This window comes from Pleurodeles waltl, chromosome 7 (genome assembly GCF_031143425.1).
Source record: "Pleurodeles waltl isolate 20211129_DDA chromosome 7, aPleWal1.hap1.20221129, whole genome shotgun sequence".
Taxonomy (NCBI): Eukaryota; Metazoa; Chordata; class Amphibia; order Caudata; family Salamandridae; genus Pleurodeles; species Pleurodeles waltl.
The window spans coordinates 1,154,786,839-1,155,075,196 of NC_090446.1; positions in this window are offsets into that span (position 1 = coordinate 1,154,786,839).

Sequence of the window (288,358 nt, forward strand, 5' to 3'; positions counted from 1 at the left end):
GGGCAGGCATGCAACCTAGAATTAGCTGGGAGAACCTAACATTGCCTTTTCGCAGAGCTGGCTTTGAGGAGCCAGACTTTGAAACCTGCCACATCTCTGCACAGGCACCCTTTGGCTTCTATTGGTATCGCCCGCTGCTGTACCTTATGGACTTGAAGGTCAGACGGGACAGCATGGCCCTCACTCCGCTGTCCTCCCATAGGCATATGAACCATTTGCTCCACACTGGATGTAGCTACTGTGGAATGCACAATGGGAGAATGAAATAGATTTGGCAAAATATGGGTTCCTGGGTCTCCTTCTCACTCACCAACCATTGCTCCTATTCACAAATGAAGCCTCCACAAAGGTACACTTACACAGAAGAACTCTGAAAGCCCGTGGGGACCTTTATCACCAGGGTCTGTTCCTCATGGTGGAAGAGTTTGTCAGAGAGGCTCCATTTACCCATCTTGAGACCTTCTTGTATAACAAGCTGTGGTGCAGCAGAAAACATGCACTTCCTGAGTTCCCTGTGGAGCCGACTCCTTTCCGCACATTAGAGACGAATCTTGCAGTCACCACCACTACATATCTCATAACTAAACTATATAGTGCTACACCAGAAGAAGTTCCTTTAAAGATGCAGGTGTCCAGAGGGGATGAGAGGCAGAGCTGAGGCTTCACACTACAATAAATGGAAGTTTGTTGCACACAAACAGGTATGCTGCCTTCGAGTAGTAAATTATCTATTATCTCAGTGGCTTAACAAAACTTAAGGTGGCCCCCCTGCAAAGTACCTTAACGGGAGCCCCTCCCCCCTCGATCCAGTCACAGGCCTGCCACCTGCGCACAATGTACTGTGCTGAGGGGGGCCTCAGAGGCTCAGGCCCCCACCCGCCCACACTGCAGGGGCTGCAGGGACCTTTGTTAAACCACTGTATTATTGTTAGAGGACGGTTCTAATCATCAGGTCTGCCCTGATTTTTTGCTTTTTGGCCACCTGTTTTTTTTACTTTTTACTGTGAGGGAGCCTCCTATGCTGGGACTCACACACAGTAAACACATGGTAAAATGGACTGCACGTGTTTACCGCCGGTGCCGCCGTGCTAAGGAAAGGCTGCTGTGGCGTAGCAAGGGCAGGAGGCCCTGGGCGGGTTACATGTGATCATGTGTGCACAAGGATGTGCACTAATGTGAGGGCTGCGGGAGGAGGATTCCTGGTGTGCGCAGCCCAAGAACTACACTTAGGTAAGCCTGGTGCAGGAGGAACTATGCAGAGTGGGTGGTGACCTAGAGTAGGTCTCATGAGAGGAGTGTACACATGTGAGGGAGAGTCAGTGTGCTTATTCTCTTTTGACTGTAGAGACACTCAGTTCAATGCCAATGTCAATGTGCTTAAGGGATTTGCATTGTGGGGATACTCCATTAAATGTCAATGGGAAAGGAGGGCCCAGGGTGCAACTCCAGTTCTCTGGGGTCCATCGAGACCAGAGTCACACCAAAGTACACTGTAACCTGTAAGAAAAGAATGATGTAGGAGGTTACAAGAGCATAGTTGAACAATTTATGGGTCGTCCATGGATGTAATCTTCCTCTGACTCAGCTCAGGATTAGGGCCAATTACTGCTCTGTCCAGTTGCTTGAGCTGGGCCTTGCATCAATCAACCAGCTGTCATTCCGTGCCAGGAGCAGGCTGAAGAGGCCCTGTGAGGAATGTCAGTGAGGAGGGACTGAGACTTTCAGAGCACATGTGGCAACTAACTCCTGACGGATGCCATTTTGAGCTATCCCAGAAGACTGTGCAAGAAGGAGGGGACGTGGCAAGGAAGTGATGTGGCACATCTGGATAGGCCAGAGGTGCAGACCTGTTGGACATTTCCGCCCCCACTTAAAAAGGTCCTGAACAGGGGCAAGCTCTCTCTCTTGGCTGTGCTTCACTGCTGGACACTGGGACTGCTGACGGGCGTCATGGATAACTGGAAGAAAGTACCTCCTGACTGCCCTTGGGGCAGGGACTCTGCACCTGAAGGATTATAGGCCAGTGATGTGAATGCCAGGGCCAGGCAAGCTGGCCCTCCTACCCCCCCAGAGGACTAGTTGGGGGAAGGACTGGGCTAGCGCATGGAGACCACGCTGCCCAGAAGGAAAAGAGGGAACCCAGGGGAAAGGCTGGCGCAGTGGGACTGGCTCCCTATGATCTGGGACCCTTCAAGGCCAGGAGGCCTGAGGAGAGTGCTCCTGGTGGCACGGGCTTGTCACCAGGAGCGAAACGACACAAGAATGATGAAAATCGGCCCTTGGGGGCCTGAGATATCCCAGGAAAAAGGATGGCGACCTTTGACCTCTGGAGAAGCAGCTACGAAGCACGTGGGGCTCCGCAGCTGCTCGAGACTGTGCCCCCGGATGGGCCAGGGCCTGGGGGCTGCCCCAGGAGGAAGAGGAGTGAGGGGAGTGCCGTCGCACTTCCCCTCTGGACGAGGAAGGGGCCCCGGAACCCATCCCGGGGCCCTGTGAAACCTGGCCTGATTTGAGTCGATGGGTGTGGCACCGTCGCGCACCCCCCCCTGCTGCGGCGGGTAGGGACCCCGGACCACATCCCGGTGCCCTCTGCGGCCAAAGTAAAGTCGGTGACTATTTGAGGCAGGGCCCCAGACCCCGTCCCGGGGGCCCCGTGAAGAATGAGGAGTGGGGGGGTGCCGTCGCGCACCCCCGCCAGATGGCCGATGGCTGTGAAGGAGCCGGCTGCGAAGCAGAAGGTTGGCCGGGGGGTCCCCAGACCCCTTCCTGGGGCCCCCAGCATAAGTCAAATCGGGGGGTGCCGTCGCGCCCCCGTGAATATCCCCAGGAGGGGCCCCGGACCCCATCCTGGGGCCCCAAGAAGATGATGGCATCGGGGAGCACCGTTGTGCTCCCTGTGCAGACAAGGAGGGGCCCCGGACCCCATCCCAGGGCCCGGAGCTGCAGGGAGGAAGGAGGAGTGCCGTCGCACTCCTCCAAGCGGCCCGCCCAGCCACGAGCCCCCCCGCTCCAGACAGCACAGAGAAGGACGGCTCCCGCAGCAGCACACGGAGGTGCTGGCCATGCAAGGAGCCTGTGGGGGCGGCCAGGGGTGGGCTCCCTGCGTCGCCCTCCAACGAGGGAGACTTTACCTTGTGCAGGGGTGCCCGGGTGGGACCGGCACCCCCCAGGAACCAGCATCGGCTTTGGGCAGTAAAGGTGCTCTCTCCGACACAGCGGGAGAGCCGCTCATTCAATATGCGGCCGCCCCAGCATGCTTTTCGGGGCTGGAGCCGGTGGGATGGTCCCCTAAACAAGCTTGTGGTGATCCCAGGAAGATGGGGCCACCACCAAATTCATGCCCAGGGACAGGGGGAGCTGCAGGAGCAGCACAGCCTCCCCCCAACGCCGTTTGTGTCCCCACCCTAGGTAGAAGGATAACCCCCCCCAGGGTCCAACCTGTGGTTGGAGCCTAAGCTTATGTGATCTTTTTTCTGGCTTTTGGTACTGTGCCTACTAGAGGTGTAGGCTGGTATTACCCAATGTATTGAACTGTTATTTGATGGTCAATTAAGAGTAATTTGAAAGTAGTACAAAAGTAATCCTAATAATTAAATTGCTTGAATATGGTCTTATATGTTCCCTGATGATGCTAATTTGAATAATGACACTGACAACCATCTCTTGGCACAATAGATATATTTAATTGCAAATGTAGGTGTGTTCATTTCAGATAACTGTCAAATGTTCAAATGTTGCAAGGGGGACACCAGGGATTGTTTTGCCATGTGGGTTGTTGAATTATATCCTCCCTTGGAGGAGACATGGGAGATTACACAATGTTTTCCCAGAGTGATTCCATCACTTTGTGTATATTTGTAGATTGTTGCATAGTATTGAGTAGTGTGTGTGAGTAATAAATGTACTTTTACTTTATCAAAAGAAAAAGCACAGACTGGACAATCATTTATTGAGAGTCATGCTTGTGTGCTCGTGAATGGGGATTACTAGCCCACACCACCTCCCTTGAGTAAGCCTTGGACTGCTCTGCAACGCTATCCCATGAGAGTCAAGCGCTACAATGGGGTGTTTGGTTCCTAGTGGCGGTCGTGTGTGGGTTCATTACTTGTGCAGGCCACACAACTAATGACCCACCTTCCAACAAAAATCTATTATGTTTCTGCTGTGGGACTACTATACCCATGGTCATAGAAATTTGCTGCAGGAGAGAGACAAATTATGTGACAGAATTCAGTAAATTATGCAGCAATGGAAAGCAAAATTATGTGGCAGAGTTTAGTAAATAGATCCTAAGGATCCATTACGAATACTAGGAAATGACCTACAGTAAAAACACAAGATCGCAGCACCAATTAGAACTTATTTAATTTGTAACTAAATTAAGCACTGAACACACAATGATCTCATAATTACAAGTCTTGCTGCAATCCCAAGGGATTGCAGGTGCAGGTGAAATGCATCATCAACTCAGAGAGGCCCATCCTGCCAACACCTAGCTTCCTTTTGTCTCACTGCCTGTGAGCAATGCACAAAGGCCAACTGCCAGCTACGCCTAGTCATGTGACACAAGATCAGGCTGCAGGCACCATATGGCTATTAAGCTTGGCACAGAGCAGTCAGGCTTAACTTGAAAGCAATGTGTGAAGTTTTTATGCAGCACTTCAAACAGCATAACATTCCATGCATGTACATGCATAATGATGTGCCAGTGAACATGTTGGATTTTTTTGATTACTTTAATTTAACATTACAAGATGGCTATCATCCATTTCTGAATGGTAAAGTAAAAGATGCAAATAGCTTGGTAGCACAATACAGCTAACTAGCCCTTGTAAAAACAATTTTAAAAAAAGTTTATAAAATGGGGATCAGGAGGGAGAGGAAGTTGACGGCAGAGGGAAGAGGTCAGGGAAGTTGATAAAAGGTTCAGAAAACAGGAGGGTGAAAGCAAAAGGTCTGGAGATGAGCTTGCAGAAATGTCCAAGTCCAACAGGGGCCATTTGAAAATATTCATCAGCATCTTGAGGGTATGTAAACATAAGGTGGTGACGGTGTTTGCCATGGCTGTAATGCTGAGTTTGCTGTGGAGGATGATACTGAGGTTCTTGGTGTAGATGGGGGTGAGTGTTGGTCCTGGCTCTGTTAGCCACAAGGTGGAGACCCACGGTGAAGACCTCTTCCCAAAAATCACAATATCCGTCTTGTTGGTGTTCAGCTCAAGACAGTTGGTCTTCATCCAGTCAGTCATGCAGGCATTGATGTGATCCGGGAACAGGGTGTCTTGTCCATCACAGAGAGAATGCATTGTGTGTCTTGGTGTAGAATTAGACATTGATGTAGTGATAGTGGATAATGCTGATTAGAGAGAATGCATGTATGCATTTAAGATGGTTGGTCTCGGGGAGGATCCTTGCTAAGCTCCACAGATGAGGACATGGGTGTCCAAGGTGCATGGCGCTAGCTGACTGAGCCCTTTCATTCAGAAAGGAGCAGATCCATCAGAGTACTTGTCCTATCATTCCAATGTCCTGTAGGCGTTGGAAGAGGATGGGATGGGAGACTCTTTCAAATGCTGCAAGGAGGATTAGGATGAGAGCCGTCATGTCTGCTCCATCCACTATCATGCAGGTGTTGACCATGATGGCAATGAGGGCACTTTCCATGCTGTCGTTGGGTCTGAAACCAGAATGAATAGTGTTTAGGAATTAGTGGGCATTGAGGTATTTGGTAAAGTGTCTGTTGGTGATTTTCACTAAAACTTTGCCTGGGAATGGTAGCAGGGAGTTTGGTCTACAGTTGATAAGCATTGAAGGGTCCATGAAGATGTCTTTTCAGCAATGGGAGAACAGTTGCATTTTTCCAAACATCTTGGAAGGTCACAGAAGAGGTGAAGACATTCAGAATGGGTGTGAGCATGGTGCTGATGGGTTGCAATCCTCTGGAGTAGTCTTAGTTGGGGTAGAGGCCTGATGGGACCCATAAGTGAATGGTCTTCAGGATGGTGGTAGTTTCTTCTGAGGTGATGATGGGGCATGCAGTTAGCATTGGTTCTTTGGATAAGATTGGGAAACTTGACTTTTGACAAGGTCTGTTGAGTCTAGTTGTGGGTTCCAGTTGTTGTAAATGGTGGTGATTTTGTTGCTGTAGCATAGAGAGACACTGCTGCTGAGGTCCTGCGAGGGGGTGATTGAGTTGGAGGTCGCCGTGGGTGAGGTAAAATTTTTCTGTTGGTGCTGATATTGATGTGTTTTTTTCAGAGAGGCATGTTTGGTGAGCCGAGTCATGTGGTGATAGCCTGTCAGGGTGGATTTGAGCATGCTCCTCTCTGCATTGTCCTGAATCATTCTCCATTTGCGCTCCAGTTTTTTGCAGGGGCATTTCATCAGTCTGAGTTTCCCAATGTGTCAACTGGCCTGGAATCTAGATATTGTTGTATTTGTGTGAGTGGGACCAGGGAGTCAGCATGGGATGTGCTCCAATTGTTGAAATTCTTGATGGATTTGGGGAGGCTGTTGCTGTGTTTGAGTTGGTGGGCGTTGAGAGTGGTGTTCCAGTACTTGTCGGTGATGCTATTCAAATTTCAGTGGCTGGTTTGGTGTTGTATTTGCGATGGACCAGAATAGGTATGCTGTCCAGGAGATTGGTGTTGGATCATTCACTCAGCTGTCAAAGGTGGTGAAAATAGGGTCCAGGAGGTATCTGACAACATAATAGGTCAATTTTCTCATTGGGTGAGGCCCAGGCTTTCAACATCTTTGATGAGTAATTTTTGTGATGGGGTTGGCGTGCTCTTCCAGGTGGAAGATCAGGTCTCTGGGTGGGATTTAATTCCATGCGTCAAGGGCAAATTGTCCAACGAAGTCCGTGGTGGTGTCCGTGACTTTGATGCACAGTCTCGTCCTTAGTAGATGAGAGTGCCCCTTATGGTAAAGTTGACTGTGATGTGGAGCTTTAACAACAGATGTTGCATGTTGCAGGATGGTTTATCCATGGAGGTGGTGCAGCTGATAGCATCCCTGTGAATGATGGGGATTCTGCCTCTGAGCTTGTGAAGTCTGTCTTACCTGGTGATCTTTTTTGCCAGATGGGATGGCTGTGGCGATGTCAGGTGAGGGATGTGGGTTTGAGCCATGTTTCTGTAAGGTAAATTAGATCTGGGGAATTGTTGTGCAAGAGGTACCAGACCAATGTGGCTTGTTTGGTGAGTAAGCAGGTGTTGAGGACCATGCATGTAAGTGCAAAGTGTTATGTGGATGGTTGCAGGACTGTGTGAGTGTGAGAGAGAGTGGGGTGTTGGGTGATGTCAGTGAGGGTGGGGTGAGTGTTGGGTGTAGAAAAGTGCACAAAAACTTGCAAGAAGTGCAGGAGAACGCTCGCTAGATGTTGTGAGGCAGAGGCATGGGGAGCAGCAGCCGGAATTGAGAGGGCAGAGAGTCAAGGTGGGAAAGAATAGGGGGAGGACCAGGGTTCCATGCACTGGATGTGATCCAGGCATGGACGAGTGCAGATGGACTTGCCTTTGGCGTACCTTCTGTGTGCCAGTGGCGCACTCACTACGAATGTCTGCTGCTCCTCCATGCTGCAGACGCAATTAAGTAGGTCTTGGGATGGGAATGAGTAATGTCACTTCCTGTACAGATGGATGATGGCAAATTCAGTGATGTTGCTTCCTGTGCAAATGGATAATGGAAATGAATACTCTTTCTTGACTTCTATTTATTTTTAAAGACAGTTTTGACAGGAAACAAGTTATGTCAGTTCCTGTCGAGAAGGATGATGGGAAATCCAGTGATTTCACTTCCTGTGCAGATAGATGATGAGAAATCCAGTGATCCTGATGTCACTTCCGGGGAAGATGGATGATGGGAAATCCAGTGATGTCCCTTCCTGTGCAGATGGATGATGGAAAATCTTGGTGACTTGGTGAAAGAGTAATAAAAACAATAGAAGGAGTTTAAGATTTCTGATTTATTGGAAGTTTCTTAATGTGACCGCTCTCAGGTGCAGGCATAAGGTTAAGACTGTTTTTGTAACCACACCATGATTTTGCTTCTGCAATGCGGAAGTGTAGCAAATCAGCACAGACTCAGAGCATAATACACTGGACTAAAGTTCTGCTACTTGATTAACTATCAAATTCTCTCTTTCTTCTGGGTTGGCCATTAGGTTTTTCCATTTAATTCTTTGTCCGCAGGACCACTGGTATATTAGGGAAATTGCAGGTAAGCGTCTTATGGTATTACTAGAAACAGCTTTCAGAGGACACCATACTGAAAACGTCGCTGCAAAAAAAGTCTAATTTCTTTGGAAATGCTACTGCCCAATGCCACTTTGCCCGGAGATCCAAGATTCCTTACACCAAATCCAACTGTTCATATTATTGTGTTCAATGTATAAACCATTAGGCTCCCAACCAGGTTCCCAATCAAAAAGATGAGCGCCCTGTAGTCATCTCCAAACATGCAGAGATTAAATCAAGGTAGCTTAGTTCATATTGCTGCTGTGTGTTGGCGAGAAGTGGCGCTCGCGCGTGTGTGTGCTCGCATACGTGTGCATGTGTGTACCGTGCCTATTAGAACAACGAACTACACAAATGGGTCTGTCATGAGCCTTCGTCCCCAGCAGGAATCTACCTTGACAATGTTGCAATCTCACTGAGACAGACCCAAACCCCTGTAATGAGAACCCAGCAGCCAGCGGAGATCCTTCTGAATAATCACCTTCCTTGGACTGGAGTCTGCAGAGGATTAATTAGAATTCCAAAAAGTGTAAATCCTGAATTATTTACCAGATCCCTCTTCCGCCACGGGGATACACTCCAATGATTGCCCGGTCTTTTATCTGCAGGGGACATGTAAAGCTGCTTAGTTGGCAATATGTTCGGTCCCTGTATTGACTCAGGGAGCGTTCATTATTTCAGCTTGGTTTCTTCTCTTGATCTGCTGCTGGAACCCGCCGTCTTCCAGCTCGTGCTGTGCAGGAAGATACCTACTGCCCTAGCGCCCTGCTTTAGTGTTCTGAAGCAGGACCCACCCCTGCTTCCAGCTGCGCTCGAGCTCTGCAGTGTGACTACGACAGCAGGTGATGTAAGGAAAGTCCGTGTTGCAGTTTATATTTTTTAATGAAATATCGGTTGAAGCGCTATGTCCTACGTCCTTCACTTCAAGCAGGATAAGCATGATCTGGTTAATAGCTTCGCTTAGGATACATCTTCTGTATGAACAGAGGTGGGAGAAACAACAAATTAACAGGAGAGCCGAGCTATGGATCTGGCTTGCCTCTAAGAGCCTGTGGACAAGCCGAAACATGGACATTTTTGGAAACTAAGGGCCACATGTAGGTAGCTTTTTGCGCGTCGCAAAATGCGAATTTCACTGTTTGCGATGTGCAAAAAGCACTTCGCGATGCACAAACCCAGTTTTGCGATTCGGTAACCTGGTTACCAAATTGCAAAAAGGGTTTGCGACTCGCAATTAGGAAGGGGTGTTCCCTTCCTAATTGCGACTCGCAGTGCACTGTAGGATTGTTTTGTGACCGCGAACGTGGTAGCAAACCAATCGCAGTTTGCACCCATTTCAAATGGGTGCTAACTCATTTGCAAAAGGGAAGGGAACCCTATGGGACCCCATCCCCGTTGTGAACGTCACTGTAAACATTTTTTCAGAGCAGGCAGTGGTCCTACAGACCACTGCCTGCTCTGAAAAAATGAAATGAAAACGTTTCACTTTTTGTTTTTGTAATGCATCTCGTTTTCCTTTAAGGAAAACAGGCTGCATTACAAAAAAACAAACTGCTTTATTGAAAAGCAGTCACAGACATGGTGGTCTGCTGTCCAGTGCAGGCCGGCATCCCTGAGAGTGCCGCCATTCGCAAGGGGGTCGCACGATTATTCATGAGGTGGGCATTTGTGACCCCCTTGTGAATCGCAGATGTCAGGGACACCATCCTACATTCGGATTTGCGACTCGCAAATTGCGAGTCGCTCTGACTTGCAATTTGCGGGTCGCAAATCTGAAATTTTGAACATGTGGCCCCTTATCTTGTAACAAATCGCATGTAAAATATGATTAAACATCTTCAAAGTTCAAAAAAGTTTATTTAACATGCAGAAGGGTTTCACCTGAGTACATCAGATTATATCACCTCCTTGAGGGGCATTTGTTTTTAAAGTGAAAGTTTTTACGTTTGAATTTAGAAATATTTAACTTCTCCACCCTCACAACAATGTTATTAGTGAACTAAGGGGCTGATTTAGAGTTTGGCGGAGAGGAAATCCTCTCCGCAAACTGAAGGCCTGCCCGCCTGTTTAACAAACTAAGGACCCTAAGAATGTCAGTGATTTAGGCTACTTCATCTCCGTTGCTGACATACTTTGGTGATTCAGCTGCCCATCCAATTAGAGTGGGTGGTGGAATAGCCAGTTTTAGCTGCCCTTTAATGCCAGCTGAACCTGGAGTTAAGGGGCAGTGAAAACTGCAAAATGACCCCTACACATTGGGCGACAACTCCCTTGGTGTGGTAATATGCAAATAACTGTTAATTAGCTCAGTGGGTTGTGCATTTAGTGCAGGCATATGTATATAAATTTAAAGTGATCTTTGTGAATAACAGAAGTACTCGCTCAGTCTTTCATGCCCAGAGTTTAATGAAGTGTGCACCAATGAGTTGATCAAGCTCCAAGAGGCAAATAAGTATGTAGTGCACTGTTAGACCTGTCATCCCTGGTGTGGCCTTCCCCCGAACTTTTTGCCTTCTCCTCTCCTGTTTTTTTTTAAATCGGTTTCTTATATGGCTGTATTATATGGTACTACAGGTACCCAGAGCTTGTAAATTAAATGCTACATGTGGGCCTGCAGCACTCATCGTGCCACCTACTAAAGTAGTACTTTGAAGCATGTCTAGTACTAGCAAGTGTTTTTTTAGGTTTTACATGTCCTGGTATTGAAAAACTTCCACATTCCTTTTTCACTACAATGAGGCCTACCTATCCAATGGGATCATATTAGTTTGGACTAGGTGTTGGAAGGATGGGCCACGATGCGAAGATGTGTGGAGCAGAGCTGTTCCCTGCTCTAATTACATTTCAAAAGGGCTGCCTCTAGCACACTCACAAATGACATTGACATCAGTCTATTGTCATCATAGACTATTTGGAGCTTTTACAGGAGAAGAGAAGAACTTCTAGCCAAGATGTCATCCACATTTCAAAGGCTAGCACCAGGTATAAATATTGGACCTCGCGAACCAACTCTTTAGTACAGTCCTCGACCTGTGAAAGATTCAGAATGATTGCCTACAGCCCTTCTGTCAGAAGGATTACCCTGCTGCCCTGCTGTTGGAAGGACTACCTTGCTGTCCCTGTTGACTGACAGTATGACTGGACTTGATCCTTTGAGCCCTGGACCATCAGAGTGACTCGAATAGCTAGTTTTCTGGCCTCCTGTGATAGCTACAGAGACATAACATGGTCTAGAGACTTTCAACCCTGCACCTGGCCCCTGCTGCAGTGAGTTCTGACTCCTTAAGTGGTGTCAATCCATCCCTGAACCATTGGTTGTGGTGTTGAAGGTGTTGCTCCTGACTGACCCTAAAAGTTGGGGCTTGGAAATGTTTTCACCAAAAGTGGCCTGAGAACCAACAGAACCCAGGACCTACCCCTTTGCTGATTCAACCAAGGTGCATCTCTGGTCTGCCTGACTTTGTGGTAGCTCCTGCTACATTCTTCTTCACAGTTACAAATCCTCTGAGCAATGATATCCAGCCTCATGAAGCCCTCAGTGGAAGCAGCCTGCAGCCTCTTCCCACTGGAGATTTTCGACTTCGGTATAAGTGACAAAGTGATAAGTGACAAAGTCCGAATGTAGAAATCTTCAACAGAACTCTGTCTAGCGGCTCCCCTCTTCTGAGTCCAATGGCAATCTGACACCGGATCCAATCCACCTCATGTAGCCAAACCACACTACATCATGGTCAGCATTAACTTTTGACTTTGCCCCGGTCTCAAGTGAATAGATAACCATGGTTGGTGCTTTGATGTTATAGGTGCAATTTTACACTTACAATTTAAAAAAATCATAACTTCTGTTCTACTGATTGGGGTTATTCTTTTTTAGTCTCATTTTATTTATTAAGATTTACTCTATTTTACTAAGCTGGTTTGGGATTTTTCTTGTGTTGTATTTTCACTTTATTGTTGTTTCTGTGCTGCATAAATACTTTACACATTACCTCTAAGTTAAGCCCGACTGCTTTTTTGCCAACCCTCAATTGGGTCAAGTATAGGTTAATTGAATTACTTTTGTGGTTCAGCCTGACAAGGATTGTGGTTGTTGCTTGAGAAGGATCTTTACCCCGTAAACAAAAACCCTATTGCTTACAAGCACTATATCCCAGGTCAATATTATATTTTCAGCATGTAAAAGAGAAATGTGCATAGGTGGTGTGGTTGTAACGCAGAGTCAGAAATACAGTATGTTAGACTTTTCATCCTTGGCGTGGTCTCCCTTAACTTTTTGCCTCTGTTCCCCAGGTTGTTGATGTGTGCTGGACTCTGATTTTACTGTTTTTGTTACTCTGTGCTAAAGTGCAAGAGATCCTTTACAAAATGTGTATGTAATTGGCTTATCCATGATTGGCATATTTGGTTTATTAGAAAGTCCATAGTACAGTTCACTAGAGGTGCCCCGGGCCTGTAAATCAAATCCTACTAGTGGGCCTGCAGCACTGGTTGTGCCACCCACATAAGTAGCTCTGTAATCATGTCTCAGACCTTCCACTGCAGTGTCTGTGTGTGCAGTTTTAACTGTAAATTCGACTTGGCAAGTGTACCCACTTGCCAGGCCTAAACCTTCCCTTTTCTTACATGTCAGACACCCCTAAGGTAGGCCCTAGGTAGCCCCAAGGGCAGGGTGCAGTGTATGGTTAAGGTAGGACATATAGGCCCTCATTATGACCCTGGCGGTGTTACACCGCCAGGGCCAACGGGGGTGGGAGCACCGCCGACAGGCCGGCGGTGCTCCCTTCGGCATTCTGACCGCAGCGCTTTGGCCGCGGTCAGAAATGGAAAACCGGCGGTCTCCCGCCGGTTTTCCGTTGCCCATTTGAATCCCCCATGGCAGCGCAGCTCGCTGCGCCGCCATGGGGGATTCTGACACCCCCTACCGCCATCCTGTTCCTGGCGGTTCGCCCGCCAGGAACAGGATGGCGGTAGGGGGTGTCGCGGGGCCCCTGGGGGCCCCTGCAGTGCCCATGGCATGGGCACTGCAGGGGCCCCCGTAAGAGGGCCCCGCTAGTATTTCACTGTCTGCATAGCAGACAGTGAAATACGCGACGGGTGCAGTAGCACCCGTCGCACCTTCCCACTCCGCCGGCTCGATTACGAGCCGGCTTCATGGTGGGAAGGTCGTTTTCCCCTGGGCTGGCGGGCGGCCTTTCGGCGGCCGCCCGACAGCCCAGGGGAAAAGTCAAAATACCCGTACGGTATTTTGATGGCGGGACTTTGGCGGGCGGCCTCCGCCGCCCGCCAAGGTCCGAATGAGGGCCATAGTAATGTGTTTTATATGTCCTGACAGTGAAATATTGCTAAATTAGTTTTTCACTGTTGCAAGGCCTGTCCCTCTCATAGGTTAACATGGGGGCTACCTTTAACTCTGATTAAAGTGTCGATTCCCTTTGGGAGCGGATGGACATGTGGAGTTTGGGGTCTCTGAGCTCACAATTTAAAAATACATCTTTTAGTAAAGTTGATTTTAAGATTGTGTGTCTGAAAATGCCACTTTTAGAAAGTGAGCATTTTCTTGCTTATACCATTTCTGTGACTCTGCCTGTTTGTGGATTCCCTGTCTGGGTCAGTTTGACAGTTGGGCTGGTTGCACCTCACACTAGACAGTGACACAAAGGGAGCTGGGGTGTAGCCTGCATATCCTGATGAGCCATCTGTGCTAGGAGGGAGGGGAGGAGTGATCACTCACACCTGAAAGGGCTGTGCCAGCCCTCACACAATGCAGTCTCCAACCTCCTGGTGAGTGTCTGGGGCCTGGCCTGGGCAAGGCAGGATTTCTCATTCCAAAGAGACTTTACTTTGAAGTAGGCCTACTTCAAAGGAGAAATTGGGTATAAAAAGAGCACCCAAAACCACAGACTTTAGAAACACTTCTGGAACCAAGAGTAACCTCTGCCTGGAGAAGAGCTGAATAGCTGAGGACGAAGAGCTGCTCTGCCTGTGACTGTGCTTTGTGGAGCTATCCTGCAGTTGCTGTTTCTGCCAGAGTAAGAGGGCAAAGACTGGACTTTGTGTGCCTTCCAACTTGAGAAGAAATCTCCAAGGGCTTGATCTAGAGCTTGCCTCCTGTTGTTTGAAGTCTCAGGGACAGCAAAGACATCTCTCTGCCAGCACCTGGAGTCTCTGGAGAGACTCCTACTCTGCCCTGTGGTGCCCATCCAGTTCCTGGGACCCTGAAAGGAGAAGCTGGCAGCCTAAAGACAAGGAAATCCACGCACAGAGTGCTGTGCGAGGAAAAGATTGACACGACTCCGATCTGCGGCTAAAGAAACGACGCGCCGCTGGCTCCGCAGCTGAGAAAACGACACTCACAGGAAACGCGACCGAAGAATCGATGCACGGAGCAGGAGAAATGATGTGCAGCTTCGCTGACGGAGGATGAGAGATCACAACCTGCGCTGCGGGGATTTCGGATCATCGTGCAGCTGGATTTCTGACTCACGTACCCCCATGCAGACTTATTTTTAAACACACCCGCCCGTGCTGGGTTATTTTTGATGCACACCAGGTACATTTTCACGCTAGCAGCGCTTGTGTGTGTTTAAAACTACTTAAAGACTCTTTTTGATTTTTAATTGATAACTTGACTTGTGTATTGTGCATTGTTGTCATTTTGGTCTTGCTTTGTTTATATAAATATTTCCTATTTTTCTAAACTGGTGTTGTGTCATTTTGTAGTGTTTTCATTAAGTTACTGTGTGTGTTGGTACAAATACTTTACACCTAGCACTCTGAAGTTAAGCCTACTGCTCTGCCAAGCTACCAAGGGGGTAAGCAGGGGTTAGCTGAGGGTGATTCTCTTTTACCCTGACTAGAGTGAGGGTCCTTGCTTGAACAGGGGGTAACCTGACTGTCAACCAAATACCCCATTTCTAACATTGGTGATCAGTGGTTGGGATTTGGACTTGTATTTGTACTTGACATACAGAGATTAAGTGTACACTACTGTTTGAGTTCAGACCACTACGTGACCACATACTACTTGTTTGGTGATCTTTTGATTTTTCTATTTGGGACTGTTTTTGTTCTACTCCATTTTTTGTCGCTGATTCCTTGATTGACTTTCTTTGGAACCTCATTTGGGAACTTGTTTTTCTGCCTTTGGAACTTTGCACTTGTTTTTGAATTTTCATCATGTCCCAAGCTGGAGATGCATCAGTTGGAGCTGACTTTGACCTTGAGAAATTGGAGGGTTATACCAAGGCTCGGTTGAAGCAGTTCTGTAAAAGTTTTCACTGTCCCATTAAGAGCTCATCCAGGAAGGAGGAGCTGCAAAAGGCGCTGAGGGCCTGCGTGACAGCCAAGAGCACTGAAGGGCACACAGAGGATGAGGGAGATGAGGAGGAGGAGGAAGAGTGTTCAGTACACAATGGTATTGTGGGTGGGCCTGTTTTGTCCAGGGAGAAGGTCTCCAGGGCAGGTAGCGGTGTCTCATCCAAGGGTCTGACACCTGAAAAGTTGCAGGACAGACAGGCAGAAAGGGAGTATCAATTGGAGCAGAGAAGGCTAGCTCTTGAGGAGAGGAAGATACAGATGGCTCATGAGCTTAGCTTGAGAGAGATGGATCATAGAAGCCAGTCCAGCAGAGATGGTGGCAGCAACCCTACAGTGCAGGCTGAGAGGAGGGTGCACATTCCTAAAAACCTTGTGAAAGATTACAAGAGGGAGGATGACATATACTTGTGGTTCAAGGGGTATGAGTCTGCTCTCCACATGAATCTGGTCCCTGAAGCTCATTGGGGGGCGGGCCTGTGGAAGCACTTTGAGGTAGAGGGGAGGGATACACTGACAGCCTTAGGGGATGCTCAGAATCTCACCTACTATAACATGAAGGATGCCTTGCTTACAAGGTATGGTCTTACCCCTGAGCAGTACAAGGATAAGTTTAGGTCCTACAAGAAGAAGGAATCCCAAACATGGTTGTAATGTGTTGATTCTTATTGCAGGCCACTGGATGGTTGGGTGAAGGGCAGTAAGGTAACTACGTATGAGGGGCTTTACAATCTGATTGCTTGGGAGCACTTGTACAGTTTATGTTTTCCACAGCTGCACCAGCACCTGATTGACAGCAAGCTGACTGACCCCAGGAAGCTTGCGCAGGAAGCAGACCCCTGGGAGAGCGCCTGGGTCCAAAAGAGGTATGGAAGAGACCACTCCAATGGGTGGGCAGGGTCCCTCTCAGAAGAAAGGGGGGATAAGGGTAAACAGGGGGAGTTCTCTAAAGGGCCCCAAACTGATTCCCAGGGTAAGGATTCCCAACCCCCCAGTGAAAAGAAGCCATGGTTCTCCAAAGGGAAGCCAGTGGCAGGTGGTCCCCCATGTAAGTGCTATGCATGTGACCAGGTGGGTCTCGTGAGGGGGGACCACAAATGCCCCAAAAGTACACTGGCACCCACTGGTGCGCCGTCCCAGGGTTTGGCCAGTGTAGCGCTTGGGGAGGAGTTGGTTTCAGGTGGGTGGGAACCAGCTGAGATGACCCTTGTCTCACTAGGGGACAGTGAGATGGTCTAGAGAACCCTAGTGCCTGAAAACACTAAGAAGTACAGGCAGTGGGTGACCATTAAGGGACAGAGGATGGAGGCTCTGAGAGACACAGGAGCCAGTGTGACTACAGTGAGGAGTCAGCTGGTGTCTGCAGAGCAGATTGATCCCCGGGTACTTCACCAAGTAGTTGCAGTGGACAACTCAGAGCGCCTGTGCAGAGTGGCGCAGGTTCCCTTTGAATGGGGGGGGTCTCAGGTTCCTTTAAGGTAGCTGTGAGTCCAACCATGCCTGTTGATTGTTTGCTAGGCAATGACCTGGAGGATTCCCCTTGGAAGGAGGTGGAACACAGGTCTCACTTGGAGATGTTGGGTCTGCCTGGGTGGGTATGCGTATCCACCCGGTCAATGGCAGCCTGTCAGGGTAATCAAGAGCCCCTGGAGCCTGAAACAGTGGCCCAGGGGACCGCCAAGAAGAGGCAGGGCAGGGGGCGCAGGAAACAAGCCCCAGAAGTTCCCACGGTCCGGGAGGAGGCAGAGCCTGAGGGTGACGCCCCGGAGCCTACAGGGGAACAGGTGGCTGAACTGGGGGAGGTCCCTGAGCTGTCGCAGTGGCAGCAGGAAGGAGGGCCCACCAGGGAAACATTCTGTGCAGCACAGAAGTCATGCCCTACTTTGGAGGGTTTGTGGCAGCAGGCTGCAGACCAGGCGGCTGGCAAGGAGCCAGGATCACACCTGATTTATTGGGAGGATGACCTCCTGTATAGCGAGCCTAAGGTTCAGTGCGGCTGGTGACATTTGAAAGTGGTGGGGCGTAATAGTCTGGGTACGACTTTTATGTAGCGGGCAAGCTCAGTTGACAAACGTGGGGTCCAGGGTGGGTCCTCCACCCAAGAAAAAATATAAAAAAGATTGACAAGTTTTCCATTTGAAAGGAAATAAATTTAGTGAGAAAGCAAGGTTTATAAAGAAGTGGGAATGTATAGTCTTGAAATATTAAACACATATCTTTCTGCATTAATATGTTCACCCTTTACTTTAATGTGCAAATTGTACACTGCAACAACTTCAGGCCCTTTAAAGTGTGTGTTTACCCACTGTCTTGCACTCCAGGCGGCATCAAATTTGGAAGAATATGTTCTAACCAGGCATCAGGAAGCACACACAACTGCTGGCTGCAACCAGTCATACAGAAATATGTGCAGACAGGTCTTAAGTGGGATGAAAAAAGTGGGGGCTCTCTAAAAGGGAAAATGCAAAATGAGATGTTATTGCATCCAGAAATAGAACACAACAATTGACATAACGTAAAGCCTGTCAGTACAGTTGGCTTTGTCAATGGTTGTTAGCTGTGGAAGATAAATGAGTAACAACAATGATTAGTTATAAATAATTAACACTGAAAATGTTTCAATTCTGAAATTGTGAGACTTTGAATTAAATATTGTTGAGGCCTGCGGAAGGAGTAGGGCCTTCAGTTATTTGTTCTTTAATGTTAGATATGTTTGCCCTATTTCTCTTCACATCTCATCCATCTGCACATTTTCAACCTCCTCTCTCCTCTTCAGCACCCTCTTTTCCTTCTCCCCTGAATGACCTCCCTGCATCTCCCTCATTTTACCGCCGCAAACATACATTGCACTCATTCACATATAAGCACTTTATTTCCTTTTGCTTTTGCCTTCTAAATATTATGACCTCTGTGCATCCTCTTCACACACATTTACACTAAGGGCCAGATGTATCATGGTTTTTTGCATTCGCAAACGGTGCGAATGCCCGTTTGCGAATGCAAAAAGCCAGTTCAGAATGTAAGAAAGACATTCTGAACGCAATTTTAAGGAATCGCTAAAATAGCGATTCCTTAAAATTGCAACCCTGTTTAGAGAGTCGCAAATTGCGACTCTCTAAATAAGAAATCGCAAATAAGGATTCCTTATTTGCGATTTCTTAGCACATGTATGAAGCCATTCCTAAATGCGATTTGGGCATTTAGGAATCGCTATTTACCACCAGGGTGAACCTGGTGGTAACCATGTGCAAAATTTTAAAATGCATTTTAAATGCATTTTTAAAATGTACATGTAAAGCACACATGCCCTTTTGGCATGTGTGCACCTTACATGTCCCCAAAAATAATTTTGGGGTGCAGCAGAGGGGGCCTAAGGCCCCCAGCACCCTGGGGTTTTGCATTTCCAAAATTGGGATTTCTGGTTAAGAAATCGCAATTTTGGAAATGCAAAAAATTTGCAGATATGGGCCAACAGGCCCATAGGTGCGTATGGGGCCGATATCGCAATTTGCAATTCGGTAATAGCATTTGCGATTTTTAAGAAATCGCTATTACCGATTCGCAAATGTGATACATGCCATTTTGTGAGTCGGAAATAGCGATTTCTTAAAAATCGCTATTTCCGAATCGCAAAAGGCCATCATGATACATCTGGCCCTAAATGTCAAATGTAACTGGAAATCGTGACCATTGTTCTGTGTGCTTTGTGAAGACGCCAACACACTGACAGGCACTTTGATTTACCTTCAGCACCAGCACTCTCAATGAAAGCCCCTCATAAACACCTGGCACGAATCAAAGTGGGTGTGCACTAGGCAAGACAGAAACAGATCATGATGAAACAGCTAACTCTCTTGGTGAAAGCAACATGAATTAAAACATGTGAAATAAGAGTAACTAAATCACTTGTTAATATTCATTGTTTGCATATCAATTCATGTTTTTGGCATTAATGCTAAGGGCATGATGATAGGGACAGTTTTAAGGCCATACAGCAGATAAATGCCTTTACTGTAAGCACATATTTCTCCCTTTGTGCTTGAATCCAATATTTGGATCAATTTTGCAAGGGAACAAGAACCATGCTTGTCTTTTGGATCAATTTCATGAGGGAACAAATGCAGCACCTCCACTTCTAAAGGAGCCAGCGATTTGCAGCCACGGCCTGGGGAGTCACAGTGGGGGAGTTTAGTGTGGCAAGGAGTCTCAGTACCATAAAAACAACATAAGATTAGCATCATAACACTTACCATTACCCAAGAAAAGACACCAAGTTACTCATGCTTGCATCCACTTCTACTGCGTGAGGAATGGGGGAAAGAGTGGGCTCTATGTCAGTGAATATTAGACGACTGGGATGAAGAAGTTTCAGTGATAAAAGGTACACGTTTATTTGAGCTGCGGATTACATGTTTAATATGACATATCACGTCATTAGTCTGCAGAAAAAATAAAACGAGCATAACTAGCCATGATAAATTACCGGAACCATTACTGCCTTTGAGAGATGAAATCACCTACAGAGGCAGTGAAAGGAGAGGAGAGCTGAGAGAACAGATTTTTTTCTTTTTGTCTGTAAAAAAGATAGAGCTCCAACTTACTTGTGTGCAGGGTTGTCTTTGGCATATTTATGACTTGAGGTCTTCAGGTCACACTCCTGTCTCCCAGAGAGCCCTTGATGGAGTTATTTATTGTATTTATTCCATTTCTCTGCCACAGACTGCTTGTAATGCAGGAAAAGGGGATTTCCTTTGCGCAATGCCATTTTCTTTTAATATAATGTGACCTCTGGTACGTAGACCCTTCTGATCACACCCCACCATTTGAGTAAATAGGAAAGGGTGGATAATAATATCAGAGTGACATGAAGTTTTCAGAAACCCGGGCTGAACAAAAAACGCTCCAGGCTGTTTACTATCAGGGGTTCTGGTGGGGGAGGAGATAAGCCAGGGACGTCACTGCATTCTGAGAAAACGTAAGGGCTTTGCGTGGGCAAGCCCTGTAAGCCCTACTGTGCAGCTTTCAGCCACATACTGATGCAGGCGCAGTGGGGCTTTTCAAAGTGCACAACTTTCACTCGGAAAATGTTGTGCAGAAAATGTTTTACTTTCATCATGTAATTAAATATATGTTTCACTAGAGAGGCCAGAAAAGGCTAGGGACGCAGCCCCTTAGCACTTGAACACCTGCCGCCCCTGCTAAAGTTCCTGAGCCTGGGTCAGCCCGTGTGCTGGTTGTACCCCAGTGCTTCAGGGCCTTCCTACTGGGGTTGGCTCATGATGTGCTTTAGCTGGACATTTGGGGCAGGACAAGACCTTTGAGAGGCTTGCCACCCACTTTACAGGCACTCAGATGCGCATTGCAGGTCTTGTCAAACTTGTCAGGCAAGTGGCAAGAGTGGGAGGAAATGTAAGGCCCCCCTCCAACCATTGCCTGTTGTCAGTACTCCCTTTGAGAAGGTAGGCATTGACATTGTGGGGCCTCTGGATCCCAAGACAGCCATGGGCAACAGATTTATCCTGGTCTTGGTGGACCATGCCACCCGGTACCCAGAAGCCATTCCTTTGAGATCAATCCCTTCCCCTGTGGTGGGTAATGCTTTGATGGGGTTTTTTACCTGCATGGGGTTCCCCAAGGAAGTGGTATCTGATAGGGGTACCAACTTCATGTCCACGTATATGAAGTCCCTGTAGAAGGAGTGTGGGGTAACCTACAAGTTCACCACCCCTTACCGCCCCAAAGTAATGGTCTGGTTGAGAGATTCAACCGCACCTTAAAAGGCATGATCATGGGCCCGTCAGAGCCCTTGAGGCGGAAGTGGGACGTCCTATTGTCATACCTTCTGTTCGCCTACAGGGAGGTGCGTCAAAAGGTACTTGGGTTTAGTCCCTTTGAGCTGATTTATGGCCACCCTGTGAGGGGACCTTTGAGTGTGGTTAAGGAAGCTTTGGAGAAAGCTCCCAGTAACCCCCCCCCCCCAGGTTGTATTCAGTTACATGCTGGCTTTGAGAAACCAGACTGCCCGCTTCAGAAGTCTTGCTCAGGAGAACCTGGAAGCAAGCCAGGAGGACATGAAACGCTGGTATGACCAGAATGCCACTCTGGTCGAATTTCAACCTGGTCAAAAAGTGTGGGTGATGGCACCAGTGGAGCCTAGGGTGCTCCAGGATAAGTGGACTGGGCCATTTGAGGTGGTGGAGCGCAAGAGTGAAGTCACCTACCTGGTGGACTTGCGGTCTCCAAGGAACCCTTTAAGGGTCCTGCATGTCAACCGCCTAAAACCTCACTTTGAGCGGACTGAACTGTCCATGCTCTTTGCGACAGATGATGGGGTAGAGGAGGAGAGTGAGCCTCATCCTGACCTCCTGTCTGCGGGAGAAAAAGATGGGTCAGTGGAGGGAGTGATCCTCTCCCCCTCCCTGACTGAGGAGCAGCAAGGTGACTGTTGCCACGTGTTGGGGCAGTTTTCCTCACTGTTTTCCCTGGTCACACACTTGTGCACACATGATGTGGACACTGGGGACAGTACACCTATTAAACAGAAGGTTTACAGGGTGACTGACAGGGTTAGGGTATGCATTAAGGATGAGGTATCCAAAATGCTTACCCTAGGGGTTATTGAGCACTCCAGCAGTCCTTGGGCCAGCCCAGTGGTATTGGTCCCAAAGGCTGCTGCACCTGGTGCCACCCCAGAACTCAGGTTCTGTGTAGACTACCGGGGACTCAATGCGGTCAGCAAAACTGACGCACACCCCATCACCCAAACTGATGAGCTCATTGACAGGTTGGGAGCTGCCAAGTACCTCATTACGTTTGATTTAACATCTGGGTACTGGCAGATTGCCTTAACTGAGGGGGCCAATGAGAGGTCAGCATTCTCTACACCATATGGACACTTTCAATTTAAAGTGATGCCATTTGAGATGAAGAATGCCCCTACTACCTTTCAGAGGTTGGTCAACCAGGTGTTGGCAGGACTGGATGAGTTCAGTGCTGCCTACCCGGATGCCACTGTTGTGTTTAGTTCCACATGGTAGGAACACCTGCAACACCTCTGGAGAGTGTTAGAGGCCCTGCAGAAGGCAGGCCTCACTATTAAGGCGAGCAAGTGCCAAATAGGGCAGGGTTCAGTGGTGTACTTAGGACACCAGGTGGGGAGTGGCCAAGTGGCACCCCAACAGCCTAAGATTGACACAATTCTGGCTTGGGAGCCTCCCAAGAACCAGACTGAAGTGAGAGCCTTTTTAGGTCTCACTGGATATTACAGGAGGTTTATTAAGGGATATCGTACCATCGTTACCCCCTTAACTGAGTTGACTTCTAAGAAGCAACCCAGGAAAGTGATCTGGACAGAGGCTTGCCAGAACGCTTTTGATGCCCTGAAGGCTGCCATGTGCACAGCACCTGTGCTGAAGGCACCTGACTACTCCAAGGCGTTTGTTGTGCAAACAGATGCCTCAGAACATGGTATTGGAGCAGTACTCTCACAGCTTAATGAAGAGGGCCTAGATCAACCCATAGCCTTCATTAGCAGGAGGTTACTACCCAGGGAACGTAGGAGGAGTGCCATAGAACGTGAAGCGTTTGCTGTGGTCTGGGCACTGAAGAAGCTAAGACCCTACTTGTTTGGGACTCACTTCCGAGTTCAGACCAACCACAGGCCCCTCAGATGGTTAATGCAGATGAAGGGTGAGAATCAAAAACTGTTGAGGTGGTCCATTTCCCTACAGGGGATGGACTTTACAGTGGAACACCGTCCTGGTACAGAGCACACCAATGCTGATGGTCTGTCCAGGTTCTTCCGCCTTAGTGATGAGAACTCCCATGGGGTTGGGTAGTTGCTCCCCACTTTCAGCTGGGGGGGACACATGTTAGACTTTTCATCCTTGGCGTGGTCTCCCTTAACTTTTTGCCTCTTTTCCCCAGGTTTTGATGTATGCTGGACTCTGATTTTACTGTTTTTGTTACTCTGGGCACTTTACCACTGCTAACCAGTGCTAAAGTGCAAGAGCTCCTTCACAAAATGTGTCTGTAATTGGCTTATCAATGATTGGCATATTTGGTTTATTAGTAAGTCCCTAGTACAGTGCACTAGAGGTGCCCAGGGCCTGTAAATCAAATCCTACTAGTGGGCCTGCAGCACTGGTTGTGCCACCCACATAAGTAGCTCTGTAATCATGTTTCAGACCTGCCACTGCAGTGTCTGTGTGTGCAGTTTTAACTGTAAATACGACTTGGCAAGTGTACCCACTTGCCAGGCCTAAATCTTCCCTTTTCTTACATGTTAGACACCCCTAAGGTAGGCCCTAAGTAGCCCCAAGGGCAGGGTGCAGTGTATGGTTAAGGTAGGACATATAGGGGGTCATTCTGACCCTGGCGGTCATGGACCGCCAGGGCGAACGACCGCGGAAGCACCGCCAACAGGCTGGCGGTGCTTCCATGGGCATTCTGACCGCGGCGGTACAGCCGCGGTCAGAAACGGGAAACCGGCGGTGTCCCGCCGGTTTCCCGCTGCCCCTGGGAATCCTCCACGGCGGCGCTGCAAGCAGCGCCGCCATGGGGATTCCGACCCCCTTCCCGCCAGCCTGGTTCTGGCGGTTTCCACCGCCAGAACCTGGCTGGCGGGAACGGGTGTCGTGGGGCCCCCCAACAGGGCCCCAAATAGATTTTCAGTGTCTGCGTGGCAGACACTGAAAATCGCGACTGGTGCAACTGCACCCGTCGCACCCCTTCCACTCCGCCGGCTCCATTCGGAGCCGGCATCCTCGTGGAAGGGGGTTTCCCGCTGGGCGGGCGGGCGGCCTTCTGGCGGTCGCCCGCCAGCCCAGCGGGAAACTCAGAATGACCGCCGCGGTCTTTCGACCACGGTACGGTCGCCTGGCGGTTCCCGCCAGGCTGGCGCCATCAGAATGACCCCCATAGTAATGTGTTTTATATGTCCTGACAGTGAAATATTGCTAAATTCGTTTTTCAATGTTGCAAGGCCTGTCCCTCTCATAGGTTAACATGGGGGCTACCTTTAAATCTGATTAAAGTGTAAATTCCCTTTGGGAGCGGATGGACATGTGGAGTTTGGGGTCTCTGAGCTCACAATTTATAAATACATCTTTTAGTAAAGTTGATTTTAAGATTGTGTGTTTGAAATTGCCACTTTTAGAAAGTGAGCATTTTCTTGCTTATAACATTTCTGTGACTCTGCTTGTTTGTGGATTCCCTGTCTGGGTCAGTTTGACAGTTGGGCTGGTTGCACCTCACACTAGACAGTGACACAAAGGGAGCTGGGGTGTAGCCTGCATATCCTGATGAGCCATCTGTGCTAGGAGGAAGGGGAGGAGTGATCACTCACACCTGAAAGGGCTGTGCCTGCCCTCACAAAATGCAGTCTCCAACCCCCTGGTGAGTGTTTGGGGCCTGGCCTGGGCAAGGCAGGATTTCACATTCCAAAGGGACTTTACTTTGAAGTAGGCCTACTTCAAAGGAAAAAATGGGTAGAAAAAGGGCACCCAAAACCACAGACTTTAGAAACACTTCTGGAACCAAGAGGAACCTCTGCCTGGAGAAGAGCTGAATAGCTGAGGAAGAAGAGCTGCTCTGCCTGTGACTATGCTTTGTGGAGCTATCCTGCAATTGCTGCTTCTGCCAGAGTAAGAGGGCAAAGACTGGACTTTGCGTGCCTTCCATCTTGAGAAGAAATCTGCAAGGTCTTGATCTATAGCTTGCCTCCTGTTGTTTGAAGTATCAGGGACAGCAATGACTTCTCTCTGCCAGCACCTGGAGTCTCTGGAGAGACTCCTACTCTGCCCTGTGGTGCCCATCCAGTTCCTGGGACCCTGAAAGGAGAAGCTGCAAGCCTAAAGACAAGGAAATTCATGCACAGAGCGCTGTGTGGGGAAAAGATAAACGCAACTCCAATCTGTGGCTAAAGAAATGACGCGCCACCGGCTCCGCAGCTGAGAAAACGATGCTCGCAGGAAACGTGACTGAAGAATCGACACACGGAGCAGGAGAAACGACACGCAGCTTCACTGACGGAGGCTGGGAGATCACAACCTGCGTTGCAGGGATTTTGGATCACCGCGCGGCTGGATTTCCGACTCACATACCCCGTGCGGACTTATTTTTGACGCACACCCGCCCGTGGGGTTATTTTTGACGCTCACCAGGTACATTTTCACGCTAGCAGTGCTAGTGTGTGTTTAAAACTATTTAAAGACTCTTTTTAATTTTTAATTGATAACTTGACTTGTGTATTGTGGATTTTTGTTGATTCGGTCTTGTTTTGTTTAGATAAATATTTCCTATTTTTCTAAACTGGTGTTGTGTCATTTTGTAGTGTTTTCATTAAGTTACTGTGTGTGTTGGTACAAATACTTTACACCTAGCACTCTGAAGTTAAGCCTACTTCTCTGCCAAGCTACCAAGGGGGTAAGCAGGGGTTAGCTGAGGGTGATTCTCTTTTACCCTGACTAGAGTGAGGGTCCTTGCTTGAACAGGGGGTAACCTGACTGTCAACCAAAGACCCCATTTCTAACACAGTACAGTACAGAAGCTTTTGAATTAATATACTAAGGTGCTTGACAGAAAGGGGTAAGTGCACGTAAGTTGTAGTCCTGGATTAAAATGTATCTCTGCAAGTGGAACTGGAGAATTTTGGCAATTCTGCATTACTCTGTTAACTGCCAAAATCTGCTGATCACCACATATTGGAATTTCTTTCATGTTCTAGCAATGCAGTGACAGTGGGAGCAATGCAAGGCTTCAGAATATGAGCTGGTGAGCAAGATTTAGCATCCCTAGTGCAATTTCAGGTCGCTAGGAGGACTTCAAGCAAACAGGGGCCATCGCTGTGAAAGGGCTGCTTCCAGAGTAGATTTCCTACTAAAGTGGCAGCAAAATCAACTAAAAGATAGTGTGGTGCTGTTCACCCTGATTTGTCAGTGTGGAACTAGCTACCATCACTAAAATCTGTGCACGAGCAGCGCAACATGCATTTTCCACTACTTGGTGAAGCTCTGCGGAATTTCACAGAGTTTTCATGTAACTTTGCATGATTCATAAGAGTGAAATTCCACAAGTTCTTCCCAGGCCTAATAAGGGGAATGTAAGGGTTTCAGGGCACTATTTCAAGCTTGGCAGATGGGAAAGCCTGTCTGCCAAACTCCCGACAAGGTGGCTGCCGCCTACGTGGCGACCCCCCTGCCGGTGTTAATAAGAGTTTCTCGCTAGGTCAGCAGGAAGACAGGCTACAGCATTGTCTCCAGCTCGTAATCGAGCAGGCATCAATGCTGTAGCCTGCAGGGTGCACCAGCACCCTTGCAATGTTCACTATCTGCAAATCAGGCAGTGAACATTGCTAGGCTCCTGGCCAGGGTGGCCCCTGCACTGCCCATGCAAAGCGCAAGGGCAGTGAATGGGCCCCCTTCACCTGTTCTCCGCCAGCCTTTTCATGGTGGTGCTACTGCCATGAAACCTCTGCCAGAGAAGGGGTCTGTAATCCACAGGGCAGTGCTGCTTGCAACGTTGCCCTGGCAGATTACGACCACCACCAACCCCCAGACTGATAGGATCTGTGATCCTGGCAGAGTTTGCGGGTCCCTGGTGGCCCGATCACCAGGGTTGTAATGTGGCAGCCCAAACACCACTGGTAGTCTGGGGTTCTAGTGACCACCAGACTCGTAATGAGGCCCTTAGTGTTTAACATTAGTAACAGATTTCAAAATTAATTTGGAAATACATGCAGCTCATAGATAGTGCATGAACAAAGACAGAACTAGAGAATAAAAGTAAAACAAAATGTGTTGCCACAGCATGGAATTGCCAGTGGGAAGGGGTGTGGGATCTTCTGTCTTGCATCAGGTTTTGGATATTAGAAGGGGCTCTGTGGTTGCAGTGGTCATTCAATGGCCACTGGGTCTGCAGCTGCCGGTGGGGCTCACCCTAAATTATTAAATCTTAAAATCTCAGTAGAGTATGAACATTTCCGTCATTTAAACCCTTCTTTATGATCCATTAGATCATAAAGAAGGGAAGATGATAACAAAACATCTTCCACACAGCAGAAGAAGTCAGAAATATTTTAAAGTATTTATCTGCAAGAGCTCTTTAAAAAAGCTGCCTCCATTTGCATCTGCCACTTCCTGCTTAGATTCAAAAACTTCTGCCTCACAGTGTTTGCATACATGGAGCAGCGAGGACAGAGGATTTGGCCTTATGGCCAGAGCTGCTGACTTTGTGACTGGTGAACAAAGTTTGAGCCCCAGCTTTGACTAAGCATTCAGTGATTCTGAGCACATCACCTCTTCTCCTCATGTCAAAATAATGAATGTTACCATGGGTAGAATAAATGTTGCTCAATATAATGTGCACCAAAGCACCACTAACTAAATAAAAAACAAGCATGCAAGAGAGAGCAATAAGAGCGCAGGTGGGGGACAAAAGCACAGAAAGTCACTGTGCTCGAGAGCAACATTACAAGTGGAAGGAGGATAAAAGGGAGACAGCTGGAGAAAAAAGAAAAAAAGTTCTAAAAAAAGCAAGTGCTTGTGGAAGGAACAAAGAAGCCAGTCAGAGAGGTGGCAAAGATGCTGAGCTCCACAAGAGAGATAAAGACATGCTGGCCAGGCTATTAGAAAAAGAGCCAGTAAACAGAAAGAAGGCAACTGTGAGTGATGAAACAAAAAACCAATGTTAATCAGTGGGCAGAATGCCTTCCCAGGTAAGCTTTCGGAATGATTCCACTATAGGTTGGCAACCAGACAGCTGTACTGTATGGTAGGCTTCAAACTAAAACTGGGTGTAGATCAGAAAAAAATTGCACAAGGAATAGAAATTAACACCTTAAGTCACTGTTGGTGGCGGCACATACCGGCTGGCTGAGAAAAGGCCCTGGCCAGGCAGAACCTACCACTCCCATCAGGGGTGGGTAATTACACTCACTGTATAACCTGGGTAGCTTGGCACAAAGCAGTCAGGCTTATCACAGCAGCAATGTCTAAAGCACTGGCACAGCACTACCACACCATAAATACACTGAACGTACACAAAAGTGACTTCACAAGAGGTGCATGTAAATAAAGATTGTATTCAACACACACATTAACACATCATGAACATCATGTAGATCTGGGCATAAATCACATTTAGAAATATCAATAGCAGTACTAGGCCCAAATGTGTTAAAACGAATGCACATGTGAGAAAAGTAATACTTTCCCTTCCAGCATCCTCATGCGGTGCCAACAAGCTGTCAGCACAAGACCCACCCTAGCGATTTCCTCCAATTCAAAGTCACATGATTCTATGGTGCACCCTTATTCGCAATGTGTACACACAGAGAACAGCAGTACTTTTAGATAGTTCTGCAGCCTAGGCCGCACAGGTAAAACCCAATATCAACCGTGATAGTCCTCAGACGACGAAACAACGGGTACGCTACACTGCTGTGCGGTGTAGTCAATCTGTCATAAGTACAACCTTCGTCATGAGGTTGTGCTGAAAGCTGTGTAGAATGTTATGGTTTGTAATTATCTAGTCAGTTGGCAATAGATTGGCAAGGGAGGAAATCACTATCTGGCTGGTCGATTAAAGATACAATGGTTTCATTTTCAACATTATTTGGCGATGAGGGGCCAGTCTAATCATCGACCAGCCAGGTGACAGACAGAGGTCAAGGAAACCTACTTTCAGCATGCTTCAGTCAGCCCTTTCAATATCTCTGCAGCTCAATTTTACTGTATGGGGATCCTTCGTAGCGTAGTGTGTACAGTGGTGTACGTGTGACAAGTATATTCAAGAACAAGTAACAAATTAGTTTTGAAATTCATTTTTGGCGTACGCAACTGGTAAACTGATACGTGGAAGCAGGAGAATCAGTGGCTTACCTCAACAATCAGCCTGTCAAACAGCAACATTTATTTTATTGCTTGTATGTTTTAAACAGTCTTACTTGTGCGTTGAAATATACGCGTATCATAGAGCGAGTATTCCTCTCGAGCGCAGTGATGCGTACACCTCTGATTAAAGCCTTTGCTTTAAATTTTTGGGTAGAAGTGCAGGTTTACAAGCCAGTGGGAGCGCAAAGAGCACACCATTCAGCATTTGACAATTAAGTGTTTCTCCGAAGCACAGTGACACGCACACCCCAATTAAATTCTTTGCATTCAATTTCTTTGGGAAGAGTGCGGTGAGAAGCGTGGTAAAGTGCACACCCTTAAGAGAACTAAGGTAAAGAGTGGTTGCTACATTCAAGTTCATACTTGTAATACAGTGCATATTTTTAAAACATGGAACAGATAGCTGTAACACCACTTCCACCTTTTCTAGCACAACAGGGTGTGCCAGCCATTCAGTGGGAAGACTGGATCGATATTTTCGACAACTATTTATTGGCATTAGATAGCAAAGAATTTAGTCCTGCGAGAAAAAAAAACAATTTTATTAAATAGTGTAGGTTCAGAGGCTCAAAGGATGTTTAAGTGTATGCCTCCAGCCATGGTAAATGGAATACTCAAAGCAGATGTATATAAAGAAGATAGAGTGAGATTGTCAAATAGATTTTCTAAAGAAATTAATGTAGTAATGGCCTGGTACAAGTTCTATACACAACCATAACGTGTGGGTGAATCTATTGATGAATTTGTTGCAAGATTGAGGGAAATGTCTGTCAAATGTCACTTTGGTGGGATGTGTGAGGAAATGATAAAAGGTCAAATGAGGTCCAATGCAAAAGTAGGAAGATTCAAGAACAATTGTGGGCACCAAGAAATCCCAGTCTAAATGATGCTATTGACTTGGCTAAAGTTGTGGGAGAATCTGAATTCTGTCTGCCTGAGATGGGAAGGCAGGCTGAAAAGAAGCAAGTAGCTGAAGTAACAGAAAAGAGTGGAGGTGTGCACAACAATATAGGTGTGATAGGCAATAGTAGATAACGGTTTAGTCTCCAGGAGGTGCTGGAAAGGGATGTGTGAGATTAGCAAGGATGGCGACTTTTTTTCAAGATTTTGTGTATTACGTAGAACATATTCCAGGCTGGCGGAATATTCAAGCGGATGCTCTATCTCGTCTTCCTCTAGACTGGGAGATGATTGAAAAGGAGGCAGTTATCAGCAATGAAAAAATAGGGTCTGTAGCATGGTTGGATGATGCAGTACATCATGGAACAGACATTTTTACAAAAGATGAGTGGGTGAAAGAGATGACTGAAGAGACAGTTTTACAGAGTGTGAAAAAAATGATAGTCGAGGTTGGAAGGAGAGAGAGTGCAGTTGCCTTATCGGTAAGGCCATACATTAAGGTGTTGGAGGAGTTGTCGATCACTGGTAGATGCATAATGATGAAGGGGGATAGGTTACACTGCTGGAGAATTTGAGGAGGAAGATTATACAATTAGCACATGAAGAGCATCTAGGGCAAACATTAACTCAAAGAATAGCGAAAGAAAGATTTTGGTGGCCTGATTTAGATATGCAAACATCTAAAAGGGTGGAGAGATGTATGGAATGTAAAGAGTGTGAGAAAAGGTTAAAAGTAGGACCAAGGTCAGAGATGGGAAACATAGAGAATCCAGAAGAGGCATGGCACACCATTTGTTTAGACTTCATTGGGCCTTTGTCTGGCGGTGTACCTTTGGATTATTGGTTCGCCATGTTATTGGTAGATGTCTATTCCGAATGGGTAGGGGTTAAATTTATTAAAGAGGTATCTACAAGAAGTACTATGACAGTTTTGAATGAGTTTTTTAGGAGGGAAGGCTTTCAACACACTATAATTACCGACAATGGTACACAATTGGTTTCCTTTGAGATGAGGGATTTCCTGTTTCAACATGGAATTAAACATCATCGCACAACAATATACAATCCTCAAGGTAATGGTTTTGTTGAATGAATGAACCGCGTGGCTAAAGGGACCATTCAATTAGCGATTAAAAGTGGGATTACCATAAAGGAAGCAGTCCAAGAGGCTGTCTGGGCCCACCACATTACAACTCTTAGAGTAGTGGAGGAGTCACCTTTTGAATTAATGAGGGGGCACAAAGCTAGAACGAAACTAGTCCCTACTTGGTTGACTGATCGGGATGGTATTAACAAAGCCTCACAAAGGTGTAAACGTCCTTGTATTTGTGTTGGAGATTGGGTGAACCTTAAAGTTGGGAGAGTGGGCTATGGATGGTTTAAATCTCGAGGGCCGTGTAAAGTAAAACATGTAAGTGATTTGCATGTGGTGTTAATGGACGGTACCAAATGGAACAGACATAGAGTAGCATTATATCAGTGAGTAGGAAAGTGTCAGGAAGCTAATTCGGGTATGAAGGAGAATGTCGGTTATAATGGATTTTTGCTCAGTGATGAAATAAGTGTGGGTCTGTAGACAAGCTTACATCTGCAGACAGGAGTGTTGAGGCCAATTTTGTAACGCCAGCAGATAAAGGTGTGGAGACCAATTCTGTCAATAGGGTGACGAGAAGTGAAAGTATTGATGTAACATTACAGTCTGTGAATAAGTATGTGCATGAAGAACACAAGGATGGAGAAAAAGGAGAAAGAAGACCACATCCATACTTGAAAGATTATCTAAGATCCTAATGTTGTTGTATTATCTCTAGAAGGTAAGACTGTTATTAATGGTCATCATTAACTGTGTTGCAAACTTATTTTGTAACTTATTTTGTATTAATTGTACTAATTCTATATCTCTCTGTCATTTGTGTAACTTAATATTCAAATGCTTTAATGTTATATGAAGACGAAGGATGTGTCATAAGTAGAACCTTCGTCATGAGGTTCTGCTAAAGGCTGTGTTGAATGTTATGGTTTATAATTCTCTAGTCAGTTGGCAATAGACTGGCAAGGGTGGAAGTCACTAACTGGCTGGGCGATTAAAGATACAACTTCAAGGCAGTTCCAGGTGTTAAATGGATTCATTTACAACATTATTACAGGCAGTTGCTCCTACTAACTTGCTCCACACTGCTACATGGTGCCACAGATATGAGGCAGGCTAGTATAACACACACTTGCAGATTGCCCCCTGGGGTCCAAACCCTCCTCAACCCTCCAGCCAGATTCCTACTACCTCCCTCCCCCTCAAGGTCTGGAGAAGATAGCACTCTTTCCCCAGATACTAGGTCACTTGCAGCCGGAATTACACGTATTCAGGATTCCGGGGCAAATTTGAGGGGTAATGTGAGAAACTGGGGCTGATTGCAGAGGCCCCCTAACTTTTTGCCCCCATTTTCCACTTTATGCTGGTGTTTTCCTGACTCTGATGGTGCCCTGGGTACTGCTAACCAGTCCCAGGGCCTGTGCTCTGTGTAAAATGGATATGCAAATTAGGCTAATTATAATTGGCTAAGTTAACCTACCTATAAGTCCCTAGTATATGGTAGGGCATGTAGGTTTAGGGACCACAGCATAGGTGGTGCACACCTAGGTGCATTGCTGAGGTGCCCAGTGTCATTTTAAAAGCAAGCCTGCCTTGCTGGCTGCTTCTAAATTAAAGTTATATGCAAATTCGACTTTGGAATTAAAGGTACTTCCAAAGTCTTAAACTACCTTATTTTTACATATAAGTCACCCCTAAGGTGTGCCCTATGTGCCCCTAGGGCTGGGTGCCATGTAACTATAAGCAGGGACTTTATAAAAATAGATTTATAAGCCCTGGTGAGGTAAAAACAGCCAAATTCGTTTTTCCCTCATTGAAGTAAATGGCCTTCATAGGCTAGAATGGGCAGACTTTATTTTAAATTTTAAAGTCTCCTTAAATGTTACATACCAAGAATTTGGTATCAAATTGATTGTTATAATAAATCCCACAACTTCCAGTTGTTGGATTTAATATAACTAGTGCAGGTAAAAAGTTTAGACTTTACCTAAAAAGTTGCCAATTTCAGCTCTGCATTGTTTTTGCTGCTGTGCTCTGATTGGCCAGCCTGCAGCAGCTTCTGCCAGGCTACTTTAATGAGGTGTGAAGTGGCCTGACTTCACACAAAGGAATGTGCTTGGGGGAGAGAATCTCCCCTCAGCAGATGGTGAGGCAGGAAGGGGGAGGGCTGCCAAACTGGTCTTCAAAGGCAGAGAAGGACATTTGCAGCACCCAGCAACACCCCCACATCCTGCAACCCCAGACAGCTAGGTGCCCCCTTGATTAGATTAGGAGAGGGCAGGAGAGGGGTGTGTTTATGATTTTTAGACACACCAGTAGGTGGGCTCAGCCAGATCTCTCCTCCAAAAATCAGATTCATCCATTTTGGATTTTTGGAGACTGTTGCCTTCTGGGATGGATTTTTGCCACACTTCCCAGGAAGTGGTCATCACAGGGGGACGACCCTGTCCCTGATTGGAGAACCAGGGCCCCCCTGCTTTTCACCCAGGAGCAAGGATAAAACTGGCAGACCTGCACCCACGCCTCAGATCCCCACCAAATTTCAAGAAGAAAGAACTACAAGAAGAAGAAGGACTGCCCTGCTGGACCCCTGGCCTGCACCTGGACCCTGCACTCAGAAAGACTGCACCAGCTGCACACTTGGGCTTCACCACAAGAAGGACTTTGCCTGGCTTCCACTGGTTCAAGGAGGGACTCCCTGTTTGCTACAGGTGAAAAATTGCTAACCAGAGTCCCCTGCACCAACTCCTGAAAAAGTGACCAGCTGACCACTGTCCAGTGGCCAAAAAGGAGTTTGCGCCAGGTGCATTCTGGGAGTTGAAGTCCGCACTTCCCAAGGACCATCACAGAACTTCTGGACCCTTGGGGTGAGCTGTGGACCCCAAAATAACCTTAAAAGAACATCTGGGTGAAGCCCCAGAAGTTTGGAAAAGATTGGAGAAATTTTGGAAAAAAGCTCCATAAAGTGACCGACCCGACGCGGAAATTCTAGCCGGCTTGCCTCAACCGCGACCCGGCCTGACTTCGTGGTTCGTCCCGGTAAAGAAAAACATCCAAAAAAGAGACTAAGTCCGAACGTAAAAAGTTGACCGGGACCTTCCAGCCATCGTATCCGAGAAGGGCTCCATGGACGTCGGATCAAGATCCAGGTTTACCCCGGTCGAAGGATTTTCATCTCGAAAAAACGACTAAGTCCGAAGGTAAAAATCACCACCGAGGAAACCGACTTCGCGTATCCGGACAAGGGCTCCAGGAGGTCGGATCCAACTGGCAGGTTCGTCCCGGTGAAGAAAAACTTCAAAATAAAGACTAAGTCAGAAGGTAACTTTTTAACCGAGGCTTCCCGCGACCTGTAGCCGAGCAGGGCTCCATCGCGGTCGGCCTGAAAGTTTGACTTTGTCCCGGTCCTGGTGCAACCAGATGACCCGATTGGCGCTTTTTGTTTCTATACGCTAGAAAATAATAATACTTTAAAAATTCATATCTCCGGTTCCCCTGAACCGATTTTAATCGTTTTTGTGTCATTTTAAAGATAAAAATATAAGCTATTTTTATAAATTGGTTTTGCATTTTTAAACTGTTTCCTGTGTTTTATTTAATTACTGTTGTGTGATATTTGAATGCTTTACACTTTGTCTCCTAAGTTAAGCCTTGACGCTCGATGCCAAGCTACCAAGGGTAGAGTTGGGATTAATTTACTGAGACCTAACTGTACTTTTGTGGAGGTTTGTGGCTTGTTGCTAGGTGTAGGTACCTACCTGCCCTACCAGTAACCCATTTTCCAACATAATTGGAAGCAGCGACGGGATCCTGTACTTGTGTTCAATATCACGTTACAGTTTTAGATAAAACAAATTAAAAATCCTTTAAATTGTCCTAGTGTAAAAATTGTTTTTAATTTTTAATTTTAAATTTTTTTTTTAAATTAATTTGGATTAATTTCAATTATTGAATTTTTGTAATTTTTCTAAATTCTTGTTTCCAATTTTTGCAAAAAGTTTTTGTTGACACAAAACTAGGGAACCATGGAGCTTGATCTGGCTAGCCTACCCACACTGACAGTAGTCCAGCTTAGGGGGTTGTGTATTGAGAGGGGGTTGCCTGCAACCCCTGATCTCAGGAAGCAAATCCTGATTAAATCCCTGACAGCATGGGCTGAGGCCCAAGAGGTAGAGACAGAGGAAGCTCCAGAGGGGGAAGAAAAAGAGGAAGATGCTAACTCTAACCACTCAGGGGAGGGAAGGCATCAGACCCCAAGTGAGGAAGAGGAGGAACGGTCCTCACTGGATACAGTCACTAGGGGCAGACCCAAAGCTAGTGGTAGGAAGAGGGTCCTTTCAGGAGGAGAGAACCCATCCATCAGGGAAAGAGAGCTGGAAGCCCAGCTAGCCTACATAGCTTTGGAAGCAGAGAAGCTGGCCCTAGAAAAGAAAAAGTGGGCATACAAAGAGAAAAGAGATGGAAGCAGCGATAAAGAAGCTGAGGTGTCCATGGGTGGGGGAGTTTGCCCCAGATTACCCAAGGGGGTGGTTCCTGCTTATGTAGAGGGGGATGACATAGATAAGTGGCTAGGGGCCTTTGAGAGGGTACTCCAAATGAGAAGGGTTAAGCCTCAATACTGGGGTTCCCTTTTGTGGGAGTTGGTCCCCAACTCAGGGAGGGATAGGCTTCTGACCTTAAGGGGGGAGGAGGCAGATTCATACCCTAGTATGAAGAGGTGCTTAGTCAAGAAGTTTGGTCTGACCCCAGAGCAATATAGAATGAAGTTCAGGGACACCCAGAAGGTCAGTACCCAGTCTTGGGTTGACTTTGTGGACACCTCACTAAAGGCACTAGAGGGCTGGATTATTGGCAACAAAGTAAATACTTATGAGGGGTTATACAATCTGATCATGAGAGAGCACATCTTGACCAATTGTATCCAAGAAAGGTTACGCCAGCATCTAGTGGACTCTAAGCAGACCAACCCTAGAGAGCTAGGGGAGGCAGCTGATGAGTGGTTGAGAACCAGGGTGGTTGTCAAGTCCCAGGGGGGAGACTCCAAGAAGGGGGGGTCAGGTCCCCAAAAACCTAAGGAGGGAGGTGGTAAGCCCACCACAGAGACTCCCTCTGTACCCCAGAACCCTAAAAAGGAGGAGAGTAAATCCCACTCCCACTCTGACCAGCAGAGACAGGGAGACCCAGGGTTAAAAAAACTCTTGGACAGTAGGGCTTGCTTTGACTGTCAGCAGACAGGTCACTTCAGAGGAGATGCAGCCTGTCCAAAGAAGGTGGTTAGCACTGGGCTGTCCAGTGTAGCCATAGAGGAGGATTCCTCAGATGATGAAGTCCTCCTAGCATTGTGCTGGGAGACAGGACCAGATGGTAAGCTGGTGATCCCTGAGGGTGGGAGTAGGCACTTCCACCACATTCAAGTGAATGGGATCCCTACCACTGGCCTGAGAGACACCTGTGCCAGTCACACTGTAGTGAGTGACCGGTTAGTGACCCCAGACATGTATGTCCCAGGAAAGACAAAGAAAGTCAGGATAGCCACAGGGGAGGTCACCTCCAAACCTGTAGCCATAGTGCCCCTAGATAGGGAGGGTATCCTTGACTGGATTAGGGTGGTAGTCAGTGCTGACCTTCCCCTAGATTGTATCCTGGGCAATGACCTCCCAGAGGTGAGTCTGGTCACAGATGGGGTGGTCGCCCAGGGCGCCCCCCCAACCCAAAGTCCTGGGGAGTCAGTCCCTACAGTTAGGAGACAGGGGTCCCCAAGAAAAGGAAAGAAGAAAAGGAAGGGTAGGCCACTCTTAAAGAGAGTTCCAGGGAGCCAAGGGCCCTTTGCCCCAGTAAGGGGGGAGCCCAGAGTTGGCACTGGTGAGGCCTCACCTGACCCCAAGGAAGTCCTGAGTAGTCAGGCAGCTGTCCAGATGCAGGGTGTTGCCCCTGCACTGACAGAAGGGAGAGTGGAAGGAGGGTGTCTGCCACAGGAGGTGGTAGCCCCCCACTCTAGACAGCAAGAGGGGTGCCGGGACCCCAAAGATGCCCCTAAAGCAGCTCAGCCACCTGTCAGTGGAGAGCTTAGGGTGTGGTTCTGGGTACTGACAGCTGTCAGTAGCCTCTGCTGGGTGCTAGCCTTCCTGGCAGCACTGTACTTGGCCTGGGAGGCAGACCCCAAGGCCAATAGCAAAGTAGGCCCCCTGACCCTGTTGGTCATGGTGGGGTTGCTCAAGTGTTGGGTGACCTCTTTGGGTAAGCTAGGTGTTGCCCTAGCAAAGTTAGGAGTAGGGGAGGTGGGCACCTCACTACCCAAGTTGACAGAGAGAGAGGAGGAAGACCCCCCTAGAGGGAAGTTTCAGTTTGAGTTGGGTCCTTTTACTGTTGGGATGGCTTCACTACCCAGAGGGAGTGACCCTGACAGGAGGATATAAGGCAGAGTAGGCCCTGCAAAGGGACAGCCAGTTTTCTTCACTGTCTTCCTCGCCTAACAAGCCAGGAAGACTCTCCCAGGGTTGGGCTGAGTCTCCTGGGCGTGTGGGCTGGGGTGGGGGGTTGTGTGAGAAACTGGGGCTGATTGCAGAGGCCCCCTAACTTTTTGCCCCCATTTTCCACTTTATGCTGGTGTTTTCCTGACTCTGATGGTGCCCTGGGTACTGCTAACCAGTCCCAGGGCCTGTGCTCTGTGTAAAATGGATATGCAAATTAGGCTAATTATAATTGGCTAAGTTAACCTACCTATAAGTCCCTAGTATATGGTAGGGCATGTAGGTTTAGGGACCACAGCATAGGTGGTGCACACCTAGGTGCATTGCTGAGGTGCCCAGTGTCATTTTAAAAGCAAGCCTGCCTTGCTGGCTGCTTTTAAATTAAAGTTATATGCAAATTCGACTTTGGAATTAAAGGTACTTCCAAAGTCTTAAACTACCTTATTTTTACATATAAGTCACCCCTAAGGTGTGCCCTATGTGCCCCTAGGGCTGGGTGCCATGTAACTATAAGCAGGGACTTTATAAAAATAGATTTATAAGCCCTGGTGAGGTAAAAACAGCCAAATTCGTTTTTCCCTCATTGAAGTAAATGGCCTTCATAGGCTAGAATGGGCAGACTTTATTTTAAATTTTAAAGTCTCCTTAAATGTTACATACCAAGAATTTGGTATCAAATTGATTGTTATAATAAATCCCACAACTTCCAGTTGTTGGATTTAATATAACTAGTGCAGGTAAAAAGTTTAGACTTTACCTAAAAAGTTGCCAATTTCAGCTCTGCATTGTTTTTGCTGCTGTGCTCTGATTGGCCAGCCTGCAGCAGCTTCTGCCAGGCTACTTTAATGAGGTGTGAAATGGCCTGACTTCACACAAAGGAATGTGCTTGGGGGAGAGAATCTCCCCTCAGCAGATGGTGAGGCAGGAAGGGGGAGGGCTGCCAAACTGGTCTTCAAAGGCAGAGAAGGACATTTGCAGCACCCAGCAACACCCCCACATCCTGCAACCCCAGACAGCTAGGTGCCCCCTTGATTAGATTAGGAGAGGGCAGGAGAGGGGTGTGTTTATGATTTTTAGCCACACCAGTGGGTGGGCTCAGCCAGATCTCTCCTCCAAAAATCAGATTCATCCATTTTGGATTTTTGGAGACTGTTGCCTTCTGGGATGGATTTTTGCCACACTTCCCAAGAAGTGGTCATCACAGGGGGACGACCCTGTCCCTGATTGGAGAACCAGGGCCCCCCTGCTTTTCACCCAGGAGCAAGGATAAAACTGGCAGACCTGCACCCACGCCTCAGATCCCCACCAAATTTCAAGAAGAAAGAACTACAAGAAGAAGAAGGACTGCCCTGCTGGACCCCTGGCCTGCACCTGGACCCTGCACTCAGAAAGACTGCACCAGCTGCACACTTGGGCTTCACCACAAGAAGGACTTTGCCTGGCTTCCACTGGTTCAAGGAGGGACTCCCTGTTTGCTACAGGTGAAAAATTGCTAACCAGAGTCCCCTGCACCAACTCCTGAAAAAGTGACCAGCTGACCACTGTCCAGTGGCCAAAAAGGAGTTTGCGCCAGGTGCATTCTGGGAGTTGAAGTCCGCACTTCCCAAGGACCATCACAGAACTTCTGGACCCTTGGGGTGAGCTGTGGACCCCAAAAGAACCTTAAAAGAACATCTGGGTGAAGCCCCAGAAGTTTGGAAAAGATTGGAGAAATTTTGGAAAAAAGCTCCATAAAGTGACTGACCCGACGCGGAAATTCTAGCAGGCTTGCCTCAACCGCGACCCGGCCTGACTTCGTGGTTCGTCCCGGTAAAGAAAAACATCCAAAAAAGAGACTAAGTCCGAACGTAAAAAGTTGACCGGGACCTTCCAGCCATCGTATCCGAGAAGGGCTCCACGGACGTCGGATCAAGATCCAGGTTTACCCCGGTCGAAGGATTTTCATCTCGAAAAAACGACTAAGTCCGAAGGTAAAAATCACCACCGAGGAAACCGACTTCGCGTATCCGGACAAGGGCTCCAGGAGGTCGGATCCAACTGGCAGGTTCGTCCCGGTGAAGAAAAACTTCAAAATACAGACTAAGTCAGAAGGTAACTTTTTAACCGAGGCTTCCCGCGACCTGTAGCCGAGCAGGGCTCCATCGCGGTCGGCCTGAAAGTTTGACTTTGTCCCGGTCCTGGTGCAACCAGATGACCCGATTGGCGCTTTTTGTTTCTATGCGCTAGAAAATAATAATACTTTAAAAATTCATATCTCCGGTTCCCCTGAACCGATTTTAATCGTTTTTGTGTCATTTTAAAGATAAAAATATAAGCTATTTTTATAAATTGGTTTTGGATTTTTAAACTGTTTCCTGTGTTTTATTTAATTACTGTTGTGTGATATTTGAATGCTTTACACTTTGTCTCCTAAGTTAAGCCTTGACGCTCGATGCCAAGCTACCAAGGGTAGAGTTGGGATTAATTTACTGAGACCTAACTGTACTTTTGTGGAGGTTTGTGGCTTGTTGCTAGGTGTAGGTACCTACCTGCCCTACCAGTAACCCATTTTCCAACAGGTAAGCAAAGAGAGAACGGCTGATCAGACAATAGTTGACAAATGGAGATCTGGCCACCGCTCTGGGAGTTCACTCTGGGTCACCACACTGTGCCTTCCAGCGCGGATCCAAGTCTGCCAAGCACAGGGGGAGGGTCACTCGGGGACACATGCTGTTCACAGTGGCACCCGACCAGGCGCTCCGATATACAGATAAATACCAAATCTGCACCTCCTTGGTGGGAGGCACAATGTATGAGCGCAATGACTTCAGCCACCCTGGACAGTTCCGGTTGCACTCCCTGGAATGAGGCACAACATCTTTTACGTGATGACGTGAGTCGCACCAGGCAAATCCAGTGACACACGGAAAGTTGCTAATGCCGTACCTCCCTGGAATGAGGCACAACATCTGGTGCACAGTGACTTGAGTCACACCAGACAAATCCGGTCACACATACACAGCCGGAAGTTCAGTGGTGCCGCAGCAGGTAGAACGTGAACAAACACAAACGATGGACGGAATGCAGAACAAATCAAACGTTCACCCCCAGTCACAGATCTGGGATTAATCCATCAATTCTTTTGCTCACCATACCATCCCAGTTTGGACTCAGCCATATGCAAATCAGTCTTGACCCTGTTCCCTATGGGAACAATCCAGCCCGAACTACCTCCCTGGACCGGAAACAAGCATCCTGGGACCAGTTTCGGGGTATCACCCCTCATCTGCCAGTCTAGCTTTAATCCAGTGGCATAATGAGGTAGAATGCAACACTGCTCTGGGTACGCCCTTACTTCCGAGGGTCAAAACCAGTGAATCGAACGCCACACACAATGAGCATGCAGTCTGGTGTTGCACAAGAGAAATGCAGCACGCTTGACAACGCCTGGCCTTGCAGAGTCCCGCAACCAGTGAATCCGCTCACTACCAACCAGTCGCTCATGCGTATCCTGGCCCCACAATGAAGGGCCACACGCCTTGAATGCGGGCAGTACTTTGAAGGCTTCACGATAGGCAAATCCAGTCTCTGTGAACAATACTTGGTTCCACACTCACACTGCTGCTACCAGGTGACATCCAGCAGACGATGTAGGCACCTAAGAGGGCACTACTTCCCAGATGACACAGGTAGAAGGTGTAGGTCCCTCACGGGAGGGCTTTGATGTCCCTGAGACCTCCACAGAGAACAGGGGACAAGTCAACATGCCCTTGGAGAGCACATTTCAGAGTGCCACACAGCAGCAATCAGTTTGCCCAGGCCAACCAAGATGCAGGAAGAGTGTGCGGGCCCTTCCTTGGGCAGTAATTACTCCTTGTGCACAACAGATTATTGTGGGAGTGTGCACCACAATCCTGTAAGTGTATCTCTACTTTGCTGCGGTGGGGCACTAATAGTTATCGAAGAAACAACAAAAGGAGGGGCAAAAAGTGGGATATTCGGAGTGCAAACTCCTGGTCCCGTGCGTAAGGTTCCCAATAGTCAATGAATCAAAAAAGATTACACACGGTTCCAAACAATACAGAGGGTTTCTTTCAAGGGGATGGTTCAATCAGTAGATGAAAACCAAATTTTTTGAAGCAAGAGCCCTCACTCACCTTCCGGTGACATGCTTCATCATAGGGCCCAGCTCCTCGTCAGGCCGGCGCTGCAATGCCTGACGGACCCCACAAGAGGGCTCTTTGCCGGAGATCTTTTAAGAATCGTGTATAGCCGGTCAAAAACAATAAAGTGAAGGATTGGTACATGGGAAAATGTTAAAAATGACTAGAGGTAACTACTAATGATTTTTATTCTCATGCTGATACCTCTGACATGATTAAAATCAGTATGTGGGGAATTAGTGGGATAATGTCCACATACCCCATGAAAAACAGGTAGGTATAGTTGCTGTGTCTCTTAATAGGGAATAGTAAGAAAGAGACAGTGCACACAGGATCCCCTGTGTCACTCTATGTAGTTAGTCAACATGTTTCTTGCTTTTTTCTCATCAAAAAATGATCTTATGCGATTCGTCAGGACCTATTTACATACCTAATCCTTTAAACCATGGATATTCCCAAAAATAAGGAAATCAAAACCCTCCAAAGACTAATGGTAGGGCCTCATCGGGGTAGTACCAGCCTCTAAAAATCCACTCTGATTTTAACAGATGGCGGGCACTGCTGGACCACCTACGCCTGTTCCTATCCCCCAGTAGGGGGGATAACTAATAGTTATACTGTAATGAGCTCTTGAATGTTACGCCACGGGTCTGTAGCTGACCTGCGGCATCCCATTTTCGATCCACGGCTGCGTCCCCAGTTCGCTCTTTGAACTGTTGTGCCCGCCACATCCCTTTTTCCAGCCAGCGATGGAGTCGCGGATATCTTCTATGACACACAGATTTCTAAATGAATGCTCAACGCGGGTTCCTGAGCACCTGAGGTGACTCTCATTTCTGTCACGGTACTTCCTTACTGTTTCGATCCACGGGTCCATGTGTTTTGTGTTCTTCGTGGTCTTGATCTTGGGGCCATGTTCTGTCCTTTCTTCCTCCCAGGGTGCATTGCACATTGTTCCCAGCAAGCCATGGGGTGATTGGTTTTTCCCAATCCACCATGGCGTTTTCTCTGTTTTTTCTTATGGAGCACTTCCCTATCCAAGATGGTGATCTTTTGCTTTCCTGTTTTATCACTTCCTGTTTTTCAGTATTTAAGGGGCTGGTTTCCTTCTTTCCTTGCACTGCAAAACTCCTTGCCTTTTGGGGTGTCCTCACTCCTGCTGACTGTTGTTGCTGTTCAAGTTGGTGTTTCCAGTTGACTTCTGCTTGCTCCTGGTCCTGCGTCTTCTTTCTGGTCTCTGTGTTTTTGGTGTCTCTCTGGATCCTTCCATCTTGGAGTTCCTGTTCTCTCGAGGTTTTTTCCCCTCTGGGTTTTTCCTCTGTGGGACTCCTTCTGGAAGGCACAAGTCTACCTTGGTGTTCTTATTGTCAGTGGCACCGTGGCTACTGGAAAGAGTGGACCATAACTAGGACAGACCAGGATGTACAAGAACGGAAGTTAAGTTCCTATCAAATCCAAAAAGAGTGGTATGAGGGGATCAGAATGTGACATTGAAGTTGGGGGAGGTTCAGAGGGTTTCCTGTTGAACCACAGATGTCTCTCCTAAATTTCAGTCCTGTCAGCCATGGGGCTGTGGAATGCAGATCTTAACCTTTAGTGGGGCCATGATCTGTCTCAGAGAGACCAAGTGTCAGAACCTCTCCCTGCAATCTATCCACCCAGGTCCACAAATGGAAGACATCTTCATTCCAGTTGTGTGCTCAAGTTTTATAGCTTTCTCTGGGGAATGCACAGATGTGCTTTTCCATCTCCCAGTGTGGCCTCAAGTCAAATTAAGAAGCACACAAAGCATTTTAGGGTAGAGAAGTGCCCACTTTCTAAAAGTTTCATTTCTCCTGGTGCACATACAACCCTGCATTGGCAGGCTGGGCACATTTAAAAGCACCAAAGGTGCAAGTGTGCACACAAGCCGGCTAAATCAGGCGAGTTACATGTTCAAAGCACCATAGGTGCTAGTGCGCACACCTAACCTGCTATGACAGGCTCAATACATATTAAAGACCCCCTAGATGTTAGAGTGCACACACAGGCCTGCTACGACAGGCTGGATTTAGGTTTAAAGCACCATGGGTGCTAGTGCACACATCCAGGACTTTTATGACAGGGTGGATACATATTTAAGCATGCCATAGTGGTAAGTGCACACCCAGGCCTGCCATGACAGGCCCAGCACATGTTTGGCATGCCAGTGGGCATGTGCGCACACACCAGTGCCTCTTCTTTGTATATGTAGGAAGGTGCACCCACTTCCACACTGTATTGACGTGGGAAATGGCCCAGGGCTCTAAGGCCACCAGGTAGGGAATCAGCAAAAACCTATGGGAAGAGCTAACCCCACTAGGTAGGGAGAACCCACATGGCGGTTCTTCCCTACTGGGCATGGGACACCCATGTGTACCTGTCCAGCCTCCCGTCTACCACCTGCCCCACCCTTCAGCAGGTGTTCTAGGGGTAGCCAAGGGTCACCGCAGGATTGGATACAACATTAGTAGTGTCAACCTAGCCCAAGCATAACTATGCCTCCACAGGCCTGCATTTGCAGGCCTGCTACATGCTTCACAGGCTATTCTAGTGGGTGGCACACTCAGTGCAACATCCCACTTGTATCAAGGGCTGAAGCTGCCCTAGCTATGTGGTGTACCATTTTGACAAGGTCCTCCAGTGTACTGTGCCTGAACCAATCACATAAGCACTCTCTCCTAGCATGTGTAGGCAGGGTATGCTCACTTTCCCACTGCAGTACAGTGGAAAGTGCCCAGCGTCCTAAGGCTATGCAAAGAAAGACAGCAAAAGACCGGGAGGAAACAGCAAAACAAAATCAGGGAAATCACTAACAAGGGCCATCTTCAACAGTCATCCTGTTGGTTTCAATATCTGCAAATTACACAGAAGAGCACCTCTTCTCTCCACAGGAACTACTAATGCACTCCTCAGACTTCAACATTAATTACTAAAGATGGCAAACCCATGGACGTCATTTAGAGGTTGCAAGGGTTGCACTTTGGGAACCCTGGACCTCCCTTTGTTGCCCTCTGGGTTTGGAAAAGTGGCACATCAGTGCCAGAAACACAGGGGCAGATTGTCCTTATGGGTGTCAGTTAGTGCTCCATTTTACATATAATCTGCCAATAATTTTGATTACACTAATAGTGAATAATGCTAGTTTATTCACTATTAGTGCAATAAAAGTGAAGTACAATTAGCTGAAATTATAACTTCGCTGGCAGTAAATGTAAGTAAAACATGCTTTTAGATTTATGTTGGTTAAGAGTGTTTATGTGAGAAAGAACAGGGTTTTATGTGAATGTGTGCCTAAGTGGGTGAACATGTGTGTGAGAGAAAGAGAACGAGATGCAGTGGCAGTTAGTAAGTGCTAAAGTGTGAGAATGAGTATCTATAGCTGAGTATGAGTGAGTCAGAGTGACTGAGACTGCAAGTGAATGTGACTGAGTAAGAATGTGTGCTGAGTGAGTGATAAGTGAGAGTGACTGAGCATAACAAATAAGTGAACTTGAGTGAACGAGGATACATGTAAGTGTGTGAATGTAAGTAAGCATGAGGGATAATGTGGTATTATGCTTTTGAGTCTGCTGTTTGCCCTGGCCTAGTGAAGGTAATTCTTGTTTTATGGAGGCATCCACGGCAAAGTACTGCTGCTGGCAACCCTTACCATGACAGAAACCTGTGACAAAATACCAACCGACGGGAGGTCACTATTGGCATAATGGCAGAATACTGTAACTGGTATACTAGAGGTAATTAGTAATTACTACTGGAGGTAATTATAGGCATAATGGTAAAACCCTGGTACTTGCATACTAGAGGTTATTTCTGGCATATAGGGCACCCATGGAAAAATGCTGGAACTGGCATACTTGAGGTAATTCCCATATTTGAGGCACTTGTGCCAAAATGCTGGCTACAGCACATTGGAGATAATTATTGCCATAAGGGAGAACCACCATGGTATATGAGGGGGCAACAATCAACACAGGCCCCAACAGACTGAAGAAAGCTTTGACATATTGGTCAATAGATGGGATTAATGGAAAAATTCCAGCTCTGGAATATTGCATGGAAGTTTTGGCCTAAGGGGGCTTACATGACCAAATTCTTGCCAGTGCACAATGGAGGTACGTTTTGACATGTTGGGGCACCAATAGCACATTTTGAAAAACCTGGAGTCCGCTCCTTGGGAATGTCAGTTGTCAATGGCTTGTCACGCCATAAAATGACTTCAGTATTTAAGAACTGTATTTTTAAAGGCTATGGCTTTTTAACTAAATTGTGTGAAAATTGTGCTTTAAAATGCACAATTCGCATACATGTCAACATTTTAAAAGAGGGAAGATGGAGATTTAAAAAAAGTAATTAGGAAAATGTATATCCCCCATTGACTTCTGTTGAATGAATGGCAGTTTCAGAAGGGAACCGCCTGAATTCGGTCCATTGGCATATATGTATTTGACTAAATTTTTTCAATGTTTCTCCGGGGCAGAACACTCAGTTCAGTTCATAATCTTTATTCGGCTATACCAAAAGTAACCGATAAAAGCGCATGATAAAATACAATAAAACAGTAGGACATGAATCAATAAGCTCAGAAAAAGATTTGGAAATAAAAATTTAAAATTTAATATAAGAAATTAGATAAAATACGATTGATACTTTAAACAAATTTTAAGGTGCAGTAAGATTTTTCCTAACAGAATAGGACAAAATGCAAAATGCTTTGTTTGATAACTGCATCACAAGGGCATCTATCTGACTCTAAAGGGCAATGCCCACTTTGAGGAAATGCTACTAGGTGGTGTGCAATGCCCAGTCTTAGTCTAATTAACACAAACCTGTGCTGAATGTTGGTGACTATGGAAAGATAACCAAACCTCCTTGCATCCAATGAGTAAGACAAGTAAAGACCAACAGTGGTTTTGGTAGATTCAGTTAGCTACCTAGCGTCCGCCTTATATATCATAAAAGTGTCCTTGATACATTTTTTTGATGATGACAGCATGTCCTCTGGATTATGTTTTATAGATCTGTTAAAAACAGATTTAAAGGAGGATTCAATAAAAGTTAGCCAGGGTATGCACATGGGGTTGTCTAGTTTCATACAGTCTAATATAAGATCTTTAGTAAAACCAGTGTCTTCCTTAGACCATATGCTATGCCATAAAAGCAGGGGTCTCACCTGTAGCACATCTTCCAAATATTGTATGCCCATTTCTTGATGCGTGATCTAGTTAGTGTCACGACTCACGTGCTGCTTGCGCCTGGAGTTTGCAGATCTTGAGGCGTGGATCTTGAGGGTTTGGCTTTGGCCCAAAAAGGGGCGACTCTTTCTGGTAGCCACGGTGCTGTAGGCAATGGGACGCCAAGAACAGACCGTGACCTTAAGAAAGTAGCGCCAGAGGGAAAAAACCCCTTCAGAAAGAAGAGGAAAAAACCTCCAACAGAAGATTCACAAAGGATTCCTGAAACAAGAACAGAGGAACAGGAATCAAAAAGAACTGACGTAAATAACACAGAAATGGCGAATTCCAGAACCAAAGGCTAGGAAATCAGGAGCGAGGACACCATTTGAACAGAGAGTGTTGCAGCGCAATGAAGAAAAGAAAAGACCACCCTTAAATACCACAAAACAGGAAGTGACCCACAGGAAGAAAAAGGACACCATCTTAGATAGGGAAAAGTAGATAGAATAGAATAGAATAGAAACCATAGAGAATAGGGAAAGAGGAATGCTGGGAAGACAAGGGTAACCTGGGAAGGGGAAAAGACATAAAGGAAAGTGCAAAAAACAGACCCAAAAAAGAAAGAAGACAGAAGAAAGAAGAAAGGAGCCACAACAGGTAAGAGGGGTCAGGAGACCCTAACAAAAACGGAGGGAGAGAACAGAGCGAGGCCCCAAGGAAGCTCTGGGGCCTCGTAGGGTGCAGGAAAGGCTCGGGGCGTGCCGCGTCTTTAGGACGCGAAGCGCGGCTCGAGCCGAACGCGCGGCCTGTGCCGAACGCTCGGCTCTCGCGGTGCGGCGCGTCAGTTAGAGGCTGATGTGGGTAGACATAACATGCGTTTTAGGAAACAATTCTCCTCTAATTGTAGGGGAGCGCTTTTGGTGTAACTCCACACCCTGGCACCATACGCAACCATGAAAACAACTCTGGCCCTGTAAATGTCCAGCATAGTGCCTATGGGGGGGGCTCCTCAATTAACTAGCAAGTTTGAATATAGTACCTGAATTTCTACTAAGTTTTTTCCTACCCGATCAAACCAGTAGGCCCCCCTCCCGAAGGCCCTGGTTCGAAAGGAAATAAACGGTGAAAGCGCTGAATCAGAAGAGGAGCATGAACAGAAGAAGCATCTTCCCAAGAACATTCACTGAGAGGATAACCCTTCCAATGAATCAGATACTGCAGACGTTTGTGAAAAAGTCGAGAGTCACAAATTTCCTGAACCTCATATTCAGGAACATCATCCACTAAGACAGGAGGAGGACAGGAAAACTGACGAGAATAAGGATCAGGCACATAAGGTTTGAGTTGGGAGACATGGAAGACTGGATGAATCTTCCACGTGTGAGGCAAGTGAAGACGGACAGTGACAGGATTAAGCAACTGGAGAATACGGAAAGGCCCGTAGTAGCGAGGTGTGAACTTGTTCTGAGAAAGACGTGAGGGTAAGAATTTAGAAGAAAGACAAACTTTATCTTGTGGATGGTAGTCCGGAGTGGTCCTACGTTTCTTGTCTGCTACTTTCTTCATATATCTTTTGGTGTGTAAAAGATTGGATCGACTCAGACTATGGATTTGTAGAAGGGGTTTGTAAAAATAAGTAATAGCGGGCAAGGGAGTGGGAGACCGAGAAGAAGTAGTAAAAGAGGTAGGATGAAAACCATAAGAACAGAAAAAAGGAGTGGTCTTGGAGGCACTATGGACTGAATTATTGTAAGAGAATTCAGCAATAGGAAGATAAGTGTTCCAGTTGCTTTGAGTAGAGTTGCAAAAACAACTAAGGTATTGTTCTAAGCCTTGTTTCAGACGCTCTGTCTGTCCATTGGTCTGAGGATGGAAGCCCGATGACAGAGCTCTATTGATATTAAGTGTCTTACAAAAATACCTCCAAAACCGGGAAATGTACTGAGGTTCTCTATCAGATATAATGGTATGAGGAAGTCCATGAAGATGGAAGATATGGTCGATGAATATCTGGCTTAGTTCTTGGGATGTAGGTAGCTTTTTCAGAGCAGTGAAATGAGCCATCTTAGTAAAAGAGTCCACAGTGACCATGATTACCCGGTTTCCTGCTGAAGGTGGTAACGAACACATAAAATCAGTAGAGATGGTGTGCCATGGAGTTGGCGGAACCGGCAAAGGCTGGACTAATCCTGCAGGTCTGGTTCGGGGAATCTTGACTTGAGCGCATGTGGGACACGCCTGAACTTATGTTTCAATATCCAGTTTCCAAGTAGGCCACCAGAAAAATCGTGATAGCAGTTCTTGTGTGGCCTTGATGCCTCTATGACCAGCAACCGGTGAATCATGACACATTTGTAATGCTTTTTCTCTAACTCTGTTAGTAGGGATGAATAACAGATCTTGATAATAATAGTATCCTTGTCTCTTATGTAATAGAGGCCTTAAGTTCTCTACTTCGTCATCAGATAGATTGGAGTATTCCAGTTGTACCTCCTCCAGAAAAGACTGAGCTACCCCAATGATCTTATTAGGTTCCAGTAGATGTTGAGCTGGGGCAGGAGTACAATCTGGATAACGACGCGACAGAGCATCAGCCAGAATGTTTTGAGAGCCAGGAATATGTGTAACGTAGAAATCATACTGGCTGAAGAAGAAGGCCCAACGAGCTTGACGACTATTTTGGCATACGAAATTTCGTAAACATTGTAAGTTTCGATGGTCTGTTCTCACTTCAAAAGGCTCCTTGGAACCCATCAAAAACTGTCTCCATTCTATACAAGCTGTTTTCAGAGCCAACAATTCTCTTTCCAGTACTGAGTAATGTTGTTCTGCAATAGAGAGTATATGAGACAGATAGAAAACAGGATGTTCAAGACCATCATCCTCCTGTTGTTGGAGTAGGACGGCTCCAATGGCCTTTTCAGAAGCATCGGTGATGACAATAAATTGTTTGTTGGTATCTGGATGTCTTAAGATGGGAGCTTGCGTGAATGCTTTCTTTAAATCCTGAAAGGCTGTTTCGGCAGCTTTAGTCCAGACAAACCCTTTAGTTAGATTTTCCTTCTTTAAAGTGTGAGTTATATGGCTAGTTTGTTTTGCAAAGTCTGCGATGAATTGCCGATAGAAGTTCGCTAATCCTAGAAAACATTGTGTTTCTTTAATAGAAGATGGAGAAGGCCAATCTAGAATAGCTTGTACCTTTTCTTGATCCATAGCTACACCTGTGGGACTTAACTGATAACCCAGATATTTGACTTCCGTCTTGTCAAACTCACACTTCTCGGGTTTGCAAAATAGTTGATGTGCCCGGAGTCGTTGAAGGACTTGTTTCACATGGAAAGAATGGAGTTCGGGATTTCTAGAATAAATAAGAATATCATCTAGGTAGATTACAACTGTCTGATTCAGGAGATCAGAAAACACTGGCCCTCATTCCGACCGTGGCGGTTTCAAACCGCCAGGGTGGAGGACCGCGGGAGCACCGCCGACAGGCTGGCGGTGCTCCAATGGGCATTCCGACCGCGGCGGTAAAGCTGCGGTCGGACCGGCAACACTGGCGGTCTCCCGCCAGTGTACCGCCGCCCATAGGAATCCTCCAAGGCGGCGCAGCTAGCTGCGCCGCCGAGGGGATTCCGACCCCCCCTACCGCCATCCAGTTCCCGGCGGTTCTCCCGCCGGGAACCGGATGGCGGTAGGGGGGGTCGCGGGGCCCCCGTAAGAGGGCCCCTAAATGTATTTCACTGTCTGCTTCGCAGACAGTGAAATACGCGACGGGTGCAACTGCACCCGTCGCACAGCTTCCACTCCGCCGGCTCGATTCCGAGCCGGCTTCATCGTGGAAGCCTCTTTCCCGCTGGGCTGGCGGGCGGCCTGAAGGCGGCCGCCCGCCAGCCCAGCGGGAAAGTCAGAATCACCGCCGCGGTCTTTTGACCGCGGAACGGTATTCTGGCGGCCCCCGACATGCCGGCGGCGACCGCCGCCGGCCAATGTCGGAATGAGGGCCACTGAGTCCATAAATCTCTGAAAGATTGCGGGGGCATTAGTAAGACCAAAGGGCATTACCCTGTATTCAAAGTGACCAAATGGAGTCCTAAAGGCCGTTTTCCACTCATCTCCTTTTTTAATGCGTAAAAGGTGGTAGGCTCCCCGTAGATCTAGTTTGGTAAACCGTTGGGCCCCTCTGACTGCCTCTAAAATGTCCCTGATGAGAGGCAAAGGATAACGATCTTTAATAGTTATCTTATTCAGGCCTCTAAAATCCAGGCAAGGGCGAAGATCCTTTGTCTTCTTGGGTACGAAAAAGAGAGGAGCCCCGGCCGGAGAAGACGATGGAACAATAAGACCACTTTGAATATTTTCTTCCAAGTACTCCTTTAGTACTTCCTTTTCAGTTTCCGTGAGGGAATACATCCTTCCAAAAGGAACGATAGTGCCAGGTTCCAAGGGAATAGCACAATCGTAATCTCGATGTGGAGGTAACACTAGTCTGGAGGGTTTTTGGAGTACGTCTAGAAACTCCAAATAGTGTTCAGGAACTCCTTGGACTGTATTAATGGTCGAACCGGTAGTACCTTCCGTGATTATTGATCTCTTAGGTGACCAATATTTGTCAGAAGCAAAACAGTGCTCGTGACAGAACTGTGAAGACAAGGAAACCGTCCGGGTAGCCCAGTTCACATATGGATTATGTCTGATGAACCACGGGATTCCAAGAATGATGGTATGATTGGGGGAAGTTATAAGATCAAAGGAGATGTGTTCCTGATGGTTACCGATCTGTAAACTCAGCATCAGGGTAGTTGTATCAACTGGACCCGATGATATCAAGGATCCGTCCACCGTGTGTACTTGTTCGGGAATCTCCTTAGGTTGTGTAGGAACTTGTTGAGTAGTGGCCCACTTCTTATCCATATAAATACCACTAGCTCCACAATCTAGTAGTGCCATAGTCTTCTCTTGACGGCCATCAGGTAATTGTAACATGACAGGTACAATGAACAAGGATGTGGTATTGTCATTAAAGGAACTGATGGAAGGTATAGCTGCTAATCCCGTCCCCTCCCTTCTTACAGAGGACGGGAAGCGGCGTTTCCCGATGGCCTTGATGGACGTACTGGACAGGTACGAAGCATGTGGCCGGCAGAACCGCAGTACAAACACAACCCCTTCTTTCGTCTATCATCTCGCTCGCTAGCGGAGAGAGGGCCTCGAGTGGTATCCACCTGCATGGGTTCTCCTTCGATGTCTCTGACAGGAGGGCGAGGTTCCTCAGAACGATGCGGAAAAACTTGTGAAGTGCTTGGTTGGAAAGACCCTCTACTCTTTCTCTTCTCTGCTCTCCGTTCCTGAAGGCGATACTCGATGGAAAGGGCTTGATCCATCAGGCCACGAAGATCTTCCACTCTGGTGGAATGTACTAGTTCATCCTTTATTTCTTCTTTGAGTCCTCTACGAAACAAAGTTACCAAAGTACGTTCCACCCAGGTGGTCTCTGCCGCTAGCTGACGAAAGCGTGTTATGTATTGAAGGACATCTTGTGAGCCTTGATGAATATCGCATAAGGCTTCTTCCGCTGAAGCCTCCAATCCCGGACGACTAAACATCTGCTTGAAGCGATTCACGAAGGCGGAATAGTCCGACAATACCGGATCGTTAGATGATACCATCGGGGTTGCCCAGGCCAAGGCAGGACCGGATAAGGCACTGATGAGATAACCCACTTTTGTTCTGTCATGGGAGAATTGGGTGGGTCGGAAGGCGAAGTACACTGTTAAGGAATCAAGGAACTCACGCAGTTTGGTTGGCTCACCAGAAAAACGATGGGTAGAGGCGGAGAGCGTCGGAACATCACCACTACGGAAAGCCAAAGCCTGTCGCAATGCAGCATTCTCACTACGTAGTTGTTGTAATTCTTGAGCTTGTTGCTGAATTGTCGTCAGGAGAGATTGATCCGGATCTGCAGCAGCTACCACAGTGTCTTCCATGGTGTTAGAAGACGTCGGGATGGTTGGGCGCTGCAATCTGTCACGACTCACGTGCTGCTTGCGCCTGGAGTTTGCAGATCTTGAGGCGTGGATCTTGAGGGTTCGGCTTTGGCCCAAAAAGGGGCGACTCTTTCTGGTAGCCACGGTGCTGTAGGCAATGGGACGCCAAGAACAGACCGTGACCTTAAGAAAGTAGCGCCAGAGGGAAAAAACCCCTTCAGAAAGAAGGGGAAAAAACCTCCAACAGAAGATTCACAGAGGATTCCTGAAACAAGAACAGAGGAACAGGAATCAAAAAGAACTGACGTAAATAACACAGAAATGGCGAATTCCAGAACCAAAGGCTAGGAAATCAGGAGCGAGGACACCATCTGAACAGAGAGTGTTGCAGCGCAATGAAGAAAAGAAAAGACCACCCTTAAATACCACAAAACAGGAAGTGACCCACAGGAAGAAAAAGGACACCATCTTAGATAGGGAAAAGTAGATAGAATAGAATAGAATAGAAACCATAGAGAATAGGGAAAGAGGAATGCTGGGAAGACAAGGGTAACCTGGGAAGGGGAAAAGACATAAAGGAAAGTGCAAAAAACAGACCCAAAAAAGAAAGAAGACAGAAGAAAGAAGAAAGGAGCCACAACAGGTAAGAGGGGTCAGGAGACCCTAACAAAAACGGAGGGAGAGAACAGAGCGAGGCCCCAAGGAAGCTCTGGGGCCTCGTAGGGTGCAGGAAAGGCTCGGGGCGTGCCGCGTCTTTAGGACGCGAAGCGCGGCTCGAGCCGAACGCGCGGCCTGTGCCGAACGCTCGGCTCGCGCCGCGCGGTGCGGCGCGACAGTTAGAGGCTGATGTGGGTAGACATAACATGCGTTTTAGGAAACAATTCTCCTCTAATTGTAGGGGAGCGCTTTTGGTGTAACTCCACACCCTGGCACCATACGCAACCATGAAAACAACTCCGGCCCTGTAAATGTCCAGCATAGTGCCTATGGGGGGGGCTCCTCAATTAACTAGCAAGTTTGAATATAGTACCTGAATTTCTACTAAGTTTTTTCCTACCCGATCAAACCAGCTGGTCCCACTTTCCATTGCTAGAAAACAATACCCCCAGATAGTTAAAGCAATTGACAGTACTAATCTCCATATTCTGAATGTAAAAACTTCAGCATTTCTTTACCTTCTTGCCACAGGCCATAGTAAATGTTTTGGATTTGTTGATTATCATACCCTTAGATGACATAAACTGTTCAAGTCCACACATTAACTTTTGGAGCCCGATGGGTGTTCTGGAAATCAGAACAACATTGTCTGCATAAAGTAGGGCAGGCACAGGACATCCGGCCACGTTCGGGGAATCGGCCTGTAGATCCTGTAAATGTTTATCTACCCCATTAATGAATAGAGAGAACACTAACAGGGCAAGGACGCAACCTTGGTGGATACCTCTTCCTATCTTGAAAGAGGTGGTGCATTCTCCAAGTTGGCCGAAACTGACTTTTCATATCAGATCTCTATACAGGAGAGCCAAACAATTGATGATATACCTTGGGGCGTCTATCTCAATTACAGTAGGCCATAGGAGTGCATGTTCTACTAGGTCAAAAGTACTACTGAAGTCTGCAAAACATAGATATAAGGCACTTTTTTTTAGCCTTGGTATACTTTCCTATAATTAGGTCTAGGTTAACAAATTGCTCTAAGATTCCTAGACCTTTCCTAAAACCAAACTGTACCGGTGATAAGATGTTATTTTCTACGACCCAGTTGTTTAATCTTTCCAATATGATTCCACTATATGTTTTGAAAGAGGAGTTCAGCAGAGAAATTTGTTGATAGTTTTCAGGGTCCGCCTCATCTCCCTTCTTATGTATTGGTATAATAATGGATGTGTACCATGTCGGCGGTATGTCACCAGATATGGCCACATTGAATATTCTAGTCAAAATTGATACCCAAAAATAGGTGGTATGTTTAAAGACATCCACTGGAACACCATCTGGTCCTGGGGTCTTTCCTTCAGTGCCAGCTAAGATAGCAGAGTAAACCTCATCTGTAGTGATCTGTGAAGAGTTGGGTTGTCCCAGCTCGAACTGCCCGATTATATCTACCGACCAAGTCCCTAACTTAAAAACCTATGAGTAATGAGCCACCCATGTTACAAAGTCTACACTTGATCCCAGATCTGATGGCATCCATTTTGAAAGGAAGGGGGCATTAATGGTTTCCTAAAACAGTTTGATATTATTAGTCTCTGTCGCCAGGGCTAGTTTGGACCATGCCTCTTCCCTTAATTACTTTTTCCTTTGTTCCTGTGTCTTCTTATATTTTATTCAGAGGGACTTAACTACTATCGGGTCTCAAGGAGATGTCTGCAGGGTAGCTTAAGGTTCCTCCTGGCCTTCGTGCAGGCTGGGTTGGTCCACTCCTTTTTATGCAAAGGTCGTCTATGTTGTGAGCTGTAGGTCAGGAGCCCCTGTATATAAGCGGTGATTGTACCAAAACATCTTAATAACATAGGTACCTCAATATCCTCCTGTAGGCAGTAACCAATTTCATACGGGCAGCCACATATAACATCCTGCAGAATATCAGCAGACTCAATGTCTTCCAATTTCCGTCTCACCCCGTGGTTCTATGTACTTCGATCCGATTGGGGATGGTATAAAACACATCCCTTTGCCCCCAAAAGGACGTAGGGAGAATAATCGCACCATGATCAATAAGAAGAGTCAGCTCAGTCGCAGCCATTTAGCACAAAGGATGACAAAATAATGTGGTCTATAACGGAGGATGAGTTGGGGCCCCTATGAGGTGGAATTATTTCATCAGAAACTCCATGCTTATGTTCCAGAAGCATTAAGTCAAAGGTGGACAGCATCAAATTAAGGGCCTTTCCACACTCATTGTTGCAAAAATAGTTAAATCCTGTCCCATCGAGGGTTGTAATTCCACAGGACTGAGGGGAGGTATGGGTGCGAGGCTGGATTTTAAAATCCCCGGCCCAAATATTAATGGGGTTAGAGCTGATGGGGTATAGAAACGTATTTAGGCTTTGATCCAGGGCGTGGGCAACCCTACATCGGGTGGCATCAAAGATGTTGTTATAGCAGTTCATTATGACCATATCTACCTTATTCTTGTACTTAAGCCACAGCAATTGGAAGTGTGTGGTTTCCATAGAGGTCTTTTTAACCACTACAGGTAGTTTATTAGAAATAAGCACCAGGAGCCTCCCTTTTGCCCGCCCATATTGGGATGGTGTAGCTGGCAGTGTGGTGAATCCATGTACTAGGCAGGTGAGGTACACCTGGATTCTTAGATTCAAATCACATCTAGCTTACTGATTAATGAACCCAACTCTCAGTCTCAGTTTTGCCACGTAGGCCCTACACATTCCATTTAACAAAATAGTGGCGCCCAATGGTGTTATGGACAGGCTCCTGGTTCCGTCATTCTTCCCTACCATAGCTGACTGCATTTGGAGCTACTTCAATTGGTCCCCCATCCCCATAATGTGTTGTATACCCAATGCCCATATCACCCTTGCCCTGCTAGACTAATAGTAGCCTGTTAGGGCTCGTATCCATCTTATGTTTGGTTGTTTCCCCTGTCCTGAACCTCATCCTCTCGCAGGCTACAGACCCCTTGCATAACAGTCAGTCATTATCTGACAGTGAACTTAATGTCTGGTATTTATTGGTTAGTAGTAACGGGTTGGTAAAGTGTGCATTATTGATGGGTTCCGGGCCTGGGTATGCCAATATAGACCATGGCGGCATGCAGGGCACGGATCTATGTCCTGACTGGTCCGGTTGCAAATGTCTCTAAAATACACCCAGCGGGAACAATTCTGGGGAACTTCTATCTTGGGGGGCAAAAAAAGGCCCTGCACAGGATATCCCTCACCATCCAGGGGTTTCTGAAATTAATAATTATCCAATCCCCCCATGGTCTTTCCCTAAGTGGCCCACTCACTGACCCTACTCTCCGGGTTAGAATTATATGGTGGGCATCATTCATTGAGAAAAGATTATTCTGCGATAACCAGTGCATAACCTTGTTCTTCAGGTCACCCTGTTGCTCACTCTGACCATACCGTAGAGGGGGGACTTTGGTCATAATAATAACATAGGGGCAAAACTCAGGGGGTAGGTTAACAATAGGCAGTTCTTTTCTTATGTGTAAGTGGGCGTACCCGTTTTCCTGGGGGTTCGAGGAAAATTGTCCTGGTGCTATAGGGTTTGGTGTCGGATATTCATCATCTTGAGCGAAGTCCGGTGGTCTACTCTTAGAGGCTGTGTGCCACCCACTAGGATGATCAATATTTTGGGTCACCCTTAGTTGCCTGGGATGGTCTGTATTTAGTGCCTCCCTTACTTGTCCTTGTGTAGGGGCCCCAAGATCAGTGTTCAATACAGTTCCTGGCAGATCTAAAGTATCTGTGTCCTGAAATACATGTGAATGACCTGTCACATTAGGAGTAATATTCTGTACCACAGGGTTCTGGGGGTTAAGGGATAATGTTGGCAAGGGGAGTTTCTGGCAGATATCCAGAATTTTTCCCACCTCCTCCTCCAATGTATCTAGTTTTGTATAGATAGGTTTAAGCAAGTCATCGAAGAGGATTGTAAGATTTTTCCAGTCAGTGGATACCATATTTCCACCAATGGTAGGGCCCAGGTTACTATCAGGCCCCCTTCTGCAGTGTTTTTTCCTTTTTATAATGGGTGACTTACTTTGAGGTGTAGGGATTTTACTTGGGGGGGGTCATAGACTCTATCTGGGAATCCCCATGCATCAGAGCCACTGTGTCAGATGAGGGGTGCATAACTGGTGTATATTCATGTGGTGCTAAAGTTCCCCCATCCCATCTCCCAATCCAGCTACCTCCAGGGATAAGCGTCTTTCCGCGAGGTCAATTTCCTTTGAGATGACCCCTACTGCTCTAACTAGGAAGGAGTCAATCGTTGTGCGGCCAGGTTCCGTATCTGCCTTCTATCCCCCCACCTTCCTCTTGCCCATAACTAAGGTTTAGATCTACCGTCTCCTTGTGTAGTCGCGTGCTGTCTATAGCTGGTTACCCAAAAGCCTAAATCTGTGGTTTTGAATCTGTCCTGGTTGCCGGTCTATTCTTTTCATACTATTAGCTAGATTACGGGTAAGTTTCAAAAGGTCAATAAGTATGTATAAATATCATACATAAGGAGAAAAGGTTAAAAAAAAAACATGTGCCCGGGGGCGTCCCACGCACGTTCCACGCAGCAGAAGCACGAGTCCCAATTAAGGCGCCTTTGGTGCGTCGAAGTGTTGTCGGTGGCCTCCTCCCTCAGGGAGGTGTTGTTCAGCCCAGCCTTCTGTCCCATGTCCAAGTGATGCGTGCAGCGGAAGCGGGAGTCCCAATTAAGATGCCTTTGGTGCGTCAGAGCGTTGTGGGCAGGAGGTGTGGTTCAGCCCAGCCTTCCACCCCCGTATCCAAGTGCAGAGTGATGCACGCAGTGGAAGCGCAAGTCCCAATTAAGGAGCCTGTGTTGCGTCCGAGCATTGTAGGCGGCCTCCTCCCTCAGGTTCTGCTGGGAGGTGTGGTTCAGCCCAGCCTTCCGCCCCGTGTCCAAGTGCAGAGTGATGCACTCAACGGAAGCACGAGTCCCAATTAAGGCACATTTGGCACATCGGAGCGTTGTGGGCGGCCTCCTCCTTCAGGTTCTGCTGGGAGGTGTGGTTCAGCCCAGCCTTTCGCCCCCATGTCCAAGTGCAGAGTGATGAGTGCAGCGGAAGCGCGAGTCCCAATAAAGGCACCTTTGGCCCGCTGGAGCATTGTGGGCGACCTCCTCCCTCAAGTTCTGCTGGGAGGTGTGGTTCAGCCCAGCCTTTCCGCCCCGTGTCCAAGTGCAGAGTGATGCACGCAGCGGAAGCACGAGTCCCAATTAAGGCACATTTGGCACGTCGGAGCGTTGTGGGTGGCCTCCTCCCTCAGGTTCTGCTGGGAGGTGTGGTTCAGCCCAGCCTTCCGCCCCGTGTCCAAGTGCAGAGTGATGCGCGATTCCCAATAAAGGCGCCTTTGGTGCGCTGGAGCATTGTGGGCGGCCTCCTCCCTCAGGTTCTGCTGGGAGGTGTGGTTCAGCCCAGCCTTCCGCCCCCGTATCCAAGTGCAGAACACGCAAAACCCTCTTCGAAGAAGTGTGGCTCACTTGCTCAAATTGTGGCCTACAATTCAGGGCCAGCAATACACCTTGAACTTTCAAAGATCATCTCAGCACCCTAATATAGGTGGTATCTAAAATAGATAGAAGTGCACATGGTGTGTTATATTATTCATGCAGTTATTATGGAACTGCAGCAATGTCACTTATTGTAAGGTCATTAGGGTTAAAGTCATGTGAGATGACCTCCTGGGAAAATGTAGAGTCAAAGGCCATATGATATTACTACCTGTAACGTCTTCCCCATAAAAAGGAGTGTGATGTCACTTCTACTACCCCTGGTATTTTGGTGAATGGACGTCCAAGGCTTTAAAAATGCGCCAATACTTGACTTCAATTGGTGACTGCTGTTTTCACTAGTTGCTGTTCCTACAGATTATGAAATTCTGTTAAACTTTCAATGTTTCTTTATCAGAAGTTTATCTATTTATCTGTATTTTCTTTCCCTTGCATTCACAGCTGAGTTCAGTAAATCAAAACATTTCCTTCCTTCAGAATAGTGTAATCGCCCAAGTAAAGTCAGACAATTACCTAAACTACATTACTGTTTCAACATTTTAGTTAAACCGTGAGTGCTCTTCTGTTTCTCACAAATTGAGAAACATTAACACTAGCCTATTCTTGCTTCGGAGTTTAGTTCTCTGAAGGGCGGCAATGCAATAATCCATGAGATATTTCGCCCTTGTGAGCGCCGCAGCAGGCGTCTATGGTTGAACACACACTAGCTCATGATCCCTCCGTCTGCCCTGGCCTAGGGTTATTTTGTGCACCACCATTTAAACACGAAGCGTGGCCACCAACAGGAAGCTGAGCAATCTGACAACAGCATTACCTAGAAAGCCATACATGAGAACACTTCTAAATTTTTGACAAAATTTCCCGCGATTATGAGAGGGCAGAGCACTCCTGACAGAAACAAACCTAACATCGGACATTCCAAAGAAAAGCAAACTCCAAACGATTAAGCACTGCTGCATCAGCACAAACCTATGTAAAGTAGCATATGGTGGCATAGTTACAAGAAAGTGGTGCATCAGGTATGGTGCATCACTTTTCTTGCGCCTCCCTGTGCCCCCCTAACATCACCATGCTGTATTTACAATATGGTGCACCAAATCAAATCAAATCATCAACATTTATAAAGCGCGCTACTCACCCGTGCGGGTCTCAAGGCGCTAGGGGGGATAGGGGGGGTTATCGCTGCTCGAACAGCCAAGTCTTTAGGAGTCTCCGGAAAGCGGAGTGGTCCTGGGTGGTCCTGAGGCTGGTGGGGAGGGAGTTCCAGGTCTTGGCCGCCAGGAAGGAGAAAGATCTCCCACCCGCCGTGGAGCGGCGGGTGCGAGGGACGGCAGCAAGTGCGAGGCCAGCGGAGCGGAGGGGGCGGGTGGGGACGTAGAAGCTGAGGCGTCTGTTGAGGTATTCCGGTCCCTTGTTGTGGAGGGCTTTGTGTGCGTGGGTGAGAAGACGGAAGGTGATCCTTTTGCTGACTGGGAGCCAATGCAGGTGTCTCAGGTGTGCGGAGATGTGGCTGTTGCGGGGTACGTCGAGGATGAGGCGGGCCGAGGCGTTTTGGATGCGTTGCAGGCGGTTTTGGAGTTTGGCGGTGGTCCCGGCGTAGAGGGTATTGCCGTAGTCCAGGCGACTCGTGACAAGGGCGTGGGTCACGGTTTTTCTGGTGTCGGCGGGGATCCAGCGGAATGGTGCACGTTAAGCCAATAGTATCAAAAAGTTTTATGCTATTGTGGCGCATTGGTCTACTGGTGCCAAAAATTATGGTGCTAGTCCTGCGATGCGTGGGGAGGCCCCGTGGAAACAATGGGAGGCTCACTTTAGTGCCTGCCTAGAGCAGGTGTTAAAAATTACGGGAAAAATGTCACAGTCAAATCTCGTAAATTTCACTGCGCCATTTTTCTGGGCCTTCTAACAGGGGAATGCCCTCTTGCATACATTTTGCCTGGCGTAGGCATAGTGGGGCACAAGGAGTTACAAAGTGGAGCAGTGATTGCATTGCACCACTTTGTAAATCTGGTGCAGGGAAAAAAACTCCTTGACTCTGCCTTAGCGTAAAAAAAGTGACGCTAGGCCGGTGCAAGGAGGCGCTAGGGGCTTGTAAATATGCCCCATGGTATTTACCTTTCTGAGATAAGGGCACCTTTCCAGAACTCTGGTAAGATGCTATTTTCTTAAGCACAAAAAGCACTTTGCACTGCTTTGAGTCTTTGTTTCAGTTATATGGCTGATCAGCACAAACACTCACAGGTTTTGCTGCAAAGTCCCACCTTCTAAGGTAACCAGACCAGGCTTTCTCTCAAAACGTAATGTCTCTTTGAAGCAAGTGCTGCAAGAACAAGGGCAAATGTTTTATATGCTCAAAAAAACTCATTGAATGTGAACTGGACTGCACATCACACATCCAATATGTGGGCTCCTTTTAAGTTTGTTCAGACAAAGGAATTTGTACTGGAAGGGTGTATGTTTCCAATACAAACCCTATGTCAGACAGCACAAACTGACTTCTGGAAGGCTGTACATCTTGCAAAGAAGACTTTTAGAGTGCCAGCACAGAGGATGACAGCAGCAGCAGCAGGCCAGTCTTAACCCCTTACTGCCAAGCATTTCCTCCCCTGTGCAAAGCATTTTTTGGTTATTTGGGGTAGTTCATGGTAGGCCTCCAAAAGGTTTTGCCCACATAAGCTATACAAGCCAAATTTTTTGTTTTTTTTCGATAACCTTTTGGGGATACTAAAGATACCCAAAGTTTGCGGATTCTCCTGGAGGGGACTGAGAAATTAGGCAAAATCTAGCTATATTCTGTTTTTGGGAGAAACTTTGGAAAAAAGTGCTAATACAGAAAGTGTCTGTTTTTTGTCTCTCTTGCAAACGACATCAATGATAGGTTAGTGATGCTAATATTACCATCTTCCCAACTTTCAAGAACAGGCAAATTTGATTCAGTTTTGGTATTTTACTGGGAGATAGCCCATCTTCCTGTACTTTGTGCTTTCAACCTCCTTCTAGTGTGGTGGAAATGGGTGTGAAATTTATGGTAGATCAAAAATTCTGAATTCAGCAAGGGATCATTTGTGTAAATCCTCCAAGGTTTTCCTAAAGAAACCAAGGGGCATATTTACAAGCCCTTAGCACCACTGGAGCACCACTTTTAGTGACGCTCCAGTGGCGCTGTGCCATTTTCCATATTTACAAGTCGGAGTTAAGCCTTTTGCGTGGCATAATGCCACTTTGTAAATATGGCCCCGATGCAGTTTTCTGCGGCAGAGGCATGTGTAATGAGTGTTGCTGTAGGCGTTCCACCGCAACATCCATTGCATTTTGATGCTGCCTCAGATTTACAAGGATTCCTAAAGCTGAGACAGTGCCAAGAACTCATGCAACCCCAGAAGTGGCATTAGCATGGCACAACTAAAAGAATTACTTTTATTTCTTCTCATTTTTGCATAGAAATAGCATAATGCCATCAATGATTGTTTATGTGCAGGAAGGTGCCCCTTCCTACACATAAACAATCATTAAATAATGAGGATTTGCTACTGCAGCACACATAGAAGTAACAAATCACCATTATTGATTGCTTATGTGCAGAAAGGGACAGCTTCCTGCACATAAACAATCATTCCCCGCAACACTGGCACCCTGGCAGTATTGGCGCAGCATCGCGCCACTTTCTTGTAAATCTGGCCTCAAGTGTTCAAATAAAAAAATATTGAACATTAGTAGGAAAACACAGGCATTTGTGACAAACTTTTCATTTGTAACTTTTAATCACAATGGCTGATTTACAAAACGTATATACCATTACATCTGTTAGACTCTTCTGGTTGTGGGGATATATAGGGTTTGTGGGTTTTTCAAGAACTCGAGGTACCCAGGGCCAATAACTGAGCTGCACCTTGCAATAGTTTTTCATTGTGTAGCAATTAGTTTGTGAAAAACAGAAATAGTGAAAACGAGGTTTCAAAGAAACCTATTGTTAGACTTTTCATCCTTGGCGTGGTCTCCCTCAACTTTTTGCCTCTGTTCCCAAGGTGTGCTGGACTGTGATTTTACTGTTTACAGTTTGACAGTTGGGGTGATTGCACCTCACACTAGACAGTGACACAAAGGGAGCTGGGGTGTAGCCTGCATATCCTGAAGAGCCATCTGTGCTAGGAGGGAGGGGAGTAGTGGTCATTCACACCTGAAAGGGCTGTGCCTGCCCTCATACAATGCAGTCTCCAACCCCTGGTGAGTGTCTGGGGCCAGGCCTGGGCAAGGCAGGATTTCACATTCCAAAGAGACTTTACTTTGAAGTAGGCCTACTTCAAAGGAGAAATTGGGTATAAAAAGGGCACCCAAAGCCACAGACTTCAGAAACACTTCTGGAACCAAGAGGAACCTCTGCCTGGAGAAGAGCTGAATAGCTGAGGAAGAAGAGCTGCCTTGCCTGTGACTGTGCTTTGTGGAGCTATCCTGCAGTTGCTGCTTCTGCCAGAGTAAGAGGGCAAAGACTGGACTTTGTGTGCCTTCCATCTTGAGAAGAAATGTCCAAGAGCTTGATCTAGAGCTTGCCTCCTGTTGTTTGAAGTCTCAGGGACAGCAAAGACTTCTCTCTGCCAGCACCTGGAGTCTCTGGAGAGACTCCTACTCTGCCCTGTGGTGCCCATCCAGTTCCTGGGACCCTGAAAGGAGAAGCTGGCAGCCTAAAGACAAGAAAATCAACGCACAGAGCGCCGTGCGGGGTAAAGATTGACGCAAATCTGATCTGCGGCTGAAAAAACAATGCGCCGCCGGCTCCGCAGCTGAGAAACGACGCTCGCAGGAAACGTGACCAAAGAATCGATGCACGGAGCAGGACAAACGACGCGCAGCATCGCTGACGGAGGCTGGGAGATCACAACCTGCGCTGCGGGATTTTCGGATCATCTTGCGGCTGGATTTTCGACTCATTTAGGGTGCAGAGTTATTTTTGACGCACACCCGCACGTGCGGGGTTATTTTTGACGTGCACCAGGTACATTTTCACTCTAGCAGCACTAGTGTGTGTTTAAAACTACTTAAAGACTCTTTTTGCATTTTGTATTGAGAACTTGACTTGTGTATGGTGGATTTTTGTTGTTTTGGTCTTGTTTTGTTTAGATAAATATTTCCTATTTTTCTAAACTGGTGTTGTGTCATTTTGTAGTGTTTTCATTAACTTACTGTGTGTGTTGGTACAACTACTTTACACCTAGCACTCTGAAGTTAAGCCTACTGCTCTGCCAAGCTACCGAGGGGGTAAGCAGGGGTTAGCTGAGGGTGATTCTCTTTTACCCTGACTAGAGTGAGGGTCCTTGCTTGAACAGGGGGTAACCTGACTGTCAACCAAAGACCCCATTTCTAACACCTATGGATCTCCAAAATGGGCACAAGATATGGAGTTTAGAAGCAGGAATTATTTCCAAATCTCTGATTTTGTGAGTACCCATACTAGCATGTGAATTACAGGGTATTTCTCAACATGACTTTTTTCTTATGCATTGTCTTATATTTGGAATGTGCAAATTGAGAGAAATACAATTGATAATAGCACCTGTTCTACTATTCTGTGTTCCCCTAAGGCTCCATATGAAAATGGTACCTCACTTTTGGGGGTGGGCTTAGTGTCCATGACAGGAAGTGGTCCAAAATGCAACCTGGGCACCACATTTTTCTATGCAAGTGGGTAGCTGGGTTTTTTGGGCACTAGCTCACCCGGCACTTAGGGAAATCTAGCAAACCTTTACATTTTTGAAAAGTATACACCTAGAGTAATGCAGAATAGGCTGACTTGCATGGCTCTCACCAGGTTGTGTTACTCTGAATCCCTTGCAAACCTCAAACTTCAACTAAAAACACACATTTACCGAATATTTCTGTGATGGAAAGTTCTGGAATCTGTGAGGAGCCACAAACTTCCTTCCACCCAGCATTCCCCCAAGTCTTCTGATAAAAATGGTATCTCACTTGGGTCGGTAGGTCTGGTGGCCTTGACAGGAAATGACCCAAAACACAGCATGGATACATCAAATTTTTCCATGCAAAACTGACCCGTTTTTTGCAAAGTGAGTAGCTGTGTTTTTGGGCCCTAGCTCAGCTGGCACCAAGCGGAACGAGAAAACCTGTACATCTTTGAAAACTAGACACCTAGGGGAATACAGCATGGGGGTGACTTGGGTAGCTCTCACCAGAATGTTTTACCCAGAATCCTTTGGAATCCTCAAACGTTGACTAAAAACACCCATTTTCCGCACATTTCTGTAACGAAAGCTAGCAGAATCCCTGGGAATCCACAAAATTCCTACCACCAGTATTGTCCCTCTTCTGCTGATAAAAATGCTGCACCACCTTTGTGGTTGGGCCTAGTGCCAGTGACTGGAACAAACAAACCAAGGACAATGGGAGCCAGTGGAGACTCATTCTTGACCTCGGATCCGTTCGGCCGTCCCCACTCATATAATTAAAAGAAAAAATGTATCACTGCTGCCTAGTGGGCTTTCTGCCCTCGTGGGGAGCAGTCGGGGGTAATTGTCCCCATCTGCCCACGTGGAGGGGCAGAAAGGCTGTTTCTTTTTTGGGGGGAAGGGGTCATGACACTGAAATAGCCCTGGGAGCTGTGGAAGCGTTTACACAGCTCCCAAGGCTATTTTCAGTTGCAGGAAATCACTCTGGTGCTTGCACCAGGGTGGTTTCCTGCCTCATGTTCCAGAACGGCTCCTAGCCGTCCTGTGCAAACGAGCACTGTGTGCGCGGAGGGCTCCAAGCCATCCTGCGCACACCAGGGGTTAATAGATATGGGTCTGCACTGAATTTCCATTCTTACGCCATGCAGCAAATTTGGCTGCTGTGATGCATAGCATGAAAAATTATTAAATCTGTACCCAAGTTAACCATTGTGAGGACCAGTGTCTAAAATGTATAACAACCTTCCTCAGATTGAAAAAGAATGAAATAACAGCTTCTTAGTAAACTTAATAAACACTTTGGAGCATGCCTTTCAAATAACCACCTCAAGAAATAAGACATGAGAAACATAATTCCTAATTCTAGCCACTAACTCTTTACAACAGAATACACCCTCATATGATCCTACCACACTCCTTTAAAGCACAATGCCCTTTAACTGAATCCTATCTAATATACACAGATTGAATGCCAAGTAATGCAGCAAGATTTGCCTAAAGCACAATGATGAAGTGCACAGGGACATAATTGAAAGTTACATATACCAACTGGGAATTGTAGATGCTATGCAAATTTACGAGAGGGGCAAATTACAACTGACCTATTGTATTCGGACCCTGTGCAAATCTGTTTTCAAAAGAGTTGAAATTTCAAGTTATGCAGACTTTATTGCGCCTGATAACTATTTTAATGCATATTTTATTATAATTATTAGGTGCACCAATGTCTGCATGCCCTGATAAAAATTTCACGTGGGAAAAAGGCCCGGTATTTTCTGGGACATAACAGATTTAGACACGGTAAGCACTAAAATCTAAATGTTATTCTCCATTACCGAGTACAAACGCAGACTAAATTCCCAGCCCCGGGATCTCAGATTTTATTTGGTGCAATAAATTCCTTATATCTCTCTGGGGCACTTGTTATAAGGACTAAAGATTCAATGTGGTCACCCCTCATTTTTAGCCTTTGTTGGTCCCTCTTTAATTGCCGTTTTTTTATGATCTGCAAACAGGGCACTGCTGTTCAGTGCCAAGTGTAAGACCATAGCACATGACGCAGAAATACACCCATGGCATAAAAAGTTAAATGTCACATGTCGACTGCAGTGCTTATTGTGTCATCCACTAGTGTTTGAAAGAAAATATGGCTTCAGGGCTAGCACTGTATCCTGAATGCTGCAGTGTAAAACCTGCAGTTTGATCTGTTAAAATAACCCTTTTTACTAGTTAAAAAAATATTTATTTTAAATATTAGTAAGTCAGCCCTATGGTGGCCTTGTAGCCCACAAGGTAGAGTGTGTGGTATTTAAAAGTAGTACATGTAGATCAATAATGTTACCATGTTCTTACAGTGGCAAGGACCAAAAAGATAGTTTTACTGAGGTAGGCCTAGCTGTCCTATGTAAAAAAACAGACTTCAGAGCAAAGTACTACTACAGTATCTCAGGAATGGGACCTGCTAACAAACAATAATTAACTACTGTTTTAATAGTTATTAAACAACCAATTTAAGGGAGAAGTCAAGCCAGAGTTTTAATTAATATTAGGAAAAAGTAACTTTTAAAAAGATCCTTTTTCCATGCCTGAAGTTCCTGGATGCTAATTTGCATTAGTCCTCCAGCTTCTACAATACTAGGCCTGAATAAGGTGTGAATAAGGTGTGAAATGCCCCAAGGAGCAAGTGGTAGGCTGCTTTGAATAGTCAGAGATTACCTCTCTGAACTACACAAAATATTCATAGTGGATGTGGGCATCCTGTGACATCACACTGTCAAATCCTGCTTGATCCTGTTGAGCCACATGCAACACTTGGCCATACTTGAAAGGGAGAGAACAGAATGCAAAGACAATTCTTGTGTAGCTCCTGTCTAATTGCTGATGGGCCATATCTTTGTCCTACCAGACTTCTGTCTCTGGAGATATGGAGAACAGTGGTGATTTTCCTATGACACTTTCACTCACGCACCCAGCTCTCAGAGCCCAAGATTTGTATGACCAAAGACTTTCGCCATTTTGAAAATGCTATAACATGTGTAATTTTGGGCCTGTTTGCAACAAGACAAACAGGAACTACTGGAAAAATGGGCAGGGTTGGGCTTTGAAACCCATTAGCTCTGTACTGCATTGAGTCATCCCCACCCACTTGCTAGTGCCAGGCAAAAATGAGGCACCTCCAGGGACTAATTGCAGAACAATTTATGGACCTACAAAAGATAAGCAGAGGTCCTGAGAGGAACCCTAAAGGACTGGACTTGCCCCCCCTTGTGCCCAGGAAGTAGACTCCAGGGGTCATTTGGCTGAACTCTTGTGTTGTTACAGGGAGAAAATGAGTTGAAAGAGGCCTTTTCCTTGAAGTACCTAGCTAACCTGTGGCAACTAGACCTCACCTGGACCATTCTATTGCCTTTGGCTTACACCCTATAAGTGCCTCTTCTGAGGTCCTGAGGGGCTTTAGAAATGTGCTCCTGTAGTTGCTTGGGACACCCGAAGAGAGTTTAGAAACTTTTGAAAACTTTTCCTACAGACCAGTGGGACTTAGAAGCGTTTTTTAAAGTTGGTGACTGCCAGACTTTCCCCACGGACAATCCACTTGTTATATCCGACCCAGGCTCCACCATGGTTGGCCTGAAATTGCACCATGGTCCTGGTCTAGAATGGCTTTCTAATTTGGGCTGGGATTTAATTTTGCATATTGCCCTAAGGTACGCCCAGGTGATCTGTGACATTGCTACAAGCAGATTGAGCTCATTTATATATAGTGACTTTAAGGGTTCACCCTGACAAGAATTGCAATTACTTCCTGAGATTGGAAGTCACCAACTCCAAATAATAATCCATCTTCATGCAATCTGTTTACTGAATGTAATGTTTCCTTGACTCATGGAACATGTGAAGCACTATGAAGGCTATAGCAACAGTCCGTGCTATACAAAACTGCTACTACTTAATACATAAACAAACAAAAACATAAACAATATGCAAACACAAAGAATAGTCTACATTGCACTCTCCTCTTGATGCACCAGCTGCTGAGGTGCCTGTGAGAAGTGCTTGGAGAGGTATATTTCCGTAAGAGTGAAGTTAAAATGATTCTTGAAATTTCTGAATAAGAAATGCATTGTTTCTAAGTTTAATATGGTGCAAGGAGTGAGCAGTTGAGAAGAAGCCGTTAAGCAACTGGGGTTTTAAGGGATAACATTCTTGGTGTATTTGTTTTATAAAAATTCAATAAATAAAGATAGGTATCAATTACATTATCTAATATGAACTTGTGAAGTGGAGTGCAACCTGTGTTAAACTTTTGTTTTTGGTTTACTTTAAAAAACAGGACAATGCTGAAAGGCATGACACTCCTGCTTGGATTGTTCCAACTAGAAGGCCCCCCTCACTTCCGAACTGCTTTGCAAAAACCTGTTTGACATCTTTAAGGATTCTTACAAAGTCTAGAAAAAGTTATAGATATCTAGGTTTGTTCCTGGTACAGTGTAAATTATGGTTCTATCCCTGATGTCACAACCTGAACCTATATGTACATATAAATATTCACATAATGTGTGTTTTAACGTTATTAATGTAAAGTGTTGCGCTCAAATTCAGTACTGAAGTGCATTCACTGTAGAGCTAGGAAATCATGTACATCATGTGCCTTTATCTTATTAAATGAAATGTAATCATTTGAAGTGAAGTAGAAACCATCCTCAAATTAATGAAATGTATTTTTCCTTAGAAACAAGAAGGATTTATGTAGACGTGTCCACTAATGTTTTACAGTTCAATGATAATATGCAGTGCTTAGTTGCATTTACGTTGATGTATTCAAATGTCTTGCATTTATTCTAAATGCAATATGAAGCTTTATTTTAGATCATGTAACCAACATTTACTTTATTTGAAGTTACACATGAACAAAATTAACCAGAATGAAATGTGCATTTGTAAATAATATTCGAAATTGACATAACTAGGCCAGAGGAACTCACTGATTTTATGTTTTGCGAGGAGCTCTGGGTGGTGACCACTGGATATTTTGACTTCAACTGGTCAACAATACCACATAGGCATATAGAATGGGACGCACTGAAAACTGTGACGCGAGGGAAGTGCTTGTCACGTAAGAGTGGCATCAGACATCACCTGGAGACCCAACTGCTCGAGGAGGAGATACGACAGGCAACCCTCCAGGGGGCTGCTCCTACACAAGGGTGTGGGTGAAAGTCGGTGTTGACAGCCAGTAGGGCAGTGGGGGAGCCTCTGGATAGGCTGGACCAGTTGGTCTGGTGTGAATATTGCCAGTTTCTTCACATTGAGGGTGACATATCGCGACATCTACTAGCATGGTTACTTAAGAGGAAATGCCCGTCCCAGTGATTCTTTCTCTGACGCTACAATGACACTTTTGCTAGGTTCCAGACTGTGATCAATCTCCTTCTGCAGGAGCATCCCGTATCCATTTATAATGTGACAGGGGGTGGTCACTTGGAGGACATGAACGGATTCTTGTTGTCACTCCCTCTCTTTAAACTGAGGAGTCTCGGGCCCATGAGGAGCAGCTTTCACTGGAGGAGTTGAAAGAGGCAGTCCGGGGGAAGGCATGGGGTAAGGCACCAGGACCAGATGCTCTATCCGTGGAGTACTAACAAACGTCTCTGAAAATGTTTCCTTCTCCCCTACCTACTAGAAACATTCCTTGAGGTGTGGGGGCACGAGATTCTACCATAGACCATGCGTAAAGAACAGATAGTTATGCTCCCCAAGCTGGGCAGGGACCCATCAGTTCCCAGCTCTTACAGACCCCTGCCCATGCTGTGGGTGGATGTCACGATTCTGGCGAAGGCGCTTGCCACCAGAGTGGGCTGCGTAATCACCAGCCTGATTCACGATGACCAATGTGGCCAATGAGTCTACAGAGGTTGTTTCATGTGATGCACTCCGTTGGTGATGGTGAGTTGGAGGTGGCCTTAATTGCTTTAGATGTCGAGAAAGCATTCAACACTCTGGATTGGGAGTACCTCTGGGAGGCTCTTCGAATGATGGGGTTTGGACCAGTATTTCTGTTATGGGTGAAATAACTCTATGCCAGCCCAGTTGTCCCGGTTCAGACAGGCTCCGTGGTGTTGGAGTGTTTCCCTATTCAGAGTGACACCAGACAGGGTTGCCCCCATCACTATTCCTTTTCACCTTGGCAATAGAGGCGCTGGCCATACGCCTTCACCATGACATGGCCGGATGGGGGGATGAGGTGGGGGGCGTCACCCATGTTGTCTTGCTTTATGCAGATGACATGTTAGTGTATGTTACCCGCCCTGAGCAGTCTGTGGGGACCCTATTGCAGATCATGTCTGAATTTGGTGTTGTGTCCATTCTCTGTATTAATAAACAGGTGTTCCTGCCGGCAGCTCAGCTGCAGCTAGGACCAACCAAGTTCCCTGAAATTGCACCTCAGTGGGACATGGATCGTTTTCAATATCTGGGGTTTAGATAGCAAGCACCCTGGTAGTTTGATACAGCTTAATCATGGTAGAGTCCTCATTGGCCTGGAGGAGTCCATCCACTTCTGAGTCCATCTGCCGCTATCGGTGAACGGTAGGGTTGCACTGTTCTATTACCCCACTGCCTCTATGCCCTACAAAATGCTATGTATGACATCCTGTTGTCTACCTTCACCAGACTTAATAACCTTCTGGTGTCATTAGTGTGGGCGGGTAAACACTGTAGGGTCAAACAGGATCTCCCGAAGTTAGACACTGACCTAAGTGGGCTGGGTCTGCAGACCAAAGACAGTCCTGTTGCAATATGCTGCTTGGTGGTGTTTTGATGGTCCCAATAGGGATAAAAATGTATTGGGCATGTGGGGTGCTGCGGCGGACCTTCCTCATTGTCTCATGTTGGGGGAGACTCCCTGTTGATCACCCTTTTTTTGTTTGACAGGTGGCTATAGCCTGGGAGCGTGCAGTCACACAGGCGCAGCATCGGGCCCCCATGCTAGACTTTTGCCATTACATTGGTTGAAACCCATATGTGCAATCCAATCAGTGATGGACCTGACACAATGGCTCAAGGGCAGTTGTACTACTGTTGGGGACCTATACTTTAATGGTGTGTTTCTCACAATGGAGCTCCTACAGTATGCCAAAGTATTCTATGCGATCTGTGAGATATGGCTGACTTTTCCCACTGAGCCGGTAAAGTCTCACGCTCTGCAAAGTATACCAGACCCTGGCTTGATCTCGCAATATACAAGGCTCTTAAAGACAATTGCCATACTGAAATGTCAGCGGTTCGGAACAGGTGGACAGAGGCACTGAAAATGCCCCTCACGGATGGGGCCTGGAAAAGAGCATTTGCCCAAGTTAAAGAAGTGGCAAGCAATGCAACGTTTCAACTTGCACAGTTTTACTGCTTACACAAGGCTTAGCTGAGCCTACTGCGGTTACACAGGATGAACAGGGCTCGCTCGGAGGCCTGCCCCCTCTTATGTCGAACCTCGTGTCTTTTCTGCACATGACCAGGGACTGTGACAAACTGCAAGGTTACTGAGGGGAGCTCCTGGGGACATGCGGGACCACACGCATATCGGTGGAACCCTTTATTGAACACTGCTTGTCGGGAGTACTCCAGATGCCTTAGAGTGGGGCCTGCGTACGCCACAGGTCTACACTGTTGGGACTGGTGCTGGCCAAGAGGATGGTAGCCATACACTAGACACAGCCTGCAGCCCCGACAAGTGGTAGATAGCTGGCAGACATGCAGGAATTGGGTGTGGTAGAGGAGAGACATCTGTGAGCCCTGCGCAGAGATGAACATGCTGAGCATGATCTGGAAATTTTGGTGGACAGGTTGACTGGCCTGTAGGAGGTAGATGAGGTGAACCCTGCTGTTTCTGGCTTTTCTGAGGATTGTGGGCTGGGAACACCCTGTGTGGTGGGCTGGCGTGTGATGTCGGAGTTGGAACCCGGATAAGCGGTTACATTCTTAGAGTACAGTAAAATTATTGTGATGGTGCATCAGGGTGGCTGGGGCCTTGTTTGCGTGTCCCCGCTTCCGTTCCAGGGTTGATTTCCTTCTGCCCCCTCATCACCGCCCTGACTCTTGTCCCCATAGTAAATCTTGAAATTTATCTTTATCCACCTATGCATGCGGTTTCTGTGTGGGTGACTAGGGGGAGGACCCTCCATGTTGTGAACCGCTATCTCTTTTTGATATTGCTGATGTTTATTTATTGTTTGATTTACATGTATTGGTTATATTTAAAAAAAAAGAAATTCTTGTATGCATTTGATCACATAATCCTTTCTATGACCATGCTGGATGATGAAGCGAGCATGTTGATGCCCGGGTGATAATGTGTTCCACAAGCTATTCCTGTGAATCTTCCTTTTTGTCAAATTGTAATAATGGCATGTTAAAAAACAAAATTGATATAACTAGGCCTGTATTTCTTTTGACGTGAGAAACTGTTTTCCATTTCTGCTTGCGTGTCTTTTCTTTTCAGGTGCATTCACATTAATTGTTAGTTTGAGAATATATGTACTATTGTGTGGTAATAGAGAGTCTGTGAAAAAGACCTTGATGGAAGAACATGGATAAACCAAGTGTGAGCTGACAGTGATTTATTCAAATTGGTTACAAGCGATGTGTAGAGGACCAAGGACAGCATCCTCCTCAGGACTAGTTTGAAAAAATCCGTGAATGTTGCCAGTTTAAAATGTGGGACTGGGGAAGACAATGGAGCTCCTGATGGCATGATGATGGGTGTTACCTAATAGATTTGTGTGGTAGAAACTAGTGTTCTCACAGATTGATTTCAGACAATATCCCTTCAGATTTTGAGAGATACAGGCTTCTGATTTTCCCTTGTCCCTATGCTTTTTTGAGTGGAGCTTAGGCTAACACTTAGTTGTTCATTATGACATTGGCGGTGACTGTTAAAGTGGCAGTAATAACGCCAGCAGGCTGCGGTAATTACCGCCAAATTAAGACCATGGCGGTGATAACTCCCATAGACAGCGAATGTACTACACCATCCGACAGGGCGTTAACACAACACACCACAGCGGTAGCCATCAACAGCCAGGCGGAAGACAAGGTACCGCCCACTATATCATGCCACTGCAATCCGCCACGATTTCCTAGGCAGTACCAATGCCATCAAAAGCCTGGCAGAAACACATCACAGAAGACCAAAGACTCACCAACAGAGACACAGAGAAGATCAATGCCGCCTTGGAACCGGAACCTCAAGTCTTCCCGATGCTCTTCTACCCCATGCTCCACCTAGAATACCAACGCCAACGATGACGGTGAGTACAGCCACCTCGCACACAAGGGAGGGAGGAAAAGGAGAGTGACACACACACGCATGACACACACCATTCACACACACACCATACACACAACCAGCTGCAGACGTAAATCAATGGTACAGGCACACAGCATAATAATACAAGGAATACATGTCAGCAGTACTGAAATTGTAATTGCAAGGCAAAAGCCAACATATGAACCAATTTTAGAACAGAGATACATAAACAATTGTCCAGAAAGGGCCAATGCCCAGTCCAAAGTCCATACTGTCCACATGGCTATAGGGTACCGGCCAAGCCCCAACTTGATCCTGACTATGCACAAAACTGTGCAGGGGCAACATCACGGAAATGGACAGGCACCTCAAGGGGAAGGGGGTTGTGGGGCACCTCAGCTGAAGTCGGGAACTTGCCCACTGCTCCTGGAGGGGGCTCCATGCCCAATTCCCAATCCTGGGGAATGCAAGTTCACAACCACTGAGGTGGGGAACTTGCCCACTGATCTTGGAGGGGGCTCTATGCCCAATTCTCAATGCTGGGGAGTGTTAGGTCACAGTCTCTGAGGTGGGGAACTTGCCCACTGATCCAGCTGGAGGTGAGGGCTCCGTGACCATTGGAGGTAGTGGTGGTACCTTGCCAGCCTCTGTGGAGGTGAGGGCTGCTGTGTCTCAACTGGAGGTGAGGGCTCCGTAACCACTAGTGGTGGTGGTGGTGGTGGCAGTCTCCGCTGGAGGTGAGGGCTGCATTGTCTCTGCTGGGGGAGGTGTCTCCTGGGCAGCCTCTGCTGGAGGTGAGGGCTGCTGTGTCCCTGCTGGAGGTGAGGGTTTCTTGCCTGTCATTGGTGGTTGAGTGGGAACATCTTCTGTCATTGGTGGGTGAGTGGGAACCTTTTCTTGCATTGGTGGTTGAGTGGGAACCTTACCCCTCCTGGCTGGTGGAGCGGGATCCTTCACTGCCTTGCCTCCACGACTGGGTGGCGCCTCCACTGTCCCCGTGGACTGTTTGGCTGAGGTGCTGGGCTGGGACATTGGGACCCTGCTCGGGGGAAGGGAAGAGGTCAAGTTGGGCAAGGCAAAGCTTCTTAGGGACCATGGGGCAAGATGAGGGAGGAGGGATGGGAGTGGAGGTCGAGGGAGTGGTTGTTGGAGGAGTACGTCTGCTGGACTTGGGTGCAGGTGCATGGGCAATGTGCTGATGCGAGGTGGATGGCTGTTGGGTGTCTGAGTGCCTGAGTTTGTGTCCTTTAGGAGTGGGGGGACAGACAGGGTGGGAGAGGATACAAGGGATGCGTGGATGGATGTTGTGGAGGTGTCTGCGAGTGAGATGTGTGTGCTGCTTGGTGTGGTGATACTGGTGATGGCTGTTGAAGCAGTGCTTGCAGGTGTGAGTGTGGACATGACTGTGAGGGAGGTGGAGGAGGGGAAGACAGTGGAGGCAGTGGATGTGGATGTGTGTTTGACTGTCTGGTGTTTGTGTGAGTGCCTGTGTACTGAAGGGTGGTGCCTGTGTTTGACTGTGCCACTCTTGTGTGATGTCTTGTGTGCATGCTCGTCTGTATGTATGCATGGGATGGGTCGGGGTTGAGGAGACTGGGAAGTGGTAGTTGGAGGGGGGATGGTAGAAACAGGGACAATGGCTGCCATCAGAGAGGAGGCCAGAGCCTGAATCGATCTCTGTTGGGCCGCCAATCCACTGTGAATGCCCTCCAGGAATGCATTGCATTGCTGCATCTGGGATGCCGGCCCCTGGATGGCACTCACAATGGTTGACTGCCCTACAGAGATGGATCTCAATAGCCTCCACACTCAGGGCAGCGGAGCTCCCTGGGGCAGGGCCTAAGGTGCCTGGGGCAAAGGAGATGCCCACCCTCCTGGGTGAGATGGCACAGGCAACTCCGTGAGGGGCTACTGGGAGGGTGGTGCTGGTACGGGGAGTGGTGGCTGTACCTGCAGCTGGGGTGGTCACAGAGGTGTCCTCCACCACCAGGGAGCTTCCATCGGAGGAGAAATCAGAGTCACTGTTGTCACCCTCCTGTCTCCGCCGTGGTGCTCTCCTTGCCCTCCGTCCCACTGGTTCCCTCAGTGTCGGTGGACTGAACAGGATGACAGAAGGAGAAGGGGGGAGGGAGAGAAAGGGAGCACTGGGTCAATTACAGCACCACCACCACAGTTGGCATACATAGTACCGTCACACACAGGGATCAGGAATGAGCACTATGCATGGCACTGGCATTCAATTGGCTAGATGCCACAGCAAGATGAGGGCCAACCACTAACAACTGCACCCCGCCTGGGACCCACAAAGCCCTGGCTGACATGGAATGCAACCAAGCTAGGTTACCTAAATTTTCTATACACCCATTACCCTTGAGCTGGATCACGCTGCAAACTCTGACCTGGCATTAAGGGGCACCCACTAACTCACACCCACCACCCGGATCCCATGCCACCTTCCAATTATTGTAGTAATGCCCACTGTACTCACCCCCTTGTGGCTGCTGTGATGCCCTCAAGCACCCATCCAGCTCTGGGTAGGCCACCGCCAGTATGCGGGCCATCAGGAGGGTCAGGTTCTGATAGGCACCCCTTCCTCATTGGGAAACCATCCCCAGCTGGGCCTCCACGGTCTTCCCTGCCCAGCGTCTCACGTCCTCCCACCATTTCCTGCAGTCGGTGCTCCACCTGCTGTAGACCCCCAGGGTCCGCACGTCCTTGGCGATGGCACGCCAGAATCCTTTCTTTTGATGGGCGTTGACCTGCAGAGGTAATCCAGACAGGAGGACACCATTATCCATTCAATCCAGCCTGTAACACATATGGCCCACAAATCCTGTTTCCAACTCCATTGGCACACACATCACCCAGCGCCCACCATGTACACTACCAACAGACATCCTCCCCATATTAGCCAATAAGGAATTGCACGGTGGTGCAAGACCGGCTTCCACCACGATGCCCAACTTTGGTGGAGTTACCTCACTTCCACCTGTCCCTAGATACAGGAAAGGCGGTCACCATTTCATGGTGGTGGACTACGTACAAATCTTCCATAACTGAGTCATTGCCGAAAATTGCACATACATTGCCATGCCCACTGTCCCATCACATTAATGCTGTATGGCCTACTTACTCTTGTGTCCCTTAGATACCTACCACCGTGGATGAATAGGAGGAGGAGACAAACTCCCGTGTACATACCTCTTGTGGACTTGGCTACACTGGAGGACAGGCACATTATACTTACCTATAGACCAGAAAAGGCCTCAATCACAGAGCTGTGTGCACAATTGGCACCTGACCTGATATCATCTATCCGTCATCCAACTGGGATCCCCCCTCTTGTGCAGGTTCTATCAGTCCTCCATTTCCTGGCAACTGGTTCTTTCCAAGTGACAGTGGGCTTGGCAGCAGGAATGTCATAGCCAACGTTCTCAATTTTGCTGGCAAGGGTATTGTGTGCCTTGGTGAAACACATGTGCAGCTACATTTCTTTCCCCCAGGTGGAAGATTTGGCCACTGTGAAGGCCGGATTCTATGGAATGGGACATACACCCAATATTATTGGGGCCATTTACGGTACACATATTGTGTTTGTCCCTCCACCGCCAGAATGAACAGATGTCCAGGAATTGGAAGAGTTTCCACTCACTGAATGTGCAAATGGTGTGCCTGGTGGACCAGTACATCTCCCACATCAATGCCAAGTATCCTGGGTCGGTGCATGACGCCTTCGTTCTGAGGAATAGCAGCATCCCAAATCTGATGGCCCAACTACAGAGGCACAGGGTGTGGCTAATAGGTGAGCCGGAGTCCCCACCCTCTGTATGTCAGTGTATGCCTTCAAGTGTTATCCCCATAGGATTGTATAAGGGTAAACTTTGTAACTCAATATTTGCAGGTGACTCTGGCTACCCAAACCTATTGTGGTTCCTGACCCCTGTGAGGAATGCCAGGACAGGGGCTGAGAACCGTTATAATGATGCACATGGGTGAACCAGGAGAAAAATCGAGAGGACCTTCGGCCTCCTGAAGGCCAGGTTCAGATGCCTGCATCTGACAGGTAGATCCCTGTGCTACTCACCAGGGAAGGTCTGCCAGATAGTAGTGGCATGCTGCATGTTGCACAACCTGGCCCTCATGTGACATCTTCCTTTTCTGCAGGAGTAGGGGACTGGAGATGACCCTGTGGCAGCAGTAGACCCTGAGGACAGTGAGGATGAGGAGGCAGAGGATGAGGATGTGGACAACAGGACATCAGTTATACGTCAATACTTCCAATGACACACAAGTGAGACAGTGCAACTGACCATTACTCTGACTATAGATGGTTTCTGTGTGGCTGTAGCATGAAGGCATTCATGTCCTTTGCATCTCAACTTACAGTGTCCAGATGTGTTTACTGCAGAAAGCTACATGTCATTATTTGTACGCTATCACAGTGTTCAGATAATTTGCACTAGATGTGACTGTTCCCATAAATGCACATTTTCAACACATAGAACTGTGTCACTCAAATTGTGTTCAAGGGTGTGCATTGTAGTGCAAATAATTGAATGAAAAGTGCAATGGAATGGGGTGATGGTAGAGGAAAGTCCAAGGAATTGTTCCAGTCTGTTTGTGGCACAGGTCCAGTGTCCAAGGGGCCATAGGAAGGGGAGCAAAGGCAGATCAAAGTGGACAAGGTGACAGGGTGGAACACAAGAGGAACAATCAGGAGAGGCTCATGTCCTGGTGGTGGCCTTGGTCTTGGCAAGAGTCTCTGGCTTCTGTCTGGGTTGCAGGGAATGTTTGCGGGGTGGTTAACCTTCTGCAGGGGGAGGGGTGATGGTGGACTGTGGGTCCTATGGTGGGGCCTCCTGCCCACTAGCTGCAGCTGAAGTGGAGGACTGGTCAATGGACTGGCTAGTGGTAGGGGCCCGCTGATGTGCTGTCCATTCCCTCATGATGTTGGCCATGTCTGCCAGCACCCATGCTATGGAGACCATGGTGGTGTTGAGAGTCTTCAAGTCCTCCCTCCCTGGTCTCCTGATGGTGTTCCTCCTGCAGCCGCTTGTTCTCCTGCATGTTGTTAAGGATCTTGCCCATTGTGTCCTGGAATTGTTGGTAGGCCCCCAGGACATTGGTGAGTGCCTCCTGGAGAGTCAGTTCCCTGGGCCTGTCCTCCCCCTGGTGCACAGTGGTCCTCCCAGTGTCCCTGTTGCCCTGTGCCTGTGTCCCCTGAACGGTATGCCCACTGCCACTGACCCCAGGTCCCTGATTGTCTTGGGTGTGAGGTGTGGACTGATGTCCCTGTACAGGTGGGCACACTGCTGATTGACGTGCCCTGGGGACAGAGGTGTGGGGATACTGGGTGGGTGCTATGGTGTTGGATACTGACGGGGAGGCTCTGTGGTTGACTGGGAGTGGGCTGAGGTGACCGACTCACCAGTGGTCCCTGATGGGCCAGGTAATTCATCCAGATCTTGAAGTCCAGAGTTACTGTCCTCACTGGGGGCATCTTCTGTTTGGGGACTGGTTAGTCAAGGCACCTCCTGTCCACTGAGATTGGCTGGGGCACCTGTGGGGATGTAAGTGATGTATTATGCTTCATGTCTGTGACATATTTTACATCCCTAGCTTCCCCTCTATTGTTGCTGTTGTCCTGTCACCTTTGTTTGTGTAAGGTGATGTATTGTGGGATTGTTAGTTCTCCATGCTTTTGTGATGGGTGTCCATGCAGGGTTGGGAGGGCTGGCCATGCATTGGTATTGCATGTAGGGCTTGCAATTGGGGTTAGTCATATGTGTAGGTGCAGTGTGTGGGATGGAGTGGAGTGATGGGTGTGAGGGTGAGGGTGTGAGATGGCATGCAAGTATGGGGGTGATTAGTAAATGTTGACTCATCAGTGTCCAGTCCTACGGCAACTCCAGTGAGTCCCTCAGGATGCAGTAATGCCAAGACTTGCTCCTCCCATGCTGTGAGTTTGGGTGGAGAAGGTGGGGGTCCACCTCCAGTCCTCTGTATGGCGAGCTGGTGGCTTGCTGCCACAGAACGTACCTTCCCCCATAGGTCGTTCCACCTCTTCCTGATGTCGTCCCTTGTTCTTGTATACTGCCCCACGGCGCTCACCCTGTCCATGATTCTCCGCCATAGCCTCATCTTCCTCGCAATGGATATTTGCTGTACCTGTGCTCCAAACAGCTGTGGCTCTACCCTGACTACTTTCTCCACCATGACCAGCAACTCCTCATGGAAATGGGGGTGCCTTTATGGGGACATGCCTGTTGTGTGGTGTGTGTAAGTGTGTGGGTGTTGGGTACTGTGGTTGGGTGTGTGAGGTGGGGTGCGTGAGGGATGTGTGGGTGTATGTGGTGTGTGTATCTAGTTGTCGCTGTGGTTTTGATGTCAGTCTGATGGCATTTATTTGTACTCGTAAAGGGTTGTTGGAAATGTGGGTGGGTGTTTTATAGTGCTGTGGGTGTGTGGGTGTGGTGTGTGTATCAGTGTCAGGTGTGTGTATTTGGTATTGGCCAATGTTGTGTAGTTTAGTACTTGAGTGGCCATTCTAGCGCGCCGGTGTGTACCGCCAATGGTTTACCGCCATTGAATGTCTGCTGTGGTGATTCGTGGGTCCTGATGTGGTGGGCATTGTTCTGTTGGTGTAACGGTATGGGTGTTGGTACCACCACTTTAGCACTGACCTTTGGGCTGGCAGATTTGTGTATGTGGCAGTATTCTGTCGGATTGGTGTGTGTGTGTCATAATATGGAGAACGGATATTTGTCACTGCAGTGGTATTTTGGTCGCCCGTCACTGCGGCGGTAAGCGGGATTTACCGCCAATGTCATGATGAGGGCCTTAATTCTTTCAAGAAGACTCTTGACCGAGCTTTTGAAGTGCTGAAACCTTCTTTTTCCTTATATGCCTATGCACATATTTTTTCCTTTTAGCTTCCTGACTTTTTGAGATTTTCCCCCATCATTTTATAGATTAATTTAGGTAAGATGACGCTAGATTGCACTCCTGTATTAAAGAGAAGACCGAAGGATTTTCTCTGAGCATCAAACATTATTGCAAATATTATGCATTGCTGTAACTGAACCCTTGGTTTGCCTTATGCTAATTCACCTAAACTTCTTTAGGAGGTTTGGTTATCCTGTTGCTATTCTTTATCTATAGAGCATGTTTTGAGATTTGTTTATATCACCCTGACTGTTAACTTGTAATAAAATCCTTAACTTTATTTCTAATTTCAATCATTATTGTGTGACTAAATTGTTTACACTGTAAATTAATGTTGACCTGGTTGATAGCTAACTCCTTACATCTTTCCTTTTGACGGAAAAAGCCCCAACACCTAAGGATTTATGGGAAACGACCCAAATGCTCCATCACTCCTACTATTAAGACCATAATTGAGTGTTACTGCACTACTCTTAGATCAGTATGGTTCAGGCTGGGAAGCTACCAGGACAAAAGTTAAATGTATAAAATCCTCATTCTTTACAAACAATACAACATTAATTAATTAATGTGTCAATAGTCTATCAAATGTGTCACAAATCTGACACAATTTAAAAGGAAAGTCTCTTCATAGGGCTGATTGTTTTCATATTGTTACTGCCAGGACTACACCATGAACTAAAAAGCCACAGGCCCTCTCTCAGTATATTCCATCCTCAACAAATGCCCCGGAGGGCAAGATTCTCACTTTTACCTGCATTTCAGTTAAGTATTAGAAGATGAAATTAAAGACATTCAACCTGATGCTGGGACATTTGAAGAGCTGTTATAATGAACACCAATTCTGACATGAATTTAAGCACTAGTCTCTTACATCTGATAAATAATCACAATTCCCATAATCCACCTTATCTTGACTGCACTGGTGTCACATTCTGAGAAGAGGGGATGTATAGTGCACTAATTAAGAATAACTAGTTACAGGTGAAGTGCTTTAACTTTTCTGCATCCATTACATAGTGGTTAATCCATAGATGTGCATGGTGTGTCATAGGTCAGAACAACTTTTAGACTAGACTTCCAGATGGTTTCAGAACGCCAGGCATCCGTGCGCCAGAGGTAGAAAAGCTAGAAAGAGCCAGATTATAGACAACCAATGATCTCTGATCATTTCGTTTTCTGGGGCTGTAAGAGTTTTCTCTGTGTCCTGACTTGGCTGCACCTATTAGAAAGCAATGGTGGAAGTACTCATGGAACATATACTCCAAATACACCGCTGACTACATAATCTGATTCCTATTCAGAATGGAAGGACTCTGATGTGTTATTTTGTTGATCTTTCGAGGATCCCCCCAAGGACTCTTACTCTAGCTTGTGGTGAACAGCCAGTGTACAGGATGCCGAATCTCAGTTCGGGGGAACCTCAAAATAGTGTATTACAATAGGAGGTGAGGTGAATAGGAAATATTTTCAGGAGTTTTTTATAATGTAAAATTGACATGAATTTTGTGAGATATCACCCATGTAACTAAAATTTGCCCAGGCTTAAGGATATGATCTAGGAGTTTTGGCACCTTCACCCTCTTGTATATGGTCTTGTTTCTTCGAGCATCTTTGGCTGCAGCTTGGTGGTCAGGTTGCATGCCTTTTGAAGTTGCTTCTATGGATCCTCATTGCATGGTATGTATGTCTCTGTTGTGCTACTGTCCTAATGATGCAAAACAGATGTCAATGAGTAGAAGGGCTTCCTTCCTCATAAATGTAACATAGCAGGAAGCACATTCCTTTCATCATTCCTGCTGTTTTTGAAAGTGTGAACGAAAAAATGACATGCTGGATCCACTTGGGCTATAGGTGTGCCTTCAGGGTGCACACCATGTTGTTTAATATCTGGCAGAAGTGTTTCTTAATCGGATCTCTTTGTGAGTTGTAGCAGCTAATCCTGATCTCTCCCAGCCGTATAAGGTACAGAATAGATCTGATGAGTGGGCCTTGAAAATCCCATAGCTGGTTGGACTGGGGTATGCCTGGCTATGTGTAGTGGACAAATAAATTCTCTCAGATGACATCGGTTGGAATCCATACCTTCTAGTTACTGAAGAGGTCTGCAGAATGATTGAGCATACCTATTGAAGTTGTGATCACCAGATTGTACCCTTACTGTCAGCTGCTGGGGATATGAAGCCCAGCTAGATGGGATTTGTAGGTTGACTGTTTTGCATATTTCCCTCTCTCCAGACCTATGAGGTTGAGTTTTTTTTTTACAATGGAGTGAATGATGGTCTTGTCATGCCATCCAACATCATAGGGTTTGATCACCAGTTTACGACTTCCTTTCCTGTCAGGTGCTAGGAATATGAAGCCCAGCCAGATAGGATCCATAGTTTGGCTGTTTTGCAGGTATTCCCTCTCTGAAGACCTATGATGGAGTGAGTGAAGGTCTTGCAATGCCATCCAACATCGTAGGGTGGTTGGGCCATTGAAACAATCTTTTGATAAAGTGAAAGGTTTTGCAAATCCGAGATGTCGATTATCATCATGAGCATCATGAGCAAACTTGAGTGCCACCTTTTGAGGTGCTAAGATCACTCAGCTTGGCAGTATTGATATCGTCTGTACAGACAGGCAGAAATGTTAATTTCAGGTCTGACACATTTTAGTAGGTCTCTAAAAGGCCATTTGAATGGTCTCAGATCATCTTCGTGGTTCTGGGCTGGCACCAGCAAGACAGACTGCAAGACACTGGGAAGCAGAGCACTTTCTCTGAAGCAGTTATTAGCTCTACTGTTAGACCTGTCAAGCTTGGGTGGTCTTCTCCCCACCCTTTTCCCTTCCTCCTCCATTTTGTTGCATCTCGTTTTTGCTGGCATTAGGGCTCTGTGCACTTTACCACTGCTAACCAGTGCTAAAGTACATGAGTTTCTTCCTTAAAACAGGGTAATGTTGGCTTATGCCTAATTGGCATATTTAATTTACTCATAGGTCCCTAGTAAAGTGGTACTACATGTACCCTGGTCCTGAAAATCAAATGCTACTAGTGGGCCTGTAGCACTTATCTTGCCAACCACTTAAGTAGCCCTTTAAACATGTCTCAGGCCTGCCATTGCAAAGCCTGTGTGTGTAGGTTTAAACTTCAATTTTAACCTGGCAATATAAACAATTTTGACAGGCCTAAGTCTTCCTTTTTAATATATATAAGGCACACCTAGTGTAGGCACTGGACAGCTCAAAGGGCAGGGTGCAATGTATTTAAAAAATAGGACATGTACGTTTACGTTTTACATGTCCTGCTAGTGAAAAACCCTTAAATTTGTTTTTCACTACTGCAGTCTCTCCCATAAGATAACATTGAAGTAGCCGTATTACATTTTATAAGTATAATTTCCAAATTGGAAGGGATAAGAAGTTTGTGTTTGGTGTCTCTGGAATCCTAATTTTGAATCCTAACTGATGCAAAGTTACATTTTAAAGTAGAGTTCTGAAAATGCCACTTTTAGAAAGTTGGCATTTTCTTGCCTTAGCCATTTGGTACCTACAGCTTCTCTCTGGTCACATGCCTCAGTATGTTGGCAGTTGGACTTTGTATATTCCTCCAAGATGACCAAACACAATGAGAGCTTGGGTGTGAATGGATGGGCCATCAGCTGGCAGGATGGGAGGGTGGAGCTGGGCCTAGCCTCACTTATACAAGTCTTCACACAAAAGGCCTAACTACCCTGCATTGTCACTTCAGCCAGCATGGAGACAGGACAGGGGAGGCAGGGTATTCCCTGCACATCAAATCCATTGTCCAGAAGCTTCTCCCACCTTCCAGAATAAGGGAACCGGAGTATAAACGTATACAAGTAGAAAAGGGAGACCTCAAATACCAAATTACCAGTACATTTCTGGACTTGTGGATACCCTGCCAAGACGAAGGACTGCTGTACTGTTGTGCTGCTACATGAACTGCCAATCAGCTGAACTGCTACTCTGAAGGAGCTGCTGCTCTGTTGTGCTGACCTGCTGTCTGCTGTCCTCATGCCAGGTGAAGAAGAACTAGACCTGTAACCCATCTTGAACCCAGGACCACAGAGTGACTCAAAGAGCTAGCCTTCCCTTTTATCTCCCTGAAATGAACCTCAGGGAGAAAAGAGGCTCCCCAGCAACCCCTGGACACGTCTTGAGCGAGTTTCTTACTCTGAATTGGTGTTCCTCAGGTCCTGGAACCTTGGTGTGTCTCAGCAGGCTCTTAAATCAAGTGCTCTTTTGGGCTCTTTGTGACTGCGAAAAGCCAGTTCGCAGTGGAACTATGCAGCTAGCACAGAAATTTAGCGGGAGCTGTCGCCAGCCCGTGTCCTCGCACAACAAGCATTGATTGCCACTGAGGAGAACCAACATGAAGCTCTAGCCTGCCCATCCTCAACACCCAGCCTGCTCATTGTGTCATGCCAATCACCACAGCGATACTCTTCTTGGTCCCCTGACCCTCTCCAATGTGAACGGGACTCTTGGCACAAACCCTGAGAAGGTAAAACTTCAGCTGGACTAATCTGAGACTGTATCTATCCTGCGCTCCTTCGTGGTCAGCCTGTTTTCTGACTTTGACTCGGTTAAGCACGGCCAGCTATCCTCGGTTGATGCTTCATGCTTTTAGTTGCTGATTTACAGTTTATTCTTTAAAATTTCATAATTCTGGTTCTACTAATTGGATTTTTGTTGCCTTGGTCTTGTTTAATTTAATTTTCCTCTATTTCACTAACATGTGTGGGATCTTTTTGTGTGGTGTTTTCACTGTTTTACTGTTTGACCGGTTGCTTAGCACACTGCCTCTAAAGCAAGCCTGATTGTTCTGTGTTAAGTTACCACAGGGTTGAGCACAGGTTTATTTGGAGTTATCATGTGTTTTACCCTGACTAGGATTATGTTTGCTGCTTGACCAGGGCTCACATCCCCAGTCAACAAGTAATCCAACCAATAATACATTTTCTAATCTCTACCAAATCCAGCTTGGTATCCTTGGGAAGTGAGCATCTAGACAGGGCACCTGCATCAATACCCCCTCCCTTGGCCAGTGCTGGAGCTGGACATCACATAGATATTGGTGCCATGTGGCGTCCAACTTAGTTGTTGTTGGTTCTCCTGAAGAACATGGCTTTATAGAGGTATTCAGGGTTGTGTGTATGTCACTTGCCCAGCCTTGTGCACGGGTATCTGATAGTAGGCAACATTTAAAGCCATTTAAAACCAGTTTGGGGAAAATCCTCACTTCACTCAGATCTGTCAAATGCTCATCAATCATGAGCATGAGATGCTTTCTCTTTGTATCTCTTTATCCAGAAATGTAAAAGCAGCAGATATTTTCACCAATCATGGTTGTCTCGGGCTCCAGATATTTATCATTGGAGAGATCCAAGGGGTAGGTTCCTCCACTTTTTGGGTATGGAGCTAAAATATCACCATTTAAATATCATCCTACAATATTATGGTAGCATAGATATTGACAGAATTGAATATATAGGTAAGTATAAGTATACAATACTTAACTCCGCATCTGCCTACCTTGACATTATATATAACATGTCCCTTCAATCTGGACATTCATACATGGTTATAGAATGGCAGTACTGAAGACTATGCAGTAGAGATGTTTCACACCTTGTGACACATCATGAAAATCATTTTTCCGACCATGTAAGGGCCTTAAAATGACAACTGCTTGACCTGCTGTACTGGACAATAGGAAATGACCTGCGACCGCCGGCGGAGGTCATCATGGCGGTAGGCAGATACTACCGCAGTTGACATTGCCATTGGAACAAATTGCTGCCTTTGACAGTCTAGGGCCAATGGTGATGTCTGTCGGTGGTGACGGTCTCTTACGTGGCAGACGTGACCGCCATCTCAAAACGTAATCTCTCGCTTGACTCCTGACACTTGCATTTGGTTAGTAGAGGTGCTATGATAGACTCCGCCTGAAAAATCACATCTTCACATGTGCGTGTTGTCTGTTCATATGTAATTACATGAAAACTGGTGCTGGAGATACATAATGTATGCCTGTTTCCACCTCATGTATGCCCTCACCGTATATGCTCATCTATCAGTGGAGAGGATGGTCAAGACAGTCTGTGTTTGGCTTGCTGAACAGACTTGTAATTAACTGCCTGTTTTAGTGTGGTACATGTGAACATGATATTCTTTCTTGTCTATGTCATCCGTGCTGGTCAACACCCATCAGGAAAAGGGGATTTGGCGTGCCATAGCCAAGAAGGTGCGGACCCTGGGGGACCACAGCCGGTAGCCTAACCACTGTCAGAAGAGGCAGGAGGACTTGAGACGCTGGACCCGGAAGACCGCAGAGGCCCAGCTGGGGATTTCCTCCCAACGAGGATAGGGTGCCCATTGTACCATGACCCCCTCAAAGGCCCGCATCTTGGCAGTGACCTGCCCTGAGTTTGTTGGGCGTTTGAAGGCAGCCACAAGGGGGTAAGTACAGACCTAATACATGTTAGCCCCTTTTACCAGGTGAATGGCTGTGGGAGCAGAATGTTAGCTCTGACAGTGTGGTAAGTGCAAAATGTCATAGATCTCCTATGAACACATTGATGTGCATTAGCCATCTACAGCACACAGGTGTGCACATAGAAATGTGTTTTGAGATATGTCACTCAACTATGTTGCCCAATGGCACATAATGGTGCACGTATGACTGTGTCATATGTGTACCAATATACTGCTTTTTCAACCCTGGTGAATGTTAATTCCCACCAACAGTTCAATCCTCCCAATGTCATAGTGGTAAGGTGTGTAGGTCCTTGTTCTCTGCCCTCTGCATTGTCTCAAGATTCATGTCGATATGCAACATAGAGTCAGACATATGCAGGTCAATTCTCGTTTTTAATGGTTTCAGATAATTGACAGCATCATGTGAGCCTCTGATGTCCATCTGACATGTCACATGACAAACATGGTTAACCTCTTCACATCTGTTGCAAGGTAATCCCCCTTGGTAAGTGAGTAGACATTTGGAATGACTCATTAGAGTAGACAATATGCATGTTGGCTACCACTGAGAGATTGCAACATTTCTACAGGAACACATATATTGGTATCAGATGTAGGAATGTAACTATCATGCTGATGTTCTGATAGTAGGAACTGGCTACACAGCTTTGTCCATTGGCATACTTTTGTAGGTGTGTTACATAGGTAATGGTTGCCTAATCACTGCTATGGGCCAGAAAGTTGATTGGCAACATCATGTTTAAACGGAAAGGTTCAGTCATGACTCAACATTGGCATTTGTTATGTGTACCATTGGTGCTATGGAGGGTGTTTGAGGCATGTCCTTCCCCTGGCAGAGCCTCCATTCCACTGGCTGCTACAGATGTAGAAGGGGCTGATGATACATGGCCAATGGAAGGGTTCTGGTTGTGGATATCCCCTGCTCAGGGTGGTGTTAATGTCTCTCAGTGCCCATGTTAGGGAGACCATGTTGACATTGAGGGCCTCCTCCTGTTTCATGGCTTCCCGGTGGTTGTCCCTCTGCAGCTGCTAGATGTCCTCCATCATGGCAAGTACCTGGTCCATCACGCCTGGGACTATTGGTAAGCTCTCAAGACTTGGGGAATGGTGCCCTGGCCAGTTGTATCCCTAGCTGCCTCAAGCCACTGGCCCACACCACACCTCCCACGCACCCTACCCCATGTGCCTGCGCCCTTGGCACTGTTTGCCCACTGCCACTGGTGACAGGTCCTTCATAGTCAGGGTTTTCAAGTTGTGACTCTGGTACCTGTACTGGGAGGCACATGATGGTTCTAACTGTCCTTGGGACACAGGTTTGGGGGTGACAGGGCTGGGAGGAGTCGATGTGGGCAGGGTGAGGCTGACAGTTGTAGACTGACCAGGTAGCCCAGATGGGCCAGAGTTGTCCTCATTGTCCCAACATTCAGGAGCGCTCTCATCACTGAGGACTTCATCTTGGGGGGAAGTGGCTGTTTTAGGTGTCCTCTCCATGGTCCCAATGGCAAGTACACCTGTTGAAGAAGTGGAACAGACAGTTACAGATTGTAATGCAACACATGGTATCTAAATTTGACTGGTAGATATGCTATGAGCCATGTACAAATAGGCTTTGCTAGATCCCCTCATTTGACAGTGATACCTGCTTACACATCTGGAGAACAGCTATATGGGATATAGACAATTCCTATTTCATTCACCTTGCTACAGGATGTCAGAGTATCTTAGCACTTGGATGTCTGTTCATAAACATATCTTGGTGGCTGTGTAGCTTTATATTTTTCATGTCACCTCCCAGTTAGCAGTTGTTCATTATTGAGCCAACAGACAGCTGCACAATGTCATGTGGAAACTGACCTGGCCATCAAATTAGGTGTAACCATTCTACCTGACCATATGTGTCAGATGACATGAGGTACAGCGCACTGCATACATGTGTGTTCCCCCCAAGTGAGTTGTTTTCAGTAGGTGATGGGAGGTAGAAGGGCCAGTTTACCAGAGGACACAGCTGTAGCTGTATGTTGGTGGGATTCTACTGTCAGGTGACCATAGCATTGCTGTCAGTGCCATAGCATGGACAACTGTGGGGCATTCAGGTGTGTTTATTCTATTGAATATTGAGTAGTTAACATGTAAGGCAATTGTCTTTTGGGTAACCTGTTCTGGTTTTCTTAATGGTAGAACAGTGCCTGCTAGGAGTTGTAGTGCTGTCAGTACCTGTACTACCCATGTCATATACAGATAATGTGCACCCAGGGGAGTTTAGGTGACATGTGGAATTCCAGACAGGGGCATTCGGACAGTTGGACACAGGGGTGGTGAGTGAGTTGGCTGTTAAGATGTCAAAAGGAGATCAGTGAGCATGCAAGACAGAACTTTTGGGTGACATTATTGGTGTTGTGGCTTATCTAACTCCACTCCCCCAGGTATTCCTGTCAAGCCCTCAGGATGCAGGATGGCCAAGACCTTCTCCTCCCATTATGTGAAAGTTGTGGTAGGAGGTGGGGGAACCACCGTCAATCTTGAAGACCGCCAGCTGGTGCCTGGATGCCATGGTACGGACCTTCCTCCTGAGGTCGTTCCACCTCTTCCTGATGTCCTCCCTTGTGCATGGATAGCTGCCTACAGAATTCAGCCTGTCGACTATTCTTTGCCACATCTCCATTTTCCTGGTGATAGTAGTTTGCTGGACTTGGCTTCCAAATAAGTGTTTCTCTACTCTGATGACTTCGTCCACCATGACCCTCAACTCGTCGCCAGTGAAACAGGGATGTTTTTGTGGGGACATGGTGCTGCTTGACGACACGGAAAAGTGATGTAGATGGATGGTGAGGTGTGGGTGTTCTGTTGTGAGGGGGTGACGGTTGGTGTCTGATTTGTAGGGTACTGTTTTGTGTGTGGAGTGTGTTGTGCAGGTGTGGGACGGGTGGTATTTGAAGTGTGGAGGGGTGCATAATCTATGGTTTGTACCTTCTATGTGCAAGTTCTATCTTGCTGTGCGTAGCGTTTTGATTTTGCACGCCATTGGTTTACCACCATGGAAGAACTGCAATTAAGATTTATGAGTCATAATAGGTTCGGTGGATGTTTGATAATCTGGCAGCGCTGGTTGTTGGATCGCCTCTTTCCCACCCTCCAAAGTTTTGTTGGTGTCTGATTTTTTGCTGTCTTTTGAATGTCCTGGCTGTGTAACTCTTATTACGGTGGTCTGTATGTCCCTCAACATGGCGGTCTATTGGCGGTTGCCATCATGGCGGTCTGGCTGTCAGACCATCAAACTCGTAATAAAGCCCCAAATCTCCTGGTGGATTCACAGAGCAGGGCCCCTGTTGAAGTGATGTGAGTGAAGTGGCACACCATCAAAAAGGATGTTTGGTTGACAGAAACATCCAACAGCCAAGCTCCTGATGAGGAGACTGCCATGGTGCTGGCGGTTTCCCTACCGGCTGGCGGTTTCCCCACAGGCCCAATTACAACTTTCCCACTGGGCCGGTCAGACCAGTGGGAAAAGTGCGCCGCACACAGGGTGCACCAGCACCCTTGAAATGCGCACTCACTGTCTGCACACATTGCGCATTTCAAGGGTGCTAAGTAGGGGGAACCCCTGCACTTCCCATGCCTATGGAATGGGCAGTGCAGGAGGCACACCCTGTTTCCCCCTGCACTTGTTCTCTGCCAGCCTTTTCATGGTCTTGACCCAACCATGAAAATGCTGGCGGAGAACAAGGTTGTAATAAGCAGGGTGGCCGCTGAGTTCAGTGCCGCCCTGGCTGATTAAAACCAAGACCACCGTCAGCCCGCCAGGATCTTCGATCCTGGTGGGGACGGTGTTAGGTTGGTGGCTCTGCCCGCCAGTCTCATAATATGGTGGTCGGACCGCCACAGCCGCGGCAGTCCGACCACCATGGAGACTGACAGACTCATAATCAGCCCCTTAGTTTCCCACATGCTGAGCATTTTAGCCCCTTGACTGAACATCCATTGAGGTGCTTTGCATCACTTCCACAGTATCCACAGCCACTTCAAGACTTGGTTAGCCAATTTATTTCAACTGCTTTAGCTCATTAAGTACCAAATAGCTGGAGAAGCACTACTCTCTGTTTTTAAAGGCAGGCTGAGCATTTTCATCCTTGATGGTCATGTGAGCCATTGACATGTGGACCAAGGCTACTTCCAGTTTGGTGACCTGAGTGTGAGTGGTTAGTTGATCTTCCAATAGTGATGACCCAGAGCTGTCTTGCTTCTTTCTATATTAGCCACTAAATAACATAGGATCTCTGACTTGGGTGATTTGAACCCTCATATCATTTTTTGTGCAATAATGTTTGCAGATATTGTTCTGTTCCCTCAATCCAGCTAGTAAGATTTCAAGAACATTGATCATGGGAACTGTAAAATCACTTTCTCCTGTTAAGTGAGGTCAGTAACAATGTGTAAATCTCGGTACCAGCATAGAAAATGGGTAGTGAACGTTTAATGAATGGATCACTCTCTCTTAATGCCTCAGCAGGACTCTCCATCACATGTGATGGATGCAGCGCAGTCAGCTCCCCAAATTGTGGCAAAGCGTTTGCATGAGATAAGTGCGGCCCACTATGTGGATTGAAGACCTGCCCATTAGATTTCCAGTCTTCCAAATCGACTGCCCATAAATCGGGCAGGAATGCACCTGCACGCATTGGACAGACACTATCCAGTGTACTGGGTGGGTAAGTGAGGTGGTGCAGTGCAGGTCAGTGTCCAGCTCCAGTTCTATGTTCATGATGAGGGGGACTGAGAGAAAGTTACTTGCTCCTTATGTACAGGCAGAGATTTGGTTGGGTTTCTCTGATTGGAGACCCTTTCATTTTTCCCATTCTTTAATCCTCGAGTGTGTGTCGTCATACTCTCCTTGCAGAGGTGAGCCCCAGCATGTGGGGGACATAATAATGGGGTCCACACACACATCAGCCTTTGAGCACCAGGGCATATGAATATTACCAGATGAAGACTGCTCAGTTTGTGCCAACTATCCGGATAGAGATTTCATAGGTGCTATCCCAGCCACTTAAGAGCGGACAAAACAGTCTAGAAACTCAGGAAATACCAACCCTTTCACGGCCATCTTGTATATGGAGAACCTTCATTGCTAATATGGCCGCTTTTAGAGCAGCAAGAAGCAAGAACAACGTTGTGGTTCGTTTCTAATACAAAAAGTAAATTCTCTCCGAAGGGAAAAAGTCACTGCAGAGCCACAGAACCACAGGAAAGAAACATTTTGTTCCCGAAATAAAGGGTAGATGATGGTCCCCCTGCAGAGAGTGATGAGGGCCCCGAGACTCCTATACCCCACAGATAGGCTTTTGACTGAAAGGAGACTGCCGGGAGGGTAGGGATCTCCGTGCACTGTGGGCTTCAGGAAACTGTTCCATTCCTTGATCCGGCATCGGATCTCACCTTAGATACTTGAACAAAATAGTGTTATTTTTAGGCAAATTCTTTTGACGTCTGTGCTTGAATGTGTAAATATGTGCAATTAAACAGTAGAAACAATAACAAGAAACAAGAAAAAAATCATAAGAACTAGCACTTCTTTAAAAAGAAAAGTCATACCAAAGCAGTTTTTTCAGTCAAAGCGAAAGGCACGACCGTTAGGGGTTCCCCAAATATTGCATTTAATCTTATAAGAAAATATAAAGCGCTTTTGTGCTGTTATCAGTTTCAATTGTTTAAAACCCGTTCTTGGATTTCAATCATCAAAATAAAATCAGCCTAATTTACTAAAAGGTTTGTGCATGCTGCGTTAAAATATCAATTTTAATATAATACAACACAGTTTACGGTATAGAATTAGCAAATATAATTATAATTCATATGTTTAGTCTGATACCATGTTTTTCGCCTCATTAAACCCTCAGATACACTCTTCAAGCAATAATTATATTACCATTCCTTTATTTATCTCATATATTTTTGACACAGGACCAAACGGTGCACATGAGCATGTAGCTTCTTTAAATCCCTTACCTAGCAAAGAACTGATTAGTTTCCAGTAATCGTCATTACTTGTAGTCCAGGCCCTCCTCGTCACAGTCATTACCAGCTGAGGGTGAGACTCACCCACTAGACAGGTACACTTGTTGTTTGACACGTATAATGGAATATTTTCGAATTCCTCCTTTTAAGTAGAAAAATCATTTATCTATTTTGAGCATTTTGATTGAACTCTCCAATACAAAGTACAAGACTATCTTGGAACAATAATATTGTGGATACAATTTCGAGGGGCTGAATATCGAAAAGTAAGTGCACAGTGGGAAGCATAGGTTTTGCTATTCTTAACTCCACATCTATGTACATTGAGAACATATATTTAGCATTATGTTCCATGGAAGTGGAGTTAAGTATAGAAAATCTATGCATATTCACCTATCAGTATTTTGTCCCTTGTTATGTTGTCCAAGATATTAGCGTTTCACAATATCCTGAACTCGACACCAGCATTGTTAACATACCTCCCCATACCAATAAATCCTGTTACCAGCAGCACCAGAACCTACATATACCAACCTCTGGGTGGCAGAAGATTGGGTAGGATGAGGCAGGTCACTGGACTATGGTGATGAAGACCTCGGCTAGGAGTAATGAAGATTACTGGCAATTAATCAATGCATTACCTCTCTGGCCTTCCTTGTGTGATGATATGCCAAGCATAATCAGTCTGCTGATAGCCAAACCACAAGAATACGGACAAGCCAGATAACTGCTAACCTCAGACACAGTCACAAAAGCAGCATAAAAAGTGTAGCCACGCCCTGGAGCATAAGACAAAAAACAAATATAAAGACCATCATTATGGAACAACTCTAAATCCAAGTGATGGTATGCCACACACAAGCAGTATTGACTGCTGCCAAAATGAGATACCAGCCGCATCTGTCTAGAAAGCAGTTCGATCTTGTTGCGAAACACCAGAATGCTGAAAAATGTATTAACAAGTATACTGTGCCTCTAAACCCCACATGGTAGCCACCATATGGGAGATGGGGACTGTAAAATCACAAGTGGATAAGCAACTGGCCCAAAGAAATTGGGAATTACCTTCAGAGACAAACCCCACCTACAAAGGATTGTAATCAGGCAGTGTTATGAGGGAAGAAGCAACAATCACTTAGGCCCTAGCACCACCAAATAATGTGCTGATCTGTTGGCCAACAGAACCCCACTGTAAAGGTGAGAAAAACAGAACCATAGTGTACAAACATACAAAGACGACCCACAGAGACCAATGGGAAACAACACTCAAGGTAGCGGAGGACAAGACACCATTGAACACTCCTGGAGAATACTCAGAGAACAGGCTAGCCAGTGCCAACCTGTGATACATGTGATGCCCAGGTACACCAAAAAACCCTAATACACAACCTCAAAAAGAAGCGTTTCTGACTCAGGACAAAAGCACAAGAGACATCCTGAAGGCCCTGAGAAGGCACATGACCAAACTTTCCCCTAATGCTAGGATAAGGAAGGACAGAAAGAGGACCTGCAAATCACCATAGTACAGAATGACAACAAAAGAGCAATCAAAACGTGGGAGAGGTAACTTCTCAATTACCACCACGGAAGTGAAGCAGATATGTATGAGCCAGATCAGGCCAAGGAAGGAACATGGTTTGCCACAAACATCTTGTTTTGGGGAAAGCAATGTATGTTTATACGGACTCCAAGAGAGGCCTTCTTTCAACCTTGGCATGGCACACTGCAAGTATTGCTATAAAATAATTTGCAATATACTATTGCATTACTGGAGCCCAGTTACTAATCCTCTGCAACTTGCAATCAAAGTTAAAAACAGCACCTCCAGAAACATTTCATTCAAATTCTCATTTGAGAGATCAACTAAAACTTCTTTTGATTGCACAGACCCTCTTCCAGACACATGATTCTGGTGACAGTGAAGCAGTGGTTGAACCATTACCCCATCGGGAGAAGTGACTGAGATTCCAATCTCTGGGGCACTAGTGAATTATCTCTCAACTGCAACAGCATTTAAGGTCAGCAGACTGAGACAGATTCCCCAACACAGCATGAAACTAGTAGGAATACTGAACAGGCATCAAAGTTTTATAAAAATGACTTACCATAGCAAGCACAACTAAGCATAGGCAAATAACCACAGAGCTCACGTAGTGCCTTAATAGGCAGTCCCTGACAGGTACAGAATACCCAAACTTGTTTAATTTGAAAGAGAGAGTTGTGCTTCTCAGCAATTGTTCAGTACTTTTATTGGAATACCTGCAATTATGTGTTATACTTCAAGCACTGCAGAGCAACTAACCTTCACAATGCTTTGTTTTAATTAAACAGATTCTCCTGGTCTACACCTACTGAACTCCTGACATAATGGACCAGCCCAGGGGTAAGGAAAGAATGATGGCAGCACCCAAATTGTAATCTGGACTTTTGGAATGCGATCAAATGTTTACTACTGAGTTATATCCCTTGCATCAAATCAGTATTATAAATCAGTTTAGGAGAGTGACAGGAATGTGGTTGTTAGAGACCTTAACCTTCGAGGATAAGAGTAACGTTTTGAAAGAGAGGTATCAGTGGCAGAATAGAAGCCCTGCTGAAGTGATGTAAGAAATTATGCCACATAGTTGCCTCATGCAACATACCATAAATCCCAATAGAGGTACAAAGACGTTATGTTCAATCCTGGATTTGAAGTCAGGTGACCATGTTGTGAAATATAGCTTAATCTGTACACCAATTCACCTTAGGATGTGTGACTGTACAACTAGAAGTTTTAACCTTCAGGCTGAGAGTCTGAGACCTTAATCACTATGCCACAAATGACACCCAATCCAGTAAAAATGGAGCCCTTATAAAGGCGATGCATTTTTACAGACCTTTTAAAGATCACCTTAATGTCCAGACTTCAAAGCTGATACATGGTATGATGACTGTGGATCCTATTTTATACCATTATATCATTTTAAACATTGGGGAATATGCTGTCAAATGTAGGACAGCCAGCTGCAGCCAAGCTTAAAAATAAGCCTCTGAGGTTAGGCAGTAACCTAGTATGAGACCACCTCCTGAAAGACCTCATGATCTGCTTACCTACCCCTTTTTGTGTGCTCTTAGTACAGCATAATCCAGGACACAGAGAGGCAGTGAGCACAGGCCCTTCGGCCTCCAGCCCCAGAGCAGCGAGCAGCCTGCCTGATGCTAGATCAGTCAAAGTGGGGTTGCTGCGGGACTGGAGAGAGGAAACAGTTGCCTAGCTCTGTCAGGATAAAAAGGATAACCAGTCACGCACAGTGGGCCACCCTCTTCTCAGCCAGCAATACTGACTCTAGTAGGTACAGGACAACTGTCATTCTCGGGAGGAAGACAGGAAAAACAGGCCTTGGTGCTACTGGTAATATGATTTAAGGATAGGGGAGGGTGTTGTAGGAATAATTAAAATAAAGAAATGACTGTATCTTTAATGTTTTGATGGGAGGAATTCACAAAATTCTATTATAGGCATGTGGTATCAAGTTTGCATGTCTCTTGGGAGAGGGTCACACTCAAGCGGTAACAACTATGATGAGAAAAACAGACATGGAAGTAACCAGTTCAGATTTTCCTACTGTGACCATTTATAATCTTGATTTTTACAATTCATTTTAAGCTTGTGTAAATTGCATTTATCATTCTTTCACACCAAGCTCAACTTTCTACTCTATATAGATATTCTAAGATTCTGATATCCATATTGTCTCCAAATCCTTCCTTTATCATTCTCATTGATTGCTGTCATTGCTGTGTGCATCTGGGTCTGAATAGTGGGTTCTACATGTGCATTTATTTAACTGTCATGAGTTGAAAAATGGGCAAATATGTAGTTCACCTGCAAACATGTTGATGAAATGAAGGAGATAGCCATGTTATTGCATTTTAGTGAATGTGAAGTTTGTATTTATCCTCCTCCTATCTTGTTCACTGACATGTAGATGTTTGAACGTTTCAGGTGATTGTATTGTATGCAACATGTGTACTGGTAAGATATCAGTAATACTGTGGTTGTGTGGTTAGTTCAAGGGATTTGGAGTATCAGACCTTAGAGTGCTGCTTTTAAAATGTGAGTGAATGTGATTAGGTTGATTGTTCATAGTAAAGGAAGTAAGATTGAGCATTACATGATCAGCAATGGTCAGAGTTATTGATCACGGAGACAGTTGATGATTGTGAAAGAGATGTTAAAGATGAGCTAGGATGCATCAAGTTGGGGAACAGTCTTTTAGTTTTGGGATGGCAGTGGAGAATAAATGAAGATTGATCTAAAAATGGTATACCATGATTTTCCAATTTGTGGATATTCTAATGTGGGGCTTGCATTTGTGATTATCAAAGCCTGATGTACAAAGTTTCTCTTTAAGTAGAATAATGTTGTATTTAAGGGAGAGGAAACAAATTGAGAGGTAAGTGCTTGATGCAGTGCTATATTCAGTGTTGAACAATAGTTCAGCATATAGCTAACACTCACACCTGCTGCTAATGTTTTGATATTGACAGTAAGACCCTGTTGTTTTAAAGTTTTGAAAGTATTTTTGAAATGGCAGTGGGATAGATATATTTTGCTGTATTTCAATCTGTCTTCCCTATGTTAATGGAACATGTATTGTTTTGCTTCCTAGGAGGCATTTTGGATAATAACTACATCTCAGGGAAGGAGACCAATAAGTATCAATAGGAAGGAGAAGAGAAGAAGTGACAATGGTAAGGTGGTAGGGTGTGTTCAATTAGAGTTAAATTAGTAATATAAAGCTATGCACATACATCTTGTTGCAGTGTACAGGGATCATTAAACTTATAGGGTATCAATTAAAGGTGCATATTATATTCAATATCATTATTAGATTACACATGCATACTTTGCAACGTTGAACATTTTTATTTACAATATTCTGTTATATTGTCTAAGAATTCAGTATACAGACTCTTAACAGAGAACCCGGATTAGCCTTTACACACATGATTATAAGTCACTAATATTCAGACAACTGTAATGATGTTTCCATTAGGATTTCTAGATTTCTCCTTCATTTGAAGTACACTTTTTTTGGGATTACATTGAATCCATTGGGTCATTCTTGAGATATACAATTGTTGTAGATTACGTGGAGTACTTCAACTTTGCAAACGTTCACCAAGTGGAAATTCGTATGAAATGATGCAGAAATATGGATTTCTATATTCAAGAGTACATTTGGATTTTGTTCTCCCATAGAAAGATAATTCTCCACTTTCCCATGCATATGGGGATACTACCCTCCTTTTTCCACCATTGAAAACAAGCTTACCCATGCATTTGAGAGAAGTACATTTGAGTGGTGGGAAAGTATGTGCAAAATGTTTGCTAATATATACACATTTAAAGGTTTGTGAGTGTTCACTCTATTTTGCAGATCCATCTCCTGAAATACCCAATACTAAATTTATGACCCATGAAAATCACCATCCTGGTAGATATATTAACTTTGTTAGTGCAATTTACAATTGTACAGCTCCACAACTCCAGATACTTTGAATCAGGATCAGGAATTTACGTCACTTGATTTTTTGCACATCTAATAAACACTTAGAAGCACATTAAATTTTCATTAGATGTCCTATGTATGTTCAAAATCTCACTCCCATAAATTCTTCTTGACTTTATTTTCATCTCAAAATATGATTTCCTCAAAGAAGACATTCCCTCTACTTGTATACCTGAAACTCTATATTATAGCCATTCGTTCTTTTGTATGTAGAACATTCTTCTTTAATGCTGGGACCATTGTTTGAGGATATGAGTCACAAGTAGCAATGTATACGTTTTCTCAGTCTTGGTTCCTCCTATTTTCCAAAATTTAAAGCTCTTTCTCTTCCACTAAATGTTTTACTTGTATTTAGTAATAACATGTTTCACTGGTGGTGCTTATGTGTTGCTATAAATCTGTACTTTATCCATATCTTTTGCCATCTAGGAGCTTTGTATTGTGCAAAATGCAGCCCCATTATTTTCGTAACCTCCAACTAAGTATTTTTTTAGCGGAATAAGGTGCCTTTATTTCCCAAGTGTAGGCAAAGATAAAGGGTGACAAGAAAAAACTTTATCAAACCACCACACCACAAATTCTAGTGTAATTCCCCCAGCAGATAGTCCTGTAAAGCTGGACCAAATAGTTGCTAACCTGCCCCATATCATGGATAGCTAATCCATTGAAATTGGCTTACACTGATTCACACCCAAACGTCATCCCAGTGAATAATATCTTGTCTTGTTTGTTTCTATTTTCTGGAAAATATTATCCACTAATCAACTTCAGTAAACTTCTTTCAAACTCACATCAACTTTTGTTTCTTGATGATGTGTTACCACTACTGTTTGTAGAATCCCAAGAAACAAACAATACTGTAAATGACAGATATTGGTGTCCTTTGCAAGTGATTTTTTTTATTATGCACAGAACGTTCACTTCAAAACAGGTGATATTTTTCCACCACCACATGAGCTCTTCCTGTTACTATAGGCAGCCCGTTCATCCCTCAACCTCATCTTTTGGGAGGTTGTGACAACCAATGAAGCATGCCACCTAGGTTGATGGTTGAGGGTTTGACATTATTTTGTATAAGAATCCTAATAGACTGACATCAGGAAACTGTTGTTTCTACTTTATATCCCTGCTGATGCATGTTGTGGCAGGTATTTACCACAGAATTTTCAGAATCTTCCTGGTAAGTAAGGGGAAGAGGATACAGCCAAGGTTGGCATGAACTTTAACTATGGTTTAAATGTTCTTATCCTCCTTTAGAACAATGTGCCATAATCTGAGTTGCAAAGATGAGGCCCCTGAGTCGAATGCTGTTCCATGGAGTGGCAGAAGGCATCACGAGAAGCAAACACATCCACTGCTTTAGTCTTCAGTGGTGAACCTTAACCTCCCTTGCACCCCACTACTAGCTGCTCATTATATTGGCATCAAAAATCAACAGGAAAGGCTGAATTTATTCAGAGCTCGGCTGATGACCGAGGTAAAAATTCTGCTTGTGTTAATCTTCAGTGGACACTCCTGGCATCGGTTGGTTCTAAAGGAACACAAAGTTTGAATCATGAGTCCAGGAATCTCAGCTGGTGGCTCTTCTGCTACATTGATGTTATAATTACATCTCTGTTCTGCGATGGCTGATCTTGCTGGAGTTACAGACATCACCGTAGGGAACTTGTTGTTTTTTTTGTAAGGACGTTCAATTACTCCAAGCATTGGCTCATTTAAACAGATGATAAATTCTCACCTTGAACTCAACCAGAACCCGCCTATAGATTTTAAGATGTTATAAGTATTAGGTGGCTGCCTGTAATGAAAAGCTCATAGATGTGTACTGAGAAGTGGTCTTGTATACAAGAGTTGAATTAGAGCAAAGAAAATTAGGGATGAGGCCATATACGGGAGAAAAGTTTGTCCCACCTCCAACCCATGCCTCTTGCCACCTAACTCACACAGACCCTATTATTCTCTACTTTGTAAATAGTGAGGTGAGGATGAGGAAATACAGTAGCAGATAGCCACAGAAAGCCCAACGCACAATAAGAAAACACATTAGACCAACTATGCAATGCTGACACTAGCTGAAAAGAAGGATACAGTAGCTTCTCCCATTCTTGTAAATGCATGGGGACTGTTCCTCATCTCACCTTCCTCCTCATAACATGTGCAGGCGCATTGCTGGCTCCTGTGGCCTGAGATACTGTGTAAAGGGAAAAACAACTGTCACCCAACAGTAGAATCTGTCTTTCTGTTCCCACAGGCCAGACTCAATACATTCTTTGTTTTCAAGAGGAGGTGTTTACCAACTATGTTGGTGTGAATATACAGGATGCATGGGTCCCTCCTTGTGATTGTGGAGTTTGGTCTGGAAGAGTAGAAACCATGATTTTGATTTACATCTTTACATGCTCTCCACCCTCATCTCATATTCTCTTGAATATCAGGAAGAGACAAATGTCTTTGTTGTGTCAGGTAATAGTAGCCAGAATATGTGTGAAGAAATGCTGAGCTTCTTTCAAATGGACATGAGCTATTCAGAGTCACTGGTTGGTAGATGGCTACTCTTGTAATAATTTCTGCAGCATGGACTTCTATTTATCAAAGTGCCAAGGACATTAGACGTGACATTACATTCCCTATGATCCCAAATGACATCACATGGTTTGTCCTTTATTCCACTATTAGTCCTTCATCAGCCTGCCATTTTCTGCTGTGAAGTTGGGAGAAGGTAAACAAGTGGAGTCTATAAAAAGTGAAGTGCACCTTATCTTCATAACCCCTGAGACAATGGCTAGCAAGGACAATGATGGGGATAGCAAAGGTCAAGACTGAAATTGCAGTTGGCATCCCTGGCTACCTGTAATGGATGTCCAGGTGCTGCATATCAAAAGGAAAGGCTCATATAATGACTTATAATTTTCATTTGCACCCACTGATCTGTGTGCGGTGATTTCTCCAGAAATATTGCTTTGGAAAAGTGCCACTAATCATTTTTGTACTATGGGAGAATTACAAATTGGGGAAGTTAAAAATCATGACGACAGTTCCACAAAAAGTAGGTTTTGAAAGAGAAAATCTCTCACAGGAGAAGTTGTTTCCTTCATATTTCCTTCAAATTTTCTAGCCAAGAGCTGACATTTCACAACAAACCAAATGGCATGGTTGCCGTTTAGCTTGGGCTCGCAAATCGTCAGTGATATCGAGCGGAACATGCGACCATAAATATGAAAAAAGCGGCAACTTAGTCCCTGCCTTCATGACCTCTGATAAAGTTTGTAGCAAGGTAAATGTCAGGAATTCTAGAGGTCAAACTAAGGGTAGAAGTTGGTATCTTTGTATAACTCTAATTAATGTCCATGCACTGCCATGCACTGCCTATCAAAGAAGAAAGGTCATATAGGCCCTCATTATGACCCCGGTGGTCGGCGGTAATATAGTGGAATGTACTGCCAACAGGCTGGTGGTACTTTCCACCATATTATGAAATTGGCGGTTTGGCTGAAGCGGTAACGCCCACCGGGCTGGGGATAGCAATCTCCAGCCCGGTGGCCATCTCTATTCTGCCTGCGGGATCATGACCCCGGCTACTGCCATGGTTTTCGTGGCTTCCTTACCATGGTGGTAGGCACTATCAGTGACAGGGAATCCTTTCCCTGTCACTGATAGGGTTCTTCCCCACCCCCACCCCTGATTCCCCCCACCCCTCTTCCTCTCCAGATCCCCCTTCATACACGCCCCTCCCTTTACATACGCACTCATGCATACACACACCCATTCCCACATTCATCCTCGCATGCATACATCCATTCTAACACACATCCTCACACACTTACATACATACATGCAGACATGCATTCACACAACTCAACATACCAGCACTCACACCTCCAGACATGCACACACATACAGCACGCAACACACACCCGCATACATGCATGCACATACATACACCCCCCCCCACACACACACAGCACCACCAAACCCCCTCGGAGCTCCCACTTATCTGTGTGCAGGGGCCGTCCGGCAGGAGACGGGACGGGGTGCTGCTGCCAGCAGCGGCGTCTGCCAGCAGAACAGCACCAGTCCGCATTACGGGTCATAATATGGCTGACGGCGGTCTACTGGCATGGGCATCTGCTGGCAGCAGCACCACCTTACCGCCATCCACCGGTATGGCCACAGCCGGATTTCCACCAACCTTCTGGCGGAAACCCAGATGTGGTCATAATCCGGTGGATGGCTGGTAGCCGCAGCAGCGGTCTTTTGGTGGCCGTCGCCGCGGCAGTAGGCGGTTTTTACCCCCAAGGTCCAAATGAGGGCCATAGTCTGCTGAGCGATGCCTAAATCTCAGCTGCACCCATTAGACTGTGTAGGGGTCTCATCAAATCTTGCTTTGAAAAGGGCCAATAAAGAGGAGTGTGCAAATTTGAGTTAATAGGACTTATCTTCAGGAATTTATTTTTTAAGCCTCCATTTTTGGGTAATCCACAAAGAGGGCAAATTGGGTAAAATAACTGATGGAATAAGAATCTAATTAAACTACTTTTTCTTGCAAGACGTTTTATTGTAAAATCTGAAAAAAACATTATTTTTTGACTGGAAATTGCAACCAGTGGGTGAGGCTGAGCATACTTAACAACTTTCACAAATTCACTTCCAAAACTTGAAATCCACATATCACTACCAATTTCTAAATAGGTCTTCTATGGGAGGAAGTGTTAAGGACACCATTATTAAAGACCAATTAGGTCAGAGACAATCCAAAAAGAAAGGAGTTATTTAAAAATTCAGACATTGTAAATGTCGAATTAAATAATGGCTCATTAATAAAAATTACTTACAATTTGATTCCATTGTTAAGGACTTTGTTACATGCAACCTTTGTAAATATGCATGTATGCCTGAGCTGTTATCAAAATGAACCTTGAAGAAGGTGGAAGGGAGTTTTACAGACCCCTCAGACATCCCCCTCCTGGAAGTGCAGTCACTCACTGTTCCCATTTACAGGGAGATCCCTGTCCTACTTTGAAGGGCAGATGAAGTTTTTGTTTGAAAAGTGAAAGACTGACTGCTTCAGACGGCCAGTCCCTCTCCACTAATTCATAGTCCCAAGCTCAGGCACAAGTTTTCGTCCTCACATTAACAGTAATAGATATTCAAGGTTTACCGTGGTGCAGACTAGTACAGTGCGCCCTACGGGTATTATGGCGCCTGTTCTCCATCCATTAAACGATACAGTTGTGCCGCACAAAGAACTAAGAATGCTTTGCTTATTTACACTGACATTGATTCACCAAAGTCCCAGGAGAAGCAGGCGTGAAATCTTGCAGCCCTTGACATAATAAAGTTAAATCTTTATCCCTCTGTTAACTCCTCCATAGCCTTCTAATTTCTGCTAAGGAGCAGAGGGAAGGCCCAGAATTGGAAATTACAGAATGTAAAAAGGTCACTTAGAGCTATGTTTAGTTTTTCTTCCAGTTGTTACCTTCATGGCTCCCTAGGGTAGCTGTTGCCCATCCCTGTGGCCCTTACTTAATTGACCTCATAATTTTTACACTCCAACAGATTGCCTGTGTAGTGATGTGAAATCTAAGGGCCTAATATGGAAGAAAGAACTTACCACTTACTTGAATGGCTCCAGACGCGTGAAGATTCTCCCCTCCAATTTAAACACAGTCCCGAGGGCTATAACTGTGCCCTCAGGATGGCGAACAGTTAAGTTATTCACTGTCTCCTTCTAATATGATTTATTATGCCTCTAAGGCAGAAGTTGGCAAAGTGAAACAGTTTAAAATGTTTATATTTATATTTAATGAAGAGGCATTCTCCTAACAAAAGACTTTACTAGAGTCTTATATGTGTTTTACATTTCTGACATCTCAATTTATTTTATGTCAGATGTGAGAAGTTCAGCCAGGCCCTAAGCATGTGATTTATTTTAGGTGTACTTCGTCCTTTTTTGGATGAAGGTAAAGGTTTACCTGAATGCTAAGCTGTGGGACTTAAAGCTGCAAGACTGTCTGAAATTGAAATTGAACATGTGAGAGTTTTTAGAACACTGACATAGGGCCTCATTACGACTTTGGCATTCTTTTGGGATGACCCCCGCGGTAGTGGCTGCCAAAAGACCGCCATGTTGGCAGTCATCCGCCGTATTATGAGTCACACTGTGAAGACCGCCATAAAACAGGCAAAGATCCGACACTACCAGGACACAGGAAAAGAGGCAGTTCCACCACCAGCATTGCCAGACCGACACAAATTCACCCACCAGATTAGGAGCCACAAATCAGCACAGCGGTTCTACCATGGCGGTAAACCATTGGCGGTGCGAACCGCAGCAGCCAAAACCCACTACTGTTGGAACACAACACCACATTGAACAGTTTGAATACCCCAAACCTGATACACATCCACACACCAGACACATATACTCATAGCACTATATACCACACAACCCACAATCCTTTGCAACTAAACAACAAACACATACACAGAGTGCAGGCAATTATGAAGAGAGAGCATTTTAACACCATAGGCACACACACACATACGCACTCCACACGCATCATACACCACACACCAGCACAACTAATACAGAACACACATGAGCACACACAAATCACCACAAGCACCCTTTACTCACAATGCATCCACTCCCCATCACACACCCCAACACTGCACCCTTACACACACAGAACACCCCACACCTGAACACAACCACAACCATGTCCCCACAAAAGCACCCATGGTCCACAGACGACAAGTTGTGGGTCATGGTGGTCATGGTGGATAAAATTGTCAGGGTTGAGCCACAACTGTTTGGAGCACAGGTCCAGCAAACGTTGATTTTAGGAAAATGGAGTTGTGTCAAAGAATAGTCGACAGGGTCAACTCAGTAGGCAACCATCCACGCACAAGGCAGTACATTAAGAAGAGGTGGAACGACCTACGGGTGAAGGTACGTTCCATGGCATCACAACACATGCACAAGACTGGCGGTGGGCTCCCACCTCCTCCCCCACAGTTCACATCTTGGGAGGAAAAGGTCTTGGGCATTCTGCATCCTGAGGGCCTGACTGGAATTCCTGGGGGACTGGACTGTGGTAAGTACCCTCAACTTCAATGTCACACAGTTGTCATGTCCTGCATGCTTCCTCACCACCCAAATACTACCCAATTCACTGTATGTCTCACTACACCTCCCACCTATTCACCTAATGCCACTTATTCACCTAATGCCCCTCTCCTGCATGCCACACCTCCACCTAGCCTAACTGACCCTACAAAACATGGTAAATGCATGGATAGCATTGGCTAATACTATCACTCTGACTCCCACAATGCACTGGCCCATCTACGTTAAAACCTGGAATGTGCACATCACATCTCATGCATGTATGAATAACGTACAGGCTACACCAACTAGAGGGTATGACTGAGGACCACTACATGGCAATGGCGCAATGTAATGGCATAACACAATGCCAACCAAGGCTAAACACAGCTACAGCTCTGTGACTAATCCAAATGGCCACTCATACAGATGCCCAACCCTGAAATTTACTCACCATGGTATGGAAAGTAAGATGGCAGACTCCATGCACATGAACAACATGCACAGACAGGACATTTAACCTTGCAAACTCCCATACTGTTCTCCCACTGGGACACCATGGCGCAGTGTCCAGCCATTTCGTGTCACATCTAGCAAGCCTGACTATTCACCATGTAAATGTGCTGAACAGTCATGTGAAGTATCAGACGGTACCTGAAACCATCCACAGTGCTATATGTACCAAACCTGAATGACAGCACCCTACATGGATTATGGAACATATGTCACATGGCCCAGTGTCCAGCCATTTCGTGTCACATCTAGCAAGCCTGACTATTCACCATGTAAATGTGCTGAACAGTCATGTGAAGTATCAGACGGTACCTGAAACCATCCACAGTGCTATATGTACCAAACCTGAATGACAGCACCCTACATGGATTATGGAACATATGTCACAGATTACTATGTACCACCAATTGTATGTTGTGCAGCATCTGTCATTGTCATAGCAGGGAATCATGTAAAGCCACTATATGCACCTGACAAACAGATAACCAAACACACTTTCAAAAATTAACTCTGTGTCTCCCTCTCTCCATAGGTACCCCTGCCAGTGCAACCATGGAGAGGATACCAGAGACCTCTAGCCCTCCTCAGGATGAAGGCCCTAGTGAGGACAACACACCTGGATATCTGGACACTGACAACCTTCCTGGTCCATCTGGGGCACCTGATCAGTCTATGACTCCCTGTCTCACCCTACTCTCATGTATTCCCCCCCCCCCCAACCTTGTAGCTACAACTTCAACTAAACCTGTGTCCCAAGTACTGTTCAAACAAGTGTGTACCCCACAGTACAGGGACCTGGGTGGACCCCTCACACCCCAGACAATGAAGGTCTTGCTAACACTGGGAATGGGCACACCATGCCAGGGGTACCGATACCTAGGGGCAGAGGCTTGGGAGGGAAGCTGTGGACCAGAGGCTGGGGCCCCTAAGGGACTCCACTGACCAGAAAACCATTTTCCCAAGTCCTGGGAGCATACCAACAATCCCAGGACAAGATGAGCCAGATCATCACCATGTTTGGGGAAAACCGAAGGCTGCAGAGGGAATACCACCAGGAGGTCATGCAGCAGCGGCAGCAACACCATCCTGTGTGCTTCCTCGACCCACCATCAGGTCCCTTCTGCTGGTAACCTAACATCTGAGCCATCTACAACATTAGCAGATAGTGGAATGGAGGCCCTGCCACGGGAACCACAGGCCTCAGAAACCCCTCCCTCTGTAGCTAAAGAACCCCCCACAAACGTGGATGTCCACCCAGACATCCAGCAGGAGCAGATGCCAAGACCAAACCCACTGTCATGTAGTGAACCTCACCTGACTTGTCTCGCTTGTGTGCCACTGAGACACCCTGTTGACTGTTCAGAGACATTACTCCATTTTCCAATGGCATGTGGACTCTGGACCTGTGCAACCAACTGCTGTAACCTCACTCATCACCTTTTGGACAATTTGAGCACCTTAATTTTGCCTTTCACAATCATGATATTCACAATAAACACCATTGAACACAGCTACTGTATATGTGTCTTCAATAAAACATCAACAATTGTGATGCTTGCAAACTGTGGTCTGGTAATGCCCCCCTACATCGAACAGTCAGTGCAATGGACAGCTGAGGGAGGCACCCTCACCAGGAGACACATTATAACAGATATGTCCCAGGACAGAAGTCAGAGAGGTTGAAATCCAGGCCCATACAAGAGTATAGTCAGTATTCCAACCTTCAAAAAGAGCATGACAGAGAATGTACCATCAGGATGGAAGGCATTGTGCCACACAAAGCCCATATGTAGGTCATCAATGTCATTGCCACTGTAGTATGCCTCCTAAGCAGGGGCCTCCAGATACTACCTATACATCACTAGGGACAATAAATTCACACACATTACCTTACCAGCCATCTGTCATGTACAACCCTCATTTGTGTAATCATGTACCAATGGCTAATGACTATGAATGCCACAAGTCATAGGTAGCAGAGGCACAGATTTAAATACCACAGTCAGTGGGTGGAATGACATGAGAACAGGAGAATGCAGGACACATAGCTCAATACTGGTCTGCCCATTTGAGAAGTGAATGTAGGAAACTGCATGGAGAACACATGTTCAAGTTGAACCACTTTTACTGCGCACCTTACATTCTATCAACCTGCTTACACAACTCACACAGCCTGCTTACACAACTCACACATAGAGATAGGACCACATTACACCCCCACTGAATAATCACATCAGGAGGGCTATTTTCACCAGTGATTGTGGACATACAGGCCCATATTTATATCTTTTGCTGCAACACTGCGCAGACGCAGTTTTGCGTCAAAAAGTATAGCGCCGGCTTGCATAATTCCAGAGCACCAGCCTGACGCCAAATTTATGGAATCCCGCAAGCCGGCGCAAAGGGTCAGCTAACGCCTGGGAAAATGACATTAGCCGGTGTGGGTGACGGTATGGGGGAAGGGGGTTTTGCTCCAAAAAATAATGTTAGGCTGGAAAAAAAAAATAGCGTCATTTCCTGACGCAAAACCATCCATACCACAACTCCTGTCTTATTAAAAACAAGAGTCATGCCCACCACCCCAATGGCCAACACAGGGGACAAGAGTCCCCTGGCCATGGCCATTGCACCCAGTGCCATGTGGGGGGGCAATTTCAGGGCCCCCAATGGCACTTACATTTGTTTTTTATATACTTACCTCTAATTACCCTACTTACCTGGGATGGGGTCCCCCATCCTGTAGTGTCCCTCTGGTGTGGGTGGGGGTGTACCTGAGGCTTGTGGTGGGCACCTGTAGGCTCTTTCCATGGTGTCTGACCATGGAATGAGTCCACAGGTCCCCTAACGCCTGCTCTGACCCAGACGTTAAATAAAGGCGCTAAGCAGGTTTAGCCCCATTATTTAGGCCCGCCTCCCCCGTGCACCTTTTTTGCACCGGAGGATAAATAAGGCTGTAGGGCTTTTGAGTCATTTTTTGGACGGGAATGCCACCTTGCATCTCATTGACGCAAGGTGGCTTCATGCATCCAAAAAATGACTTTAACTCCAATATTTTGGTGCTAGTGTCAAAACATATAAATATGGAGTTAAGTTTGTGCTGAATTAACGCAAAAAAATGACGCTAATTCAGTGCAAAGAAATTATAAATATGCCCCACAGTACTTGAAAATCCCTACTCAATATAGCTGTATGTCCCTGGAAGTACTGATTGATGAGCTCAGTCCTAGAGTCAGCTAAACCCTCTTCCTGTGGCTACTCATCACTTACCATGTCAGCATTTCCAGCCACTGGTCCAGCTGTCTCAAGACTAGATTGTGGAGCATGCAGCAGGTAGCGATGATTTGGCATACCTTTTGGGGCGGGTAGAAGAGGGCACCTCCATATAGGTCCACGCACCTGAATCTGGCCTACAGTAGGCCAAATGTTCACTTTATTAGATGCCTCGTCCTCCTGTGGGCCTTATTGAAACAGAGTTCCCCTTCTGTAGTGGGTACCTCACAGGTGTTAACAGCCAAGGTAGGTTTGGATAGCCAGAGTCACCTGTTTGCACAAATGTAGGACCAGTTAAATAACAGGTACAGCAAATGTGCGGAAGGTGATGACGGGTGCCATAACAGTAAAAAATCTTAATATACATACACATTAAGGAGCCAAGACCTCTCTGTGTGTAGTTGTGCCATCATGTGTGGAACATTGCTGTTCCTTAAAATATAGGTGTCATGCACAGATCCAGGAAACTTGGCACCACATGAAAAATATGGAGTGGTAGTTCTTCTGGTTCCTATAAACCTGTCCATTGGCCCTGGGAGGAACCGGGGCTACATGGGTGCCATCAATGACACCTACCACATGAGGAATGTGTTCCATATCATAAAAGTCTGCCTTCACATGGGCCAAGTCCGCATGTTGAGGGAACCTAATGTAGCTGTCCAGGTGCCTCAGCAAAGCACACAGTACATCCTTCAACACCAGATTGAACATGGGCTGAGACATCCCTGCTGTTAAGGCCATTGTATTTTGCAAGGAGCCAGTGGAAACAAAGTGTAGCACTGACAAGACTTGTACTATGAGAGGGATGCAATAGGGATTGCGTATGGCTGGCAACACATCTGGCTCCAACTGCTTACATAGGTCCATGATGGTCTGACGATTCAGAGGATATGTCTGGGTTACATGCCTGTCCTCCATAGTTGCAAGGTCAGCTAGTGGATGGTACACTGATGGTTGTATCAATCTCCTCATTGCAGGATATCTATGATGAGAGGAGAGCATGTACAATGAGTAAAGCAGTAGGCACATGTAAGCAGCACATGTTACATTAGCCCACACCTAACACTGTAGGGGATGCGTTGCACAGATTGCATATACAATAACGACCATGATTATGCGCATTGGACACCCTCATTGCTGCACATTGGCTTACATGTAAGTCATATAGGGCATATATCACATGTGTCATGGAACATGTGTGGCTGACTGAGGTGTCCTGCATTGATCATACAGTATGTATTGGAAACTACCACTACTTATCCGTCGCCTATGTGCCTCCAAGTATCCTAACATGGCTAGCAACTATTATATAGCCATATCACTTCATTGTGACAAAAATGTCATAAATTGAAGCGCCCCCAGGATGGCACAACATTGGGTTACCCTGCCATTTGGGCGAGCATGTGTATTGCGCACTTAATTAGGGATATCCATCGATTATATGTGCACAAAATGGCAAGCAGCTGTCCTGATGTATTGGACAGTTTAAGTGACCTAAGTTCGCCGGCGGTCATGGCAGTAGGTGGGCGCACCTGCAGTGCAACTTGTCATTAGTTAACTTTGCTGCCTGTGGCAGACTGGGGCCAATGGTGATGACCGCCGGCAGTGACGGTCCTGTACATGGTGGCAGTGACCGCCATTTTCTAAAGCCTTGCCCACTTGACTCCTCACACTGTTGCTAGCAAGACTTCCACTATGTGAGCAGCTGTGTACTGCCTCTTTGAGCCATCATACCACGTCCTGCAGGTTGTAGGGCCCCTGCCTTCGCCCTAGAAGAATTGGAAAAGCTGGTGGAGGAGGTCCTACCCCTGTATGAACAACTATGTGGGGCACCAAAGGAGCAGGTCAGTCATATGCCATAGTCATGTGTGAAAGGGGTTGAGTGTGACGTTGATTAGAGCAAGTGTACTGGTGAGGGAGTATATGCATGCAGAGGGCATAAAGTGAATGTGTGTGGGCAGAGAGGATGGGTATGTGTGGGCACTTGCTGTGACAGATGTGTAGTGTCCACTCCCATTGGTATGGTGCATGTGTACATGACTTTCTCCTTTTGTCCCATCAGAAGAAAGGGATTCTGGTGTGCCATCACCAAGCAAGTGTGGACGCTGGTGGGCCACAGCTGGCGGAGCACCCATTGTCACAAGCGGTGGGAGGACCTGGGACGCTGGGTCCGGAATACCATGGAGGGCCAGCTGGGGATGTCCTCCCAATGAGGGAGGGGTGCCCATTGGACCCTGACCCCCTTAATGGCACGTATTTGATGGTGGCCTAACCGAAAGTGGATGGGCGTTTGAGGGCAGCACAGCAACCACAAGGGGTTGAGTACTGACTGTATCCTGGTAATTGACTCTGGTTGTATGGTGCTTGGTGCCTCACTGTAGCTTCTGTGACAATGTAGTAAGTGCAACATGTATGTAGACTAGTGGACATGTGTAGCTCCCACATTGCCTGAGTATTAAATATAGATGTGGCTTCATGGGTTGCTATCAGTAGATTTACATCTCCTATGTCATAACATCTCCATGTCTGCATGTGGAGATGATCAAATGACTATGCCATATGTGTGACTCCATCCTCCCCATTTTATGGATGTGAGCTTGTGTATCACCCTACCCGTTGAGTCTGACCTGGTCCATCCATCTGCATATGAGCATTAGCGGCTCTAAGGTGTCTGCCCACTCGCACTTGTATTTATCACCTGTTTTTGCAACTGGCTGAATCTAATTTTTGGTACATGAACTATAGACATCTAGTACTGGTAAAGGTATATATTCCATGTCAGGCAGCAAAATCATTTACACTATAGATATGGCCTGTGTAGGACTGTACTTATGACTTGGTAGTTGTATCCCCATTGTCTTTTCATCTTCAATCAATGGGGCATGTGAAGGTTGCAACAGTAGGACAATATGATTTGGATGCCTGATTTAGTTAAATCTGACTCATCATGCATTTCCATGTGCTTGACTTGTGGGGATATTACCTTCAACACAATGGGAATGTTCTTGAGGTGGTAAGAACCTAGGCAGATCTCACCTTTGACAATACGCAATGTAAATGCCATATGTGCCAATGCCCTACCAATTACAGTGCAAGTTAGCTTAGTTGCTGCCAACATCATGTCTCAATGTTTCATTGGGGGCACATCGGATGAAGTATGACAATGACTGCTACCCTTGGCCTAGCTGATGTGTGTGATATGGACAGGATAAGGTTTTGTATGACTTATGAGATGATGATGTAACCTTTTAGTTGTATCATCATTCCTGTAGCAGCCCTATGTAGTAGTGGTATATGTTGTCAGTGCAATTGCAGTCATGAATGTCCATGTGTGCATTATGCATACATGTCATTTCCGTCTGACATGAGAGTTGTCAGGACTTATGTACAGGTAATCAAATGTTAGGAATGGTGTGAGTGATGGTGGTCTGGTAATATTGTGAAGTCGAAGTACAGTAACTGTATGTCAGGTGGATTGGTATGTGGCCCAAGATGTAATATGTGGCTTCCTGAAGTTCATTAGTTGTGACACTCCAACCAGTGATTGACTTTGGATGTGTCATGTGGGCTATGTAGGCCACTGTAGATGCACTCAGATGTATGAATAGTTGTGATATATATGTGTTTTGTGTCTGCTGATCTTAATCTGTGATAGGGTCAGACTAATCACATGCCCGTTCCACAGATTTGTGTTCTGCACATCAGATGTCACCTGTTTGGGAGGCCAACATGTAGTGAAAACATCAGTTATTTGATCTATATTGGCAGTTCCCTACAGAGTGTTGGGTCAGCCATATTATGTGACAGGCAGGTGCTGTTTGGTCTGTGAGTGGACTGATCAGGTGTAGTTACAATACAGGTCTAATGTGTTTTGTTCACTCACCTGCTCTTCCAGTAGGTGACAGGAGTATGGAGAGCTATGACCAGGATTCAGGTAGTTACCTGTACTTCAGCCAGGGCTTGATGTGCATGCAGACATGGCTTTGCTGGTGATCTTGTGGATTACTCCAGTTGTGCTAACTTACTTTGATTTTGATGTGGGTGTGTGGGTTGGCATACAGGGGTGGGTAGTTGTGACATGTTGTGACATTATGTAGGATATGGGTATTACCACATGTGATAGCCTAACCAGGAGAGGTTTCCCAAGAGATGTGCATGTTTACAAGTGTGTATGTGAGGAATATATTAACCCTCTCTCTCCCTCTCACTCTCTCTCCCTCGCTCTCTCTATTTGTGTGCATTAACATCGGCAGGTGAAGGAGACAGGGCACAGGTTAGTGGGGATGCTGCAGGCCACAGGACCTGTAGTGCTGCTACCAGCGACAGCAAGGGTCCCAGTGGCATGGAGGGCGAGGGGAGTGCCATGGGGGAGACCGGATCTTCAACATCATCTTCGGAATCCTCCTCCAGAGGACACTCCCTGGTGGTGGCAGACCCTTCTGGTCCCCAGCACCAAGTCAGCCACCACCTTACTACCACCGTCCTCTCTGTACCTCCCCACCCAGTTCTCCATGCCCACTCCCTCACAAGAGGGTGGGCGTCTCCTTAGCCACAGGCACCTCTGCCCCTGCCCCAGTCAGCCATGCTGCCCTCAGTGAGGAGGCTATTGACCTATTGAGGTCGATCTCTGTGGATCAGTCGACCATTGTGAAAGCCATCCAGGGACTGGCAACTCAAGTCCAACAAAGTAATGCGTTCTTTGAGGGCATTCACAGTGCACTGGCTGGCCTACAGAGATCCTTTCAGGCTCTGGCATCCTCACGGACTGCAGCCAGTCACCCTTTGTCTACCATCGCCCCTCCACCTACCTCTTTCCAATCCCAAACCCCACTTCCCCATCCCAGCCAAAGCACCCACCTGAACAGCCAAGGCTACAATCGACAGACATAAGCACCACAAGACCGACCACCGGCATGCACACAAACAACGCCCATCTGCAGACACATCAACATCCACTATCTGCACAGACTCCCCCACCACCCCCACCTTCACAGACACCACACTGGACACACCTCCAGTCACCACACCAACATTCACTAATACAGTCACCACTCCAATCCTACCCACAGTCAGCACAATAGCAGGCCCTCAGACATCCACCACAGACACCACAACCACTGACTTACCCACATGCAGCACATTGTTCATACCTGCAAACACCACCCTGACAGACAGTCACCCATCCACCATGGCATCTCCAAGCACCTCCTCCCCGCACCCAAGACACATAAACGCGCACACTCACCCACCCAACAAACACCCAGCACAAACAAGCAAACCTTGCACAAACATGCACCCAAGACATTCACCATGACACCTTCTTCAACCACTCCCTCTCCCTTCACTCCCAAACCCTTTTGCCATGATGTCCCTATGTGCCTACAAAAGTGTTCCTCTCTGAGTTTTCCTTCTTCTCTACCGCTCTCCCACTGTGTGATACACCCAAACAGTCTGTGTCCTGCCCCAAGTCCAGCCCTTCCACCTCCAAGTCCTCCCCTGCCCCCCTGCTAGTACCCCGTGGCCCTACCCTGCCAAGAAGTCAATCCCTCCCAAGTGTTCACAGCCCTTCCCTATACCTCGTCCTAAGCCCCCACTTCCCAAGCCCAAAGACCCCCCCTCCCAAACCAAAGCCCAAAGCCCACCTCAGCTCCATCTTCTCTAATCCCTGAGGTTCCTGTCTGCCCCCTTGATGCCCCTACCCTATGGAGGTCATTTAGCAGTCAAGGGTCAGGTGGGGCACTTGTATGTTCCATTTGTGCATTGTGCACATTGTTGTTTGGACTGGCCTATGGCTTTTTATTTATTAATTTATTCGCATATTTGTATTCTCAATATATCTGGGTCAACCAGTTGTTGGTTCCATGGTCACATATTTGTCCTGCCTTTCTTTCAATATGGCTGTTTTGGTCATGCCTGCTTTGGTTTGTGTGTGAGTGACTTTTGTGTGTGTGTTGGTTGTGCTGGCAGGTGTGTCTGGGCAGCAAGTGGGGTTGCGGCCCTGGCATTTGTCCTGCCATAATGGCTGTGTATTGTGTGTTGGACTTGTTTGCGTATTGTAAACGGATGCATGCTGCTATTATGTGTATTGTTTGTGTTCACATGTGTTATAGGTAGTATTGTGAGACCTTGTGCGGTTGTACTGTGTGCCTGGGTTTATGGTGATTGGTATATCAGGACCGTTGTGTGGTGTGTTTACGTGGTATGGCGAATGCTTCGTTGTATTGCTGTGTGATTGTGTATTGGTTGTCAGGTGTTACATGTTGTTGTATGTGTGTAGTGTGAGGTGGAGTTGTGTATTGTGGTTGTTTGGTGATGCGCTTGAGATGTTGCGGTTGTGATGTAGTTGTGTGATTTTGTGGTGTTGTGTATTGCTGGGTTTGTGCCGGTGCTGTGTGTCTGCAGGTTGGTGTTTGTTATGTAAGTGTGTGTTGGCTGTAGTGTGTGTAGTATGTGTGTGCGTGTGTGTATGTCGCTGTGTGTTAATGTGCATATCAATGTGAGATAACTTGTGTGTGTTGCCCTCATCACCAGTCCCAGATGTGTATGTTGTGTGTGCATGGGTACTTTGGCGTTTTTACCCACAGTGTCAGGTAGGTGTGTGTACTCACGGTTGTTGTCGTTGTCGCTGGTTCCGGAGTCGGGCGAACAGGAGGAGCGGGAAGATGTGTAGCTCTGGTTCCATGGCGGCTCTGGACAAGTATGGCTTCCTCAAGGTGAATGTCTCCTTTTATAGAGTTGGTTTCTCCAGGGTTTCCATGGTGGTGCAACTGCAGCAGAAACCTTGGAGGTGTGCAGCCTCGTAATGTGTCTGGCGGGAACATTGTGTCCGCCGGACTGAAGGTGACTACCGCAGTCTGTGGCAACCTGACTGCACTGGCGGTTCTGGTGGTTGTTTGGCTGTGTTCTAAAGTGAAAAGTGCCATGGACATAATTTGGCGGTCTTGTCCTCTGGCCTGTTGGCGGTAAGACTGCAACCGCAAACATGGTGGTCCTGAGACCGCCAGACTCATAATGCCCTCATAGTGTCATGAAATTCATGCCTGAAAGTGACATTACTCATCTTTTGCTCGCCTGAACACGATGACGTCATTGGATGAGAATTCAGACTTTGACCATGATGAGATCACAAATAATGGTTTATAAACTGAGACAAATAGTAGGTATAGGGTAACAATGAATAACAGGGATGCTTTTCCACTGAGGGGTTCTGAGTGACATCAAACAGAAAATGAGCGTGAACTTCCAGAGTGCTATTATTTTTATTATTATTATTATTATTATTGTTATTATATAGTTCTATAAAGCGCGTAGCTTCCCAAATAGTTTCCCGGTGCTGGGCAAGAGAAAGCAGAGCAGATTACCAATTTAGAACAGCCAAGTCTTCAAGCTTTTGCGCAATTTCAGAAAGGATGTACAGTTTCTCAGAGTCACTGTTAGGGAATGCCATAAGGCCCAGAGTAGAGAAAGAGCATCCCCGATAGGTGCAAACAAGAACCTAGGGGCAGTGCACAATGCCTGGTACTGTGATCTGTGATAGGTCCGCACCAACTCCTATAGGTAATGGCTTTAAAAATGTAACACAGTACTTTAATTTGGACACTTTTTGTGACCATGAGCCAGTGAAGCTCATGGAAAAGTTGGGAAACCGAGCTAAACTTCGGGAACCGGAACAGTAGTGTCGCCGCTACGTTCTAGACTGTCTGAAGTTGGCGAATGGAGGCTTGGTCTATTCCTAAATAATGGACATTTCCATAGTCCAATCTGGACAAGTTTAGGGCTTGGGTCACTGTCCTCTGAGCAAGTGCAGGGATCACCAAAAAGACATTTTTCAGCCACTTAAGGACAGCAAAACACATGGTATTAATCTTCATCACCTGAGGCTTCATAGAAAGATTTTCATTCAATATAAAGCGCAGGGTCTTCAATCAATCAATCATTTGTTAAGCACGCGACTCACCTGTTAGGGTCTCAAGGCGCTGGGGAAGGGATTGCTACTGCTCAAATAGCCAGGCCTTGAGTCGTTTCCTGAAGGTCAGGAGGTCCTGGGTTAGACATTGGTTGATGGGGAGGGAGTTGCAGGTTTTGGTGGTGAGGTGGGAGAAGGATCTGCCGCAGGTTGTGGTACGATGGATGCGGGGCGAGCAGTGGCGAGGGCGAGGTTGGCGGAGCGGAGCTGGCGGGTAGGTACGTGGAAGCTGAGATGCTCGTTGAGGTAGGCAGGGCCTGCGTCGTGGAGAGCCTTGTGAGCGTGGATGAGGAGTTTGAAGGCAATCCTCTCGTTGATGGGAAGCCAGTGTAGGTCTCTGAGGTGGGCTGAGATGTGTTTGTGGCATGGGATGTTGAGGATGAGGTGTGTGGAGGCGTTCTGAATACGTGGAAGTTTCCTCTGGAGCTTGGCCGTTGTTCCCGCGTAGAGTGTGTTGCCGTAGTCCAGTCTGCTGCTGACGAGGGCGTGGGTGACCGTTCTTCTGGTTTCAATGGGGATCCATCTGAAGGTCTTGCGAAGCATGCCGAGAGTGTTGAAACATGAGGATGTGACGGCGTTGACTTGCTGGGTGATGGTGAGCAATGAGTTTCGTATGAAGCAGAGGTTGCGTGCGTGAGTGGTGGGAGTTGGAGCGGTTCCTAGGGTGGCCACCAGGAGTCGTCCCATGCTGAGCGGTTGGAGCCGAGGATGAGGATCTCAGTCATATCCGAGTTCAGTTTGAGGGGGCTTATCTCCATCCAGTTGGCAATGGCATGAAGTCCGTTGTGGAGATGGATCTTAGCGGTGGCGGGGTCCTTGGTGAGTGAGAGGATCAGTTGGGTGTCGTCCGCATAGGAGACAATGTTGAGGCCGTGAAATCAGACGATGTTGGCGAGCGGCACCATGTAAACGTTAAAAAGGGTTGGGCTGAGAGAGGATCCTTGAGGGACTCCGCAGATGGTCTTGGTGGCTTTCGACAGGAATGAAGGGAGGCGGACTCTCTGAGTTCTACCGGAGAGAAAGGATGTGATCCAGTCCAGGGCCTTGTGGCCGATCCCGGCGTCGTGGAGGCGTGTGTGGAGTGTGCGGTGACAGACGGTATCGAAGGCTGCAGAGAGGTCAAGGAGGATGAGGGCCACAGTTTCACCTTTGTCGATCATGATCCTGATGTCGTCGGTTGCGGCGATGAGAGCGGTCTCAGTGCTGTGGTTCTTGCGGAACCCAGATTGGGGGATATCTAGCATGCTATTGTCCTCCAGGAAGCAGGATAGTTGACTGTTGACTATCTTCTCAATGACCTTCGCTGGGAAGGGGAGGAGGGAGATGGGCCAGTAGTTCTTGAGGTCTTCGGGGTCTGGCTTGGGTTTTTTGAGCAGGGCGTTGATGTCAGAGTCACCAGATCCTCGGGGTCTGTGCACGTTCCCAACACTTCCACTACAAGATAGCTCCAATACTCTGATTAGAATTGTCACAGCGTCTAAGAGAGTCCAAGTTGGGAAAAGGGGATTAGGAAGGGAACAGCTGGGAAGGAGACCTGTAGGAAGCAAAAAGGTTAAAAAACACAATATCAAAATTACATCATATGAATCAATACTAGGCTATGACTCTAAGCATTGTTATTCTGAAAACATGGACAACCTAAGCATAGACTTAAAATGACTAGGCTTCAAGATAACTGGATACCTGTGAGGGAATCAAGAAAGGTTAAATGCAATTTTCAGATTCAAGTCTTATCCTTTGCATGAGGATCAGGAAACAATCTGAATGATTTCTAAAACATCACATGAATTGTTTTTGAGAAACAGATTAAGAACACATAACATTACATCTAGAACTCTGGCTTTTTTTGTTCTCTCAAATTGCCGGAACATGAATTGCGCACATTGCAGATTTTCACATTAGTAGTAAATACCATAGAATGATTGTGCACCATGAATAACACAAATTAGACAAGGAATAAATCACGCGACTTGCCAACTCGAAAGCCACCAAGTAAATGCCTTAAAATGGTAGCGTACAATGAGTAACATGAATTACTCTCAGGAAATGAATCTCGCGTCTTGCCGATTCGAGTACCACCATGTAACTGCCAAGGAATGGTAGCGCACAATGAATATCAAGGGTTAAAGCACAAGAAAATGAATCGCACGTCTTGCCAATTTGAAGGCCACCATGTAACTGTCAAGGAATGGTAGCGCACAATGAATAACATGAATTAAGCTCGATGAAAGAATCGCGCGTCTTGCTGATTCGAATGCCACCATTAAACTGCCAAGGAATGGTAGCGCACAATGAATAACATGAATTAAGCACGAAGAAAGAATCGCGCGTCTTGCCGATTCGAATGCCACCATGTAACTGCCAAGGAATAGTAGCGTACAATGAATAACATGAATGAAACTCAAAGAAAGAATCGCGCGTCTTGCCGATTTGAATGCCACCATGAAACTGCCAAGAAATGGTAGCACACAATGAGTAACATGAATGAAGCACGAGAAAATGAATCGCGTGTTTTGCCGATTCGAATGCCACCATGAAACTGCCAAGTAATGGTAGCGCACAATGAGTAACATGAATTAAGCACGAGAAAATGAATCGCGTGTTTTGACGATTCGAATGCCACCATGAAACTGCCAAGGAATGGTAGCGTGCAATGAATATCAAGAATTAACACACAAGAAGGGAATCGCGCGTCTTGCCGATTCGAACGCCACCATGCAAATGCCATAAAATGGTAGTGCACAATGAATATCAAGAGTTAACGCACCAGCGAAAAATACCGCGTCCTGCCGATTCGAAAGTCAGCATGTAAATGCCACAAAATGACCAAAAGCACAATCACACGCACAAGAATAAAGTTGTTTGTCATGCAAGATTAGGCCCAAGAACTCGAGCGTACTCGATAACGGGGTCGGGGGCCCAGCCCAACCTCTGTCTTACCGCCCTGCTTAAGGATCACCAATGTAGTATGAAGGGCAGAGGCCTGGAAGATCAAAGTAGGCCACCGGAACAGGAGCTCAGGAAGTTGCTGCTGCTCTGTACTGGGACCTCTGAATAGTGAGCACGTGAAGCTGGGCTGGCTCCCTTTTATAGAGTCTTGGCCCAGCCCACAACCACACCCAGGCATGCTGCAGGGAAAGCTTCTAGAAGGCCCTGGAAAGGAACCACACCCTGACACACTCTGAAAGCCTGCAGCAATACATTGCAAATGCACAGTATTTATAAGCACCCTTAAAATAGGTCTTCAGGATTGAACTCTGCAATGCAAAAGGTTAAACAACAACATATCGGCACAATGCATAAATTACGTTGTCTTGAGAGTGCTGGGTTTTTGCATTCTAGTCGCCCGTAGAGCGCGCACTGCCCTGGTGTTGACAGTTGACTTCGGCATGTTTCCAGCTCTCCAGGAAGTTGGCGGTCTCGAAGGAGCTGTTGATGATAGCACGGAGTTGGGGGGCGATGATTTGGCGGGCTTTGTTGAAGACATGGTGAGGGCAGGGGTCGGCGGGTGATCCGGAGTGGATAGTGCTCATGGTCTTGGTGGTGTCCTCGTCGTTGGTTTGGGTCCAGGCGCTCAGGCGGTTGGTGTGGCTAGGTGCGTTGGGGTTAGTGGTGGGCACGGTGGTCGTGGGGATTGGGGAGGCAAAGCTGCCGGTTGTGTCCGTGATCTTGCGGTGAAAAAAGGTGGCGAGGGAGTCCCAGAGGTCTTGCGAGGGGGGTGGTCGATGGAGCAGGACTTTGGGTTGGTGAGTTCTTTGACAATGCTGAAGAGCTCTTTGCTGTCATGCGCGTTGTTGTCAATTCGGTGTTTGTAGAATGATCTTTTGGTAGTCCGGATGAGCTGGTGATGCTTGCGGATGGCTGTCTTGAGGGCGGCGTGGTTGCTCTCTGTTTGTTCGTGGTGCCATATCTTCTCAATTTTCCGGCACTCCCGCTTGGAGGCCTGCAGGTCGGCGGTGAACCAGAGTGCTTTTGTGCTGGTGCGGTTGTTGGGTAGTTTCCTAAGTGGGGCGAGGCTGTTGGCACAGTCGTCTAGCCATTGTTTGAGGCTGAGGGCGGCAGTGTTGGGGTCGCTGGTGCTGGGTGACGGGGCATGGGCGAGGGTGGAAATCAGCTGGTCTTTGGAGATCTTGTTCCAGCTACCGCGAGGGATCTGTTGCGGTGGTGGTGATCAGTGGGTTTCTGGAAGGTGAAGTGGACACAGCGGTGGTCGGTCCAGTAAAATTCGGTGGTATGGGAGAAGGTGATGTGGCTGCTGGCGGCGAAGATGAGGTAGGCTTGTGGCCGGCTGAGTGGGTGGGCATGGTGATGAGTTGTTTGAGACCGAGGTTGGTGAGGTTGTCGATCAAGGCTGAAGAGTTGCTGTCATTGGCATTCTCTAGGTGAAAGTTCAGGTCGCCGAGGAGCATGTAGTCCAGAGAGGCGAGGGCGCTGATTGTGTCGGCGATGGTGACGCAGAACTGTGGTCGTGGCGGCGTGCGCGGAGTGTGTGGTGAGAGACGGTATTGAAGACTGTAGAGAGGTCAAGGAAGATGAGGGCCGCAGTTTCACCTTTGTCGAGCATGATCCTGATGTCGTTGTTTGCGGCGATGAGAGAGGTCTTGGTGTTGTGGTTCTTGCAGAAGCCAGATGGGGAGATGTCTAGCGTGCTGTTGTCCTCCAGGAAGCGGGATATTTGGCTGTTGACTATCTTCTCGATGACCTTCGCTGGGAAGGGGAGGAGGGAAATGGGCCGGTAGTTCTTGAGGTCTTTGGGGTCTGCCTTGTTTTTTTTTAGCAGGGCGTTGACTTCGGCGTGTTCCCAGCTCTCCGGGAAGGTGGCGGTCTCGAAGGAGCTGTTGATGATAGCACAGAGTTGGGGGGGCAATGATTTGGCTAGCTTTGTTGAAAACATGGTGAGGGCAGGGGTCGGCGGGTGATCTGGAGTGGATGGTGCTCATGGTCTTGTCCTCGTTGTTTGGTTGGGTCCAGGCGCTCAGGAGGTTGGTGTGGCTGGGTGCATTAGGGTTAGTAGTGGGCACGGTGGTCATGGGGATCGGGGAGGTGAAGCTGCTGTGGATTTAAAAGTAAACTTAAACTTCACACTTGTATAGCGCACTACTCACCTGTTAGGGTCTCAAGACGCTGTATGCATACTGCTGTGGAACCCCTCCTGGCTTTTTTCCCTGTGAGGCACCCACCCCTGGGTAACCCCCAGGGTGAAGCCAGGCATCCAAGCACTGTCGGGCTGTTGTGGAGATTAAGCAAGCTATTGCCCAGAGTTACAGAGTGGGACCCATTAATTAGATTAGGCACTGAGGTAAGAAGTATCTGGTCCAAGGGAATTAAGCCCAAGACTTGCCGAGACGGGAATTGAACCCTGGTCCCGGGCCAGATCTCTGCATCAATGTCTGCCGCTCTAAACATTGTGCCACACTTCTCCACGAGGTCTGTGACTTTGCGGTGAAAAAAGGTGGCAAAGGAGTCGCAGAGGTCTTGCGAGGGGGGGTCGATGGAGCAGGACTTGGGGTTGGCGAGTTCCTTCATAATGCTGAAGAGCTCTTTGCTGTCGTGCGCGTTGTTGTCGATTGGGTCTTTGTAGAATGATCTTTTGGTAGTCTGGATGAGCTGGTGATGCTTGCGGATGGCTGTCTTGAGGGCAGCGTGGTTGCTCTCTGTTTGTTCGTGGCGCCATATCTTCTCAATTGTCTGGCACTCCTGCTTGGAGGCCTGAAGGCCGACGGTGAACCAGAGTGCTTTCACGTGGTGCAGTTGTTGGGTGGTTTCCTAAGTGGGGCGAGGGTGTTGGCGCAGTCGTCTAGCCATTGTTTGAGGTTGAGGGCGGCAGTGTTGTGGTCGCTGGTGATGGGTGGCGGGGCATGGGCGAGGGTGGAAATCAGCTGGTCTTTGGAGATCTTGTTCCAGCTACGGCGATGGATCTGTTGTGGGTGGTGGTGAGAGGTGGGTTTCTGGAAGGTGAAGTGGACACAGCGATGGTCGGTCCAGTGGAGTTCAGTGGTATGGGCGAAGGTTATGTGGCTGCTGGCGGAGAAGATCGGGTAGAGTGTGCGGCCGGCTGAGTGGGTGGGCATGGTGACGAGTTGTTTGAGACCGAGGTTGGCGATCAAGGCTGAAGAGTTGCTGTCATTGGCGTTCTCTAGGTGAAAGTTCAGGTTGCCGAGGAGCATGTAGATCGTAAAGGCGAGGGCGCGGGCGCTGATTGTATTGGGATGGCGTCGCAGAACTGTGGTTGGGGGCCTTGGGGTCTGTAGACAAGGGTTACTCTGAGAGTGATGTTGGCGTTGACGTGAATCTGGAAGTGTAGGTGTTCGGCTGCATCAATGGTGTCATTGGTGTTGGTTGAGATCCTGATGGTGCTCCTGTGTACTATGGCGATTCCTCCTTCCGGTTTGTTGGTGCGGACTCTGCAGGTAATCTTATAGCCTTCAGGGATGGCTAAATGTGATGTCGGGTTCCGAGGAGGGGTTCATCCAGGTTTCGGTGAGGAAGGCGATGTCTGGGGAGGCTGAGGTGAGTAGGTCCCAGAGTTCGACGGTGTAGGAGGCTGGCCAGGCTTATTGTGGGTACCTTGTGGTACTTGCACCTTGTGCCAGGTCCAGTTATCCCTTATTAGTAGATTAGAGGTGTTCTAGCAGCTTAGGCTGATAGAGGTAGCTATAGCAGAGCAGCTTAGGCTGAACTAGGAGACATGCAAAGCTCCTACTATACCACTCATATCACTTAGCACTATATCATAAGAAACACAAAACTCAGAGTTACTAAAAATAAAGGTACTTTATTTTAGCGACAATATGCCAAAAGTATCTCAGAGGATATACTCCCTTAGGAGGTAAGTAATATACACAAAGTATACACACAGACCAAAATCAGGTAAGTAAACAGTTAGAAAAGTAGTGCAAACACTGTAGAACACAATAGAATGCAATATGAGACAATAGGCCTAGGGGCAACACAAACCATATACTCCAAAAGTGGAATGCGAACCACGAATGGACCCCAGGCCTATTGTAGTGTATCGAGGGTCACTGGGAGTGTAAGAAAACACTAAGGGTGTCCAAGATACCCCACCCCAAGACCCTGAAAAGTAGGAGTAAAGTTACCCTACTACCCCAGAAAGACAGTAAAGTCGAGATAGGGGATTCTGCAAAGACAACAACTGACTGCAAAGCACTGAAGACAAGTTCCTGGACCTGAGGACCTGCAAAGGAAGGGGACCAAGTCCAAGAGTCAAGCAAGTGTCCGGGGGGGCAGGAGCCCACTAAACCCCGGATGAAGGTGCAAAAGGGCTGCCTCCGGGTGGAAGAAGCCAAAGATTCTGCAACAACAGAAGGTGCCAGGAACTTCTCCTTTGGTCAGAAGATGTTCCACAGCGTGCTAGAGGATGCAAAATTGTTTCCACGTAGAAAGACCGCAAACAAGCCTTGCTAGCTGCAAGAGTCACAGTTGAAGGTTTTGGGTGCTGCCAGGGCCCAGAAAGGACCAGGAGGTCGCCCTTTGGAGGAGGAGACAGAGGGGGCGCTCAGCAACATGGAGAGCCCACGCCAAAGCAGGCAGCACCAGCAGAAGCACCTGAACAGGCGTTCAGGAGATCTGAGCACAACAGTTGACTCAGCACAACAAAAGAGGGTCCCACGAAGTCGGAGTCCAACTCAGCAAGTTGGGCAATGCAGGACGGAGTGCTGTGGACCTGGGCTAGGCTGTGCAGAAAGGAAGTCTTTCCAAAGTGCACAGAAGCCCTAGCAGCTGCAGTTCATGCAGTACACAGGATTACTGTCTGGCGTGGGGAGGCAAGGACTTACCTCCACCAAATTTGGACAGAAGGGCCACTGGACTGTCGGGGACACTTGGATCCAGCTCCTGTGTTCCAGGGACCACGCTCGTCAAGATGAGAGGGGACCCAGAGGACCGGTGATGCAGAAGTTTGGTGCCTGCGTTGGCAGGGGGAAGATTCCGTCGACCCACAGGAGATTTCTTCTTGGCTTCCAGTGCAGGGTGAAGGCAGACAGCCCTCAGAGCATGCACCACCAGGAAACCATCGAGAAAGCCGGCAGGATGAGGGGCTACAATGTTGCTGGTAGTCTTCTTGCTACTTTGTTGCGGTTTTGCAGGCGTCCTGGAGAAGTCAGCGGTTGGTCCTTGGCAGAAGTCGAAGAGAGAAGTGCAGAGTAACTCTGGTGAGCTCTTGCATTCGTTATCTGGTGAGATACCCACAGGAGAGACCCTAAATAGCCCTCAGAGGAGGATTGGCTACAGAGAAAGGTAAGCACCTATCAGGAGGGTCTCAGTCGTCACCTGCTGGCACTGGCCACTTAGAGGTGTCCATTGTGCCCTTGCACCTCTGCATCCAAGATGGCAGAGGTCTGGGACACACTGGAGGAGCTCTGGACACCTCCCCTTGGGAGGTGCTGGTCAGGGGAGTGGTCACTCCCCTTTCCTTTGTCCAGTTTCACACCAGAGCAGGGATGGGGGGATCCCTGAACCGGTGTAGACTGGCTTATGCAAGGAGGGCACCATCTGTGCCCTTCAAAGCATTTCCAGAGGCCAGGAGAGGCTACTCCTCTCAGGCCCTTCACACCTATTTCCAAAGGGAGAGGGTGTAACACCCTCTCTCAGAGGGAATCCTTTGTTCTGCCTTCCTGGGATTGGGCTGCCCAGGCCCCAGGGGGGCAGAACCCTGTCTGTGGGTTGGCAGCAGTGTTAGCTGCAGAGAAAACCCCAGAAAGTTAGTTTGGCAGTACCCGGGCTCTATGTTGGAGCCCCGGGGATGCATGGATTTGTCCCCCCAATACCAGAATGGTATTGGGGTGACAATTCCATGATCCTAGACATGTTACATGGCCATGTTCGGAGTTACCATTGTGACGCTACATATAGGTATTGACCTATGTGTAGTTTACTCGTGTAATGGTGTCCCCGCACTCACAAGGTCCGGGGAAATTGCCCTGAACAATGTGGGGGCATCTTGGCTAGTGCCAGGGTGCCCACACACTAAGTAACTTTGCACCTAACCTTCACTAAGTGAGGGTTAGACATATAGCTGACTTATAAGGTACTTAAGTGCAGTGTAAAATGGCTGTGAAATAACGTGGACATTATTTCACTCAGGCTGCAGTGGCAGTCCTGTGCAAGAATTGTCTGAGCTCCCTATGGGTGGCAAAAGAAATGCTGCAGCCCATAGGGATCTCCTGGAACCCCAATACCCTGGGTACCTGGGTACCATATACTAGGGAATTATAAGGGTGTTCCAGTGTGCCAATCAGAATTGGTAAAATTAGTCACTAGCCTGCAGTGACAATTTTAAAAGCAGAGAGAGTGGTTCTGGTTAGCAGAGCCTCAGTGATACAGTTAGGGACCACACAGGGAACGCATATAGGCCACAAATTTATGAGCACTGGGGTCCTGGCTAGCAGAATCCCAGTGACACATATCAAACACACTGACAACATAGAGTTTTCACTATGAGCACTGGGCCCTGGCTAGCACGATCCAGGTGAGACAGTAAAAACACCCTGACATATACTCACAAGCAGGCCAAAAGTGGGGGTAACAAGGTGAGAAAGAGGCTACTTTCTTACAGACGGCGTGCTTGTGAACGAAGCGGGTGTTGAGGAGGATGCAGCTGAGGTGGTTGTGGGTGGTGCTGCTGTGGTGCTTGGTGGCTTGAGTGCAGGTGAAGCTGCACATCCAGCAGGAGAAGGGTCCATGGGTGTGCCTGGGGTGGCTTCGACGCAGGCGGTGGGGCGGACAGGGTTGAGGGCGGGGAGTTCCTTGGCGTGGAAAAGTGGTGTCTAGTGGCTCTGGGCGCGGTCCAGGCGAGGACAGGCTCAATAGGGCTTGCCTCTGGCGTGCCAGCCGTGCGCCTGCTGCGTGGGCCGCACAGCAGCCACCATTAAGAATGGGAGTTGAGAGGGAGGAGCAGCTGGGAGGTGGGAGCGGTGGGCACATGCGGTTGCGCGGGGGCGGGCCGCAGGGGACGCAGCAGCGGGAAATGGAAAAGCTGAAAAGCCGAGCAGAAGTGAAAAATAGGAGAAAAGAAGTCAAAAGGCGAAAAAAAGCACAAAAACCAGGGGAAAGTGGCAGAGAGCAATAAAGGCACAAAAGGAAAGACGGCACGAAAACAAAGACAGATTACAGGACAGACACACAATACTTATGGCAACCATTAGACACCAGGGATGAGGCGCAGGCGGGTGCCTGCGGGTGGTGGAGGGCCTCGAACTCGCAGCAGCAGCGAGGGGAGGGTCGGGGGCACAGAGGCAGTCAGGAGGAGCTGTGCTGCGTGAGGAATGAAACCCGACCTAAAAACAGGTCAGGGGTCACTCTGTGCTCCGTGCAGCAGGAGCCATTAACAAGGGGAGGTGGGAGGGAAGAGCATCTGGGAGGCGGGAGTGGTGGGTAAATGGGGTCGCGAGGGGAGCGGGGACGCTGAGGCGGGAAAGGGAAAATCCGAGAACAAGTGAAAAATAGGAGAAAAGAAGGCAAAAGGCGAAAAAGGCACAAAAACCAGGGGAAAGAGGCAGAAAGCAATAAAGGCACAAAAGGAAAGACGGCACGAAAACAAAGACAGATTACAGGACAGGCACACAATACTTACGGCAACCACTAGACAACTGGGATAAGGCGCAGGCGGGTGCCTGTGGGTGGTGGAGGGCCTCGAACTCGCAGCAGCAGTGAGGGCGGGGTCAGGGGCACGGAGGCAGTCAAGAGGAGCTGCGCGGCGTGAGTAGTAAAACCCGACCTAAAAACAGCAGCCTTATCAGGCAGGAAGGATCCCTAAGGAAGCTGGGCAATGTTGAGGGCCTCAGATTTGAGGATTCTTACCCAGAATCATGACTTCAATCTTATTATCATTTAGCTTGAGGGAGTTCTTGTTCATCTTACTAGTTGATTCACGTACTGATGAAAATAGATCACAGAAATCACCTGTAGGCTGACTGACCCCAAGATTTATTAGCTTGCAGTTCGCTGGGCGAACAGGCTGAAGTGCCTGTAATTGACTAAAATAATACTCCAGTATTTCTGTCTGAGGGGGACCAGGGTTCCTGGCCCCAGGCCCCGGTCGGATTCGGAGGGGCACAGACGGGCTTGCCTTTGGCCTGCCTTCAGCATGCAGCGGCACGTCCGCCCTGCTGGCTGCATTTCTAGGCCACAGAGCTCTAACTGACTCCCCTCGTCGCCTCCTGATTGGCTCTCCCTCAACCAATAGGATTTGAAGTAAGGCACGTCACAGCAATTGTCACAGTCTAACTCAATCGAATTCAAACAAACTAAAAACAAATTTAAAAAGGTAAATCAAGTGTTCTAAAGCTTGCCTCAGTGCTCTCTCTTGTGCGGGCAGGTCCACACTGCGGGCCTTATTTCTAGCGCACAGATCTCTAATGCTATGATGTCACTTAGAACCTAAGGTGAAAAACAACTGTTATTCACATTTTAGTACCCATCCATAATTATTCTATATATATATGTTATATGTGGCCTCGCAAATCATCTTCTGCTTTTAGCATGTATGCAGAGGCAGAAGAATAATGGGGGAGCCATATAACACAGCTGCTCCTCCGTTTCCCAAATTATTAAAAATAAAAATACAAAGCCTTCTGTGACCTGCCCCAAAAATCCTCTGTGTCTTCCTGTAAGGAAATGCCTCCTTGGCATGGTTACCCCCTAACTTTTTCCATTTGCTGATGCTAAGTTATGATTTGAAAGTGGGTTGGGACCCTGCTAACCAGGCCCCAGCACCAGTGTTCTTTCCCTAAGCTGTACCTTTGTCTCCACAATTGGCACAACCCTGGCACCCAGGTAAGTCCCTTGTAACTGGTACCCCTGGTACCAAGGGCCCTGATGCCAGGGAAGGTCTCTAAGGGCTGCAGCATGTCTTATGCCACCCTGGGGACCCCTCACACAGCACATGCACCCTGCCTCACACCTTGTGTGTGCTGGTGGGGAGAAAATGACTAAGTCGACATGGCACTCCCCTCAGAGTGCCATGCCAACCTCACACTGCCTGTGGCATAGGTAAGTCACCCCTCTAGCAGGCCTTACAGCCCCAAGACAGGGTGCACTATACCACAGGTGAGGGCATATGTGCATGAGCACTATGCCCCTACAGTGTCTAAGCAAAACCTTAGACATTGTAAGTGCACCGTAGCCATAGGAGTATATGGTCTGGGTGGTTTCCTAAGTGGGGCGAGGGTGTTGGCGCAGTCGTCTAGCCATTGTTTGAGGTTGAGGGCGGCAGTGTTGTGGTCGCTGGTGATGGGTGGCGGGGCATGGGCGAGGGTGGAAATCAGCTGGTCTTTGGAGATCTTGTTCCAGCTACGGCGATGGATCTGTTGTGGGTGGTGGTGAGAGGTGGGTTTCTGGAAGGTGAAGTGGACACAGCGATGGTCGGTCCAGTGGAGTTCAGTGGTATGGGCGAAGGTTATGTGGCTGCTGGCGGAGAAGATCGGGTAGAGTGTGCGGCCGGCTGAGTGGGTGGGCATGGTGACGAGTTGTTTGAGACCGAGGTTGGCGATCAAGGCTGAAGAGTTGCTGTCATTGGCGTTCTCTAGGTGAAAGTTCAGGTTGCCGAGGAGCATGTAGATCGTAAAGGCGAGGGCGCGGGCGCTGATTGTATTGGGATGGCGTCGCAGAACTGTGGTTGGGGGCCTTGGGGTCTGTAGACAAGGGTTACTCTGAGAGTGATGTTGGCGTTGACGTGAATCTGGAAGTGTAGGTGTTCGGCTGCATCAATGGTGTCATTGGTGTTGGTTGAGATCCTGATGGTGCTCCTGTGTACTATGGCGATTCCTCCTTCCGGTTTGTTGGTGCGGACTCTGCAGGTAATCTTATAGCCTTCAGGGATGGCTAAATGTGATGTCGGGTTCCGAGGAGGGGTTCATCCAGGTTTCGGTGAGGAAGGCGATGTCTGGGGAGGCTGAGGTGAGTAGGTCCCAGAGTTCGACGGTGTAGGAGGCTGGCCAGGCTTATTGTGGGTACCTTGTGGTACTTGCACCTTGTGCCAGGTCCAGTTATCCCTTATTAGTAGATTAGAGGTGTTCTAGCAGCTTAGGCTGATAGAGGTAGCTATAGCAGAGCAGCTTAGGCTGAACTAAGAGACATGCAAAGCTCCTACTATACCACTCATATCACTTAGCACTATATCATAAGAAACACAAAACTCAGAGTTACTCAAAATAAAGGTACTTTATTTTAGCGACAATATGCCAAAAGTATCTCAGAGGATATACTCCCTTAGGAGGTAAGTAATATACACAAAGTATACACACAGACCAAAATCAGGTAAGTAAACAGTTAGAAAAGTAGTGCAAACACTGTAGAACACAATATAATGCAATATGAGACAATAGGCCTAGGGGCAACACAAACCATATACTCCAAAAGTGGAATGCGAACCACGAATGGACCCCAGGCCTATTGTAGTGTATCGAGGGTCACTGGGAGTGTAAGAAAACACTAAGGGTGTCCAAGATACCCCACCCCAAGACCCTGAAAAGTAGGAGTAAAGTTACCCTACTACCCCAGAAAGACAGTAAAGTCGAGATAGGGGATTCTGCAAAGACAACAACTGACTGCAAAGCACTGAAGACAAGTTCCTGGACCTGAGGACCTGCAAAGGAAGGGGACCAAGTCCAAGAGTCAAGCAAGTGTCCGGGGGGGCAGGAGCCCACTAAACCCCGGATGAAGGTGCAAAAGGGCTGCCTCCGGGTGGAAGAAGCCAAAGATTCTGCAACAACAGAAGGTGCCAGGAACTTCTCCTTTGGTCAGAAGATGTTCCACAGCGTGCTAGAGGATGCAAAATTGTTTCCACGTAGAAAGACCGCAAACAAGCCTTGCTAGCTGCAAGAGTCACAGTTGAAGGTTTTGGGTGCTGCCAGGGCCCAGAAAGGACCAGGAGGTCGCCCTTTGGAGGAGGAGACAGAGGGGGCGCTCAGCAACATGGAGAGCCCACGCCAAAGCAGGCAGCACCAGCAGAAGCACCTGAACAGGCGTTCAGGAGATCTGAGCACAACAGTTGACTCAGCACAACAAAAGAGGGTCCCACGAAGTCGGAGTCCAACTCAGCAAGTTGGGCAATGCAGGACGGAGTGCTGTGGACCTGGGCTAGGCTGTGCAGAAAGGAAGTCTTTCCAAAGTGCACAGAAGCCCTAGCAGCTGCAGTTCATGCAGTACACAGGATTACTGTCTGGCGTGGGGAGGCAAGGACTTACCTCCACCAAATTTGGACAGAAGGGCCACTGGACTGTCGGGGACACTTGGATCCAGCTCCTGTGTTCCAGGGACCACGCTCGTCAAGATGAGAGGAGACCCAGAGGACCGGTGATGCAGAAGTTTGGTGCCTGCGTTGGCAGGGGGAAGATTCCGTCGACCCACAGGAGATTTCTTCTTGGCTTCCAGTGCAGGGTGAAGGCAGACAGCCCTCAGAGCATGCACCACCAGGAAACCATCGAGAAAGCCGGCAGGATGAGGGGCTACAATGTTGCTGGTAGTCTTCTTGCTACTTTGTTGCGGTTTTGCAGGCGTCCTGGAGAAGTCAGCGGTTGGTCCTTGGCAGAAGTCGAAGAGAGAAGTGCAGAGTAACTCTGGTGAGCTCTTGCATTCGTTATCTGGTGAGATACCCACAGGAGAGACCCTAAATAGCCCTCAGAGGAGGATTGGCTACAGAGAAAGGTAAGCACCTATCAGGAGGGTCTCAGTCGTCACCTGCTGGCACTGGCCACTTAGAGGTGTCCATTGTGCCCTTGCACCTCTGCATCCAAGATGGCAGAGGTCTGGGACACACTGGAGGAGCTCTGGACACCTCCCCTTGGGAGGTGCTGGTCAGGGGAGTGGTCACTCCCCTTTCCTTTGTCCAGTTTCACACCAGAGCAGGGATGGGGGGATCCCTGAACCGGTGTAGACTGGCTTATGCAAGGAGGGCACCATCTGTGCCCTTCAAAGCATTTCCAGAGGCCAGGAGAGGCTACTCCTCTCAGGCCCTTCACACCTATTTCCAAAGGGAGAGGGTGTAACACCCTCTCTCAGAGGGAATCCTTTGTTCTGCCTTCCTGGGATTGGGCTGCCCAGGCCCCAGGGGGGCAGAACCCTGTCTGTGGGTTGGCAGCAGTGTTAGCTGCAGAGAAAACCCCAGAAAGTTAGTTTGGCAGTACCCGGGCTCTATGTTGGAGCCCCGGGGATGCATGGATTTGTCCCCCCAATACCAGAATGGTATTGGGGTGACAATTCCATGATCCTAGACATGTTACATGGCCATGTTCGGAGTTACCATTGTGACGCTACATATAGGTATTGACCTATGTGTAGTTTACTCGTGTAATGGTGTCCCCGCACTCACAAGGTCCGGGGAAATTGCCCTGAACAATGTGGGGGCATCTTGGCTAGTGCCAGGGTGCCCACACACTAAGTAACTTTGCACCTAACCTTCACTAAGTGAGGGTTAGACATATAGCTGACTTATAAGGTACTTAAGTGCAGTGTAAAATGGCTGTGAAATAACGTGGACATTATTTCACTCAGGCTGCAGTGGCAGTCCTGTGCAAGAATTGTCTGAGCTCCCTATGGGTGGCAAAAGAAATGCTGCAGCCCATAGGGATCTCCTGGAACCCCAATACCCTGGGTACCTGGGTACCATATACTAGGGAATTATAAGGGTGTTCCAGTGTGCCAATCAGAATTGGTAAAATTAGTCACTAGCCTGCAGTGACAATTTTAAAAGCAGAGAGAGTGGTTCTGGTTAGCAGAGCCTCAGTGATACAGTTAGGGACCACACAGGGAACGCATATAGGCCACAAATTTATGAGCACTGGGGTCCTGGCTAGCAGAATCCCAGTGACACATATCAAACACACTGACAACATAGAGTTTTCACTATGAGCACTGGGCCCTGGCTAGCACGATCCAGGTGAGACAGTAAAAACACCCTGACATATACTCACAAGCAGGCCAAAAGTGGGGGTAACAAGGTGAGAAAGAGGCTACTTTCTTACAGACGGCGTGCTTGTGAACGAAGCGGGTGTTGAGGAGGATGCAGCTGAGGTGGTTGTGGGTGGTGCTGCTGTGGTGCTTGGTGGCTTGAGTGCAGGTGAAGCTGCACATCCAGCAGGAGAAGGGTCCATGGGTGTGCCTGGGGTGGCTTCGACGCAGGCGGTGGGGCGGACAGGGTTGAGGGCGGGGAGTTCCTTGGCGTGGAAAAGTGGTGTCTAGTGGCTCTGGGCGCGGTCCAGGCGAGGACAGGCTCAATAGGGCTTGCCTCTGGCGTGCCAGCCGTGCGCCTGCTGCGTGGGCCGCACAGCAGCCACCATTAAGAATGGGAGTTGAGAGGGAGGAGCAGCTGGGAGGTGGGAGCGGTGGGCACATGCGGTTGCGCGGGGGCGGGCCGCAGGGGACGCAGCAGCGGGAAATGGAAAAGCTGAAAAGCCGAGCAGAAGTGAAAAATAGGAGAAAAGAAGTCAAAAGGCGAAAAAAAGCACAAAAACCAGGGGAAAGTGGCAGAGAGCAATAAAGGCACAAAAGGAAAGACGGCACGAAAACAAAGACAGATTACAGGACAGACACACAATACTTATGGCAACCATTAGACACCAGGGATGAGGCGCAGGCGGGTGCCTGCGGGTGGTGGAGGGCCTCGAACTCGCAGCAGCAGCGAGGGGAGGGTCGGGGGCACAGAGGCAGTCAGGAGGAGCTGTGCTGCGTGAGGAATGAAACCCGACCTAAAAACAGGTCAGGGGTCACTCTGTGCTCCGTGCAGCAGGAGCCATTAACAAGGGGAGGTGGGAGGGAAGAGCATCTGGGAGGCGGGAGTGGTGGGTAAATGGGGTCGCGAGGGGAGCGGGGACGCAGAGGCGGGAAAGGGAAAATCCGAGAACAAGTGAAAAATAGGAGAAAAGAAGGCAAAAGGCGAAAAAGGCACAAAAACCAGGGGAAAGAGGCAGAAAGCAATAAAGGCACAAAAGGAAAGACGGCACGAAAACAAAGACAGATTACAGGACAGGCACACAATACTTACGGCAACCACTAGACAACTGGGATAAGGCGCAGGCGGGTGCCTGTGGGTGGTGGAGGGCCTCGAACTCGCAGCAGCAGTGAGGGCGGGGTCAGGGGCACGGAGGCAGTCAAGAGGAGCTGCGCGGCGTGAGTAGTAAAACCCGACCTAAAAACAGCAGCCTTATCAGGCAGGAAGGGTCCCTAAGGAAGCTGGGCAATGTTGAGGGCCTCAGATTTGAGGATTCTTACCCAGAATCATGACTTCAATCTTATTATCATTTAGCTTGAGGGAGTTCTTGTTCATCTTACTAGTTGATTCACGTACTGATGAAAATAGATCACAGAAATCACCTGTAGGCTGACTGACCCCAAGATTTATTAGCTTGCAGTTCGCTGGGCGAACAGGCTGAAGTGCCTGTAATTGACTAAAATAATACTCCAGTATTTCTGTCTGAGGGGGACCAGGGTTCCTGGCCCCAGGCCCCGGTCGGATTCGGAGGGGCACAGACGGGCTTGCCTTTGGCCTGCCTTCAGCATGCAGCGGCACGTCCGCCCTGCTGGCTGCATTTCTAGGCCACAGAGCTCTAACTGACTCCCCTCGTCGCCTCCTGATTGGCTCTCCCTCAACCAATAGGATTTGAAGTAAGGCACGTCACAGCAATTGTCACAGTCTAACTCAATCGAATTCAAACAAACTAAAAACAAATTTAAAAAGGTAAATCAAGTGTTCTAAAGCTTGCCTCAGTGCTCTCTCTTGTGCGGGCAGGTCCACACTGCGGGCCTTATTTCTAGCGCACAGATCTCTAATGCTATGATGTCACTTAGAACCTAAGGTGAAAAACAACTGTTATTCACATTTTAGTACCCATCCATAATTATTCTATATATATATGTTATATGTGGCCTCGCAAATCATCTTCTGCTTTTAGCATGTATGCAGAGGCAGAAGAATAATGGGGGAGCCATATAACACAGCTGCTCCTCCGTTTCCCAAATTATTAAAAATAAAAATACAAAGCCTTCTGTGACCTGCCCCAAAAATCCTCTGTGTCTTCCTGTAAGGAAATGCCTCCTTGGCATGGTTACCCCCTAACTTTTTCCATTTGCTGATGCTAAGTTATGATTTGAAAGTGGGTTGGGACCCTGCTAACCAGGCCCCAGCACCAGTGTTCTTTCCCTAAGCTGTACCTTTGTCTCCACAATTGGCACAACCCTGGCACCCAGGTAAGTCCCTTGTAACTGGTACCCCTGGTACCAAGGGCCCTGATGCCAGGGAAGGTCTCTAAGGGCTGCAGCATGTCTTATGCCACCCTGGGGACCCCTCACACAGCACATGCACCCTGCCTCACACCTTGTGTGTGCTGGTGGGGAGAAAATGACTAAGTCGACATGGCACTCCCCTCAGAGTGCCATGCCAACCTCACACTGCCTGTGGCATAGGTAAGTCACCCCTCTAGCAGGCCTTACAGCCCCAAGACAGGGTGCACTATACCACAGGTGAGGGCATATGTGCATGAGCACTATGCCCCTATAGTGTCTAAGCAAAACCTTAGACATTGTAAGTGCACCGTAGCCATAGGAGTATATGGTCTGGGAGTTGGTCAAACACAAACTCCACAGTTTTATAATGGCTACACTGAAAACTGGGAAGTTTGGATTCAAACTTCTCAGCACAAAAAATGCACACTGATGCCAGTGTGCAATTTATTGTAACAGACACCCAGAGGGCATCTTAGAGATGCCCCCTGAATACCTACCCGATTTCTAGTGTGGGCTGACCAGTTTCTGTCAGCCTGCCACACACCAGACATGTTGCTGGCCAGATGGGGAGAGTGCCTTTGTCACTCTGTGGCCAGGAACAAAGCCTGTACTGGGTGGAGGTGCTTCTCACCTCCCCCTGCAGGCACTGTAACACCTGGAGGTGAGCCTCAAAGGCTCCCCCCTTTTGTTACAGCACCCCATGGCATCCCAGCTAGTGGAGATGCCCACCCCTCCGGCCACTGCCTCAACATTTGGCGGCAAGGCTGAAGGAGATAATGAGAAAAACAAGGAGGAGTCACCCACCAGTCATGACAGCCCCTAAGATGTCCTGAGCTGAGGTGACCCCTGCCTTGAGAAATCCTCCATCTTGAGTTTGGAGGATTCCCCCAATAGGATTAGGGATGTGCCCCCCTCCCCACAGGGAGGAGGCACAAAGAGGGTGTAGCCACCCTCAAGGACAGTAGCCATTTGCTACTGCCCTCCCAGACCTAAACACACCCCTAAGTTCAATATTTAGGGGGCTCCCCAGATCCCAGGAAATCAGATTCCTGCAACCTGAAGAAACAAGAAGGACTGCTGACCTACAAGCCTGCAGAGAAGGAGGAAGACGACAACTGCTTTGGCCCCAGCCCTTCCGGCCTGTCTCCAACTTCGAAAACCTGCTCCAGCGACGCATCTGACAGGGACCAGCGACCTCTGAAGCCTCAGAGGACTGCCCTGGACTAAAGGACCAAGAAACTCCCGTGAACAGCGGCCCTGTTCAAAACCAGTTACTTCTTTGCAACAAAGAAACAACTTTCAAAGACTGCACGTTTCCCGCCGGAAGGGTGAGACTTCACACTCTGCACCTGACGCCCCCGGTTCGAGATCCAGAGAACAAACACCTCAGGGAGGACTACCTGGTGACTGCGAGCCCATGAGTAACCAGAGACGACCCCCCTGACCCCCCACAGCGATGCCTGCAGAGAGAATCCAGAGGCTCCCCCTGACCGCGACTGCTTTTAACAAGGGACCCGACGCCTGGAACCAACACTGCACCCACAGCCCCCAGGACCTGAAGGAACCGAACTTCGATGCAGGGGTGATCCCCAGGCGACCCTCTGCCTAGCCCAGGTGGTGGCTGCCCCAAGGAGCACCCCCCTGTGCCTTCCCGCACCGCTAGAGTGACCCCCAGGTCCCTCCATTGTTTCCTACCTGAAACCCAACGCCTGCTTTACACACTGCACCCGGTCGCCCCTGTGCCGCTGAGGGTGTGTTTTGTGTGCCTACTTGTGTACCCCCAGTGCTCTACCAAACCCCACTGGTCTGTCCCCTGAGGATGCAGTGTTTAAAGTGTTTAATGTAAATCTTGAACCTGTGGTTCTTAAAATAAACCAAGAAAATATATTTTTTCAATATAAAAACCTATTGGCCTGGAGTAAGTCTTTGAGTTGTGTTCCTCATTTATTGCCTGTGTGTGTACAACAAATGCTTAACACTACCCTCTGATAAGCCTACTGCTCGACCACACTACCACAAAATAGAGCATTAGAATTATCTACTTTTGCCACTATCTTACCTCTAGGGGGAACCCTTGGACTCTGTGCACACTATTTCTTACTTTGAAATAGTATATACAGATCCAACTTCCTACACTTCCCGTCCTACTCTGTTCTCCAGTGCTGCTCTGACAGGGTCGCACAGAAACTAGTTAGAACAGTCTACAATCCCCTTGTGACGTAGCACAGTAAGTAACAAGTTCTGTTGGTAACAAGGTCTGTTACCCACTGTTGCTATGTTAAGGCAGTTGATTACTGGATTTAAAAAGCAGTGATTTACGTAAATGGTTGTGTATGAGAGCCATGCATAACTAAATAATAAACAACGTTGCCAGCTTACAGAAGCAGATAGATATACTAGGCAGAGGACTTTCAAAGGGCAAAGGGGCCTTGAAACTTTAACCCTTAGCACCCTAGACATGCCATCCCAGCTACGAGTTACTGTGCTACAGAACGTCTGTCCACTTGTTCCTGCTGTTTCTTGTGTTAGGGAGTGCTAGGGGGACCATAGGTCGGTAAATTACACAGACTGTCTGTTATTTAGGACAGCTAACCATCTCTTTGGCAGACAGCATTTGTCTCAAATTTGAAACATGCTGGTAGATAACATTCCATTTTGGCAAGTCCAGCCCCTATCCCAGCTTTCCACAGGCTCTACTATCTCCAGAAATGGTGAATACTTGCTGAAAATCATTTTCTGACAGCATGCACAGGTACTGTTTTCTCTTATTGGGTAACAAGTCAGTGCCTACTGTCAGGTTCTTGTATTCCTACAAGTATGTCCCCTGTCAGAAGCTAAAACGAAGACAACTCTCAGATTACTGCACCACAACTCATTATTTCCGTACAACAAATATAAGGTTGCTTTGTAAATAGGTGCAGCAGGAATATAAGTATCCATTACATTGCTGTAAATGCAAGCTGCAGATTGCAGATTTCTCCAGTAAGTTCTAGCTTTGAGCAGTGAACATGTTTATATGAGCACCGAAAACTTAACTGGTGGTACCGGGTTTGAAACTGTTGAACATATTCTTTGATTTGCACACACACTGGCCCTTATTACAACTTTGGCAGTCTTTTTAACAGACCACCAAAACCACGGGTGCAAGAAAACCGCCAGTGATGACAGTCTTCTGACCACCATATTACGATTACTGCAGGATTTCCGCCACGTTTTGGGCGGAAATCCTCCAGTAGTCGTGCTGTCGGTCAGAGGCGCATGGGCAGTTCCACCACCAGCCCCATCCCCCCAAAAGGACTCCACCAGCCGTATTACGACCTGTAATACAGCCTAGTGGTGTGATGATGGCGGGGCACTGCTGGCAGTAGAAGCACCCGTTCCCTGCCAATGACCTCCTCGCCGGACAAGGTAAGTCGGGCGTCGGACAGGGGAGGGGGGTTGGAGGGTGGTGGGTGTTGTGTGTGCATTTGTGAGTGGGTGTTGTCTGCATGTGTGAATGTAGGTGTGAATGCATCTGTGTGTGCGTGTTTGTATGCATGTGTGTATGCATATGTGTATGCATGTGTGTATGCGTGGTTGAATGCATGTATGAATGCTGAAGTGAGTGCGTGTATGAATGTTGAAGTGAATGCGTGTATGAATGTTGAGGTGAATCCGTGTATGGATGCTTGTGAGTGTATGCGTGTATGGATGCTTGTGAGTGTATGCGTGTGTGGATGCTTGTGAGTGAATATGTGTATGTCAGTGTCGGTGAATGAGTATATGCGGGGTGCGTGAATGGGTGTAAGCAGGGTGCATGAATGGTTGTATGCGGGTACATGTGGGTGTCTGTGTGTGTTTGTGTGTATGTGGGGGGTGCAGTACTAGAAGAGGGAAGGGCATTTTATAAGGGAATAAAATATGATGTTATATTACCCCCTCCTGGTGGTCTGCTCTCATGGTAATAAAGAAAGCCTCAAGTAATACTCACTCTGCCAAAGCAACACTCCGCCTCTGAACCTACTAGACTCCTTTGCCGGGGTCCGAATCTTGTTTGTTGCATCCTGCCCGGTCGGTCTCATACTGTGGGGAGAAGCATATGGGAGGCGTGCCCAGCCAGCACACTCTCACAGCGTGCCATTATGTGGTGTGTGTGCCCAGCGACACGTTGTAGAGCTCTGGCCAGCTCGCTAAGCGGACAACTAGACTCCTAACTATTGTAAAATGGTGGTCAGCTCAGGCACCTCATGTTGTTTTTCAAGGACCCAAGATGTAAAAGATAGGTGGTTCCAACAATGCCTGTAAGTATAACGATATATCATGAACAGGAGCTGATTGCAGATAAGGAGTCTGCACTGATGGTCACTTTCCAAAGATTCACAAAAGGAATTCTCTTTGTGGTCATGATGATTTTTTTATTGGAGCGGGGATGGCCAAACTTAAACACCTGGTAAAAAATGCCTTGTTCAGTGTGAGGGCATGAATAGGAGATCATTGCTAATAAAGAAAGAGGTTAATTGCTGATAGAAAATGTGAATTGCTGATAGAGGAACACCAAATTGTTAGTTACTTATTGAAGGTTCCCAAAAGAAAGAAATCTTAATTTGGTCAATTTTTTAATGTTGAGGCAGGGATTGCCAAACCTAAGCCCCAGGTGTCATTCCTTGTGTCATACTTGATGTAGAAACCTTTTGTTGGTCCCTCCTGCCTGTGACCTATAGCCAGAAGGGGGAAGAAGGACGGGATTACACCGTAAGTGAGGTCATTATGGAGTCCGCTAGCCCAACAGGATATTTTCATTTTGTCCCTTTATATGTGTTCCTAGTTTCAAAACCAAACATTGTACTTTTTCCAAAAGTCTAGATTCACAATTGTTCGAGTCTTTCAAGTATTCTAGAATGATCCATCGGTAATCCTGTACTGTGTGACCTTTATCTATATAGTGGTAGCTCGTGCGCATCTAAGGTTCCTGCGGTGTTCACAGATCCTGGTTCTGAGTTGCGAGTGGTCATTCTCACATAATGTAAGTTGCAGGGCCATGTTATAAGATATATCACTTGTTGTGTGTTACAGTTGGTGAACTCTCTTATTTACCATGTCGTGTTATCATTGAAAGTTATGGTTTTGATGACACTCATGAGGTGGCAAACACTACACCACCCACATGGGTAATGGCCTACTAGCGGGGTTAGGGAACTGAATCTTTCTGTCCCGTCTACCCTCACTTTTCGGGGAGGGGTATGTAACAACATGTCTCTCAAGCTTTGTCCTAGTCTATGTGAGAACATTGGCTCAGGAATGTTGAGTGACCCACTAATAGGACATGCCAAAGCTTGTTGAAAATCTTGTTTACTAGATTAGAAGCTATGTTGAATGTTGTGATGCATATGGGTGTATACTCACTTTCTTTTGGGAGAGGGGGATTTTTAATAGGACTTCCCAGTTGCTATTGAGTGCCCGTTTTATAGCCTGGTTTATAATCTTGGGTGTGTATTTCCTTGCCTTCAGATTGGATGCTAAGTGGTTCGCTTGCTCCTTGTAGTCTGCAATCTCAGAACAATTTCTTCTGAATCTGAGGAACTGCCCAAAGGGGAGATTCTCCCTGAGATGGGATCAATAGGGTTAATCAGTTTTTGGCTGTAGGTTTCTCATGTGTAGTGGTCTTTAAAGCTCCTTGCTCAGCTTTGAAATTTAGATCCAGAAAAAAAAAAAAAAACATTATTTTTGTGTGGGCAAATTTCAGGAACTCATCTTGTCTGTTTAGCTACCTCAGAAAACACCCTGCTGTATCTGCACTTTCATCTGACCAATACATAATCAACACATCTTTTACACAGCTTAATATGATGCAATACTCCTACTCTCTCTTGTGCTTAAGAATGCTGTCAAATAGAGCCAGCTATCAAATGTAAACACCTAACGGAATTATTTGAGGGACAAAAATAGCATGCACGACAATTCCAAAATGCCTCTGGCTTGATCAATGAATACTTCTGTCTTCTTCTACCTCAGCTCATTCTCCTAATAAACACACGACTTGACTGAAGTAACTTTTTTTAAACTTTCACTTGATGACGCAGAAACAAAGGTTTTACATTTATTAGCGCATAAACGTAGTGCCGCAATAATCAAGTGTGACTTTAACCGAACTAATAAAGATTGTACGGGGACAAATGTGCCCTCAGAGTAGTTCGCCAACATTTATAAGCGTGCTTTATATAACGTGATGTATTAGAATTGTACTAATCTGACATAACCGTAAACGTGTGCCATGATTTGCTTGTTTGAAATGTTTTAACTTAGCATAACTTTATTGGAGGCTTCGGCCTAGTTGCCTTGTCTCACGGTTTAGATGCTCGTGTTTTTCTAATGTGCTAATAAAACGTGTATTCCTGCTTGAAGCTGTACTTTTCCAGTGAGATCGGTTCACATGCTTATCTTTAAGGTTTCGTGCCAGCCTGGCATCTTCTTCTTTGCTCCAAGGTCAATCTGCAGGTGCAGACAATGGAAGCTCTGAAAGTGAGTTAATTGGTAAAATATGTTGCAACTTACGTTCCCGACTCCAAGGATAATGTAGGCCTAGGTAGAAGCTTGTAAATTGTTGTTTTTGATTGGACAATTTGAAGCCAACCTATGAACCCTCCAATGGAAGACCCTACTGGATTTGAACTGTTGATTATTTAAACCTGGTGCACAAGAAGAAAGCGGCCATTACCCACTGCACCCATTGAGGACATTATTGCCCATTGCAGCCATTATGGCCCATCTTGCCGACATCGTCATTTTGCCATCTTCTACGATGCCAATTGATGTTCGACGCCATTTTGAATGAGACTTTGATGCTTTCTCTAATCGAGAGAAAGATACTTTAAGTAATTCTCGCTCTAGAGACTTTAACTTTGATCTGCCCCTTTGCATAAAGTAGTAGTTTTGTCCTTTTATCTTGCCGCTGTGAGGCAATTGCCCCGTCCACCCTGCCCCCTTTGCCCTGTTCCATGCTGATCGAAACCGGTACCTGTGAGACGAAGACTTCCTTGAATGCTGATTGAATTTGGTAAATATGAAACGAAAATGTACAATTGCATTGTGTTTCTTTTTAGGTAACCAACTGCTGATTTTTGATAAGAGCCCTAGTTAGGAGTTTTCCAAATCAATGTTGCTAAATTGTTTTTTTGCATGAAGTCCCACATGCAGATGCTAATTTGAGGTTAGATGAGGATTCATTTGTTGCACGATGCAATTTGAGACCTTGTTATGCTGACTAATGTATGCAATTAGCCCATTACAGATTATAGTTTTAGTGGTTTGCGTTGCTATTATCGAATGCATTGTTATTCAAATGCTGCATAGATTGCATCTTTTTCGCCGTTATGGACAGCTATTAATGTTCATTTACATATATCATATGGTGTTGAGACACATTTATATTGTGCTAGCTTTGTTAATATAGGGAAATAAATTCATTAACTTTGAATGAACTGGTGTGGTTATTCATGGCCGAAAGGTCATGGTTCGCCGAAATGTTTTCTGGATTAATTGTGAAGTGTTATGTTGATCAGGGCATTGCTTATGTTCGTTATTGATTATTGATTAGATTAAATTGACTAATCTCGGGTGAAGAGAGCCCCACTTGGTCAAAAGATTCATCGACCCAAGAGCGTCCAAATACAGGTAATTTATTAGGACGGAACGCTCTATCAGTAGATGGTAGCAGAGGATGGTTTCGCCCTTTGGGACCCCACTCGAGAGGTAACGGTTTCGCCCTTTGGGACCCCACTCGAGAGGTAACGGTTTCGCCCTTTGGGACCCCACTCGAGAGGTAACGGTTTCGCCCTTTGGGACCCCGCTCGAGAGGTAACGGTTGCGCTCTTTGAGACCCCACTCGAGAGGTATATGGTGTTGAATTAGATTTTTCTTGGGTAAAACAGATTGAGAGAATGATGATGCCCTAAGTCCCCCGCGACTTTCCCGGGATCTCGGAGCTTGCGAATGGAGAGAATGGAGGTGTGAAATCGGCGTTGGCGGTACTAGTGACGGTATGAGTGAAGTCAGGGTTTTGCGCTTGCACAGCTTATTGCCGCAGATTGTTTGAAAAGGTTGCGAGGATTTTAGAGAATAGCGGAGGTGCGACTCCGAGTGTGAGAGTAGGGAAGTCGTCGAACTTCATGTGCATGTGGCGCTTTGTGCAGAAAAAGGTCCACGTGGTTGTTGTTGTTGAGACGGGCCCTGCGAGGTCAAGAGACTCCGGAGTATGTTGAAAAGTGTATGAGACACTTGTTTTATGTTGTGGTCTGGTCGGATTAATAGGTTGACCGGGCGTGGTCAACGAGTCGGTACGTGTGTTAAGGGAGTGAAAGAAAACTTCGACTTCGGGCTTTGACAAATTCTAAGTGCACTAGAATAGATCATTGACAAGTTGAGAGCAGAGTTTGCGGGTCAGGATTTGCTTGCGAAAGTGGGGACCGAGAAAGATGGAATAACTGCCGAGGCTAGTGAAAAATCCCTAAGGTCCTGAAGCGATTGTGTTACCCTTCCTGTAGTAAACCGACAGATCTGTTTTATTATTATTTGGTTGCTCGCGATACATGCCAGAAGTTGTTACGAGAGGAGCGGAGTGAAGGAGGACAAGCCGCGAGGCTTTGTCAGCCGCAGTGTGTGTGAGTGTGACGTCACTAGGAGCCGCGCTGGGATAGGTTGGTTGCAAAGAAGGGCCGCGCACGGATTGGACGCAGTCCGTGGGGCTCGATTGGAAGGGGAAAGGCAAGCGAAGAGTATTCCGGAAATTAAAGTCACTTATTGATCACAAACTTTGTGAAATAAAAGACGAGAAAATGAAATTTTTTAAAGCATTAAAGAGTGCGATGAAGGGGGAGTCTTACATTAAAGCGAGCGTAGGAGAGGAGACGCCACCCGAAGGTACACCAGCTTACATTGTAATGGAGGAAAGGGGGGTAGCTCCGTGCCTTTGGCTAAAGCAATGGCACAAGCTGACAGAGAGACATGGGAGCGTAGCGTTCCCGATTCATGGGACATTCAATATAAAGATCCTAGAGAATTTGAGATTCGCGATGTACGACATGAAGGTACCTCCAAGGCCAGCACAGTTTGAGGCTCTAGCGATTTGGGAACTAATGGCTAGACAGCAACAGCAAAAGAAGTTCGAGACCAGGATAAGAAAGGTAGAAAAGACACTAGCGGACGCACAGAAGGTGTGGAGGTCAGATATATTGCAGGGGATAAAATTGTTTCCCGCAATTGCTAAGGAAGAAGAGGCGGCAGGCAAGAAAGCTACCTGTAAGACAAACAGGAGGTGTTCCAAAGATAGAGAGGACGAGGAAAAGTTAAGGAGAGAAGACGAGTCAGAGGATGAGGAGTTCATCATGCAATTGCTGAACGACCGTCCACCACCTTATGCAGAGAGTGAACAAGGTCCAAGTACCAGTTCTGCCCCTCCGGCACCGGTACAGAATAATGAAACTCCGAGTTCAGAAACGCCATCGGGATCTAAGGACCCGAGTTTACTGTTCACCCCGCAGATACCGCAGGTTAGGAGAATATATCCAGATGTGCCTATGTTGAAAACAGCAGAAAATTATCAGCCGCAGGTCCCAAGGTACTACAGCAGTGACAACAGTACGGGAATGATTCTAGATCCAACCGTAATGGGAGTACAGAATGGTCGCAACCCAACATTGGCACAAGCTGAATCAACCCAGTTTTTGATGCCTCAAAAGCAGATGCAGGGGGGAACCGCACATGCTCAGATGACGGGGAGTCAGACGGGCATGCCGGCAATGATAACCCATAGTGTGGGAATGAACATGCCTCAGAACCTGGGGAATGGACAGAACCCAGATGCGATATCCCTACCCATTACTGTAGGCCCACCGGTACCTTTGTACATTCAGCCTAACTCAGGTATGAGCGGTCAAGGATCAATGGTGCAGAGTGGGACGGAAAGGAGGTGCATAGAAAACACTCCAGAGACAACTCCGATAGCGGCTCTGCCAACTGGATCTGGGTCCTTGATGGAGTTTAGTCCCATATGTGCTCAGTCAACAGTGGTGAGGTCGAGTCCCCCACTGATGATACCGCTATCATCGAACACTGAAAAGTTGCCGCAACCATCAATGGCAGTCGATGTGAATGCTACACTGATGGGGTTGAATGCGCAACAGCTGACACAGTGGTTCAACAGTCTGAATTCCACACAAAGCTCAGCCAGTGGGAAGGGAGAAGACTATCTGAATAAGGTCAGGTTGAACATGGAAGCAGAAGAATTGGTGGAAGGGACTATGGGTTTGAATAGGTTAGAGTCCTACTCGGAAGAAGAGCTGAGGTATCTATGTCCTAGGATTACAAGAGAAGTGAACAAGGTACATAGAAGGTTGTAAGAAATAGCTGACAAAAACGGGGTTGAGATAGACAAGACAAAACACTTGAGCAGGAGCTATAGATTGGATTTCGGGACCACAGACTTTGAACACATGAGGTCAGCAGGCATGAAAACGCACCTTAGAGAATTGCTGCAGAGTGCACAAGTGTGGAGGTGCTTAGACAAATGGGAAAGCAGATGGGCAAAGAAAAAGGAAAAGAGGAAAAATAGTGTCCCAGAGCATAAGGAGAAAAGACCGCAGAGTAGTGATGCAATAACCATGTTACCAATGAGGGAGACAGCAGGGGGGAAATTAATACATGTACCGTGGCACAGAAGCGACATTCAGTCTTTTACGGATGATTTTCCCAAACTGAGAGAGAAACCGATTGAATGGTATCAACAGACTGATAGGTTTGTGAAGCTTGCAAAATGTCTTTGGGAAGACCTGAACACCCTCTTTGAGATTGTGGTTCCGGCAGATTTGTGGGAGGACTGCAAAAGGGCTGTAGGTTGGCCGACAAGTGAACCAGAGAGAGACAGGGATACGGGTGCACCATCACCTATGGTAATGAGCTTGTACTATAAGGTGATTGAGCATTTGAAGACGAAGGTTGCCGCGAAAAATGTGGATTGGCAGAAGATTGATCGAACTGCCCAAGAGGCTAAAGAGTCGATTCATGGTTACTATGAGAGGTTGTTGAAGGTGTTCAAGAACTACAGTGGCACGGAAACAATAGAGGCGAAGGACATGCTTCATTTTGTGTTTAGATTTGTGGAAGGGCTGAGACCAGAGATAAGTCAGATGATAAAGACGCATTTGATTTGTTGGCAGTCGAAACCTATTGATGAGGTGTTGAATTATGCGAAATACTGTAGCGACGAAATTGAAGTGAAACAGAAAAGGTTGAAAGAGAAAGTGATGGTGATGCAACTTAAAGCAGCTCAGACAGGTCTGCAAGGGTTGCAAGGGTTCCAACAGCAGATACCGCAGCCGCAGCCGCAGGGAAATATGGTGTTTCAGCCACAGGCGAGAGGCAGAGGCAGAGGAGGCTTTGGGAGTAATGGTCCGGATTTGAACACTGTTGCAATTCCGAATGGTGTGCAGGCAATGAAAAGGGTGATGCCGTGTCACGTGTGCGGAATCGTCGGGCATTGGAAACGCGAGTGCCCGATGGTGATGCAGGAAGGTGCAGGTGTTGGTCAGCAAAACAATGATGTCAATGCATTCCAGACAATGAGGGGACCGAAAATGAGAGGTCCAAACCCAAATTTTCAGACCATAAATCAGCTGCAGGGATTACAGCCCATGCAGCCGCAGCAGATGCAGATGCCCCGTATGCAGATGACGAAAATGCAGCCAATGCAACAGCAGTTTCCCATGGTACCTAATCAGCAAATGCAAATACCTTTGGCACCAGTGAGTCAGCAGCAAGTGATGGTTCCTCCACAGGTCTCGGGTCAGGTGATGAATACAAATGGCACCGTACAACAGTTCCCATTACACAGTGAGAATGGAATAAACAATGTATGGGAGAGTGAAAGTTCAGATGAGGAGGGAAATTGTGTGCTTGCAGCATCCTTGGAAGTTGATCAAAAGGGTCCATATGTGGAGGGAAGAGTTATGGGTCATCGTGTTTCATTCTTGGTTGACACAGGAGCCACACGTTCAACTGTTAGGAGCATTGAAGTACCAAATTTGACACTCTCAGGGAGAACAGTTCAAGTAGTGGGAGTAGCAAACAGGCACCTGACGAACCCAATCACAGATCCAGTACAAATCAGAATTGGTAACTATCAAGGGTCACATAATTTTGTGGTATGTGACTCAAGCCCGATAGCACTGTTAGGGAGAGACCTATTGTGCAAATTGGGATGTTCGATTATGTGTTCGAACGATGGAATTAGAATTCAGACGAGCAGTGATGGGGAAGAAGAGGACAGTGTAGAAGGGGATGAGATGGAAACTGTCGATGAAGAATATCCTCTGATTAACCTTTTTCCGATGATAACTGAAGAAGATATTCCAGCTGAATTACGGGAAACAGTCGGAAAGGAAGTGTGGGATATGACAGGAAAAGAGGTGGGATTGGTGAAAGGAGTGGAACCAGTGAAAGTGACCGTAAAACCCAATGTAACCTTTCCCCAGACCACATGGCACAAGACACCCTCATGAAAGTCGCCCAACTCATTGACGAGTTTGTAAAACAGGGAGTACTGAAAGAAGTGTTAAGCAGTCCATGTAATTCACCAATAATGGGACTAATAAAGCCGAGTGGAAAGGTCCGAATCGTGCAGGACTTGAGGAAAATAAATGACATCATAATTAAATGCTGCCCTGTAGTACCGAATCCAGCTGTGATAATGTTTCAAGTCCCTTGCGAGGCCGAGTGGTTCTCAGTCATTGACTTGTCACAAGCATTCTTTTCGGTGCCTCTTCATGAGGACAGCCAATTTCTCTTTTGTTTCAAATTCTTAGACAGAGTTTACAGTTGGTGTCGAATTCCTCAAGGGTTTTCAGAGTCACTGTCAATTTTCAATCAGATTCTGAAGAAAGACTTGGAAGCGTTAGAATTGCCATTCGAGTCAACCTTAGTACAGTACATCGATGACTTACTGATTGCATCTAAGACAGAAAGTGGCTGCACAGCCGACACCATTGCTCTACTGAACCATTTGGGAAGGAATGGACACAAGGTGTCTCCTTCAAAGTTGCAGTTCTGTCAGAAGAAAGTAAAATACTTGGGTCATCAAATAGAGAAAGGGTCACGGAGAATAATGAAGGAAAGAATAACAAGTGTACTTCAAATGAGTCCACCAAAGACAGAAAGACTGGATTGTCCCCGCACGAAATTCTCATGGGCAGGGCCATGAGACTTCCTGCAGTTCCCGCAAACGCGCTTTTGAATATTACAGATGATATGGTGTTAGACTACTGCAAAGGTCTGGCTGACGTGGTTCGCTCTTTCTCTCACCAGGTGGAAGCAACCACCTTGTCACCGATCCAAGGTCCAGGACACACACTGAAAGCAGGTGACTGGGTCGTGATAAAGAAGCACGTGAGGAAGTCGTGTCTGGAGCCCCGTTGGAAAGGCCCTTTCCAAGTGATCCTGACGACCACTACCGCTGTGAAGTGTGCGGGAGTTCCGAACTGGATTCACGCCAGTCATACAAAGAAGGTGTTGTGTCCCACAAATGAGGAAGTTGAAGCGCTGAAACTGCCAGTACCTGATAACAAAGTGCCGAGCGCTGAGACAGAGCAAAACAGAACTAGGAGCGAACAGGCAGAAATAGAAGAGAGAGAAATATTCTCTGAGGACGAAACAACCGATTCACTTGGGGAAGACCAAGGAGAAACCTCAGACAGCGACGAAGCAGCTGAAGGTAACAAAGAGCCTGAAGCAGCTGAAGGTAACAAAGAGCCTGAAGAAAGTAACGGTGACAAAGGGCTCGAAAGAGGTGAAGAAGCAGGAGAGCCTGATCAGAGGAGGGCTTTCCCAGAAGCAGACGGTACAGAAAAAGAAAAGGAAAACCTGATTGACTCCCCAGAAGGAGGGGACAAGGCAGAACAGAACGAAACTGTTCAAACTTCCTCAGAAGAGATCGCAGGTCCATCAAGTGGACACAGTGCAAAGAGAAGACCAAGTATATTACCAGTAAAACTAAGAACTAGAGAAACGTTGAACGACAGTGAAGGGCCAAGAGTGAAAGAGAAAAGAAAGGAAGTGTCTGTCGTGGTACCAACATCAAGTGAAGAAAAAGACTTGGCCAAAGAGGAAAGTACCAGTGAGGCAGAATCGAAGAGAGATGCAAAATTGAAAAGGAAAAGGATACCAAACAGGAGATATTCCGGTCCAGAATGGGCATATGTAGTCAATGACGATTGGACCGACGAATTTGTATCTCTTAGCCTCGAGAACGAAGAAGAAGAGATACCAATAGAAAAGAAAAGTTTTATGGACACTATTGATTGAAAGGGTGATAAATGACATTGCTTGCTATAATCTAACGTGATACAACCAGCTGAGACATTGCTAAACCGGATGAGACATTTGCTAACTTGATAAGACTTTGATAACCTGATTGACTCTTAAACCCGATTTGAGACAACGTTGCTAACTGATAAAAGACTGAGTTATTGCCGAATTGAGACAAATGCTGCTTACCGATAAGTGACTGGGCTCCTGAAGAAAACTGTGTGAACATTGCGCTCGTTCAGCTTTGTAACTAATTGCTAAATCGTTTCTTTATAAGTGCTTCTAGCTCTCTGATTCTATACAGATCATGACTAAGTACGCTACACAAAACAGTAGAGTGAAATATTGTAAATATGCGTGTATAGGCTTGATAACTGCATGTGTACTAATAATAATGGCAATAGTGCTTGCAACGCGTGGTAAGGGTGAGAATGAGAAAATTGATGCTTCTACTTCTGCTCCTGTTACTGTCACTGAACTAACCGCATTGAAAAGACTAGAATTAGATGAGAGACACTTGCATGATAAGAAGGAACTTTCGTATAATGTTTTCTATCGCCTACTAACAGAATATGTTGAGACTATGGATGCGAAAGATTGTTATGTGTGTACACAGATACCGACATCGGTAACGGAAGGGGTGACTTATCACCACATGCCTCTTACATATGGGATTACATGTAGTTTAGTAACTTCTAGATTTTATGGTCAAACTAACATACAGTATTTTTATTCAAATTATGATGTTACCTTTGCATATGTTCCTATAATAACGCAACTAAGCCAGATTGCTAAAGATTGGGATGCTAAAATAATGAGGGAATTTTTCGAGCCAATGCAACCTTTTGAAACAGCTTACGCTCATAGGGAAAACCTTACCTGCTCGCTCTCTGCAGTAGAAATAAGCTTTTTAGATCGCACAGATGATAGAAGGGCACAAATGAATGCGAAATTAGAAAAAGAGCTAAGTAAGAGGACTTCAGTAGATAATTATGCTTTTGCCGCAATAAAAACACAAGGAAAAATAGCTTTAGACGCTTGGCATGTAGGGAAATTTTGTATATATCGTGGTGAATCTTATTATGATAACATTTTCGTGGGAGCGAGTGAATGTAAACATACGTTTATCTTTAAGGCCAAATGGACATTCATGCTGAACGGACTTGACCCTGTCATACCTGGTGTATATTACATTTGTGGGCATAATGCCTATTATCGTCTTCCAAAGGGATGGTGGGGGAGATGTTATTTGGGTATAGTGTTCCCAAAGGTTTATCAACTGGATGACCTATCGGTGATTCCAAAGACGTCTGGATCTCATCGTATCCAGAAAAGAGAGACTGCAGCTGCTGTGGTAGGAGATATATTTGGAGCCATGATTCCTTCATTGGGAGTTGTGTTGAATTCCATCAAAATAAGAAAGTTGTCTACTATAGTGGATAACATGTTGACAAAGTTTTCAGGTGCTATAATCCTGATGGATGCTGAACTTGCAGCAGAAAGAGCTATGACTCTTCAAAACAGGCTTGCCCTAGACATTCTTTTAGCAAAGGATGGCGGCGTTTGCAAAATGCTTGGTGCGCGTCACTGTGAAGATTAAAACAATGCTTGCAAATCTAACAAAAGAGAGTGCAGACTTGAAGGAATTGAAAGAACCAGGAGTTTGGGAGAAGGTTGGAAAGGGAGTTGCTTCAGTGGGAAATTGGCTTGGTGGCATTTGGAATGGAATATTACTAAAAATAATACAGGGAATACTAATAGTACTAATTTGCATCTTTGGGATTTGGGGAATAAAGAGGGGAATACTAATGATCATGGCAAGAATTAAGAGAAGGAAGGAAGAGAAAATGATGAAAAGAATGGCAGAAGAATACAAGGCAAGAACAAGGGGAACTAAAAGGCAAAGAGAACTGACAGAATTTTAATGGAATAAAATTTGTGGGAATAGTTTTGTGTGATGACAAATAGTCATCAGAGGAGGGATTGATGACGCAGAAACGAAGGTTTTACATTTATTAGCGCATAAACGTAGTGCCGCAATAATCAAGTGTGACTTTAACCGAACTAATAAAGATTGTACGGGGACAAATGTGCCCTCAGAGTAGTTCGCCAACATTTATAAGCGTGCTTTATATAACGTGATGTATTAGAATTGTACTAATCTGACATAACCGTAAACGTGTGCCATGATTTGCTTGTTTGAAATGTTTTAACTTAGCATAACTTTAGTGGAGGCTTCGGCCTAGTTGCCTTGTCTCACGGTTTAGATGCTCGTGTTTTTCTAATGTGCTAATAAAACGTGTATTCCTGCTTGAAGCTGTACTTTTCCAGTGAGATCGGTTCACCTGCTTATCTTTAAGGTTTCGTGCCAGCCTGGCATCTTCTTCTTTGCTCCAAGGTCAATCTGCAGGTGCAGACAATGGAAGCTCTGAAAGTGAGTTAATTGGTAAAATATGTTGCAACTTACGTTCCCGACTCCAAGGATAATGTAGGCCTAGGTAGAAGCTTGTAAATTGTTGTTTTTGATTGGACAATTTGAAGCCAACCTATGAACCCTCCAATGGAAGACCCTACTGGATTTGAAATGTTGATTATTTAAACCTGGTGCACAAGAAGAAAGCGGCCATTACCCACTGCACCCATTGAGGACATTATTGTCCATTGCAGCCATTATGGCCCATCTTGCCGACCTCGTCATTTTGCCATCTTCTACGATGCCAATTGATGTTCGACGCCATTTTGAATGAGACTTTGATGCTTTCTCTAATCGAGAGAAAGAGACTTTAAGTAATTCTCGCTCTAGAGACTTTAACTTTGATCTGCCCCTTTGCATAAAGTAGTAGTTTTGTCCTTTTATCTTGCCGCTGTGAGGCAATTGCCCCGTCCACCCTGCCCCCTTTGCCCCGTTCCATGCTGATCGAAACCGGTACCTGTGAGACGAAGACTTCCTTGAATGCTGATTGAATTTGGTAAATATGAAAGGAAAATGTACAATTGCATTGTGTTTCTTTTTAGGTAACCAACTGCTGATTTTTGATAAGAGCCCTAGTTAGGAGTTTTCCAAATCAATGTTGCTAAATTGTTTTTTTGCATGAAGTCCCACATGCAGATGCTAATTTGAGGTTAGATGAGGATTCAGTTGTTGCACGATGCAATTTGAGACCTTGTTATGCTGACTAATGTATGCAATTAGCCCATTACAGATTATAGTTTTAGTGGTTTGCGTTGCTATTATCGAATGCATTGTTATTCAAATGCTGCATAGATTGCATCTTTTTCGCCGTTATGGACAGCTATTAATGTTCATTTACATATATCATTTGGTGTTGAGACACATTTATATCGTTCTAGCTTTGTTAATATAGGGAAATAAATTAATTAACTTTGAATGAACTGGTGTGGTTATTCATGGCCGAAAGGTCATGGTTCGCCGAAATGTTTTCTGGATTAATTGTGAAGTGTTATGTTGATCAGGGCATTGCTTATGTTCGTTATTGATTATTGATTAGATTAAATTGACTAATCTCGGGTGAAGAGAGCCCCACTTGGTCAAAAGATTCATCGACCCAAGAGCGTCCAAATACAGGTAATTTATTAGGACGGAACGCTCTATCACACTATGCATGCAAATATTTGCTTTGCAAGGGGGTGATCCACAAGATCCCCTACTATGTGAGAAGTCTCTGCTAGTAGAGATACTATCTCCAACAGGGAAGGTTCTAAAATGATTTTCTAGTAAACACGTGTGCACAGTGCACAAAACTTGTCTTGGTGGGAAGGGGCTAGCACACAAAGGGCAAGTAGCACGTGGGGGAGAGAACAACTGGAAGCTATATGTAATGTGAATAAAGCTGGCCACTCATGGATATAGAGACTGTGAGAGAGGGAACACCCAGAGGGGATGGGAGACAGACTGATGCCACCCAGAGCATATAGCATGTGGGTGGGAGAGGGGCTGCCAGAGAAAGGGGCATGGTGACTGTAGGAACCGAAAATCATGGTTATTAGTAAACAGATTTGCATTTGTTTTCACTAGAGAACAAGGAACTTCTGTAGTCTGCTAGTTCTGAGAAAAAGTATACTTTTCAAACAAAAAAATAAAACTAATATTGCTACTGTCTATGATTCCATGCTCAGTAATAGAGCACTACTTCTGTTACTGACGACATTCAAGATAAAGGAGCAGAATCCAGTGACAATTGTCCTGTATGTCAACGTTCAAATTTTACTTAGCGTGCATGTTTGCTAGTTGTTTTTTCAAATAAGCCCATACATATATGTTTTGAATGTTCAATTCTGGTATGTAACATACAAATCAAAGAACTCAAACCTATTTTGACTTGCATCTGTGACAGCCATCTATTTACTTACTTTATTAACTCTGTGTGACCTCCTCAGATGTGTCCATAAAATTGAAACTTTGCTTTGAATTTTTGTCCTGAATTTTGACCCTTTGTCATGAATTTTTCCAGTCACATAGGGAGAAGGACAAAAAAGACACAAATCTCCACTTCAACGGCTCTCACAGAATACCTTCACACTCTCCCTCACTTGGAAGGTGCACCTTGGAATTATCTTCACCCGCTATACCTCGCGTATACGTCAATGTGATTAACCGTGGAAACCTCTCAAAAAATGTTCCATCTCTATTGATTTCAGTGGACTTATTCTCAAAACCCGCTCATTCTCACTGTCTTTGCAGATTCAAAAGTTTTCAATTTTGGTTTATGGTCCCAGAGGAGAATCCCCTGAAAGGTAGGCGGGGCATGCAGCATAGAGGCTGAAAGGCAGTCGTGACCATTGCTAACCTAAAAATAGAGTGCGTGTTTGAGAGCACGCTTGCGCATGTTAAGTTTAAAGCAATTGCTCAGATGTTCTTCACTTTGCTTTAGTTAACTGGCGGCTCCCTGCTCCAGTGTAATCACAAGCTGACATCCTGAGCTTTATAAAACACCAACATTAATATACCTGTTCGGATGTGTTGTTTGTTGCTCCTGATTGGCATATCACGACGCACTTCTCTATAAACATTGATTTAACTGATGTGTTTTGGTATTCATGCAAAAAAACAATATTTGTAATTTCCTCCCACAGAGTGAGAGGGGGAGAAACGTCTTTGTGGCGAACAGGGCGTTTTGTAAACGATATGCTTTTGAGGGGCGAGTTAATGATTTGTCTGAGGGATGCTAGTGCTGGAAAAGGGAAGGGTTGATATAGCAGGTGCCTTAATTGGCATACAACATCAGCAAAATGTGCCGGTGCTGCAGAAACTCCCCGGGCCTGCTACTAATGGATTCTCCGTTCCAATTAAGTATAATTGGACAAAAATACAGAGGAAAGTTGTTTCAAGCATTCTCTGATGTAATCGAATCATATAATGCACCGACAGGAAGTACAAGATCCCAAAAACAGAGAATGAATCTAGGAACAAGGGTCCTGTTGGCCTGACCAGCGCCCGGAGACGGTTGTGGAGAACAGACATGAGATCCCAGAATCCGATTCACAGGTACTAAGAATCGATTTGAGAAAAACAGTTGCAAAATGACCACTGACCTATTGAGAATTGATTTCGTTTTTGCATACCGTTCTATGTACTAATCGATGGGTTCACAAAATAAGGAATCAGAGTGGGTTACAATCCTACATACATCATTAAACGTCTTGAGGTAGGTCATAAATTGCGACCCTCTGCAATTTGCCACAATCTCAAGGATAGCGACTTGCACAGGACAGCAGACCACCATGTTTTGTTTAACTTTAAATACAGAAAAAAACTTTTTTTTAACCAAAAAACAGCACCAGCACATTTTCCCTAGACACGTGGTTGGACCACTGCCTATTCACACACAAAACTTTTTACATATTCACATTTCACCCATTCCCTTATCCAAATGCAATATCACCTCAACTTGGTAGTTAGTGACTTTTAATTTTTTTCTGAGCAGAATATGGTCACAAAACGTTGATCCATCTCATACTGATTCATAGTGAAAGGAATGCACACAGTAAGCCCTTTGTAGATACTGAATTGGTATCCATTCACAGTCCTTATTGTGGAGTTATTAAAAGGTTGTTGATTCCTATAACGAGGTAATGAGTGGGACTCTTGAAAAAACGAGGACTTTAGCTTCTGGCAGAATTCAAGAAGTGAGGAAGGGTCTTATGCGCAGAGGAAGGTCTTTCCATGGCTTAAGAGTGATGTGGGAGAAGGCTTGACTGCCAGATCTGGTTTTCTATATGCGTGGGACTTGTGCAAGTAAGAGTGTGGATGAGCAGTGGTGTCTGGAAGGTTTGCAAAAGCAGATGCGATTGTTGAGATGTGCTGGGCCAGTGTTATTCAGTGCCTTCAAAAAAGTGTGGGTGAGGAGTTTGAATTGTGCTTATTTGTTGGTGAGGCGTTAGTGGAGCTCCTTCAAGTGTGGTGTGATGTAAATGTGATATGAGAGGTTGAGAGTGATGCTAGCTACTGAGTTCTGAATGGTCTGCATCCTTCTGGTGAGCTTTTCTTTGGTCCCAGCATAAAGGTTGTTCCTGTAGTCCAGCTTGCCTATGACCAGGGCATGTGTGACGTTTTTTTGAGTGCTGATTGGGAGCCATTTGAAAATCTTGAAAGGGTTCACAAAAGATTTTTTCAGCAATAGGACAGTTACATGTTTCCAAGCATCTGTGGGGGCTGCAGAAGAGGTGGAGACTTTCAGAATGGGTGTGAGCATGGCGCTGATAGGTTGCAGTTCTCTGGAATAAGCATGGTTGGGGTTGGAGTCCAGTGGGTTCCCTGAATGGATGGACTTCATTGAGGTGGTGGTTTCTTCTGTGTTGATGATGGGCCAAATGTTAGCATTGGTTCCTTTGATAAGATCGGGAGTCTTTTGGCGAGGTCTGTTGGGTTCTGTTAAGCTCTGAAGTTGCTGTAAATGGTGGGAATTTGTTTGCTGAAGAATTGAGTGTTGCAGAGGTCCTGCGAGTGGGTGATTGAGTTGGAGGCAGCTGATGGTGAGGTGAAGTCTTTCACAATGGAAAAGATTTATTTGCTTCTGTTTGTGCTGGCATCGATGCAGCCTGCCAAAGTGGCGCGTTTGGTGGTCTTGATCGTTTGGTAGTGGTGCCGTAGGATGGATTTGAATGTGCTCTAGTCTGCATTGTCCTGGCCCATTCTCCATTTGCTCTTCAGTTGATTTCAGTGGTGTTTCATCTGTCTGAGTTCCTTGGGTACCAACTGGCTTGGGGTCTGGATCTTGTTGAATTGCTGTGTTTGAGGGAAGTATTTGTGAATGCAACATAGGTTAGTACATCTGACCCAAAATGTTTTTGTTGTCAATGTAACCCTCATTGTGAGGCATCTTCGACCAGTTCATTTTCTTTATTATAATCACTTTGCGAGATGGAACTGGTAGTCCCATAAATATAAGAGGAAAGTGGAACTGCAAGTTCCATATTTAAAGTTATCAGATAGCTCCATGTCATTAGGCACTATAAGTTCCAAACATGGGCATTCATTTAGCATCTTATTAGATTTTTGGGGATATAGTCCTAATGTTATGGTACTCCTAATGGCTTGGAGCTACCTGTTAACTTTACTTAGGTTCCAAAATAATGTTGATTAAAATTTCAGGACTGGCTGAAGGTTACACTCATGTCATGCATCAGTTGACAGTTGGCACATGTCTTGTCTATTGGACAAATGGTGACATCTCATGGTAGGCTAGTACCTCTGAAGGTTCCATTAGGTGGAGGCAAAGTCAGTACCTTTTGGGCAAGCTTAACTTGTGCCTTGAAAATCCTGACCTCTTCATTGCTCAAACGAATACGTGTTGGAGCTTCTATTTCTCCGCTGGTTTCTCTGCCTTTAATTGTGCTATTATTTGAATGTGAGGTTCTGTAACACACTCCATTGGCTGATGAGTAAAGTCAGTGCTTGTTATTCAATGCCATCTTATGTTATAGGCATTTGTATAATGCATGTCTGCCCCTTGTATGGCCCCTTGGCACTGTGGCGTGTCCTGATTGTGAGTAGTAGTTTCAAATTTCTTAGACCTATTTAAAGGAGATTGCAGAGCAGGTTAGTTTATTGCTTCCAGTAGGTGTGTTTCGAAATGGGATTTAGACTACAAAAATCCAGGGGAGACCCTCAAAAATACATGCTTGTTAATTCCAGAACTACACCAATAATCCCAAGCAGAGGTCTCAGTTTATCTCTTGGGAAATGTTGTTGCTGGCTTGGCATTTTAGCACACATCACTTATGTTACATATCCACCTGATAGGCAGAGTGGGAAGGGTGGCTAAATGTGCTTATGGGTAAGGCTGAGACCAAAAAACAACCTTGCTAGTGTGACATGCCAGAATAAAATAAAACTCTTCTTAACCTCTTAGCTGCTGGGCCTTTCCCCCCCCCAGTGCTGAGCCCTTTTTTGGCTATTTGGGGTAGTTCGCGCTTAGGCCTTCATAACTTTTTGTCCACATAAGCTATCCACGCCAAATTTGCGTCCTTTTTTTCCAACATCCTAGGGATTCTAATGGTACCCAGAGTTTGTGGTTTCCCCTGGAGGAGACCAAGAAAATAGCCAAAATATAGTGAAAATTTCGTTTTTTTTAAAAAAAATGGGAAAAAAGGGCTGCCGTAGAAGGCTTGTGGTTTTTCCCCTGAAAATGCCATCAACAAAGGGTTTCTGGTGCTGAAATCACTATCTTCCCACCTTTCAGGAACGGGCAGACTTGAATCAGAAAACCACATTTTCCAACACAAATTTGGCATTTTACTGGGACATACCCCATTTTTACTATTTTTGGTGCTTTCAACCTCCTTCCAGTTAGTGACAGGAATGGGTGTGAAACCAATGCTGGATCCCAGAAAGCTAAACATTTCTGAAAACTAGAAAAAATTCTGAATTTGGCAAGGGGTAATTTGTGTAGATCCTACAAGGTTTTCCTACAGAAAATAACAGCTGAAATAAAAAAATATTGAAATTGAGCTGAAAACAACAGCCATTTTTCTTTATGTTTTACTCTGTAACTTTTTCCTGCGATGTCAGATGTCTGAAAGCAATATACCGTTTTGTCTGCTGGACTCTTCTGGTTGCGGGGATATAAAGGGCTTGTAGGTTCATCAAGAACCCTAGGTACCCAGAGCCAATAAATGAGCTGCACCCTGCAGTTGGTTTTCATTCTATACTGGGTATACAGCAATTCATTTGCTGAAATATGAAGAGTGAAAAAGAGGTATCAAGAAAACCTTTGCATTTCCAAAATGGGATCAAGATAAGGTTTTGAGGAGCAGTGGTTATTTGCACATCTCTGAATTCCGAGGTGCCCATACTAGCATGTGAATTGCAGGGCATTTCTCAAATAGACGTCTTTTTTACACATTCTCCTATATTTGGAAGGAAAAAATGTAGAGAAAGATAAGGGGCAATAACACTTGTTTTGCTATTCTATGTTCCCCCAAGTCTCCCGATAAAAATGATACCTCACTTGTGTGGGTAGGCCTAGTGCCCGCGACAGGAAATGCCCCAAAACACAACGTGGACACATCCCATTTTTTGACAAAATACAGAGCTGTTTTTTGCAAAGTGCCGACCTGTAGATTTTGGCCTCTAGCTCAGCCGGAACATAGGGAAACCTACCAAACCTGTGCATTTTTGAAAACTAGAGACCTAGGGGAATCCAAGATGGGGTGACCTGTGGGGCTCTGACCAGGTTCTGTTACCCAGAATCCTTTGCAAACCTCAAAAAGTGGCTAAAAAAACAAGTTTTCCTCACATTTCGGTGACAGAAAGTTCTAGAATCTGAGAAGAGCCACAAATTTCCTTCCACCCAGCGTTCCCCCAAGTCTCCCGATAAAAATGATACCTCACTTGTGTGGGTAGGCCTAGCGCCCGCGACAGGAAATGCCCCAAAACACAACGTGGACACATCCCATTTTTTGACAAAATACAGAGCTGTTTTTTGCAAAGTGCCTACCTGTAGATTTTGGCCTCTAGCTCAGCCGGCACATAGGGAAACCTACCAAACCTGTGCATTTTTGAAAACTAGAGACCTAGGGGAATCCAAGATGGGGTGACTGGTGGGGCTCTGACCAGGTTCTGTTACCCAGAATCCTTTGCAAATCTCAAAAAGTGGCTAAAAAAACAAGTTTTCCTCACATTTCGGTGACAGAAAGTTCTGGAATCTGAGAGGAGCCAAAAATTTCCTTCCACCCAGCGTTTCCCCAAGTCTCCCGATAAAAATGATACCTCACTTGTGTGGGTACGCCTAGCGCTCGCGACAGCAAATGCCCCAAAACACAACGTGGACATATCCTATTTTTTGACAAAATACAGAGCTGTTTTTTGCAAAGTGCCTACCTGTAGATTTTGGCCTCTAGCTCAGCCGGCACATAGGGAAACCTACCAAACCTGTGCATTTTTTAAGACTAGAGACCTAGGGGAATCCAAGATGGGGTGTCTTGTGGGGCTCTGACCAGGTTCTGTTACCCAGAATCCTTTGCAAACCTCAAAAAGTGGCTAAAAAAACAAGTTTTCCTCACATTTCGGTGACAGAAAGTTCTGGAATCTGAGAGGAGCCACAAATTTCCTTCCACCCAGCGTTCCCCCAAGTCTCCCGATAAAAATGATACCTCACTTGTGTGGGTACGCCTAGCGCTCGCGACAGGAAATGCCCCAAAACACAACGTGGACACATCCCATTTTTTGACAAAATACAGAGCTGTTTTTTGCAAAGTGCCTACCTGTAGATTTTGGCCTCTATCTCAGCCGGCACATAGGGAAACCTACCAAACCTGTGCATTTTTGAAGACTAGAGACCTAGGGGAATCCAAGATGGGGTGTCTTGTGGGGCTCTGACCAGGTTCTGTTACCCAGAATCCTTTGCAAACCTCAAAAAGTGGCTAAAAAAACAAGTTTTCCTCACATTTCGGTGACAGAAAGTTCTGGAATCTGAGAGGAGCCACAAATTTCCTTCCACCCAGCGTTCCCCCAAGTCTCCCGATAAAAATGATACCTCACTTGTGTGGGTACGCCTAGCACTCGCGACAGGAAATGCCCCAAAACACAACGTGGACACATCCCATTTTTTGTCAAAATACAGAGCTGTTTTTTGCAAAGTGCCTACCTGTAGATTTTGGCCTCTATCTCAGCTGGCACATAGGGAAACCTACCAAACCTGTGCATTTTTGAAGACTAGAGACCTAGGGGAATCCAAGATGGGGTGTCTTGTGGGGCTCTGACCAGGTTCTGTTACCCAGAATCCTTTGCAAACCTCAAAAAGTGGCTAAAAAAACAAGTTTTCCTCATATTTTGGTGACAGAAAGTTCTGGAATCTGAGAGGAGCCACAAATTTCCTTCCACCCAGCGTTCCCCCAAGTCTCCCGATAAAAATGATACCTCACTTGTGTGGGTAGGCCTAGCGCCCGCGACAGGAAATGCCCCAAAACACAACGTGGACACATCCCATTTTTTGACAAAATACAGAGCTGTTTTTTGCAAAGTGCCTACCTGTAGATTTTGGCCTCTAGCTCAGCCGGCACATAGGGAAACCTACCAAACCTGTGCATTTTTTAAAACTAGAGACCTAGGGGAATCCAAGATGGGGTGACTGGTGGGGCTCTGACCAGGTTCTGTTACCCAGAATCCTTTGCAAATCTCAAAAAGTGGCTAAAAAAACAAGTTTTCCTCACATTTCGGTGACAGTTCTGAAATCTGAGAGGAGCCAAAAATTTCCTTCCACCCAGCGTTTCCCCAAGTCTCCCGATAAAAATGATACCTCACTTGTGTGGGTACGCCTAGCGCTCGCGACAGCAAATGCCCCAAAACACAACGTGGACATATCCTATTTTTTGACAAAATACAGAGCTGTTTTTTGCAAAGTGCCTACCTGTAGATTTTGGCCTCTAGCTCAGCCGGCACATAGGGAAACCTACCAAACCTGTGCATTTTTGAAGACTAGAGACCTAGGGGAATCCAAGATGGGGTGTCTTGTGGGGCTCTGACCAGGTTCTGTTACCCAGAATCCTTTGCAAACCTCAAAAAGTGGCTAAAAAAACAAGTTTTCCTCACATTTCGGTGACAGAAAGTTCTGAAATCTGAGAGGAGCCACAAATTTCCTTCCACCCAGCGTTCCCCCAAGTCTCCCGATAAAAATGATACCTCACTTGTGTGGGTACGCCTAGCGCTCGCGACAGGAAATGCCCCAAAACACAACGTGGACACATCCCATTTTTTGACAAAATACAGAGCTGTTTTTTGCAAAGTGCCTACCTGTAGATTTTGGCCTCTATCTCAGCCGGCACATAGGGAAACCTACCAAACCCGTGCATTTTTGAAGACTAGAGACCTAGGGGAATCCAAGATGGGGTGTCTTGTGGGGCTCTGACCAGGTTCTGTTACCCAGAATCCTTTGCAAACCTCAAAAAGTGGCTAAAAAAACAAGTTTTCCTCACATTTCGGTGACAGAAAGTTCTGGAATCTGAGAGGAGCCACAAATTTCCTTCCACCCAGCGTTCCCCCAAGTCTCCCGATAAAAATGATACCTCACTTGTGTGGGTACGCCTAGCACTCGCGACAGGAAATGCCCCAAAACACAACGTGGACACATCCAATCTTTTGACAAAATACAGAGCTGTTTTTTGCAAAGTGCCGACCTGTAGATTTTGGCCTCTAGCTCAGCCGGCACATAGGGAAACCTACCAAACCTGTGCATTTTTGAAAACTAGAGACCTAGGGGAATCCAAGATGGGGTGACCTGTGGGGCTCTGACCAAGTTCTGTTACCCAGAATCCTTTGCAAACCTCAAAAAGTGGCTAAAAAAACAAGTTTTCCTCACATTTCGGTGACAGAAAGTTCTGGAATCTGAGAGGAGCCTCAAATTTCCTTCCACCCAGCGTTCCCCCAAGTCTCCCGATAAAAATGATACCTCACTTGTGTGGGTAGGCCTAGCGCTCGCGACAGGAAATGCCCCAAAACACAACGTGGACACATCCCATTTTTTGACAAAATACAGAGCTGTTTTTTGCAAAGTGCCTACCTGTAGATTTTGGCCTCTAGCTCAGCCGGCACATAGGGAAACCTACCAAACCTGTGCATTTTTTAAAACTAGGGACCTAGGGGAATCCAAGATGGGGTGACTCGTGGGGCTCTGACCAGGTTCTGTTACCCAGAATCCTTTGCAAACCTCAAAAAGTGGCTAAAAAAACAAGTTTTCCTCACATTTCGTGACAGAAAGTTCTGGAATCTGAGAGGAGCCACAAATGTCCTTCCACCCAGCGTTTCCCCAAGTCTCCCGATAAAAATGATACCTCACTTGTGTGGGTAGGCTTAGCGCCCGCAACAGGAAATGCCCCAAAACACAACGTGGACACATCACATTTTTTCATAGAAAACAGTGCCTACCTGAATCCAAGATGAGGTGACTTGTGGGGCTCTGACCAGGTTCTGTTACCCAGAATCCTTTGCAAACCTCAAAAAGTGGCTAAAAAAACAAGTTTTCCTCACATTTCGGTGACAGAAAGTTCTGGAATCTGAGAGGAGCCACAAATTTCCTTCCACCCAGCGTTCCCCCAAGTCTCCCGATAAATATGATACCTCACTTGTGTGGTTAGGCCTGGTGCCCGCGACAGGAATAGATCACACAACGGTTAATGTTGGTCCTTACGTGAGGCAGCTGTTGACCCTGGGGTGATCCATTCCTGACACAGGCACTAGGTGTAGGCACTCAAGTGGGGTAGTGTTTTTATCAGGACAGGTGAGGAGTCACTGGGTGGTAGGAATGTTGTGGATCCCAGCATATTCCTGTAGTTTGTGTGACAGAAATGCGAGAAAAATTGAGTTTTTTTCAACATTTCAGCTTTGCAGGGTATTCTGGGTAAGAAAACTTTGGGGAATCCACACAAGTCACACCTCTGTGGACTCCCCCGAATGTCTAGTTTCCAGAAATGTTTGGGTTTAGTGTGTTTCTCTATATGGCCGCCGAATCCAGGACCAAAAACACAGGTGCCTGCCTTACAAAACCATTTTGTTTTGCCATAGATAATTTTGATGTCTCCACAATATGATTTGGGTGGTGGAATTTGGGGCTGAACTAAATTGGGGAGCTCCCAAGAGAGCACTCTCTCTCTCTCTCTGCTTGCCGCCGCATTCACCTGCTCTCTGGGTTGGGCTAACCCACTATTACCCAGTTGCACAAACAGCTTGCGAAGGGACAGCAGGACTGTCCTGATCACCTCCCTCATAATGTACTAGAAAAGGAGTTATCGAATGGGACTCCTCTGACTGAAAAATCACACCCAGAGTCTGCGCCATTGTCCTATCCCTCAGATGCTGTCTCAGTATCTGATGTCTCAGTCTCTGATCCTATGTCAGAGCGGTCCTCTGTAACCCGAGTGCAGGCAGCAGTCATCCATCAAGATGCCATCTTTGCTATTGGCTAAACTGTTGCTCTAAAACACTAGCCTACGTAGACAGTCACAAAATCGATGGTGTGTGTGAGATACGTGCAACAGTAGAGGCCACCTTACCTGCGCTTCTTCCCTCAATCAGCACGTACTTTCGAGACACTCAAAAAACACCTTGTCACATACCATTCGTCACAGTCTTTAGCACCTCCTGCGCCCAGTCCAACAATCATTATTGGTGCTCCCACTCCCTCCTCCTCGGATTCCCTCATTACCACCCAGCAAAAGTGCCCTTCATCTCTCCATAGCCGCCCTCCACCCCGCACATACATTTCATTGGTATTATAGCGCAGGTAATGGCTGACTTTACTAATGTACTCAGCTATTTACATAAAATACAGATTTGCTCTTTGCAGTAGGCATATAAACCTTCTGCGCTTCTTTATGGCACTAAAACTGCCACTAGACAAGTCGGACCCTTTTCCCCCCAGGGAAACCACACACATATTGACAAAAGTGACATATATATGACAGCCAACCACCTGAAACTCAACTCAAGCAAAACCGAAATAATCCTCTTTGGCCCACACAAAAACACCTGGGACCCCTCATGGTGGCCCACCACGCTAGGCACTGCACCCACCCCGCCAACCACGCACGCAACCTCAGCATCATCCTAGACTCCTCCCTCTCGATGACCCAACAAATCAACGCTCTCACCTCCTCATGCTTCAACACACTACGTATACTGAAAAACATTCAAATGGATCCCCACAGAGACCAGAAAACTGTCACTCACGCACTCATCAGCAGCAGGCTTGACTACGGAAACGTCCTCTACGCCGGCACCACTCTAAAACTCAAGCGCAAACTACACGCATCCAGAACTCAGCAGCACGACTCATCCTCGACCTCCCCCGACACAAACACATCTCTCCACACCTCAAATCCCTCCACTGGCTCCCCATTGACAAAATGATCACCTTCAAGATCCTCATCCTCGCACACAAATCACTCCACAACACAGGCCCTGCCTACCTCAACGAGAGTCACCTTCCACATCCCCACACGAAACGTCCGCTCAGCTGACCTCTCTCGCGCCTCTGTCCCCCGCATCAAACACACCACCACCGGGGGTAGATCCTTCTCCTATCTTGCACCCAAAACCTGGAACGCCCTCACAACCCACCTTCGCAAGACCCAAAACCTACTTCTTTTCAGGAAGGGCCTCAAAACCTGGCTTTTCGAACAGTGAACCTCCGAGCCCCTTTCCCTCCCCCCGTCCCCACCCCCCAGCGTCTTGAGACCCTCACGGGTGAGTAGCGCGCTTTATAAATCTCTTTGATTGATATATATAGATCTACCTCTATATATATATATATATATATCTATCTACATAGATATATCTATAGATATATCCATGTACATAGATATATCTATAGATATATCCATGTACATAGATATATCTATCTAAATAGATATATATATATATAGATATATATATATATAGATATATTTTTTTTAGTTGTTGTATGGTTTCCTTGGGGGCCAAAATGGCCCCCAGGGAAACCCTACATCTAAAAAAAAATATTGCCCCCACAGGGGGTCACCCTGCCCACGGGCGACCCCCTGTCATTTTATTTTATTTTTTATTTATTTTTATTTTTTTGGGGGGCGCCTACCTTTTTTTTTTTAAATAAAAAATATGCCCGGGGGGGGGGCCCGTTTTCCGAGGGGGCCGCCCCCCCAAAGTGAAATCCCTGGCGTCTAGTGGTGTTTCCTGGCCCCCGATCGCAGCTGTGCTGCGATCGGGGGCCAGGAAACACTTTTAGAAGGCCTCGTAAGAAAGGGGAGACTCGCAGCCGGCCATTCAAACATTTCCGCTGGGCCGGCGGGCGCTCTCCACAAGAGCGCCCGCCGGCCCAGCGGAAATGCCCCTGCAACGAGGACGCCGGCTCAGAATTGAGCCGGCGTAGTTGCAGGGGTGCGACGGGTGCAGTTGCACCCGTCGCGTATTTCAGTGTCTGCAAAGCAGACACTGAAATACTTTGTGGGGCCCTCTTACGGGGGCCCCTGCAGTGCCCATGCCATTGGCATGGGCACTGCAGGGGCCCCCAGGGGCCCCGCGGCACCCCCTACCGCCATCCTGTTCATGGCGGGTTTCCCGCCATGAACAGGATGGCGGTAGGGGGTGTCTGAATCCCCATGGCGGCGGAGCGCGCTCCGCCGCCATGGAGGATTCAATGGGGCAGCGGTAAACCGGCGGGAGACCGCCAGTTTACCCTTTCTGACCGCGGCTGAACCGCCGCGGTCAGAATGCCCTTGGGAGCACCGCCAGCCTGTTGGCGGTGCTCCCGTGGTCGGTGACCCTGGCGGTCACCGGCCGCCAGGGTCAGAATGACCCCCTTGGTGTTTTCTAGACTTTAATTCTCGCAAAAAGACCGTAGTCAGCATGCACAAGTGTTTCACTTAACCCTAACATAGCCAGGAAAAGAGTAAGAACTACCAAAGACCTTTTGGTCTCATAAGGCTTCTTTATGGTCTCTGACACCTCTTGGATCTTACAACACTGCTACGCCACTTCAAGATTCTGAGGCAGTCCCATCAGCCCAGCAGGTAAGCAGAGCCCCTGTCTTGTACCAAAGTTAGATTGGAGAGCTTGTTGTTAGGGTGTAATCCATCAGTGCAGGAGGCAAACTTCTTCTTGCCTGCAGTCTTCAGCTCCTGGAACTGCAGCAGAGCCAAGCGTGCACTATCAAGGTACTGGAGGTGGGTATGTACATCGTAAGCTGTACTTGTACTTTCCCAACAAGTCCTCTTAGCAAAATCTAAGGAGATCCACTCTTAGGCTACTAAGATGTCATATGTGACTCCCAGACATTCCAAGATAGAAGGAAACAACATTTAATTAAGAATTCCTCTCAGAACTTCGTTCACTATACCTTTCCTGGTACTTAAATTGATTCCATGGTTTGAGGCTGAGCAGAGGAGGGAACCTTGTGCTGTGGGGGAAGCAATTCTCTTTAGAATACTTCCGGTTGGAAAGACAACTAATTAATTAGCACAAAATGTCCCTCCAAAGTCACGTCTTAAAGTAGAACTAACACTGGGTCCCTAACTAGACTGAGAAGCACACCTTAAGATATACATATTGATTAAAAAAAAGGTGCAGTCATTTTCAGACAGAGGGTTTGGTATTTTTAATTTTTGTGAGAAGTGTCTAACCCTTTATTAAATGTTGACTTTAAAGCAACGCGCAGCACATGTAACATGACGTGAATTTCAGTGGAAACTGCATATGTTGCATAACTATCTTAACAATTTCAGCGACAGTCTAGAGGGTAGATATTTAGTCATTTACGTTGGGCCACGCTATGCACCTGGACACTTAATCAGAGATGCTGAATGTTTATATGTTCTTCTTTCCTTCCCCCTCCAGAATATGTGCTGTAGGTTATAAATGGTCCTCTTTTATCCTGCCCTTAAGGTGCTGAAAGCATACAGAGACATGTTGTCTCCCTCCAGTGAGTTGCTGAAAGCTTTGGCGGCCCTGTCCTGCCTCCTCTAGCAGAGATGCTGAATACTTAGGGATTCAGCATCCCTCCTTCCTTCAGCAGAGGTGCCCTATTTCTACCTTCCATCGAGGTGCTGAATCCATACATAGCCCCTTCCATCCCTCCCTCCTCCAGCAGAGATTCTGAATGTTATATAGGGCCCTTTTCCTCCATCATCCAGCATAGATGCAGAATGCTACAGGGCCTTTTTTACTCCCTCATCCAGAAGAGGTGCTGGACTTTCTACCCTGCCTTCCTCGCCAGAGATGAGGCATGTGCACATGTAAATAGGGTTCTCTTTTTTCCATCTTTGAGGTAGTGATGGAACCCTCATTCTTCCTTCCTCTGACAGAGGTGTTCAGTGCTTATGTAGGGCCCTCTGTACTCCCTCCACCAGCTGAGGAGCTAAATGTACATAGGTCCCCTCTTCACTCCCTTCTCCAGCAGAGGTACTGAATGTATATCGGTCCTTCTGTACTCCCTCCCCCATCAGATATGTGGAATGTATGCGCGAGTTCCCCTTTCCTCCCTCCTCCAGCAGAGGTGCTGAATGCATATTGGTCCCTCTGTACTCACTCCTCCATCAGATATATTCTTAAGGTTCTCTTTCCTCCAGCAGAGGTGTTGGGTGTTATACAAGACCCTCTTTCCTCCCTCTTCCCTCCCTCCTTCAGCAGGTGTCGGATGTTATACAGGTCCATACATATGACCTTCTTTCCTCCTTTTTCCAGCAGGGTGCTGAATTCTTAGGGCACTCTTTCCTCCCTCCTCCAGCAGAGATGTTGAATGACATCTAGGCCCCCCTTTCCACCCTCCTCCAGTAGGTGTTGGATGTTATACAGGGGTCCCTTTTCTTTCACATCAAGCAGAGGTGCTGATATATAAATATATTCAATGAAAAAAACAAAGATTAGAGGGACGATATTGTTACGAAAATAGAAATAAACATAGTAAATCACTTTAAAAACCACAAGTTGCAGGTTCGTTATAGTTAGGTTCTTAATTTACTCATACAAAACCCTAGAAGAAATTCAGCAGGTATAGTCAGAGTTATTTTAAGTAAGTATAAGGTGTGCCCAAAGGTAACTATAACTCATGCCCTTGCCATGAGCTGCTCATTACCCCAGATAATACAGGACTCATGACAACTTTTATAACGTCAATAAAAATTTCAATGAAACATTAGAAGTAAAATTATTGAAGAAAAAACTGCATTGTGAAGGCGCGAGTTATAGTTACCTTAGGGCGCAAGTTATAGTTCCTTGAAATAACTCTATAACTGTTGAATTTCTAAGGTTTTGTACAATTACATTCAGAACCTAACTATAATGCCCCTGTAGCCTTTGTTTTTTAAGTGAATTTCTATTTTTTCAATTCTATTTCCTAACTTTAATGTCCCTACAACCTTTGTTTTTTTCATTGAATTTCTATGTGATTTTTGTAAACATATTCTGGTTTTAATTACTGTATGTTAATGAAACTCCTGCCACACATGGCCTTTAGCCCGTACATGAGATTGTCTGTCTGGGTGTGAGAGTGGGTGAGTGAGGGTCTGAGTGGTTCTATGAGTGGATGTGTGATGGTCTGAGTGGGGCTGTGAATAGATGCATCAGTGTCTGAGTGGGTCTGTGAGTGGGTGTGTGAGGGTCTGAGTGGATCTGGGGGTGGGTGCATGAGGGTCTGGGTGGGTCTGTGAGTGGGTGTGTGAGTGTCTGAGTGGGTCTGTGAGTTGGTTCATGAGGGTCCGAGTGGATCTGGGGGTGGGTGCATGAGGGTCTGGGTGGGTCTGTGAGTGTCTGAGTGGGTCTGTGAGTGGGTTCATGAGGGTCCTAGTGGGTCTGTGAGTAGATATGTGACAGTCTGAGTGGGTATATGAGTGGGTGCATCAATGTCTGAGTGGGTCTACGAGTGGGTGATAGTCAGTGTCCTAGTGGGTCTGTGAGCGGGTGTGTCAGATTATGAGTGGGTCTTTGAGTGGGTGTGTCAGTGTTTGAGTGGGTCTGTGAGTGGGTGTCTGAGTGTCTGTGTGGGTCTTAGTGGTTGTGTGAGTGTCTGAGTAGCTCTGTCAGTAGCTGCATGAGTGTCTGAGTGCTACTATGAGTGAATGAATTATTGTATGAATGAGTCTGTGAATTTTTTTTAATCATTTTTTATTATTTTTTCGCTGATATTTGCAAATTCGTTGCCACACTACACCAGGGTGCGCTGAGAATCGTGAAGTATTCATGAATATCGCGTGTTGTGAAAAAAATAATTTTAAGATCATAATTTCACCCTTAAAGACCCTTATATCACAGCCCCGGGGCCAGGGAGCTCCACTCTGACCCCTTATGCCTCTTTTCAGTATATTTTTCAGCCCAGATGACTGTTTCACATTACCTAAAATGGCAGCTGCAGCTTTCTGGTCAGGTTGCGGTCAACCACTCAGCATTCCTGTTGGTGTGCGCATTTGCGAATTTGCCGCAATAATCGTAAAAATGTCAGCGGCCACAGATTTACAAATATGGTTTTCCCTTAATTTCTCTTAAACTTCTGAACTGATTTACACCAAATAACAAAAAGCGTAATCTGCATACCAATAGCCACCTTTCGGCCAAATTTAGTGTAATTCCGTCCAGCAGTTCGGGCTGTAGTCATATTCAAATCTCCTATGGGAGTTAACAAGGGAAATGCATGTGTTTTTTTACCCCACCCCTTTTTTCTCAGCCCCCCAGTTGACGGATCACCCCAAAACTTTCCATGTGCAACAAGAATCATTTGCACACTCTTTTTGGAAAATGTTGTGAAGATTTGTCAAACGTGCCAAAGATATAGGCAAGTCAAAAAACACTTTTTCTGTGACAACATGGTATAAGTTTAGCAGAGAGAAGGTTTATCCTTACATTAAGGAAGATTATGATGTCGACACTCAGTCATACTCTTCTGATGAGTCAACCTCCTCCGTCAAGAAGCCCCGTAAATACAGCAACAGTTCCTCCTCTGATGGTTGGAGTACTGATGATAACAGGCCACAACCGTATTTTCGTTTCCCTCAATACCCCCCTGCTCAGCCGATAGCATGACAGCAGCCCTTCCCTTTTTACCAACCTTGCCCCATGATGCCTTATATTTCTTTTTTAGGCCGCGGCCGGGGCAGAGGCAGAAGGAGAGGAAGAGGCAGACGAGTTCATTGGGCCATGGAGGAACCACAGATGGTGACTCAGAGCCAAGGGGAGAACCATCCAGCAAGAACCTAGTAGTCAATTGTTCATCCAGATCCCTTTCCCCTTATTAGACTAGAGTCCTTAATAAAGGTTTGGGATTTGTACCGACTCCGAAAGAAGATTTCTTTCGACTTCACTGTGAAGTTTCTCAATTCTTCAGGAAGATCAGGCTCCATGTTTTCTTTAAAGATAGATTTTCAGACCCTCCGCGTGAGGACTCTGGACTCAAGAAACCTTCGAGATTTATGCCTCCCTCAGTGGCTATGCCCTGAGAAGTCTTGGCATTTGAGAAAGCAGTGATGACTGACCTAAACAAATTACGACCCAAAAAGAATTTTGTGAACATCACTAATATAGAGAGGAATGCCTTTAATACACTGGCGTCTGATGAAAGCATAGTGATTAAACCAGCAGATAAAGGGGGTGCCATCGTTGTGATGAATTTAGATGATTACAGACACGAATGTAGACGCCTTCTAAGTGATTCTACTTACTATGCCCAGATCATACGAGATCCCACGGAAAGACCACAGACTGAGATATGTGGGATGATAGAGGAGGCTTGCAGTAACTTGTGGATATCTCAGAAAGAAGCTGAATTTCTTGATACCATTAATCCCCGCACCCACTATTTCTACTGTCTTCCCAAAATACATAAGGGCAAGATACCAACCCCTGGACCTCCCATAGTGTCAGGGATAGGATCTGTTTTAGAGCCTCTGTCTACTTTCTGTGGTCACTTTTTACAACCTATTGTCAGGGAGTCCTCTACTTACCCAAGGGACACAAAGGACGTCCTTAATTTGATTGAGTCCATCAATGCCACTGTGTATGTGCGTGCACTCATAACTCTGGATGTAGAAGCATTATATACTAACATACCCCAAGAAGCGACACTCAGGGTAGTTGAGACTGCACTTCTGTCCGCAAGATGGGAGTCTCCTACTCCCATCCATTTTATTATGCACTGCACCACTTCAGCCATGACGGAGAACTTTTTTAAATTTTAGGATCTCCTCTTTCATCAGATACGTGGTACCTCGATGGGGAGTACCTTTTCCCTCAGCTTGGCCTGTCTGTACATGTACGACTTTGAAAAGCAACATATACTGTCTACCTCCAATCCCTTTTGTGACAACATCAAATTATGGTGACAATACATCGACGATATTTTGATCGTCTGGCAAGGTCCAAGAACTGAGGTAGACACTTTCACTACATGGGTCAATAGTCTAGACCCTTTTTTGAAGTTCACCTCTTCAGTATCGGTGTCACAGATCCCTTTTCTGGATCTGATTATCAGTATTGATAAGGGTAAACTTAAGACTTGCACCTACCAACAGACCACTCATCGCAACAGTCTACTTCTTTATGAGAGACACCACCCAAAAGCGTTACGTGACAATTTACCCTATGGGCAGTTTCTACGACTGCGCCACAATTGCAGTAACATTCACGCATTTGACACTCAAGCCAGTGACCTTACAAACAAACTATGTGATCGCCACTATCCATACCATGTGGTGAACACTGCTCGTAAACGAGCTAAGAATTGCAATAGGGGCACACTATTGACTGTGGCCCCTAGGACACCGGACACCAAGCTGACATGTGTTTCCACATTCACCCCTTTATCCAACACTATAAGGAAAGTGATTAACAAGAGATGGGCGATCCTTCTTAGTGGAGGCGAGAACATCCCGAAACCTCTTTTTGCTTTTAAAAGAACTACCAACATCAAAGACATGTTAGTTCATACCCTACCACGGACCCTATCCGTGGATTCCAGACAAAAGACCCTTTGGGTCTTCCACCTGTTGTGGGCCACTTCCCCTGTGGTAACTGCAATGTTTGTGCACTCATGAAGCGTCTGGACACCCTTGAATTGGCACCTATAGGGACATGGCGATTAACAAAACACGCCAACTGCAATACCCGCATTTGCATTTACCTCATTACATGCCCTTGTGACTTACGCTATGTGGGAATGACCGCCAGAGCGGTCAAAATGAGAATAAATGAACATCGTAGCAACATCAGATGCGGTTGTGCGACCACCAGATTTAGGGGGTCATTACGACCTTGGTGGTAACCGCTGTGCGGCCGCCAATGCAGCCGCACTCGCGCGGCCCCCATTATGACATTCCCGCTGGGCCGGCGGGTGCAAACCAAGTTTGCGCCCGGCGGCCCAGCAGGGATGAGGCCGCAACATAGGAGCCGGCTCCTAATGGAGCCGGCGGTGTTGCGGGCGTGCGACGGGTGCAGTTGCACCCGTCGCGCTTTTCACTGTCTGCTATGCAGACAGTGAAAAGCTGGCCGGGGCCCTGTTAGGGGGCCCCAGGACACCCCTTACCGCCAGCCTCTTCCTGGCGGTGCAAACCGCCAGAAACAGGCTGGCGGTAGGGATGTCATAATCCTGCTTGCAGCGCTGCCCTGGCGGATTATCACTGCCGGGGCTAAAATGGCGGGAAACCGCCGGACCCGGCTGTGCGACCGCGGCGCTACCGCCGCGGTCGTAATGAGGGCCTCCATACCGCCAGCCTGTTGGCGGTACGGACGCTACATTACCCCTGGCACTCTCCGACCGCCAGGGTCGTAATGACCACCTTAGTGTCCACTACATGGAAGTAAACCACAGTCCTGATGATATTTGGTGAATAGTTTTGCAGGTTTATAAGGGCATGAGATCACATTTAGAACTTGAACAATGATGGGTGTACAAATTAAGCACACACATCCATGGGTTAAATTATGATATCCTGTGATTAACTTCTCATGATTGTTATCCTCTACATATCTGTGTACCCCTCCACTATTTTACGACTTGCGGTCTACTTATGACCCTTTACCTCTAGTTGGCCTTTCTCTTTCTATCTAATTAGCATTTTGTTTTTTAGCTTTGAGTAAGGATCGCTGCCCTCTGACACTCCTCTATCTGCAAGTGTGTTAGATGAGGCCATACAGGCCCATATTTATACTTTTTGACGCTAAACTGCGCTAACGCAGTTTAGCGTCAAAAAGTTTTGCGCCGTCTAACGCCATTCTGAAGCGCCATGCGGGCGCCGTATTTATGGAATGGCGTTAGACGGCGCAATCAGACCGGCGCTGCCTGGTTTGCGTGGGAAGAAACCACGTAGACCAGACAGCGCCGGCGTAGGGGGAAAATGGCGCATGGGCGTCTTAAAATGGGGCAAGTCAGGTTACGTCGAAAAAATCGTCTTAACCCGACTTGCGCCATTTTTTAACGACGCCCATCCCCCATCAACATGACTCCTATCATTGGAAAGATAGGAGTCATGCCCCCTTGCCCAATGGCCATGCCCAGGGGACTTCTGTCCCCTGGGCATGGTCATTGGGCATAGTGGCATGTAGGGGGGCACAAATAAGGCCCCCCTATGCCACCAAAATAAAATATAAAAAATAAAAAATAAAACTTACCTGAACTTACCTGAATGTCCCTGGGGTGGGTCCCTCCATCCTTGGGGGTCCTCCTGGGGTGGGCAAGGGTGGCAGGGGGGGTCCCTGGGGGCATGGGAGGGCACCTGTGGGCTCATTTTGAGCCCACAGGCCCCTTAACGCCTGCCCTGAGCAGGCGTTAAAAAGTGGCGCAAATGCGCCGTTTTTAGCCACGCCAACTCCCGGGCGTCTCTTTTGCCCGGGAGTATAAATACCACGTAAAGGCCTGGGAGTCATTTTTTAGACGGGAACGCCTCCCTTGCATATCATTAACGCAAGGAAGGGGTTCACGCTAAAAAATGACGCACATTCCGGGAACTTTGGCGCTATTCGCCTCTAACGCCATAGTATAAATATGGCGTTAGTTGGCGTTAGTTTTGCGTCGAAATTGCGTCAAAAAAAACGACGCAATTTCGGCGCAAACGGAGTATAAATATGGCCCACAATTTGTTAATAATTGACATATATTTTGACGGCTGCACTCACAATACCCAGAGGTCTAATTGTCCTTAAATTTGTTTTAGTAAACTTACTCTTCTTTTTGGTGTACCTTTGTGTCTTTGATATAACAAACCAGTATCTCCTGAGTTCCAGTGGTTTACCACACGTCTTTACATTAGTACTAGTGCTCCGGTGTGGAGCCGTATCTGGGGCTTGAGTCCTCTGTTGATGACTATTTTTCTTCTCACGTTGACCGGAGTCCATTTTCCATTTCTATGACTCAGTCCCAGGCAACGCAAGCGTATTGGCTACTCGCATACTTCTGGGAGACGGGTTTATCTACCTGCCGGTCGGCTGCTCCCACATTGTTACAGGAACGCGGCCAGGGATAGGTTTCCAGACGGAGAACGGAGAGCATGCTAGTAAGTTTTAGATATCTTGGGCAAACGAAGCGCCTTCTATGTTTACATAGATTTTGAGTTTGTACTTCTTTTCCTTTTGCTGATGCAACACTATCATTACCTATACCGATAATGACTTAACTCCACTTTACCTTCGAGTGGGCTCTAGGCTTCTATACTTTGACGCACAACAACCATGTTTTTTTTTTTTTAAACCCTAACCGTCTGAAGTGGTTTTTTAGAGTTGATATCTAGGAGATTCTTTTATCATCCCTGTTCATAGTCTCTAGACATTTTTGAGAGACAACCAGCTAGACTTCCTTTGAGCCATACCTGTATCTTTTTCACCATACCTTGTGTACATAGAGGTTGTTGATGTGTTCATCCCTCCACGGTTTAATCTTCCCGTGGGTGTTGGACTAGAGTTTTCGCTGGCCATTCTTTACCCCTTTGCTCCTGACTATTTATTTTGAAATAGGGTACATAGAATAGATACTCCTCCGATGAGAGTTTGGGGCCACTATTTCCCCTTTCCGACCTATAATTGACTACCATGGATTATCCACTTTCTCAGTTCAATGGGATCCAGTGATATCTTTATCACATTATGTTATGGAATTTGATGGCCCCTTCTTTATACAATAACAGGCATATTTGTCTTCTGTTTTTACTATTATCAGAATGCTTGTGTCTGTCTCCAGGCCCATGGTTTCCTATGGAGCCTGTTCCATTATTGGGGACGGTAAGCGCATGTATGTCCTTAGTGCACGTTTCCACTGAGCATGCTAGCACCGTGTGTTCCACAGAGTGTCTCATCTCTTTCTTTCAGAAATTCATGACTAAAATAGTGTGTTCATTTTGGGTTATAACTGTGTAACCTATGTTTACTGTTTTACAGGTTAAGCTCTAGAAGTGACATGCCTGAGATGTACTTGACTATTGTAAGTGACTGGAGACATTGAGACTGATAGTGTCAGACTACAAGTGTCTTTGTGTTGTATAATAGGAGAAGTATTGATTTGCTTGGTCCTGAAGAAGCGTCACTGGATCCGGATGGACCACTGAGACACAAAACACGTTGACCTATTGAAAGGGATTGCAAGGCAGTTCCTTGCTTCCCTGCTTTCTCTAAGCATAGTAGAGAGTGATTGATCATTATCTCATTCCTCACTCCCTCTGATGTTTTAACCTTGGCCAATACCCACTATTGGATTAATACATTTGTTACTCTAACGTCAGGGTCTTGAGCCAATTTTAATCTTTTTTTCAGTTTTCTCTCCTCTTTTCTTCCCGTGCCTACCCTAGAGTTGTTGGCATCACACCATCAAGAAAGGATCTCCGGCAAAGAGCCCCCCCACCCCGGGGTGCCTGTCAGACATTGCGGCTCCGGTCTGACGAGGAGCAGACCCGATGATGAAGCATGACATCCATTTGGGTGTGTGAGGGCTCTTGCTTCGAAGAATAGAACTTCCCTTTGTCCTATCTCTTTCTTTCTATTTGGAACAGTGTATATTTTTTTGTTTGATAAGGTCATATTCAAATCTCCTATGGGAATTAACAAGGGAAATGCATGTTTTTTTTACCCCATCCCTTTTTTTTCAGCCCCCCGCTTGACGGATCACCCCAAAACTTTCCATGTGCATTAAGAATCATCGGCACACTCTTTTTGGAAAATTTTGGGAAGATTTGTCAAACGTGCCAAAGATATAGGCAAGTCAAAAAACACTTTTGCTGTGGCAACATGGTCCTAAATATAGCTACCTACTGGCAGCCAGTTGTGTATATATATATATATATATATATATATATATAAAGTCCCTCTTTACTCCATCCTCTTGCATAGGACGTGCTTCCCATACCAATTGTGTAGGTGACAGCATCAAAGATCCTTGATGGGCATATTCATGAGCTCTCCCCCAGAACCTGGGACTGCACGCCCCTCACAGCGGAGGGAGCGGGTGCATAATAGAGCCCCGAGCATGAGGGTGCATGCGTCAGCAGAGTCTACTAATGCATGCACGTGCCTGTTTATTCATGTCCTCAGCAGAGGTGGGTAATAAAAGAGCAGAGAGTGACTGGCCTGTCACTTCTCGTCTGCTCCTCATTTCTCTGTTTCCAAGCGACTGTCCTGCTCAAACACTGTCGCGGGAAATTCTTGGGATCAGGGTCCCAGTATCCCTCAGTCCGTCAGAGCTGTACCGACTGCTATCCCAGCAATGATTTCATGCAACTACTAAATGGAAGGGACATTTCCAGGAATGACTTAACCGGAGGTGGGTCGAGCGACGGAGAGACTGAGGAAAGTGGGGAGACAGAAAACTGGAATAGACATGTGGCAAGGGGGAACTGAAAAACCGTCAGAATCTTTATATCTGGGGAAGTCAAGAGAATGTGTAAGTGAGAAATAAACAAATAGATATTACCCTCATACCTCTTCCTGCAATGTGGCCAAGGTGATCCCAGGTGGAGGGGGTGCTCGAGGTCAAGTATCTCAAATTCAAGATTCCCCTCCTCCCTTCATCCTAATATTAATGGATGTCTTTTAGGGGTCACCAGGGATCGCAGTTGCGACCCCTGGGTTGTCCCTTGCGACCTCTGGCGCTGCTTTTGCGACCCCTGGCCTCAGAGGTGGCAACATTGGTGACAGAAACACAGGGGCAGCGCGTCCTGATATACCTGAGGCTCCACTTGACTGGTTTTCTGTCAATTTGTAATTACACAAATAGTTGATAATATTATTCACTATTAGGCTCATAAAAAATGGTTGGAACACGATTAGCTGGAATATGACACTACCTGGCAGCTGAGGTGAGTAAAAAATGCTTTTAAATGTGTGTTGTATGCGTGCTTGCGGGTGGGACTGTTTATGTGAGAGTGTGTGAATGTGTATGTGTGTGTAAACGTGTGTGTCAAAGTAAAGGTTAAATGGCGTGTGATGTCACTTCCGCTACCCCAGGCATTTTGTTGAATTGACCCCCATGTATTAATATTGAATATTTTGAAGTATATAACACCAATTCAATAGTCTATCGATTATTTTGATTCTGTACAAGGGATTGTATCACTGTCATTGGAAGGACGAGTCAGTTGCTCCACACTGTGTAGCTATGACCTGCAGTGAGCACCCACCCACTGAGCAATGTTGCTGCTTATTTTCTTTGCGCGATCCCCAAAGCAATCTACAGATTCATTTAGACTTGCCTGAAGCCTACTGGCTTTAAATGAAATTCCTCGAGTACATCTGCAAAACTGCGAGCTGTGGGAGAGCGCGAAAAATCACTTGACGATCTGTATCAATGTCTTCCCCGGAGGAGCCCGGCGCGTGCAGGGCGGCATTTTAAATGGTTGCCAGGCACTCATCCAGCACAAATCCTAGAAATGTTGGCTGGTTTGGAGTAGGGACCATGTTGTTTTCTGTTCCGACATGGTAGTCGGTTGTACACTGAAGATTTTAAGTGCTGCATGGTTTGTGGAAACAATTGGTAATATGATAGGCCAGTCAAGCCAGGGTGGCATCAGCCACATGCTAGAACCTGTGACAATCATGGACTTCTGAAGGATTGGATGGATAAGGTGAGAGTTAGACACATCTCAAATCATAGAAGATACATGAAACCATGTGCTACTACACCCGAACTTTAGGGGTTGGGGTGCTAACTGCTTAAAAATGGACACCAGAGTAAACGTTAAAAAATGGGGTGCAGCTGGGCTGGACTTGGAACCCAAAGCAGCACAGGCAAAGTTTGTCAAACCAGCCTCCATATGTTTCATAGCGAACACATACGAGTCTGACAACTACAATGAGTATTTGGAGTGGTTCTTCTCCCAAGACAGGTTGGGGACAAATAACAAAACTTGTGCGTTCTGCAACACATTTATTCATTATACATGTAAGTGTATTAGCTTTTAAAGCATAATACATGGTTGAGTGAAAGGGGTATTTCTAAAGAGCACTACCACTCATAGATGAGCATCCTGGCGCTATACTAAGCAGCACAGTGGATCTTGTCGTACGCCTGAATGGATCAATTGAAATGAGTGCGTGACAGAGTGTGTCAGGAGCTTGGAAATGCCAGGTCTTCAGGGTCTTTTTTAAAAGCGTCTTCCTTGACTATAAAGCAGAGGTACATTGGCAGTTGGCTCCAAGCTTTGGTGCCTATAACCATAAAGGATTTTCCACATGGAGTTTTTAATTTGAAGGGGTGGGAGCTTTAGCAGATTTGAACCAGAGGATTTAAGTGTTCTCAGGGTCTTGTGGTGACTGAATCTGGCCGGAAGGTATTTAAAGCCCGTAGCCTTGAAAGCTCTAAAGATTATCAACAGAGTCTTGAATAAGATTCTTTTATATATAAGTAACCAATGGAGGTGTTTTTAATGCAGCTGAGGCAGAGTTCCGTGTAGGGAGCTGTAGCATCACTCTGGCTCCTGCGTGTTGGACCATCTGAAGTTTATGAATTAGCCGTTTTGAGCAGCCTGCATTTAGGCTGTTGCAATAGTCGAGTTCTGATGTAATGAGGTCAAATGCTACAGTTTTCCTGGCATTGAAGGGAATGAAATTAAATCATTGTTTGAGGGATTTGATCAGGTTAAAACACATCCCAGCTACCTCTGCCACTTGAGCTTGAAAAGATAGTTTGGTATCAAATTTGAACCCAAAATTCTTTGCTACTTTAACAGTGTCTGGTGGAGAGGGGAATGAGTTAAGCAATCAGTGTGTTGGAGAAAAAAGAGTGAATTCTCTAAAGAGAAGAATTTCTTTTTTCTCTGAAAAGCACTTAAAATGGTTTTGCATCTATGAAATGACATTGGAGAGATACTTTTGGAAATTCAATTTAGGACCAGTAGACTCCTTATACAGAGAGAGGATCAACTGGGTGTCATCTATATAAGAGGTGGTTACGATAACATAGGAGTCAATCAGAGATATAAGAGGGGCAATATAGATATTAAAAAGTGCCGGGCCATGGGTTGATCCTGTGGTGCACTTCTAGTGATCAGTTTTTATTTGAAAGAAAATTCTCTTAGGGCAACAGTTTGTCTCCTATCAGTTAGGGAGGACATAATCCAGGATAGGGCTTTGTGGGAGACCCCTACGTCTTTGATTTGCTGGAGAAGAACATCATGTGAGATGGTATTGAATGCTACGGAAAGATCCAAAAGTATCAGTATTACATCATTCCAAACATCCAGGGTCACTTTAATGGTCTCTGAAACCTTAAATAGAGTGAGTTTGGTGGAGTATTTAGACATGAAACCAGATTGGTGTGCATGAAGAAAATTAGAGCATTCAAGAAAGGTGATAAGTTGCTGACTCGTGATTCCCTCCAGTATTGTGGCTAGTATGGGCAGCAGGAAGATAGGTTTGAGATTGGACAAAATGGTGGGATCTGCTAGAGTCTATTTCTGCAAAGCCTTGACAACTGCCAGTTTCCAGGCTGGGGGAACTTCCACTGTAGCTAGGGAGGTATTGAGGATTTAGTTGGTGAATGGATTTACTATGTCAATGGCCTTATGAAGGATAGTTGGTGGAAGTATAGTTTGCTGTGATGCTGACAAGGGGATATCTACAAATGCGGTCAGACTGGCAGTGGTCCCATTATGGGCAGTACTTGAAAATGGGCCACTTAAGGGGTCAGTCATAGGGGTAGAAGTAAACCCCTGTTGGATAACCTGGATCTTTTCCTCGAAGAAGGTTGAGATCTGGTCACAAAGAAAGAGCCTGGGTGGGAGAGATCTCTCTTAAAAGAGTGGTAGGCTACAGAAACATTTTCGATATATTGAAGATAGTTTGTGTGTCCTGATTGGCCTCTTTGTTTTTTGTGGTAAAGTATAATTTTGCTTGTTGTTTTAATCATTTATGTTGAATGGAACATGGTAGAGGTCCCTCCAGGATTGGGTAGTGGGTACACCAAGTATCAGGCTGGGATGTTTAGTGCAAATCCCGTTGAGAGTATTACCTTTTAAATGGATTGGAATGCGTATTATTTTGATAGATCTAATACTTTTAGGATATCTTGGAGGGAGTTGGCGTTAGAGTTTATCAGGATCCTCAAAATGGAAGTTAATCTCCCAACAGAGTAAAGTTGCCATAGCGAACTACCACAGGGGTAAGTGCCTCCTTACAGTGCAGCAGGATACAACAATCTTTTAATAATTCCCTCAGTATCACCCTTCAGCAGAGTCCCTCATCGCTTTATAGCTCCTCTCACATGTGTATTTCATGTGTTGCATAGTACCTTTCATACCAGTGTAGGGTGTTGGAGCACTTTCCATCTCTCACACACAAAGAGTTGATAAATAACACATCTGTAAATAAGTGTGTAGAAAATGTTAAATAAAGACAAAGGGGACTATGAGGTATAGGATTAACATGTCATCCATACTGGTAGACATTTTGTAATAATGTTTGGCCTGGGGAAGCATAAACTCAGGATTCAAAATGTAACACAGTGTTTCAGATTGGCTTTAATAATAAGAATGTATTTCTAACCAAACAAACCCTTTTTTAGCAACATTAGAATAATGAAACAGTGGGAAAACATAACATTGTAACCTGTACCATGCAGTTTGTGTGGAGTTGTTTGATGGTAGTTCATAGCTCACTGTGCTATATTAAGATTGCAATTTATGAACTGCACAATAACAAAATGATCAATGTGACAAAATCAGTAATCCACTGAGGTATGCGCATGAAATATGGTTCTGTGATCTGCCGGTACACATTCTTTGCAGCAGGCATATTAACCAAAAATATGACATTGTAACCTGTACTATGCGGGTTACGTTGAGTTCTTTGATGGTAGTTCATAGCTCACTCTGCTAGATTAAGATTGCAATTTATGAACTGCACAATAACAAAATGATCTATGTGACAAATGCAGTAATCCACTGAGGTATGCACATAAAATATGGTTCTGTGATCTGCAGGTACCCATTCTTTGCAGCAGGCATATTAACCATCTGTGCTACCTTAGAAGAATCAAAACTGAACTGCCACTAGACAAAACTCTGATTCTCTCCACAAGGAAGATTAATCACCAGCGATAGCTTGACACTTATATTGTTGCCTGAAAACTGCTGGATGTACAATCAACTCTGCAGCAGGTGCTTTTGAAACCATAACATGTCAAAACACAGGGAAGCTGAATGGATTATAGTGCAAGCTGATTTTGTTACTCGTGCCGATATTACAGCATCGCTTCAAAACTGGCCCCCAGTCACAAAATCGCACCCACCCTTCCAGCCTCCCAGGGAAATGCCTGATGCCTGGTACAGCCAACCCAGCCTTGGGGCGCAGCTATCCTTTGAGCCAATACAAGAAAATACAGTGTTAACTTGTGGATTTTAAACATATTGATTAAATCCCATATGGTTACAACAAATATGTTTTAGTGGATTAGGCAATTTTTATAGGCTACTGACAGAGAGCCTTAAAAAGTGGAATTAGTCATCTTATAACTTAAAAAACAGCTTCTACAGATTTAAATACAAGGCACTTTAGAAACAGTCTTTGCAGTTTCATGAGAATGACATTTCTCCAGATTCTCTGAAAATTCCTTCTGCAAAATGACAATGAGCTAACAAAATATTTTTAACTTCATCCTCAGAAAGACGTTTCTGCTTGATTATCAACCATACTTACATTTTCAGTCCACTCATTGGGAAATTGGAACATATGTTTGTTTGAGGAAGCACAGATGTAGAGCTCTATTGAGAATATTGAGCTTAGTGGGTTAATGCACTTGAGTTTGGAACGTGTGACTGGCATGTCACAGGTTTGATTCCTAATGCACCTTCCCCTTCCTCTTAAAATTGAATAAGTGAATGCCATTCAGATTATTATTGCTTCAAAATTACTCCGCAATGAATCTGTGCTATTCTAAATCCAGAATACAATAGTTGTTGAGCTGTCTCATATGAGATGACTCTGCTGCATCTGTGGTGGAAGCCACCAGGCCTAATGAACAGGCAAAAGGTGGTTGCCATAAAATAACTTTGCAAAAATTATGTTCTAACATGCAAATTACATACATATTGCTTTAAACTTTAGAACACAGAGAAACTGAACTAGGGTCTCCTAATAGCATATGTTATAATAACAACAACCGTGCTTTCAATTCTGTAATGAAGCCACAGCACATAAAGTATAAAATCCACTAAAATATCAATGTTGTTTGAACATCCTGCTGGGGCAATTTTTATTATAAAATGATACATGTGTTATGAATTTCTTCAACATTCCTTTGAGTAGGACTACCATATTGGCTATAATGGTTGTTCCAAAATGTCTAGGTCCTGGTAGAGAAAGGGACAACGTTGAATGGGCACAAGAGAGACAAGAAGCAGACAATATGGTTATCAGTATGTCATTATAACACTAGAACAAGTAGTGCACAAGGTAGTGTTTCATTGTGCAGTGCTTTTGTGCTGCTAACATTTGATTCACAGTTTCAGAGTTATGCTGCTTTTGACATAGCCTGGCTTAGTCTGTCAGCAGAGTAAGGTTTGGTGTCAAACTACACTAATGTTCGCAGAGTAAATTTTCAGAAGCATTCTGGTGCCAAACTACACTAGTTTGAAGAGGCAGGACACAGCGATTTAGCGTTTACAATGGAGAGTGCTGGCCTACTGCCACTGTATAACCACCAACCCAGAGAAAAAGCACACAAGGTGTATGTTAAAGCAAATGCTACACCTCTCTTTTACAATCCGCTCCAAGAAACTAATTTCAGAGGCATTTGCTTTAGGCAGCAGAGGTATGCCTCTGGGTAGACGTAAATTATATTGTTGAAAAAAAAACTTACACAAGTCATGAAGCCTAAAGCTTAATTAGCATTTTATGCAAAATAGCAAACAGCACAACAAAATATCAAAGACAATTTTCATTTCAGCTGACCAAGAATCTCAGTAGAAAACGGTTGATTGAAGCAGAGAGCTAAAATTCATAGAAAATTTGACCAGTGTATATGCTCTTTTCTCAATGCAAGTTAATGAAGCTTAATCACAATCCTCTCCGACAATGTACTAAATTTCTTGAGGAGAATATATAACTCATACGTTAAATGCTAAGCTCAACATTCTCCTAAAATACCACTTACACTTGCCAGGTTTGAAAGAGAGGTCGAGCCGCTAGGAAATGTCCAAAGGTAGAGCCCTAAGCCTTGTGGCTTCTGAGAGTACTAGACCCATGAAACTTACCAAGCATACTGAGAGCCACTAGAAGCTTCATAGTATTATAAAATGACATCCATATTTGATTAAAATAGTTGATACATTCAGTTATGTATGAAGTAGGTACCACAGTGATACTACGGAGTATATGAACACGATAACTGCAAGATTTAAGTTTTCACAGCAACTCCTTTTTTTCTGAGAGGAATAATGTCAAATTACAACTGTTCAATAGAATAGAGTTTCACCATCTTTATTAAGTTTATTTTTATCTCTTTCCTCAACATCCTGAAAAGTAGCAAAGGTAAAAGTATTGACAGTGCCTTTATTTTTGCAAGAGTGTTGGATGATGCATTTTATAGGTCAAGTAGCAATATAATAAAAACCACAATTAGAACAGTACCAATAATGGATCCAAATATCTTGATACCCAAAGGACAGAAAACCTCCTTCAACCACGTTCAGATACTGTTGGGACTGAGGTCAAGACTACTTTCTATTTCATGTAATGTCTTTACACCCTCCTTAACGTTATCTACCTGATCATGTACGCAAAGATAATTGTAGGGAAGATGAGTGCGTATTCAGACCTAACAACCACATGGACCCCATCTGTGGCTGTAAAGACATCAATTAAAGCCATTCTTTTTTAGATCAGCTTTTTGTTGGTGGCATCTAACTGCTCTGTTCCGAATTCTAAAACTGATTTCTACATTTATTCTTATCTTGTCCAAACCAACAGTCATTGCATACTTTCCCTTTACCAGGCCCACTTAAGTCGCCATAGCCACTCTCTGAGATGCATCTAATTCATTTTAGAGTATCACTCACCCCAGTGTAGGATGGGGTGTCAGAGCACAGAGACAATCAATCCGACGTGTGTAAATCAATATATAGGACAGAGGACTACAAGGTGTAGGAGTCACAGATCATCCATGCTGGTAGGCAGTACAGTTTAAGAGTACTTGCTATGGAGAAGCACAACTCTGAATTAAAAAAGTAACACCATGGTTGGGGGTTCTCTCTAATAATAAGAATTTATTTCTACTCAAACGAACCCTTTTTGCGACATTAGGATAATGAAAGACTGGGGAAAAATCGTAACTCTCTAATCTATACCTTGCTGTTTGCATGCAGTTCTTTGATCGCAGTTAATAGCTTACTTTTCTACGTTTGGATTTTAACAAGTAAAAAAGGATCTCTCTGACAACAGCAGTAACACTCTGACCTTTTTACATTATATGCACTTTATGAGCTGCATAGTGCCTGTTCTTTGCAAAAGATATAGTAACCTTCTGCATTACCTTATGATGAGTCAAAACATCCACTAGACAGAACATTAATCACAGAGTTATTTTTACTGTTGCTTGAAAATAGCTGGAGGCAAGGAAAGCTGGCAGCAGGTGCTTTTAAAATCATAATACACTTTCAAAGACGGCGCCGCCAATGTCACCCCCAACTGAAGTCAGCACCAGTCGCACCGCCCTAGAGCTGGGCCTGGGTGCTAGTGAGCAGTCCCCTTCACCATTGCCACTTTTTCTGGCAACTGCAAATCATTTGAAAGGTTCAGAATATATTGTCCATTCTTCATAGGGGTACATGCAGAAGTCAAGCAACCTCTTTCAATTCAAAGGTGCCCAAAATCATGCATTGCTCCAGACACATACATTGTGTCTGTGTATACCGTAACAATCTTTTCTTTTGCTAGGATGTCAGCCAGAGATAGAGCAATTAGCTCTATGACTTGAGTTGATTTCACACTGAGTTACACTTTTCCATAATTTGGTATAGAAATCAGGCAAAACACCAGCTACTAGACAACCTTTATCAGATCCATCTACAAAATATTTTAAGTCATAGTCAATACGGGGCATGTGAGTCAAATCAATATGAGATTTAGTACAGAACACAGTCATGTGGCTATCCATCCTCCCTAGTAGACATTGAAGAAGCAGGGTTCAGAGCACGGCCCAGATCGAGGTAATAGAATAGGTGGACAACAGCAGTATTTTATATTGAGACCATCAAGCTGTGGAGAGATGCTGAATTTTTGTAGTGAAAATTGACACAACCATAGAATGGGTCCTAGCAACAGCTAATCGAGAACATAAATAAGGTGGGAACCCAGTTGTGACTTGGTCTAAAATTGAGGAGTAATAAGCTATGTGCTCCTTCTGATCCCGTAGCTTTGTACCTACACCCTAAACGCAAATCCATTTGGATAGGCAAAAACAGTACAGAGAACAAGGTTTAGCATAATCAGGGAGCTTTAAGGCGGGTGCAGAGGATTGTACTTAAAAAAAAACAATGTTTTATTAGTTGATAGAGCATTATAGATACATGTCAGGTAAGCATATGTTTTTGACAGTTCTAACACAAACAACTGGAGTCATTAGTCTCACATGTGCCCCAAACAACCTACCAACACCTTATCTAAATCATACAACATTTTCCATTGTCCACTTCTCCCCTCACCTCCTCCACAAAACTTCCATGGTTGGTCCAGTAAGTTTAATTCGCCATTGTCCACGTTCATTGACTCTTCTTGGTTACAGTAGTCCAAAGCCTCTAAGTGCCAAACAATACAGAAAATTTGCCTTTATTACTTTCCGGCTTCACCCACTTTCCACCTGCAGTGATGGTGTATCTTCCCTTTGTGTAAATGTGTATTCAAGCAAAATCATTTTCACCCATGCTGCCAGGCCATCTTGTGCCTTCTCATCTTTTCTTGTTCTTCTCATATGAACCTGCTCCGCTCCAGCCCACCCGCCATATCTGTCTCCCAGTGGTTCCTTGTGGTGGCATGTGGACTTATCCAGTGGTTTGCAATGCGTCTTTTTGCTACTGTTAGGCCTAGAAGGGTGTAACATCTACTGAGCTTCTTTTTAGGATTCTCAGGGAGGAGTCCTAACAGGCATATCTTTGTGGGACCTCCCAACCTGTGGTCCTCCTCAGTTGAACGAGGACCTCTGCCCCATAGGTTTTCACCAATGGACAGTTCCAGACCATGTGAATAAAAGCTGTCACCTCTGCATGGCACCTCAGGCAACTTGAGTCCCTAGAGGTCTATACGTTGTGCAGGTGTTAGGGGGAGAGGTAAGTCATGTGTATGAAGGTATATTGTACCTGTTTGAACCACGCGCACACTGCTATCCCCTTCATGCCTGCATGTATCTTGAGTCAGTCATGTGTGGATAGTGGGTCCGGATTGTGGTTTTCCCATGTGTTCTCTATGGGTAGCAATTGCCTGTCAGCACATAGGGGGTCATTCTGACTCCCGCCGGCGGCGGATGCCGCCGGCCTGGCGGGAACCGCCAGAAGACCGTACCGCGGTCAAAAGACCGCGGCGGTCATTCTGAGTTTCCTGCTGGGCTGGCGGGCGACCACCAGAAGGCCGCCCGCCCGCCCAGCGGGAAACCCCCTTCCACGAGGATGCCGGCTCCGAATGGAGCCGGCGGAGTGGAAGGGGTGCGACGGGTGCAGTTGCACCCGTCGCGATTATCAGTGACTGCCACGCAGACACTGAAAATCTATGTGGGGCCCTGTTAGGGGGCCCCTGCAGTGCCCATGCCAGTGGCATGGGCACTGCAGGGGCCCCCAGGGGCCCCACGACACCCGTTCCCGCCAGCCAGGTTTTGGCAGTGCAAACTGCCAGAACCAGGCTGGCGGGAAGAGGGTCGGAATCCCCATGGCGGCGCTGCTTGCAGCGCCACCGTGGAGGATTCCCTGGTGCAGCGGGAAGCCGGCGGGAAACCGCCGGCTTCCCTTTTCTGACCGCAGCTTTACCGCCGCGGTCAGAATGCCCCGGAAGCACCGCCAGCCTGTTGGCGGTGCTTCCGCGGTCGTTGGCCCTGGCGGTCCATGACCGCCAGGGTCAGAATGACCCCCATAGTGTTAGGTACAAATGTGTTATGAGTTTGCGTCCTCCCCAAATTACCAGCATTGTGACAAGTGTTTGAGTAGGTTCTGAAACCTCTGAAAATGTAGGCCATAATTGTCTAGCTGTTGCTGCCACCTTTGCATATTGTAAAAATTTACCTGTGCCTGGGATAAAGTCTCCTGGGCCTCTTGTAGAGTAATAAATCTGCCCTGAGGATAAAGGTCCAACACCATTATCTAGCCTCCTTCCTGCCACCTGTTCACAGCAATAATGTGGGCAATTTGTGCGAAGGGTGACAAAAGCCATATATCTAAATCTAGGGCATAATGCTTCCTTCTAAGCCTGACAGCTTGATGCCATATTCTGTTCATATGTTGGATTATATGTGGGAACGTGTGGGGAATTCCAGCACCTTGCATCAGCAGTTCCCCTAGCTAATATCCCTTATTGGATCCCTCCAACCATGATCTTTCCCATTTGGGCTCCCCATCCACGTAGTGTACTGCATGCTGTAGTTGTGCGGCTATATCATATAATTCATATACTTCTAAATCCGGGACCTCTATTCACGTATGAGGGTCTTGAGACTTACTCTTCATCTTTTGCCCTGCCATAGAAGTTCCACTATCATTTTATATAGTTCCCTGAAGACTTCTCTAGGGATTTCATAGAATGCGCTCTGCATAACATATAAACAACATGGCAGCACCATCATTTTTAGAAGTGTTATCTTTCCCATTAGAGATAAATGTAGGGTATTTCAGAACAGGATATATAATTTTACTCCCGGTATTACTCTCACCGTGTTGAATTTGTAGAATTGTTTTTCCCGATGGTTGTCGTAAATGCCAAAATATCTAACTTTTTCTACCTTCTAAGGCAAGCCTGCCATCGGCAACGTCTCCAGTGGGTGTCCTGCCAGGCATCCAAAGGGAAACAGAACTGACTTTGAACACGCTCACTCAGAGTCCTGAGAATTCCCAGTATACCTGCATTACGTTTCAAAGAATCAGGCCAATATATCTGGATGTCATAGGTAGACTATCGCGTCATCCACATATAATGAAACTATATGCTACGTAGTGCACATTTATATCCCCCACTCCCTGAGGATCTGTCGGAGTCTGCATGTCAATGGCTCCATTACTATTGCAAAATTTAATGGAGATAAAGGACATCCCTGTCTGGTGCTGTGTTGTAGAACAAACTCCTCCAAGACGTAACTCTCCAGTCGGACTCTCACCCATGGGTGTGTATAGAGCAGCTTGACCCAATTTATATAGGAGGAGCAAAGTCCTGCCCTCTCAAATACTCTCTACACGTACTCCCATCCAAGCCTGTTCAATATATAAAAAGGCTAGGGCATAGCATTCCTGTTGTACATTTGATGCATGCATCACATGGGCTAAATGCCTCAGGTTATGCGGGTTGTCCTATGGGGGCTAAACCCTGACAGATCCTCCTGGATCAGATGTGGAAGATACGGCAGTAGGCAGTTTGCCAATGCATGACTGATGAGCTTATGGTCAATGTTCAGCATTGATATGGTGTGCTATGACTGTGTCTCTAGATGGTCCTTACCTGGCTTTGGAATCAGTGAAACCAGGGTCTCAATCACTGAATGAGAAAGTTCCTGCTGATCATAGGCCTCGGAGTATACTTTTACCAATTTGTCTAGCAAAATAGTTGGGAAATGTATCTCCAAGTGCTTTGGCCGTTCCTACGACCTTCAATGACTTCACGAGTTCCTGCTCACTGATCTGGGCTCCTGGTATCTTCTTTTCTGCCTGGGACAGGGATGGCAATGGGAACTGGTTCACGTATTCTGACAACTCACCCATTTCCCTTGGCCACTGTGGCTGTGCATAAACTTCACACAGATGGGCAGCAAATGACTCATTAATGTCTTGTGTACGCACCTCGTGCCCTCTTCAGTCCTTATAGCCAGGATGGGGTGTGAATCTGAAACTGATCTAATCAGTCTGTTAGTAGTCTGTCTGCCTCCTTCTATGTACCATTGTTGTCTAGCCCTTTCCTGTTGTATTTCTGTAATTGGTCTCATAATTCACACAGTTTATCAGTTTATGTTTTTGCCTGTCCCATACCAGTTTAACAGAATCATCTGTGGACAGCTTCTTTTATAGTTCCTCTAGCTCTGTCTTCTGATTGGACAGATTGTTATAGTATGCGACTCAATCCTAATGAGGTCGCCAGGCATATACCCCAAATTACTAATTTCATGGCATCCCATTCAATGGTTCTAGTTCCTGCAGTCTCACAGTTTTTCTCGAAATACTGGGTCAATGACGTCACTAATGTTTCTCAAAATACTGTGTTGAAAAGAGCTTCAACATTTAATCACCACAATGGCATTTTGGGCAGTTGCCTATTTAAGGAGTATGTCAGTAAAAGTGGTGAGTGGTTGGACATGTAGCGTGCTAGGTGTTGTATACAGAGAATTATATTTATTTGGTTCTTACAAGTGCATTTTCAGCATCACTATATCCCAACAGTCCCAAAAATGTATGCACCTGGCAAATAGTTACATGGGGTGGGGGGACTTATGGATGGCTTCAATATGCTCAGAGGGGCAGGTGGTGCTTGCTTGTGGAAATGTCATGGCCAAGGTATCACACTCGGAGCAAGCAAAACTATAATGTTTCTTTTGTAGCAATTTGAGCCCCTTTTTTGCCAATTTGGTGAAGAGATCGATTGTGTACTCCTTGCACTGATCTAGAGTAACAAATGCCAACAGTAAATCATCTATGCATTGTATTAGAGTAGACCCCTGAGGAAAACCATGTGCCTAAATCCTTCTTTTAGGGTTTTTGAAAAGAATGAGGGAAACTCTTTAAATCCTTGAGCGAGACAGGTCCAAAAAAGCTGGGAGTCTCAGAATGTGAACAAGATATACTGCACGTTCTGTGTATAGGGGTAAAAAATAAAGCATAATAAAGATCAATCAGGGTGAACCAGTCAGCATCAGCAGGGATGCAGGAGAGAATAGTTGTTGTGTTGAGGACCACAGAAAGTTTGAGATCAGCACATTATTAATAGTCCCATGATCTTGGGCAAACCTTTACATGTTGGCTTCTGCCATCTTGCGTATAAGGAGAATTGAGGTGTTACTAACAATAGGTACTAGAACTCCTTGCTAAATCAGATCAGTTGTTACAGAGTTGATGCCGCCCTTTGCCTCAAGTCTTAATGTAGATTGAGGTATACTGGGTAACTTTCTCAGAGAGGCAACCTTCACCTATTCCTGTTCCATTGAATCCACATTATTGGACCTTGTGGACTACATTAGCTACTGCACATGTGAAAGTAATTCCGTTACATCAGGAGACATGGCAAATGTGTCTGTTTGTTCTGAGAAATTCAAGTTTCACAAGGTAATGCTAGTACCTTCCTCTTTTATATTTGTGGTATATTCAAGACTACTCCTTCTGCGGTACAAAACACAATTCAGTTCAATAGGACTGGCCCATCTTTTTATGTGTGGAGACTCTGCCAGGAGTGCGGAGTCTCTGTAACTCTAAAATCATTATTAGTAAAATTAAATTAGTAGTTTGTGAATATGTCAGGCCCCATGTCTGTAAGGTGGTTAGTTTGGTATTCTAGTTTCTCATGAGTATTTTTCATACTCCAGCCTTGGGCTTAATTTTTTCGTTTGTGTGCCTCCTCATGCCACTGTATAAAGCCTCCTGGTGTTAATTAGCTTATCTATGTAAATGGTACCGTGTTCTGGAAAGGATTTCCTATCCTCATTGGTGAGTCTCATCCATTCATAAATATTTGCACATGCATTTTTCCTGATAGTTGGCACATAGTATGGGTAGGAGTACTCGTTATGGTCCACTCACAATGAGATGAAGGGAAAGGGTCTGCAGACCGTGCGCCTACAGCTCATTCTGTGAAAGGAGGAGGAAAGCAAATGGAAAACAAGATAGGGTTCCCTTCAGTTATTATTTCTTCTAACTGATCTTGTGAAGGGAGGTATGAAAGGAATTGTCCACTCACACCCAAAGATCTCCTTGCATTCGACAAACCTTCAATTGACACTCTTATAGACTTATGAAAGGGTCAGGGAAGCTAGTTCACAGGGTCTCTTTCTTTCACCAGTTCATCCTTCAAGGGTCTGTGCTACGAGTCCTAGAGTTCTTGCCTGTCATCCATGCATTACTTCTGCAGCCCACGTGTTCCATATCTTAGGTTCACACTCATACTCATTTTTCCTTTTTCTCCAGACTCCTCCCAGTCCTACCTACTACACAAGATGACAATTGTGTGTACCCTCCTTGGCAATACATTAGTCACAAATAATATAAGCCATGTGAGCAAGCAATAGACAACCAGTAAACAATGTTAGACTCTACCTAAAATTTGCCTTTTAAAATCTGCAAATTTTGATTTGATTCACATTCATGTTTTTTAGCCAATTTGCCAGGTTCAGTGAAGGGCAGTTTCTTCCCCCCAATTCTCCTCAGCAAAATTCTCCTAATGCCTGGGGTTGTGTCGAGCTTGGCCCAGAGCTTCCCTGCTTTTTTTCCTGTGTAAGCAATTCCTGCAGCCACATGCAACAAAGCATATTTGGAAGTCTAAGGTCCAACTAGTGTTTAATGCAAAAAAGCAAGCATCACAGCAAAAGACTAAATACACTTGTCATCGCACTTGACCAAGACTCTCGCTAGAAAACCGGATCATTAAAAATTGGACCTATATATATTTATAGATATGCTTTTTACAATACAAGTCAATGCAGTTCAATCATGTGACAGCAACTCTCAGGGAACACTTATCTAATCAGCAGGAGGCAGGATCTTTTCCCCAAGGAATTGCTTGAGGTCCTCGAGGATAAGATATAATTCAGTTATTAAGTGATAGCCCCTGGAGAATGAGTTTGAGGGCCCCTGAGACTCCCAAAACTCACAGAGTTCCATAGGTCTTAGGCTGAATGGGGGCCTCCTGAAGCTTTAGGGCCCCCTCCATCACAGGCGCTGAAGGGGCCTGCATTACATTACACCTCTGGATGTGGAGGAATAGCCACTTCCAGTTTAGAGTTTGGAAGTTCATTCTGTTCTTGCCCAATGATTTTCGTGTTCCAAGTTAATCTTCTATATGCTATTCTGGTCCCAACAGCTCTGTATCTTGTTTATTCTGGGGAAGAGTTAAATATCTGCATTATCTGCCTCTGACATGCAAGAATGAAAACTGCATGCTTCCTTGGTGGTACTTGTTCCTCTTTTGCATTTACTCAAGTCTCTATTTCCTTTATCTTGAATACTTCTGTTGTCCATGCATGCATCTTTATATTATGACTGACTCATCCCACAAACACTTCTACAGGAATTTCCCCTTAGATCATCCTGCTATGAGGGTCTTCTGTGCGTATTTAAGATACCCTAATGCTTTCCATGCTTGTCCAAGCTGGAGCAAGTGATGTGTCTGTAGTAGCTGGGAGGATGGCTGAGTGGGTTGAATGTTTGCTGCTGATATATCTGTTGATCTGCAGGTCATGTGCTCAGATCCCTGTAAGACTGATTCAGCTTCTCATTCTTCCAAGGTTGGTAATTTGAGTACCACTCAACTGTATAATAATACGACCTCTCTTTTAAAGCACACTGAAACAACCTACATTTAGTAGAACGCACTGTATGAAAAGCAAGTTACCATTGGTATTGTTCCCATGACACTTGAGTACTTCAACAGGGATCTAGCATCTGTGCCGCGGGGGTGTGACAGACAAGGCACAGAGCACCCAAGATCAATTAGGGAATCATGTACCAAGGGAGCACTGACCGCAAAGCGGGCAGGGTGCCAGGATTAAGAGCATGTTTGAGTTTGCGGGGCCGCCTAACCCTTCCCTCCACGCCATCCTCTCAGCTGCAGCAGCTTCTTCATGACTTTTGAAAAACCAAGTGGAGAAAACAAATGGTTTCTCTGTTTTTCTTTGGTACTTCGGGAGAATATGAGAGTAGGATTTTAAAGCACTGTAGGGGAAAAGGTTCCATGACCACTTTAGAACCTACAACATACAGAACCAATGTTGCCCTGACAACAGCATAGGGGATGCGTCTTCTACTTAGTAAGCTAGTGAATTCGGGAACCAATAAAGCAAAACCTTTGCCATGTACATGAACACTGGTCTTGGCTACAATAAACCAAGTTGTGAAACATTTAAAGTTCTGTTTTCTATTTTCATAAATGAAGTGGCGGTTGGGGTCAGGGCTGAGAGGTGGGGCGGGGGCACTGCCACCACTCCCCCTCCGTTTCCTCACTGCAATGGCCCTGTCCCCAAAGCTCTGCCTGGTCCAGTTTGAACAATAAAAGGATAATAAACCTTATTTATTATTGTTTAATTTGGGTGAGGGGGCGGGAAGGCAGGGGGGTAGGGTGCACTCCGCCGCCATGGCGGAGGAGCTGCCGCTGCATAAATGCTTGCACCTCTACTCCATTTGAAGTATTACACTGGATACAGCAGACGTTATGTACCCTAAACTTAACCAAAAATGCATAAATTACACCTGCCACATGCATACAGCAACTTGAACACTATGATCATGACTAAAAAATCAAGCATTTGCAATGCAACGGGTCTCGCATTTCTCCGAGTTAGAGCTATTAGCAGTTGTAAACTCCCAACCGGACTTTTCTTTCCTCATTAAATGAAAAAAAAGCGAGTGCGATCGCGCTGCAAAAAAAGAGAAAAAGTAGTCCACGAACCGGACGGAAAACAGCAAGCCTCGTATGTTTTCAGTACTTGTTCTCGAGGTTGGCTAACCACCGGAAAAGGCATGACATATACATGCCTTCCACCAATGAAAGCAAGCAGATTTTAAAAGGCAAGCCGATGAACCAATGAAAGACACTGATGTGACATGGGTGGGGCTCCGAGCCCTTTTCTAACTACTACAGTGTCTCACAAGTAGTACGCATGCGCAAGCGCATGCTACGCAGGCTCGACCCTAATAACTTGTTACTCAATTACATTTTAGGGAACATTGTGAGATGAATTTAGAATAAATCATTTAATGGAAAATGATAACACTGAGCACATTTATATTCAGTACCATACAATAAACAGTATGTCTGAAGATGTACAGAGTGTAACACCCTATTATTACTATTGTTGAGTGTGGGGAGGGGACATGATTACGCTCATGTGACATGCACTCTGAATATTGAACCCACAGTGTCAGTGGGACAAAATATTGAGGACACAATATCGAAACAAAACTTCCAACAAGTAAATAAGTCTAGATTTTCTATACCTATATTTGGTACATATATCTTCAAGTTACATTGATGTGGAGTTAGAAATAGTAAATCTGTAGTTACCCGTATGCACTTACCTTTTGATATTTTGTCCCTCCGTAATATGTTCTCGCTATTCTTAGCCAACAATATTGTCAATGTCAGTATTTAGTAGTACAATCCATTCATGGTTGTCTCTTTCATAGTATTAAGGGCAATGTGGTATGCAACCTTATCTGTAATATTATTTACATTTGTCATAACATTTGTCATAACATCCGTCACATCAATAGGGAGGCCATAAGCATTTCATTTAGTGTGAGATTTATGTAAACATATATAAAGCAGATCTATCATCTTTGTTCAAAAATCGCCAATAATGTTAATTAAATGTATCACTAATTGACACAATGTAATGTTTAATACAAGTGGTTGTAATAAAAATGTTTAATAAAAAAAAATCAATTTGAATCTATGTTTTAATATTGTTTTTATGATTGTATTTTGTGGGTTCAAAATGGTAAAAGAAAGGCGTGTTGATTTTATTTTGTAATAAAAAATAAAGCCAACATGTTTTTGAGTATTACTTTTAATAATTTTCAGTGCACAAAATATAATCATAGAACAATCACAAGAGGGCCTTGAATTCCAGCTGAAGAGCATAAAGAACCAGCTAGGACTGCTTTTGTAAAATATGATTTCTTCTCCTGACATGGATTCAATACCCCAAGAGACATACTTATTTTTAATGTATTTGGGGTGTCGGTCCACTTCCTGCACCCTCTCAATATTGAAACAAATATTTGGTGGTGCCCCTACCTCTATTAGGAGTACCACCAGCAAGAAAATATGTATTTAAAGAACGCCCAAGGAAATTACAGGGAGCTTCTTGCCAGAGCAGTAAATAATAAATGAATGGAGGCAACCAGCAGGGACTATGAGTCCCATCATCTTTGGGCCCCTGGAGGGAGCCCTTTGCATAATCACCACCATGACTGAAGACGCTGCCATACACTATATAGTGCATTTTGTGGTCCCGTGGCACAGGAGGCAACCCGCAGGGACTACGATTCCCATCATCCTTTGGGCCCCTGGAGGAGGCCCTTTGCATTGTCACCACCATTGCCTGCACCTGAGGACTCTGTCAAGCGCTATATAGCGCATTTTGTGGTAGTGCAACACGTGAAACAACCAGCAGGGACAACGAGTCCCATCATCCTTTGGGCCCACGGAGGTGGACCTTTGCAAATTCACAACCATTGCTTGCACCTGAGCATGCTGCCAAGCTCTATATAGTGAATTTCGTGGTCCTGTGATGTGGTGTGGGAGGCATCCAGCAGGGACTATGAGTCCTATCTTCCTTTTGAATCCCTGGAAGCAGGCCTTTGCATCGCCAGCACCATTGCCCGCAACTGAGGATGCTGCCAAGCACGCCATAGAGTACTTCATGGTCCCGCTGCGTGGGACTCACTCGGGCCACACCCGGGCAAAGCTCAAACAAAGGGCGGGCACATCCTGTGCCCGTCAGCGCCCTTTGTGGACATGACCTAGCCCACTGTGGTAAGATATTTTAATTTAGCTTTGGTTAACTCTGCTGAACACAGTATTTTATCCCTGAGTTTTGCATGTAGATTGGCTCAATGGAATTTATTTATTGACTAGTGCCTGCCCAAGGTGACAAGCCTTCTGAGCTCAGGTCTCAGTCTCTGTGGTTTTGTCCTCTTTTAACTTGGAGTACCTCCCAAATTCACCCTGTCAGCTTCCCTTCACTTGGTCCCTAAATTTAAGCCACAAGACCGGTGAAGCAGCAGAAACGCTATGATGAGAAAACGCAAAGCCACAGATATTCTCCTGGGAAAGAGGAATAATAGCTATAAGCCAACCCTGATGCCATGTTCAGGCAGCCAGCAAGCTGTTGCAACCCTCAAGGATATAGACACGCATATCAAAGAGGGCAAAACTCTCCTGGTTGGACCTAATGCCTACCCCCAAATACAGCACTGGACAGAGTTTCCCCTATATTTAATAGGTAACGGAAATCCAGAACTTTGTCCTGAAATCCCCAGTCTAACATTGACATCATTGACATCACTCTGACTACTGATGACCAGCCTGCCACTTCAAATCTCATTCTTCCTGATATTGTGACTGAAGGACACAACCCTATGCCACTATTCCCTCTGGTAATTTTTGCAAATAGACACACGATTCTTGCGTCCCCACCACAAAGTGTGTGCCCTAAGAAGGGCTCTTCAAATGATAGGGACACCACAGTTGTGACTCAGTGTGCAGCACCTCCTGAAGCGTGTTCAACTGATAATAATTTGGACATTAAGCTGGACACTGCTGCTGTAGTCCAGTAGGTACAGAGACTCCAGGCAGAAGTGCTCAATCTTAGCTCACAATTAGTCATGCTTTCAGTGGAAATAAGGGCTGAGAACTCTTGTAAAGTCATCAGAGACTGGATTACACCTACAAAACCCCCAACCCATTTATGTGTCCATAATACATTAAAGAAAGAGACAGAAAATTGAGAGTGCCAATCATCATGCTGATCCCCACTCTGTCTCATGTTCTGCTTCTGGTCTAGCCAATACCAAGCCAATGCGCATGATCCCTCCATGTAGCAAGGCGCAGTTGGCTAGCTTTTCGCAAAAACCCTCAGGTGGGCCAAACAAACATGCTTTTCCTTTAAAGGGTGGACTCGGGGGATTAGGCCTAATCAGGGAAATACGACTCTCACAAGGAGCACAGGCACCATTTATATTACAAAAGTCTCTAAATTGGCCCAGAGAATGCATGAAGACGATGAGTTGCTGATAAATAAATGCACACATTATATAAGATCGGTCTGCGATTGTCATTGTATCATTTGTTCTGACATTTTGCATCTTAAACACTTGCACTATCCTGACCCTGTAGGGTCTTTTGATTATATTAAGATATTGCTGCAGTTGAAATTTCTGGTGGAGGATTTGGTGAGTTTAGAGCTCCACATGGAACCCCCTCACACATTCGATGATTCGGATCAAAATCAATCCTCTCTGATTTTAAGGTATAAGTCCCCCAGAATGAGTTACCTTGTACCCAGTTAGAGGCTCTGGGTGATAGACTGACTGGGAAGCATGGTCCCTTTATGTATTCTTGAGGAGAGTGGCAATCCATCTGAATTAGAGTCCCCCTGGCCAAATAGTGATCCTGTCCATATGCCCACAATTTATGAAGACCATCCTAAAAACTGTGTACTATTGGCATTCTGTCATCGAATGTCGCAGGTGAACCAGGCTAGGGAGCATTAATTGATCAGTTTGAAATCTGTCTTCTGCAGGAAACTTAAAGCCTTGAGCCTGTCCATAGGTCGGGCTACATGTCTTACCATATTCCTGCATTTTGTGCTGGAAGAGACCACCCTTCTGGAGGCCTCCTTATTTGGGTAAGACTGGTTCTTAATGCCAAAATACGTTTACTTCCCATTCTCTCACAAAACATCTTAGGTATGACCATCACTGGAGAGGACTCCCGCACATTTCATTTGTGTAATGTCTAGAATTGGGTGGCTAGAGGGTGGGGCGAGATTCTGCTTGTATGGCCTGGTCTATTAAAACTTTCGAGATTCAGACGATCCACGATTTTATTTCTCATAGGGACCGCTATGATACCCACAATTCTGTAATCACAGCCAGTGATTTTAACACTACATTTAAGACATTTGACATTGACAGCACCTCTCCTGTAGTGGCTGAAGATGAGGAACGGGACATTCCTATGCTAAAAACCACCTCAGTGAAATGCTGGCCAGGTGTTTCGTATCAGTTTCTGTCCTGTACATTATCCTGTGGTTTGAGGACCTGTAATAGTCGCACATCACCCGACCCGGACACAGTCTGCGCTCTTAATAGACCAGGCCATACAAGCAGAATCAATTACATTCTCATTAGTCTCTCCTTCTGGGGCAGCGTGGTCGATATGAATGTCCTCCATAGGGTAGCTGGCAATCACAACGAGCTTCACTGCTCATTAAATGGTCTATTTAATAATTTAATCAATGTTCCATGATCACTAACCACCAATTTGCTTCCCATAATTATAGGCAGAGGGTCAAGTGGGGTAGCTTTGCTGTGCAGTCGTTTCTCAGGGACAAAATGAACCAAGCCCTTAAAAATGCAACACATGGATTAGATAATCTTCCTTGCAGAACAAACATTCTGCGATTACTCGGATAAGTGGAATCGGTGTAAAACCCTAGGAGAGTGCTTTACTCTGCACCACAAGCCCACTTTCGCTCCAATTAAGTCTAGCTGCACTTGTTTTTATAAAGGCTGTAGGCATAGGTAGAACAAGCTCCGCCGAGCGCTTGATTGTGGCAACATAAGCCTCATTAAGGTCAGAAAGAAAAATTATAAACTGCCCCCAAATTAAAGCACACCAGGAATGGGATACGCACGTTTGAGAGGTTATTTATGAGGCAGCCACCCATAAAGACACTCCGATATTCTGGATGTTGGTTGCTAATGGATGACATTGTGCACCAAAGCTCTTAGCTGACTCCATCCCCCTTGAAATACGGCATAAACACATTTCTGGTCTTTATGACCACTCGTTGGGGCAGGCATGTGATGAAGGGTTTTTGCCATCCCCGGAGAGACAATTTCCTCCTCCCCAACCAAGATATAGATGAGTCAGACAGTGTATGCAATAAAGGCCATAGCGGCTGGAAAAGCCGCCAGGCTAGACGGCATTCAGACAATCTTTTCTTTGCAGACATTGATGCCTGGGCTCTGTACCTGAGTAAATTGACAAATTATCTCTTGAAGGGGGCAAGTATTCCCTGTAGCTGGAAGGCAGCAGAAATAGTTCCCATCTACAAAAAGGGCTCAAGGGATTCATCCCTAAATTACAGGCCAGAAAGCCTCATGGTTGTAGAGCAAAAGGTCTTCTCTAGGCAGATTTTATGAAAATATGAGTCCTAAATTAAGGAGCATCAGGCCCTCTCATATTTGCAAGCAGATTCAGAAGACAAATAAGTACTATAGGCCAGAATTTCAGGTTCCTAATTATTTCTTGGAAGACACTAGTGCTCCAGAATGTCCACTTATACCTAGTATTTGTGGACTTAATATCCGCATTTAACTTAAACCCTCGAAGTAAGCTGTGTGAGGTCCTGAAGGAAAATGGGATACCCTTCGATCTTTTGGCCATCCTGGTACATTTGCATGAAGACACATTTGCCAGAGTCCGGTGGGGCCCTAGTGGTGAGCTGACTGAACAGATAGGTGTTCATAAAGATGTCCGCCATGGGTGCGTCCTTCCACCAACCTTATTTTCTGCATACCTTAATGATCTTGCCACCTTTTTGGAAGATGGAGTGAGTGACACCTCCACGGTGGCTGGAAGCAAGATCCCCCTACTGCTCTTTTGCAGATGACACCTTATTGGTGTCAAAACCCCCAAGTGGCTTGCATCACCTGGAGGATAGGTTTGTGGTTTTTTGTGCTCACCGAGGGTTCGTGACTAATCGTGTCAAAACAAAGTTTATGACCATCAGCCCACATAGGTTATTTAGGGGTACAAAAATGATTGAAGGTAAACCTTTGGATAAGATCACTGATTTCGACTACTTGGGAATCAGGCTAACCAGTTCTATGTAATGGTTGCCCCAGGTTAAAAAGAGTAACCTGAACCTAACCCAGCATGCTGCAGCTATTCTAAGGCTTTATAGGTCTTCGCAAGTTAGGTGCATATCTACTGAGATTAAGGCATACAGGGCAAAGGCAGAGAGAAGTGCACTGTATGGGACAGAGATGTGAAGCACTGCCAGTCTGACTGTGATTGGGGAAGCTGAGAACCCTTTTTTGAGGTCTAGTTAGCCTCCCTAAAATACTCCCCTAGTTCCACTACGCCAGGATATGGGCAACAAACCAGTGGTCCATAAGGCTCAGCTTAGATCGTTATTGTACTGGTGTAGACTGAAATATACCCCAGCCTTAGACGACCATCATCATGCTCTTCAAGAAGTGGTGTCACTGGACAAATGTGGCAAGATTAAGTGGATAAGCTATGTAAAGTATTCCTTAACCCAGCTTGGACTGGTAGAATTTTGGTCCACTTCCCCTTCAATTAAATGTCTATCTGGGACTACTCTAAAGGATGCCAATTGGGGACATTTCTGCGGCAATGAAATAAGTAATGCAAACCAAGGGTCTTCAACCTGTAACTTTCTAGATTTCAAGTCTGATACTGTGCTAGAACCATTTCTAGATGACATCCATCAACCTGTAGCAAGACAATTGTACCTTGAATTCTGCTATGGCACGCTACCTCTCCTCTCTTTACAAGCCAAATAGAACATTCAGTCTGTCTTGAGTATCATCTGTCCATTATGCTGGCAGGCAGAAGAATCTTTGGTACACTTTATGTTCTTCTGCCCGGCTGTGTATGACTTAGAAAATCTTGGATTATTCCGATCTGCAAACAATTTGGGTGCAGACAGATACATGTAGTCCTTAGGCTCCTTTGCACAGAGATTCTTCAGCCAGTTATCTGTGCAGTTGCTAAACATCTCCACTGGAGCTGGACTATCAACAACAAGGTTGTGGGATAGTATTTTTGGGCCTTATTGGCCCCTCTTGTTGCTTTCATTCCCACGTGACCTCTTGGATTCACGCCTTTGACATTTTCTGTATCTATTCTGTTGCACTTCTGCCATATCCTAGCCTAGGCATAATAGTGATGATAACAGAGGTTATCACATCTCTCAACACCAATGTTTTAATGGGTAAAAACCACTGTGACTGTACCCACTGTACTACTGTTTAGGAATGTTGGCAGGTATCTTCCTTGAGCCTAGAGTTAATATTTACAGACTGTAATAACCCTCTGCTCTTCTGAAGAATTGTGCTGTATTGTCCACACATTTTACTATATCGTTATTGCTTTTAAGTATCTATATTGCATATGATGGAAATGATTTTAAATGTTTTTTCTGTATGGTCAATTTTTCTATGAGCTCAATGTGGCTGCTTTAAGTTTATTATTATGTCTTTTTGTATTGTATATGTTATGTGTACTTTTATGGTTGTAAAACCCAAATAACGTATTTACTGTGATAACTGACCAAGAGAACCACAGGATCGCAGCCAAAACCCCCCACATTTTTTTACTACTTTTGGCCCAGGAAGGTGGATTTCCTCTGGGACCCACTTCAAGGGCTAGGTGGGCAGGGTATCTCTATCCTGCCACTGTATATATTGGGCCTCATTACGACCCTGGCGGTCATAGACCGCCAAGGTGGAGGCCGGAGGTAGCACCGCCAACAGGCTGGCGGTGCTACATTAGGTATTCCGACCGTGGCTGTGAAGCCGCGGTCGCCCAGCCGGGTCCGGCGGTTTCCCGCTGGGTCCGGCGGTTTCCCGCCGGATTCCCCCGGCTCAGACACTGAAAATCGCGACGGGTGCAACTGCACCCGTCGCACCCCAGCAAATCCGCCGGCTCCATTCGGAGCCGGCTTCATCTTTGCTGGGGCTTTCCCGCTGGGCTGGCGGGCGATCTTTTGAAGATCGCCCGCCGGCCCAGCGGAAAGTTAGAATGGTCCCCGCGGTCATTTGACCGCGGGCGGTGTTTCGACGGGGGAACTTTGGCGGGCGGCCTCCGCCGCCCGCCAAAGTTGGAATGACCCCCCATTGTCTTTAGACTTTATTCAGGAAAGGGGACTGAATATCTGAGTCCTATAATGGCCTGTGCAATGCCTTATCGTGTTTTGGCCAGCCAATCAGAGTGCTCTCTCCTGTGGGACCCTCAATCTTGTGTGACCGAGGTGGCCAAAGGGGGGGAAAAGCCACCTCAGCCAATCAGAACGCCCAATTTTTGAAGTTGTGTGCTCCCTGAGCTCTCCCAAAAATTCTGCAAACCAACCAATCAGATATAAAAATATTTCTAACCTTAATTTCTTAATAACAAATTAACAAATTTACAATGAATCACAAAAGCATGCTTTCTGGCTCAATACCCAGCTTCTTGTCAAATTTGGTGTAATTCCGTTCAGTCGTTTTGGCTTAAGCCCTTTTTAAGAATTCTTCTGGAAATTGCATAGGGAAATTGCTGCTTCAAAGATCACCCTGAAACATTCCAAGATCTGTCATGCTTGGGCAGAGAAGAGGTCGGGCACAAAATGCAAGTTCCCCATGTAATTTCCATAGAGGAAACTAGACATTATAAAGAAACAAATGACTGAAATAATTAAACCAGATTTGGCAGAAAGCTAGATCTTCACCCACAAAGTGCGCTTTTAGATCTTGCCTAGGCAACACGGAATACTGAGACAACATTATCCTGAAACCATCTTGGGCTTCTTTAATCCAGTTACAGTCACTTCCTGCCCCTTCAGCTCACATTTTGCAGTTTTCTCATATTGTGACGTTTTTTTCGTTTTCTCTTCCTCCGTCTTTCCGATATGTCTCTTTTGCTCGCAATAAATGGTTGAGGAAGAAAAAAAGTGCTGGTCCTCAAAAATAAATGCCGGTGCTTTGCACCGGAAACAACAAGCACAAATGAAGCACTGCCCCCAAATTGTGTGCTCGCTCCCTCGTCTGCTTTCCCACTTAACCCACCACCACCATCCTAAGCTCCTTTCTTTTGGCTCATGTGCTTCACGCTCCCTGAAATTCTCCAGACCCCTCACGCCACGCTCTGTGTTGCACCTAAGCCCCCGGAACAGAAAGTAATTTCTCCTTGATGTCTGATGGGTACACTCTGTAGTCACTTAAGACTTCCATGCTTAAAAACACAAAAAAAAGTATGTCTTTCTTAGTAACCCTATCTTACATAATGTCAAAGGTATACTTTATCTGTGCATTTCCCATCCTCAAATTGATTGCCGCTAGTTTTTGTGGCTGGGTGGGCAAAATTTACCTGCTGCGCTTATACAAAAACACGCACACGATTGCTGGGAAAGTGGTTTATTTATTTCTTGAATGCCTCAAAGTGCTGAGTAAATAAACACACAAAGTCTATTTGCTTGCTTTGGAGCAAAGTCCTGTCCTTCCTATTCCTTTTTTTGCAGTTTTATATAGCGCTTACAACAAAGAAGGCTAATGCGGGTGAAATGTTATTTTTTGAAGTTTTATAGAGCACTTACAATGCAGAAGGCTAGCATGGGTGAATTGTGCATGTATTGCATAAGCAACAATACAATGCTCAATTATATTTGAAGAAGCGGCAAATTTTCGCAGCGCTTTATACACACAACAGTTACATTACACAAGGTGACGTGCATGGGGAGATTTATCGATTTGCCCAGAATCACGGTATGTTGAGCTTACTCAGAGAATTGCTAGTGTGTCAGAGCCTTGATAAGTAAACTTACAAGGAGAGGCGTTTAGGTCGACGAACCTTTGGGCCACGTTCGGGGACTTCCCAGTACGAGATGTCATTTTGGTATCGCAAATCAATAGATCAATAAACCAATCAATCATTTCAATAACTAATAAGCAACCCAATCAATAACATTTAGTAAGAATCAATAAGTTGAACACACCATGACCTTTCAGTCATGAATAACTACACCAGTTTAGTTAAGTGTTAGGATATTTATTTCCCTATTAGTCACAATCTAATGTAATTTCTGTTAATCTCGTTAGCAATTCATCTCATTAGTAACTTCGGATTTGCAAATAGAACGCAATTAATCAATGCATAGAGAATAGTCATTCAGTATTAACACGTCATCAATAAGAAGCAACTTAGCAAAGTCTCAGTAGTACATGATTCAACAAAGCAAGAACTCAGTCCTTTGTCTATTTGCGTAGGATATTTGTGAACACCTCAACTAACCTCTAATTAGCATTGGCATGTTGGGCTTCATGCAAAACATTTTAGCAAACACGAATTTGGAAAACATCTAAACTATGGCCTCTATCAAAAGAGCAGTTGGCACCTAGAAAGAAAAGGCAAACAGACAATTACAATTTTGCATCAGATAGTTACCAATCCAACAGATCAGCAAACAGCGTCAGTCTTCGTCCTCAGGACATCAGTCGTTTTCATCATCAGCAAAGACAGGACGGGGCAAAGTCTCAGTATAGCATAGCTAAGGAATAAGATCTTCCCTCATATGGAGAAGAAGTAAGTATCAGGTAAGGAATAGGTAGAGGATGGTTTAGAGTATCAGGACCAATAAATGGCAAAGTCTCAAAAGAATGGCCCCCTTTCTCCTTGGGTTGTGCGGTTAAATCAAAACTGCCTAATTTGCCCTTAACTCCTCATTGGATAATAATTGGTGCATCGTTATCTCTGTCCAATAATTCTCCATGCACTTAACTAGAATTTTCCACAAAACACAGTTCTCATTTCGCTGATTGGCCCATGTTATTGATGCCTTCATCAGGAGAAAGTTACACTTTACGCTCCAGTCAGTGGCTCCATTGTTTTCTCCTACTCCAGGCAGCCTTGCACCTGTTACTAATTACACTGTTGCATTCAGCAAGAATGTCTCCTTGAGCAAGTCGGGTCTCATGAGAAAGAATTTACTACGGCTACACACATAACTTCTGGAAAAGTACAGCTTCATGTCCTTCAGGAAAACAGCACATTGCACGTTAGAAAAATTAAGCTTAATATGAGACCAGGCAGCTGGGCCCAGACCCTCGCTAAACTAAGGCCTAATGATTAATGAGCAAACTCCTAATACATGACTCTAATTATGATATGCTAGTACAAATTCAAAACATTAGCACATAATTAATTCAGCATTAATAACTTTTGTTAGTCTTCGTATACATTGGTAGCCACTCACCTTGGGCACATTTCAACGCATGCATTATTTTCTGCGTTAAAACATTTTCAATGCAGCTTCATCACACAATATTTTGCAAGCTTTTCATGTTAATATTGCTTTTAAAAGACACACTCCAACAGACTCAAACTTGGTTCCCCAGATTGAAAGTCAGCAGCTGTGGGTGTAACGCCACATACTCTTCCCTTCTTTCCTCTGGAGGCTCCACCCCTTTTGCCAGGTGTTGGAAAATGGGTTATTGGTAAGGGCAGGTAGGTACCTACACCTAGCAACAAGCCACTAACCTCCACCTAGGTACAGTTAGGTCTCAGTAAATTAATCCCAGCTCAACCCTTGGTAGCTTGGCAACGAGCGTCAAGGCTTAACTTAGGAGACAGTGTGTAAAGCATTCAAATATCACAAAACAGTAATTAAATAAAACACAGGAAACAGTTTAAAAATCCAAAACCAATTTATAAAAATAGTTTATATTTTTATCTTTAAAATGACACAAAAACGAATAAAATCGGATAAAGGGAACCGGAGATATGAATTTTTAAAGAATTATTATTTTTCTAGCGCTTAGAAACAAAAAGCGCCAATCGGGTCATCTGGTTGCACCTCGACCGGGGCAAAGTCAAAGTTTCAGGCCGACCGCGATGGAGCCCTGCTCGGCTACAAGTCGCGGGAGGCCTCGGTTAAAAAGTTACCTTCTGACTTAGTCTTTATTTTGAAGTTTTTCTTCACCGGGACGAACCTGCCAGTTGAATCCGACCTCCTGGAGCCCTTGTCCGGATACGCGATGTGGGTTTCCTCGGTGGAGACTTTTACCTTCGGACTTAGTCGTTTTTTCAAGATGAAAATCCTTCGACCGGGGTAAACCTGGATCTTGATCCGACGTCCGTGGAGCCCTTCTCGGATACGATGGCTGGGAGGTCCCGGTCAACTTTTTACCTTCGGACTTAGTCTCTTTTTCGGAGGTTTTTCTTTACCGGGACAAACCACCAAGTCAGGCCGGGTCGCGGTTGAGGCAAGCCGGCTAGAATTTCCGCGGCGGGTCGGTCCCTCTCTGGAGCTTTTTTTCAAAAATTCTCAAATCTTTTCCAAACTTCTGGGGCTTCACCCAGATGTTCTTTTAAGGTTCTTTTGGGGCCCACAGCTCACCCCAAGGGTCCAGAAGTTCTGTGATGGTCCTTGGGGGGTGCGGACCTCAACTCCCAGAATGCACCTGGCGCAAACTCCTTTTTGGCCACTGGACAGTGGTCAGCTGGTCACTTTTCAGGAGTTGGTGCAGGGGGACACTGGATAGCAATTTTTCACCTGTAGCAAACAGGGAGTCCCTCCTTGAACCAGTTGAAGCCAGGCAAAGTCCTTCTTGTGGTGAAGCCCAAGTGTGCAGCTGGTGCAGTCCTTCTGAGTGTAGGTTCCAGGTGCAGGCCAGGGGTCCAGCAGGGCAGTCCTTCTTCTCCTTTAGTTCTTTTCTTCTTGAAATCTGGCGGGGATCTGAGGTGTGGGGGCAGGTCTGCCAGTTTTATCCTTGCTCCTGGGTGAAAAGCAGGGGGGTCCTGGTCCTCCAATCAGGTACAGGGTCGTCCCCCTGTGATGACCACTTCCTGGGAAGTGTGGCAAAAATCCATCCCAAAAGGCAACAGTCTCTAAAAATCCAACATGGCTGAATCTGATTTTTGGAGGTTACATCTGGCTGAGCCCACCCACTGGTGTGGCTAAAAATCATAAACACACCCCTCTCCTGCCCTCTCCTAATCTAATCAAGGGGGTACCTAGTTGTCTGGGGTTGCAGGATGTGGGGGTGTTGCTGGGTGCTCCAGATGTCCTTCTCTGCCTTTGAAGACCAGTTTGGCAGCCCTCCCCCTTCCTGCCTCACCATCTGCTGAGGGGAGATTCTCTCCCCCAAGCACATTCCTTTGTGTGAAGCCAGGCCACTTCACACCTCATCAAGGCAGCTTGGCAAAAGCTGCTGCCGGCTGGCCAATCAGAGCACAGCAGCAAAAACAATGCAGAGCTGAAATTGGCTACTTTTTAGGTAAAGTCTAAACTTTTTACCTGAACAAGTTATATTAAATCCAACAACTGGAAGTTGTGGGATTTATTACAACAATTAATTTGATACCAAATTCTTGGTATGCAACATTTAAGGAGACTTTAAAATTTAAAATAAAGTCTCCCCATTCTAGCCTATGAAGGCCATTTACTTCAATGAGGGAAAAACGAATTTGGCTGTTTTTACCTCACCAGGGCTTATAAATCTATTTTTATAAAGTCCCTGCTTATAGTTACATGGCACCCAGCCCTAGGGGCACATAGGGCACACCTTAGGGGTGACTTATATGTAAAAATAAGGTAGTTTAAGACTTTGGAAGTACTTTTAATTCCAAAGTCGAATTTGCATATAACTTTAATTTAAAAGCAGCCAGCAAGGCAGGCTTACTTTTAAAATGACACTGGGCACTTCAGCAGTGCACCTAGGTGTGCACCACCTATGCTGTGGTCCCTTAACCTACATGCCCTACCATACACTAGGGACTTATAGGTAGGTTAACTTAGCCAATTATAATTAGCCTAATTTGCATATCCATTTTACACAGAGCACTGGCCCTGGGACTGTTAAGCAGTACCCAGGGCACAGCCAAGAGTCAGTAACCACCAGTACCTATCCAAAAAGTGTGGGGGTGATCAGGCAAAAAAGGAGGACTTTCCTACACCAGGTCTAACAATATGGGCAGCGATAGACTGTCACGTGGCACTGGAAAGTGTGTGTAAAAAAGTCAGATGGAATGGCTTGAGTATTGTAATTACAGCCCTACATTTAATGCTGTCACTGCTTGCAGCTGTATGATTTTTGCCATGGGAAAAACGAACAGCGCTCACTAGCAGTAAGACTAACATTAACAAAGCCAATAGGTCTTCCTTATGCAAGAGCTACTGGGTTTGTTAGTGTGTTTTAACCGCGCTGCCTTGGCTAGTAAGATGAGCATTGGCAAGCCACTAGGTTTTACCTATACAAGAGCATTGAGTTTGTCAATGTGTTTTAACCATGCTGCTATCGGTAGTAAGACAAGTATTGGCACGCCAATAGGTCTTCCTGATGCAATAGCTATTGGGTTTGTCAATGTATTTTAGTCTTTGACAAAGCCAATAGCTCTTGCGTAAGCGAGACTTATTGGCTTTGCCAATGCTTGTTGTGGTTTGGTGTCAAACCATTCAGTAGTGTTGGAGTAATTAAGGTTAAAAAAGAAATACTTCAACAGTTGGCCCCTCAGAGGTCCCTCGAGAGTCTCAATATTACGGGAAGCATTGTGATCTGCCAGAGTTGGCCTGGCAGGAGCGAGCTCTCTGCTCTCCATTATACGACACAGGGACTTGGCCGCCATGTTTTGAAAATGTTTAAAACAATACCCCAAAAGGGATAGACTGGGGGTACCCTGACCTTCTGGCCTTGTGCCCCCACCAAGCTGTGCTTACTGCCTCACAGACTACATCACTTATGACATATTCAATGACATAATTGATGTCATCATATATATATATATATATATTTATATATATATATATTGCTGAGCTAGCATTAATCACAGCAATTTCCAATTAAAAGTATCTATCTATCTATCTATCTATCTATCTATCTATCTATCTATCTATCTATCTAAAAATGTCAGTTAAAATCTAAGATTTTAAAGTCCAAAAACACTACCATTCATCAGTTATAGTTTACTGAGCTAACTAGACATTGTGCCCCTTCTGTGCCCAGTGTTATCAACAATGATGTCATCTGAGATGTTATTAGTGATGTCACCAATTATGTAATTTAATATGTCATAAGTGACGTAGTCTGTGACGTAATAAGCACAGCTTGGTGGGGGCACCTTTTGACTTGACAAGAAAGGTCCACTGGGTAACTGAAACTTGTAAAATTTAAGAGCGGAAATGGCAGAGCACTTCATCATATATATAGGAGTGGGCTGAACATAATACATAATGCCCAAAGTTCAATGGGAATGGTGAACATTTTGATGATGTATGTGGAGATTGAAAGAGCAGGAAATGTGCAGAAATTAAAGGACTTAAAAGTAATTTTAGAGAAAGAAAAAATCAGGAGAAAGTCATAAAACTTAAAACAGAACTAAAGGAATGATTATCCAAATATGAGCACAGAATAAAGCTTAGAAAAGCAAATAAATTCCTGAGCGATTGTTTGAACTATGAGAGAGGGCAAATTTATACATTTGCAAAATGATTTGATACAGTTAGGAGACAGCAAATTCAGGATAGGAACAGAGCAAGGAAGACTGATCATATGGTGACTTTAGCTCTGATCCTGGTTCAGAAATAGAGCTGAAAAGCAGAAAACGAGGATGAAGTAAAACAGGAGGTTGGAGAGGTGCTACCTTCAGTAACAGATGAATTCCATCTTTTTGCAAAACAATTTGAGAAAGCAACGAACAGACTACAAGCCCCAGAGGACGTGGAAGGTGCTGAGGGGGAGGAAACAGAGAAGGGGAGGCCAGGGAGAAAAGAGATCAAAAAGGTGAATTTTCAGGAAGATCAACAAGATCAAATTGAAAATAATATTAAAGATGTGTGAATCTGAGTAATGTTATGCTATCAGAGGAGGATCAAGACGTCTTAGAGTTAGGACTCTCTTACTGCCCTACACCTCAATTTAATTATTCACAAAGCAGACTTGATCTTTACAAATTTGTAAGAAAAGTAAAATTTACGAAAATGTGTGTATTGAAAGACAAAATGAGATATCAGGAAAAATGATTGGATGGAGGAATAAGTGAAGACCAAAAGGAGTCTAACCTATTAATGTCAAATATTGAAATTACGGAGAGCCCAATGGAATTAGAAAAAGAAGGAGAACCAGAACTTTTTCATAAATCATTGGCTATGTGATTAATGGAAGAAGTGACTGAGATAGATACACAGGCGGGAGGAAATACACTGCTTCGTGAGAAATCAAGATATATACTACATCTGGCAAGAGACAATATAGATATTTTTTGTAGAATGTGGGGAGAGATTTTAGGGACTTGAATTTGAAAATGACTAAAAGGAACAAGCCTAGAGATTTGGAGGAGCGGAGCATATATGCTGCACTGGACAAATGAAAATGGACAATGTCCTAGTGAAGCCCTCAGACAAAGGGGGAACTATAGTCCTGTGGGGCACAGAAATGTATCTAAGAGAAACATACTCCAAATTGAATGCTGACAAATGATGCCGGCGGATCTCAATAGAGTACTATGTGCAAGTGAAAGAAAAGTTTATTTGATAGATTGCAATATTGGCAGGAACAAGAACTACTGAATTGTGATGAATATAAATTCTTCAAACAAGAATACCAAGTTCTACCAATATTTTACTTAATACCAAAAGTGCATAAGAATGAGACAACACCGCCAGGGAGACCGATCATCTTGGCAATAGGCAGTATGTTTAAAAATACTCCAAAGTACATAGACTATTTTTTAACCTATGGTAGCTACTCTACCATCGTATATCAGAGACACAACAGTTTTTTTGTGCTGCTTAAGGATGGTTTAAGGACGGTGCAGCACAATTTAAGAATGAGAATGCGAGATATAAAATATATGGCACATAATGAGATGTAATTGGAAATGATGGAATGGTGTCTAATGAAGAACATCTTCTTGTTTAACAATTAGTTATTTCAACAGTTGTGGGGTACGGCGATGGGCTCCTGCTTCACCCCCAGTTTTGCAAATTTACATCTGGGCTGGTGAGAGAAGCAAGTGCTAGTGGGCCAAAGTATGGAGCATTGGCCAAAGAACATCATTGAGTGGCTAAGATTCATAGACTACCTCTTTGTTCTATGGAGAGGCACGGAGGAGCAAGGCAAACAATTTATGATGGAAATTAATGACAGTGAGATGAATTTTAAACTTACAGGCAAAACAAGTAGGGAAGCCATTTACTTCTATGTGTGCTGGTAAAAGTGGGCAAAGGACAAAAACTAGAAACCACAATATATAGAGAATCTACAGCACTATCCTTCATTCTAATAGTTTCCACCCAATGCCATTGAGTAGAAACATCCCATTTGGGGAAATTAATAGGGTTAGACAGGTGTGTAGCACTGAGGAAGATTATGAGGAGGTTGAAAAACAAATGTAAGATCACTTCAGAAAAGGTTTTGGAGGTGGCCTCTGGCAGAGCCAAGAGTCAGAAAAGGGAGAAGATTCTATTTGGGGACACAAGAAGTAAAATGAAAACCAGAGAGAAGCAGCCCCATCGGTATACCACCACTTATACAGAAATACTTGTACTTAATAAAGAAAGCTCCTATAACAGGTTCAGTAGTGACTAATTGGCCACAAATTACCTATAGAAAATCTAAATCTCTCAGGGACCATCTTGTGAGGAGTGAAATGGGGACACAAAAAATACAGCAGACATGTCACACCTCCAAAAATAGGTTTATTAAATGCATGAAGTTTAAAGCATGCAGGCAGGGAGAGAACATACATGAGATTGAAACCCCTTTCAGGAAAAAGATCAAAATTAAAGGAAACCTCACATGTAAGACCAGAAAAGGAAGTGGAAAGAGACAATACCCCCTCAGGAGTCAAAAGAACAATCAATAGAGCAGCCAGCTTTAGTAATAAACCTTTCGAATCATGAACTGACATCGTCTGAACGTCAATTACTTAACAAAGGTTTATCATTCTGCCTGGAAAAAACATTTTAATTATGTAAATACTCATATTGACATTTATAAATTCATTCGTAAGTTAAAACTGGTCAAATATCATTCCATGCATTTGAAAAAAACTGAAGCAACACAGGAGGAAACATTAACTGACAATTTAAATCAATCGAACTTGTGCATTAATCAAATTGAAGATTTGAAAACATTATTTGATTTGTATTTTGATCTCCCGGATGAGACATTTACTGAATTAGAAGTTTTACGAGAATTGGAAATAGATACTAACAAACATCAGTTTAGCAACTTCAAAGAAAAATCTAAATTCTGCCCGATACTATCACCTGAAAATAAGATTGATATATTCTTAGAATTAGTATTGGAAGATTTGGACAAGCTACAAAATGTCAGACACTATGGTCAACTGGAAAATCTTTCAAAAAATGAACGATTGGCCTTAAAATCATTAACTAATAATGCCAATATTATAATCAAACCAGCAGACAAGGGTGGAAACATTGTGATTCTGGATATACAAAATTATATGACTGAAGCATATAGGCAACTAAATGATCAATCTAATTATAGAAAATTGAATCACAATTCCATCAACCAAATGATTCATCAATTACATTTGAAATTAGATGATTGGTATCAACAATCACTTTTGAATTTAGATGAGTTCAAATTCTTGAAAAAGGAGAATCCGACTATACCAACAATATACTTTTTACCCAAAATACATAAATCATTAACATCACCACCTGGCAGACCAATAGTCTCAGCATGTGAATCATTATATGAGAGAGTTTCTGATTATGTAGACTACTATTTAGCACCAATTGTAATGACATTAAGCTCATACATTAAGGATTCAGGAGATCTATTACGTATTCTATCAGAATGAAATTGGTCTGATGACTATTTATTAGTGACAATAGATGTTGTATCTTTATATACGTCTATCAATCATGAAATTGGATTAAAAGCATGTGAATATTTTTTAAGACAGAGAAGTATTGTGGAATTTGAACATTCTAAGATGTTACTTTCAATGATAGAACTACGTCTTAATAACAACATTTTCATCTTTAATCATGAGATTTACCAACAGATGTGTGGTACAGCAATGGGCATTTCCCTTTCTCCCAATTATGCCAACTTAACAATGGGTTGGTGGGAAAGGGAAATAGCTTGGAGTAAGGATAATGATATGTTTATGGACAAAATTGCACTCTGGGTACGCTTTATTGATGATTTATTCATAATTTGGCAAGGAACACAGGATGATTTTCAATCATACTTTGACAAATTTAATCAGAATAATGTTGGTTTGCAGTTTACATGTGAAATGAGTAAGTCATCTATCAATTTTCTAGATATTAACATTTATGTGGAGAATAATAAATTAGAAACCACAGTTTTTCATAAAAAAATATCAACAAACAGCATTTTACATGGTCAAAGTTTCCATCCTAAACCACTTCTAAAAAGCATACCCTTTGGAGAATTGATCAGAATGCGTAGAAATTGCTCAAATAAGAAAGAGATACAGTTGAAATATAAAGAGACTTTACACAGATTTAAACAAAGAGGTTATAATCATCGACTCTTACAAAGAAATTTAGAAAGAGTACAAAAATTTTCTCGAGATGAGACACTAGTGCCTAAGAAAACAAAAGTTACACAAGAAAAATCAGAGGTAAATAATGTCAGGATGATAATGGAATACACTAAAGAGAGTGGTCTTATCAAAAAGATTTTATGCAAACATTGGCATATTATACAGAAAGATCCAGATCTTGGTCCAACAATAGGCTTAGGCCCAATGATTACGTATCGAAAAGCCCCATCATTAAAAGATCACATTGTAAGAAGCCATTTCACAATAAGAAATCAACAGAATTGGCTAACTGAACAACAATGTGGTTTTGTCAAATGTAATAGCTGTAAAGCTTGCAAAATTGGAAAATCGATTAAAACTGTTAAATTATGGGACAAAACGGAAATGAATATAAAATATTGAATAACTTGTAACACCAAATTTACAGTTTATGTAATTGAATGTCACTATGGCTTAAGATATGTAGGTAGTACAATCTGCATGCTAAAGAAAAGAATCTTAGAGCATGTCAGAGCAGTTTTACACAAGAATCTAACATATGCCATAGCTAAACATTTCCAACAACATGAAATAAATAGTTGGAGAATGCTACGATATTATGGAATAGACCACATTCCTGAACATGAAAGAGGTGGGGATAGAGTAAAAAAATTTAGACAACTTGAATCGAAATATGGTATCTCAATGAGGACAAAGACCCTGTTAGGGCTTAATCATGATGAAGAACTTTATGTCCATCTCTGAATTAAAAACTTGTTTATTCATAAACATCATTAGTTTTATGACTGAATATTGAATTGAAGCAGTATATTAATTATTTTGTTTTTTCTGTATATAATTTAATATAATACATATGAACCATCAGTGAATACTTATTGAGGTGAATTTTTGAGATTTATTTAATTTCAATTGAATGAAATGGCTGACTATAGTAGAATTATCATTTACAATTATTCGGATCTTTCTCTAATTTATCACAATCATGTTTTTTTGAAGTTATAAAATTTCTTTTTGCACTATAAATATTGCTTTATGAGGTTAACATAATTTGGAATTGATTAAACAGAGTATAAATTTAGTTAATTCATATTGTATAATTGAACTACTGTGACCAGAATGCATTGTATTGGTTTGTACAACAGACAGTATAATAGATTTGTTAGAGAAAGGACTGCAGAACTAAGAAGAAGACTGCAAAGTCGAAACGCGTTGTTCCCCTTTTTTTCTGCACCGAATAAAACCACTTATACTTACCCTGTGGCTGAGCCGAGTGCGTGGCAATAATTTTTTGCTTACTACATTGTTGAGGGTTCAGCCAAGTCTCCTGCCTTGCACCAGTTGTCAGTGCGCGTCGGAATCTTTTTGCTTGCTTTGTTTGGTTATATATATATATATATGTGTGTGTGTGTGTGTACGTGTATATTTCTATATTATATATATATAGTGGAGTGCTCGTCCATTTTCAGTTATCCAATGGACTTTTCTTGTCGAGTCAAGGGGTGAAGGGAGTTACCATAAATCACAACAATTTCCAGTTAACAGTCTAACGCATTTGGCTGCATAATGAGGACCAGGAATCAAGAGTAAAGTTAAGGTGATTTATTACAAGTTAACAGTCAGTTTAATGTAAATCAGTCTCAAAAACATGCTATAAGATACAAGATCACAACATGATAACCAAATCTCCTGAAGAAGTTTAGGCGCATCAGTATAAGGCACACAAGAAGATCAGTTACAGCAATACAGAAAATGTACACTAAGATCCGCCTCCCGCCAAAATCTTTGGGTCAGAAGACTGCCACTCCGGTCTTCTGTCTGCTGGCCTTATTAGGGGTTTCCTTGTGGGCCAGCGGGCAGAAACAGCATTTCCGTCTGCTGGCCCAGCAGGAAACTCACCACAACATTGACGCCGGCTCCTAATCGAGCCGACGGCAATGTTGTGGTCCGTTGGGTGCAACAGCAGGCAGTAAAAAGCACGACAGGGCTGCCCATGGGAACCCCTGCACTGCCCATGCCAAGTGCCCCGTCACCCTGTCTCCGCCAGCCTTTGCATGGCGGTTGAACCCCCATGCAAAAGCTGGCAGACACCGGAGTCGTAATCACCAGACTAGTGTTGCTTGCAGTGCTGCCCTGGTGGATTAAGACTGCAGGTGCTGCCAGGCTGTCGGTCAGCTTAAAAGTGGTGGTGCCAGCGGTCCGAGCATGGCGCTTTTGCCATGGTTGTAATGTGGAGGTCGGACCGCCACTTTGGCGGCGGTCCGATCACCACCCTGACACTCATAATGAGGGCCTTAGTGTTCACAGAACAATCTGCGGTCCTCTCTCCTAAACATGAAAAATGTCTAGAGTCATCTATCTTAGGACATAAATTAATCAAATTTCTTCTAAGTCTGGGGAAAGATCTAAAAAGTCAGGAAAAATGCTAGGAAAGGACGAATATGCTCATGCATATTTTGGAAGGTGTCAGCATTTCATAAGCTCAATCAAGAGGCTTCTTAGAATCAGAAATTAAGTGTGATCCAAAGCCACACATACAAAAAAGAGACAGAATGAGTGGGGGAAATAGAGGTCTGTACCTCTCAAAGTCCAAAGTAAAATCTGCCTTACAATCTATGTGAGTGCTAAATAAGATTACACAAATCTTTCTAAGCAACACCCCTTGCTCACTCCGTAAGGGGCTCCATTGTCTTTTCCATTCTCACATTGTAAACTGAAACATCTATGTTTTTTTCATGGGCAGTGCAGGGGCCCCCATGGGGCCCCCGGTGCCCCGTCACCCCGTCTCCGCCAGCCTTTGCATGGCGGTTGAACTCCCATGCGAAAGCTGGCAGACACGGGAGTCGTAATCACCAGACTAGTGCTGCTTGCATTGCTGCCCTGGTGGATTAAGACTGCAGGCACTGCCAGGCTGTCAGTCAGCCTAAAAGTGGTGGTGCCAGCGGTCCGAGCGTGGCACTTTTGCCATGGTTGTAATGTGGAGGTCGGACCGCCACTTTGGCGGCGGTCCGATCACCACCCTGACACTCATGACGAGGGCCTTAGTGTTCACAGAGCAATCTGCGGTCCTCTCGCCTAAACATGAAAAATGTCTAGAGTCATCTATCTTAGGACATAAATTAATCAAATTTCTTCTAAGTCTGGGGAAAGATCTCAAAAAGACAGGAAAAATACTAGGAAAGGACGAATATGCTCATGCATATTTTGGAAGACGTCAGCATTTCATAAGCTCAATCAAGAGGCTTCTTAGAATCAGAAATTAAGTGTTATCCAAAGCCACACATACAAAAAAGAGACAGAATGAATGGGGGAAATAGAGGTTTGTACCTCTCAAAGTCCAAAGTAAAATCTGCCTTACAATCTATGTGAGTGCTAAATAATATTACACAAATCTTTCTAAGCAATACCCCTTGCTCACTCCGTAAGGGGCTCCATTGTCTTTTCCATTCTCACATTGTAAACTGAAACATCTATTTTTTTTTCCAGAGCATTCCTGAGAACGATTTTGACCTTGGTTACCTGCGACATTTCTGAATAGGGACTGCCAGCTCACACTTGGTTTCTCCATGTTCTTCCATGAAGGTCTTTCCTCATGCTCTCTATATCTAAGACAGTGTAACATCTATTCCCAAGCTAACATTTCATGTGAACATTCCTGCATTCCTGCAAGCAGAAATGGAAAACATAATTTTATGTTGAGAAAATTCAGGCCTAGTCAGGTTCCGTTAAACATAGAATGCCTTGAGGCAAATTTAAAACGTGTGTCAACTGAGCACATGTGTCTACAAATATGTGAAAATGTCAGTAGATGAATTCAAATTAGGCTCATATTACTGTTGAGTGAAAAGCAGTGCAACCTTTGAATATACGAGTGTAAATGCAACTACAAACTACATTTAAATGGAATATGAAACATTAGTGCATGGGTTTACACAAATTTGTCTTGTTTCTGATGTTATTACATTTCAATAATATGAGGATGGTTTCTAAATCATTTCAAATGCCTATATTTCACCTACTAAATGTGAGGCACACAGAGTATATGATTTTTTAGTTCTACAGTCAATACACTCCAGCATTGCATTCAAGTGCAACACTTTACATTTATAAAGTTAGAACATACAGGGGCATATTTACAAGCCCTGTGTGCCGCCGGTGCATCACTTTTTGTGTATATAGTGTAGACCCGTATCTACAAGACCATGCAAAGCCACTTTTAATGGCTTTTCATAGCCTTATAGATATGGTGTAAGGCAGCTCAGCGTGTGCTGAATTGCCTTACACTGCGTCAGAGAGGCATACCATGAGCATTGCGGTAGGTGTTCCAATGCAACACCCATGGGTTTTGACATATTCCCAGAGTTACAAGAATCTCTAAATCTGGGAGTGCAGCAGAACTTTATGTCTTCCCAAAGAAGGAACAACAAAGAGAAAAATCTTTATTTCCCCTCGTTGTTTCCTCTTTCTATGTGTTTCCATTCTGCAGCACACATAGAAAGAGGAAAATGCCTCTTTGGATCACTTTTGTGGAGTAAGGTGCTCCTTCCTACACATAAACACTCCTGCTGATAAAGCACATGCCCTTGCAGCATGGTACAAGGGTGTCTGCATTGGCACTAGGCAGCAATTTGTGCACCAGGGTGGGGGGGGGGGAGGACTGAAATGAACCATATCTTGTAAACACTGTGCATTTCTGCTCTTTCCCAGTGGCACAGGTAGCACAGCAAGGTCACTTGCTGCACTGCCCTGCACCACAAGGCTTGTAAATATACCCCACAGAGTATATTGTGCTAAGAGCACAAATATATATTGTGTATTTGTGACGTGTAGGGGTGGAGTAAAATTTACGCTCCTTCAATACCTCCTCTGATGGTGAATCAAACACTCACATCATGATATTACATTCTTCTGAGATAGACCAGTCAAAGCCTTATAGGTGTGGTCAAACATTTTCAACTGGACTCCTCTAGATGCCTCATGTCATCATAGTATCTGCACCGTCTGTCTTCTAATCCCACGTAAGCTCTTTTCCTCTTTATTCCTTTCTTCTCCTGTGTACGTTTATATGCCTTACAAACTCCAAACAAGAATAATCCACAATGAGCAATTATCAATATGGGTCTAAAGATGCTTCCTACAATTCAATTTCCTAAAGTTTCCAAACCATCGGCCAACCTTAGAAAATCCATTCCCTGTTACTTCCAATGTACCAGTTGCGTACAATCCCTTTACATCTTTTTTGAATTAGGAATATTTCTTCAAATCTTTACTATTATCAGGGATGTAACTTTTAACATCCAACAGACTCCACCCTCTTTGCCGAGAAGAACATCTAATGCAGGTCTGTTTTGCAAAACCATGGATCTAATCACTACCATCTCAGTATCTATAACTAAAAATGCTCCAGCTGTATTGGTAGAGAGCTTATCTACTACTGTAGACACATTTATCATCTCATGAGAATTCAGTATTGCTCCTTTGGATGGAATAACTGCACCAAATAGGTCTCCAAAAATTTCACTAGCACCTCTTTTCAGTTGGTTATGTTCTCCTCTTGTTGGATCATGAAGGTGTCTAACATTATAGATTTTTGGAAAAACTACTACTGTGTAACATGTTTCATGCCATCTCCTAGGTAACCTATAATACGTATTTTCCGACAAACATACTAAACTCCAGGAATAACAGGATCCTCACCATCTTAATATAATCCCCAATTTCCTTTTTTTTCAAAAGTTTGATCACATTCACTCTTACCTACAAAATTTGTGTCTCATCTAGATTTATTGGGAAATATACACAATTTCCCACGATGATGCCAATCCAATGTTAGCTGCTATGTCTCCTGCAACATTATGTTCAATCTCCCCCTTAACCCATATTGGTGCATGTGAGTGATTTGCAGCTCTTGCCATTATATTTCTTCTCCTGTCTTCTACTGAATCTAAAAAAAAAATCTCTACATCCTACGATATACAGGTCAAGTTGTGTCTATGTGCAGATGCTGTGTCTAATGTCATAGTAGGTTTAAATAAATGCCCCACTATTTCTAGCGTTTTAGTATCAGGTTGTCTATTTAAGTATTTCAACAAAGGAATATCTGAAAATACTAAGTCATAGTTTGAAAAGTAATATTGTAAATGTCATCATTCATAGAATAGACTCAATAACATACTACATTATACACCATAAGTCAGAGGAATATGGTGATATGTTGTTCCCTCTACCGTAAAAGCAGGCAATTAGATATATACATACATAGCAATCCCTATCATACGTAGTTTCAGCATATTCTTAAAGCAATTTGGAAGAAACATGCAGTGAATAATCTCCTCTCGATGTATCTACTTGTAAGTCTTTCTAATCAATAAAGTCAAGCTATAATCAGCAGAAGTGGTGTGTTAGGGGCACTTGTAGATCTAACTTCCTCTACACTAGACAGTGTAGGTAAGCTCAGTACTACAAACAAACCAATAATACCATGTGTTACTATTAATACTCCTGCAAGTATGTATCTACGTCTGATGATTTTCACTTGTGCAGTGGTGGCAAAATAATGTCCAGGCAATGAAAGTCATTTTTTATTTGCAGGGACTTTGTGAGTCTTCCTTAGCTCTGCTCCATTTTCTTCTCAATGACAACCCTATGTCAAAACTGCAGACTCGGACCTTGGTACTCTTCTTTATTCCCTACAAAGTCTATTTAAATGTTGATAATAGATGCACAGTTCAAATTCTCTAATAATCACATCCAAGATAAAGTGACTTATACTGTTTAATGGCACTATAATTCCAAAGCTCTGTTCAACCATAAAGTTCAGTTCAAGAAGGCTCAGTTGGATTTGAATTGTTAGAACAAAATGTTTCAAATTCTCTCTCCCAGTCATTGACAGCAAAATATGTCCATTCACGTGGGGAGTACCTCTGACAGGGTACTCTGGCACTCTCTTTGATCTCCATACTAGTGCCCATTTATCACCACTGTCACTTAGGCTAGATTCATCAGTTTCTTCTGGAATAGCGTGTGGAACTCTTACTTCAGGCAAACCCCATCCTCTTTTTGGCCACTGGTCTCCAGACACAACTCACTTTACTGCGGCACTAGGCCCTTCACCAGGATCTGAATTTGATGCAGTCAACACTTCAGGATGAGACCCTCTTGTTCCGTCATCAACTGCTGACTCACTCAAAACCCCGTCAAGCTGAACATATGCTGTCTCAGACTCTTGTCGGTCCTCAACAGCTTGACTAATCTCTTCTCTTTGTCTCATTGTAACCACCAGCACTTCAGGGAGAGGTGCTGTTGTATCATCAAGGGGACAAGGGACTCTGTGAGTATGTGCCGTTTGCACCCAGTAGAGGAAACCTCCACATTTCACAGCTGTTGTAGTGACCAAGATAACCTGGTACGGTCTTCTCCACTGAGGCTCTAAACATGTTTTGAGGATGTGTTTCTTCACCAAAACCCAGTTGCAGGGACTAAGGTCATGGTACTGACCCTGTTGATGTGCAGCTCTAGCCTCTCCAACCTGATGAGATACAGAATGCACCACGTTAGCCAATCCTTTGCATTAATCAAAAACCATATCTGTAATGTTCACAAGCACATTTGCAGACATAGCTGGCAACATCATGGCGCTACCCATGATGATTTCATGAAACAATCCTGTCCTCCTATTAGCAGTACTACCAAGACTCATCAACACAAGGGGCAACTAATCAGGCCATTTCAAAGAAGTGAAAGCACACACCTTTGCCAGTCTGGGTTTCAGCATCTCATTGACTTGTTCTACCAGCACTGAAGCCTCAGATCAATAATTGCAATGTACCCTCTACTCCACTTGCAATGCTGCACACTCAGGACCTCATTGTTAATGTGGGGCTCTCGGTCTGACTCCAGAGAAGTCAGGAACTCGTACCAGGGGATTAGTTCCGTTAACTACAGCTTAGCTCTTGTGAGTTTGTCATTTTGTCTGGTCAGGTAAGCTTCAACTCAATGCGAGAAGATGCATACAATCACCACTTGATCTCTCTATGTGACTCAGTGTTGCTGCAGTTCTTTTACCTACATTCATCTGCTGATATGTAACACATCTGTAACACAAAGCTTCTGCCACCAATATGAATCTAGGATTAAACCATCTCTGCCATAACAGTTAGACCATACCATCCCTTCCTACATGAGCCGTTCTATAATAATGTCTCACCATTGGAGGTAATGAGCTATCTGGCAATACAGGTCTTCCATCCACTGAAACCCAAATATCATCCTCATCTCTTTTGACACAACCAGCTCTAATCCAACCCTGCTGTTCTGCTTCTGACACTTCTTCCCGTAATCTCTTAACTTCCTCCCAGGTATCTGCTGTAGTCAACAAAAGGTTGTGATTGGTCTCATCCGTTCCCTCATTTTGATATTTACCATTGAATGTACAAGCATTTAAGGCACAATATTTAACAACTTTGTCAGCTTACCTATTTCCCATTTTTACATAATCATCACCCTACAGTGTGCCGAACACTTGACAACTGCAATCTGAGTAGGTAGGTGCAATACATTTAACAAGTAATGCACACTTTCCCCATTCTGTATTGGAGAGCCTGAACACATCATAAAAGCTTGCTGTGACCATAACTGTCCAAAGCCGTGGACGACACCAAAGCCATAATGACTACTATAGTTGAAAATGGTCACTTTCAGATGGTCTGAAACACAGCATGCTGTAGTAAGAGCAATTAATTTGGGCACTGGCTTTGCCCACACCTGAGACAGTACAAACTTCATAGGCAGCTCTCAGGCTTCCTTCATGGCCATCAACAAACATTCCATTATCTGATTCTCGTAGTGGCACATCTTGAATGTCAGGTCTTGGCTTGGTGCACAGTTTAGCAAAATCTAGACAGTCATGCTCAACTTCATTTTCAACATCATTATCATTCACAGGAACAAGTAGTACCTTTGCAGGATTCAACACTCACCATTGTGCATCTTTTAAGAGTAACATTGGTTACATGAGTATGGTTTGCTCATACCATGTCAAACGACTGTTTGTAAGATGTTGGGTTTTTGTGCGGGTCAACGATATCTGAACAAAGTGAGGAACAAAAATATTCAAAGGATGGCACATAACAATGCTTTTCCACTGTTCGATGCGGAGACCCGTGGGGTCTATGGCTTTAGGACAGCTGGGCAACATAGCAGCTACTGGGTCAAGTTTAGCCCAAAAATAGGCAATGGATCTGCAAGCATTCCAGTGCAATTGAGCTAACCCTGAGAGAGTGCATCCCTCCCTCTCACTGCAAATCAAAGTAAAGCATTTGTTATAATCAGGCATTCCCAGAGACTTTCTTTTAGCTCTGAGAAGGCATGCATGCAAGTATCATCCCAAAGTACCGGATCTGACACATTCTTATGTGTCAGCCTCTGTAAAGGCTTGTCCATTAAGGAAAAGTTGGGAATCCACTGATGACAGTAGCTTACCGTTCCCAAGAACATCCTGACTTTTTTCTGAGTTGTTGGTGGATTCATTTGCAGAATCTCTGAGATTCTTTCTTGTGACACCTTCCTTTTCAATCTGATGTCTAAGATACAGAACTTCTCTCTTTTCAATACTGTGATTTTGTCAGGGATGCTTTACGTCTATTCCCAGTTAAGTGGTTCAATAAGGCAATGGTATCATGCTTGCAAGCTTCCTGAGTATTTGACACCTCCAGAAGGTTGTCGATATATTGTACCAAGACTGAATGAAAGGGCAATTCCAATGACTCTGGATACTTTTTAAGGATCTGGTTGAAGATAAAGGTACTCTCAGAATATCCTTGTGGTACTTGGCACCATGCCAAAACACGACTACTAAACCAAAATGAGAAGAAAAGCTGGCTTTCTTCAATCAACGGTATAGAGAAGCAGGCTTAGCAGAGATCATCCACAGGGAACCACGTGGCCTCACATGGAATATGAAAGAAAATCACAGTGGGATTCGGTACCATGAGACAACAAGGAACTACAATCAAATTAATCTTTTTCAAATCTTGAACAATGCAGCACATACCATTGGGTTTTGCAAGCCCTTAATTGATGAGTTACATGGACTTCCCAAAATCTTCTTCAAGGTACCTTGTTGAATCATAGATTCAGTCACAAGAGTAATCCCAGAAATAATTTCAGGGGTCAAACTATATTGTTGGACCCTCGGATATTCTGCATTAGTTTTCACTGTTATGCGGATGGGTTCAACACCTTTGATGAGACCTTTGCCTTTTCCTGAAACGTCCCAGGCTTCAGGTAGTACTGTGTTTCTAAGGTCTTGAGGCAAATCCTTGCTTTTTAACATGGGGTACAGTCTGATATCTGAATTGAGTTTGAGGGCAACATCCCCATCATGAGTCTGAAATCCAGTATCTCTTGGGGGTGCAGTAAATGGAACAGTTAAGTTTACATAAAAGATAACATCCAAGCAGGCCCACAGGATTCGAATCACACACCACAAATTGGTGATTCTTTTCAAAGGACCCTATTTTAACAGGAAAATCAAGTATTTATTGGCAACTTCTACAACTTGGATTCTTTTTCCAAAGAAGGGTAGGTTGGGAATTTCTGCTGTTCTTATTGTAGAATGGGTAGCACTAGTATCGACCAAGAATGACACGAAGTGGCTATTCACTTCACCATCCACGAATGGACCACTCTTGTTTACCATTAAGTATGCACCAAATATGTATTCCTTCTCCCCTGTCAGGCACAGTCATTGTGACAGGTCTAAGTTTTAATCCTCATTTGCTTGTATCATAGGGTATTGTCACGACTTACTATGATCTACAAATTGACTATTGTTTGCATTGTAGATCTGATTCAGATTAGATCTGGAAGCATTTGCATTCTGTTGTGCATTGGGGTTTTTGGAACCTACATTCCCTGAGTTTGGGGAACATTACAATCTTGCTTTCTCTGGCTCTTTACATGCTGTGTCTGAACCAGATTACTACCCTGAGCCTGAGTCTGTACTAATCCACCATTCTGAACCAAGTTCTCCTTTGCCATGATACCAGCATTGAAACAACACTCCTGCTTCCAATGCCCTATCTTGCTGCAGATGCAGCAAGGATTTATTTTCTTCAAAGTAGAAACATCAATTCCGATCACGCTGCAGGCGAGTGCCGATTTTCAGCCGCGAAGCTGGCGGCGCGTTGATTTTTCAGCCGCAGATCAGAGTTGAGTCGCTCTTTTCCCTGCACGCGGTCAGTGCATGGATTTCTTACTCTTGTTCTGCTAGCTTCTCCTCTCAGGGCCACAGGAACTGAATGGGCACCACTTGGCAGGGTAGGAGTCTCAGCAGAGGCTCCCGGTCCTGGCAGAGAGAAGTCTTTGCTGTCCCTGAGACTTCAAACAACAGGAGGCAAGCTCTAATTCAAGCCCTTGGAGAGTTCTTCACAAGAAAGAAGGCACACCAAGTCCAGTCTTTATCCTCTAGCACAGGCAGAAGCAGCAACTGCAGGATAGCTCCACAAAGCAGTCACAGGCAGGGCAGCTATTTTTCCTCAGCTCTTCAGCTCTTCTCTAGGCAGAGGGTCCTCTTGGTTTCCAGAAGTGTTCTAAAGTCTGTGGTTTTGGGTGCCCTTCTTATACCCATTTTGCCCTTTGAAGTAGGCTTACTTCAAAGAAACGTCTCTCTTGTTTGTGAAATCCTGCCTTGCTCAGGCCAGGCCTCAGACACACACCAGGGGGTTGGAGACTGTACTGTGTGAGGGCAGGCACAGCCCTTTCAGGTTTAAGTGACCACTTCGCCCCTCCCTCCTAGCACAGATGGCTCATCAGGAAATGCAGACTACACCCCAGCTCCGTTTGTGTCACTGTCTAGTGAGAGGTGCAACCAGCCCAACTGTCAAACCGACCCAGACAGGGAATCCACAAACAGGCAGAGTCACAGAGCTGGTTTAAGCAAGAAAATGCCCACTTTCTAAAAGTGGCATTTCTAAACACACAATCTCAAAATCAACTTTACTAAAAGATGTATTTTTAAATTGTGAGCTCAGAGACCCCAAACTCCACATGTCTATCCGCTCCCAAAGGGAATCTACACTTTAATCATATTTAAAAGTTGAGGGGGGTTTCCCGCTGGGCCGGCGGGCGGCCTTCTGGCGGTCGCCCGCCAGCCCAGCAGGAAAGCCAGAATGGCCGCCGCGGTCTTTTGACCGCGGTGCGGTCATTCGGCGGTTCCCTCCAGGTGGGCGGCTCCTGCCGCCCGCCGGGGTCAGAATGACCCCCTATATGTCCTACCTTAACCATACACTGCACCCTGCCATTGGGGCTACCTAGGGCCTACCTTAGGGGTGTCTTACATGTAAGAAAATGAAAGGTTTAGGCCAGGCAAGTGGGTACACTTGGCAAGTCGAATTTACAGTTTAAAACTGCACTCACAGACACTGCAGTGGCAGGTCTGAGCCATGTTTACAGAGCTACTAATGTTGGTGGCACAACCAGTGCTACAGGCCCACTAGTAGCCTTTGATTTACAGGCCCTGGGCACCTTTAGTGCAATGCACTAGGGACTTACTAGTAAATCAAATATGGCAATCATGGATGAACCAATTATATACACATTTTGTATAAGAGCACTTGCACTTTAGCACTGGTTAGCAGTGGTAAAGTGCCCAGAGTAACAAATACACCAAAATCTGAGTCCAGCACACATCAACAATCTGGGAAACCGAGACAAAACGTTAGGTGAGACCACACCAAGGATGAAAAGTCTAACAAGCCACATTCCCTACAAACTGCTGATCTACCCACTTTGTGCAGTCTTCATTTGTGCCACCATTAGCTTTTCTTTCAAATTATTATGTTTCATCTCCAATTCCTCACTACAAAATTTGGCATACCCAGCAGCTGTTCCTCCCTTAGGGCGGATGAGCGTCGCCCCGCCTGCTGCAAATGCCTGAGCTGCAGCAAACATGATTTTAATCAAATGGTCAATGGCCAGTACCATTTGAAGCTTACTGTGTCTCTCATGACTTGGGGCAGAGACATTCCTCCTGCTGATTGTCAGCAAAAATTTCTTGATTTAAGCCTAGAGTGCGCATGTCGGATTGGCCGGCTGTCTTGTGACAGCCAGCCTGACATGCGCACTTCAGACACCCCCTATATCAGCTGTGTAACAGCCCGGGCGAACTGCAGGCACAGGCTCCTAGTCTAAAAAGGGGCTCTGTCTTAGCCTGCCCAGACCATTCATGGTGCTCCACTTAGGCTGAAAACGGCATGAGCGCAGCTCCAAGATTGGTTTGTTCATTGGCTTTTAACTTTCCAGGCAGACTTGTAGTTTCTGTGAACCGTGGAGTGCCTTCCTTCCCTGAAAACACTAAAGGGCATATTTAAGAGCCTCTAGCGCCACCTTAGCGTCACCATAGCATCATTTTTGTATGCTGAGGCAGCGCTAACATCGCATTTTTCAGGCGCTATATTTACAAAGTGGTGCAATTCATGCATTGGCCCACTTTGCATTGCGCCACTTTGTAAACCCTTGCGCCACATTATGCCTGCACCAGGCATAATGTAGGCAAGGGAGGGTTCCGGAGCTAGGAGACCCACAAAAATGGCACAGTGAAATTTAACAGATTTCACTGCCCCATTTTTGGCGTAATTTTTAACACTTGCTCAGAGCAGGCTTTAAAATAACACTCCCATAGAAACCTATGGGCCTCCTTGCACTTTGCTACACTAGCGTAAAAAAAATTGACTCTAGTGGAGCAAAGTGCCACAATAATTTTACGCTATTGTGCTAACAACCGCCATGGTGTGTCATATTATAAATACGGCACAACCATGGTGTCGTTAGGTGCTGGTAGGGGGAGCACCATTTTCTTAAATATCGGCCTAACACTGATCTGCGTCTCCAACGCTGGTAAGTACTTTTATACAAAATATAATTGCAGCAAACAGCCCAGAGCGCTTTGTTTATGTAACGGGTTCCCAGTGCAGCCAGTAGAATGCATGTTGACCCGCTGTGCTAAGGCTGAAGAGTAAGCAGTGTGTCCAAAGAAGATGCAACTTCTTTTGGGTCGGTGTGCCCTCTGGTGATTGCCATCCCCAGAAAACTATGCTCCTCAGCAAGGCCGGGCTCCAGATTGAATACAAAAAAGCTCTGTACAGACTCCAGAATATTCAACGGGGCCCCTCTGACTGTCCCAAAACATGTGTTTTAAGTTTTATATAGCACAAACCCGGCACAAGAAGACCTTCTATGAGGACCAGTTACTTTACACAAGGGCATATTCATATTTATTAAAGGCACGGGGAGATGATTTGCCCAGAATCACAGGATGTTGAGCAAACGTCGAGGCTCGCACCTGGTTCCACAGTTCCAAAGTTAGCAGCTCTGGCCGTTTCACGTGGATGTTGACAGGAATTCCTCAGGTTTGAGCACATCCCTGTTGCTGCAGTCGCAACACAGTTTTTCAAATCAGGGCAGAGCCTGTGCCAGGGCCCTGGGGTGGACCGCAATCGCAGCATCTAAATGCTAAAGGTGCCGCCATCCACCATGCACCGAGGACCCTAAAAAAACAGGTTTTTTAAGGCCGACCCTCTGCAGTTGTGGCTCCCACCTGGGGGAAGTCCCTTTGCGCTTTCGAGAATTGCTGCAGTAAGCCTCCGTTAGCTACACTACTCTGGCAATCTGTGCCAAAAGCCTCGCTGGCTGTTCTCTGCTGGGTTTAGTGGCGCAAAAATGCTCACAATGATTGGAGAGTTGTGGAGCAGCTAAGATGGCCGCTTGATAGCAACGCTCCCGAGCCTCCAAGGACGTTTTTATATTGGAGGGAGACGTTTTTGACAGCTGGCTGCTTTTTTTCTCCAGAACTGGATGTTGGAACAAGCAGGGAGCATTATGGTGAGCTTTTTCTCTTTTAAAACTCTGGTGTTTTACAGAGTTTAATCTTTTTAACCTACTGCTCCCTTTCTGACAGGAATGCGGTCACCATTTTGAGAGGATTTTTTTTTTTTTTTTATTCCTAAAAAATATTTTCTTTTTTTGTCTTTTGGCTACTTGAATTAATGTGGAGATCCTAATACTTTTTGGACACTCTTGGATGCCACCCTTGAAGCTGTTATAGTCATTTTATTCTGCATTTTCTTCTAAAAATTTTAACATTTGTCCTCTGAGGTGACTTAATTGGCGTTACAGGAACATTAACTGAACTATCGTACTAAATATATACTGTGTGGCTGAAATGGAAGAACCTCATACTTCCAAATTATCTGTATCCTCTGTCTCTAACTCTAATGATCATAAAGACTCCGGGGGCCACAAAAGAGTTAAAAAAGACCCATCCTCTTCAACTAAGTCTCCATTGCCCCTCACATTGGATGACATTATGGATGAGCTCAAGCTAATAAAGCCTTTTGTTATGGAGACGAATATTGCGCTACAGCGAATTGAGGAGAAATGGTCACGTCTGGATTCTAGACTTTCTGAGGTGGAACAGAGGATTAGTGACATACAAGATACTACTACTAAAGTCGATACCTTGACTAAGGAAGTCGCACTACTTAAAAAACAGACAGAAGATTTGGAAAATTGCAATCAGCAAAATAATCTTCGCATTTATGGCATTCCGGAAGGTTCAAAAGGCCAAGATTTGACAACATTCTTGCAAACTCATATTCCAAAGATTGTTGGTCTTCAGAAACACTACTGCTGTCAACATCCAGAGAGCCCATCGTGTTGGTCCCTCTTCTCCATCAAAACCAAGAGGAATTATCGCCTACTTCCTACAGTACTCAGATTTAATGAGTATTTTGACGGCCGCCAAACAACGTAAGAAACTGTTGTGGCCGGGCCAAAAGATTTTCTTTAGCCAGGATGAGGCCACGGCGACCGCCAAGCGAAGGAAGGAATTTCTGGATCTCCGACCAGCCTTAAGATCTATGAATGCTAGATTTGGCCTAATTCACCATTGCTTTTTTAGGGTCACCTTCAAGGACAGAACAACTACTTTTGAAAATCCCTATGATCTGAAACAGTTTATATATACTCACAAAGGGGAGGCAATGGAACTCAGCAAGACTTGATCGGTTAATGTGAAATTCTTAAATTATTTATTTCTTCTTTACAGATATTGGAACCATTGAAATCTCAGGTTGAGAAAGTCCCCTTTCCGATTGTGTCTATATTCCTGTATATCTCAGCATCATAGTGTTCTTTCCCTTGTTGGTAAGTCATGTCGTCAGTTGTTCATATTGTAATGTATTTATTTTGTTTCCCCGTCTCTCCTCTCTCTTGTTATACAATCATTGTAGTTCCTGGGGGGTACTGTTGCTGATTGGCCTCTATTTCTTTTCTTGCTCCTCCCTTTCTCCCATGCAAGGTATTTTTCTTCTCTTTAAGACAATTATGACTGAAGTTTCTTGGCTTCTTGTCATCCTTTCTTTCTTTTATCAATGGGGTGCTTTTGCTACCCTTTTCTTTTTCTCTCTTTCTGTTTTTTTCTCTCTATACTTTTCTTTCTACCTTTATTATTTCCTACGTTCTACAATGGAAGATTGGCATCGACACGCAATCTTATTTAGATATATGTTCATATGTTTCCTTTCCACCTTCTTCTATGATTCACATGTTGTTTGTCTCTTAGGTTCTGGTAAGGCTTTGTTGTCTAAATGTCTTCTACTAGTTAAATGACCAGTCTTCGAATCATCTCATGGAATGTTAAAGGTTTACGTAATCCAGTTAAGAAACAAAGAGTGCTCCAGCATCTCTCTAAATTGAATTCTCAAGTTGCTCTTGTACAAGAGACCCATCTTAAGGAACAGGATTTTAAAAGTTTGAATAGAAATTGGTTTGGTCATGTTTTTGGCTCCTCTGCAGCTCATAATAAGAATGGGGTAATCATATTGTTTCATAGATCTTTACAAGTACAAGTTGTAGAGGAGACTAAAGATGATATAGGAAGATGGATTTTATTGACAGTTAAGATTTATGGTTTGCTGTTTTCCATTTGCAATGTTTATGGTCCAACTGGAGTAGAGCCTCAATTTTGGGTGAATTTTTCTTCTTTATTATTATCTTGCAACTCTGAAAATCTTGTGGTAGGAGGTGATTGCAATCAACTTATGGATCCTTTTATAGATCATCGTTCCCAAGCTTGTTATATCCCTAATAAAATGCAAAAAACATTTTATCAAGCAATCTCCTCCAGAGGTCTACGTGATGAATGGAGAATTGCTCACCCAGATGTACTAGAATTCACGTTTTATTCTCCAGTATATCACTCATATTCTAGAATAGATTATATATTTGCTACACAAAATGTGATACAAACAATTTCACATGCTGATATTGGGTCTATTCTATTATCAGAGCACGCCCCAGTAATAATTAATATGAGCCTTCCAGGAAATTCCTCCTTTTCTAATCGCTGGAGGTTTAATAACACCTTATTGCAAGATCATTTATTTATTGAACAATTTACTATGTTTTCTAAATAATTTTTTATGCACAATTTACCTTCAGAAACTCAGATGAATTTTATATGGGATGAATTTAAAGCTACTGCTCGAGGTTTTATTATAGATTATGTTGGCATTAAAAAGAAAGAAAAATCTAAAGTTTCCTTTCAACTGCTCACACAAATAAAATGTCTTGAGCATGAATATTTCTCATCTAACAAACCAGACACCTTATCCAGGTTGATTGATGCTAAACTACAATACAATAAGCATTCCTTGGAAAGTGCATGTGGAACTCTACTCAAAATAAATTCCAAATTTTACAGGGGGAAAAATAAAGCGGGTAAACTATTGGCAAATTATTTAAAGATCAAAAAACAAAAGTCTAAAATTACTGTTATCACAGACACATTTGGAAATAGACACACTAAAGATTCAGAAATCCTGGAATGCTTTACTGACTACTATACCACATTATATACTCCTGAAAATACTCCTAATATGACTGAAGTGGATGCCTTCTTCCACTCTATTCCTTCGAAACAAAAAGTAGATTTGTCACCATTAGACTCTGACCTATCTAAAGCAGAAATTAAAAATGCCATTGCCAAGCTCCCTAAAGAATAGGCTCCTGGCCCAGATGGCTTTTCAACAGAATTTTACTCAACCTTTGTATCTATTTTAGTTCCTAAGCTATTAACACTTATACAATATTTCATATCAAAAGACCAAGCAAAGGGCACTTTTTCTGAAGCTATGTTGTGTTTGATTCCTAAAAAAGTTAAGGATTTATCCAAATGTGGTAATTACAGACCTATATCCCTTATTAATGTTGATTGTAAAATCTTTGAAAAAGTCCTAGCCTTATGGATTAATCATTTTATCCCAGACCTAATAGACATTCATCAGTCAGGTTTCGTTAAGGGGCGATACATATCAGATAATTCTAGAACTTTTCTCAATATTATCCATCTTGCCTCTAAGTCCAGGGATCCTATAGCTGCCATAACTCTAGATGCTGAAAAAGCCTTTGATCGAGTTTGTTGGGATTTTATGTTTGGAGCATTAAAATGGCATGGTTTTAGTCCTCATATTATTAAAATTATTAGACTTTTATACTCTTCACCCTCTACATCAATTGTAGTCAATGGTAAACAATCTCATTACTTCCCTCTAAACAGAGGTACTAGACAAGGTTGTCCTCTATCACCTCTGTTATTTATATTAGCCCTTGAGCCCCTTCTAGAGAAAATACGTAGGTCATCTGATTTTTATGGTTTTAAGCACAAAGATACTAAGATTAAATTCACAGTTTATGCTGATGATATTTTACTTTTTATCTCTAATCCTCACAAGACTATTCCGGATTTTTTAAAATTATTACAAGAATACTCAAGTGTCTCAGGTTATAAGCTTAATGTAGATAAATCAGAGGTTTTGCCATTAAATGCTTACTGTCTACCAGACATGTTTAAAGATACTGGATTTAAGTGGAACTCTAAGCATATCAAATGGCTGGGCATATCCTATTCCAACTCTCTTAAAGACACTATTCAAACTAATCTCAACGAGGTAGAGTCAAGGATTGTGAAATTACTTGATAGATGGTATCCTCTTTATTTAACTTGGTGTGGACGACTGGCCATGATTAAAATGATGTTGTTGCCCATGTTAAACTTTTATTTATCTATGCTTCCCGTTAAACTTCCTTCTAGTTTTTTTAAAATTATAAATGCATTATTTATTAAATTTGTATGGAACAAACGTAAATCTCGTATATCTCTAGTCAAATTGCAGGAACCTAGAGACAATGGAGGTGTACATTTTCCATGCCTTAGAAGATATCACTCTGCATTTGTTTTAAAACAAATACGGTTGTCCCTCTCTCCCACTTTTCATAAAGGGACCTTTCTATGGAGTCAATTGGAACACTCACAAATTACACCATTTACATTTAGAGATGCAGTTCAGCTTTCAAAACCCCCTAAATCTCTTTTCTCTCCGATAATAACACAGTCTATTTCTATTGCCAGGACATTACTTCTTGCCTCTCACTCCTCATATGAGAACCTTATGCAAACTCCTATATGGTACAATAATGATATTACATTTCATAATAGAACTTTGGTATGGAAAGAGTGGATGCACAAAGGCATTATAACTTTAGATCAGTTCATTCTAAATAATGCTGTATTTGAATTTCAAGATATTCAACGGACATTTCATATCTCCACTTATTACGCTGTGAAATATCAAACTCTCTATGCTATCCTCTATAACTTATTGTCTCAATCTTTGGACGCTCCCTCTTCTGCACAGCCTAATTCCCAACCTTATAATTTTTCCTCACAAGTCCCGGCATCTTTTATATACAGAACCCTTACACATACCACTCTTGTGAGACCAAAATCTAAAATAGAATTAGCATGGGAGCAGGATTTCAGTCAAAGCATTCCTATATCGACATGGAAAATAATATGGTAAAAACTCCATACAACATCCCGTTCAGCATCTACAACCCAAACGCTATTTTATTTTTACAATAGGTTGTACTATACTCCTGTAGACCTTTATAAATTTAAACTTACTACAGATAGGAAGTGTTGGTTGTGTTCTAAACAAAACAGTCATTATATGCACATGTTTTTTGAGTGCCCTGCAGTTCAAACTTTTTGGGAACAAGTTTGGGATAAAGTTAATCAGATTTTCTCCATCAATGTACCTTTCACTGTATTACATGTTTTTTTAGGTAGTACTTCATCTATTTGGTATTCCCAACCACTGCTTTGTAAACTGGCTGATTTGCTCATTGCTGGTGCACTGCAAATTATAACTTCTAATTGGAAAGATACTACGAAAATATCTGTGTTAACTTGGTGGAATCTGATCTGTTATAATCACAGAATGGATCGAGCAAATGCTAATACTACTCAACTGTTAATTAAAAGGGACATGCTTTGGTTTCCCCTCACCTCTTTCCTTTTGCAACACAAGAGTTTACATACTACTGTTAATACTTAATGGTTGCTTTATTGTAACGATGTGATTTTTAACTTGCATTGTTTTACTTTTTCTTTCTTTCCTTTCTCTCTTCTCTTTCTTTCTTTACTAAAACATAACAAAAAATGCTATTATTCTACGGTACAATATTACAGTCTGGTTGTGTATACAAATTGTTTCTTATAGATATAATTATCTTTATGATTATGATTAATCCTTTTTTTTAGATTGTTTTTTCTTCTGGTTGCAAATGTATTTATTCTACTGTACCAGTGTATGCTAACTTATTCAATAAAGCATTATTAAACTAACAAAAAAAATGCTCACAGCGACATAACATTTCTGAAGGCTCGGCCATTTGCACACCGACCTCTCTCACAACACCCCTTAGGCTCTCTCCCACTTTTGAAGGAGAGGTGCTTTTTTCTTGGCAGGCAGCGCCCCTAAGGATGGGTATAATAACTGCAGCATAACTGAACTAAAACCACACAACGTAATAGATAAACATGTTATCAGCCCGGGAAGGATGATAACCGAGTTGATAGTGCTGGATTTGGAACCTCAGCTAGCATACAGTCTGTACAGCAGATAATAGACACTAGCTTTCAAATCTACTTGTCGATGTAGGGCAGAGTATGAACACAGAGAACGTGTGTACTCTTGAAAGTGTGTCCTCACCAGGTAGATGAGACAGAGAGAGAGAGAGAGAGCAGAAATGTTGGTGTTACTATTGTTATTTGACATGTGTGGCAGCGCTTTCCGAAATCTCAGGGTGACAAATGTATAGCAAATAGAGCATGCTTGTGTGCTACGCTTATGTACATAGTAGAATATGAGCTTACTTATATTCAATGACACTTCTAGAATTTGCTGTAAAATGTCTTTAATATTTTGATGCGCCAAAATTATAATAGATAACTCAAATCTTGCCAACTAATGGTCTCTGCTGAATATCTGTGTGCGTGAGAATCTAAATAGAAGTAACAACTACTTAGTAACTTTGTGAAGGTGTTTAGTTAACCGTTACATTCTAGTCAGCTATTTGTGCATTGGCAATCTGACCAAGTTAGGTAGTGTGAACAAATGCCAGTTCTCTAAAAACACAAACTGGAGACTTCATTTGTATGCTTCCTTTATCTAAACCAGCTCATATTGCTGCTGTACATTAAACATCTGATGCCAATGCACTTGTATTCGTTGCATAGGTGTAAGTTGTGTCTATTAACTTTCTTTGTGGCAAATGGTCTAACAGTGTTTCCCCTCAGTTGCACTTCCACTAATTGCTGTAATGCACATAACCAGTTTGTTTCGGTGCTACCGCCTCGGCTGCAAGCCAGTCCTGTGTACCAGTGCTGCCGCCAATGTTGGAGCTGGCTCAGTTCAGGAAGGGCCTCAAGACCTGGCTCTTTGACTGACCCTCGCCCCCACAGCTAGTGCCTTGAGGCCCCCTGGGTGATAAGCCGTGCTTTATAATGTGGATTGATTGGACTGATTGATTGATTGGTGGTATTTGCACATGATAGTGTGTACATAGTATGGTATCATCCACCAGTCATGCCATGGGTGTAATATCACTTTTGAGACCACTTGAATAGCTGCTTAGAAACTTTGCAGATAGTTTAATTAAAAAGGAGTTTCACTTTATTGGTAGCTTCCCTGTGTCTAATTAATTAATGATGCATTGTATGGATACTTGGGCCCAGCACTCAAGCAATGATATGTGGATGGGGCTTGGAATTAAATCTGTAGCACAGCCAACAGACCGATGCTTACACAACATCATCCACTGCCTCCACTGTCTCCCCCTCCTCCTCCTCCTCCTCCCTCACAGTCACATTCGTAGTCACACCTGCATGCACTGCATCAACAGTCCCTGAACTTGCCACCTACAGAGCCTTGCCCAAAGTCACCACAACAGAAGACCCAGAGACATGCACCCCACACACCACATGCGCAGTCACCACCATCACCATATCATGCAGCACACCCACCTCACTTGTAGGCACCACCACAACATACATCCACACGTCCTGTTTGTCCTCCCCCACCCAGTCTGCCCCCCTCCAAAGACACACAAATGCTGGCACTCAGACCCCCAACAGCCATCCCTATCGCACATGCACACTGTCCATGCACCTGCACCAAAGTCCAGCACACCTCCTCCTCCTAAAAATACTCCCTCTACCTCCACTCCCATCCCTCCTCCCACATCCCTCTCCATCGGCCCTAAGAAGCTTTTCCTTTCCTGCCTTGACCTCTTCCCTCCCACCCCCCATCGTGCCCATAAGATGAAGGTCCCACCCCCCCAGCTCAGCACCTCAAGCACACAGTCTGACAGTGTACTACCCCCAAAGTCTCCAGCAGCCACGAAGGGGCACATGAATGCGACACCAGCCCCCTGCCCTAAGGACACTCCTCTGCCCCCAAAATGGAAGGCTAACGTGCCACCCCGTCCCATCAGAGAACCAAGACAGTGGAGCCACCTCTAAAACCTAGGGCCAAGGATGCCCCTCCTAAGACCAAGGCCAAGAAGGCCCATCCCAAGACCAAGGCCAAGGAGGCCCCTACAAAAACTAAGCCCAAGGAGGCCCCTATAAAAACAAAGCCCAAGGAGGCCCCTAAAAAAACTAAACCCAAGGAGGGCCCTACAAAATCTAAGCCCAAGGAGGCCCCTACAAAGACTAAGCCCAGGGTGGCCCCTTCTAAAACTAAGCCGAAGGAGCCCTCTCCAGAACCCGGGGCCAAGGACCCCCCTCCAGAACCAGTGGGCAAGGAGTTCCCTCCATAACCAGAGGACAGGGACCCCTCTCTCAAACCAGTGGGCAAGGAGCCCCCTCCATCACCAGAGGGCAAGGAGCCCCTCCATCACCAGAGGGCAAGGAGCCCCCTCAGTAACCAGTGGGCAAAGAGCCCCCTCCAGAACCAGTAGGCAAGGGTCCCCATCCAGAACCAATGGGCAACGGTCTCCTCCAGAGCCAGTGGGCAAGGAGCCACCTCCAGAACCTGGCAAGGGTCCCATCCAGAACCAGTGGGCAAGGGTCCCCTCCAGAACCAGTGGGCAAGGAGCCCCCTCAGTAACCAGTGGGCAAGGACCCCCCTCAGTATCCAGTGGGCAAGGAGCCCCTTCCAGAACCAGTGGGCTAGGAGCCCCCTAGAAGCACCCCCACCAACCTCCCCCCCTGAGGTGCTTGCCCTTTTACAACATGATGCCCCTGAAGAGTGGAGTCCTGATGTTGTCAGGAGTCAAGTTGGGGCTTGGACTTTGCCCTGTTGGCATTAGAGACGTTGAATTGGCTTTTGGGCATGCAAGGACATATGCAGTTGTGTATGTTTTTTATTTTGAAATTACATCTAACATGATTACAGTGGTTGGAATAGAGGTATGTGTCCTAGCTTTCTTTGCTCCTGGGTTCTGTTGCTGTTGATTTACTCTGCAGATCGTTCTGGGTGTGTGGTGTGTGTGTAAAGTGTGCGTTCTGCATGTGTGTGTCACTCTCCCCTCCCTCGTGTGCTAGGCGGCTGTACTCACCATCGTCGTCTTCATCGGCGTTGGTGCTCGTGGACGGCCATGGCGTGGTACAGCACCAGGAAGACTTGCAGTTCTGGTTCCGTGCCAGCCGCAGACTCCTCTGTTTCCCTGGAGGTGAGTGTCTCCTTTTAAATGATGTGTTTCCGTCTGGCTTTTGGTGTCGTTGCTGCCGCCCCGGAACTCCTGGCGGTGTGCTGTGTCATAATATGGAAGGCGGATCCATGTCTTCCGCCTGCTTGCAGGTGGCTACCGCCATGTTCTGTGGTCCTACCGTACTGGCAGTTGGTGTGGTACATTGGCTGTCTATGGGAGGGATCACCGCCATGGTCATTATTTGGCGGTCATTACCGCTAGCCTGGCGATGGTACTACTGCCATTGCCGGTGTGGTGGTAACCTGACCGCCAAGGTCATAATGACCACCTAAGTGCTGTTATAGCATGAACAAAAAAAGGAAACATTAATCACCACCTGAAGCCCATAGACTCATTTCATTTCCAAGGGCTATTTATGGTACTGCATACACAGTGTCACACTGCATGAGTTGCTTGTGACAAAGCTGAAGCTGGAGAGCAGAGCCATGACTTTATTTTCATTACTTTTACAGACCTGAAGATGCAACAAACACAGTTTCGCATGAACAATCACACTCAACTTCCTTTAGTATCCAGGCTATATTTTCTTTCCTTTATTTAACAAATGTTACAGCGAGGGGCTGCAGAGACATGAGCTATGGGGCAGTGCAGAGCAGTCATCACAAGAGTGGACCGCAGCCAGGGAGGGGGAAAGGGTGGGACAGCAATAAAGGATATTAAAGCATGTGATTTAAATACAAGACTTGATGGTGATGTGGAGGAGGAGAAGAAACTTGCAAGAAGTATTTCTGTAAACAGACAACCACACAGTAAATATATTGTATTAAAGTCACCATAACAAATCCTTTTTTTTCAAACTTTTCTTGCAGGGGTAGAGTCCCCCACCCCTTCATCCCCCTTTTGCACTCTTGGCTTGCTCGCTTCGCTCAATCACTTATTATACTTGGGTGGAAAATGTTTGCTACACCACTTTGAAAATCCACCAGCCGCCACTGGGCATTCCTCACTGTCTGCCAACAAATTAAATGTTGCTGAATCATGGTCCTAATCTCAGGTTTCAATCCATGCACAAATCTGAACACAAAATGTCCCATGTCTTTGGTCTCAATGGTCACCATTCCACTATACTATTTAAACGCTTGCAACATTCTCTCATAATAGGAATGTGTTGACTCTTTGGACTCTTGGGTCGTCCTGACAATCTTTACCCAATCAATGTCTTTAGGAGACACCTTCAATTTAAAAAATGTATCACATGATGATACTTTGTCATCACTACTGGAGACCGACTCATTTTCTCTGGATGTCTCATAGGATGTCTCATAGCTGTTGACTGGCCTGAGAAGGGCTTAGGAGGGCTTAATTTTTCTCCAGTATATTGAGTGCCAGGTGATCTGCTGTGCAGTTTTGAATTTTATTATAGAATCATTAAAAGTGAGGAAAAAATATACTTTGGAATGGTGTTTTTTAAACTGAGAATCATTTGTGTTTGTATGTTCTGTAGTAGGTTATTTTAAATTGTTTTAGGAAGATATTTTGTTTTAAGCTCTGCATGGTTTATTAGTTTTGATTAGTATTTTTATAACTTTTTATTTGTAATCATGATGAACCTTTAGCTGTAATTATGATGAATTTGTGTATTATGATTTTCAAATGCTTTTCATTTTGTATCTTTCGTGGTTTTTACCGAACAAAGATGATGATGATGACTACACAAGCATAACTGCAACTGAGAACTACATCTAAATGAAATATGAATTCTTCTTGTTTCTGATGTTAGTACATTCCAGTAATATGAGGAACGTTTCTAAATAATTTCAAATTGCTACATTTCATTTAATAAGGTTAAGGCGCACAGAGTATATGATTCTCTAGTTATACAGTTGATGCACTCCAGTATTGCTTTCAAGTGCAACACTTTACATTAATAACGTTACAACATGCAGAGTATATTGTGTTAAGTGATAATATATATTGTGTATTTGTGACAAGTAGGGGTGGAGTTAAATTTACGCTCTTCCATATGCATTCCTATATACATCTCTCTCTCTCTCTCTCTCTATATATATATATATATATATATATATATATATAAACTGAAAAAAGTGCTCACTATCGGGCTCCTGGAGGCCCAAGAGGGGTGGAGCGTCATAAACCGGCAGAGCACTCCGGTTAGTAATATAAACAATACAAAAACTTCCGCAGTAAGACGCTCGCTCAGGAATTCACAAAACGTGTTTCGGCTGTCAAGCAGCCTTGATCACGTGTATAGTTCTACCAATCAACAACAAGTTTAAATACCCTCCAGATACTAACATCGAAATAGGACTGAATATTACTGAATATTATATTAACATTCAACCAATAGGAATAGATAGGAATAGATCTATATTTATAGATTATTTGATTTTAATAAATTTATTCAATTTATATTTTTTCAGAATGGAGGAGTCCGGATGGATTCCTGATTCCGGATTGTATATTTGTCTGCTTTTTCACGGGGTGGTAAGGGTACTGGATTTTCATAGAAAGAGTTGGATATGATGATGTAAGATGATCTGAAAGGGAAATAGGCTCTTTATATCTCATGGATTAATATAGAGATACTTGAATATGGATTTAAAGAGTATACTTACTAAATGAATTTTAATCTCTCATGTAGGAGAAACGAAATTTGGACAAATGGGTTTCTAGTTATATATATTTATATATTTATATATTTATATATCTTTTGTACTAAGAATTCTTTTATATTTGTTAAAAGATCAAATAACTTTTAAATTATAATATATAAGTTGTACTAAGATTTAGAATTATGTATATTATATCTATATTTATATTTGTACCTGTATACATTTAGTGAGATATTACCATTTAGAATGAGCTGATGAGTGAGATATCATAATCCTTTAAATCGTTATTGATGAGATAAATGTTTTTGTTTTTGTTTATATATGGAGAAGTATTGATTTATCGATTTATTTATTTATTTATTTATCTAGTTATCCATTTATCTATTTATATTGAATGAGGTTTATTGAGTCATTTCCTATAGATCTATTCCTATCTATTCCTATTGGTTGAATGTTAATATAATATTCATTAATATTCAATCCTATTTCGATGTTAGTATCTGGAGGGTATTTAAACTTGTTGTTGATTGGTAGAACTATACACGTGATCAAGGCTGCTTGACAGCCGAAACGCGTTGTGTTAATAAACACTTTATTTTTGTGAAGTCCTGAGCGAGCGTCTTACTGCGGAAGTTTTTGTATTGTTTATATATATACAAACATACACACACAAATGCTCAGAGTGTAATATTTTGTTTATTACCACTGTAGAGTGTGGGGAGGGGCCATAACTCATGATGCATGAGAGGCAAAGCCTTGAGTTGGTTGCAGTGCCTAGCAACAATGGTTAGAAAAAGCCACCTTGAACATCGATGTATACCTTTTTATGCCAAAACATTTTTTTTGTGTATTGGCTTTACCAAAAGATATATACCCAAAACTTGGATTCACAATCAAATTTGAGATTATTGCAACAGTACAGCAAAATTGACATTTGTTTACAGCATCAAATATTGCAAGTAAAAATTACTTTTCATGGGGAAAAAGCTCTTCTAATTGTCACGAGGCCCTTTTCATATGACATCACATTACTGCACAAATCTGGCCACTTGAAACAAAAATGTGGCCAAAAACCACTTTGATTTAGACCAACTGTACTAATAAATACAAGTTAACACATTTATTATTACATGAAAAAGGTCAGAGGATTACTTTCATTTGCTCATTTCTTTGGAAACCAGAGCACAAGGCCAAGAGGTGTTTACAGATCTAGTCACAGTCTGACGCGTCCAGAAAGACAATGCACTTAAGTAGCACCAAATGCCATGTCCTTCCTCCTAATGGCACTGTTGTATTCTGGACAATCAAGTCGTAAACCAGATAGCTTGACTAATGCATCCTAATCCGTGGGAATGACAACACACTTATGTAGCGCCAAACGTCAGACCCCTCATACTTCGTGTGCCATTGGTTTGTTCTGAGCAATGAAATCCTGCAGTGGATGCCTTGACCAGCACTTTGCCAGATGGGTAGGTACAGTATAATAGATCACTGTGTTGGATGGGTGTGAACTTTTCATGGCATTTAATGCGGGCAGCATTTACTATGAAATATGTGAATCGTTGCATAGCAAAAAGAGAGAATCTCTGTAATGGCAATAGTCAAGACATGCTAAGTGTCTCTCAAAATGTAAAGTAGAAAGCATGTGTCTGTAAGACAATAGGTTGTTACAAATAAAGAAACATGGCTGCTCTGAAGTTTCAAATAATCAGTAAGAAAGAAACAACTGTGCGCTCCAGAAGTCCCAGTTTCTCCCACTATGTAAAGTTGTGGGGGATTGTGACCTTACGATGTCCTTTATCTGAGACTTGTTAATAACAGTTTGGTGGGCAGATTTTTGTGTTTAGCTGCAGAGAGCACAACTACTATCCTAACCTTCATTGCTAATCAGGTCATATAAACGATAAGTCATTGGTGGTGGGAGGGGATGTTCAGCTTGGATTGGCAGAAATACCTTTTGTAACTGGATTGGCTGACAAGAGTATTTGTCAAGTTGCTTATTGGCTGACATGGGTCAATGACTATACAGTGGCTTGTGATTGGCTGTGGCGTCACAAGGAGTCTCTGTACTTCTGACACTGACGTTTCCCATTGCAAGAGCCTTCCTTGAGAGGGCAGGTCCTTGAACTCTGGCCGAAGTGCCTGTCCCTATCAGTTTGTTGAAAACGGGTCTGAGGCAGCCTGACGATCCCAGTGATTTGCTGGAAGGTGAACAGTGCGAGTAGGTGGGTGCACCTGAACTCTGCAACTTCAGCTTTACCTTCAGGTAGTCTTGGCTTTTGATAACGCATCCAGCCCTTATAAATTACCTGTACCTGGATACGTTGGAGGTTGGTGAACCTTTTAGCCGAGTTGGGCTCTCCTCATCCTAGAATAGTCGGATCGCTTAGACCAATAATCATTAACTATTGTAATCGATACCTAATGCTCTATTACTAGATCAAAATAACACATTAGGAATCAATAACAGTCCGTATTTTGATGCAACATGACCTTTCAGTCATGAATAACCACACAAGTTTATTAAAAGTTAATGAGTTTATTTCTCTATATTAACAAAGCTAAAACGATATACATGAATCTCAAAATCAAATGATATATGTATACGAACATTACTAGCTGTCCATAACGGCGGAAGAAACGCAATCTACGCAAAATCTGAATTATAATGCACTCGGTTACGGCAATGCAAAACACTAATATGAGTAATTGAACTTGATTAATTGCATACATCGGTCAGCATAACAAGATTTCAATTCAACATGGTGTGTCAAGTGAATACCTCGACTAACCTCTAATTAGCATTGGCATGTGGGGCTTCATGCAAAATGAATTTAGTCAACACAAATTTAGAAAACTTCTAGCTTGGGCCCTACAAAATAGCAGTTGGTACCTAAAAGGAAAAACACAATGCATAATACAATTATCCTTTCATAATTACCAAATACAATCAGCATTCAAAAAAGTCTTCGTCCCTCAGGTACCGGTTCGATCAGCATGGGGCAGATTTCCAAGGGGCAGAGTTAAGGGCAAGTTTCCTTGTGGCAGCAAGGAGAATGGGGCAAAGTAACTGCATGGGCAAGATGGGGCAATTTAAAGTTAAAGTCTCTAGGGTGTGAATTCTCAAAGTCTCTTTCTCTGGGATAGAGAAAAGGGCATCAAGATGTCGTACAAGATGGCGTCTGGCATTTGGCTTCAGAATGGCATCAAGGAAAATGGCTGACTTCTCTTCGTCCAGTGGGTTTAAGTAAGAAACATTCCAAATTCAGCAGGGTCTTCCATTGGAGGGTTCATAGGGTGGCTTCAATTCGACCAATGAATAGTGTCTTTCTCCTAGTACTCATTTTTGCAGACATTGTCCGTGGAGCCTTGGAACACAAGTTGCAACAAAGTTTGCCAATTAATTTTATCTTAAAGCCTTTATTGTCCGCACCTGCAGGAGCTGACCTTGTATCAAAGGGGATGAAACCAGCCTAGCACGAAACCTTGGAGATAAGTGTATTAGTCATCTTCTACTGGAAAAATACAGAATAAAGGGCCTGATTCTAACTTTGGAGGACGGTGTTAAACCGTCCCAAAAGTGGCGGATATACCACCTACCGTATTACGAGTCCATTATATCCTATGGAACTCGTAATACGGTAGGTGGTATATCCGCCACTTTTAGGACGGTTTAACACCGTCCTCCAAAGTTAGAATCAGGCCCAAAGTCTTTTTGTTAATCAAAGTGAAAACCACGCTGTTAAATTTGAAACCAGGCGACTAGGCCAAAGCCTCTACTAAATTTAAGCTAAACATAAAACAGTTTCAACAAGAAAATCATAGAACACATTTGCAATTATGACGGATTACTACATTTTTCAATTCTTCATGATTAATTAAGCTCATTTATAATAATGGCGAACTACTCCGAGGGCACAATTTCCCACGTACATTATTTTCTTTACTAAAATCACACTACATTATACGATTTTGGTTACATGATATATGAATATATGTTGGTCCTTCTTTTTCTGCGTCATCAAGCCCTCCTCTGATGACTAATTATGTCATCACATCAAATCTACCCACAAATTTTATCCCATTAAAATTCTGTTTCAGTAATTTGGCACTTCAGTCAATTCCCTCTTTCTTTTGGTTCCCTTTGATTTCTCTCTCTATATTTCTACTATTTTGTTCTCTATTTTCTCTTCTCTTCTTCTTTTGTTCCTTGTTTTCAATATTTTAATAGCTTTCCATATTCCCCAAATACCTAATAAACAAATTAATACTATTAATATTCCTCTTACTATTTTCAGTAACAATCCGTTCCAAATGTTGCTGAGCCAATTTCCCACAGTAGCAAATCCTTTTCCAACCTTCTCCCATACTTCTGGTTCTTTCAATTCTTTCAAATCTGTACTTTCATTAGTTAAATTTGTAAGCATTTTTCTAATTTGCCCGCTGTTGCCCGGAATATAAGTACAACTGTGACGTGTACCAAGCATTTTGCAAACGCCGCCATCCTTTGCTAAAAGAATGTCTAAGGCAAGCCGATTTTGAAGAGTCATAGCTCTTTCTGCAGCAAGTTCAGCATCCATCAGGATTATAGCTCCTGAGAATTTTGTCAGCATGTTATCCACAATAGTAGACAACTTTCGTATTTTAATTGAATTCAGTATGACTCCCACTGAAGGAATCATTGCTCCAAATGTATCTCTTACGACACCAGAAGCTGTGTCCCTTTTCTGAACATGATGTGATTCAGACAGCTTTGGGAATTTCTTCAATTCGTCCAATTGATAAACCTTTGGGAACACTATTCCCAAATAACATCTCCCATACCATCCTTTAGGAAGACGATAATAGGTGTTAAGTCCACAAATATAATATACCCCTGGAATAACTGGGTCTTGTCCATTCAGCATGAAAGTCCATTTGGGTTGAAACAAAAACGTATGTTTACATTCACTCGTTCCCACAAAGACTGTGTCATAATATGATTTATGTCTATGCACACAGAACCTCCCTACGTGTAATGCATCTAAAGCTATTTTCCCTTGTGTCTTTATTGCGGCAAAAGCATAATTATCTTCAGATGTCCTCTTGTGTAATTCCCTTTCTAATTTCTCCTTCCCCGCTTTCCTCCTATCGTCAGTGTGATCTAAAAAGCTTATCTCCATCGGTGAAAGCAAGCATGTAAGGTTTTCTCTGTGAGCGTAAGCTGTGTGAAAAGGTGACAATGGCTCAAAGAAACCCCTCATTAATTTTATATAATAATCTCTTGCTACTTTACTCAGGTACTCTATTATAGGGATATATGCGAATACAACATCCTGATTGGAATATAAATAGTGAATATACTCTTGACCATAAAATCTGGTCATTATTAAACTACATGTAATTCCATTCGTAAGAGGCATGCTATGATATGTCACCCCTTCCACTACTGAGGTAGGTATTTGTGTGCATACATAACAATCTTTCACATCCATTGTCTCAACATACTGACTCAACAAGCGATAGAAAACATTGGACGAAAGTTCCTTCTCATCATGCAAATGTCTTTTGTCTTGTTCGAGTTTCTTCAAAGGAGTTAGTTCAGTAGTAGGTCTAGAAGTAGAAGCATCATTCACGTCTCTCTCATTCTTTCCACGCATTCCAAAAACTATTGCTATAATGATTAGTACACATGCAGTTATTAGACCTATACACATGTATTTACAACACTTCATTTTATGTCCCTTTGTAGTACTGCCTGTCATGATCTATATAGAATCAGAAAGTTGAAGACACTTTATCAAATCAGATTTGCAGATATGTGTATAAAGCTGAACGAGTTCAATGTTCACACAGTTCTTTTTAGCAGCTTAGTCTCTTATCGGTTTAGCAGCTTTGTCTCAAAATCGGTTTCAAAGTCAATCAAGTTAGCAATGTCTTAGCCGGTTCAAAAGTCAATCAGGTTGTTAATTTCTCATTCAGTAATGTTCATGGAATTTCACTTTTCAAGTACCAAAGTGTCATTCTGCTTCTTCGTTTTCAAGACTGAGAGATAGGAATTCGTCTGACCAATCGTTAGTGGCTATGTACGCCCACTCCGGACCAGAATATCTTCTGCTCGGTATTATTTTCCTTTTCAATTTTGCATCTCCTTTTGATTCTCTCTCTCTGGTACTTTCTTCCTTGGCCGGGTCTTTCTCTTCACTTGGTGTTGTTATTGCGACAGACACTTCTTTTCTTTTCTCTTTCATCTTTGGCCCTTCACTTTTGTTTAATATTTCCCTAGATCTTAATTTCACTGGCGATATGCTTTGTCTCCGCTTCGCACTATTTTCACCTGATGGACCTGCAACCGGTTCTGGAAGAGTTTGAACAGTTTCACTCTGTCCTGTCTTGTCTTCTCCCCCTAGGAGGTCAATCAGGTTTTCCTTTTCTTTTCCTGTATCGTCTGCTTCTGGGAAAGCCCTCGTCCGATCAGGCTCTCCTGCTCCTCCACCTGTCTCAGGCTCCTTGTCACCTTCAGGACCTTCGTCACTTCCTGAGGCTTCTCCTTGGTCCTCCTCAAATGAATCAGTTGTTTCTTCCTCGGAAAATATCTCTCCTTCCTCTATTTCTGCTTGTTCGCCTCCAGGTTCTCTTTGCTCTCTCTCGGTGCCTGGTACTCTCTTGTCAGTCACTGGCGATTTCAGCGCTTCAACTTCCTCTTCTGTGGGGCACGTCACCCTTTTCGTGTGACTGGCGTGAATCCAGTTAGGAACTCCCGCACACTTCACAGCGGTGGTAGTTGTCAGAATCACTTGGAAAGGTCCTTTCCAATGGGGTTCCAGACACGACTTCCTCACATGCTTCTTTATCACGACCCAGTCACCTGCTTTCAGGGTGTGTCCTGGACCTTGGATCGGTGGCAAGGTGGTTGCCTGCACCTGGTGAGAAAAAGAGCACACCACATCAGCTAGACCTTTGCAGTAGTCCAACACCATATCATCTGTAATATTCAAAAGGGCATTTGCAGGAACTGCTGGAAGCCTCATGGCTCTGCCCATGAGGATCTCGTGCGGGGATAGTCCAGTCTTCCTATCAGGGGTGTTTCTCATTGACATTAACACCAAGGGCAATGCGTCAGGCCATTTTAAGTTTGTTGATGCACATATTTTCACCATCCTCGATTTTAATGTGCCATTCATTTGCTCCACTAGACCTGATGCTTCAGGGCGTTAGCTACAATGCAATTTTTGCTCAATGTTCAGCGCTGCACACAGTAATTTTATTACTTCGTTATTGAAGTGACTTCCCCTATCTGTTTCTAAGGAGATCGGGAATCCGAAACGTGGTATTAGTTCTCTCAAGAGCAGTTTTGCAACTGTAAGGCTGTCATTTCTACGTGTGGGGTACGCTTCAATCCAGTGACTAAAAATACACACAATCACCAACACATACTTCAAGCCTCCGTGCACAAGCATTTCAATAAAATCCATTTGCATCCGGCTGAATGGACCTCCTGCTCTTCCAATATGGCTCAAATTTACTACTGTTCCCTTCTCAACTTGACGGAATTTGGGATTAAACCAATCAATTTTGAATAGTCTAACCATGGCATCCCTTCCAAGATGGGCTTGTCCATGGTACAATCTGGCTAACTGTGTCAAAAGACTGTTTGGTAGAACCAATCTCCCTTCACTTGAAACCCACAAATCATCTGGTTTCTTTACGCATTGTAATTTGCTCCATGAGAGTTTCTCATCTTCACTAACATTGTTCTGTAGGGATTTCAATTCATCGATTGTATGTACAACCTTTAGAGCAAAAGCTTCACTTGGTTCAAGTTCTGGCTCATTTATCAAGTTCCATTCGTCTCTGAGCAATATACAGTTCAATGCGCAAAACCTTGCGACTTGATCTGCATACCCACTCCCCAAAGAAACATAGTCTTGTGATTTTGAGTGTGCAATGCATTTTACCACTGCTACTTCTCCTGGTAATTCGATGGCATGTAACAATTCTCTCATTCTTTCACTATTTTTCACTGGTGATCCTGAAGAGGTCATGAAACCTCTTTGTGACCACAACTGTCCAAAGTCATGCACTATTCCAAATCCGTACTGACTGTCAGTGTAAATGGTGACTTTCATTAATGCGGAAGGTTGGCAAGCTCTAGTAAGTGCTACCAGTTCGGCTACTTGTGCAGAGTAAACTCCTTGAAGCCAAGATGCTTCCAGAACACCTGTTATTGTACATACAGCATATCCTGCTTTCAATATTCCTAGTGCATCTCTTGAACATGAATCATCAACAAAAATAACTTGATCGTTTTCTTCCAATCGGGTGTCTTTGAGATCAGGTCTCGGTTTTGTACAAAATTCAGTCACCTGAAGACAGTCGTGCTCGATGTCTTCAGCGTTCTCAATTTCGACATTTTCACTGGGAAACAAGGTTGCTGGATTCAACGTAGTGCACCTTTTCAGCTGCACATTAGGTGAACCCAAAATTATTGTCTCGTACCTTGTAAGCCTAGCACCAGTCATGTTCTGTGTTTGGGAACGTGTCAAAAGTATCTCGACTGAGTGAGGGACCATGGCTGTCAAAGGATGTCCCATCACTATTCCTTCACTCTGATTTAGGCTGATACCAACTGCTGCTACAGCACACAAGCACCCTGGCAGTGCTGCTGCGACCGGATCCAAAGTAGCTGAAAAATATGCTACTGGTCTGTTTACGCCTCCATGGGCTTGAGTCAAGACAGACAAGGAACATGCATCGCGTTCATGACAAAACAATGTAAAAGGCTTTGTGTAATCAGGCATACCTAAAGCTGGAGCCCTGCACATGCATTCCTTTAATTCAATAAAAGCATCCATCTCATCTCTTTTCAGCACTATTTCATCCAGCGCATCTTTCTGGGTCAGTTTCAACAAAGGTTTGGCTAGAGTTGAGAAATTGGGAATCCATTGGCGACAGTAGCTCACCATTCCCAAAAACTTTCTCCCCTCTCTTCTCATCTTTGGTGGACTCATTTGAAGCACACTTGTTATTCTCTCTTTCATAATTCTTCTCGACCCTTTCTCTATTTGGTGACCCAAATATTTCACTTTCTTCTGGCAGAACTGTAATTTTGAAGGGGACACTTTTTGTCTGTTCCTTCCCAAATGGTTCAATAGGGCAATGGTGTCAGCTGTACAGTCATTTTCTGTCTTGGACGCGATCAGCAAATCGTCAATATACTGTACCAAGGTTGATTCAAATGGTAATTCCAATGATTCCAAATCTTTCTTTAGAATCTGATTGAAAATTGATGGTGACTCCGAAAACCCTTGAGGAATTCGACACCAACTGTAGACCCTGTCCAAAAATTTGAAACAAGAGAGAAATTGGCTGTCCTCGTGAAGAGACACAGAAAAGAATGCTTGTGACAAGTCGATGACTGAGAACCACTCAGCATCACAGGGAACTTGAAACATTATCACAGCTGGATTTGGTACCACGGGACAACATTTGACTATTATGTCATTTATTTTCCTCAAATCCTGAACAATCCGGACCTTTCCACTCGGTTTTATTAGTCCCATGATTGGTGAATTACATGGACTACTTAACACTTCTTTTAGTACTCCCTGTTTTACAAACTCATCAATGAGTTGGGCGACTTTCATGAGGGTGTCTTGTGCCATATGGTATTGTGGGGTTTGGGGAAAATTTACATTGGGTTTTACAGTCACTTTCACTGGTTCTACTCCTTTGACCAATCCTACTTCTTTCCCTGTCATATCCCACACTTCCTTTCCAACTGTTTCCTGTAACTCAGCAGGAATATCTGCTTCAGTGAGCATTGGATAAAGAGTAATCAAGGGATACTCTTCATCAACAGTTTCCACTTCGTCCCCTCCTACACTGTCCTCTTCTTCCCCATCACTGTTTCTCTGAATTTTAATTCCATCATTTGAACACATAATCAAGCATCCCAATTTACACAATAAATCTCTCCCTAATAGTGATATCGGGCTTGAGTCACACACCACAAATTTATGTGACCCTTAATAGTTACAAATTCTGACTTGCACTGGATCTGTGATTGGGTTTGTCAGATACCTATTTGCTACTCCCACTACTTGAATTGTTCTCCCTGAAAGTGGCAAATTTGGTACTTCGATGCTTCTGACTGTAGAGCGTGTAGCTCCGGTGTCAACCAAGAACGAAACACGGTGACCCATAACTCTTCCTTCCACATACGGACCCTTTTGATCAACTTCCAAGGATGCTGCAAGCATACAATTTCCCTCCTCATCTGAACTTTCACTCTCCCACGCATCATTTATTCCATTCTCACTGTGTAACGGGAATTGGTGTACTGTGTCACTTTGGTTCATTCCTTGACCCGCGACCTGTTGAGGAAGCATTACTTGTTGCTAAGGGTATTTGCATTTGCCGATTAGGTACCATAGGAAACTGCTGTTGCATTGGCTGCAACTGTGCCATTTGTGCACGGGGCATTTGCACCTGCTGCGGTTGTATGGGTTGTAAACCCTGCATCTGATTTACATTATTTTGAAAATTTGGATTTGGACCTCTCAATTTCGGTCCTCTCATATTCTGAAATGCATTGACATCATTGTTTTGCTGACCTACACCTTCCTGCACCATCATTGGGCCCTCCCGTTTCCAATGCCCGACGATTCCGCACGTTTGACATGGCATCACCTTCTTCATTGCCTGTATACCATTCGGAATCATAACAGTATTTAAATCAGGACCATTATTCACAAAACCTCCTCAGCCTCTGCCTCTCATTTGTGGCTGAAACATAGCATTTCCCTGCTGTTGCTGCTGCGGCAACTGTTGTTGAAAACCTTGTAAACCTTGCAAACCTGTCTGACCTGCTCTAAGCTGCATCACCATCTCTTTTTCTTTCAACCTTTTCTGCTTTGTCTCAATCTCATCACTGCAGTATTTTGCATAGTTCAACACTTCGTCGATCGATTTCGACTGCCAACAAATCAAATGCATTTTAATCACCTGACTGACCTCGGGTCTCAACCCTTCCACAAATCTGAACACAAAATGGAGCATGTCCTTTGCCTCAATCGTTTCCGTGCCACTGTAATTTTTAAACGCTTTCAACAATCTCTCATAGTACGCATGTATTGACTCTTTAACTTTTTGTGCCGTTCTGTCAATCCTCTGCCAATCCACATTTTTCGACACAACCTTTGTTTTCAAGTGCTCAATCACCTTATGGTATAAACTCATTACCGTAGGTGACGGTGCACCTGTGTCCCTATCTCTTTCTGGTTCACTTGTCGGCCAACCTACAGCCCTCTTACAATCTTCCCACAAATCTGCCGGAACCACAATTTCGAATAAGGTGTTCAGGTCTTCCCAAAGACATTTTGCGAGTTTCACAAATCTATCTGTTTGTTGATACCATTCAATTGGTTTCTCTCTTAATTTAGGGAAATCATCCGTAAAGGATTGAATATCACACCTGTGCCACGGTACATGTATAAGTTTTCCCCCTGCTGTTTCTCTCATTGGCAACATGGTTATCAGGTCGTCATTCTGTTGTGCCTTTTCATTCCGATCTGGGGTACTTTCTTTCTTTTTGTCCTTTTTCTTAACCCATCTACTTTCCCACTTGTCTAAGCATCTCCAGACCTGTGCGCTCTGCAGTATCTCCTTAAGGTGTGTTTTCATCCCTGCAGATCTCATGTGTTCAAAGTCTTTTGTCTCAAAGTCTAGCCTGTAACTTCTGCTCAAGTGTTTAGTCTTACCTATATCGATCTCGTTTCTGTCTGAAATTTCTTGTAACTTTTTATGTATGCTGCTTACTTCTCTTGTAATCCTAGGGCACATGTATCTCAGCTCTTCTTCTGTGTATGATTCTAACCTGTTCAGACCCATCGTTCCCTCTACTAGTTCATCTGCTTCCATGCCCAATCTTATTTTATTCAGGTATTCTTCTCCCTTCCCGCTGGGTGTACTCTGTGGGGAGTTAAGACTGTTGAACCATTGTGTTAGCTGTTGTGCGTTCAGTGCCATCAATGTAGCACTTACATCAACTGCTACTGATGGTTGCTGTAACACTTCAGTTTTTGAAGTTAGCAGTACTATTAGTGGTGGATTTGACCTTACCACAGTTGACGGAGCACAAATTGGAATTGGACTAAATTCCGACAAAGACCCAGATCCATTTGGCAGTGTTCCTACTGGAGTCGTTTCTGGAGTGTTTCCTATGCTTCTTCTCCCTGTCTCATTTTGTGTCATTACCCCTTGATCGCATATGTTTGGGTTTGCCTGTATATACAACTGCACTGGTGGACCTACAGTGATAGGCAGAGATATTGCATCTGGATTCTGTCTGTTCCCCGAATTCTGTGGCATGTTAATCCCCACATTATGATTCATTATTGCTGGCATACCCAACTGGCTCTCTGTTACTCGAGTGTACCTCGGCACTTCTTGTACCTGCTTTTGAGGCATCAAAATTTGTGTTGATTCAGCTTGAATCAATGTCGGTCTTTGATAATTCTGTCCTCCCTGCGCCATTAAATCAGAAGTCATTCCCAGATTATGCTCATCACAGCAGCGCCTTTGAACCTGCGGCTGATAATTATCGACAGGATTCAATTTAGGCACGTCAGGATATATCCTCTGAATTTGTGGTATTTGTGGTGCAAAGGGCATTTCGGAACTGCTCTGCATCTGTGATATTCGTAATTTCGGTGTCACATTACCTTGTATTGGTTCTGGAGGGGCAGTACTAATGCTTGAGCCTTTTTCGCTTTCCACATATGGTGGCGGGCGATCATTTAGCAATTGTATAATGAACTCCTCATCGTCTGACTCGTCTGATCTTTTCGAATTTCTGTTGTTTTCTCTATCTCTGGACTGACTCCTGTTTGTTTTATAGGTAGCTTTCCTTCCTTCCGTCTCTGCTTCATCAGTAATTGCTGGAAACAATTTGATTCCCTGCAGTACGTCTGATCTCCAAACCTTTTGTGTGCTATCCCATCTAGCATCCGCTAATGTCTTTTCTACTTTTCTTATTCTTGTCTCAAATTTCTTTTGTTGTTGGTTTCTATCTATTAGCTCCCAAATTGCTAATGCCTCAAATTGTGCTGGTCTTGGAGGTACTTTCATGTCGTATAGCGCGAATCTTAGATTCTCCAAAACCCTTAGACCCATGGATAGGGAGCGCTACACTTCAAATCAAATCAAATCATTAACATTTATAAAGCGCGCTACTCACCCGTGCGGGTCTCAAGGCGCTAGGGAAAAAAGGGGGGGGGTTATCGCTGTTTGAACAGCCAGGTCTTTAGGAGTCTCCGGAAAGCGGAGTGGTCCTGGGTGGTCCTGAGGCTGGTGGGGAGGGAGTTCCAGGTCTTGGCCGCCAGGAAGGAGAAAGATCTCCCACCCGCCGTGGAGCGGCGGATGCGAGGGACAGCAGCGAGTGCGAGGCCAGAGGAGCGGAGGAGGCAGGTGGGGACGTAGAAGCTGAGGCGTCTGTTGAGGTATTCCGGTCCCTTGTCGTAGGGGGCTTTGTGTGCGTGGGTGAGAAGTCGGAAGGTGATCCTTTTGCTGACAGGGAGCCAATGCAGGTGTCTCAGGTGTGCGGAGATGTGGCTGCTGCTGGGTATGTCGAGGATGAGGCGGGCCGAGGCGTTTTGAATGCGTTGCAGGCGATTTTGGAGTTTGCCTGTGGTCCCGGCGTAGAGGGTGTTGCCGTAGTCCAGGCGGCTCGTGGCGAGGGCGTGGGTCACGGTTTTTCTGGTGTCGGCGGGGATCCAGCGGAAGATCTTGCGGAGCATGCGGAGGGTGAGGAAGCAGGCGGAGGACACGGCGTTGACTTGCTTGGTCATGGTGAGAAGAGGGTCGAAGATGAAGCCGAGGTTGCGGGCGTGGTCTGTGGGGGTCGGTGCGGTGCCGAGGGCCGTGGGCCACCAGGAGTCGTCCCAGGCGGACGGGGTGTTGCCGAGGATGAGGACTTCCGTTTTTTCAGAGTTCAGCTTTAGGCGGCTGAGCCTCATCCAATCTGCGACGTCCTTCATACCCTCTTGTAGGTTGGTCTTGGCGCTGGAGGGGTCCTTGGTGAGGGAGAGTATAAGTTGGGTGTCGTCGGCGTAGGAGGTGATGATGATGTCGTGCTTGCGTACGATGTTGGCGAGGGGGCTCATGTAGACATTGAAGAGTGTCGGGCTGAGTGATGAGCCTTGGGGTACGCCGCAGATGATCTCGGTGGGTTCTGAGCGAAACGGAGGGAGGTAAACTCTTTGGGAACGGTTTGAGAGGAAGGAGGCGATCCAGTCCAGGGCCTGGCCTTGGATCGCGGTGGAGCGGAGGCGGGTGATTAAGAAAACACTTCCATGTTTTTCTGTTAATTTACACCATTGCTTTAGCCAAAGACATGGTGCGACACCCTTTTCTTCAATCACGATGTAAGCTGGTGTACCCTCAGGCGGTGTTTCTTCTCCTACATTTGCGTTCATATATACATCTCCCCTCATGGCACTCTTAAATGCTTTGAAAAATTTAATCTTTCCGTCTTTTATTTTTCTAAAATATGTAATCAATAAGTGACTTTTATTCCCGGAATACTCTTCGCTTGCCTTTCCCCACCAATTGCGCTTCACGGACTGAGTCCAATCCGTGCGCGACCCTTCTCACCAACCAACCTATCCCAGCGCTGCTCCTAGTGACATCACACTCACACACTGCGGCTGACAAAGTCTCGCAGCTTGTCCTCCTTCATTCAGCTTCACTCAAAACTAATTTCTGCAATATATAGCAAGCACTAACCAAAAAGAAGAAAACAAATCTGTCGGTTTACTACAGGAAGGGAAATACAATCGCTTCAGAAACCTTAGGGATTTTTCACTAGCCTCAGCAGTTATTCCATCTTTTTCGGTTTCCTGCTCTCGCAAGCAAAATTTGACCCGTAAATTTTACTCTCAACTGATCAATTAACTATTCTAGTGCACCTTAGAATTCGTCAAATCTCAAAGTCGAAAATTTTCTTTCATTCCTCAATATTCATACTGATTCGTTGACCACGCCCGATCAACCTATTAAACCGAACAGATTACAACATCAATCAAGTGTCTCATACACTTTTCAACATACTCCGGAGTCTCTTGACCTCGCAGGGCCCGTCTCAACATCAACAACCACTTGGACAATTTTTCCTGCACAAAGCGCTACACACATGTGAAGTTCGACGACTTCCCTACTCTCACACTTTGGAGTAACACTCCTCTAAAATCTTTTAATTGGGGTTCGTAACCCCCTAAAATCCTCACAAACTTCTCAATTAATCTGCGGCAATAAGATGTGCAAGTGCAAAACCCTAACTTCTCTCATATCATCACTAGAAACGCCGGAAACATTCTCACACCTCCATTTCTTCCATTCACAAGCTCCGAGATTCCGGGAAAGTCATTGGGGATTTAGGGCATCATTATCTCTCCAACTTGTTTTATCAAAGGAAAATTCTAACTTGACTCCGTCTATTGTTCGGAAGGGGTCCCAAAGGGCGGAACCAGCAATCTCTGCTACCATCTACTGATAACGCATCCAGCCCTTATAAATTACCTGTACCTGGACACGTTGGAGGTCGGTGAACCTTTTAGCCGAGTTGGGCTCTCCTCATCCTAGAATAGTCGGATCGCTTAAACCAATAATCAATAACTATTGTAATCGATACCAAATACTCTATTACTAGATCAAAATAACACATTAGGAATCAATAACAGTCCGTATTTTGACGCAACATGACCTTTCAGTCATGAATAACCACACCAGTTTATTGAAAGTTAATGAGTTTATTTCCCTATATTAACAAAGCTAAAACGATATATATGAATCTCAAAATCAAATGATATATGTATACGAACATTACTAGCTGTCCATAACGGTGGAAGAAACGCAATCTACGCAAAATCTGAATTATAATGCACTCGGTTACGGCAATGCAAATCACTAATATGAGTAATTGAGTTTGACTAATTGCATACATCGGTCAGCATAACAAGATTTCAGTTCAACATGGTGTGTCAAGTGAATACCTTGACTAACCTCTAATTAGCATTGGCATGTGGGGCTTCATGCAAAACGAATTTAGTCAACACAAATTTGGAAAACTTCTAGCTTGGGCCCTACAAAATAGCAGTTGGTACCTAAAATGAAAAACACAATGCATAATACAATTATCCTTTCATAATTACCAAATACAATCAGCATTCAAAAAAGTCTTCGTCCCTCAGGTACTGGTTCGATCAGCATGGGGCAGATTTCAAAGGGGCAGAGTTAAGGGCAAGTTTCCTTGTGGCAGCAAGGAGAATGGGGCAAAGTTACTGCCTGGGCAAGATGGGGCAATTTAAAGTTAAAGTCTCTAGGGTGAGAATTCTCATAGTTTCTTTCTCTGGGATAGAGAAAAGGGCATCAAGATGTCGTACAAGATGGCGTCTGGCATTTGGCTTCAGAATGGCATCAAGGAAAATGGCTGACTTCTCTTAGTCCAGTGGGTTTAAGTAAGAAACATTCCAAATTCAGCAGGGTCTTCCATTGGAGGGTTCATAGGGTGGCTTCAATTTGACCAATGAATAGTGTCTTTCTCCTAGTACTCATTTTTACATGCATTGTCCGTGGAGCCTTGGAACACAAGTTGCAACAAAGTTTGCCAATTAATTTTATCTTAAAGCCTTTATTGTCCGCACCTGCAGGAGCTGACCTTGTATCAAAGGGGATGAAACCGGCCTAGCACGAAACCTTGGAGATAAGTGTATTAGTCATCTTCTACTGGAAAAATACAGAATAAGGTCTTTTTGTTAATCAAAGTGAAAACCACGCAGTTAAATTTGAGACCAGGTGACTAGGCCAAAGCCTCTACTAAATTTAAGCTAAGCATAAAACAGTTTCAACAAGAAAATCATAGAACACATTTGCAATTATGACAGATTACTACATTTTTCAATTCTTCGTGATTAATTAAGCTCATTTATAATAATGGCGAACTACTCCGAGGGCACAATTTCCCACGTACATTATTTTCTTTACTAAAATCACACTACATTATACGATTTTGGTTACATGATATATGAATATATGTTGGTCCTTCTTTTTCTGCATCATCACTTTTTAGCCACCTGCATTTTATGCCGGGGATTCTGAACTCATGGTTACAATGTTAAAAGCAATATTTCAAGTCCCTGAATGCACTCTGATGTCTGTTTAAAGGTCAGAACTGACTTAAAGTGAGATATTTAACCATGAGAATACTTAGCAGCTATGAATGTCCAGACAACAGCAGCAAGTACACAAAAGGAGAGCGCTGGGAGTGTAGCTAGCCCACACCGTCTCCCAGGAGAAATCTAAATAATCACTGAAGGTGTGGGGTAGTGGGACTGTGAATAGGATTAAGTTTAGTCATTAATCCAATGTCCAGTATTAATTAGGTTACTGTAGATCCTGAGACAGGAAAGTCATGATTGGAAAATGTCCAAGCAAGGGTGTGCTGTGTTGTCATACAGGAATAGGGAATTTCCTTTACGGACTAGGTGGTCTCACACACATAATAGTGTCTTGCTTCATCATATGACCACCTAGCCCCACCCAAGTAAGATGATACTACTTGGGCGGACTCGACCTCTTGGTTAAAAGAACCAGAGGGAGTGCTGAAATTAGACTAACTGGATAGTTACAGTGATCCAGAAAAAGGTGAATAATAAAATTACCGAGCGTGTCAGCAGTAGCTGATGCTAATTTTAATGGTGGTGTATGCTGGTAAGACTAAGACTAAGGGGGAAGAGAAAGGACTCGTTAGAGAATAATGTCTCCTGGAGTCTAAAAAGGGGTGCATAAGACCAACATGTTTCTGCCCTCACTGCGTGCTGGTAGGTCAGGGGCATTCGTCAGGGTCAGAGCACACGTAAAAAGTAGGGTGCTCAAAGTGAATCATGGCCTACCTGAACAGGTAGTTCACGGTGGGGTAGGCCCCGGAGCGGGGGGGCGATTTGCTTCTGGTCTGGCTAGTGCCGGGGGGGGGTTTCCCTTGTAGTCACACTCACTCCAAAGGGAATACCATGGGGGGTACCTACATGCCGGAGCCAGGCCGCTCTGGTGACAACAGCAGCACCGTCTTAATGTAGTCAGGCAAAGAAGCAGAAAAGCAGTGAAACATCAAGTTGCAGGTGTCATAAAATAGAGTGATACAGATTAATCTAGTGCAATTTAAATTCTAAAGGTTTCACAAGTTGCTATGCTGTTGACAGTGTTGGCCACTTCTACAATATTATAATGTCATAATATTAGTAAAAGAGTAGGTGAATGACCCCAAACTGTATCCAGGAATTTGTTAAATATTTGAATATAGCACTCTTACATTTTAATCCATAAATTGTCCTGTAAACCAGACAGGGTCCTGACAAAGTGAGTGTGAGAGGTAATGCGATGTGAGAGAGGGGAATGAGATGTGAGAGAGGTTAATGTGACTTTCTATGCTTAAAACAGCCTAACATAAGTTCATTGAATGCACTCCAATGGGAAGACACTACATACATGTCCTTTACATTAAATCTGTGATTTATAACAATTGATGCAAAAAACAACATGTTTTGCATACACTGGAAAACACAGTTTGTTTCTATTTTGGGAGTTAGGCAGCTGAATAAACACCTATAAGCACTGATTTCAAAAGATTTGGAAACATTTGGGAGAAAACACAACTTAACTCAGCAAAAACAAACACTGACAGAATGACAGTCTATTTATATGTTGGGGCTAGTTAGATTTATCTTCAATGTTCCACCTCTGAAGCCATGGACAGTATTTCATGGTAAAGGTAAACTAATCATAAACATTGACGACAAACACTATATTGTTCTTAATATCGACTGGGAGCTAGGAAAGTCTGCATCTAGTGTCAACTAGCTGTGACATGGAGTACAACTGTGGCTGACGGTTATACATATTTGGTGCTCAGAGTCTTTGGTGAAAGTTGTTTCCTAATGGAATCATTCACACTGAAGGATTGGTGTGGGAGAACACCAAAGTAATGAATGACTGTAATGAAGACCATATAATGAGTATGTTAAAAATATATTTCCACATACAGTACTACTAGTTGGTGGTTTGAAATAATAAATGCTCATATAAGCAGTGCCTTAGAAATTGTTTCTCATATACTTATTGATGTCATCATAGAACCATTTAATGAAATTGTTAGTTTCCACAACAGTGATGTCATTGATGATGTCTTTGGTGACAATATATATGTTTTATTGGGATGGGCCTGACCTCTCCTTGGTAGTCGGGCATGTACCCTTATGTGACTGAACTGTATGTGAAACAGGTGTGCTGATTTTTGTTGGCCCAGGTAGCACACTAATCTAGCATGTGTCTAGAGGAATAGGCCTGTCCTGGGTGATGTGCAAGGTCTAGAATCAGTTCTGTGACCTGAATGGGTGAACCAAGTGAGTCCTATTATGGACGTGGGACTATTGTCCATGTCATGAGTTGTTGACTTCAAGTGGTGGTGGCATCATATTTATATTCATGTGTCCTGAGAAAACATGTTTTTCTATTTCAGGAGGAGTGAGGCCTAGGAGCCTGACTCATGTAAAGCTCTCCTTAGGTGTTATACCCAGATTCTTGTGCTGACATCCCATGTGAGTGCTGACTGTATGTATGTGTGGGTGCGCTATTACCTGGAAAATCTGCATAACAGTGGTGCGCATACTTTGCGAGAATCATGGATGGAGTTAATCTCAAAGTGTCTGAGTAAGGTGTCCATAGAGATAATATTTAACATAGCATTTTTAGATTACAGTCCGTCAGAAAAGAATGACTCAAAAAGGGAGTTTGAGATCATAATTTAGAGAAAACCATGAAGGCTTATTCAAATGTAAAGTGCAATACAGGAATTAGAAAAAATGCAGATGCGTAATATTCTCATTTAAGGTATATAAAGTCATCTGCCATGAAAATGTTTACTCTCAAATTATACAGCAAATTATAAAGAAAATCTGACAGCAACTCTAGAGGCTCACAAAAGAGTCATGGCTTAACCCCAAACTTAGGAGCTCGCATTGCCAATTTCAGCATAGAAAATCATGTACACTGCAAAGTCAGCATGGTGTGAGCATTCTTATAACAAGTTACAATTCATATTTTGAAATGTCATATAGCTCTACTATCTTAGCACTAACCCACTACATGAATATTGATTTGCCCCTTCATACCTAATGTTACCAGGAGGAGTCGGAACAATTTAGTTACATAAACAGCAGAAAGCAATTGTGGATGAATGCAATACAGTGTGCTTGCAGGAAGAGTCTTAGAAAGTAGAAAATGGCCTCCTTCACAGACTTCTTCAAGAACATTTTCATACAAAATGAACAATGCACATCTAGCTGCAAATAGTGTCAAATGAGAAACACAGAATGAACATCATGAGATGGTAGCAATTTATGAAAGATGGTGCTGAGGCCTAACAAAGGCCTAGTTTAGTTTTGTGTTAGATAAAGCAGATTCAATCATATTATAATGATTGTTTTCATTTGTAATAACTCTATCTCAATACATATGTGTGACCTGGAATGCAGAACAACTAATATTATTGCACATATAAAATTTAAAATTTACAAAAATGTCTTCATATATAAATTGTGGTTGGGAGAGAGACTCCAAGTTGTGATGGGAGTTTGAGCCTAACAGAGGCCTAGTTTAGTTTTGTTTTCTATAAAGCAGTTTCAATTATATTATAATGATCGTGTTTATTTGTAATAACTCTATGTCAATACATATGTGTGACCTGAAATTCAGAACAACCAATATTTTTGCACATATAAAATTAAAAATGCATACAAATGTCTTCATATGTGGGGTGTGGTTGGTAGAGAGACTCCAAGTTGTGATGGGAGTTTGATTACTGGGACCAGTCGGATACATTATAGATATCTTATGGTTTTACATGGCACAAGAGGTATGATGGGATACTGCTTCCCCAAACAGAGGATGAGTATTGTCCGCTTTCCTGGAGATGAAAGGAGGAGATCCAGGCACTGTAGTGAGGAAGAATGGAGATAGAGCTACCTTTAGGAATTCTATGAGGATATTTTAGCAGGAGATTGCTGATTAGTCTTTCCTGAGCCCTGCCATTTGATGGGTGTTAGAAGAGAGGGGACAAGACTGCACATTTTGTTGTTATGAGTAAATATGTTTCTAGGCAGGGTCTGTCCTTCTGTCTTTCACTGATTGCCTTTTCAAGAAGGCTGATGACAGCCAGGTGAAGAGACTTCACACTTCATTGTTCCCGTGTTCTGGGACATCCCTCCCTGGAGCATCATCACTACCTCCTGTGAGGCCTGCCCCCTTGCACAAAAGCTGTATATCTCCATTGCAGCCAGAAAATGACATGTAATAGGAAGCCACCCAAAGTAGGTTCCAGGACTTTAGACGGCGGATCAACATCCCTTGCCTGGAAAATTAGTATACAAGTTGGGTTCAAATCCTTTCATTTTGTTCTAGTTCTACGTCTTCCTGGCCAAGGAAGGCAGTGCTTCACAGAATACTGAAAGAGCTGCTGTAATGCAGGGCTAGTATCTGCATGTTAGTCAGTCTGCCAGAGAAGAGAGACATTGCCTGAAGTCTGCACAACTTCCTGAAGTCTAGGCAACTTGCTGGAGAAACTGTGGGTTTGCTTATCACCTGCCTGTCTGCACAGAGAGGCAAGGAGAGTGCCTAGGCTGTAGGAAGATATTGTCCAGGACGAGTAGCTCAGTTGTCCTCCTGCAGTTTGGGAGACCCGGAAGAAGCTGATATGTTTTCAAACGTATAACTGGCACCCACCTAAGATGAGAGGAGTTACCCTGTCCATCATATGATTCATATGATGAGCTGTATGAGTGACAAGAATACGCTAAGTACCAGGGTGTTAACCAGCTTCCCTGCTACAATCAGAATCAGGAAGACCTACACTGCCATTATTGACATGCTTGGACAAAGATGTCATCACTGGCTTACAAGAGGGACCCCCGTCCAAATTGCCTGAAGGCTGCAAGTGCTCATGATGAATGACCACTCATCCAATCCTGCTGTACTGGTTTCTTCAGCGCCAACTTCTGAGAGGTGTGACTGGCTCTGTGACTCTGCTCATGCTCATAGATTTTCTGTCCATGTTTTCTCAAACAGTACACCCCAACTAATGAAACTTTGAGCCATGTTTGCATCAAGAGATAATACATAGGGGTATATTTAGACACTGAGAAACTGTCTTGGGCTAGAATTGCATGTTGAACGAGTTCCAAGCACACACAAGTGTTGACACAAACTGCATGGCATAATATGAAATTAACTGATCCTGGGTCCCCACATTTAGTGATTACTTGCTTAAACCAAGAAGTGAACTCACAATTAAGCTGATTATTGCTTAAGGTTTCCTGGACTCATAGGAAACTATTGTGATCTAGGAACTCACCCTTGTTGATAGACTGCTGTACTAGGGAGGGAATTGCCACTATTGAACTAGGATAGTGTGGTCAATAGGAACTATCAGAGTTAGTTTTACCCCATAGTGTTGTCGAACCATGTAGCTGAACCTCATTATTTGAAGCAGTATTTAGTTTTCTTGTGCTGTGAAAGTGTTTTTATTTTTATGAGACAAACACTGAATTAGGTAGTATGAGTCTGATGGTTGACTGCTGAGTTCTCAGTCACTAACCTCCACTCTATTTCCCCAAGAAGCTTTTGAATGCTCGCCCTCACTACCCTGAAAGTAGAGTATGGAAAGTGTACACTTGGTAGTACAGGTTCCAGGACAGATGAGGCAAATTACCCCAATCACCATGGTTGTGGCCCAGTAGCTACTGCTTAACTTGTGACCCCATGAAAGGGGTTTTACATGAGCTCATCAGTAATGTCATCAGTGGTATAATTTGAGATGTAATTGGTGATGTCATTGATAATGTCATGTGCTATATCATCAGTGACCTTGTTAATGAGGCTATTAACAATGTGTGACAAAGGTGTGACTTGTAGGCATCATATCTAACCATAACTGGCCAATTGCAGGGATTTTCTGACGTTTTTTTAAACATACATTAATAGCTTATGAGCAAAAGCAATTGCAGCTCACCCTCAGCTAAATTTTCAGTGATTGTTTTTTAAATAAATACTTAATTCATCTTCCATACAACCAACCCCTGTTGCACATGTCCTTAGGATGTGTGTAGTGTGGCTCAGGAGAAGGATATGGCCTCTGGACAAGCACTGCACCATACAATCCATTTATCCAACCCTTGCTACAACACAGGTTAATGGCAATGTCCTACCTGCGGCCAAGTCCTGCACACATCCATCTATGAATGGAACCTGGACTGTGAATGGCATTCAGTCGGGTGCATTTGTGGCTGGTACACACTAGTGTCTACAACCACTTTGCCAGGGCCTTCAGCAGTCTTCAGCTGGGTTGCAAACACAGACGACTGCTGACAATGTGGCTAAGTCACGTTGCCTATGTGATTGGTCAACCACCACTGTGAATTGCCTTATTCCATGAGCAGCAAGGGTTGGACATAAGTGTGACTTTCAAATCCCTGCTGTGCATGTGTTTTGATCATGCATGGAGGTTGGCAACAAGACCTGGTGTACAGCAAAGTTGTGCACCCAGCCACCCATGTGCACAACCGGAGCCATGCATGATCTTTGGCTGGGTGAAACACAGGTTTTGCCTTTGGCAGTTGTACACACCTATTATTCATGATCGGTCACCTGTTACGCATAAAGATAATGGGTTCCTGGATAATAGGTACTCTGAGGGATACAGAAAGTGAGAAAATAAGTGTAGAAATATAACGAAAGGAATAGTTCATTTTTTTTAACTGAAATAGATGTTTCTAACAATATACATTTTTGGTGATGTCATGATTTTCTAAAGTGTTTTTGTTGGTTTTCTTTTTCTTCTTTTTTCAATTTTTCATAAGTCTGCCAGAATCTTATGTGACAAACAGCCCTTCTAAAACTGAAAACACATATATTCTCTTGTAAAAAATATTGAAATAATTTCTTGCAGCTCTAATCTGTCATTTGTGAGCAAATCCTCCGATTTTACTCCCTGTACATTTCTCACTACCAAGCATCATTTGGGTTCTGTTTTTTTTTTTTTTGCACTCTCTTCTCAAGAGCATTCTCACGTTCTTGACTCTCTTGAATTTCCTCTCTTGTTCTGCTTTACTGGATCTTCCTATACTGAAGTTCATGTCTGCAAATGTATATTCATGTGTTTCCTTCGTATTGTCATTCTTCTCTTTCAGGAACCTATTCATTGTGGTTGTTCCAAAATAATACAAGCCTGGGTCCTGTGTTACTTGCGTTCTGGTTCAAGAAGGACACGGCATGGCAGTTCGGACTGGACTGTTCCGAATATAGCTGGGTCCAAATGGAGGTGGCAAATTAATGATGGATTGGGATGCGGCCGAGCAATTAACAGTAGCTGAGATTAATTTCAGCATTCCATCTTTCACTTTTGTGTATACTTCAGTGCACCTTAAATGATTGCACTGCTTTGGAGCAGAGGCGTTTTATGAAACTTGCACATACTTTTTATGTGGAAAGTTATAGAGTTGTCAACAAATAAAGCCACTGGTGTCTTTAAACTGCTCAAAAATCCTGCAGCCATAGCCCAGCAGTTTGCGAACATGATAAGTAGTCACTCCAACGCTAATACATTTTATTATAATATGGAGGTGGGATTTCCTTTTTTCAGCTAACAGAATTCCTGTTCCCGTCCCACGACTTAAAGCATGGATACACCTGTATAGCTAATGTGAGCCTAGACATCAACTGATCTTCTATTATAGAACAATAACAAAATGACTGTTTCTCTGTAGTAAAAAGGCCTTGTTAGTATGGCTGCAGTCTGCTGAATGCCCATTCCCCGGGCGAATGTCCGTGACTCTGCACAACGCTGTGGAATGGTCATTCATCTGGGTGCAAAGCCAGCTCTTGACTATGCAGTACATTGTTAAATACCGAACAGTCGGATAAAGTCTCCGCACTGAAGTGCTCAGAGAACTCTCTTGACTGCACAGCACCGATAGCTGTTGGTTAAGTACACATCACACTATTACCTATGCAGCAGTTTGTATAAATACACTCAACACTTCGTCAGGGGTAGTAAGCGTTATATAAATGCAATCTTAACCACGTTCAATGATAGGCGCTATGCACAACACAGACAACGCAGTTAAACTTACATACTTAAACACACAACTTCGAGAGTACGCTGAAACGCATGGGGTTTTAAATGCACAGCACCTTGTTGAACAGACAGCCACCTTATTCCCCCCACCCAGAACATCAGCAAGAAGCGGCAGGCAGCTTGAATAAGGCATAATTGTCCCTTCTATAATGCAGGCTCCCAACCAGGGAGGTATTTGGCGCCTGAGAAATGATATCGCCAGTCATGTTCTTGGCGGGAGCCCGCCTTCCCCACTGTGGACGTTCTGTCCTCCTGCAGGAGCCTGAGTGCAGAATATTTCACGAACTGGTTATCTCGCCAGCGTTTGTCACTCCTTAAGCGATTCATTTTTAAACGAACGCACAGAAAGCCAGCCCCAACTTGATTTTTTTGGTTGGGAAATTATACTTGGCATTATTACCACTCCCCCCTCTGGGACCGAGCGGTCTCCAGGGTAATTGGAAGGTTTCCTGCTAGTCTGATTTCTCTAAAAGGCTGCCAATTCTGAGGTAGTAAGTCATATTTCAGGGTTACTTTTGATTGACGGCCCCAACCTCAACAGCCTTCCTTAGGCACTGGCCTTGTACTAGCCCTGTCGTGCATTGCACTAGCGCTACTTTGAACGAGCCTTAATATCCGCCTTCCTAATGCACTGGCCTTGCACTAGCCTTGCACTAGCCCTGTCGTGCATTGCACTAGCGCTACTCTACACCAGCCTTAACAGCCCAGCTTCTTGAGGCACTGGCCTAGCACTAGCCCTTTCATGCTTTGCACTAGGGCTACTCTGAAACAGCCCTAACAGCCCAGTTTCCTGAGGCATTGGCCTTGCACTAGCCCTGCCATGTGTTGCACTAGTACTGCTCTGCACTAGCTTCAACAGCCCAGCTTCCTCAGGTACTGGCCTTGCACTAGCCCTGCCATGCTGTGCACTAGCACTACTGTGCACCAACCTTAACAGTCCAGCTTTCTCAGGCACTGCATTTGTTAGACCTGGCATCCTTGGTGTGGTTTCCCCTGTGTTTTTGCCTTTGCCGCCTGTATTTTTGACTGTGTGCTGGATTTAGATTTTGCTGGTTTTTGGCACTATGTGCACTTTAGTGCCTGAAAGGGTTCCTGGGAGTCTGCAAGTTCACCAGACAGGTGACATTACTCTTGCGCTCTAACACCTCAAAAGGTACAGTCCACTTATCGTGGAAAGCACAAGACTCCACCTGTTACCTTACTGCCCTTCACCCAACCATCTAGTGCTCCACAAAAAGAATCAACACATTCTAACCAAGTTTGAGAATCACCCTTTCATAAGTCCTTGTACTGCTGTGGAGTGAGACCATATCTAGTGAGTAGGGTGTCCTTCATGGTAGAGTAGGTGGGCCCCTGAGGATCCCCTAGGGCTGTCATGGTGTCCCTCCCTTCTATCTCAAAGTGCTTCCACAGACCCGCCCCCCAGTGAGCCTCAGGGACCAGGTGCATGTGACGAGCTGACTCATACCCTTTAAACCACAAGTGTATGTCATCCTCCCTCTTGTAATCCTTTACCAGATCTTTAGGAATGTGCATTCTTTTCTCAGGTTGCACTGGGGTACTGCTGCCACCATCTGTGCTGGACCTGCCCTTCAGATCCAGCTCCTTTAAACTCAGTTCATGAGCCAACAACATTTATGTCCAGTCTGGCCAATTTCGAGCTTGAGCTTCTCAGGCTCCAAATGATGTTCCCTCTCTGCCTGTCTTTCCCTCAGTTCCTCTCGGGTCAGACCTTTAGAAGAAACAATGCTGCTTGCCCTGGAGGTCTTCCCTCCAGGCAGGTCGAGGTTATCCACCAAATCACCACAAATGCTCTGAACCTCCTCATCCATATTCATAGTCTCCTCTGCTGTGTGCCCCTCAGCCTCCTTTGGTCCCAAACCCTGCAGCACCTTTTGCAGCTCATCCTTCTTGGTCAAGCTTTTGATTGGGCATTGGAACTCCTTACAAACTTGCTTGAGCTGGCCCACTGTGTAACCCTCCAATTTTTCCAGCTCAAACACCACTTTTCTAACAACTGCCAATGGCTCCCCAGACTGAGACATATTTGTGGACAAGGTTTAATAAAGGTGTAAAGTCTCAAAAAGCAGAGCGATCCCAAAAAGGACAAAGATAAATACAAAAAGAAATCCAAGAGAAAAAACAGTATGTGGTTGTGTAATGGTCTTCAATAAAACAGTAGTGTACACCAATCACTTTATGTCAAGTACAAATAGAAGTCCCATCCCACCACTGCCAGCAATCTTAGAAATGGGGTCTCTGGTTGGCAGTCAGTTTGCACTCTATCAACGGAGGGACCCTCACTCTAGTCAGGGTAAGAGAGACACACACCTAGGATAACCCCTGTCCAAGCCCTTGGTAGCTTGGCCCTAGCAGTCATGCTTATCTCAGAGGCAATATGTAAAGTATGTGTACACAGTAACACAGTAACATAGTAAAAACACCACAAAGGACTCCACATCAGTTCAGAAAAATACCCAATATTTATCTAAATCGAACAAGACCAAAACAAGAAAAATCCAACATACACAAGCAAAAATATGAATTTTAGAGTAAAAAGAGTCTTGATCCATAGAAACAATGGATGCATATTTTTGGCACAAAGTAACTGGTATGCGTCAAAAATAAAGCTGCATGCATCAGAAAATTAAGCAATGTGTCCATTCCTTACTCGCACGGGAGGCCATGTGTCAATTCTTTCTCCGCTGGGCAAGCGATCCCTTGATTCTTTCCCCGCAGGGAAGAGATGCATCGATTTCCAGACAACCAGCTTCAGATCGGTGCAACGACGTTGAAGGTTTTGATGCCCAGGGACAATGCGTGGAAAATACGAATGCACAGCAAAGATGAATCCGCACTGAGCTGGTGATGCCTCAATTTCACTGGTGCTGTGTCAATTTTTCAGCAGCGGTGCAGGCGCTGCATAGATTTTTCTGCCGCTCAGCTCCGGTGTATGGATTTTCTCCTTGGGTTCACCAGCTTCTCCTTTCAAAGGCCCAGGGACTGGCTATGGCACCACTTGGCAGGGCAGGGTTCTCAGGAAGAGAGCCCTGGTGCTGGCAGATGAAGTCTTTGATGGCCCTGAGATTTCTGAACAGGGGATCAAGCTCAGGCCTAGCCTTTGGAGAATCTTCACAAGCAGGATACACAGCAAAGTCCAGTCTTTGTGTTCTTTAAGGCAGAAGCAGCAACTGCAGGCCAACCCAGCAAAGCACACAGAGCAAAGGGGGCATACTCCTCCTCCAGCTTTTCAGCTCTCCTCCTTGGCAGAGGTTCCTATTGATCCAGAAGTATTCTAAAAATCTGGGGTTTTGGGTCCACTACTTATACTAATTTCTGCCTTTGAAGTAGGCAAACTTCAAAGGAAAGTCTCTGCTGTTCACAAGATCCTGCCTTGCCCAGGCATGGCCCCAGACACACACCAGTGGATTGGAGACTACATTGTGTAGGTGCAAGTGTCAGCTCCTCCCTCCCCACTCAAGCCCAGGAGACTCATCAGTATATGCAGGACACGCCTCAGCTCCCTTTGTGTCACTGTCTACACAGAATTCACAAACATTCCTACTGGCAGTCTGAACCAGACTTGGATTCCACAGGCAGACAGAGGCACAGAATGGTTAAGTAAGAAAATGTTCACTTTCTAAAAGTGGCAATTTCAAACAGACAATCTAAAAATCAACTCTGCCAAAAGATGTATTTTTAAATTGTGAGTTCAGAGACCCCCAAACTTAATTTCTGTATCTGCTCCGAATGGGAAACTGCACTGGGCACACTTGCCAGGTCATATTGTCAGTGCAAGACTGCACACACAGGCATTGCAGTGGCAGTTCTGAGACATGTTAACAGGGCTACTCATGTGGTTGGCACAATCAGTGCTTTACGCCCACTAGTAGCATTTTGATTTACAGGCCCTGGGCACCTCTAGTGCACTTTACTAGGGACTTACTAGTAAATCAAATATGGGGATAACCAGTCATAATCACAATTTATAGAGGGAGCACTTGCACTTTAGCACTGGTTTAGCACTGGTCAGCAGTGGTAAAGTGCCTAGAGTACCAAAACCAGCAAAAATGAAGTGCAGCGCACAGTCAACAATACAGGAATCAGAGGCAAAAAGACAGGGGAAACCGCACCAAGGATGCCAGGTCTAACACTGAGGCACTGGCACTGGTTTAGCACTGGTCAGCAGTGGTAAAGTGCCTAGAGTACCAAAGCCAGCAAAAATGAAGTCCAGCACACAGTCAACAATACAGGAAGCAGAGGCAAAAAGACAGGGGAAACCGCACCAAGGATGCCAGGTCTAACACTGGGGCACTGGCCTTGCACTAGCCCTGCCATACTTTGTACTAGAGGTACTATCAACCAGTCATAACAGCCTTCATAAGGCATTAGCCTTGCACTAGCCCTGCCATGCTTTACAGTACAGCTACTTTGAACCGGCCTTAATAGCCTTCCCGAGGCACTGGCCTTGCACTAGTCCTGCTGGGCTTTACACTAGCACTAATTTGCACCAGCTCTACCAGGCGTGTGGTAGCGAAGTGATATCTTACATTATTATACCTCTGATGATATCAGAAGCTTCCATATCTACAGCCCAGCCTTCGCCTTTTACAAGTTTTCGTATGAGCTGGTGAAAACTAGATGCAACCAAGTTGTGGAAAGTACAGAAAGTAAGCAGGACTCTCAAAGCCCTGCACTGGACAGTTTGAAAACTAGGCTTGTACAATTTGCACAGCAACTGGTTTGCAAATTTGAATGCAATTTGTGCTGGAACCATTGTACAATGTTAATACTCAAATTATACATTCACTGGTGAGCGCAAAATGGCCTGCCTAATGAATATCAATTAGACAGTGCACAATTTGCAGCCCCTTGTATTTCAGCATGAATGCAGGAATGGAGACATCCATGGAACAGCAGGCATCCCATCCCATTTCCAAAAGGCAATATATATATATATATATATATATATACATATATATATATATACAAATGTTTCCTGTTTGGGAACATTTTAAAGATATGTTTGGGAAGGCATTGGGGGGAGAGTAGCTACTCCTCCCTGAGGACACTGACACAGTTCAGATCCAGGGGTCGGTAACTGATCAATGACTTTCAGCTGCCTCTTTTTTAGGTGCCTCTTTCATACCCTTTCCTATTAGAAATTTGGAATACCCGGTCTCATACTACAGGGTTTGTGACTGCAACTGTTCTTTGTGCATTTGGTCCCCTGTTCCTATCACTGTGCCATGGGGAGCAAGGGCAATTTGAAGAGTCCCAAAAGACAAACCAGAGGTACACGCTGCTACCCCTGCTTGCCTCTGATTTATGTTGATGGGAACAGCACTTCAATTTAAATGAATTTGCCACTGTCTGACTCACCACACAGAGGCACAAGCTTGAAAATGTAACTGTTATGCTGAAGCCCTACAATGCTTTTGGGCATACACACCTCTCTGCATCTCTTTATAGGCCAGTCTGTCTGTTCCTACTCTTTCTGTGGGGCTAAAATGGATTAATGTACTTTTCTCTATGCTGGAATTTCAATAATCTATAGATTGCATGAAGGTCAGATTCCTACCCAATTTCCCAAAAAGAATGTATATGAGGCCGGTCCTCCAGCACTTACACTGGTTATTTGTTAAAAAACAGGTATCACATTTCATCTACTGGCTTTGGCACACTCTGCTATCTCTTGCTTTGCTCCTAACTATAGTATGGAAAAAGATCAAGATACAAAGCCTTTAAGACAGTAACCCCTATCCTTAAAATGTTGAAGGTTTGTCCTAAGGTAGATGGCTGAGAGTAGGTGGGAATGTCTTCTTTCTAGATGGCAAAACATCATAATTGCATCCAGGAGTTCGATAGAAAATTGGACGATTTCACTGAAATCCCTACTTGCTCTAGGCCTTCTGTGTCTTTTTGTCTCAAGACTTTTGAGTTCTCCGATACTCACACAGATCTTGATACCAATAAAACTGATTTTGGATTTGATTATAGAAGCTCATCTGCAAGTCAAATAGTCACTATATTAAAGATCTAATATGTTTCACTAGTGTTAGAAGTGGGGTTTCTGGTTGGCGGGGTGTGCCCCTAAGCCAGGCAGAACTCATCCACTCTAGTCAGGGCTAAGGAGTTACTCACCTAAGATAACCCCTGCTCTGCACGAGCAACTAGGCCTATCCCAGAGGCAATGTGTAAAGCGATTGCACAACACACACAACAGACATGACGCACTATCCCCACCACAAAGGAAACACAACAGCAAGTTTTATAAAAGTAAACTGTATTGTTCACAACATCATTAGACCAAACACAAAATGTCAGTAATACCCTGCAAACCAAGCAGTTGTCAGAACATTACACAGTACTATTAGTCTTCAAAAACCAGCAGTAGTTACGTACAACACATAAGTTACTGGTTATCTTGCAACATAAGCAGTTGTCAGGTAAACATTACTAAAAGAATGAACATGTCATAATAAACACATAATCATCATTGCCAAAACGTTATCATGACTGTGCATAGCATTACACAGCACAAAATCTCATGGCATTAGCATACTGTAAAACGTTATCATGACTGCACATAATGGGAAGGCAGCATCTAAGCATGCCCCTCGTAGATACAGGGAGGCCACAACCTCACCATAAGACACAGTCACCAATGGCTTCTGTAGGGCACTGAAATCCAATGCACATACTATTCTCACCATCACTGGTGAATGCGATCGTTCCTCTCCATCTGGTGACACCACACCATATATCGGGGGCCAACGGGGGGGGCCGTGTCCCAATTCACGGAGCTTCTCTGCTCTGATCCTCACACCCGCGGTGCGGTTGATTTATCGGTGGCAGGACCTGGGACCTTCATCGAGGGACGCCAACCTGGCCTGCTATGTGCCACAAAAATGCAATCAGGAGGAGGGTGTTCCAGCAGTAATGAGGGGGCCTCCGCTGAGGTCTCCCTCTTGATCACAAGCCTCCAGACCAACAGGGAAAGGGTGGCCTCTGATGAGGCTTCCCTCCCGTCTGCGAGCCTCTATGACAGCATGGGGGCCCAGCGAGAGCGAGGGACTTCCGATGAGGTCTCCTCTTCTCCAGGCAGCAGGCCACCTGCCAGGTGATGCGCCCCCACCCGATGTGGTGCGTGAGGCTCCTTCCCTAGCCCTCCCAGGCTGCAGTGGTGAATGCACAAAGGAGGTGCCTGCCTGTGCCCCGGGGGCGCTACTCACAGCGTTCCTCACCCCAGGGGCACCACAAGGAGCACGTCTGCTCCAGACTTCATTCTCCTATGCCCCTGGGGTACGTCACGAAGTGCGTGTCGGATGTGCTAGAGTGTCCTGGGTCATGGCGGTGATTACTCACTTGGGGAGATTGCAGAAAGTGCTCCAATGCGCTTTAAACAAATAAAGCCAAGCGATCCTCATGTGCTTTCCCATAAAGTAAAGCGTTCAGCACGCGCTTCAGCAAAGGCAACAATTTACTCCTCCTGTGCTTCCAGGGCTTACTCTGGAGCGCTTTAAGCAGCCAACTCTACGCTCCAACGCAGGAACCTTCCAGCAGAGCGCTGTCCTTACGCTTTGAGCAATAACATGGCAGGAGATATGGGGGCCCTGGAGACTGCAAGTGGGAGCACAGTGCAGTAGGGCCCAACAAACAGGCCAGCACAAAGGGTTGCAGTCAGGCAGTTCCCCCTAGTGACCCAGCAGACCACATGTCAGCACCACAGCAGCAGTCCAAGGCAGTTCTTGGCGAGTCCCTCCAGCAGCATTCTGTGTCCAGGTCAGTTCTTCAAGAACGTCTCAAAGTGTCTCTCTCTAGCATGGGGAAAATCCCCTGTACCTATACTCAGTTTTGCACAACTTTGACAAAGAGGGGGAGAAGAGGTTTCAACCAGTTCCAACTGGTTCTAGGAATGTCCCCTCTTTTGTCCAGACATCATTTGGGCATAAGCGAACCCTTTGAGTGAGCCCAGGGCACAGCCTTTACAAATGCAGTTGTGCTTCGCCTCTCCTTCGCTCAGTCCAGGAAGACCATTCAATATGCAGATGCACTTCTGTGACACCTCCACCCTCTTTGTGAACCGGATGTCTGAAAAGTATGCACAAAGCCGTCACTCTGCCCCAGACGTGGATTGGAGTCAAGTTGCAAAACACCAGAGTCACTCACTCTCTAAAAGTGGCATTTCTGTAGTTGTAATAAAAATCCACCTACACCACTAAGCAACATTTCTCACTACCATTACAAACATACCAAACATGCCTACGCTACTACTCATAGATCAGAAAATACCCCGTAGACATCAGGCAGGGCATTGCCAATGAAATTCTATGAGCAAGACAGCACTCACAGCAGTGAGAAACCAAATAGGCTGTTTGTCACTACAAGGACAGGCCACACAACCAGGCACATGTCATGCCTTCTACATACATAGCACACTGCCCATAGGGCTAGCTAGGGCCTATCTGAGGGTAGACTTACACGTAGTAAAAGGGGAGTTCAGGCCTGGCAAGTAAATTTAGATGCCAGGTCCCTGTGGTAGTAAACTGCACATGCAGGCCCTGCGCTAGCAGGCCTGAGACAGGTTTGGGAGCCTACTTCTGTGGGTGGCGCAAGCAGCGCTGCAGGCCTACTAGTATTATTTAATTTACAGCAATTGCTGTAAATAATATGTTGTAAATACTTGGATATAATTTTGTGTAGAGAACCTTCAGTTTTCAAGTTTATTCAACACTTAGGGTTTTATTGTCCACCAATAAATGTTAAAGTTTGCTGTAATTAAAATACACTACCAATGTTCAATTGAGAAGTTCATTGTCAGTAAGTGATTTGATGTATCTGTCCCTACTAATTACCACTTGTTTTATTCTGCATATACTATTTCTACCCAGGTATAGTAGGGTTACGAGGGTAGACCCCTGTTTTTCTGAGACCCAAACCAAGTTAGGCCATCAGGTTCCTTGTTGACACAAAGAATAACAAATTATTGGTTGCTCATGTATTATTATATGATATGTACAAATCATATATCAGTGAAATCACATTTTTGTATATGTGAATATGTGGTATTTTTGTTCTGTTATGTTGTATTCAAAATTAATAATTATAATAATAAAAAATAAAGACCTCTCAGGACGCAATCACGCCATCTGGTCGGGCCCTGAAATGGTGTCAGGGAAGATGAAGGGATGACAAGCTGGGCCACTGACTCTTAGGTTAGTCTTGTCATGAAAACCTATACACAGCAGCTCTGAGCAGCTGTTTAGATGTACTTAGCACACCTACACAATAAAGCCTGGATCTTGTGTTGTGCCAACAAATGAGGGACATTCTCTATGTTCTGGGACACTCCAAGAGGACAGAGGCATGAGTGCCAAACAGGTGGATGCTCAGTGTGCATCATTTGGGCACTGATTTTCCCTGTTTCGATTTCCCTTTGTGTAGTATGGGTTTATTGTACATGCCAATGCTTAAGAACAGAATATATATAAGACTGTAATGTGGAATTTTAGAAAGGAGATATTGTCATTTGGAAGGACAGTTGCACACCTCGTCTTAGGTGGCTGAGACGTTTCATTACATGCTCGAGAAATTAATAAAGTACATGTGAATCTATTCGCTGGTGTGTGACCTGCCTGTAATACAACAGAATACTACAGTTTTGTAACGAGGTGAACCTGGAATCAACCTTGGTTTCCTCCATTTAATTATCTATGGGCCAGATGTATGAAAAAGTTTTGCACTCGCAAATGGTGCGAATCAGTAAATTCGGCCGTTTACGAGTGCAAAACAGTGGTCTGCGATGCATGAAATGCATTTGCAGACCATAAACAAGAAATCGCCAAAATTGCGATTTCTTGCGTTGCGACCTGGAAATTGTGAGTCGCAATTTGCGATTCGCAAATTCCAGGTCGCAAGGCTATGCTGGAAAAAATCACAAATTGCAATTTTTCCAAAAATGGCATTTTGCTCTTGCAAAATACCATGATAGTCAACCAGGTGGTAACCTGGTGCAAAAATTAAAAATGCAGTTAAACTACATTTTTAAATTGAACATGTACAGCACACATGCCCTTTTGGCATGTGTGTACCTTAAATGTTGAAAACATAGATTTTGGGGTGCAGGAGAGCGGGCCTCCATGTGGTGTGCGGAAGTAAGCACGATTTGACGTAATCTTCACTGGTCCCTCCATACTCGTCATTGGTCCTGGGTTGACGATAGCTCAGTGACGGGCACACCTGAACAGTTTGGTGACGGCAGGGTCACAATGGAATAGCTCGGTAACGGGCACATCTAAAACTTGAAATACTGAGGGCAGGGTCAAAATTGAGTGGCTCAGTGATGGGCACACCTGAAACTTGAAGTACTGACTTCAGGATCACAATTAAGTAGCTCGGTGATGGGCACACCTGGAATGTGAAATACTTTAACAGTTGTTGTCTGTCATCTTGGAGAATCCCAAGATAGCAGAGTGATAGACACACCTCTGTGGATGGTGCTTTACTATTCTTGGAAATGGGGGCTCTTCCGGAAGTATGGCTTGGAGATGGGCACACCTTTGCTTGGTGACCACGCCTTTTGACAGAGAACTCAGATTTGAATTTTCTATTTGTCGCTCAATTAATGTGTGACAAATAGTACTTGAAAACTGGAAGTGTAATAACATCAAGTCATTTCCCTGAAAGTATAATTGAGTATCACTGAACCAGGGAACATGCAAAGTATCACACCACTTTCATTTTTCTTAAGTTCCCCAGGGGAATCTGCCATTAAGTGGTCAAAATGGAAAAAGGGGGTTCTTTCATTATCTCAGGGCTTGTGGCACGTTGAGTGCGGATACAAAAACTCCTTTCTTATGCACTTCTTGGGCTCAGAGGGACAAGAAGTATTTGAGCACCTGCCAGATATTGAGGATAATGGAACAGAAGTTTTAACTGAGTTAGATGTCTGTATAAAAAAATTAGACAAACTTTATCTTCCAAAAGTATCATACTAGAAAGGTACCACTTTGGTAGGAGGGCACAGAAACCATACGAGTCAGTGGAAAGTTATATCACAAGCTTACATAAATTGGCTGCCACCTGTAAGTTTAGGGGAAGTGTAGAAGAGCGCATCCGGGACCAGTTCATGCTGGGATGCAATATTGAGAAGGTGAGGGATGAGTTATGGCAGAAGGATGACTCCAAACTTGATGAGGTGCTTATGATTGCTAAATAGATGGAACAGTCTTTAGCCTCTGTAGATGTGCTGAAGGAAGAATATGAATCTTCAGGAGGGAAAGTACATGTAGTAAGTAAACATATCTCTAAAAACAAAGAAAGGGCCACTGATTGTTCAGCCAATGTGAAAAGTGGCTCTTCCTTGTCACAATCCACTGTGAAGAAAGATCTTAGTAGGAAATGTTTTAGATGTGGTGCGTACAACCATGTGGCAAATGAAAAGGGTTGCCCTGCAATCTCAAATAAGTGTCATGCTTGTGGGAAGATCGGACACTTTTCAAGATATTGCAGATCCCAGAACAAAACTAAAACAAAGAAAGTGAAAGAAATATTGTTCATGATGAAAACGATAAAGGGGAAATTGAGTATGATGAATTGCATTGTGGGGAGGCGGTGCTTCAGATCTAACAGTGTAAGAGAAAGAGTCCTATTGATAGAGCGAATGTTAATTGAGAGTGTATGGACATGCTTTTTGATTCTGGGGAGAAGATTTCTTTAGTATCTAAAGATTTTCTTTTGAGTAAGCTTTCAAGAAAAGTAAAGATTTATAAGCCTGATATCCGACCATTAGCACATAGAGGACAACCCATTAAATTACTAGACTATTTCAATGGGGAAATAGAATATAAAGGATGACTCACCTCAGGGAAAGTTTATGTTTCCTGTAGGGGAGACAGCATTGTTAGCTGGACTCCCTAGAAATAACTTGGTGTTATAATAGAACCTAATAGTGAACCATGCACAATTTTGAAACAATTGACAACTACAGCAGCAGTAATAGCTGAGGTAAAAGGAGAGCATAGCGTATCACCTACGTCAGGAGTTTGAAGATGTATTCAAGGACAGGTTGGGGTGTTTATCAGACTATACATACAGGATTAAATTGAAGGATAAGGTTTCACTGGTAGTGTGTAAACCACGAAGTGTCCTTTTAGGCTTGAAACAGGACATGAGTGTAGAGCTTGAGAAATTATAAAAGGAAGGAATAATCGTGAAAACTGAAGCCACAGAGTGGGAGGTGCCTGTAGTTATAGCACACAAGGCCTCAGGGGAATTGTGCTTATGTGTGGATCTAAGATCACTAAATATGGCTGTGGTTGGGGACAAATATCCCCTTCCAAATATATCAGAAATGCTCTTGCAGTTGGAGGGAGCGAATATCTTTCTGACCTTGGATGTAAAGGTGGCATACCACCAAATTAGGTTAGACAAGGACCCTAAAGATTTGACGACATTTAATATTCTCTTCGGGTTCTTTAAATTTACTAGGTCACCATTTGGCCTCAACTCAGCTGCTGCAGTCTTTTAGTGAGCAATGCAAAAGGTGTTGAGTAGTGTTCCTGGGATGAAAATTTACCAGGATGACATGTTAATTTATGGGTCAGGTCAAAAGGAACATGATTCTAGACTGAGGGAAGTGCTATAAAGGTTTATGATGCGAGGTTTAACTTTGCATGAGAACAAGTGTAGATTCAGTAAAATTGAAATTGACTATTTGGGACATAATCTGTCAGGTGAATGGATAAAACCCAAAGAACATTTAGTCAACACCATAGTTAATCTAGATGCTCCTGAGAATAAAGAGCAATTAATAACTTTACTGGGAGTGGTGGAATATTATAAGAAATGTGTGACTTCTTTTGCTAGCCGTACACAAAATATGAGGTTGTTGTTGAGAAAGAGAGTGAAGTTCACTTGGTCTCCTCTGTGCTAGCAAGAGTTCAATGATGTAAAATCAGTCCTCAATAGCACACTGCCTTTGCAAAGCTTTGCTGTTAAAGATGACACTATTCTAATCACTGATGTCAGTTAAAAGGGGCTGGGGGATATTAAAACAGGTGAAGGGTGGAGCAAAGAAGACCATTATGTTTATTTTAAGAGGCTTGATAGGACCAAAAAAACGATTATGTAATTGAACGTGAAGCCCTCCTTATATATTGGGCAATAAAGAAACTGAAAAAGTTTCTCTGGGGTGTGGAATTTGAAGTGAGAACAGATCACAAGCCTCTCAGAGACTTATTCTATAAAAAGAATTTGGATGCTGTTTCAGGACAGATATGTGAGTGGATAATGGCGCTATAGGACTACATATTTAAAGTTAGGAAGGTAAGAGAATAGGATTGCTGATTGCTTATCTCAAATGAGTACTAAACAAACAAAGGTAAATGTTGACGTGAATGAGTAAGTAGAAGATCTTGATACATACTTGGTTTGCGAGGTCACTGATAGGGTGGTCAGCGAAGAAGTATGGAGTAGGTGTTTGGAAGAGGATGATGTAATGTAAGAGATAAGAATTCTCATCAGGGTAGGATGGAATTTGAAAAGAGGCGTGAGTCAAGAGGCTTTCATTTTCTTGATGGTAAAGGAGGAATTGTCTGAGAGTAATCACTTGCTGTGGATAGGAACTAAATTAATACCGCTGAATGATGTCATTGAAAAAAGTATACATTTGAGTCAGTGAAACTTGGGCATTTCGAAAACTAAAGAAAGAATTAGGTTACATTTTGGGTGGCCAGGAATGGACACACAAATTCAGAGGTGTGATCAGGACAACATGGAATGCTATTCTTGTGATAAGAGTTATAAGACTAGAGTACAGCCATTGATGGCAAGAGAGGTCCCAACGAGAGTGTGGCAGGAAGTGGCTCTGGACATCCTGGAAGCAGTTATGAGTAAAACTGGTTAGTATTATGTTTCGGTACTTATGGATATGTACTCAATTGGCCTGAAGTTTGCATAAAGCAAAGTGTGGAACTAGTAAAGTAATTGTGTTCCTTAAAGAGAATTTCAGTAGAGAAGGCTTTCCAGAATGTATGTTGACAGATAATGGGGTCCAAATAGTATCTAAGGACAAGGAAGAATTTTTGTTTATGAGGGGAATTACACATAAGAAATGTTCTCTTTATCACCCTAACAATAAAGGGATGATAGAGAGTTTTAATAGAGTCATGAAAGAATCTACACAGATTAGTAAAACACAGAATAAAGATTTGAGAGAGGATTTATTGGAAAGAGTGGAAGCATATCGGTTTTCCTGCATTCAGTTACGGGTAAGATACCTTTTAGAGCTGTTCCGTGGTAGGAAGGCCAACAGGATGATAAATCCAACTTGGATGAGGTGTTTTGAATTTTGAATGGAAAGGAAGAGAAAGGATTTGCAAACTGTACAACAAAAGAAGGTCTGGGAGAATAAGCAAAGATTTGACGTACCCAAGACAGTTAATCACACTGTGGTGAAAGTTGGGGGTGTAGTGAGGGTGAGGCTTCCAAAAAAAAGTGGGAGTTCAAAGTTCTTCACACCTTTCCAAATTGTAGATCTTCTCCCTAATTCAGTGAGGTTGAATGACAACCGAATATGGAATCTAAATAGGATTGTGGCAATACGTAGGAATGCACAGGAAGGAAAATGTTCTAACGCAATGGATGATGAGAATGTGGCAATTAAAAGGAGTGGGTGCAGAACTGTTCCTCCAAGGTTCTTGAAAGACTACGTTTAAACATTTAGGGAGAATTTATATTTTATTTTTTTGAAAAAATAAGATTTTGTTTTTATATTATGTTTAAGGTGGTCATTTTACATTACAATAACAAGAGGGAAAAAAATATTTAATTTGCTTGTATAAAAGGAGGGAGGTGTGTAGTATCCTTGTGTATTAGAGTTTCTTGTACATGCCAATGTTCAGTGAATAGAATGTATATGAGACCGGAAGGTGTAATGTTAGAAAGGAGAGATTGTCAGTTGGAGGGTCAGTTGCACACCTCATCTTAGGTGGCTGGGACATTTCATTACATGCTGTCGAAATTAATAAACTACACATGAATCTACTCACTGGTGTGTGACCTGCTTATAATCATTGGTCGAAGTGGGCGGGATTGGAGGGGCGTGATGTGCCCCTACTTTTTTAATTTATGAAAAAACATTCCCCTACTTTTATGAAAAGACAACAGTTCCAGGACGGTAAACTCCGATCGTGCAAATCCTTCAGCTTAAGTTTCATTCAGGGAATCTCATCTGCTGTGAGTCCTAGGGAGATGTCAGGCAACTTAATAATAAACAGGCCTTCTCTGCAGAGTACCTGCTTGCATGAAAGAAATGCTAATGCGCACAACTGGTTGATCTGCAAATGTAAAGGGTGCTATAGAGTCAATACTGGTTTAATTGATCGAATCACATGAAGCTTTGCAGTTACAAAGGTTTATTCTTTTGGACTGGCAGTGCAAAGGAGTTACTAACTGAGCTGTGCAGTGTGTGCTTTCCAGGTCAATTAAATAAAAAAAAATCATTACATACAGTCAAGGTATTACTAAAACCTATATTGTCAAAGCACCATTTAATCTGAAACCTTTTTGCACATTTGGTAGTAATCTGTTTTATATTACGTGTAATGCAAGTTTAATAAAATGACACACGTTTCAAGTGCTTTCTGTCACAGGCCCGGCCCTTGTAGCACTAACAATACACAAGCCACAATTCTCCATTGCACCAAGGTTTTATTCTGTGGCTTTCTTGTTACACACAAACCTGTCAGTGCATTAACTAATAGAGGTTTCATAATACACAATAGTGCACATACCACTGATTAACTTACCTTTTTTTAATGTATTTTTCATTTAGGCCGTGAGTTATTTTATATGTAGCTACCTGAAGGAGAATACTTTGGGGCAGATTTAAGAAAAGTGGCCCTGCACACAGTGCAGGCCCCTTTCTTTACTCCCCTTAGCGCCCCCTACGGCCACCATGTGTGCACCGTATTTAAGATACTGCGCACTATGGCTCAAGGTAGGGGGCAATAGAGTCAGAATTTTTGACGCTATTGATGTACTGTTCAGGGTTAGCGCCAGACTTTTGGCGTTAACTGTGAGCAGTACATAGGGGCCCATTGTAAGCAATGGTGTGACCTGTTTTAACGCCTGCTCTGTGCAGGTGTTAAAAATGTCAGAAAAATGGCACAATTGCACCATTCCCCCCCCCCCCACCCACCCCCAACAGGGGAAGGGCTGTCTTGCATACATTATGTCTGGCGCAGGCATAATGTGGTGCAAGAGGTTACACAGTGGCGCAATGCATTCATTTCAAAACTTTTGTAAATCTGGTGTGGCGATTTTGGCCTTGTTGGGCCACATTAGCGTAAAAAAATGATGTTAATGTGGTGCAAGGAGGTGCTAGGCCTCTTAATCTGGGTCTTTGTTTTTGAACCACATCTTTGACCCTACCGCCAAACTCATTGACTCTGCCCCCATTGCACGCAGCATCACAGTTCCCATACTTTTTTTAATGCACTTCGACTGCTGCTTATAATACACAGAATACCACATTTTGGTTGCTCTAAACAACGTTCATAAAGGCGAAACAAGATCAGAGCGTCAATGAGGCCTAACCTATTGACTAGAGCTGCTGCCTTTGGAATATGTGACCCAGGCTCGAATCCTGGCCTCCGAGCTAAACTTAACATCGCGTGACTCTGGGCAAATATCTCAATCTCCGTGTGCCTAAATTGTGAAATGCACATGTATAATATCCAGTTGATTTCTACGATCTCGAATCTTTGCCAGCCCAGTCACTCACGTAATGTGCGTGCGCTATAGCTAGATTCACGCTATATTAATATTAATTTATATATTACACAAAGAGAGTTGACTCATATTGCAGACTCCTCCCCTCCAAAAAGGCCAGATCCCAGAATTTTCCACCGAAGCTATGTGATGCGAAGACTTTAATATGAAAAATTTATTTTTCTGAACATTACAGTGGAAGTTTTGTTCTCACTTTTTTTATACTCGCCATGACATTAAAATTGCACGCTCTGATAAGCATTAGCATCGCTTGCCTGCGCCTGGCCGCCCTGTAGCATCATTTTCGCCATTGGCGGCCCGTTCTCAGCTCTGCATCTTTATGCTGTCGGCGAATTAATCGACTTCGTGCTGTTCAGCTTTAATTTCACCCTCGGCTGGCCTGAAATATACCTATTTTGCTTTCCACGCCAAGCCGAAGAGCTAGGCTGATGTTATGTGGACGCTGATTGCGTGGCGGAAGGCATCTTCCCCTTTTCTTCCCTGCAACCTGCCCATTAGAACCCAAAGTGAAGGGGGCAGAGGGGTCTAGAAAGCTCTTTTGATGGGGTAATTGCGGCACTTTCGAATCACTCAACTCGCGAGCGTCCTCTGCGCAGGAGACAGGAGCGCGAGGAGCCTTCGCAACACAGATCACCTTAAATGGGAAGCTGCCATTTTATCACCATTTGTCTTGTTTAAATAAAAACCCATGTTTTATTTCTGTGGCGCGGCGCGCCTCGCTCTCTGTTGAAAACATAAATAAATAAAAAAAATATACTTAATAGAAAATTCCTGTGATTGTTAATGTATTTTTGCACAAACGTTACTACGCTCCTTTCCCGATTCTATTTAATCATACACGATCTCTGAGGGAGTTGATTTTATAACTTTTAGAGGTATTTGATTTTGGGGCCGTGACATGTTCTTCCTAATGATTAAATTGCCAAGTAGTCCGTCATCTGATCTGATGCATACTCTGAAAAATTTAGCAAACATTTGTTTCCAGCTCAAGCTGATCAAAAGATGTTAAAAACGTAGTTACCGTGCAGTAGAAAGCCCTTTGCAAGGTTTGGCTGCTCACCTTTCTGTTGCTGATTGTTGTATTTGGGTGTAAGACTGGTACTAATGAGGTGTTTGATTAACTACAGTAGACACACCACTAAATTCTACGAGCTAGGCATACAAACCTGGCACCAAGAGCAGATCACATTTCATACATTACATTAAAAATGCTAGAACCTGCAGTTGTGAATGTTAGAACTGTAGAATGTATTAACTTACCAAATACACCACTATTATATACAGTGACAATGTTAGCACGTTGACCATTATAACAAAAAATGCAAGTTGCACATCGCATTTGGTATTCTGAGCTTGGCAAATGATATTCCCTAAGAAAAATATAGTTATAACTGGATATTTCTACTAATATACTAATTCAGATATTGACGATTGTGAGAAATTGAGCTGTGGTTTGGGGGTGAGCCCTTCTCTAGCAACAGTAACAGTCCTTAACAGAGGTAACTGCAAAAGTCACTAAATCAACCTGTGCATAACCTTATGGTAGCTTCCCACACCAAGCAGCCAGGCGTAACTTAGTGGCAATGTGTAAAGTATGTATGCAGCACATAAAGAGTAATAAAGTGAAAACACACACAAGGAACACCCCACACCAGTTTAGAAAAATAGAATAAAATAATAAATAAAATTACATTAATGACAAATGACAAGAATTTGATCAGTAAAACCAGAGATATGCAATTCAAAAAAATTCCGGTAAGTTTAGCGCCTAAAAGCGCAAAGCGCCACTCGTGGTTATCTGGTTGTGCTGACCGGGGCACAAGTTCAGTCTGACTCCGAAGGAGCGGGGGCCGGATGCAGGGACCATATTAGTCCAGCTGAAAAAGTGGCCCTCTAATTTGTTGGCTTATCTATGTCTATATGTAACAAATACTGATGGGGTCACGAGGGATGGAGTCATGGAAAGCAGTCTGACACTCAAAGTTTATTTTTTTTAAACAAAAACTCTACCACAAAGAAATTGACAACAAGGAGAAATGTGACAGTAAATTTGTACTGGCTTAACTGGTTGCAAAGGCCACGTTCTAACATATCTTACAGGGTAAAGATACCTGCTGTAGCGCTCTTTGTGTGCCCAGTAAATCTCAAAGAATAATAATGGTAAAATAATTATGGTGATGAATGCATGTGCTGCAAATATCTGTGTTTTGTCTGTACACAGTTTTGACTCAAAAATAGAGGGTTAATGTGTCTCCCACAAAGCACATCATGTAACGTGCAGATGACAGATCTTTATTTTATGTAGACAGGTAAGTGGGTTACTGCTTTTAACACATAGATCGTTTTGTCGCTCGCAGTTCATAGACTGAAATCCTTCTAATCTAGCACAGTGAGCTTGAAGGACGATGTGTGGGTCTTATACATTGTACCCTCATTCGGGTCCACTGGAATTATGTGATATTACAGTTGTGGCGTTTTGCGGTATAATTATGAATTTGCTGCATTTTCCACATAATCCATCATTTGCTGCATAATCTGCAGATTTCACAAAAATATTTGTTTCTAACTCAAACAGATTAAAAGTTACTAAAAACACACTGACACATGTTGTCACGCAGTGGAAAGTCCTTTGCAAAGGTTGACTGGTCACCTTTCTGTTGCTTATTGCCGTATTTGGGTTTCAAAGTGGTTCTAATGAGATTAAACCTTTGCTCAGATAATGTTAACCTGTGTAGAAATTCCAAAATGCCGAGGTAATACTAGCACTAGAAGAACTGCATTATGCTGCATAATTTGCCTCTACTTGCCACATCATTTTTCTTTTCTTGCCACATAATTTAGCCAACCCTGCCGCACAATTTGCTCTGCTCCTGCCGCATAATTCCAGCAGTCTTGTTGTCATTGTCTTATGAAACACATACTGTACATTGACTTACACACTCGTATGATTTATTCACAATGTAAAATGTGTGCATGTGATATAAAGCGCTATGACACCCTACATTGGGAGGAGTAGCACTATAAAAGAATTAAATTAAAACCCACATTGTGGCATTTAAATTGTTATGCATGCAAATAGTCTTTATACCAATACATCTGACATTCTAGTGCATTCATATCTGTTTTATAAATGACTGAAGAAATGCTTCTAAATCTTAGTTTATCTTAAGTACTTAAGGAAGGCTTGACAAGCAGTGTGCCTTTGTTTCCCATCCATATCTCTGTCATCTAGGTGATAGGCTCAAGATAGCTCCCAGTCAGGATGCTACTTGAACAAAAGGAGGGCTGATGGCTCATTAAATTAGGCCTTTGTCTGTTGTCAAGCTGGGGTGAAAGTAAGAAAGCCCCTCCACCGCATGCACGTTGCTGCTTGGAAGGAAAGCAGATAACATGCAGGTACTGCTGAAAGTATCCTGGTATTGGAATATTACACCGGGACATCTTTAGCATTTTACTTGGGGCCCAACTTCTTGGTCGGGACAGGGCGTCCACCCTGTGAAAATAGTGGGAGGGGATGACGTCCACCCGCGTGTACCCCGACTTGTGCACTGAACTGGGATAAGTACCTCATATTTCCATTGGCAGGAGGGCCCCCTAGGCTCCCACCAAGGTGCACGGTTCCAGTTGTGCTTGAAGGGTTTAAATATCTTGGAATATGTTACAATGGATCTTGAAGAGTTTTTAGAATCCAACCTATTTTCATGGTTGTATCATTTCTGGAGGGATTCCGCCAGTTGGAGGATGCTTCCTGTTTCACTGATGGTTAGAGCAGCCCTCTCTAAAATGATGACTCTCCCCTCCTGCTATATGTCTTACAGAATACTCCATATAAAGTCCCATCAAATTTGTTTAAGCAAATTGACCATGAGGTACAGCAGCTACTGTGGGATGGAGGTAGTTCCAGAATAGCACTCTGTAAACTCCAGAGAGGAATATACAATAGGAGGCTGGTGATC